At 50.5% G+C, this 258735-nt stretch overlaps 17 protein-coding genes, 2 non-coding genes and 2 pseudogenes across 45 annotated transcripts; 9 read left to right on the plus strand and 12 right to left on the minus strand.

The window, feature by feature from the left end:
- The first annotated feature begins 18783 nt into the window (after positions 1-18783).
- Positions 18784-30275, plus strand: TSPAN16 (tetraspanin 16). The gene is given in 8 exon segments (XM_074350011.1): positions 18784-18852; positions 20759-20811; positions 20813-20933; positions 23953-24032; positions 25507-25705; positions 25707-25739; positions 27499-27651; positions 29529-30275. Coding segments are annotated over 8 exon segments (822 nt in total). The 3' UTR covers positions 29643-30275.
- Positions 30276-33069: 2794 nt separating this feature from the next.
- Positions 33070-42593, minus strand: RAB3D (RAB3D, member RAS oncogene family). Of its 3 annotated transcripts, none has more exons than XM_074350819.1 (5): positions 42446-42593; positions 40774-41049; positions 40003-40121; positions 39796-39920; positions 33070-35980 (listed from the first exon to the last, which is right to left on the minus strand). In XM_074350819.1, exons 2-5 carry the CDS (start codon positions 40999-41001, stop codon positions 35793-35795), a joined length of 660 nt encoding a protein of 219 aa, XP_074206920.1. In that variant the 5' UTR covers positions 41002-41049; positions 42446-42593; the 3' UTR covers positions 33070-35792. The 3 variants fall into 3 exon arrangements, with proteins under 3 accessions (XP_074206920.1, XP_010965171.1, XP_074206919.1); XM_010966869.3 differs by having other exon boundaries at positions 42394-42581; XM_074350818.1 differs by lacking the exon at positions 42446-42593 and adding an exon at positions 42068-42255.
- Positions 42594-43746: 1153 nt separating this feature from the next.
- TMEM205 (transmembrane protein 205) lies at positions 43747-46147 on the minus strand. Of its 2 annotated transcripts, none has more exons than XM_010966867.3 (4): positions 46014-46147; positions 45354-45462; positions 45087-45250; positions 43747-44115 (listed from the first exon to the last, which is right to left on the minus strand). In XM_010966867.3, the coding sequence occupies exons 2-4, from the start codon at positions 45451-45453 to the stop codon at positions 43810-43812; spliced, it is 570 nt and encodes a 189-aa protein (XP_010965169.1). In that variant the 5' UTR covers positions 45454-45462; positions 46014-46147; the 3' UTR covers positions 43747-43809. The 2 variants fall into 2 exon arrangements, with proteins under 2 accessions (XP_010965169.1, XP_010965170.1); XM_010966868.3 differs by having other exon boundaries at positions 45915-46047.
- On the plus strand, positions 46143-51373 carry CCDC159 (coiled-coil domain containing 159). Its single transcript, XM_010966866.3, has 10 exons — positions 46143-46435; positions 47945-48063; positions 48162-48388; positions 49108-49141; positions 49443-49531; positions 49640-49721; positions 49908-50103; positions 50696-50763; positions 50842-50918; positions 51248-51373. Exons 1-10 carry the CDS (start codon positions 46425-46427, stop codon positions 51371-51373), a joined length of 1029 nt encoding a protein of 342 aa, XP_010965168.2. The 5' UTR covers positions 46143-46424.
- Positions 51315-61034, plus strand: PLPPR2 (phospholipid phosphatase related 2). 5 transcript variants are annotated; one of them, XM_045504121.2, is made up of 14 exons: positions 51315-51369; positions 51594-51676; positions 52030-52204; positions 52308-52407; positions 52731-53066; positions 54355-54474; positions 55335-55414; positions 55929-56117; positions 56255-56390; positions 57222-57493; positions 58424-58600; positions 59133-59255; positions 59545-59596; positions 59720-61034. In XM_045504121.2, the coding sequence occupies exons 3-14, from the start codon at positions 52046-52048 to the stop codon at positions 60061-60063; spliced, it is 2088 nt and encodes a 695-aa protein (XP_045360077.2). In that variant the 5' UTR covers positions 51315-51369; positions 51594-51676; positions 52030-52045; the 3' UTR covers positions 60064-61034. The 5 variants fall into 5 exon arrangements, with proteins under 5 accessions (XP_045360077.2, XP_045360079.2, XP_045360078.2 ...); XM_045504123.2 differs by lacking the exon at positions 51315-51369 and having other exon boundaries at positions 51539-51676; positions 59133-59239; positions 59720-59890; XM_045504122.2 differs by lacking the exons at positions 51315-51369; positions 55929-56117 and having other exon boundaries at positions 51539-51676.
- Positions 61035-65304: 4270 nt separating this feature from the next.
- Positions 65305-67941, plus strand: SWSAP1 (SWIM-type zinc finger 7 associated protein 1). The gene is made up of 2 exons (XM_010966859.3): positions 65305-65569; positions 66173-67941. Exons 1-2 carry the CDS (start codon positions 65321-65323, stop codon positions 66668-66670), a joined length of 747 nt encoding a protein of 248 aa, XP_010965161.2. The 5' UTR covers positions 65305-65320; the 3' UTR covers positions 66671-67941.
- Positions 67942-68651: 710 nt separating this feature from the next.
- On the minus strand, positions 68652-73651 carry EPOR (erythropoietin receptor). The gene is made up of 8 exons (XM_010966858.3): positions 73517-73651; positions 72563-72698; positions 72005-72183; positions 71771-71928; positions 71162-71315; positions 70991-71078; positions 69582-69669; positions 68652-69488 (listed from the first exon to the last, which is right to left on the minus strand). Exons 1-8 carry the CDS (start codon positions 73629-73631, stop codon positions 68877-68879), a joined length of 1530 nt encoding a protein of 509 aa, XP_010965160.2. The 5' UTR covers positions 73632-73651; the 3' UTR covers positions 68652-68876.
- A 1009-nt stretch (positions 73652-74660) lies between these two features.
- On the minus strand, positions 74661-88723 carry RGL3 (ral guanine nucleotide dissociation stimulator like 3). Of its 8 annotated transcripts, XM_045504198.2 has the most exons (20): positions 88317-88723; positions 87749-87862; positions 86908-87131; positions 86690-86743; positions 86354-86568; positions 82894-83036; positions 82591-82806; positions 81821-81924; positions 81624-81708; positions 80401-80460; positions 80206-80292; positions 79964-79996; positions 79756-79877; positions 78978-79073; positions 78805-78873; positions 78620-78716; positions 77841-77993; positions 77638-77752; positions 76851-76970; positions 75417-75562 (listed from the first exon to the last, which is right to left on the minus strand). In XM_045504198.2, exons 1-19 carry the CDS (start codon positions 88347-88349, stop codon positions 76852-76854), a joined length of 2139 nt encoding a protein of 712 aa, XP_045360154.2. In that variant the 5' UTR covers positions 88350-88723; the 3' UTR covers positions 75417-75562; position 76851. The 8 variants fall into 8 exon arrangements, 7 of the variants coding, with proteins under 7 accessions (XP_045360158.1, XP_045360154.2, XP_045360155.2 ...); XR_006718893.2 differs by lacking the exon at positions 77638-77752 and having other exon boundaries at positions 75415-75562; XM_045504199.2 differs by lacking the exon at positions 75417-75562 and having other exon boundaries at positions 76481-76970; positions 81624-81687.
- A 134-nt stretch (positions 88724-88857) lies between these two features.
- Positions 88858-97682, minus strand: ODAD3 (outer dynein arm docking complex subunit 3). 2 transcript variants are annotated; one of them, XM_045504204.2, is made up of 13 exons: positions 97225-97682; positions 96103-96224; positions 95912-95989; positions 93397-93564; positions 93208-93309; positions 92998-93123; positions 92665-92787; positions 91997-92149; positions 90887-91047; positions 90579-90804; positions 89874-90035; positions 89382-89466; positions 88858-89217 (listed from the first exon to the last, which is right to left on the minus strand). In XM_045504204.2, exons 1-13 carry the CDS (start codon positions 97463-97465, stop codon positions 89099-89101), a joined length of 1866 nt encoding a protein of 621 aa, XP_045360160.1. In that variant the 5' UTR covers positions 97466-97682; the 3' UTR covers positions 88858-89098. The 2 variants fall into 2 exon arrangements, with proteins under 2 accessions (XP_045360160.1, XP_010965157.1); XM_010966855.3 differs by having other exon boundaries at positions 93397-93567.
- A 253-nt stretch (positions 97683-97935) lies between these two features.
- PRKCSH (PRKCSH beta subunit of glucosidase II) lies at positions 97936-111575 on the plus strand. Of its 6 annotated transcripts, none has more exons than XM_074350822.1 (18): positions 97936-98140; positions 98508-98666; positions 98897-99013; positions 99568-99663; positions 99760-99817; positions 100886-101003; positions 102434-102563; positions 106993-107077; positions 107961-108039; positions 108765-108851; positions 109167-109352; positions 109426-109522; positions 109992-110061; positions 110306-110395; positions 110587-110661; positions 110750-110849; positions 110930-111098; positions 111234-111575. In XM_074350822.1, exons 1-17 carry the CDS (start codon positions 97951-97953, stop codon positions 111074-111076), a joined length of 1884 nt encoding a protein of 627 aa, XP_074206923.1. In that variant the 5' UTR covers positions 97936-97950; the 3' UTR covers positions 111077-111098; positions 111234-111575. The 6 variants fall into 6 exon arrangements, with proteins under 6 accessions (XP_074206923.1, XP_074206924.1, XP_074206925.1 ...); XM_074350823.1 differs by having other exon boundaries at positions 109167-109331; XM_074350824.1 differs by having other exon boundaries at positions 98035-98140; positions 98553-98666.
- A 3138-nt stretch (positions 111576-114713) lies between these two features.
- On the minus strand, positions 114714-128772 carry ELAVL3 (ELAV like RNA binding protein 3). 2 transcript variants are annotated; one of them, XM_074350830.1, is made up of 7 exons: positions 128387-128772; positions 121820-122039; positions 121433-121536; positions 117873-118026; positions 117497-117722; positions 116778-116816; positions 114714-115572 (listed from the first exon to the last, which is right to left on the minus strand). In XM_074350830.1, exons 1-7 carry the CDS (start codon positions 128393-128395, stop codon positions 115242-115244), a joined length of 1083 nt encoding a protein of 360 aa, XP_074206931.1. In that variant the 5' UTR covers positions 128396-128772; the 3' UTR covers positions 114714-115241. The 2 variants fall into 2 exon arrangements, with proteins under 2 accessions (XP_074206931.1, XP_074206930.1); XM_074350829.1 differs by having other exon boundaries at positions 114714-115593.
- A 2522-nt stretch (positions 128773-131294) lies between these two features.
- On the minus strand, positions 131295-147280 carry ZNF653 (zinc finger protein 653). Its single transcript, XM_074350831.1, has 9 exons — positions 146872-147280; positions 142501-142544; positions 140285-140500; positions 134741-135352; positions 134426-134606; positions 134213-134324; positions 132937-133051; positions 131965-132064; positions 131295-131718 (listed from the first exon to the last, which is right to left on the minus strand). The coding sequence occupies exons 1-9, from the start codon at positions 147168-147170 to the stop codon at positions 131541-131543; spliced, it is 1857 nt and encodes a 618-aa protein (XP_074206932.1). The 5' UTR covers positions 147171-147280; the 3' UTR covers positions 131295-131540.
- Positions 144259-144331, plus strand: TRNAG-ACC (transfer RNA glycine (anticodon ACC)). The gene has a single exon. It is a non-coding gene; the product is annotated as a tRNA-Gly (tRNA).
- Positions 147281-147630: 350 nt separating the features above from the next.
- On the minus strand, positions 147631-157867 carry ECSIT (ECSIT signaling integrator). The gene is made up of 8 exons (XM_074350833.1): positions 157731-157867; positions 155152-155270; positions 151491-151908; positions 151033-151256; positions 148961-149018; positions 148718-148866; positions 148453-148558; positions 147631-148004 (listed from the first exon to the last, which is right to left on the minus strand). The coding sequence occupies exons 2-8, from the start codon at positions 155245-155247 to the stop codon at positions 147748-147750; spliced, it is 1308 nt and encodes a 435-aa protein (XP_074206934.1). The 5' UTR covers positions 155248-155270; positions 157731-157867; the 3' UTR covers positions 147631-147747.
- Positions 157868-167290: 9423 nt separating this feature from the next.
- CNN1 (calponin 1) lies at positions 167291-173727 on the plus strand. Its single transcript, XM_010966851.3, has 7 exons — positions 167291-167451; positions 169490-169611; positions 171735-171801; positions 171898-172035; positions 172205-172315; positions 172741-172887; positions 172976-173727. The coding sequence occupies exons 1-7, from the start codon at positions 167389-167391 to the stop codon at positions 173219-173221; spliced, it is 894 nt and encodes a 297-aa protein (XP_010965153.2). The 5' UTR covers positions 167291-167388; the 3' UTR covers positions 173222-173727.
- Positions 173728-176562: 2835 nt separating this feature from the next.
- Positions 176563-179292, minus strand: ELOF1 (elongation factor 1). Its single transcript, XM_010966849.3, has 4 exons — positions 179142-179292; positions 177699-177832; positions 177463-177533; positions 176563-177195 (listed from the first exon to the last, which is right to left on the minus strand). The coding sequence occupies exons 2-4, from the start codon at positions 177812-177814 to the stop codon at positions 177131-177133; spliced, it is 252 nt and encodes an 83-aa protein (XP_010965151.1). The 5' UTR covers positions 177815-177832; positions 179142-179292; the 3' UTR covers positions 176563-177130.
- A 5685-nt stretch (positions 179293-184977) lies between these two features.
- Positions 184978-188689, minus strand: ACP5 (acid phosphatase 5, tartrate resistant). Of its 5 annotated transcripts, XM_074350834.1 has the most exons (7): positions 188405-188689; positions 188220-188313; positions 187257-187342; positions 186738-187034; positions 186401-186528; positions 185922-186267; positions 184978-185566 (listed from the first exon to the last, which is right to left on the minus strand). In XM_074350834.1, the coding sequence occupies exons 4-7, from the start codon at positions 187032-187034 to the stop codon at positions 185288-185290; spliced, it is 1050 nt and encodes a 349-aa protein (XP_074206935.1). In that variant the 5' UTR covers positions 187257-187342; positions 188220-188313; positions 188405-188689; the 3' UTR covers positions 184978-185287. The 5 variants fall into 5 exon arrangements, with proteins under 5 accessions (XP_074206935.1, XP_074206937.1, XP_074206936.1 ...); XM_074350836.1 differs by lacking the exon at positions 188220-188313; XM_074350835.1 differs by lacking the exon at positions 188405-188689 and having other exon boundaries at positions 188220-188359.
- Positions 188690-200345: 11656 nt separating this feature from the next.
- On the plus strand, positions 200346-200418 carry TRNAP-AGG (transfer RNA proline (anticodon AGG)). Its single transcript has one exon. It is a non-coding gene; the product is annotated as a tRNA-Pro (tRNA).
- Positions 200419-200507: 89 nt separating this feature from the next.
- LOC105078416 (heterogeneous nuclear ribonucleoproteins A2/B1 pseudogene) lies at positions 200508-202922 on the minus strand (annotated as a pseudogene).
- Positions 202923-226404: 23482 nt separating this feature from the next.
- Positions 226405-230165, minus strand: LOC105078415 (heterogeneous nuclear ribonucleoproteins A2/B1 pseudogene; annotated as a pseudogene).
- An 8020-nt stretch (positions 230166-238185) lies between these two features.
- Positions 238186-258008, plus strand: LOC105078310 (uncharacterized). 2 transcript variants are annotated; one of them, XM_074350838.1, is made up of 4 exons: positions 238186-238362; positions 239013-244110; positions 255266-255326; positions 255734-258008. In XM_074350838.1, the coding sequence occupies exons 2-4, from the start codon at positions 243618-243620 to the stop codon at positions 257214-257216; spliced, it is 2037 nt and encodes a 678-aa protein (XP_074206939.1). In that variant the 5' UTR covers positions 238186-238362; positions 239013-243617; the 3' UTR covers positions 257217-258008. The 2 variants fall into 2 exon arrangements, with proteins under 2 accessions (XP_074206939.1, XP_074206940.1); XM_074350839.1 differs by lacking the exons at positions 238186-238362; positions 239013-244110 and adding exons at positions 246735-248843; positions 254206-254332.
- The last annotated feature ends 727 nt before the right edge of the window (positions 258009-258735 follow it).

The raw sequence follows: 258735 nt of genomic DNA on the forward strand, positions 1-258735 counted from the left end.
ACTATAAAAAGTATAATCTTCAGAGTTTATTAAGCAGGGCCCTGCAGGTCTCACGTGTGGAAGGAACTGTCGTTGCCCCCCCCCCCCATTTTACAGATGAGTAAACTGAGGCACAGGGGAGTTTGGGCACTTGCCTACGGGTCTCAGAGGTCTCCGTGAGATGTGCTCCCGTCTGGGGTGAGAGAGGAAGAGGTGTCCAGCTGGGCTCCGAGGTACGGAGAGAGATAACACAGGACCTGGTGGTGGGACCTGAGTGAGCCAGTCCAGGAGGCTGGACTGGCCCTGCTGCCTCCACTGGAAGGAGGATGTGGGGACATCCTCGCTTATATGTGGTCTCAAGTCTCTTCCTAATGGTTCTTCTCCCAGTCCCATTGCAGCAGTCTTAGAGGAGTCTCCAGTCCCCACTCATTCTCTGTGTGTGCCAACTCCTTGCTCACCTCCTGACCTTTGCACAGGCAGGCGCCTCCTCCTGATGACCCTTCAAATCCTGGTCAGAAAATGTGCTAGGTAGAATTCGGGGCTGAATAGTATTAGGGCTCTGCTGTACCTCAGGGCCTTTGCATGTGCTGTTCCATTCCAGTGTGTGGATGTGGTCATTATCCACCCCCTTTTACAGATAAGAAAACTGAGGCCCAGAGAAGCAGAGTGACTTGCCCCAGTGGATCAGTGTCAGATCCTGTGAGGGAACCCTCTTACTCTGCCACTTAGCCCTAGGCTCCTGAGGGCACAGCAGGGTGACTCCCAGTCTGGCATGTGACATGTGCACACATGTGTCAGCAGCCCATGCGCCTGCCGGAGTGGTCCAGCCACTTTGGCCTGGGAGACGCCGCATCACTCCCTGCTGTGCCCCACCCCAACCCGCAGCCTTCCAGGCTAAAGTCCTTGCCTTGCCTTTCAGGCTGCTGGGAGGTGCTGGGCAGGAAACATGCAGATGAGCAAAGATTGGCAGATTTCTCCACTCCTCTCTGCCTCTTTCCAGTCCAGCCCACATCATACCTGGTCTTCCCAGCTCCTACGCTCACCCCTTACAGTTTGTTTTCTCCTTGGTAGCCAGAAGTCACCTCCACTTAGACTCCTTTGTGGCTCCCACCTCATTCAGAGTAAAAGCCAAAGTTCTCACCAAGGCCCACAAGACCTCACATGATCTGCTCTTGTCACCGCCCTCCCCTCCCCTTCTTCCATTGTCTCCCTTAATCGCTCCACCCCAGCCGCCCTGCCTCTTCCTTGTTGCTCTAAACACTAAGGCACACAGCTGTACCTCAGGGCCTTTGTATGTGCTGTCCCCCCTTCCCACACCCCCCTTTTACAGATGAGGAAACTGAGGCCCAGAGAGGAAGAGTGACTTGCCCCATTTCACCCAAGGAATCAGTGTCAGGTCTGTGATTTCAGATCTGTGACCCAGGGAACCTGACCCCAAAGTGGTTGCCTCTAAATCCCAGTCAGGTTGCTCAATCCAGGCCAGGCTGTGTGACCCAGGGCAAATCCCTTAACCTCTCTGAGTCTCTGTTTCATCGACTCCATGAGGGCGTGTGGTCAGTCACAGCAGGAGGCACAGACATCAGCAAGTCCGTCAGGCCCTGAAGCAGCAGCTCCAGGCCTCTGTGGGAACTGATTTCACCTACCGGCCAGTGGTGGCTATGTGCCAGGTGACCCCAAGCCCTGCTTAGTGGAATGACTTCTTCAAGGATCCCTCTAGATAAAAGCCCTGCCCCAGCTACCTGGAGCCCGGTGCCTGCCAGACCCGACTACCGAAGTAGTACTTCTCTGGGGTGTGGCCAGACCTGACTCAGCCGGGTGAGGCTGGGGTGATCCCCAGCAGCTGCTCAATCAAAGTTTGGTGGGGACTTTGGCCTCCTCTGTGGGAGAACAGACTGTGGGGTCTGATGGCGGCAGCCTGCAGACCTGGGAGGAGGGACTGCACTGGTCCCTGGGTCGGGGTGGGCTGTAGAGATGGCCCGAAGTTATGAGGATGCCCAATGCTGTTCCCTTCTCCTGGAACGCGATTCCGCTCATGCCTTGTCTGACCCCTTGTAGGCATCCCTGCCTCCAACCGCCGCCAGTGCATCCCCCATTATAGCCCTGATCATGCTGTATCTGAGTGGCCGAGTTATCCATCTCCAGGAGCTCTCTAGAACCACATAGTTAGAGCTTCATAAATATTTATTTCTCTCTCTTCTGCTTTCCTGATTTGCTGCTCAGCACCTGTTCCAGGACCCCACTATGTGTGTGTGGTGTGTGTGTGTGTTTGGAGAGGGGAGGTAATTAGGTTTGTTTATTTAATATAGGTACTGGGATTAAACCCAGGACCTCCTGCATGCGCTCTACCACTGAGCTATACCCTCCCGCCCACTATTTGAATCATTGTAGCATTGTAATGTGTGTGCTTTCTATTCTTGGCAGGGGCAGGTCGCAGGGCGCAGCTACCTCCAGACATTTGCACTGATTGTACCCTCTGCCTGGAACACCGTTTCCTCTACTCTTTACTGGAAAGAACTTCTATTCTTTCTTCAGGTCTCACACTTCTTGAAGGGCTTTCTTGACCACCTCTCTCTTCTGCCCAAGCTGGGTCAGGGGCTCCTCTGCACCCCGTCTCTCCCTTTTAGCCCCTGGGGTTCCCCATCACAGCCCTGATCACCCTTGGTTGTAACTGCCTGGTTCCATGGTGTCTCTCCCTCCCACTTAAATGCCAGCTCTATAAGGGCAAGGGTGTTTCTCTGCTTTATCCACTGCCGTGTCCCCAGGGCTTAGCACATGGCTGTGCATTCAGTAGGTGATCTGTAAGAGAATGAATGAGACAGAGTGGTACAGGGTCCAGTGGCCAGAGGACCCTGCTGCCTCCCTGTCCCTTGGTGCCTACTGTTTCCACCATCAGAGGGGCGCTGGGGCACATAGCGGGAGGCTGAATGTGGGTGCCCACTGCCCCCTGGTGCCCACAGCAGGAATTGTGGGACCAGGACACTTGCCCTGGGCCCCTACCCTCCGCCGCTGCTCTCCTGCCCACCAGCTGGGAACCCTCTTGTCACAAGGGGAGGGGCGTAGGGGTAGTCAGCTGAGAAGGCTGGGTAGGGAAAGGGGGTTGCAAGGGACACTCGTTCAGCAGGCATCTCCTGAGCACCTGCTGTGTGCAGGCACCAACTCACCCCAGGAGGGGGTGTTATCACCCCTGGTCATCTACCTACAGGTGCGGGAAACTGAGGCTGAGAGAAGTACGGCCCCTGGCCTCAAATCATACACATTTGGGTGGGTCTGTTAGTCATGTTCAGGGAAACCGCTCCTGTGGTTCTTCAGATACATTCTGGCAACTTGGTGACCCCTAGAAGGAGGGAAGGAAGGAAGGAAGGAAGGAAAAATGGAAGAGGTGTCTTGCGGTCAGTGGTGAGTTTAGAGTAGGAATGAGCCCAGGCAGGACTCGGAGTCTAAAGAGACCTGGATTCCAGCCCCGGCTTGGCCACAGCCAGGATGGCTGACCTGGGGTGCCTCTCTGGGTCTGTTTCCTCACCTGTGAAATGGGGGTGTCACTCTCAGAGTGCCCACGTTTGGTGCCGTGAGATGCAGTCAGGAGAGCGCAGAACCTGGGAGACGCTGAGCGCAGAACCTGGGGAGATGCTGTTTGTTGGATTGTTTTTCCTGCCGCTTCCGGAGCCGGGGAAGGAATCTGGGAGCTGACTCAGGGTGTCCAGGCCTGCCTTTGGGAGTTTAAGTCACAAAGACAAAGGCTGGGCCCAGAGAGGACAGTGGGGCAGGCCACAGGCTTCCTGTTTTTTTTTTGAACAGATGGCCCAGCCGCCGGACACTTGTCTAACTGGATGTGTGTCCATCGTCCCTGTGACCACTCCTTACCCCTCTTGGTGACACCTCTGTCAAGTTAGCTCATTTCCGGTGCTCTGCCACATTCCAACAGCTGGGAGTTTTTCTCCAGGGTTCCTAGACACCCAAGGGGTCTGCAAATAGAATTCAGCCACGGGTGGGGGGCGTTCATGAATTTGGCAGGGAAAACCTTACATCACTCACGCTCCCCACTGCTTCTAGTGATAACAGTCACTAGATCTGCCACCAGGCCTGGCTATTTAACATGGGAGGAAAGATGCACAAATTTCATCATCATTAAAACATATTTTGATCACTGTATCCCATGCAATGGGCTTGTAACGGATTTCCTTTACCACCTGGGTTTTACTTTATGCACTTACAAACTTCCACTGCCAAAGGCCCATGGCACAAAAAAGGGCCTCTGCAGGTAAGAGGAATTTCCCAACATGCCTTTCTCTGCTTAAAGCCTGCTGTGGCTCCCCATTGCCCCAGGAAAGAGCCATGCTCCTCCCGGTGGCCTACAGACTCCCTCACCTGTCTCATAAGCCTGTTACCCTTCCTTTCTCTCCCCCTTCCTTCATTCATTCCAGCAGCATGTATGAGCACCTGCTGTATGCCAGACATGGGAAAGAGGTAATGTCAGTCCTAAGACCGGAAATTCAGGCTGAATCTGGGAGGGAGGGAGTTCCAGGCAGAGGGACCAGCAAGGCAAAGATGAGGAGAAGTGGAAGTCATCTATGTGGAGGGAAGGGAGGAGAGGATGAAACTTGAGGGTGGTGGGTCAGTGGGATCAGGTCCTGCAGGACCTCCCAGTGGGGGCCTGGGTGTAGCCCTGTGGGCAGTGGGGAACCCTGGAGGGGCACAGAGCAGGGCAAGGATGCCCTCTGGTTTGTTTCAGGAAAATCTGATTCTCAGGTCCATCACTGGCAGAGGTATACATAGGTAAGTGTCAAAAGAGGACAAATCAGCTAGATGTTTCAAAATCACAGACCATGAACCCTTGAATTCAGAATGTTCTTGAAATCTAGTCTTTCCATAGAAAATGATGAAGATATTCATGGCAATGTCAACTAAACAGCCAAGATCAGAAATGACTATTTATAGGCAGCCAGCTCTACTATCTCTGCACAGTGGAATAACACACAGCTGTGAAAAAGAGCGAGACCCGGATTTCAACCAAAGAAACAATGAGAATGACATCCCTGCGGCACACAGAATGGATTGGAATGAGAAAAGCACGATGCAGAAAAAGGTGGACGGAAAGCCACCTTTTGTGGAAAACAGTAGAGGAAAATGTCTATACCCATATTTACTTGATTTTCTGGCTAGCCTCTTCAAAGAATTCCAAGAAACTGGTGGGGCTAGGGTACAAGACAGGAGAGACAGTATTTTTAAAGATTAATTAATAGACTATTTTTAGAGCAGTTCCAGTTTACAGAAAATGGAGCTAATAATATGCAGAGTTCCCATATTATCAGCTCAATTATCTACAATCCTCCCACAGCTTCCTCTATTATTAACATCTTGCTTCAGTGAGATACATTTGTTACAAATGAGGAATCAATACTGATTCACTATTATTAACTTAAGTCCCTAGGTCACATTAGGGTTCATTCTCTGTGTTGCACCTTCTATAGGTTTGGACAGATTTATAATGACATCTATCCATCATTAGTGTATCACACAGAATGGTTCCACGGCCCTCAAAATTTGTGCTCTGGCCCCTCCAGCCCCTGCCAACCACTGATCTTTTTACTGTTCCCATAGTTTTGCCTTTTCCAGGATGTCACATGGTTGGAAATACACATCATGTAGCCTTTTCACATTGGCTTCTTTCACTTAATTGTATGCATTTAAGCTTCCTCCATGTCTTTTCCTTTTTTTTTTTTTAACTCACCCCCACCCTGACCTTAATGGAGGCACTGGGGATGGAATCCAGGACCTCGTGCATGCCAAGCATGCACTTAACCACGGAGCTATACCCCCGACCCCTGCCTCCTGTCTTTTCATGGCTTAAGAGCTCATTTCTTTTTAGTATGGAGTAATATGCCAGGGAGAGACACTTTGCATCATATCTAGTCATACTCCAGCTGCAGTATGGGCTCATATTCTTGGTCTCTTTGGGGAAACTGAGGCCAACAAGCTGCCCGGAGTCCCCAGAGCCCTCAGCCTGGCTGGCTCCCCTAGACTGGCCCTTACAATGACTTTCTCTCTTCCTGAGTTCCCTGTGCCACCTCTTCCACCCTCGAAGCAGAAGCGTGAGTCAACTCTGGGGAGCTGGAGCAAATGATGCAGGAACAGTCTCACCTACCGGCCAGGGCTCTGGGGAATACTTGGCTTCTGTGAGATGTGACATGTGAGGGACATTCACCAGATGAGCCAACTAAGCTCAGAAAGACTCCAGCGACCCAGCTGACAAGTAGTAGAGTTAGGGCTGTAACCCAGAGCCCCCTCTTGCCCCAGAACGCTGCCTTCCTGCCGGCAGCATTTCCTCCTTAGTGCAACTTTTTGGAGCAAGCAGCAATGACCTCGACAAAACCCCATCTTCTAGGTGGGCAAAGTTTTCTAAGCTCCACTACTTCTCTTAGCTTTAGAAAACAGCTCTGCCAAGGAAAGGAGGCAACACCACACAGTGGTTACAGGCGCCGATGCTCAGGTTCAAATCCTGCACCTCCCGTAGAGCAGCCTTAAAATACATGTTCTGGGGAGGGGAGGAGGGTATGGCTCGGTGGCAGAGCATGTGCTTAGCATGCACAAGGTCCTGGGTTCGATCCCCAGTATCTCCATTAAAGATAAGTAGATAAATAAATAAATAAATAAATAAACCTAATTAACTCCCCCTCAACAAAACAATTAAATTAAAAAAAGAAAAGACTTGTTCCGTGCTTATTAGAATGACTAAACTAAAAATACCGACAGTACCAAGTACAGATGAGTCTGGGGAGACACTGGACCTCTCAGTCACCACAGGTGGGAATGTAAAACGGTGCAGCCACTCTGGGAAACAGCTTAGTGGTTCTTAAAACACGAAACATACAACCACCGTATGACCCAGTAAACCCACTGCTGCGTATTCAGAAATGAAAATTTATGTTCCCATGAAAACCCGTATGTGATTATTTACAGCAGCTTTGTTCATAATCACCAATAGCTGGAAACACCCCATTGTCCTTCAGTGGGTGAATATGAAACACACTTGGGTCCATTCATTCAATGGAATGTTCTTCAGCAACAGAAAGGAGCAGACTATTGATACGGGCAACAGAGCTTTGTGCTCAAACGCTTTATGCTGCAATGAAAGAGGCCAGACTCAAAAGGCTACGTATCATATGATTCCATTTATATAAGACTCTCAGAAAACAGTTGTCTGGTGTGGAAGAGCAGATCAGTGTGTGCCTGGGGCTGGGGGCTGGGCTGACTACAAAGGGGGAATATTTGGGGGGTGTTTTGGAGTTTTGGAGCTCACTGGCAGGACAGCAGATGGTGATAACCCAGTAATCAGAGCTGTTGTGGGGGGATCCCAGACACTGGGGTCTGACCCAGCTGGAAGGCGTCTCAGAGGAGAGGATGTCTAAACTGAGACCTACAGTCTGCGCTGGAGTCAGGCGGGTAAAGGACCTTCCAGGCAGTGGGAACAGCATGAACAGAGGCCCAGAGGACAGACATCCATAAAACTGGGTGGCATTTATTTGACTGGTATACAGAGATTTTTTTGAGATTCATCTATTTTTTTTAAATGAAGGTACTTTTTTTTTGATGGAAGTACTGTGGACTGAACTTGGGACCTCATGCATGGTAAGCATGGGCTCTACCCCTGAGCTATTCCCCCTCCCACCACCATCATCCATTTTTGATATGAAAACTGGAGAGAAAGAAGACTGGAGGAGTTGGCGGGATCTAACCAGCCTTTTTTTCAAGGGCACTGGGGAGCCATGGGAAGATTTAGAACAGAAGAGGGAGGCAGCCAACCTTTCTTAATCTCATTTTAGAAAGAGTGCCCTGGTTCTACAGTGGTGGGACAAATGGGATGGGGAAGACAGGAGGTAGCAAGAAGGAGATGGTGGTGGCCTGAAGGAACAAAGCCAAGGGCGGAGATGGAGAAAAGTGGGCAGACTTGAGAGAGACTCGGATGCAGAAGGGACAGAATTTGTGTTTAATCAAAAGGATCTTCCAGTTGCCTGTTTTATGGGAGATAACATTTGTGAAGTCTGAAGCCAGTAAAGGCTTGAGGAACTTCTGCAAATCAACCAGAACAGGACAGCCTCTGCCCAACCCATATAGGAAATGGGCCAAGAAAAGAAACAGGTAACTCAGAAAACCGGAGCCCACCCAAACTCATCAAGTTGTGTGCTCGAAATGTTCACCGCTTTTGTATGTCAATCATACCTCAAGAAAGTGGGTTTTCAAAACAGGAAACCCAAGTTGGGGAGGGTATAGCTCAGTGGTAGAGGTCCTGGGTTCAATTTCCCAGTACCTCCACTTAAATAAGTAAATAAATAAACCTAATTATACACCACCACCCCCGCCCGGCAAAGGAAGCCCAGAAGGTGCATGAGCTTGTAAAGAGTTGCTCACACTCACTGGTGTGCGGATTTGAGCAAGAGGTCACTATATGGCTACTAGGTTCGCCAAAATTAGATGGCAGGTTTGTCCTGCTCGTGTGCTGGGACACTGCAGACGAGTCTGTGGTCAGGCGCGGATGACAGCACCCGTAATTAATCACGCATCCCAGCATCGGTTACAGGCGGTACCCCTGCCCCCAACAGACAGCCCAGTGCTGAGCTCCTTGGCTCTGCCTTTAGGATCTGGCCAGAATCTGAACACTTCTCTCCTATCCTTCAGCCCCCACCTTGGAGCAGCCTCCTTCACTGATCGCCTGAACCAGTGTAGTCACCTCAGCCAGTATTCCTCACCCCCCACACTCTGTCCCTCCTGTAGCAGCCAGGGGACACCAGTGAACACTTTAGTCAGATGGCGTATTTCCTCTGCTCTTTTGCTCAGAACCCTGCATGACTCCCCCCTACTCAGGGTAAAAACTCAAATCCTCCCTGTGGGCCACAAGGCCCTGCATAACCTGTTTTTCACCTCCCTGCCCTCATATCCTCCCACTCCCACCCTCACTCCCACTGCCACTCACTCAGCTCCAGCCACGCCAGCCTCCTTGTCCCACACATGGTTCAGCCCCAGGACCTTTGCACATGCTGTTCCCACTGCCTGGAATGCTCTTCACCTAGGTAGCCACAGCACCCCTCCCCCACCTCCTCTCTTGGGTCTCTGTTTAAAGGCCACCTTTCCTGACCACCCAGTAAAAAACAGTGCTCCTCTGCCCTTGCTTTATTTTTCTTCACAGCATGTCTCTCCCCTTGACATTTTACATTATATCACACATCTGATTATCGTCTCCCCCAGACCCCATCTCCCACACCACCGCCTCCACCACGAGGCTGTCAGTTCCAGGAGGGAAGGGATGCTTGTCTGCCTTGCTTACCTCTGTGTCCCCAGTCCTAGAACTGAGGCTGCCACACAGTAGCTGCTCAGCAAATCAGCCTCAGGCTCAGAGAGATGAAGTCATCGTTTCAAGGCCACACACAGCAGGCCAAGCTGGGACTTGAACTTAGTCCTATGTGACTCTAGATCTGTGCTCATAACCATCCTGCTTGTGGCTTCTGGAGGTAGAGGAGAGATTCTGCAATGGGTGGCAAAATGGACCTGGGACCCCACCCCAGCAGCTGCAGGCCAGGCTCAGCCCTGTGCTGTGAACCTAGCCTGGCTTCCTTCTCTCACTGGTACATCCTTCCCATTTTACAGTTGAGGACACCAAGACTCAGCAAAGTGGTCATTTATCCCCTGATGTGACCTTGGGGACAACTATGGCACAGGATTAAGTGCTCAGATTCTGGGGTCAGATTGGCCTGGGTTTGAATGAGCACACATGAAAAAGGTAGGGAAATCAAGGAAGGCCACCTGTGGAGGTGACACTAAAAGCTGAGGGATGAATAGAAGTATGGTCGATGAGGACCTGGCCGCTGAGATCCTCCAACATCCAGATGACTTTGTCAAATGGTTTTCTCTGGAGGTTACACAGAGCAGGGGAGAAATATCTGAGAACTCATGTCCCCTTAGGAGCAAACTTCAGCCAGTGGTGACGGGAGGTTGGGGTGGTGGATAAATACCCCCGCTCCCTCGCCTCCTGGTGGGATGCCTGAGGTTCGTGTCCCCTGCTGTTTCCCTATCCTAAAACCCCCTTTACTTCCTTTGCCTGTCTCACTTCCTTTTATGGACTGAATTGTGTTCCTCCCTACTCCCCACCAAGTCATATGTTGAAGCCCTACTTTTCAGGACCTCAGAGTGGGACTGTATTTGGAGACAGGGTCTTTAAAGAGATAAGTTAAAATGAGGTTCAATGAAGACAAAGCCACCCCTGGGTAAAGATGAAGGTCTGGGGGGACTGGGAATACGAGGCCAGCTCAAGTGATGCAGAGGGCAGGCGGTCTTCAAGGTGGGCAGGGCCAGACCTGAGAGCCACAAAAGCCACACTGCTTGCTTCAAAAACCCACAAGGAAAAACTTCTGATGTGGGAGGGGAGATCCCACAACAGGAACCTCCTTTGTGGGTTCAGGCCACTAAGTAAGGTTGTAGCCTGTTTCTCCAAGGCCACAAAGGAAACTGTTACTGATTCAGGGATGGGCTGACCTGACCTCAGCCTTGGGGGCTGAGCTGCAGGCGTCTCCTCCCTCCTCGGTCTCTCAGATTTGCTCCCATGAATGGACAGCAGACCTTGGGCTGCCCTCGGCGTGCAGCTTCTCCTCGTCCCCAGCTCAGAAGCAAAAATTGTTCTTAAAAAAAAAAGCTTTCTTGAGATATAATTCACATACCATACAGTGCCCCGTGTACAGTGTACAATTCAATGGCTTTTAAAAATCTAATCACAGACACATGCAAACCTCATCATGGTCAATTGTAAACTATTTTCATCACCTCAAAAACTCTTGTTCCCTTAGCTCTCACTCCCCTGTCCCCTGTCCCCATTCCCTGAGCAACCACTAACCTACTCTCCTGGGCATTCATAAGACAGGGATAAGATAACATGTGATCATATTCTTTTTTTTTTTTTAAATGGAGGTACTAGGAATTGAACCTAGTACCTCTTGTTAAGCACTGCTCTACCACTGAGCAATACGACCCTCCCCCTTAACTATTTTTAAAGTGTATAGTTCAGTGGCATCAATTTCATTCACCATGTCATGCAACCACCACCACCGTCTAGCCCCCCAATTTTTCATCGCTCCAAGCAGACATTTTGCACTCATTAGGAAGAACTTCCCTGCCCTCAGGAGCCTGGTAACTTTTACTCTCTTTTCTGTCTCTGTAAGCTTGCCCATTCTAGGTGTTTCATGTAAGTGAAATCCTATCACAGGCGTCTTGCATGATGAAAAATGGCCAGACTTCATTTTGTTTTTAAATACTTGGTGCCAGCAGTTACATCTGCCCACATCAAACACACAAAAGATGTCAGGAGATGCCTCTTAGGTCTTTGGATGTTAGACGTGCTCAGATGAAGAGCTCTGGGAGCCAGGCCCAGGAAGAGGAGTTTCCATCTGAGGATGCAGATGGAAGGCTGGACTTCCAAAGGGGACACCTGTCGGTTCAAAGTCCCCTCTGCCTCATGGAAGCCTCCAGGCTTCCCAGCCCAAGGAATAAGGGGTTCAGACTGGAGTCCGCCAGTAACCGACCAAGTTGCTTTGTCAGGTACTGAGATCCCCACCATCCAGTGTTCTCGGAGAGAAGCCAAGTCCAATGTTGCAATTGCTTCCCCCACTGTGCCTCTAGTGTCTTATCTGTAGAATGGTTGTAACAACCGCACCCACCTCCAAGGATGGGAGGGCAATGTTCAGACCAACTGCTGAGCATCTGGCCTGAAGTGAGGGCTCCAAGAAACATCTACACCAACTATCTCAGATCTTTTAAGAGAGAACCACAGAAAATGGGCTGCATGCAGCCTGCAAAGCAAATTCCTGTGCTGGGTGGGACTGTTTTCCATGACCCCTGAGATCCTGGCTAAGTTTCGGGTCAGAGCTGTTTTTTGTTTCCGCAGATCATCTCTCACTTGCATGGTCCAAGATGAGGTCGTAGTTTCCAGCATTCCCGCCAGGCTCGGCAAGGAGCATCGCTGAGAGGGCGGGAAGCCTTCCCAGGAATGCAGAGGTCCCTGCGGAAGAGGCTGCCCATCCTCTGGTCCTCTGGGTCACCTTGCACAAACAATCATAACATCCCTCCATTTTCTTGACAACAATTTATTCCGAGCGCCGAAGGATTACATGCTCACTGTAGACAATTTGTGAACATTTTCCAGAAAAGACTATGTGACGAAAAAAAATAGGTTGCCCCAAAGTCCACCAATGCCGGTATTTTTGTGGATTTCCTTCTGGTCTTTTTTTTTTTTTTCCCCCCTACAGAACAGGTATCTGTTCTAACTTTTCAAAAGTTGGGATTGTTCTGAACAAATGACTTTGGAACCTGCTGCCTACCTCCTCTTAGCAGCACGTCTGGATTTTCCTATCTGGGTTTTCTGACACCAGTGACTCTCCAAGGCCATCATGGAGTCTGTATTTTAAGATAAGAAAGATTTTGTATATTCAGGGATGGGGGGAAGGATGGATGGACAACAAAACTTCTATGTGGTGGTTAATACTGAGGCCCTGGGGGTCAGATTCTAGCTCCCACCACTTTCTGACTCTGTGAGGCTTTTCTTTTTAATAGTATTTTTTTGGGTTTTTTTTGGGGGGGTACTTAGGTTTATTTATTTATTTATTTATTTAATGGAGGTACTGGGGATTGAAACTGGGACCTCATGCACGCCCAGCATGCACTCTACCACTGAGCTATACTCACCCTCTATGAGAGTGCTTTAATCTTTGTGCCTCAGTTTCTTCATCTGTAAAATGGGTATATATTATTCCACTTACTCTCACAACAATGCTGGGGCCCCCAGTGAGTCAACTGCAGAAAAGGGATTTTCATGTTCTTAAGAAACACACTGCACTGCCTCCCCAGCAAGTCATAAAAAATCACACCTCTGGTACTATATTATTTATGTTAAATCACAAAACACGCACCCCACGGCAAAGTTGTCTGCTTTGCCGTGATTCATTACTTCCGGTATACATGTTTTATGACCCTTTCTGTATTTGTGTTCTATGTCCTTGTGAAAAAAAAGATTTAAAAATAAATTAAATGTCAAACAGTACAAACGAGTTTGGAGCAAAAAAATAGATGCCACTCTCAGGTTTTTGCTTTTGTTTTGTTTTTTGAACTGTTTTTTTAATTGAAGTACTGTTGATTTACAATGTTGTGTTAGTTTCTGGTGTACAACATAGTGATTCAGTTATACATTTATATGCATAACCTTTTTCATTATAGGTTATTATAAGATATTGACCATAGTTCCCTGTGCTGTACAGTAGGACCTTGTTTATCTACTTTATAGATCGTAGTTTGTATCTGCAAATTCCAAACTTCTAATTTACCCCTCCCTCCCCTGCTTTTGTATTTTTAATTGATAGAGTTAATTTTTTCAAAGTTTTAGGCTTACAGGGGGAGGGAAATAGCTCAGTGGTAGAGTACATACCTAGCATACATGAGGTCCTGGGTTCAATCCCTAGTTCCTCCATTAAAAAAAAAAAATTGCCCAGAGTGATTAAAAAAAAAAAAGACAAAAGTTTAGAACATTGAATAGAAAGTTGGGTTCCCGCGTATCTCCTCCCTCCCAGCTCCTAGTTGGCTTTATTATTAATGTCTTGCATTGGTGTGGTACACTTGCAACAAGTGATGAACCAGTACTGATACATTACTATTAACTAAAGTCCATAGTTCACATTAGGGGCTCACTCTTGGTGGTGTACATTCTACAGGTCTCGGCAAATGCACAGTGTCCTAGATGGGCCAGTACAGTATCACAGGGGACAGTTTCACTGCCCTAAACATCCCCCATGCTTACCTCTATTCCTCCCTGCCCCCACCCCCAATCCCTGGTAACCACTGATGTTTTTACTCTCTGTATAGTTTTGCCTTTTCCAGGATGCATGGTACAGTACAGGCACACAGTACAGAGCCCTTTCAGACTGGCTTCATTCACTTAGCAATATGCATTTAACCTTTCTCTGTTAATACGCATTAAGTTTCCTCCTCAACCAATTCTCCTCCCCAGAAGTAACATCTGAATTAACATACAGCCTCTTTCTTTAACCAGCAGTCATCATCAGTCTCCTGTTGATGGGCATCTAGGTCGCTCCCCCTTCTCATGTTTATAAATGTTGACGGGACGAACATCTCCAGAGTCACAGTTTTGGGCTTCCTTAGGAGAAGTGGAATTCGGAAGGCGTCAATTTCAATACCTCCCGCCAACCTGCCCTCCGTTAAATGTAACAATTTACACCCTGCTTGACCTTCTATTTTAACTCCTCTTGGATGGATTTCCAGGGACTGATTTGGCCTGGAGTGCTTCCCAAACCTCCGGTAAAATGAGCGAGATGCGTTCTTGAGGGGACTTCTATAAGCTTTGTGGCTTGTTTCCTCTTCAATTAAGAAGAAAAGTTTTCCCACCCACCGCCGTCCGAGGGAAGTGTCTGGGGAAGGTCTGACACAGGCAGAAGGAATGGTATGTACATCTAAGATGGGAACTGCAGCTCTAGAAATCTCCAGGAGGGGATATAATATATACATATATATATTTCCCCGCCCCTCCACGAGAGCAGCGCCCCCTAGAGCTGTGCAAGGAGGCAGCTCCGGAATCGACACCATCAACTGCTGAATCACTCCAGGGCAACTTGTTAGTTCAAGGTCACAAATAAATCTTCCTCCATTTCAGACGAAATGCTGTGGATACGACAGCTAGGCTGATGCGCATGACTTAGCGTTCTTCGCAGAAGATACAAATACATCCCTTGGCCTGTAGAGGCTGGAGCAGGGTCCTGCAGGATCTCAGATTCTGATGATAGAAAGAAGTGGAGTGAGGAGGGAGGGATAAATTAGGAGTTTGGGATTAGCAGACACAAACTACTATGTATCAAATAGATAAACAACAAGCTCCTACAACTACCTTCAGTATCTTGTAATAGCCTAAAATGAAAAAGAATATATATATAAATGTATAACTGAAACACTGTGCTGTACACAAGAAATCAACACATTGTAAATCAACTATACTTCAATTAAAAAAAATTTAAAAATGAAGTGAAGCGAATATGGCACGTCCCTGCCTAACTTTGCTGCCTGGCTGGTGAATGACCTTGAATCTCAGCATGCTGGCCTGACTGTGGGTCTGTCTCTTGGTGACTAGTTTGTTAGAGCCCAGAACACAGACAGGAGGATAAAACCCCTGGGGAGATGCATGCCGACAATGAGCAATAGTCTGGAAGGCTTGTCAGCAAATCTACTTGAGGAATTCGACCTATAACAGAAGTGAAATGTTGAGGAAAAGACACATTTGGTTCAAACCCTGGCTCTGTCATTTGTTCCCTGGATGAGCTTGGACAGGTAAGGCACCCCTTTTGGCCTCAGTTTTTACATCTCTAAAATGGACACAAAAATAGTTACACCCTCACAGTTGAATGTGCAGTAGCTTGACTGGGCAATGATATCTCATGTCGCAGGTTTACAATAATCATCAGAAGATGTGGAAGTCTGCTCATTGCATTAATTTGCTCACTCAACAAGCACTTATTGAGCACCTAGGCACTGTTCTGGGCCCTGAGGACACAGCAGAGCCTTGTAGGCTTTGCTCCAAGTAAGGTGGGAGCCACGGGGGGAGGGGGCGGCGGAGGAGGGGGTGTGTGTTCTAAACAGAGGATGGCCTGAAATGACTCAGGTGCCCAAACCCGCCCTCTGGCGGCGGTCGAGGGGAACACACTGTGGGAAGGACGGCGGAAACTCAGACTTGGGAGGAGGCAGCGAGGACAGGGGCTGGACCTGGAAAGTGGTGGCAAGTGATCAGGTTCTGAATGATCTCAATGGTGGATGGTCCCTGCCTGCCATCTTCTCTCGAGGAAGGACAGTTCCAGCCGAGTGGCTGAGTATTTTGAATATAATCCAGAATCTTTCAGTGCTTCTTGATTTATTCCACTCTTTTCCAGAATCTAAGATTCTGATAGGCTGAGGGCGTAGAAATTCCAGATTTTTATGTAATGAAAAAGAGAATCTTGGAGAGCAGTGAGTATCCCCTACAGGACAGGGGCCTGCTTCCCTGTCACCCCCTAGCCCACAGGCTCTCAGCACTCAGAGCAAGCATAAAGACTCAAAAATAAGTCAGAATGTAAAAAAAAGATGAAGCAAATGGATTTTAAAAACTATTAAGACAAACAAAAAAATCCCTAATGGTGGAAATGCTTTTCATTTCCATTTCAGTTGGCAGCAATGATTGTCACTATGATCCTTTACTATCTTGTCAAAAATTTCAGCCCGTGATGCTATAACCTGGTGACACCCATGCCTCCATCCCTGTGAAAGGCTGAGGTCCATGGCCTGGGAGCCCCAGAGCAAATGAATAATGTCAAGGAAGTGGACCAGCTACATCCTGAACAGGCACCTTTCTCTCCTGTGCTCCAGACTTTTCTGTTGGATGGTAGATTCTGATTTGGCACCTCCTCCTTCAATGATTGCTACTAAAATACCTTAAACCATAAAATGTCCCCTTGTCAGGGTGGATCCAGGTTTTGTGGGGACTTAACACACAAATATATCAATGCTACTAATTTTACATGAACAATCGGCCAAGCGAACCTATCTCCTGAGCCACCTGTTGTTGCTGTTGATGACAAGTACTCCAATTTAAGGACAGCTCATAGATAAACATGGGTTATTGAAATAAATACTGTGTGTATTTAAGACATATCGTTTTCTTGGAAATCGTATTTTTTAAAAAAAATCTCCTAAAATACAAGGAGACCAAGGCATGTGGAGAAATACACTAGAACTCTCAGTACACCCTAAGCCCTATAATTAAGGAAATACTGGAGTGGCTCTTCTGTTTTCTACAGTGGTATTTCAGTGTCCTCCTAATCGCTCTGTAGCGCCACTTCAAGAGGAGCTTTTCACTGTTTTCTAGAACCTTTGATCTGCTACAGATAAATTGCACTGGTTTTCTGCATGCTTTTTTTTTTTGCCACATGTCTTGCATTTGCAATTGGCCGGATGCCTGCACTATTCTGTCTTTTCGCATCAATTCAATAGATGTGTGTTGGGAGGCTTTGGGGGTGGGTCTTGCCTCTCGTTTCCTCACACTGTCAGGCTGAGCGGCGGCTCTCGGGGACGGAGGCACATTTGGATATGTCTCTGGCTAGGGGACGCCGGTGTCGGGGCGAACGTAGGGCCGTGCTTCCTCTGATGGCCGCCAGGGGGTGCGCGAGGCCGGGACCTGGGCCTCTGCCTTGCGGTGACGCCGGGGCGGGGCTGCCTCAGGGGCGGGGCTGGTTCGGGGCGGGGCTGCCTCGGGGGCGGGTCTTCGGAGGGGCAATGCAGGCACAGGGTCCTGCTTTCTCTAGTTCCCGCTGGGGCTGCTCGCCTTCGAAGGTAGGCGCTCTACCCTGCCTCTAGGTCTGCACCGCTCTCTGCCTCCCACCCTCCCTGCCCTTATCTGTCCTGCATTTTCCCACCCTCCTTTACGCCACCCCTCTCATGAACTGCTTTGCCCCCATTTTCTCACCCTCCTTTGCCTCCCCATTTTCGGGCCTGAAGGACCTCTAGCTCTGAGTTTCCTTATTTCAAATGACCTTTCAGAGAAAGATGTGAATGGACACACTCCTAGCTGTGAATGTGGCCTGTGGTCCAGGGAGAAGATAGTCACTCCTCCGTGAAAATCTTGCTTAGTTCCCCATGTCCTAAGAAGCAGGCAATTTGACAAACATTCGTTAAATTAATTCAAGTGGAAATTAAATCTCACTCCTCCTCTCCTTACCTAGGGGCCCTCAGTGTCTACATGCACATTTTTGCCCTGAAATGCCCTCTGTTATCATATCAAGAGAGGCCCAGTGATCAATGATTTGTGGGCTCAAGGACAATATCTTCACCAGCTGTGGCTGAGCAGGCCTCAGACGGAGAAAGAGCAGAGCTGGGGAGGGATCAGAAGTTCCCAACTTCGGGGGGGAGGGCATAGCTCAAGTGGTAGAGCACAAGCTTAGCATACACAAGGTCCTGGGTTCAGTTCCCAGTACCTCCTCTAAAAATAAGTAAACCTAGTTACTTGCCCCCTCAAAAAAATAAAATAAATTAAAAAAAAAAAAAAAAGAAGTTCCCAACTTCATGTCAGTATTGGAGCTCCGAAGTCCAGCCTTGGCCCTGCTTCCTGTGTGGCCTTGGACCGTTACCTTGGCCTCTCTGAGCCCCATGAGAAGGATGAGCCAGTGAGCTAACATGTAGGCAGGGCCTTGGGGAACCTGATGGCTCAAACCTCGATTCCTGCTTCATGGAACCTCTTCATTCATTCATTCTATAGCAGTTTTTTGAGCTTTGGGAACACAGCCATAAAGGGGAGATCCCAGGCCCCTGTCCACTTGGAGTCCCAAGTATAGCAGGGGCATTGACCACACGAGTGGTCAGTGTTGAGCGCTGTGCCCACAGGACCTGAGTGGCATCTGGAGGACACCAGAGCAGCACACTGTGCCTCTTCTCCACTGCTGGCGTGGCCTATTTGGAGGATGAGGAGCCAGCAGGGTGCAGTTTGGGGCACCTGCTTCCCTGGCACAGGGAGCCTTGCTGCAGCATCCGACTGTGGTGTGATAAAGGCTTATGAGTGAAGAGGGGCAGCCGCTGGGCTCCCCACCTCTCCCTGGCAGACGATCAGGCAGACAGGAGCAAGAGGGGCAGAGCAAGACAGCTTTGGTGCCCCCCACCCCAGACCTCTACCATCTTGGGAAACAGTAGCTCAGAGGTTTAGGACGATGCTGACTTAAGTAGTCAGGGCAACCCAGTCTGGCCAACATGGCTGAAATGCACACTCCGTATTATTCCTTGAAGAAACTGTTATCTTTCTTCAATGGCTTCGTGGCTGTAAGTATGTCACAACCCAGGCCCTGGGGCTTTGCAGCCCTTCCTCCATGGCTGGCTTCTTCAAAGACAGAAATAAGTTGATCCAAATTCACTGGCACCTGGACCTGTGGTCCTCAGGGAAGCTGAAGGGATGTAGGGCAGACTGACGAGGAGCAGAACACACTGGGAACAGGCGTGGCCTCCATCGACCCAGAGCTGGTGACATCAAGCCCAGGGGAGTGTGACCTGGGGGACCTGGGGTCTGCGGTGGAAGAATTTGGTTCTAAGGCAAATCCTGCAGAAAACGACATTGTTTGGGAAGGCAGGAGGGAATGATTCCTTTCTTGGTCTTTTCCATTTTTCAAATCTTTTTTTTTTTTCCTTTCTCTAAAAGTAACCTGAAATGTGCACTGTTAAAGAAATCATTGTTTTAATAGTAAAACAGTACGAGGAAAGGCTGCCAGGAAAGAGAAGGAAATTAAATCTCACTCCTCCTCTCCTTACCTGGGCTGTACCATTTTGATAGGAATTAAGCAGGATAATGCATTTAAAGGGCTTGTGCCTGTTCTGGGAACATTGCTCAATGAATATCATCATTACAGCCTCCCAGACTTTTCTCTGTACCTTTTAAAAACAGCAAAACAAACATGGGGTGCTATTGCTTAACAAATCTCATTTTTTTTCTTTTTTAAAAAATAGTTTTCTTCCTTTTAAAGAGACTGTATTTTTGAAGAGTAGTTTTAGGTTCACAACGAAACTGAACAGAAGGTACAGAGAGTTCCTGTGTAAGCCCTGCCCCTCCCACGCACAGCACCCCCATTATTCACATTCCCCATCAGTGCAGTGCCTTTGTTATCATGAACCTACACTGATATCATTGTTACTCAAAGTCCATTAGGTCTCACTCGGTGTTCTATATTCTAGGGCTTTTGACAAATGCAGCCACCATCTCAGCATCACATAAATAATTTCACTGCCCTAAAAATCCTCCACCCATCTTCTCTCCGTCCCCGCTAGCCCCTGGCAACCACTAATCTTTCTGCCTCCGTAGATTTGCCTTTTCCAGAATGTCATATACTTAGAATCATAAACCATGTAGTTGTTTCAGATTGGCTTCTCCCACTCAATATGTCTACATTTCCTCTGTCTCTTTCCGTGGCTTGATAGTTCATTTCTTTTTAGTGCTAATATTCCACTGTCTGGATGTACCACAGTTTATTTAATCCATTCCTGTGCTGAAGGCCATCTTGGTGCCTTCCAACTTTTGGCCATAATGGATAAAGCTGCGAGAAGCATCTATGTGAAGGTTTTGAGTGAACGTAAGTTTTCAACTCTGTTAATAAACACCAACGAGCATGATTGTGGACAGTCTACTTTCTTTTTTGGGGGGGGTGTAATTAGGTTTATTTATTTATTTACTTATTTTTGGAGGGGAGGATGTAATTAGGTTCATTTATTAATATGATTATCTTTAATGGAAGCACTGGAGATTGAACCCAGGACCTCATGCATGCTAAGCACGTGCTTCACCACTTGAGCTATACACTTCCCCACCGACAGTCTACTTTTTAAAAGACTTCAGGCCTAAAAAACATCTTTCTGTATCACTAAACATTCTCCTACAACAGGAGTGAACGAAGTACAGTCTTGTAAGTCGCGTCTTTCCATGGCTTGACATCCCATCCAGTCCTCCTCTGTCTCCACTAGTTTCTGTTATGCTCGGGTCTGTTTTGGGCACACTGTTGCCTGGTGGCAATGTAGGAGAATGTTTCTCCACGTCCTCCTTGCCAACTCAGGGTATTATCATTTTTGAAACGTTTTTGCTGATCTTATTGGCCTTTGTTCCTCCTTTCCTCTCCCCTGGGGAGAGGCCTTCTTCGTACGCAGCTACTGGATCACTTTTCCCTGTCTGTTTCCTGTTCTGCAGCTCTCTGGCGTGATCCTCATCTGCCTGGACACCTCTGTCAGTTTCCGAGCGGTGGTCCTCTGCATGCCTGCTTCACGCTGACTAACTGTGCCTGGTAAAGGGCTGCGTCACGGCGCTGCTTGGCTTCGCCGGGTATTATGGAGCAACCAAAGAAAGCAGAGGCACCCTCTTGTTTGTAAGTTGCCCACAGCTCCCCCTCAAACTCCCATGTCTTCGTCATGTCTGAATCCTTCCTTGCACACATTGCATACTCCTTCGATTGTCATTTCCTATTTTACAGTGTTAACCGTGTCGTTTGATGCGTGGCATCCAGCAAATCCACCTTTTCCTTTACAATGTGTCTCATTTAGAACTCCCGTACCCAAGTGCATAAATTACACTCTCTTAGGTTTTCTTCCCTTAATTTTTAAGTCTTGCTTTCTTACTCTTAACTCTTTATTGAGAGTTTGATCATTTGTGTGTGTGGTGTGAGGTAAGGGTTGGATTTGGGTGTTTTTTCTTCCCCAGTTGTATGACATATTGTTGCGCTGACTGACTGGCTCATCCAGTCCTCCTCTGTCTCCACTAGTTTCCGTTATGCTTGGGTCTGTTCTGGGCACACTGCTCAGTTCCATCAGTACATATGTATGTCCCCCACGACCACAACACTATGGTAATTGCCAGGCATGCACAGTACACGTTTAAACACATGGGGTGTGTATTTCAAGCATGATCACGCAGTTGTTAGCATGTCACAGGTTTTATGTGTCTCACTCATTCTCATACACAGCTGTGACCAGGCATCTCCCCAAAGTCCAGCTCCCAGCATCCCCATTCCTATTTCCCTTGGAATTGTGTCTGAGCTGATCATCCCATCCTAAATTTAATCTGTCTCCAGCATCGTTTGTTTCCCTTCCTCCATGGTATTGTTGTAAAACTCCAGCAATTTCAATTTGGGGTTTTCAGGGAGATCCTTGCTCCAGCATCTAGCCACCCCTCAGAGTATAAACAGCTTCAATGGTTATTAAAGTGCCCGTCCTCGCCCTCCTCCTCCCCCCCTGAATCTCCATCATCTCTTGTTTCCTTTCTTTTTTTTTAAATATATTTTTATTGATGTATAGTCAGTTTACAATATTGTGTCAGTTTCTGGTGTACACCACAATGCTTTGGTCATGTAGGAACATACATATATTTGTTTTCATATTCTTTTTAACCATAAGTTACTACAAGATATTGAATATAGTTCCCCATGCTATACAGTAGAAACTTGTTTATCTGATTTTATGACACTCCTCTTGTATTTCAAACTGAGAGACACTCTGCTAGATCCGACTCTGTAGGTGCTTCTGTGCAATTCAGTGGGTTTGTAGATGTAATTCTTGGTGCATTTGTGGGAGAGGGCTAGCTGTGAGTCTCCACCATCTTGGCTCAACCCCCTCTCGTTTTCTTTCTTAATAACCTCATTCAGCAAATAGTTATTGAACAGGTCCTCTGCCTACAATAGTTTATCTTCAATAGGATGTCGACATTATCTTTTTTTTTTTTGTCACTCATTTTTGAATTAAAAAAATTAAAAAAATTTTGGGGGAGGTAATTAGTTTTGTTCATTTATTTATAATGGAGGCACTGGGGACTGAACCCAGTGCTAAGCGGGCACTCTACCACTGAGCTACACCCTCCCCTCCATGGATGATCTGTAGTTCAATTTGGAAGAATCAAAGAGTCCTTCCTCTCACACCCTACGTCCAACCTATTGGCAAATCCAATCAACTTTACCCTCAGCCTCTGTCCCATCCAAAGCCTCAGAGACCACACTCAGAAAAGTAAAGTCCTGATGGCCTTGGGAGCCACGAAGGGTTCTGAGCAAAATTGTGCATGGACTCAGGTGCTCAGGGCGCCCTCTGGCGGCTATGGGGGACCAGAGGGCCGGGGACAAGTATGGAAGACTGTGCTGGTCCAGGTGGGAGATGGTGGGGGCTGGACGCGGTAGGGCTGTGGAGGGGGTAAGAAGTGGGCAGAGTCGGGATAGATTCTGCAGATGGAGCCAGTAGGACTTGCTGACGCCTGGATATCTGTCCTCGGAACGCCTCAGTCATGCAGGTGTTGGGAGATATTAATATTAATTTGAATCCTTACAATCTGATACAGGAACCACTCGTCTGGGGTCTCACAACTGCCTCCATGTTTGTCCTTGTTGGCTGCGGGTACCTGCGGTGTGTATCCACTGTGCTTTCCTGATTCTCTATGTCAAGGGCAGATGAGCCCAGCCATCGGCCAGTCTGGTGACTCAAAGCCTGAGTTATCAGAGATTTTAATAATAATAAAAGACATAATTGGAAAGAGATCAAAGGGGAACCAGGAACTGACCTGTCTTTGCCCCCTTCCCCAAATCTGGCTTCTAGAAGCTCCACAGAACCCACTGAGACCCCTTGAGCTGGCCCCACCCCTACGTTGTAAAGATTGGGAAACTGAGGCTCAGGGAGAGAAGCAGCTTGAAGACCTCCCCTCTGCTTACCGTATTTCCCACTGTTTCCCACCAGGCATGTGAATTTTTATTTTTTATATTTTTGCTTTCTTGGATTTGTTTTTGTTTTTTGGGGGGTAATTAGGTTTAGCTATTTATTTTTAAATTATTATTTTTAATGGAGGTACTGGGGATGGAACCCAGGACCTCGTGCATGCTAAGCACGCACGCTACCGCTGAGCTCTGCCCTCCCCCCAGGCATGTGGATTTTATCAGAAACATGAGGCGGCATATGTTGGTATTTTCCCGCGGCCCCCACCGACCTGTCATCTGTCATCTCCTCTTCAGTCTCATCACCTCTCCCCGCAGTTTGCATGTCTGGGGTTTCTTGGCCTTGCCTCTCCTCCCCTCTTCCTGCCTTGTTCAGTCCCCCTCCTGTCCTCCTCTCCATCTGCCCCTGCTGTCTGCACACACAGCCTTCGCCTCACCCGCAGGTCCCCTCTTAAGCCTCCCGGACTCCCAGAAAGGGCTGAGCCTGAAGTGGGGCTCCAACTAGCAGCTCCTAAGAATACTCCACTGCCAGCATCTTGGACCACATTCAGGAAAGCAACACATGGAAGAAATAAAACACTCCCCCTTGCCCCGAGGCCTGAGTTCTTGCAAACTGGAGGGGCCATGGTGGCCTTGGGGTGGGGTGGGAGGACTCCCAGCGAGTTCCCAGCCTCCCTCTGCCCCGCTCTGTGTCTTCCAGTGTTTCTTGTTCATGGTCATCATTCTCATCGTGGAAATCACAGTCGCCACAGTGGTCCTTGCCTTCTTCCTGATAGTTAAGTACAGCACAGCTTTTCCCACTCCGCATTAGAAATCCACAGAATTAATAGAAGCCCTGGGGCCCCCTCCCAGGCACCCACGCTCGCTGAGATCCGGTGATGGCGGTAGACTGGGCCTCCAGAGATGGGCCCAAAAACCTCAGCCTTCTTCTTAAAGGCTCCCCTCAAGAAACCTGTTGAGTTAATTTGACCAGCTCTCCTGCATTTGGGGTGAGGCTGAGGGAGTAATGGGAACAGCTGTAAAAGTTGTTGGGGTTTTGAAATGTATTCAAAATAGAGGGCTATTTAGCAAAATCCATCAAAATGACAAAGCACGGATCCTTTGACCCAACTGTCTGGTCTCTAGGAATTAACCAAGGATTTGCTTGTTCGCACGAAGAATGACATACATACCAGAGTGTGCAAAAGATTGCTTCCAGCCTAGGGAGCATCAGTGGTGGGGAGGGTTTAATGTATAATAATCCACATAAGCAAAGCCGACACAGATGGAAAGAAGGAGGCTCTATATACAGGAGACGGTCCATTTTCCAGGACATAGTGTTGTCCTCGTTTGTGTCCCCACAGAGGCCCACCCTGAGACAAAGATTTGAAGGCTTGTGGTTTATTTGACAGATGATTCCCGAGAAGCACCTTTCAGGACTGGGGCAGTGAGGCAGGGAAGGGCATGTAGCCCTTAAAAGCTGACACTATGGGCAACTGGACTCAGTGCTCAGTCCTGCCCGGGGACGTCTGGGATGCAGCGAGGAGCATGCAACTATTTTCTCCATCCCAGGGACGAGGGAGCCGCAGTATTGATCCGCCGCCTCCCATCAGTCATTGCTTGCGGTCTGCTCCCAGGCGCATGCGTGCTGAGAAGCCGCAGCGAGAACTTCGGTAGCTGGCGGGGAGCGTGCACAGAAATGAAAGAAGCCACCAGGATTTGAGCAAGTGCACTGCTACTCTTGTTGAGAACAGCCCCGTGCAGAACCATGAGAGTAGTATAAAGCAAGGCGAACCATACTGAGAATATGCTTTGACACACATAGCAGGTCTCTTTTGGGACACAGGAAACAGTAACAGTCGTGGCGGTGGAGTGGGAGAAACTTGTTGGCTGGGAGAAAAAGGTGGGAGGGAGACTTTTCATGGTCTACCCTTCTGTGCTTTGTGAATTTTGAACCATGTGACTATTTCACCTCATTGGAAAAAAAATTTGTTTTAATTTAGGTCTCTATTTAAAAAATAGAAAATTAAAGTTGTCCTTTTTGTGCAGAGAGATTCAGTTGCTAAAGATGATATTCAAGTCTTTAATCGAGTTACAGCCAAATCCGGGGTGGGGCGTAGCAGGCGTGTGGGCGACTCGAAAGAGCAGATGATTCAAACTCGTTTGTGTGGGTGGGTACACCCAGATGCGCTGGGCTTGAGACCCACGCTCATCCCCGTGTCTTTTTCTCCGGGCAATGGAAGCCTGAGTTCGTCGTCGTCCTCCTCCGGCGCAGACCCAGGGCTGGGGGGAGGGGCCGTGAAGGAAGCAGAAGGGAAGTCCCCCCTCCCCAACCCCAGGTCCCCAGAAACTTCACCCAGTGGAGCACCTAGGTGTCTTCTGTGTTCACCATTTTCCGTTTCATCTTTGAGGGTCACAAAGTGGCCTTCGTGACACTGAGGAAGAACTACAGAAGTTACAACGAGCCAGATGAACTATTCCATGGAATGGACTTTGGTCGTGGAGAAGGTGAGAGTCACATCTTTGTTTTTACTGTGGTAAGAGAGACATAACTCAAGTTGATCATCTTAGCCATTTTGAAGTGTCCAGTTTTGTGGCATTAAGTGTGTTCCGTGGTTGTGCAACCATCCCCGGAACTGAAACTCTGTCCTCATTAAACAGTAACACTCCTTCCCTCTCCCCCCAGCCCCTGGCACCCACTGTCCTGTGTTCTACCAGTTTCTAGGAATTTGACTCCTCTGGGGACCTCCTATAAGTGGAATCAGATAGTATTTGCCTTTTTGTGTCTGGCTTATTTCACTGAGCATCATGTCCTCAAGGTTCATCCAAGTTGTAGCATGTGTCCAAATTTCCTTCCTGTTTAGGGCTGAATTAATATTCCATTGTATGGAGACACCACATTTTATTTATCCAGTCCTCTGTCGATGGGCACTTGGGTGGCTTCCACCTTTTGGCTACTGTGAATCATGCTGCTATGAACATGGGTGTACAAACACAGTCATCTGATAGAAATGTTGTGTAATTCTTTGAATGGCCGTGCCCTGCCCCCTTCCTTCCTGTCTCATTCTTCTCTCTTTTTTTTTAGTAGAAATACTGGGGATTAAACCCAGGACCTCATGCATGCTAAGCATGTGCTCTACCACTGAGCTATAAGCTCTCCCCTCCTCTCTGTTTCTTAAACACACTTAGTAAGCTTCAGCCTCAGGGCCTTTTGACAGCTTGTTCCCTCTTTTTGGAATGCTGTTCCCTCAAATATCTGCATAGCTCCCTCCCTCACTTCATTCAGGTCTCTGTTCAAATGTCCCTTCCCAGGAAAGCCTGCCCTGCCCTCTCTTTCCAAGTTATCCTCAACCCCTGTATCAGTCAGGCTGGGCTAAGTGATGCATTTAACACCAAGATGGTGGAAGATTCAACTCCCAGTAGACCTTGAGGCCCAAGATGGTGGGAAATTTAACTTCCAGTAGACCTTGAGCTTCATTACATGCTCCTTGTAATATATTAACATGGTAAATGGCACTCCCACAGGCACCATAACAGTTCTGAGGCTGACCATAAATGGCTAAAAAGTGAGCGGTGGCCCAATTCCTGGGAATCCCAGCCCCTTCCCCAAAGTAGTTGAAATAATCTTCCCACTTACTAGCATATAAAGCTACCGAGCTCATAAAAACCAACAACCCCTACACCTTGTAGCCACTCTCCCTTCTAAGTGAGATGGACCACAATCTGTTTACGGACTGTGTATCTACTTTTACTTTAAACTGAGCACCCAGCGCTACACCTCATGGCTTTTGTCTTGCCTTCTGAGACAGCCTGCTCTCTGTCTATGGAGTATGTATCTCTCTGAATTAATATGCTTTTACTCAACTGTGGCTCACTCTTGAATTCTTTCCTGTGCAAAGCCAAGGACCCACACTTGTTGGGTTGTGTCCCAGGGACTCAACCGAGACCTGGGACATGGCCATCCTCTTACCCAACATTTTTCCTGTATCAAGACCAGCGTGGCTGGAGCTGAGTGAGTTAAAGGGAAGAGAGGGGAGATGAGGGCCCAGAGGTGACAGGGCAGATCGTGCAGTGCCTTGTGGGCAATGGTGAGGAGTTCAGCTTTTACCCCAAATAAGATGGAGCCATGACGGGGTGGTGAAAGGAGGTATTTAGCACAGGCTCTGGAACGTGGTGACTGCTCTAATAGTAGACCATTATTTCTATTGTTTTCAATTATTTTGATCATTGAAAGGGAGTCTTCAAGTGTCTATTCTCCTCGCTGCAGCTAAAGTGCTGTGGAGTGAGGAACTACACAGATTTTGCTGGCTCCTCCTTTGAAAGGACCACTGGCCACACCTACCCCAGGAGCTGCTGTAAATCCATTGAGACCGTGGCCTGTGATGGGCGCAATGTGTCCACAGATGTCATCCACCAGAAAGTAACTTGAGATTTTGTTGCGCGTCACCTGGGTAGACCCTGAGGGCTGGTGACTTCTACAAAAATTGCATTTTGGCAGGAACGCCAGTGATTTCAACCACAATTTCAGCTCATTTCGACCACACAACCTAAGGTTACTATCCCCATTTCACAGATGGTGAAACTGAGGCCTGGGGAGGGGATTGGTTCAAGGTCACGTGGCTTTGGTTGAGCTTGAATTTGGATCCGTGTTGGCCTGCGTCCATTGCCGGGGCCACACTGCCTCCCTCACCAAGATATTAAGCTCTAGCAATTATAATGGAAAACAATCGTTCTAACCATAGTGATGGCCGCCATGTGACTGGGCACTCCTGCTGTGAATTCAGTCTCCATTGCACCCCTTGAAGTGGGGACTGCCCTTCTCCCATTTTACAGATGAGGAGACTGAGGCACCGAGAGGTTCTCATGGCCAGAGAGAGGTGGAGCTGGGCTTCAAACCCCATCCCTAGCTTCCAAACCCCTAACTTCTGCTGCAGATGAATGAACCCAAGGCTCTCCCCCTGAGGGAAGAAATAAGAGTCATTTCTTAATTCATCCCTTCATATTGAATGGCTCCTGCTGGGTGCCAGGCCAGAGCCTCGGAGATGGACATGGTGCTACACGCTGGCTCACTGTGCCTGCACAGCCTGCCTGTCAGCTCCCGACCTCCTCTCCCACTCACTCCATCACTCATTCCCCTCCAGCCACACTGGCCTCCTCGCTGCTGCACAGATAGACCAGGCACATGCTTGCCTCAGGGCCTTTGCACAGGCTATTCTTTCTTCCAGGAATGCTCTTCCTCTAAATGTTTTCCTACCTCACCCCTTTCAAGCCTGTGTACAATTGTCAGGCTGTTCCTGACCCCCTATCTATAAAAGGACACTGCCACAGTCACCATCACACTCTGTCTCCTTACCCTGCCTCAGGGTCTGCCCAGCACTGAATCACCACCTGACAATGTGATTACTGTACTTGTGTATTACCTGTTTTTTCCCCTCAACCCCATCAAGGCGGAAATGTCTATTTTGTATGTTGCTGGGTCTCCAGCACCCAGTCCAGTGCCCAGCACAGAGCGAGCACTTAATAAATGCCCATTAAATAAAAGGGGGACACTGACCCTTTGAGCTCAAGGCCAGTCAAGCTTCCAGAAGAAAGAGGAGCATCTCAGCGACCACAGGAAGGGAAGCGGGGGCCCATCCCCTGCAAGTGGCTGGCTGTTCTGCCCAATCACTGTCTGGTCTGTTGATCTCTCTAAACCTTAGTCTCTTCATCTGTAAAACAGAGAATAGACTAGTGCCCACCTTATGGGGCGTATAGTGAGAAAATACATGTAAATGGCTGAGAAGGTGGTGGATGCAGGTTAGCCCTTCTGTTCATATGCAAAGAGCTCTCGGAAATGACAGTTCCTGAATGCCGACTATGGGTCAGGCCACTGCTGTAGATTCTGTCTTAAACCTCACAAAAATCTTGTGAGGCAGATCCTACTGGTCTATTTACACTTGGGGAAACCGAGGCACAGAGAGGTGTGGTGATTTCTCCAAGGTCACACAGCTAGCTTGGGACACAGCTTGGGACATCTGGTCCTGCTCTTAATCACCATACTAGGATGTTAGCACAAATGGACACTGGGGAGGAAGTGGTATGTTCTGGAGTGGGGTAAAGGAATGAGGAGGCCAGGGAAGATGTTGGGGTGGGGGAAGCAGTCCAGCAAGAAGGAGCCAAGGTCCTTGTCACTGTGTCCCTTTCTCTTCCCTGAATCTGAGAGGAATGTTGGTAGTCTGCCTGGCGGGGGGTTGATGGGGACTTGGAATCCACAAGTCCCTGACCAGGTCCTGCTTACTCTGATGTTTGTATCCACAGGGCTGTTCCCCTAAGCTCCTGAAAATAACCAAGACTCAGAGCATCAACCTGAGTGGGGTCTCCCTGGGGGCAGCAGCAGTGCAGGTATGGCCCAGCTCCTCTGCGACACACTGAGCTCTTTCATCGAGCCCCTACTTACTGTGTGCCCAGCGCTGTTCGGGACACTGGGGACACAGCAGTGACAAAAGACAAAATGCCTGCCATGGCGGAGCTGACATGGTGGGGATGGATGACTGTTTGGTTTAAGATACCTGCTGAGAAGGAAGTAAAAGAGGGTGATGAGATAGGGAAAGGAATCAGGGATGGCCTCCCTGAGGAGGTGAGGAAAAGCCATGTGTGTGTATATGGGAGAAGACAGAGGGAAGAGCTGGTGCAAAGGCCCTCAGGTTGGCTTTTTCAAGGACCAGCAAGGAGGCCTTTATGACTGGAGAAGGGTGGATGAGGAGGGTGGTAGGGGGAGATGAGGGCAAGGCCTTGTGGGCTACAGAGAGGGGTTTGGTTTTTATTCTGAGTATGATGGAAAGCCGTTAGAAGGGTTTAATTTTTTAAAATTATTTTTATTTTCAAAAATTTTTGCGGGGGAGGTGATTAGGTTTATTTATTTACTCTTAGAGGAGGCACTGGGGATTGAACCCAGGACCTAATGCATGCTAAGCATGCGCTCTACCACTTGAACTATACCCTACTCCCGCCAGAAATTTTAAAATATAACAAAACAGAAACAGAGTCATAGATACAGAGAACAAAGAGGCGGTTGCCAGTGGGGAGGGGTGTGGGGGGAAGAGAGGAAGAGATGAGGGAGATTAAGAGGTACAAACTTCCAGTTGCAAAATAAATGGGTCAGGGGTATGAAATGTACAGTGTGGGGAATACAGTCAGTAACTGTGTAATATCTTTGTATGGTGACAGACAGTCATTAGACTTATCGTGGTGATGATTTTGAAATGGATAGAAATGGCGAATCACTATGCTGTGTAATAGGAACTAACATGGTGTTGTTGGACAGTTATACTTCAAATACAAACAAACAAACAAAATCACAGGAAAAGAGATCAGATTCATGGCTGCCAATGGCAGGGCATGGGGGGAAGAGGGAACTGGATAAAGACAGTCAAAAAGTACAAACTCCCAGTTATAAGATAAAAAGTACTAGGAATACAATGTGCATGATAAATAGAATTAACACTGCTGTATGTTATGTAGGAAAGTTGCTAAGAGAGTAAATCCTAAGAGTTCACATCAGGAAAAAAATTTTTTTTTCTTTAATTTTGTGTCTATGAGATGACGGATGTTCACTAAACTTATTTGGTAATCATTTCCCTATGTGTGTAAGTCAAATCATTATGTTATACACCTTACATTTATAGAGAGCTGCATGTCAATTACATCTCAATAAAACTGGAAGAAAAAAAAAAAGAACCGTTTTTACTCACAGCACTTCTGACACCAAATGTGTGGGGGTTTTCCACACCACTTCTCTGTGGGCACCACCTGGGTGCCCTACAGTTCAATTCCAACCCTACCTAAACTCTACAGGCTAAGGGCTCAGTCCCACAAGACCGCCCTCCACCTCAGATGCCGGTCACCAGTATTGGGTCCCCAGAGTACTCGTTATGAAGTCCAAGTTCGTACTGCTCGCTGCACAACAGGCCAATAAATCGAGAGACAAGTTGTTGAGGCGAGGGAGCAACCCTATTCGGAAAGCCAGCAGACCGGGAAGATGATGGACTAGTGCCTCCAAAGAGCCATCTTGCCTGCATTAGAATTCAGGCTTCTTTTATACTGAAAGGGGCGGGAGTAAAGCCAAGCATTTCCGGTTCCTGTTGGGCTCGGGGTTGTTAATTTCTTCCTGCCTTCACAGGTGGGCCTGGTCACAATGTTTCCTGTGAGCTAAAAAGGCATTTTCACTTAATGGTCATTACCTGGGAAGCAGGATTCCCAGAGATGGGCTTATAGGCAATGTCCCTTTAGTGATTAACTAGCAAGAGAATACAAAGGTTAAAGTAAAAGAAACATGGGACACAGAGTCAGGTTTGTTCTCCCCTCTGACATGCCATACTCCTCTCTGACTTGGCTACAAAATCAGGGGGCCCTTGCAATCCCCCCTCCCTTTCAGGTTTGATAACTAGAATAATTCACAGAACTTAGGAAAGTGAGTTACTTACTATTACCAAGGATGTAACTCAGATGGGAGAGATGTACAGGGCAAGGTATGGGGAAGGGGCCCTGAGTTTCCATGCCCTCTGTGGGTGCGCCACCCTCCCTCAGTGTGTTCACCAAACGGGAATCTCTCCGAACCTTGTTGTTCAGGGTTTTTATGGAGATTTCATCATGTGAGCACGGTTGATTAAATCACCAACAGTTGGTGATTGGCTCGATCCAGCCCCTTTCCTCCCTGGACCCTCACTCCCAGGAGCTGGGGTTGATAGTTTCAACCCTCTAATCATGATTTGGTCTTTCTGGTGACCAGCTTCCATTCTGAAGTTTCCCAGGGGCCCCCAGCCTAGGCTGTCTTCTCATTTGTATACAAAAGACACTCTTATCACTCCGGAGATTCCAAGGGTTTTAGGAGCTGTGTGCCAAGAAAAACCAGGACCAAAATCCAACTATTTCTTTTCTGTTGTATCAGACAGGAAAGAGCTGGATGTGGCCACAAAAATTTTTTAAATCCATGCATTTGAAGTGCTGATATTATAGTGAAGAAACACTTGTTTAAGTTAAACAAGAGGGGAGGGTATAGCTCACTGGTAGAGCACATCCCTAGCACGTATGAGGTCCTGGGTTCAATCCCCAGAACCTCCATTAAAAAAAAAAAAAAGTAAACCGAATTACCTCCCCCCAGAAAATAAATAAACATAAAATTAAGTTAAGCAAGTAAATTATATAGTATTTTAGACACTAGGGGCTATGGGGAGGAGGACACATAGAAAGGGGCATCAGAAATGCTGGGGAGGGGTTGCAGCACTAACTAGGGGGGTGGGGAGGGAGATGAGTCAACAAGAAGGTGAGATTTGCACAAAAGGCATGAGGGGAGCCATGTCACTCCAGGCTGAGGGAACAGCCAGTGCAAAGGCCCTGAGGCAGGAGCCTGGTGTGTTCAAAGCAGCAAGGAGGAGCAGAGCAAGTGTAGGGGGCAAGTGGGAAGAGTGACAGGGAGAGCAGTGAGGTGACAGGTCAGATCATGCAGGGCCTTTTGGGTCACAGAGTCAGGTAGGAGCCATGGAGGGTTCCGAACTGACAAGGGACCTGACCTGGCTCAGGTATTCACTGGTGCCCTCTGGCTGCTATGGGGACCAAACTTCTTGCCAGAATTGGTTGAGGAAACATCAACTTCCTTGCCCTCCATGCACTGAAACTTTCCAGGGTCAAGGTGGTGGCCACGAGGCCCAGCTAGAGGCAGCCCCACATCTGAGGCTCCCTGGCCTGATCTGGGTTCTACTATATGACACACAGCCCTTGACCAACCATCTACTTGGCTGTGTTTCAACCATCCTCTTCCTGGAAACTGCATTTCACTAATGGAAATAAAAGAACCACCACATACGGACATAATGACTTTAATTTTCTTTTTCTTTTGTGGAGAAAAATGCACACCTTTCTGAGTGGACATCAAAGAATGGCTTATATGGGAGAACCACATCCAGGATATAAATGACCAGGTCCAAAGCTTGAGCCATAGAGTATTTTGGGATCATTGGGAAGAAGCCAGTTAGCAGAATCAGTGCTTCAACAGAGAGACCAAAATGTTCACCCCTTACTTATTTTTTTTTTTGGTTGAGTAGGAGAGAAAGCTACAAGAACATGGTCCCTGGAGAAGCCAAAGAAAGAAAAAGAAAGAAAGAAAGAAAAAAAACTAGAAACCCAAACCCAAAATAGCAGTCATAGCAATTTCCCACTGAAACTGCCTATGGAAAGACAAGTTCCTGAAAGCAGGTGATAAGAAGGCACAGTGTGGATGCAGGAAACAGCCTCAAGTCACCTCCCCAGATCCCAGCCTCCCTGGAGTTGGGAAGTCGTTTTCCCACAGCCTTTGGCTTAATTTCTGTTTGTAAACTCAACACACTTCCATCCCCTGCAGTGATCTTCATGTATGTTTCAGTTTCCCAGAGACCATCAGGAGTGAAACCTCCCCTTCAAACATCGTAAAATAAAAACTTGCATTATTTTTAGAGGAAACAACAAAAAAAATTCTTCTACATCATTCCCAGTCTCGAGAGAACCCAGAGGCAGCTGTCTCAGTCACTACTTGAAGCTGAACTACTGAAAAATCTTATGTAAACAGAAACCTTAGGCCAGGTCAGGGACTAGATGCAGCCAAAGCTGTGTTTCATCACATGGGAAAAGTCAGCTTGTCCCTCAGATAATGGCACTCTGACCTGCTGTATTTTTTCTGGCTGCAGTCTGTTGGCCAGTCCAACAGAATCTTGACAGGCGGTGGTGCATCTTAAGAAGCCTTTTTATAGTTGCTTTAAATTCTCCCTTATGTTAAAGCAACTAACATGTTTGACTCCCACCCCAAAGCTTCAGGTACCCTCACCTGATGCATTTCCAGGAACTTGTCCCTCCCACCACAGTCGTCTAACTTGGTGGACAAATATCCCCACTTTGAAGCTCTAAGAACAGCCCCCAGTATGGGGTGAACGGAGCCCTGTAGACATAAACTCAATCTTCAGCTTCTATAAAGAGCTATGTTGAACTTGAACCAGATCTTCCCCACTCCTGGGAGGAGGTTGAGTTCTTCAAGGCTACGGGAATTTGTTTTGGAGGCGGAGGCTGGGAGGCTGCCAACGGGAACACAAATCATTCGCTTTGGCCATCCGCAGTGTCAGGTTCTGGAGTGTTAGTGTTGCAGGGCAGATAGAGGTGGCATGCTACCAGAATTTGGACTCTGGTGGGTAGAAAGAGCTGCTGAGTTGGGTGGGGGGCGGGGAGGCATCAAGATATAGATCTCCAAACTGCGCATCACTTCCTAGCAGGGGCCCCTGGCAGCTGAGGACCCCAGTTGGGCCAGTTCCCTGCTGGTGCCTCCACCTGGGAGACCGGTTCCCCGCCCATACCCCATCAGCGCGCCACTCCCAAGGTGTATCGCCTAGTGCAAGCAGCAACAGCCGTCAACCAACCCTGCCTCCTCGCCTCTCTAGCCCAACCCCAAAGCATTCCTTAGATGACTCCTCCATGAGCAGAAAACATCACTGGACCCTTGCGGTGACATGGCTCGGGAAGCCAGCCATGAGTGGTCTAGGGTTTTCAAGTCGGAGGAGCCAAAGTCCTCACATCGGAAAAGCTGTCCCGGCAGCTCAAGCTACAGGAATGTTACTCAATTTCCTTTTCTAGCAGGATGTCAGATGTGGAAAGACCTTGCTTAAAACATTACCAGGCAAAGAAGGCCGGGGCGGGGGCAGTGGGGTGGCAGGTCTGGGTAGGAGAGCCCCATGCTCCTGGCTCCTGAGTTAACTCCTGGTAAAAAGCCCCCAGCAGGAATGCCAGGGGTTGAGTAATTCTCTGCCTGGCCCGATGAAGCCCATAGTTCCAAAATCCCATTCTGGATCAGGGATCCAGTGGATAAGCTGAAACAGTGGCAGGGACATGAGTGATGTGGAATTCTGGGGAAGCTCAGAAGGCACTTCTGGGGTCCCTGAAGCCGAGTGGAGTGGGGCGGGGGAGGTCTGACCCCCTCTTCCTTTATAATGGGAAAAGCCGCTTTAATACTGCTTTCACAGGCAGAGAAGCTGCAGGTCAGAAGGGAGGGGTCTGCCAGGGCCAAAATCCACTGCCCCGCCTCGGAGCCCTGAGGTCTGAGAAGGTTCACAGGCAGAGCCACCTTCCTCATCTCCAGGGATGAGAACCCACACTGCACGAGACAGATGAACCATCTTCAGCCAGCACGTGAACTCCAAGCCATGACCAACACAGAACGGAGTGGACAGTGGTTCTGACCCAGAAGGCACTGTGGATGTCCCTCCACCAGGTGGGGAGGGACACGCTGCCCACACTACCCCCATTAAAACGCCTGAAAGCAGCAAGCTCGTGCACGCCCATATCCCCAGATTCTGCCCACAGTGCAGGATCCTCAGGGTCTGGAGCCTGTGACAGCGGCTGCTTGGGCAGGCTGGTGGCCATGGCCAGCGAATGAGCCATGCAGGGCTTGGGGATGGCTGAGGGGAGGCGAGGGGGCGCCCTGAGCTTGGAAACAGCCCTTGTGGCTCATGCCTCAGTCACAGTCCCTGCCGAGGCAGGAGGGGGTGGGGGGATGGGGGACCATTTCTAGCAGCTGCAGCCACTGGGCTGCGGGGGTGGGGTGTCCCCCAAGGCCGGGCCTTTCCCATTGCTGCCCGGGCTGGAGCTAGGTTCCAGGGACTCATTCATCTTCTCGCAGATGACGTCCACCAGGCGCTCAAACACCTGCTTCACGTTGATGCTCTCCTTGGCGCTGGCCTCGAAGAACTCAAAACCTGGAGGGACATAAGGGGGAACACCTATGAGACCTCAAGGGGCATAGCCTGGGCTGTGGCATCACCCGAACTTGGGTTCCAAGCCCAGTTCTGCCCTTTGTGCGGCTGTGGGACCTTGGCTGAGTCTCTTAGTCTCTCTGAGCCTCAGTCTGCTAGTCTGTAAAGTGGGAACAATGATGCTTTGGATGCTGATAAAAATCTGTGGCAACAGCTCTTGCCTGCACTACTTTGCACATCTCTTTGTCACAAGGCAGTGGTGGCCAGAGTCCTGGTTGTAACATTCTGGTGTCCAGCAGGTATGGGGGTGCCTGGGTGAGTGGGGTTCATTTTCCACCCAATGTCTGCTGCCCAGGAAGGCACAGCCAGGCTGCCCACAAAGCCAGATATTTATGTGGACTTTTTTAATGCAGCCAAGTATTTCACATGTTCTGGAAAATAATGCTCCAGGTCAAGTGAAACAGAGGACTGAGCAGTGGCTGAGGGCTGGCTTCAGCCCAGGGGCTGGTGGGTTTCAGACTTTGTAGAGAGTATACAATGTGCACAGTCCCTGGCCTACAGAATACACTAAAAATGGTGATACTAATGTTAATAGGCAGTGCTGACGTCACGCTTATGACGTGGCAGGCATTTTTCTAAGCACTTTATGTAAACTAACTCATTTAAGGATGCTCTGAGGTTCAGACTTTTACAGCCCATTTTACAGTTGGGGAAACTGAGGCGCGGAAGAACAGTCATTCATGTAAACTCACCCAGGTAGCACAGCCAGGCTGCCTGGCTGGGAATAATAAAGATTAAACATTCCTATTGTGTCACCTGGGGCCTCAGGAGGGAGGGCAGGCTGGCTGGCTGACTTCTGGGGAGGGAGATGATGGTGAGGTCGTTTTGAATATATTCTTAGCATCACAGTGACTGTCATAACCTGTTTCTCCTTTTCAAAAAATGTTTATACCCCTAGAGGTGAGAAGTGGTACAAATGCTTTGGGGACTTGCCCAAGGTCCCTGGGCTATAGAAGTGACCACTCAACCTACAAATAAGGGTGTACATAACAGTCCTTCTTGCACCCCTAAAAGGCTGGCTCAGGATCTGCCTGCTGGGAGCTGACCCTGAATGGTCCCTGATGTGTCCCCATCTGCCATCCCTGCCAAGGTAGGCCAGGAATTCAGACAAACACCCACCCTACTGCATACAGAACAGGGTAAACGGTCTTTACCCCAGCATTGTATCATGCTGCACTATAAAAATGTACTCATAATTATTTATGTGTGTAATTATCCATTTACTGTCTCTGCTACTAGAAAACCAGCTCCAAGAGGCCAGGATTTCTGTCTGCCTTGTCCACGTCTGCAGCTTGGTGCTGGGCACAGAGCAGGTACTCAAAAGTACTTGATAAATGATGGATTGATGGATGGATGGATGGATGGATGGATGGATGGATGACAGAGGCAGGGAACCAACACAGATCTCTCCTCTAAGCCTGGTGATCATCAGTGTCGCCCCCCTGTCTTCCTAGGCAAAGCTGGCATTTCCTTAATTGTGTCTGGCTTTGCCTCAAATAAGCTGAGGACTTTTTTCTTTTTGAACACTTTTTTCTTTCTGATTATAAATATTCAGTGAAGAAATTCACTGGAGAAACTAGAAACTACTGAAAAATATCAAGACAGACAGAAAAGTGTAACCTCATCACCCAGAAACAATTACTATTGGCGCTTTGATGATCAACTTTCCACTCTTTTTGAAAATATAAATACACAATTGTTGGGGTTCAGTTTGTAGAGGGTATGTGCATGTGTGTGCACGTATGTGGCCTTTTTCTTACAACATGGGGGTCAAATTCTATCTCCCGCTTTGTATTGTAATATTTTAAATTTAATGGAGAGTGGGAGTCTCCCCTCACCCCCAGGAACTAGCTGTTTTCTGCAAGGAGGTGTGGGGAGCATCCTCAAGTATTCCAGCCCAGGGCCAGGCCCCCAAAGCTGAATCCCCAGCACATCTGGAAATCAGACCCAGGCTGAGGTTCCCAGAAAACACAGGGGACAGAGGAGCAGGTTAAATGGCACCATGATGGAGCAGACTGAAACCCCAAATGGGAGACATTCCACAGACATTCCAGTTTCTCCAATAAATGATGGCAAGAAAAAAAAAAAAAGAGGGGGCGGGTAGAGCTTGTGTTTGGCATGCATGCGGTGCTGGGTTCAATCCCCAGCACCTCCATTAAAGTAAATAAATAAATAAACCTAATTACCTCCTCCACCAAAAAGAATTTAAAAATTTAAAAGATTAAAACAAAAAAGAAAAAAAGAAAGGGAAAAAAAGAAGAAAGGAAGAAGGAGGACCATTATGGTCCAGGGGTCTGCAAACCATCTCCATAAAAGACCGGAGTAAATGTTTTAGGTTTTCTGCACAAGCATCAGCAATAGTTCACAATCATGCTAGCTAACACCTGAATGCAACCTAAGAGTTTGCCAGGCTCTGTTAGAACCGCTTCATACATCATACCTCGTGTAACCCTCCTGACGACCTGATGAGGTGGGGCTGTTATTATCTGCATTTCACACATGGGGAAGTGCAGGCCCAGAGAGCTGAAGTCACCAGTACAAGATCACAAAGCAATCAAGAAATAACACGAGTTAATGTTCAATCAGAGCATTTGCTTATTGAATCTTTCTAACAGCCCTAAAAAGGAGACGTAGTTTTCACCTGTTTCCTAGATGAACACATAGAAGCCCAGAGAGGGTAGGCGAGGTGCCCAAGGTCACACAGCTAGTGGGTTGCAGAAGGGGATTCTAGCTCCAGAGTCTGGATCCTTAACCCACCCTCCCCTGTAGTGGTTACACTGCCTCCCGCAAGGGAAGTCCAGGGGAGGGCCTAGAATACTAGGATACTCCAGGACAAGATTTTCTTCTAGCTTAAACTGAATCACTAATCCATTCACCTGATTCAGAGAGGTGGACTGAAAAGTTCCCCTCCCACCGAGGTGCCCTGGCCTCCTAGTTCTCAGACACAAAGCTCACCACTGTTTCTGTATCCTCTTGGAGTTCCTTTCAGCAAACCTAAGTATACATCCTTCTTCTCACCCATTTTATAGGCTAATGTAGGAGTTGGCAGACTTTGAGCCACAGGCCAAGTCTGGCCTGTTGCCCATTTTTGTAAATAAAGTTTTACTGGCAGATAGTCACCCTCAGTCACTGACGTATTATCTATGGCTGCTTTCAGGCAGAGCTGAGTGGTTATGACAAAGACCCTAGGGCTGAAAATATTTCCTTCCTGGCCCATTAAGAAAATGTTTGCTAAAAAAAAAAAAGTTTGCTGATCCCTGGACTTAAAGGAAGTGGCCATAACCACTATTCTGCAGTTTGCTTATTCCATTTAACCATATACCACAGGGACCCCTGAACATAAAGAATGTCCTCATCCTTTTTAACAGCTGTGTAATATTCCACCACAGCACTATACTTCATGTGTAGCTGTCTTCTCCACTGTGAGATATTTGGAAAGTTGTCAAGGTTTTCTACTACTAACGGTACTATAATTTGATATACTTGCCACTTCCCACATAGGTGCAGATGTTTGTAGGATAAATTTCCAGAAATGGTTTTGCTGAGTCTGGGTTCCCAGGGCAGTGGGGAAGTAAGGAGTACCTGTGGGTGAATCCTCTGAAATTAAATGGAGAAGGTGATATACATGTGGGTATTCTTCTGGGCAGATCTTCAAAGGGCAAAGGGTTGATGACTGTGGTAGGATCTGGGACTCGAGCACGGGGATGGGGGTTTTGTTCTGGGAGGTCCAGGGCCTGTGGCCCAGGCTGGGCACTAACCAAGGTCATCGGCGAGCCTCCGGCCCTCCTCAGTGGGCACCACACGTTCGTCCTCCAGGTCACACTTGTTCCCCACGAGGATGACCTGAGCATTGTCCCAGGAGTAGGTCTTGATCTGTGTGGCCCTGTGGAGTTTGAGGGCTGTTAAGCCAGAGATTAGGGTCAGGGGGAGAGGGCAATGGTCGGGAGGGGTCAGCAAGCACTCACCAGTCCTGCACGGCAGCAAAGGACTCCTGGTTGGCAACATCATACATGAGCAGGAAGCCCATGGCTCCGCGGTAGTACGCTGTGGTGATTGTACGGTAGCGCTCCTGGCCAGCCGTGTCCTGGGCACACAGCAGGGTCAGGCATCTAGAAGTCACTCTGTTTCCTACCTCACCCCTGCAGGACCCTGTCACAGCCCCAGTCTGATGGGAGAAACACAGACCCCTACCTTGAGGGGTTCCCAGTCTAAGGGGTCAGTAGCCTCTCAGGGATTTATCAACCTCTTTGACCTCATCTCCAAGAACCAACTTCACGACAACAAACAAGAACCACCTGGGCCAGAGCGCGCCACCTTGACGCAGGCAGCCTGGTGCTCGTTACCATGACAACCACTAGTAGCCGGAGTGATTTTTTTGGGGGGGGAGCAGGAGCATGGCTCTGAAGAGCAGGCAGGCTCAGTGGGGGCACCCCTGGCTTACCCAGAAAGGGTACCCAAACCTCTTCCCCATTGGTCACCAGGACTTGCAGCCCACATTGGGTGAGTACTGTCTCCCCCTCAGACCCCACAGGGCAGGGCACGTCCCCCCCACCCTGATGAATTCATCTTGTAGATCACACCACTCTTCACACCTACCCCGAGCCCCCTCCCTGACTTTGGGCCACTCTCCCTCAGCTGGGACCCATCCCCACAGCCCGACACTGTCGCCTGGACTTCCCATGAGGAACCCTAGGTCCTGCCTGGCCAACAGACCCACAGACAGCTGCCTGGCCCACCCAGATCTGCAGCTTGATCCTCTTGTCATGGCGGTAGACCGTCTTGACCTTGAAGTCGATGCCCACGGTGCTGACAAAGGCGGGCGTGAAGGAGTCGTCGGCGTAGCGGAACAGGAAGGACGTCTTGCCCACGCTGCTGTTGCCGATGAGCAGCAACTTGAACATGTAATCAAAGTTCTGGTCTGCTGCATCCCGCTGGCCCGTCTGGGGGTCTCCCGCTGATGCCATCTTGACAGGGAGCCTCCTGAGGGGGCGGAGGTGGGGAGGGCTGGAGCCCTGCAGGGAAATATAATGCCAGGAATGGCTCCAGTGTCTACATCGGACCTGGGCTCAAATCTTGACTCTGTCACTTGGAAGCCAGGTGACCCTCGATGCAGCACTTGCTCTCTATCAGCCTCAGTGTCCTTTTCTGGACAATGGGGATGTTTGTCAAATTCAAGGACCTGGATTTGGGGCAGGAGGCATGGGGTGCCCAGTAGGGCGGCTGAGGAAACAGACCCTGTGGAAGGTACAGGTGTGGACTTTGCCCCGGGGTGAGCAGCCGGCGTGGCCCAGGTGTGAGCTGGAGGGAGGAGGGGCTGCCAGCTGGATAGAGCCCCCGCCACCTCAGGGCCTGGGTGTTGACTTTGGCAGGTGTTGGCCACCTGCCTGCTCCTACCGAAGCCATGTTTAACCCCTTCCATGACCCCCATGGGGAGGGGGGTTTCAGTGGATACAGCCCAGGTTTAAAGCCCAGCTCTACCCCCCAGTAGGTACTGCCATCTTCTGTTTGTCAAAAGGGCCGGGCCCATCTCCCTCCTGGTAGGGCTGACTCACCCCAGCTCCAGCCCATGGAGGCCAGAGCGACAGTCCCCAAATCCAAGGAAACCACCCCAGCCGCCACCACGACCACCTGGTCCTGCCTTTCCCGGCCACCTGTCCCCACAGCTGGGCTGCTTCATCTTGGTCCAGCATATCCCCTCAGCCCTCATTGCGTCCCTTGGCCTCAGCTTCCCCCAACAGTTTACGGCTACTCCCTGAGCCTCTCAGAGAGGCTCCAGAAGGCCTGGGTGAATGGGCAACCGGCAGAGGAACCCCTGGTAAAGTCATTTCTCAATTGCCCGTGTGGCTTTTTTTCCATTTTAAAGGAGGACCCAACCGGCCTCCCCTTTCCTGCCCAGCCCTCTGCCCCACCCCATGTTCCGGGAGAACGAGTTTCAGGAGGGGAAGAGAAGAGGCAGGAAGACTTTCCCCATGCCGAGCAGGGCTGCCAGATTGGGTCCCCCGCCCCACCCCACCCCCAGCCCCAGCCCACCTGTTTGGCCTCTGGTCCCACTTCTTTTTGATCATCTGCGGACCCTTCCTCACGCCTGGCACTAGGTGAGAAACCCGGAGGGCTCAGCCTTGTCCCCCATCACTAGATGTGGGGCGCCCCAGCCAGTGCAGGAGAGTGCAGGAGCTTCCTCCCATCACCATATGGTCCCATCTCAAGTCCCCAGCTGGGCTGTCTGCCCCGCCCGCGCCCCATTAAGGCTCCCCGATGAGCCCAGCTGGCTGGGGGCGAGGGAAGAGGCGTCCCCCGCCGCCTGCCTTTGTTCCCAGGCCCCGGGCCCTCCCCCTAAGCCCCTGTTGCCCCAAGACCTGCTGGGACGCGGAGGTGTGGGTCTGGTTGCGCTCCCTCCGAAGGGGTCACCTCGCGTGGGGGGTGCTGCCCGCGGGGGTTCTGCCTCCAAACTCGCTGCGGCCTGGCCCCGGTTGCGACCCCGACCCCGCAGCCGCCACCGCCGCCGCTGCCCGCAGCCACCCGGATCCCGCGCCGGCTCCGCCCAGGTGGGGGTAGGAGGGGCCGCTCCCGGCTGAGGGCGGGGCGGGGCTTGTGGAGAGCGGGGGAGGGGCTGGAAGCAGCACCGCGTGCGCAGCTGTCGAAAATCCGTCCCTTAACAATAAACATTTCATTTTAACTAAACCATACTTAGAACTTCTGCTTGTGTCCACAGCTGCTAAGAGCGCGGACTCTGGAGCCTGTTTCCAATCCCAGCTCTACCCCTTTCCAGCCCTGTCGCTTTGGACATGTTAACCTCTCTGGGTCTCATTTTCCCCATCCATCACGTGGTCCATAACAAGAGCACCCACCTTATAGGGTTGTGTGAACGTTTCGATCTGAGTTAGTATTTGTCAAGTGCAGCGCCTGGCCCTAAAGTGGGCTAGACCCCCCTTTCTAAATACTCTTAAGGGCCCTTATAATTAACATCCCTTAACAGATAAACTGGGGATCAGAGAGGGGCAGCCTCTTGCTTGAGGCCACATGATAAGGAAATTTGGCATCCAGGCTCAGCTGAGGTCTCAGACTTTTCTTCAAGCCAGCAGGAGAGGATCTGCAGTTATAATAATTCAGGCTTTGGTAGGGTTCAAATCCCAATGACTCCACCTGAAGCCACTTGCTGAACTTCTCTAAGCCCCCATTCCTTCATGGGAACATTAGCTGCCTCCAAGGGCTGCTGTGGATGAACTGAGATGACTTGCACCAGTCAGGAAGGGCTGGCATATGCTCAGTAACAAGCAGCCCTACAGCCTCCACAGCAGCCAACCCCCAAGGTTTGCTTCTCACTCACACTGCTCATTGCAGTGAAGGGATGATGTGGCAAGTCATGCACTGGCTTGCATACTTCTCTTTGGAAGTGACTCTGCTTATATTTCATTGGCCAAAGCAAGTCACATGGCCACCCCCAATGTCAATGGGGTGGGAAATACGCTTGTCCTCCAGGGATCAGAACCAGCTGTTGTCACAGTAATGGGTGGTACATGCAATGGGTAGCGCCACGCCTGGCACACAGTGGGTGTTCAACAAATGGGCACCGTTATAGGAAGAGTTGAGGGGCGGCAACAGCTAACATTGCAAATCACTGTGCCACATGAATCCAGAAGCAGAAGCCCTCAGCTCTACCCTTGCCTGCCCCTCCCCGCTGCTTCCCAGTTGGAACAAAATGACAGCAGTCATTTCCAAAGAAGGATTTATTGACATTTGGGGCCCCAGCAGAGACAAAGAGTCAGTGGGTACTAGAGGCTCCTGAGGCTCAGGGCGAGGCCTGCGAGGTGGAGCCCATTGCAAAGGAGGCAGCCCAGATTGCAGATGGAGGACAGGCCATGGTAGCGGAAAAAGATCTGGCGGAGGACACTGTACATGGGGTCCTGCTCCCGCAGCTGGCGGTAGGGATCAGAGCCCTGGTGGCTGCCAGCCACCTCCCCGCCCAGGCCCCGCTCCTTCTCCACTTTCTGCAGGGACCACATGGCGGCCGTGGTGTGGGGTTCCAGCCAGCGGGCGTTGATGGTGGCCAGTGTGAGACTCAGGAGTAGCAGGCAGAGCTGGTGGGGCGGAGGGAGGACAAGATGAGCCATGCCTGGGAGGCAGGAGGGAACCTAAGGAGGGTCATTCTGCATCCTCAAAGCCCAGAGGGGACAGCATTGGGTCAAAGCCAGGCCTCCTACCTCCCCACCCAAACCCAGACTAGCAGCCCCAAACAGAGCTCCAACACTCATACCCTGAAACCAGCAGGTCCTGAGGAAAGGCTCCATTGCTGTCTCCTCTCCCCCAAATCTTCTGAACCTCCTCTCCTCTGATACCCAGACTGGAAGTTTCTAGAACACAGCCTATTTCCTGACTTCTGTTCCCCCAAACTGAGGGTATCTCAGGGCAGAACCTCTCTTTTCCAAGTAGGGACAGAGCACCGTAACTGTCCCCTCATTCCCCATCTCCTCTGTGGCCCCAGTCTAGACCCCAGAAGCTGACTTTGGGCCCATAAGGGAGTGAATTAAATGTCCTCGAAGTTCCAGTTACCCATAATCCCTCCTGTGTCTGTAGGATTAACGAACCCCCTGTCAGGCCTCACCTGCCCACATCTGAGCAATATAATAGGGGCAGGGGGAAGGCAGGATAGAGAAATATGAGATGCAGAGATGGTTCCTTGCCTTGTGGCTGGGAAAGTGTGTGGATGGGGGTGGGGGACTCTAAATTCCCAGTCAGGCTGGTTTTTAAACAATGAGCTAGGGTCAGTGCCCTGGCCCAGCTGAGTCACTGCAGCTTGGCTGCAGGCCCAGCTAGGGGGAGGAGAGGGAGCAACAGCCAGGAGAGACACTGGGGAATAGATGGGGCTGCTGGGGATCATTGTGCAGGATGTGCACTGCTCAAGGGTATCCAGAGCCCAGCTTTGTATCCACCGGGAAGGAGGGGCAGTTTTTTGGGTTTTGTTTCAATTCTCCTAAAGGTGTAGCCATAGGTGCTCAGTTGGGTCCTGGGAATGACTCTCCAGAGGGTAGTGAAGCCCAAGCCCGCATACCTGGCTGGTCTCCCAGAATGTGAGCTGAGCCCAGGTGTGCTGTGATGCCAAGATGCAAAGGTTGACGAAGGCACAGCTCATGGAGATGTGGAAGTAGAAAGGGAAGAGTTTGCTCTGCACGAGGCCAAAGGTATGTCGGGGAAGGCCTCGGAAAAGCAGGAAGCCTGTGGGGCACAGGGGACCACATGCCTGTTAGGACATTTCCAGGTTCCCCCTCTCATCCCTGTCCCCACCCTGGATACCCATGTCCAGGCCGAGGGTCCCTACCTGAGACGAAAGTCACCCACACTTGCATGCCCCAGGCCCCTGACAAGACCAGTAGATGGACCACCTTAGTCAGGCTTCCTGGGTCCCCGCCTTCCTCCATCTTGCTGGCCTGGGAAGGAGGCACCGTGTGGGTCAGAGTTTTACCTTTGTCCTGTGGCCTTTAGCCCCTGTGAGAGGGTCACAGCCAATCTAACACAGTTTCAGAGGTAGAAGCCCAGGAATAGGGGTGGGGGAGAGGCCCAAGGCAGTCCTACGACATCCCCAGACCCCATCTCTCCAAATGTCAGCCCTCAAGATCTTAAGGCTCTCTGGTCCCCAACAACCAAGCCACCTCCGAGACCCCCAAATTTCAGCCCCAGCAGCTCAAGATCGGAGCCCTAGGTCTTCAGAGATCACCCCCGCCAATGACTCCCAAGTATCACCCCGGGGACCCAGTTCTAACAGCAGATAGCCCTCCTCTCGTAACAGGATCCCAGACATCACTTTGAAGATCCCCAAAGCACCCTCCGGAGGCGCCATCTAATCCTAGGAAACCCCAAATCTCATCGCGAGGACACCGACCCCACCACTGGACCCGGACTTCGACCGTGAGCATTCAAGAGTCCGAGACCAGAGGCTCCGGGGCCGGATCTCGGGGACCTGGCAGACTGGGCTCAGTACCTCACTCCCGCGCTCCCGGTTGGAACGCGGACCTCCTCGGCCACCTCCCCTCTTGGAAACAAGAATTCGTCCCGCCTCCCCGCTAAGCTTGAAGCCAATCAGATCGGAGATCTGCAGCCTCCTGTACAGTCCTCTTAGATATCGACTAATCGATTAACAAAAACCAGCCTGGAATCCCGCCCCCTCGTTAGGCTTTTATCCAATTACACCGCCGCTCCTAGAGCTGCGGAAGCCAGAAGGCGCCAATGAGGCCTTAGGCTGCATCTGCGGGGGCGGAGCTAAAACGCCAGCCACACCCCTCTCTGTGACTCTACCTTTGGGCTCCGCGCGTTTTAATGCGATGGTGTCCCCACAGGACCAAATTTCACCGTCACAGCTGGGGACTGGCTTCACAGTCCCCGATGGGAGAGCATGAGCAGGTGGTATGTGGTAGGTGGGGGTGGAAGGGGTCGGGAGCCTGGCGGGACCAGGATTCAAGGCCCGGGGGGGCGGGGCCCAGACAAATGACCCCCGCCCCCTCCCCCCGAATTCTAACCTGAAGGACTGAGGGAGAAACAGCTGTTGTGGGAGGGAGGGGGGCTCGACTGGGGACCTGCCTGCAATTGTTACTCAGAAATGCATTTTCCCTTTTCCCCTCCAAGTCCCCCAGGTCCCAGGTTCTCAGTGTGACATTCAAGGACACACACTGAGCTTCCCACTACCATATCAGGCGCTGGCATGGATTAATTTACTTAATCACAACAACGCAGTAAGATGGATAGTATGACATCCCATTTTATAGTTGGGGACATTGAGGCACGGAGAGGTTTAGTAACTCATCTAACATCACACAGCTGAGAAAGGGGCAGAGCTAGGATTTGAAACCAGGCCATCAAGCTGGAGGGTCTCCTTGCTTAATTATCATGCTGTACTGCCTCTGGAAGTGAGGACATCCCTGAGGAAGTAACTCTTAAAGGGGTAGCTTAGAACATATCAGGCAGAATGGTAACTCCTACATCACAGGGTGAGTGTGAAGACCCAGCGAGGGCTTAGGGTAGTGCCCAGCACTCAGTAAGATGCTCAGAAAATACGAACATAAAAAAGAGTTAAGAAAGATTTTACAGAGGAGATGCTGAATAGGGTTTTGAAAGGTGTATAGGAGTCTTTCGGGAGGACTTGGCCAGGGGAAAGACACCAGAGGGCCCAGCAAGGACAGAAAAAGAGAAAGGCCTGTAGTGTGGCCTTCTGGCTGAACGTGACTTGTGGCAAGATGCCCTTCACCTGGAAGTTTTTCCAGACAGACCTGCCCCAGGTTTCTTCAGCTGTGCCAGCCATGACTACACTGGAAGGGCAGGGGGTGTGGTTGTGAGACCTAGAGCTGAGTTCTTCCCTGTTCCCAGCCTCACCTAGTGCAGGCCTGGGCCCCAGTTCAGCTAACATTTATTGAATAGATACCCTTTGCCTCTCCTGCTCATGTTCAATGGCTTCCATTTACCTGGGGAGCCAGTTTGAAACTCGCCTTCTTGGCTTCCCATACATTACTTGAGCTGCCTTTCTAACTTCCTGTTCCTTCCTCCTGGACCCTGCCTCCAGCCACCCTGAATTTGTCAGCACAGAGAGCATGGTTCCAGGTCTCCAAGCTTTTGCACATGCTGTTTCCTGCCAGGGATGTCCTTCCTTTAGGGCCCAATGTTGAGAATTTTTTTCTTTTAGGCTCTTCTCAGGCCTCACTTCCTCCTGTGGGGTCTTCTGGGTCCCCCTCTCTGGATCCCTTCTCACTGCCCAGCCCAACCCCCGGGGCTGGAATCATCTTTCACCCAGATTTGGCTCCTACCATAACTAAGAGGCCCTGTGTTCAAGGCTGAGGCATCTCTGGGATGTCAGGGAGGGTCTGGGAGTCAGGACCTGGGAGCTGGTCTCAGTGCAGCCCCCTCTATCCCCTCTACTCAAAGCAACCCTCTTCTGGCCGGCCTACCCCTGGACCCTGACTGCTCCGTGCCTTGCTACTGCTCACATCCCTCACCCTCCAACGAGTGTTTGCCTGCTAACAAGAAGTGTGACAAGTGCTGGGGTTCGTTGAGGGGCTGCCCCTGGGGCTGGGGAGCAGGATAGGCTGGAGCACTCTGGGCTGGCTCTCAGGAAATCCTCACTCTTACACCCTCCTCTCAGGCTCTTCCTCAGACAAGACCTTGGAATATACTTTTCACTGGTCCAGGACCCTAGAACCAGAGACCTTGGAGCCCCCTGCATCTGAGAACACAGCCACAATTGGTGACTGGAGGCCAGGGAGGGATCCGGGGCCTCAGTCAAATGGATCTCCCCCACTCCCCTACTCAGAATCACAGGAGCACTGTAATGACCAGGACCTTCCAAAGAGGCATCACAGCAACGCTAAGGTCATTCTCACCGGGGAAACCCCTTCCTGCCACACTGCAATTTACCCCTGCAGGGCTTAGGGAGGGGGTTGTGGGGGCAGAGAGTCCACTTCAAGAGCCCTCATACCCTATGTCTTCAGCACCCAGAACAGCGCCCAGTGCTCAGCAGGGCTGCAGCACTGAAAATGTCTTGAATGAATGAAACGGATGCATGATTGTGTATCTTAATGGGGTCCTGTCTGTGATTGTCTCTGGGTGTGACTGCCTGTGTGTCTGTGTGTCTGAGATGGACATGAGTGGGTGCCTTGGGTCTTAGGATTTCGCATGCATGGTTGAGTCTGAGGCTATGTGTCTGGTTGTGTTTCCATGACTGTGTGTCGTTGTACATCATGTACTACTGGTGCTCCCTGCAGACATTGTTGATGTTGTTTGCCCTTAAAGAGGAGGGCCGTTACCTGAGCCCAAGCCAGAGACAGGGCTCAGAAGACCCATGCTACCAGAGGCAGCCCATTGACCTGTCACACAAATGCACTTCTGAGCATGTGCAGGCTGGGGGTGGGGGTGAGTGAGTGGATGGGTACTTGCATGTGCCTGGAGGCAGCTTTGCCTGCACTCGGAGGTCTGGAACACCCAGAACTCAGCCAACCCAAATCGTGTCTAACTCCCACACGCTGAGTTGGGGTGAGCAGGGAGACAGCCCAGGGATGAATTTCTACTGCCCTCATGTCCCCCTTCTCTAGAAGTCCTTGGAGACCGGCTCTTCCAAAGCCAAAGGTGAGAACCTTCCCTCCCAACCAGACTGTGGGTGGAAGCCCTGATATTTTCTACTTCCACCCTCTGCCGCAACCTCAGTGGAAGTCCGCCATTGCTGCCTGTTCATCCCTGCCCCATTGTCAGCTGACTCTTGCCTCTGACCTTGACCCCTACTCCTGCCTCTACCTCTGCTTCAGCCTCCCCCAGCTCCTTACCTTGTCCTCTGCCTCACCCCTACCCTTAGCTTCTGCTGACTTCCACCCTGACCTTACCCCTGACTCTGCCCCTCCCAGCCCTGGCTGACCCTCACCTCTGCTCACAGTTAAGCCCACCGTGATGATCCCCGACTCCCAGAAGCTTCTGAGATGTGAACTGGAGTCACTCAAGAGCCAGCTACAGGCCCAGACCAAGGTGAGCCACCTTGAACCACCCCCTCTGGCGATCTTTGCCTCTGTTTTCCCACCCCCCCAACTCCACTGCACTCCCTGCCCCCCAGACCTGCCTGACCTCTTCCCCTAGGCTTTTGAGTTCCTAAACCACTCAGTGACCTTGTTGGAGAAGGAGAGCTGCCTGCAGCAAATCAAGATCCAACAGCTTGAAGGTGAGGACGGGCCAAGGGTCAGGGTCAGTCTGGAGGTTGCTGGTCCTGTCAGGGTCAGGCCAGCGGGAGAGAAGTTGGGTGAGTCTGGGTTCAGGGCTGGGGTCTGGTCAGGGTTAGGGCAATCTGGGTTTAAAACTGGGCTCGGGGTGGGGGTGGGGCTCAGTTAAGTACCCACCGTCTCTGCAGAGGTGCTGGCCCCCACGAGCCGCCAGACAGACAAGGAGGGGCACAAGTGGGACTTGGAGGAGGGACGGCAGGAGCTATATGGGGCCCTGGCTCAAGGTCTGCAAGGGCTACAGAAGAGCCTGCGTGATAGCGAGGAGGTGCAGCGGGCCCGCACCACCCGCTGCCTGCAGCTGCTGGCCCAGGAGATCCGGGACAGGTGGGTGTTGACAGGAGGGCAGCCTGGAAGCTGCAGGAGGGAAGAGAGGCCAGGGAGAGGGAACCACAAGCAGGATGGGAAAGTAGGAGGGGCCAGAGTAAGGGAGACTTGGGGGCCAGGGAAAGCCTGGGGGGACAAGAGGAGGGGATGGAGAGATGGAAGGAAGTGGGAGTGTGTGGGAGACTTGGAGGCCAGAGGAAGGGAAGACAAGAAGTGGTTGGGAAGGGAGGCCAGGGGATCAGATGCTGGGGTGTAGCATGGAAATTGGGAGGGGAGGGGATGTTGTGGGGGAAGAAGCTGGGGATGTTGAAGATTGAGGGGCAGAAGCCAGGCAATGGGAGACTGAGGGAGTGGGAGGCTGGAGGTCAGGAGGAGAAGACAGGAGGCTGGGGATGGCTAGGAGGTGGGGGATAGTAGCCAGGAAGGGAAAGGTGGGTAGGCAGGTTGGGGGAGAGAGCAGAGCCTGGGAGATGGTGACTGAACACCTGGAGACATGGGAGATGGAGGAGGCCTTGGGAAGGCAGGTAGGCCAGGAAATGGGAGGCCAGGGGTGGGACAGAGAGTGTGGATCTAGGCTGCACTGTCCCCTCAGCAAGAAGTTCCTGTGGGAGGAGCTGGAGCTGGTGCGAGAGGAGGTGACCTTCATTTATCAGAAGCTTCGTGAGTGCCCAAAGCCCATGGCCAAGGGAGGGGGGTCCTTCTGCAATTCCAGCCCTCCTGAGTCCCCTCTCCCCACAGAGGCACAGGAAGAGGAAATCACACAGAACCTGGTGAACATCCAAAAGATGCAGAAGACACAGGTGAAGTGTCGCAAGGTGAGCAGAGAGGACAGGGACCTTGCATGAGTTGGGGGCATGGGGATCTCTGTCAGCCTCTACCATCAGACTGGAGCCAGAAGGCCTGGGTTCAAATCTCAGCCTTGCCACTTACTGCTCTGTGACTGTCGGCAATCACTTCCCCTCTCTGGGCCTCAGTTTCCTCATCTGTACAATAGATATAACAACACAGCCCTACTTGACCCAGTAGTTGCATTAACTGAGTGATAAACACTTTTAAGGCACCCTGGCACGTAATAAATGCTGTATTACACCTTTCACCATCATCATTGTTATTACTACTGTTTTCCCATTCCCCCCGGCCTCAGGTCCTGACCAAGATGAAACAGCAGGGGTATGAGACATCCAACTGGCCAGAGACTGAGGAGTTGAAACCAGGAGGCAGTGGCTCCTGGAGGGATGACCTCCAGAAGGAACTGGGTGACATATGGTGATGCCCAGCTCCCACTCTAACCTCTGACCCATGACCCTCATTTGTCCTGCCCTTCTCCCAATAGATCAAGAGGCAACAACCAGAATCTGGAACCCACCTAAGTCTAGATCTCCCTCTTCTCCCAAGACTCATCTCTGCCCCTGCCCCCACCACAGCCCCCCTACCCCAGCCCTGAGCAGTCTAGAGTCTCCCAGGGCCCCCAGATCCCCATCTCCCCACAGGTCTGCTGTGCACGTGCTACAGAACTCCTTTGATGGCCTCGCCATATCCTCAGGGGGCCGCCCCAAGGCCGCAAGCCTCAGGGGTGAGGGGGGTTGCACACTGCTCCAGGGTGGGAGGGTCATTCTCCACCTTCACACAGGAAAGTCATGTTCAGAGGCCAAATTTGGGGGTCACATCTGTTGGGTCTTATTCTGGGGTTGCATTAGTTCCTGGAGGTTTCATCCAGGGGTTTCTCAGGGTCACCATGATCTTTTTTAAGGGTCAGTGGGGTAAAATGCAAGGGTCATCAAGGCCATACTTTGGTGTTATATCATATTCAAGGGTTATGATCAAAGATCATTAAGTATAATACCAAGGGCACTGGGCCCCTATTCAGAGGTCGCTCAAGGATCCCGTTCAGGATTCATGCCAGAATTGCACCTGTCCCTCCTGCAGGTTATAAGGGGCACCGATGCCTGAGCCCTCCACTCCCCTCCTGGGACTCAGACTCAGACTCAGACCAGGACCCTTCCCAGCCACCGCTCAGCAAGAGCCGCTCCTTCCCACCTGGTGTGGATCCTCCCCTGCCTCACCCCAGCCTTCCCCTCCTGGCCTGCCCTGGAATCCCACAGTATGGACCCTCCCAGCTCCCAACCTGGGCGTCTGCTCCCTGACCTCCATCCTTGGGGTCCCCTGGACTAGGCCAGGCTCTGACACACCCTCTCTCTCCACAGTCTGAGCAGCTGGGACTGCTCTCCCGAAGACCCCTCCAGAGAGAAAATAAACTAGCTGAGACCCTCCTCCACCTGTGGACTGTTGCTCCTGCTGTTTCCTGTGCCTGAGAGTGACCCCACCTCAAATTTACTACCCAGTCTTGGGGAGGGTGTGGAGACTTCAGGGGCTGTGTGGGATGTGTAGGCCTAGGGTCAGGGGACAGTGTGAGGCTGCATTTACAATATGGCAAAGTCAGGGATCAGTCTGTTTAGATATGAGTGGCCAGATAGGTGTTCCACACAAGCCACCAGCCTTCCTTTCTGGGGTGTCCTGACTATCTGGCCTACTGTCCCTACTGCCCAAATGGGGGAAATTGAGGCCCAGGGAGGGAGGGTCGTGGCCCCAGGTCATGCTCTGACACCCTACCCTCCTTTTCCTCTCAGCACTCGCCTGGGTCCTCCCTCTCAACCTCCAATCTCCCTTCCCTCCTGAATCTATTCTGACACGCCCCGCCCCCAAGAACAACCGAGGCTCCACCCCGGATCACGCTAATGAGACACCTCGAGACCCCGCCCCACGGGTTATGCAAATGATGTTCCCGGAGGCCCCGCCCCTCGCCCCGCCGCTGAGTCTGCGCGGCGCAGCCGGGCCGGCAGGCAGCATCTCCATCTCTGCGTTGGCCCGCTGGCCAGCCCTCTGTCTGTCAGTCCGTCCCGCCGCGCCGGGGCCGTCTAGGCGGAGCCGGGGCTCAGGCGGAGGCAGTCTCGACCCGGTGAGGGGTAAGGGCTCGGGGTGCCCCCTATACCCCTTCTTGCGGGCTTCCGACCCTCGCGGTCTGTCTGTCTGGCCAGGGTTCGGTTCCTGTGGGTCGGGTCTCCTGTGGGTCCAGCGCTGGGAGGGGGAGGGGAGGCTGCGAGCTGAGGCTTGGGGACCGGGCTGGGGGAGGGGACCACGGGGAGGGGACCCAGATGAGGCTGGCGGTGATTGTGTGGTTGTCGTTATGTGTCAGAGTGTGGCTGTATGACTGATTGTGCGGCTTCAGGGGTGCCTGTGTGGTTGTGTCTCCTGTGGCTGTCATTGTGCAGCTGTGTCCGTGGGTATCACTCTGATTGTGTGTGTGTGTGTGTGCTGGCTGTGTGGTTGTGGCCACCTTTGAGTGGCTGTGTGACTGCTATTCCAGTGATTGTGTGGCTGTCTTGGTTTCTGTATGGTTGTGTGCCTATGACTGTCATTGTGTGACCGCTGTTGTGTGTTCCTTCGGATGGTGTGTGGGGGGCCGTTATTGTGTTCCAGTATGTGGCTGTGATCTTGTGCCTTTCTCGTGTGGCTCTGTGTGCAAGTCTGTGCCATGGTCCATGTATGTGCCCTTGTATGGCCATGTGGCTGTGGTTGTGGATGGAGCGGTGCTTTCCTATGACTACCAGTGTGGATGAGAGACCATTAATGTGTGTCATTGAGTGCGTTGTAATTGGGGGTGTGACACTGTGACCAGTTCTGTGACGCCCCCATTGTGTGTGGTGACTTTTTTGATCTGGCTCTTAAGTGTGTTGGCAGCCTCGAGTCTATGTTCCTGACGGTGGTGGAGTGAGGGCTCCAGTGGGGCTGTATGTGGGGCTGTGAGGTGTGTGAAGGACCTCCTGTTGTGACCCAGTGACTCCCAGTGTGTTGGGGGAGATTGTTTGATCTGTGTGGGTGTTTGTGACAGGCCGTGTGCACACTGTGCTGTGTGTGAGTGTGCAGTTATATGTGTAGTGGGTGTTGGGCACCTGTCTGAATGAGCGAGCCTGTCTTGTTCACCACAAGGCTGGTAACCAGGGCAGTGCCTGGAACCGAGCAGGCCCTTGATCCTTGTTGGTGGGATGGACAACTGCTCTGCCACGGTATGTGTGTGTGTGTGTTTGTGTGTGTGTGTGTGGTGTTTGGGATGGAGGCTCTTGGTGAGTTGTGTACTCTGGGGGAGCCAGTGTGTGTGATTGTGTCTCTGGGAGGCGGAGGGAGCCATGATCAGGTGGGCATCTCAGGCATCTGGGATCTCTTATGACCCTCACCCCACATGTCACACTGCAGAGCAAGCCACTGGATGGGGCACTGGACTCAGAGTGCCTACCCTCACCTGCCTGGGCCTCCATTTCCACATCTGTGCAATGGGGGTGACCATCCCTGCCCTGCTGGCCACCAGGAGCGGCTGTGAGTCTGTGGGTGTGGCAGCAGTGGCCTGTGGGAAGCCATAGGGCCCTTTCACAGGTGAGGTCAGGCTGGGAGAAGGGATCAAGCAGGTGTGGCTGTGTTGGCCCCTCAGTGCTGGGGACTGAGGTTTGACTAGGGGGAGGGAGAGCACTGAGGGGGAGATAGCCCCCCCCTTGCGATACAGGGAGGCAGACAGACTGGGAGGAGGGGGAAGAACGGAGGGAGGGAGAGGCATCTGTGAGACAAGGAGGGCCTGGCCATCAGCCCAAACCAGTCAGGCACAGCCCATGGGGACAGGAGAGAGAGGACTCTGTGGGCCATGGGGGAAGGAGCTCAGGGGAGGGGCCTGGTGGAGGTGGGGAACAGGGAGTATGGGTCTCATGTAAAGCATGTAGGGAAAGAGGATGGGGTCTCCTGAAAACTAGTGAGGCTGAGGACCCTTCTAAATGGTCCCTTCTTTGCTGGGGGGGTTCCCACTAAGCTGGAGAAGTCTCTGCTAAAGACTGAAGGGAGGGGTCCCACAAGCTAAGGAGGACGTGCCCTCCTAAAAGGTATGGGGGTGTGACCCTCCTATGTAGGCTGTGGGGGGAGAAGACCACGATACAACCTGTGGGGTCCCCAGCAGAGGCTGAGCTGAGCAGGTCATGTCAGGGGAGACCCATGCCTCCAATGAGCAAGGGTGAGGGCAAGACCTGGATTGCAGGGGCGTGGCCAGAAGCCTCAGGGGGCGGAGCCAGGCTCCTCAGCTGTAGCTCCAGGGATGGGGGCTAGGGTGTGGCCAGAGGACTCCCTGAGCAAGGGACAGTGAGCCTCCCCCGAGGCCCTGCCCTGGCGGCCCCACTCCCTTCCCATCTCCACAGGCCCAGCCTTCACCATGGCGGGAGGGAGACCTCAGCTGAAGAGGAGCTTCTCCATTATTCCCTGCTTTGTCTTCGTGGAGGTGAGGATCACACGCTGGTACCTCCCCGCCAGACCCTCAAGGGCACCTTCAGAAGTGGAGCTCCCGGTCTTCCAATCCAGCTCTGCCCATCTTTACAGTGGGACTCTGGGCACCTCATATACCCTCCTGAGCCTCAGTTTCCTCATCTGTCAAATGGGCATAATTTGAGTCCCTTTCTCCTGGGGCTACTATGAAAGTAAAATGTATTAATTCATGGAAGAGGTTTGGTGTGATGCCCTGCCCACAAGAAGCGTTAAGGCTGCTAGTACTTATATCAGTAGTATTCATTCTTTCTCTATTAGTCAGTCCCTCCAACACCCACTGTCTCTCTGAGCACTGGCCCTGTTCTCTCTCCCTCTCCCTAGTTCCATCTCCTATCTCCTCTTCATCTCTCCTTGTCTCTCTCCTTCTTGTCTCTTGTCTCCATCTCTGTGTCTCCATCTCCGTGGCCCACCTCAGGCCTGACCCTCTCTCTCCTTTCTCCATCTCTCTCCCTGCCCTGGCTGGGCGACAGTCTGTGCTGCTGGGCATCGTGGTCCTGCTTGCTTACCGCCTGGAGTTCACGGACACCTTCCCTGTGCACACCCAGGGCTTCTTCTGCTATGACAGTACATACGCCAAGCCCTACCCGGGACCTGAGGCTGCCAGCAGAGTGCCTCCGGCACTGGTCTATGCGCTGGTCACTGCTGGGCCCACACTTACAGTGAGACTTGGGGTAGCCCGGCCTGGACTGTGGGGAGAGCCTCCCAGGAGGCAGGAGGGCCAGGTGGAGGTGGATGGGGGCTGGGCTTGAAGGCCAGGAAGACACCCCCCACCCCAACACCTTGGTCTTGCCCACAGATCCTGCTGGGGGAGCTGGCGCGTGCCTTTTTCCCCACACCGCCCTCAGCCATCCCTATCATTGGGGAGAGCACCATCGTGTCCGGGGCCTGCTGCCGCTTTAGCCCCCCGCTGCGGAGGCTGGTCCGCTTTCTGGGTGAGTGACTCTGCCAGGGGTCAGCTACATGAAGGCATATGGGCCGGGCTCAGCCATCATAAGAATCCCAGGGGGAAGAGGGCCTTGAACTGCCATGATAGTGACTTCATGCGGCAAAGGGGTTAGACATAGTGGAGGTTCTAGGGACATGGTGGGGGGGCGTCTAAGCAAGCCATGCTGGCACCTATAAGAGGAGGGCCCCAAATTGCCACAAGGAGAGTCTCAGGCAGAAAAGACACAGGACAAATGCCAGGGGGCCACAGGGGCAGGGAGATGAGGACCCTGGCTGTGCTATGAATTTGGTCCCAGCCACAATTGGTGGACTTGGGGTAGCAGAAGGGCAGAGCTTGTCCAAAGTAGTGGTCCTTGTGGCAAAGGGCTGGAGATTCAGCTCTGGCTGATTGATGATCCAGGAGAAAAATGATCAATTCAGCAATCAATAGCGAGTCCAGGGACAGGTATAGGAGGCCCAGAATTGCCATCAGTGTGGTCCTAGGAGGTCCCAGGCATGGGTCCAGTCCTGATGTAATGCTACTGAGGGGTCCCAGCCCAGCTATAATGTGTTCCAGAGGAGGGTCCCCTCCTGACATAGTGGTAATCCCAGAGGGACAGAGGCTAGAGGCCCAGAGTGCCATCATGGTGGTCCCAAGGGAAGAGGAACATGGCCCCACTATTATGGGGTATGGTGTTAGGGGAAGTCCCAGGTGTGCCTTAATGGCAGGCATAGGAACAAGGAGACAGGGGCCCAGATGAGCCATAGAGGACTCACAGGAGGACAGCCACTGGGGCATCAGGGCCCTGGCATGAACCCCTTCTCCCATCCGATTGCAGGGGTCTACTCTTTCGGCCTCTTCACCACAACCATCTTCGCCAATGCGGGGCAGGTGGTGACCGGCAACCCCACGCCGCACTTCCTGTCCGTGTGCCGCCCCAACTACACGGCCCTGGGCTGCCTGCCACCGTCACCGGACCGGCCAGGGCCCGACCGTTTCGTCACTGACCAAGGCGCCTGTGCCGGCAGCCCCAGCCTGGTGGCCGCAGCGCGCCGAGCTTTCCCTTGCAAGGACGCTGCCCTTTGCGCCTACGCCGTCACCTACACGGCGGTGAGCCCCGAAATGGGGGCAGGGTTGTACGGGGCGGCCTGCGGGCAGTGGACCCCCAGGGCTAGAGCCTACAGGGTTGAGGCCACGCCTCGTTGCTGTGACACCGCCCCTGGGGCGGAATCTACTCAGCTCAGGCTCTGACTCCTCCCCTCACCCGCTGGCCACGCCCCTAGCTTGAGTCTGGCTGTAGTCTTGACTGCATCACTTGGTATCTGCCCACGCCTCCTGACCTACTAGTGGCATGCCTGAAGGAGGTTATTGGTTCTTTGGACCGCAGGGCCTGGAGCGCAGGACTCCATCTCCTGACGCCAAGTTATGTCCCCTCGATGCTATAGGTCCTGGATATTTGCTGGGTGACTGGGTAGTGAGCTTTCAACTCCATTCCCTGGATCTCTTGTCATTCACTTTGTCCTTGCCCTTTATTGATCTGGCCATGCACCTGACTCGATTTTGCTGGAACTTCCTGACTTTGTCCCTTGCATTTCCCTGGTTGCACCCCCTGTTGCTTTGACTCCTTTTTCTAGCATTGGGGATTATGCTTCTAACCCTATGGTCCCCAGGGGTTTGGGGACCCTCCTGGAGCTCCTGGACCTGCCTCTTGGGCCCTGACTCCACTCTCTGGTTCTGTGGCCACACCCCAACCCAGTATGCATCTTTCCCCATCTGGGACTGGTCCTCCAGAGACTTGAGCCCCTACCCACTGCTCTTTAATGCTCTGGTCACAACCCCATCCCTGCAAGGGCCCACTGGGGGTCCATGACTCCACTCCCTGAGCCCCTGTCCCCCTGGCTCTGTTCCCTGGAGCCCCTAGCCAGAGCCTTCATCGGCTCCTCAGGATTCTGGCCATGCCCCCTAGCCTCGAACGCAGTGTTCGGTTGCGTTTGGCGACTGCCACTGCCGTGTGTCCTCTGACCCATCTGGCTTTTGCAGATGTACGTGACACTTGTGTTCCGTGTGAAGGGCTCCCGCCTGGTCAAACCCTCACTCTGCCTGGCCCTGCTGTGCCCCGCCTTCCTGGTGGGCGTGGTCCGCGTGGCCGAATATCGCAACCACTGGTCCGACGTGCTGGCCGGCTTCCTGACCGGGGCGGCGATCGCCACCTTTCTGGTGAGCCTCTTAACATCTGTCCTTGTCCCAAGAGGCAGGACCATATGATGGTGAAGGGTGTGGACTCTGTGTGATCTTGGGCTAGTCCCTTAACCTTACCTAGCTTGGACATTCTCATCTGTCAAATGGGATAACGGCACTGGGACCAGGATAAGGCAAGTGAGGCCCTCGCTTTGAGTACAGAACCTAAGAGTCCCAAAACACTCAATAATAAAGATAAATATTATTTTAATGAAGCATTTTTAAAAATTAATGCAAAAGCCCATAATGTCCAAAACATCAAAGATTCAAATGAGGGCAGGATCAGATCCTGCTGGCACACGACTTGGCCTTGCTTATCCCCACCCTTGTGGAATAAATAATGATAGTATCTATCCTTAGCAAAGTGGGAACAACAGGGTTCTGCACATAGTAAGCACCATTAAAGTGTTGTTTTTGAAAACCTGAGCCTCAGTTTCCCTGTCTGAAAAATGGGGATGGTAATTACCTTATTAGCCTCAGACCTCAGCCCACCCTTCTCCCTCTGTCACAGGTCACCTGTGTCGTGCACAACTTCCAGAGCCGGCCACCCTCTGGCCGAAGGCTCTCTCCTTGGGAGGACCTGAGCCAAGCCCCCACCATGGATAGCCCCCTCGAAAAGTTAAGTGTGGCCCAGGTAAGGGGGGCTGGGGGCTGCTCCCGGCTGGAGAGGGTGGTGGGTGGAGGGGAACCACGGAGGTAGACAGTCAGGCAGGAGATGGGGGGTCTCAGGGCCATGGATAGGTAGAGAGATCGCTTATCTCTGTGGATCCAGGTGTGCCCCCTTCTCCCTCCCAAGGGGACCTGGTTAATCCTGAAAACTGGTCGTCTTTTCCACTGGGTTCTCTGCCCGATGAGCCCCTCGTGGCTGTGGCCAGCGGGGCCCAGGGGGCCGCTAGCCCCTTCCCTCTGCCTCTTTGCTTCAGGAACCTGAGGCCTGCAGGCCGCATTCGACACCGGCACGGCTCACCCCATCCAGTGAGTGTCAAGGGAACGCGGGGAAGTGGGGGGACCTCCAGATGGCAGTCACTGCCACAGAGGTCTCACCTGTGCTCTTGTGGCCCCCCTCTAATCCCCTGACTTCTGATTCCTGATCCCCAGAGCCGCAGAACTGCGCCCGCCGTGGCCACCTGATTCCCAGCTGCGTGTCGTCCAGGGCTCCAGCCATGTGTTCGTCGCCCCGTGTGCCCCGCCCTCGATTGAGGTCTGAGCCGACGCCCCTGCCTCTGCCCCTGCCCCTGCCAGCGCCAACCCCCAGCCAGGGCCCCTCCCCCTCTTCCCCTGGGCCTGGGGGGCCAGGTGGGGGGGGTGGCCGTGGCCGGAAGCTGCTGCTGCCCACGCCCCTGCTGCGGGACCTGTATACCCTTAGCGGACTCTATCCCTCCCCCTTCCACCGGGACAACTTCAGCCCTTATCTATTTGCCAGCCGTGACCACCTGCTGTGAGGCCTGACACCCACCCAGAATCTACCCGGTCCCCATTTCTCCCTGCCACATGTGTGTGCGTGTGTTGTGTGAGTGCCAAAGCCCCTGTCCCCAAACCAGCCAGGCCCAGACATCAGAGGATGACTGGAAGGACATCTGAGGAACCCCCTGCCTCTCTTGCCCAATGGGACATCTTCCAAGTGGGCAAAATTGGGTGGGGGGTTCTTGCCTCCTAGGATTGACCTTTTAAGGGCCAAAGCCCCCCCCCCGGCCATTGCTCAGCCAGTGGGGGCCCCCCAGTTCTCAGAATTTTAACCAAAAGGAGTTTACTCCAGCCAATAGTAGCCTCCCCATTACTTCTTAGACTCCTCAGGCAAGTGGGCAACTCCAGCCAGTGTTCAGCGTTTGAACAACCAATAAGAGTCCTTGGTTCTCAGAATTTTTAGGGTGGGTGGGTATGATTCCAGTCAATGGGGGACCACCCATGTCTAAGCATATACAAAGGAGAGGAGGGAGATGGGGTCATCCTTTGTCATTGGGTACTCTCTCCTCAGAATCAGAGTCCAGTTGGAGGGTAGGGGGCAGGCTCCCCCATGGCAAGGTCCTTGGGGTGCCCCTTCTCCTCTCTGCCCCTCCCCCACATGCAATCTCTCACCCAGTCCTCTTGACTCCTTACTTATGCAGGGCTTGCCCCAGTTCAGAGGTTTTGGGTTTCAGGGTGCTGTCTCCCCTTCTCTGTGCCCAGGCCACCTCAAATCCTTCTGTTGTTTATTAGGGCTGTGGGAAAGGACTTTTTTTCCCCTTAGAACCCACCCCTGTTCTTCACACTGCCACCTATGCCTCAGCCTCATACAGTTGTGCCATCACAGAGGCATGGGTGGAGCAGAGAGGGTTCTCCACCCTAGGCAGCCAAAGGCTGTGGGCAGGGGAGACACTGCCCCCCCCTTTCCTGCCTGCTCCTCATCTTTAATAAAGACCTGTTTGTAACAGAAGTTTGGCCACCTGCCTTCCTCTCCCAGGTGGCAGGGTGTGGAAGACTTTAATTGTGGGTCTAGGTATCAGTGAGGCTGGATGTGGAGGTATTGTCACAGTATCTAAGGGCGATTGTGGAGAAGCACTGTAGGGCTGTGGGATCTGTTACTTGGCTTCAAATCCTGGCTCAGCATTTTCTGGTTGTGTGGCCTCAGGAAAGTTCATTAACTTCTCTGTGCCCTTATTTCTTCATCTGTCAAATGCGAGCAGCCCCACAAGCCACATGTAAGGCACACAAACACACTGTGAGGGACCTCACTTGACTGTTTTCCCCAGATGGCTGGTCTGTTTCTGACCATGACCAGGGTGCAGAGAACACAGGGAATAATAGGGTGAGGGGACCCTAAATGTTCTAACGGTGAAGGGGATGCTGAGGATGATAGGAACCTCCAAGCTGAACCCTTGAACTACATGGACTACAGCAGGGATTCTGATCATGAGCTTGTGCTGAGAACCAACCCCTGAGGACCCAACAGAGACCAGGGAAGGTAGTAGGAACAGGGAGCCACAGACCCCCCTCCCCCCACAAACATTTTAGCTCTAAGCAGCTTCAGACAGGCCATGCGGGGCAGAGTCAACCAGAAACTAGGAAAGGGGAGTCTGCTTTCCTTTGTTCCTCGTTTACTCACTCATCCACCCACTTATTCATTCAACGAACACTGTGGGGCACCTACTACATGCCAGGTGCTATTTAGTTAAGCACAGTGGCTGCAGCAAGTGAGCAGAACAGACACAAGATCCTGCCTTCATGGAACTCATGTTCTAACACCCGAGAGACAGACAATAAACAAGGTATATAAGTTATACATAATACCACAATTCCAAATTTCAAGGTCTGAAAACCAAAAATGTTTTCATAACTCATCTGTGGCAATATCTGGCCTGAACTGACATAAGGTTATTACAGTTTTTATTAATTTAACTTTATATGAATATTCTTATGTTTTGTTGCAGATAGTGTTTGGTTTCGAATGTCATCCCAGGTCCAACTAGGGGTGTTAGTACATAGCATTACGTCTTTTGAAAATCTGAAAAATTCTGAACTCCAAACTCTAGGATCAAGGATTTAGGTCAGGGATTGAAATCTCTGATATGTTAGGTATTGATAAGTGATAAGGAGAAAACTCAAGCTAGAGAACACAATGGGGCAGCTTTGGAATAGGGACACGGTTTGCAGTTTAAAGAGGGTGGTCAGGGAAGTTCTTTTGGAGGAGTTGGCACTGGAGATGAGGTGTGAAGGAGGGAGGGAGAGGAGCCAGGCAAATATGCGCGGTCAGGGGCGGAGGAGAGTTCCAGACAGAGGGTGCAGCAAGAACCAAGGCCCTGAAGTGGAAACGTGTCTGCTGTGTTCACGGAACAGTGAGGAGACCTGTGTGGCTGGAGCTGAGCCAGCGAGGGGCAGAGGGAGAGGAGGTGGGGGAGGTGGTGGGGTTGATTGTGGGCCCCAGGGGAATTAGATGGGAGCATGAGAGGGCTGAAGGCAGAAGAGGGACAGAATCATGGAGTCCCCTGCTTCACCGCCCAGAGCTCCTGTTTCCAGGGATTGCACCCTTGAGACCCGTGGTCCCTCCTGTTGCACAGCTGCTACCACTGCGGGCAGGGAAAGAAGCAAGACTTCAGCACGGTGGACAGCGCCCACCAGCCAACCCAGTTGGCGCTGTCCATGGTTCTGATGCTAAGCACGAGCTAGGAAAGGGAAAAGTCGGGGCCGCCAGAGGAGACAGCAGCCCTGGTCTTGCCCACACCCCACCCTAGGCTGGAAACTCTTAGGTAGAAACTCCAGACTAAAGTGTGCTTTCTTATTCAAAGGGCTTCTTTAATTGACCCAGTGGGTCTCATAGCCTGTCAAACTCAAAGGGACCAAAACCAAGCTCTGCTTTACAATGTAAGTCAGACCACAACCCTCCTCTGCTCAAACCCTCTCAGGGCTCCCCATGGCACTCTATGTAAAAGCCAAAGTTCTCCCAGTGCATCCAGGCCTTTACACTTGCAGGTGCTTCCACCTGGAATGGTCTTCTCCCACATATCTGCATGGTTCACCTCCTCAGCTCCTTCAAACCTTTTCTCAAATGTTACCTCCTTAGTGAGGCCTGCCCCTACCATCCTATTCACAATTGCAAGAACCAAACAACTAGCCTTTCTAACTTCCCTGTGCTAACTTTTTTTCTTCTTTCACACACTTATCATCTGCTCATAGACTATTTAAACTTCTCTTTATGCTTGGTGGCCATTATCTCCTCCCTCACTAGGATGTCAGTCCTCCAGGACAGAGAATTTTTGTCTTTTCACTGCTGAACCCCTGTGCCTAGAACAGAGCTGGCCAGGCACACAGTAGATGCTCAAGAAATGTTTGCTAAATGAATGAACTAATCACTGGAGGATGCTGATAAACCAAGGAGAAGCACACACTGAACCTGAGCTGTCCACTTCCCTGTACCCTCACCCTTCAGTCCTGCCTCCTTCAGGGAGTCCCTCTATGGTAAGGTTCCTTCTATCAGGATGTGAAAATGGGATCTGGAGAAGTGAAAGAAAGAAGTACTGTGTTCATGAGAGATACACCGAATGTCTGCATCTCTGCAATGTACTCACTCAGCTACATTTAGGAGCATCTACTGTATGCCAGGTGCTATTCTAGGAGCTGGGGACCCAGCAGTTAAAGAAAGATGGACTCTACTCTGGTGGAACTGACATTCTAGTGGGGAGAGAGGCAATCAAATTACTATATAAGGTTGGAAGTGATGAGTTGTTTGAAGAGAAAGATGATAAGCAGTTAGAATAAAGGAGGTGTGACTTTACACGGGTGGCCAAGGAAAGCCTCTCTAAGTAGGTGATATCTGAGCAGAGACCTGAATGGAATGAAAAAAAAATGAGGAAGCTCTGGGAGCTGAGTGTTCTAGGCAAGAGAACAGCAAGGCAAAGGACTTGAAATGGGGCTATGTTTGGCATGCTCCCATGTACAAAACTGCGGAACTGCAATACGGGTGTCACTACTAGGTGCCTGTGCATTTAGAGTGTTGCAAAGTGAGGTGAATCATGGGGCTGAGGTAGTGCATTTGACAATGCAATCTAACAGTGTGCTGTGTGTGTGCGTGCGTGTGCGTGCGTGTGTGTGTGTGTGTGTAGAGGGGTGTGGGGGTGCCTAGCTGTGTGAGTGGGTGTATCATAGGATGTTGTTCAGCTGTGTTCTGGCCCCAGAGGGAGAGCGAAATCCCTGGAAATCACAGTTCTGCCCTGCCCCTGGGTCTCCTGGCAACAGCACCACTTTGAAGTTACCAGGAGACAGAGTTGCCAGGGCAACAGGGGCATGAGTGGCTGCTCTGGGGAGAAGTCTAGGTGAAGAGACCCAACCAGTGATCACTTGATCACTCACTTTGTTCCTCCTTCTCTCCCAGTTTTATATCGATCCTCCCTTCTTTTCTTCACTCACTCCTTTAATGAAACTCTATTGAGAATCTACAAGGCGCAAGGCACTGTTCTGGGAGCTGGAGATACCAAAGTGAACGTGACAAACAAGGTCCTGTTGTGGCTCTCCCTCAGTCTCCCAGCCCCTGCCCCTTTGCCTCGTTTCTTCTGGCCCCTTTTTTGTTCCGTGGTCCTGCCTTCCCCCACCCTCGTACCCCAAGCAGGACTCCAGCAGGCCCCCAATCAGTGAGGAAGCTGAGACTCCCCTTCTCAGATCCTCGGAGGTGGCTGCTGCTGTTTTGCACACGAAAATCCACAAGCCTGCAGGCCCAGACAAACACTTGCGCAGGTACTCAAAAGCAGAGAGTGGAGCACACAGCTCATCCATCTCTCCACCTCTCCACTGTCATTGGGTGACATCAGCAGAAACACAGATACATGCTCATCACAATATTCTTGAGATATCATGAGCTCCATATTACAGGTGAGCAAACTGAGGCTAGGAGACTTTAAGTAATGTATCAGTGATTAGGGCCTGCTCCCTCCAAATCTTAGCCCTTATGTTGTCTGATTAGCTGATTAGCTCACAATAATAGTATTCGTGCTGCTTCCGCCGGCGGACTCACCCAGGGAAGAACCTTATCTCCCTCAAAAGCCTCCTTTTCTTCCTCAGACTAGGTTATTTGCCCCTTCACCAGGGAGGAGCTAGGAAACGTCGATTTGGCTTTGATGAACAGATCCTTGGACCAATGGAGAAGCTAAGTGCACTGTAACCAATGAGACCTCATCTTGGGCGGGATTAAAGACAGGAAGGGGCCGCCGATTGGACAGAGGTACGCTGCGAATGGCGGAGACGCTGAGGCGGGTGCTCAGCTCAGGCAGCGCGGCTGGGACCGGGGAGGGGAACACAACTGAGGTCGGACCGCCTTTGCTGCTGCTCGGTGGCCCAGGCTCTGGAAAGACAGCCCTGCTATTCGCATCGGCCCTGGAGGCGGCAGGGGAGGGTCGAGGCCCAGTCCTTTTCCTGACCCGGAGGCCTTTGCAAAGCCTGCCTCGCGGGACTAGAGCCCCTCTCGAACCGCTGCGGCTACAGGTAGGGAGAGGCAGGACCAGAGGCGGACCAACCAGTAGCGGGGCGGATGGGGGAGTAACAGGTAGGCCGACCTATGGCGGAGACGAAGGAGGGGCAAGCCAGAGCAGCCTTTACGGGATAGATTCTGGAATGAGTCGGGGGTGGGACCATGCGAAGCTTTGTTAAGATTGAGTGAGAAACTACCCAATGATGGGGCGGAATTAGCAAAAGCCTGTGCCAAAAGGGTGGAGTCAGGGGCGAGGAAGGGGTGGGGCTAAATCTGGGTCTTGTCTTGGTTGGAGTTGGTTTCTGGGCAGCCAGAGTTAATGATAGGGTCCGACGCTACGGGCGGGTTTTCTGTGGAAAGACTGCCCTAGAGATTTGGCAAAGACGTACCTTTTCTCAACTAATACCGGCCAGTGGTGAGCGCTGTATTAAAAAGAAGGGGGAAGGAGAGGCGCGATCAGAATAGTATTCAACTACTCTGAACAGCTTCACTCTGGAATCACCGTCCTGGGGAGTGAGAGCCTCGTCCAGGAAAGTATGCAAGGAAGCAAACCGTCTATAGCTGGGAGCCTGGCTTCCTGTGCTGAATCTGACCCTTTCCTTTTTTCCTCTCTGTAGAAGATCCGCTTCCAGTACCCACCCTCAACCCGTGAGCTCCTCCGGTTCCTGTGCTCTGCCCATGAGGCCCGGGGGCCAGTCCCCTCTCTCCTGCTGCTCGACGGCCTGGAGGAGTACCTAGCAGAAGACCCCGGGACCCAGGAAGCTGCCTACCTGGCTGCCCTGCTTCTGGACACAGCTGCCCACTTCAGCCAGGTTGGGCCTGGCGGGGGCTGTGGGCTCATTGTGGCCCTCCAGACCCAGGAGGGAGACAGTGGGGATGCCCTGCAGCTTGCGCTGCTCCAGAGGTATTTCCCTGCCCAGTGCTGGCTGCAGCCGGATGCACTGGGCCCAGGTGAGCACTGCCTCCGAGCCTGCCTGGAGCCAGGTGGGCGGGGTCCTAGGGCAGAGTGGTGGGTGGCTTTCCGACCAGATGGAGAGATGACAATCACCCCATGCCCCCACCAGCCTAGTGACCCCAGCTCAGACAAGGGTTCAAGCTCTGGAGGCCAGCCTTGAGCTTTGGTGTGTGACAAGCTCTCTGTGCCTCAGTTTCCCATGACTGGAATACCTACCTCAGGGACATGAGCAGATTCAAAGACCTAAAGATTATAAAGTGCTTTTTTCTCTTGTAAACATAGCATTTTCACATCCATATTGTGCCCAGTCAATGTGTTGTTTAATTTTGCTGTTTTGAACTTTATAAAAAGAGTTTCATGATAAATGTAATCTTCTTAGACTTCCTTCTTCTCCTACTCAGCATTGTCACTAAGATAGGGCCACATTTTTTTCACTCACTCCTTTTTCCCTACTGCATATAATTCCGTGGGTGACTATACCCCAATTTACTCATCAGTTTGGCTTACTTACTGCTATTAACATTCTTGCAGACATGTCCTGGTTCATGTATTCGAGGGGTTTTAGGGTAGATACCTAGAAGTGGAATTGCTGGGTATGTTCATATGTTCAGCTTTCCTAGGTTATGTGAAACTTTAAAAAAGTGGTTAAACCCAAACTCCCAATTCTAGCCACTTGATGACATTCGGTGTCATCAGAGTGCTTTCTTAGAACAGGGCTGATTCAGAATAAAGCCTTATGAATGCATGTTATTGTTGTTATTAGTGGCAGGGACTAGCTGGCGTTTCATTAAACAGCTTTTCTCTCCTGGGTGCACAGCTAAACTACATTTCCCAGCTGTCCATGGTTCTGTTAGAGGAGCCAGATAGTTAGATATGAGCAGAGAAAGGAGGACGCAGGCCAAATGGCAGGAATTGGGCAAAAATGGAGGAGCACAGGCCAAATGCAGAAAACCATACAGCATGTAAACAACAGGGGTCCCTGGGCAGAGAAGGAAAAGGAGGAACCTCTGGGCTGATAAGAAACCACACATTTTGGGGTGACAAGTGGCCTGGAGGCCAACAAAGAAAGGTGGGAAAAGGCAAGAATCTCTAGTGTCCGAATGTAACCTTTTGCAACTTATGCCCTCATTACAATAAAATTAGCTTTGCAGATAAGAAGTACCCATCATGCGCCGATGCCATGACACTTCCGATCCAAACTAAATAAGGATAAAAATCCATCTTCCCTTTGGGAAGGTGTAGTTGGGATGAAAATCAGGGAATACAAACCCAAACCCTTCCCTCCCCAGTGAATAGTCTGCTGATTCATTTTTACGCTCTATGTAACCAACTTGCCAAAGAAACTCAGGGCAGCCACTCACTTGAGCCTGCCTGCTCTCCCAAGTGTACTATCTATCCTTTAATAAATCCCCATTTTACTTTCTTAACCTCTATGTCTTGTCTCTGAATTCTTTCTGCGACGAGACAAGAACCTGATCATTGGCAACAGCTCTAGCCAGGGTCTTATGACCATTTCTGGCCAGGAGAATTTGTGAAGAGAGAGCACTCACCCCTAGGCTAGATCCCTAAAATGGCCCACAGAATATTCTGCTGTCTCCCTCTTTGCTTGTTGGTTGGCGAGATGCAGATTATCCATCTAAAGGCCCCAGAGTTGCCCTGGGCAAAGCCACAGTCTGGCCTTCTGACTCATCCCAGGGATAGCTGTCACCTTGTTTCAATTGAGATATGAGGGAAAACATTTACTATGTTAAGTCACTCAGATTCAGGAGTTGTTTGTTAGGGCAGCTAGCATAACTTATACTGACTAATTCATTTTATTTTATTTATTTATTTTTCATTCTTTTTTTAAAAGCTTTCTTTTGGGGGGAGGGAGAAATTAGGTTTATTAATTTTTTTTAATGGATGTACTGGGGATTGAATATAGGACCTTGTGCATGGTGAGCACATGCTCTACCACTGAGCTATACGCTTCCCCTAAATTCACTTTATTATAATTATTATTATCATTATTATTATTATTATTATTATGGCCAGATCAGAATTTCAGACTGAACTCAAGGCCTTTTTGGCTGCCCCTATGGTCTGGGCCTAGGGAAAAGATGGGGCTTACAGGGTATTGATAGAAGTCATGACAGAAAAACTTATACGTGTTTATATATATTATATATATATCTACATAGAAAACTGTACATGTAAAAATAACTGCAAGGTTGTGACTTTTTGAGTAGGATGAATTGAGCCGAAAGCCAAGGTCAGCAACGCCTCTAGTCCTGAGGGAGGCCACACTGACGCTGCCTGATAAATCTTGGGTCTGCAGTAGCACTTGAGGTCACACTGGGTCCCCCAAGCACCTGAGGACTGGAGTCCTAGGAGCAGGCCACATAGTTCGGGGGTGAAGGCTCGGAGGCTGGGACGAGGCTGTTCTCATAAGGGTTGGAGTACAGGCCATTGGATGAGCCCCCCTGAGCTCCCTGGGAGCCCCCCGAGCTGTAGTCAGTTGAGATGCCAGAGTCAGACACCATGAGGTACAGGTACTTGAGGTGGGGTGGGGTGGGGGGCAGCTCAGTGGGCAGTGCCCTTGGGCGCAAGAGCTGGGAGCTGGGATCCAGGATGGTGTACTCAAAGCTGGCAGCCGAGGCCCCCTCTGGCCCAGGCTTCAGGGCCGAAGCGGAGGAGCAAGAGGATGCTTCTGAGGCTTCATCCACAGCTGCTGTGTCCAAACCGCCACCAGGCCGTTGGAGGTCCTCACTGGGCAGGCTCCGGGGCAGCAACCATCTGTCCAGCACCAGGTAGGTGTCTCGGGCATGCTGACTGCCCACAGGTTCCAGGAGGGCCCCCTCTTCATCTGGTCCTGGCTCCCCCACCTGGGTGACCCCCCAGCAGTGCTCAGAGAGGACTTCCAGAGGGGCAGGTGGGTCCTCTGCGAAGGGGGTGCAGGGGCTCCACCACAGACAGCCGTCAGTCTGGTACAGCCACAACTGGGGAGACAGCAGCAGCCTGCTCAGAGACCGGGCCTTCAGCCACAGGAGCAGGGAACCCCCAGGCCCTGAGGGGACAACCGGGCCACCTACCTGGAAGTTACCCTTGTGGGTGGTGAAGAGGCCCTCAAACTCGCTCTCAGGGCTTGGGATGCCAGGCCAGATCTTCTGTTTCAGAGCCCTGGTGAAGCCAAATGAAATGAGTACCTGGGCATGTGTCCTTGCACATTCATCAGTACCCGTCTCAGCACCAGTCACTGGGTGTGGATACTGAGTCCCTCGTGACTGTGGTGGAGGCAGAGGAGTGAATGGGCTGAGGAACAGGGGCTCTGCCAAAGCATCTGCAAAGCCCTACAGAAGGGCAACTGGAACAGAGTTTTGAAGGATGCATAGGAGTTCAAATACACTGCTTTATGTCCCCTCTAAAACTGAATCAGGCTTGCCTAAAAGTCTATTACTTCTCTCTTCACTCCTTTCTATGGTTCCTCAATGTATTCAGAATAAAATCTAAACCCCTCCCCACAGCCTTGCAGAAGACCCTGCATGATCTGACCTGTCACCTCCCTCATTTCATCATTCACCACTTCCCCTCACACACTCTGCTCTAGCCATATAGCTTTTCTTGCAGCTGCTTCAGTGTTCCAAGCTCATTCCGTTCTCAGGGCCTTTGCACTTGCTGTTTCTCCTCCTTGCTTGTCATGTGGCTGCCTCCTTCCAGGCTTCAAGTTTCTGCTATGATGTCACCTCCCAGAGGCTTTCCCTGACTATCCTCTCATGTCCCCATGCCCCATTTGTTTCTGTGATATCACTCATCACAATTTACAATCAAATATCTGCAAGTTCCCTTATGTATATCTGTCTGACTCAACTATGAGATCCACAAGGTCAGGGACATGTCTGGTTTACTCTACACTTTCTCCCCAGTGCCTAGCACATAGTTGGCACTTAATATGTATTTTCCAACCAAGTAGATGAACAGGGCCTTGAAAGACAAGGAGACTGATTGGCAGACATGGTAGGAAGGAAAATCCAGGCAGAAAGAACAGCATATGCCAAGGGTGGGGGTGTGAAACCACATGCTATGTACTTGGAGTTTCAAAAGCCTCAGAATTGCTGGTCATATCATAAAGCGCCTGAGGAGCTTGACAACGGGGCAGGAGGCACTTGGGGTTAAATTGTTCCATTAAGCCCATCTGGTTGATTTTACAGAAGTTGATGAAATTGGGAAAAGGAATCCAAGAATCCAAGAAGAGATTCTTGGATTCCCAAGGAATCCAGGAAGGGGCAGTCACTGAGGTAGGAGGAAAACCAGGTGAAATTATGCCCAAGAGTGGAGGATTTTAACTAAGAGTCTGGGTCTGACCTGGCTTGCATCCTAGCCCTGCCACTGACTCCTCATCGTGTGACCTTGAGCAAGTGCCTGCCCCTTTCTGCCTAGTTTCCACACGGAAAGGGGAACGTTGGTGAGGAGTCCAAGACAGGTGCCTGAATGGGGCGCTCACCGGCGGTGGGAGAGCAGGGCGAGCACGGCCAGCAGCAGCAGGATGAGCACGAGGATGAGGGAGAGCGTCAGGATGAGGGGGTCCAAGTCTGGGGAGCAGGGAAGAGGTCAGGGTGATGAGCTTGCCTCGTGCTCGGTCCAGCCCCTCCTACACCCCTGCCTGGGGTCTCACCACTAGCGGTCAGCAGCGACGCAGGTTCAGACCAGGCGCTCCAGAAGCCACCGAAGCTCGGCTCGGCCATACGCGCGCGTACCATGAACGTGTAGCGCGTTCCGCCGCGCAGGTTGCTCAGCACGCATTCAGTGCGGCCATCGAGGATCTCCACCTGGGAGCGAGGCCGGAGTAAGAGGCGTGGTAGGCAAAGAAGGGTACGTGGTGGGTGGGCCCTGAGGGACGGAACCAGTCAGAAAGAAAGAATCTAGCCGAAGCATGGGGAGGCGGGTAATAAAAGCAGGAAGTAGAGCCCGGGAAGGCTCAGTGCCAATCAGGACGGGGCCCCAGGTAGCTGGGGGCGGACTCGGGCTATTTGCCGGGCCAGAGTACACAGGGGGCGGGGCTCTGGAGAGGTCTAGGGTTTGGGACAAGGGGATGAGACTGAGTCCAGGTGGACTGGGGAAGGGGTACATTGGGAAAGGGGACAAGTCGGTGGACGTGGAGCTGCCTCGGCGGCACGTGGAAGGGCGAGGCCATGGGAGTGGGGCTGTGGTGACCGTCTGGTTGGGACTTAGAGGGGCTGTCGACCCGAGCCTTTGGCGATAGGCAGTAGAATTAGGGCCTCACCCTCTGCGAGCCCCCTGCGGCGTTCTCTGCCGAGATGTTCACCTCGTAGCGGATAAGACTCGCCATGGGTGCCCCAGGCGGCGGAAGCCAGCGCAGTACTACGTGGCCGCCCTCATCGGCTCGCCGCGCCAGCAGTTCAGCGGGAGGGTCTAGGAGCACTGCGGAGAGGGGTTACTCAGGTAGGCGGAGACTGGGACCCCCTTTCGATCACTCCTCCATTCTCAACGCACTTACCCACTTCGTTGATGTGGATAATACGGTGATAGCGTGGAGCTCCCGAGGAGGCAGCAATGACGCGCAGCTCTAGGGGCACGAAGCTCGACGTATCGGCTGTAGGCAGCGAGCACCAGAAACGCACCAAACCGCGGGCCGTGGACGCCTGATGCAAGCGGCACGGCTTCCACGGCTCACCCCTGTTAGCCGAGGAACCAGCGAGGGATGGGATCAAGATGGGTGGTATTGCCCAGGACCGAGGATGCGTTCTGGACACTACAACCAGGGGGCATCGCAGCCCCTACATAGGCGATCCCTTAGTCCTGATTTGTAGCAGTAATGTCCCAGCCCTGAAGTTTGAAGTCGGGCTCCACCAGTAATCACGGGAGTGTTCCAGCCCGGGCCACTAGTGGGCGTGTCTGCCCTGACCCCGCAGGATTCCCACTAGGAACCAGCAGCGGAGGTGCGATCCTGCCCCTAGCACCAGGAGATGTCCCAAAGTGCAGGCTCTGGGGAGCTCTGCCCGGCCCGCTCGCCCTCTCCACCCTTGGGGCGCTCCACCTGCCCCGTCGGACTCACTCCAGTTGGTAGGAGAAATTGTAGTCAGCCGGACCGACCCCGGCTCTTGCCGACTCCTCCCAGAAACACACCAAGTCCTCTAACCGCTCCGTGAAGCACAGAAGCTCTTCGGGCCCGCGGGCTGCCAGTAGGGCCGCTAGGGGTGAGGGCCAGGGGAAGGGGGCGGTCAGGGGACCCGGGCCCGGTTCTCGGGCAACATCATCCTCCCGTCTCCTGCCGCCTGTGCGAACCGATAAGAAAAAAAGCCCCGCCCCGCTCTCTACCCAGGCGGTACTCTTCGAAGGGTAGGGTGAAGTGTTGCCCCCCGAACTCCCAAGTTCAGGCTGCGTGTCTCACTGTCCCGCCCCGCACCCCGCTCCTGCCCACCCCGAGACGGGCTGAGCTGAGAGCAACATTCAAGGCCTCCGCGTCCCACTGCCGGCCCCGCCCCAGCCCTGGACAGGCGTACGAGTGAGTGTGTGCAGGAGGAGGGGCCCCCTATCGGCCCCGGCAGGCTCCCGGCCTCCCGATAGCGCCAACCGTGCCCCCCGCCACCCTCCCTCAACCCGGCGGACCCATGGATCTGGCGCCCGCACACAACCATGTTTACAGTCTCCTGAGTCCTGGCCCCTCTACACGGACCCGGGTTTATTTTCCTTCCCCCACTGTAGGGTCGGCCAGGTATCCTCCCCTCAAGGACTCTAGACTGCAGGGCCTGGACTCAGCACCACCCCTGCCCCATTTAGGGTTTAGCATGTCCCAGGCTCCCTGAAAAGATAAAAGAGGACTCATGTCCGTCTCTAGCTTCTCCCCCAGAACCCAGTCTGAGAATATAGACCCCAGTCTCCCATGTCAGGTGCCAGTCTAGGGGTTCAGACACCAGCTTCGCTCCCAGGACAGACTGGAGGTTCAGAACCTGTCATGCCCCCCAGGACCCAGTGCGGGGGGGGTGTCCACATTCAGCTCCATCCTTACCTTTGCTTTCAAATTTGGGATCCTGTGGGTTGGGTGGGGGAGCCCAGGCGGCCCCAGCGAGCAGGAGGCAGAGTGAGCCAACTCCAGGACAGAGGGACGCCCTGAGGTGATCCATGATGCAGCCCCTGCCACGGGGGTGGGGTGGGGGTGGGGGCACAGGACTCCTGCCCCACCTTCTTCCACCCCTGGCACAGTCCACAGCTGGGTCAGCAGCTGCCTCCGCCGGACACAGCTGACCAGGCCCTTCCCGGCCAGGCGCCTCCAAGTGGAAGCTCCTCCGAGGGGGTGGGACCAGCAGGCAGCCTGGGCTGAGATAAGAGGGAGGCAGCCGCCCAGCCTGGCTAGAGGGCTGGGGCCCTCCAGGGTTCTGAAGCCCCTTGGGGGGAAGGGGGCAGGAACAGCTCTGTTTTCTGCTGCAGACACAGTTTCTTGCTGTGTGACCCTAGACAGGTGACTTATCTTATCTGAACTTCAGCTTTCTCATCTGTAAAACCTGGCTTGGCACATAGCAAACATTCCAAAAATGTAAGGTACTGATATTATCATACTGATCAACATCTCTTCCCAGTCTGTGTAGGAAAATAATACTTCTAATAGTGAGTGGCAGTTGAGTGTGAAATGCCAGGCAGTGTTGCCAGATGGTGTGTGTGAATGAGCCTGTATTTGTTTGGTTTCTTTCAGTTTTTTTTTTTTTAATGGAGGTACTGGAGATTGAACCCAGGACCTCGTGCATGCGCTCTACCACTGAGCTATACCCACCCCAAATATTTTATTTAGTTTGTGGGTTTTTTGGGGTGGAGGTAATTAGGTTTATTTATTTAGTTGTTTTAACAGAGGTTCTGAGGATTGAACCCAGGACCTCGTGCATGCTAAACATGTACTCTAACCACTGAGCATATCCTCCCCCCGAGCCTGTATTTGTAAAATTACACATATTCTGGAGTGTGAGATTTCATTTGTGATTTTTTGGAAAAAGTTGTTGTTGTTATTGTTGTTTACTGCTTACATTTGTATACTCAGGATTTTATTTTACAAAGAGTGTGCAGTTCTTTTGATAATCTGGAAAGTATAAAGCAAGCCATAAAAGCTTTTTGCTTGGGCTGAGCTTAAACTGGGGGGATAGAGGTACATGCCTCGGGGACCGATGAATACCTACCTCACTGCTTCAGACTGCCAATCAGAGAGCACCATTCCCTGGAGCACAGTGATTGGTTCAGGGTGGGCATGTGACCCAAATTGATTCCGTGAGTTTCCATCCTGGGACTTTCCCTGGAGTTACTAGGAAAAGGGATGCCATTTTCTGTTGGGTAATGAGGCAGGTAGATGGCATAGCCAGAGACATCTTGGCCATTAGGAGGGAAGAAATTGCCTGATAATGAAGCTCACATGGGCTTCTGCACTGTCTGTTCCCTCTACCTGGAAGGCTCTTCCTCTAAATATCTGCAGGGCTCACTCCTTGACTTTATTCAGGCCTCTGACTAAATGTCACCTTCTCAGTGACGTTGTCCTTGATAACCTTACTTAAAATAGAAAACCTCTCACCCCACACTCCCCACTGGCCTTTAAACGGCTTATTTATTTATGTATTTTTGCATTCCCTGTACTTATTATATCTAAATTACTTAATTCTCCCTAGTCTCTGTTTTTCATTTATTAAATAGGTATGATAATGACGCCTCCTCCATAGGTCTATTATGAGGATTATGAGATAGATTATGTCAAGTTCTGAGAACACGCCTGGCACATAGTAAGCACTAAGTAAGGATAGCAATTATTTGCTTAGCGTGCTTGAGATCCTGGGTTCAATCCCCAGTACCTCCGTTAAAAACAAACAAACAAACAAACAAACAAACAAACCTGCGTTACCTCCCCCACCCCCTACCCCCCAAAATAGGCATTTATTTCTTGCTTTTGTAACAATCCAAGTAGCAGCAATAAAATATGGCTGCTCCCTGGTCTCAGAGAGCCATGATTCTTCCAGTTTGTGGCTATTATTCAGAGGGTATGAACCACCCAGTCCAAGATGATCCATTCCATGTCTTCATTCTAACCAACAAGAGGCAGAAAAGGGGGAAGGAGAGGACACATCACTTCTCTTTAAGAGGCAGGACCTTGTATTTACCCACATCCTTCCCCTTTACATCTCATTGGCCCAGACTTAGTCATATGACCACATTTTGCTGCAAGGGAGACTGGAAATGTGGTTTTTACTGGGGGTGGTCAGCTAAAAATCAGTGGTTCTATTACTACAGAAGAAGGTGATAGTGTTTGGGGGAAACAATGGACAGTCTCATCATCAGAACAAATCGGAGCCGAGAGATTTTGTTACAAAGTCCTAGTGACATCTTTTGAGTCCCTGGATCCAACTGTGCCTGAAGCTGGACCCATGGAAATTTTCGATTACACAAGCATTAATTTCATTTTTTTTCCCACATACCTCTTTGAATTGGGTTTTTGACAACTTGAAACAGAAAGAACTCTGCTTAATACAGTTAGATATAAAGGCCTTAGCTGATGTCAAGCAGAGTGGGAGTTCATAAGTGGGTATTATTATTGTTGTTACTGTTGTTGTTATGGCTGTTGCAGGGTCCTGCAGCTCACTTCGACTGTGCCTTCTCCACCTGTTTTTCAATCTACTGCAGTACTGCTAGCTCACCCCTCTCCTTTCATCCTCACAGCCCTTATTGACTCATGGGTGATGATCTTATTTGTTTCTGATTCCTGTGGAATTTTGTTTTTTTACTCTTCCATATACATGACAGAAAGGAAGCATTTCACCCCAACAATGTTGGGGGGGTCCTGAATCCTCTATGTGTGACAGAGAACGCCCCCCCCCCCCGGTGTCTAGTCATGTCTCACCCAACCTTTTTCTTAGGGCTTTTAGTTTTTCTTTTCTTTTCTTAAATTTTTTTATCCTGATGAACAGTGAACATGGTGTACAGGCGCAGAACAAACAAGACTGACTTCTGTTTCATAACTTTGGTCACTGTTTTCATCCACTTCTGTCACTTCTGATGTGTCTCCAACAGTTACAAGATTTCTCTGGGGAAGGGTCTGACCCCTGACCGCCTACCCCTGTCTATGTCTATGGGCTGAAGCTCTGCAGTTACCCCATGGGCTGATGTCTTTGGAACAGAGATCCAGTGCCAAGAGGGTCAGAGGGATGGGGTCCGATAAAGTCGGGGGGTGGTTTACAGGGTGCAGAGAGAGCACAATGGCCTATACTGGAGAATAGGAGCTTTCCAGAGAGGAGCCCCCTCCCCTGCCCCCTGATGATGGAAGCCAGGTCCCTTGCTGCCCATGGGCCCATTTCCTGGAGGGAGGGGAGGGCCACCTCAGGTCGGGGAGTTTGAGGTTGTATGCTGGGTCCTCCCCTTTCGCCGCAGCACGAAGTCTCCCGGAGCGGCTGGGCTCATGGCGTAGAAGACATTGGCATTGTCAGGAATTGGGAGCTCTGGCCAGGCATGGAGAGGATGGTGAAAGGCCCACACAGCCCCACACTTCCCCGCAAAGGACTTACATAAACTTCCACCATTCACTCTGGAGACTGAACCACCTTGGGTCCCTCCAGCCAGTGCTCAGCCAACCTCATCCTCCTCTCACTGGGAAACTGGACAGCTTCCCATTCGAAGCCTGTACAACTTCTTTGACTTGGAACCTGGGCAACCTCCTGCTATTTCCCTCAGGGTCTAGACAACCTGCACTGCGAGCTTAAGCAAACTCAGGCCACCCATCCCAGTCAACTTCCTTCTCACCCCACCCTTTCTCCCTGCAGCCAGTTCCCAGCAAAGTTCATGCCACCCTCAGTCTTTCACTCCAGAGGGCTGAGCCTGAACAACCTCATAATTCTACAGATTTAAGCCCAGACAACCTTCTACCCTCCCTCTTCCATTTGACCCTGGACAATCTCATTTTCCCATAAATCCTAGGAAGACATTTTTAGTGCCCGCTTCCCTCACACTGAACCAGGACAACCCTCTGACCCCGCATACCAATATTTTTCTTCCTCTAATCCTGGAGCCTGCTTCATCTGATCCCTACTCTGTGCCCAGAACCACCCTGGTCAGTCTGCCGCCCTCCCAGATGCCCCCTAGCCCGGGCTCTAAGCTGTCCCTGCTCACCCCTGTCCCCAGGAAGGACTTGGAATAGCTGGTAGTCACGGGCCCAAGACTGGGCCACATTGTGCTTTTCCAAGGCTCGCTGTACCACGATGGGGGCCTTGTCCTGACTAGTGAGCTGGGAAGAGAGGGTGGGAGGTGAGTTATTATGGCCTAAGCCCCCAGGGCAGGGCTGCCCCCAGTGGGTCCCAGGCCCAGCCTCTCACCAAGATGCTCCGATACAGATTCCCGTGGTCGTTGTCCATGCTGACGCGGATGATGCGGGCTTCTGAGCCCTGCTGCCCCGAGAAGGGGATGTGAAGGCCACTCAAAGGCAAGGCCAGAGACCGGGGGCCTGACAGGTCCGGACTCAGGGGTAGCTGTAGGCAGTGGGGGTGGGGGCTGAGCGGTGAGAGCATGAGGCCCCTCCCTCACTGTATTAAACACACCTTCCCCCACATCCCAAGCCTGGGGACATGAAATCAGGGAACATACAAACACAAGCCCACATCTTTGCCATCCCATTGCATACAGACTTTTATGCCCAAATTCACACATGACCCATGTTCACACACAAACAACTCTGTGTGCCCAGAGAGCAGTGAGTACACACATATGTTCACAATTGTTGTATGTGCACAAGTCCATGTCCACGAACTACCCTGCACATGGTGCCATGGATGTTGTGGGAATTTATGCCCACATCTCCCATCTAGGTATGCTGGAGACACACATATCCTTGCAAAAGTGTGTGATTGCACCCCAGAGGGCCACTGTGGGCAAGTGGAAGCTCTGGTGCAAATTTAAGCATAATGGATGGACAATCCCCCAAGCAGGGCCACGGAGAGGCACAGGGCCTCCCAGATAGACATCCAGGGTGCTTAGACAACTGTGTGTACAGTCTCCTGGGTATATACCTGGCCCCAAAATCCTGTGTATGGACACACACACACACACACACAGCCCTGGGTCCCTGCAGTCCCATATGAACACACAGTCCTGGTACCTTGGTGCTGGGGCCCTGAGGCCCTGGAGAGGCTGGAGGACTGCCAGGAGGAGGGTCCTTGATTCTAGGACTGGATGGGGGGGACGCTGGGGACAGACTGGGGAAGACACAGAATTGAAGGTGGGATGGTTGCCCTGATCTCTGACCCTGCCATTTGCAATCCCTTCACCAAACGGGATGCTCACCTGGAGGTGGAGAATGAGGGGTCCCCGGAACTTCCCCCAGGGGATGAGCCTCTCTCTCGGGACAGCTTCCTGAGAATAGGGACAGGGGTTGAGGCTGAGGCTAGACCCAGTGCCAGGAGCGGCCCCCATTTCTGCCCACATCACCACCCCACCACACACTCCCTGAGACTCACGCACTGAGGCGCTTGGTGAGGCTGATTCGCCGCCGGATGCGTGGGGAGCTAGGACAGGAGGCAGCCGGCGGCTCAATGACACGGGAGATGCGGTAACTGAGGGGTCAAGATCCAGGTGGGGTGGGTGGGTTGGGAAATGAGAATTAGAATCAGTCAGGAGCTGGGTTTTGGGTATATGTTGCAGGGAGCAGCCAGGGACTGGGCAACAAATGTCAAGGTCAGGGTAACAAATGAAATCATTACAGCATCAGGGTCGTTGTCTCAGGGATGCAATGAGATGGCTGGGTTGGCAGGTCACATGGGGATTCACAGAGCGGGACTGAGGAGTCAAATTGGGGCAAGGATAGAATTCAAGGTCAGATAATTACTGGGATTAATGGTTAGGGTCATAGATTCAATAGAATGAAAGGAAACCACTGGGACATTTGGGCTGGGTGGTCTGACCTGGAGCCACAGTCAAATATACGTCAAAGTTAGAGTCAGTTGTTCAGAACTGGGAGTCAATGATTAGACTCAGAGAGTCAGATGGAGGTCATGAGTGTGGTCAAGAGTCAAGTAGGATCAGAGATGTGGAACAGAATGGTTGAGTAGAATGGTCAGCCTCCCATTAAAAGGTTGAAGTTGGAATGTCAGATGGGGTCAGAGTTCGAGATCAGAAGTTGACTGAGGGGATTCAGGGTTCAGGAGGGGGTCTTAGGAGGAGCTGGAGAGGTGCGTGGGGTAGGTGTGATCCAAGGTTGGCCGGTGAGGGGGTCGGGCCAGGCTGTGGGCTGGTCACCTCTGCTCCTCACTGAGCTGGTGCTGAGTGCGCAGGGCAGCCAGGATGGGCAGGCAGGGGTTCAGGCAGTAATTCTGACAGCGCCTCTGCAGCTGCTGGATGCGAGCCAGGATCTCCCACTCCTGAGGGGACAGCCTCTGAGAACCCGCCCCCGCCCTGTTCCCTCTCAGATCCCTCCCCTCATGCCCACCCCAGTGTGCCCACTTACCTTCCTCCTCTTCTCAAAGTTGATGAGATCCCCCTAGGGGCAAACTTTGTCTGAACTGGAGCCTCCAAGGTCAAGGATCAAGGGTCAAGGTCAGGGGCTGGGATGTAGGAAACCTGACTACACTAAGGGGACTAGGGTCAGGAGCACAGGCAGGGTCAAGGGTGTGATGTCAGGAGGCCCACTGGGCTAAGGGTGAGTGGTGCTGGGGTCAGGAGTCAGGGCTCAGGGCTCAAGGCTCAGACCTCCAGCATGTCCGGCAGGGCTGTATCCAGCATAACCAGGTCCGTGAGAAAGGTGCCAAGGTATGGGATGGGGCCTGGGGGCAGCTTCTGTGGGGGCCCCAGAACTCCAGTCACTTCAGCCATCACTGACTCCATCACGCTCCAACCCCTCCCTGAGGATCCCGCTGGTCCCTCGTTCCAAACCACATCACTCACTGAGGGCAGGCTTCCTAGGGGGGCGGCGTCCTCCTCTTGGGACCCCTCGGTGGCCTCCTCCTGTGGGGAGGGGAAGGACTGGGCAGTCCTGGGGTCTCTTTGACCCCTCCCTTGGGGAAGATGCCTCAATCACAAGCAATTGTAAAGGCCATACTCAAGGGAAAGGGAAAAGGGGGAGAGAGCACATAAGCAGCAGGTAGCAGGCCACACCGAGGACGATGACAAGTGGGGCTCATGGATGCCGTGGAATCCTTGCACCTGGCCTGGATGGAACAGGCCCACTGGTGATCCCCAGGAGAAACCCTGAAACTTGCTTTCACAGCATCGCTCTGCCTGGTCATTAGTGACATAAATTGCTGGGCAGCTCTTTTACTGTGTGTCTCCCCATCTGGGGCCTGACTCCCTCCGAGGGTAGGAAGCTTGTCCGTCTGTTCACGGCAGAGACTTCTGGCCAGTGCCCGGCACACAGTAGGTGCTTAATGCAGATTTCCATTCATTCACTTTACAGATACTTACTGAGCACCTGGGCCAGGCACTGTTCTGGGTGCTGGGGAGGCAGCAGTGAACGAAACAGACAGAAACCCTGGCTGCATGGAACAGACATGAGCTAGGGAGAGACGGCAACCACCGAGCTAGCCAGACAATGTAAGGACAGGCAGAGATAAGGACAATGGAGGGGGGCTGGAGGTGCTGCGGGTTCAGGGAGGGCCGCTTGGAGGAGGGAACATGTGAGAAGACACCTGCAGGAGGTGAACATGAAGAATGTTCTGGGCAAAAGGACGGGCTTCATGTGCCATAGATTCTGAATTCTCCCTATGAACCAGCATCTAATTGCAGTTAGAACCTAAATCTTGCCTACAATATGTTAGACTTGTTGGCACACATTTTTTTGTTGCTGTTGTTTTTAGTTTTTGCTTATCAAAGTCAAATCCTTAGCACAAATTTTTCCCCCTTCACTCTGTTCAATCTCTGGCCTTCAGCGACCTTTTCCCTGTAACTTCTGGTATTTGTTGAATGAATAAATAAGGCAGCCACCAAGTGTCAGCTATAATGAGGGCAGCAGAGGCAGCTAAAAACATCAAGCTGCCCACAAACAAGAGGAAGGTCATTCCCGCAGCGTAGGAAAAGGACACTGAATGTTGTGACAATGACAAGAAATGCCCTGCCAGGCCTCAGGTCCCCTTCCTGAGCCCGGAGGCCGAGGGCTCCTCACCCATCCGTACCTGGGAGAGAATCTCTCTGCTGCTGAGGTGGTTGTTCTCATCGGAGAAAATCTGCGAAAGTTTCCTGAAAGTGGATAATGGTTCCCTGGCAGGGGGGACAGGAGATGGGTCAGGGTTGGCAGGGGGGAGAGTCAGAGATGGGAGGGAGTGGGCAAAAGGTCTGGCCCCAGTATCCCTACCCCCAAATCCTTGCTCACCGGCTCAGGGCGCCCCAGCTGCGCTTGAGCCGGTATATGGGGTTAGACTGCAGGGCAGACAGGATGGCTCGCAGGGAGGAAAAATTCCGCAGTTCTCGGCAGCGCTAGAGGGCAGGATGGGGGACGCTGGTCACACCCCAAGGCTAATCCCCACATTTGATCCATCTTTCATCCTGTGACTTGTGACCCTATGTCAGACCCTTACAACTCGCCTCACATCTGAAGAGCTACTCAGATTCAGACTCCTCCTCCAGGGCCCCTCCTCCCCCACCTGCAGCCCCAGAGCTCCTAGAAGCGCTCATAGCTCTCCGAGACCCAGACCTCTCCTCCCAGGAGAGTTCAGGTGTCAACTCTCTTCTTCCTTCCCCTCCCCCCTTGGCCCGCCCCCACTCTCTTTCCTGGGCCCCCGTTTCGACTCTTCCTATCTGCCCTGAGGCTCCTGCCCCACTTCCACCCAGTCTCTTTCAAGGCCCCCGCCTCCTCTTGGCTTTGGCTCCTCCAATCCTATCCCCTCCTCAGTGCCCTCTTCCCCTCCTTATTATTCCTAGACCTGCCCAACGTCCCTCTGCAGTCCCAGCCCCCACACCCCAGCCACCAGCCTTGCCCAACCGCCTCCTAGGCTTTCCTTTAGGCAATTTGGAGCTCCAGCCCTCCCCTTATCCCCAGATCCGGGTCCCCCACCTTTCCGCCCCCGGCCCCTCCCCGAGCCTCGGCCCCGCTCCTACGCCCCGCCCCCAAGCTTCCTCCCACCCTCACCCCTCAACAGGCACCTGGGCGATGCGGATCCACTTCTCCAGCCGCTGTGCCCTCTGCGAGGGGGCCAGACCCGGCGCCCCGAGCACCGAGCCCAGCACGCAGCCGGTCACCGTGTTGAACTGGGTCACAGTGGCGCGTACAGTGGGGGCGGTGCCTGTGGCCCCCGGCCGGTCCCGCTGCGACCACACGGAGCCCAGGCACTCGCAGGGCCGCACGCGCGAGAAGAGTTCCTGGGCCGGGGGATGGGGTGGGTCGGATCTGTGCTCAGCGGGGCTTGCCCCGACCCCTGGCCCTGCGGCGCCCGGACGGATCCTCACCACGTCCATCAGGGTCAGCTGCTCAGCCACCTCGTCTACACTGAAGTCCAGGAGCTCAGGGCCTTCCCGCAGGGGTCCTTCCTCCTCTTCCAAGCAGCCTACCGGGGAGTCTGGGCGGGGAATCTGGGCAGCCCTAGGAGGTCCTGAGGGAGCATTACAGAGGCTTAAAAATCCTGAAGTTTGAATCCAGGACTGGCTGTGTGACCTTGGGCGTCTCTGAGCCTCACTTTTCATATCTGTGGAAGAGCTATCCCTGAGTGTTTTTAAGAAGGTCAGGACAGCAGTAACGTTCATTGAGCACCTTGGGTGGGTTAACTAGGAAATTTAGCACACTAACTCAGAGAGGGAGGTCCTATTATGCACCTTCTACGGGTGGGGAAACTGAGGCAGGAATTTGCCCTAACTCACACCTTCAGTAAATGGCTGGGCAGGGATCTGAAACCAGGTGCTCGGAGGCTAGAAGAAAAAATAGAGATTTTTGACTTTGAACTTGTTTTGAGATAAGATCTGTCTGCCCTTTTCTGGTGGTGAGTGGTAGTGGTATAACTCTGTGGTATAACTTTGTGTTTAAGAGGAAGTTACTGCCATGAAGTCCCAAGTTCAAATCCAAACTTGTCCATCGGCCTGCTGTGAGAATTAAAGCAAGACTTTTAACCTCTCAGTGCCTTAGTTTCTTCACCTGGAGTCTCTCTCTCTCTTTTTTTCCAAATGAGATCACACATACCAGACTTATATAAATACTATAAGTACTCACTAAATATGGTTTTTTCGAGGTGGGTTTCAATAGTGGCTCCCTCTAGGGGACATTTGGGGAAATGGAATGTTGCCACAAAGGGAGCCTGACATGCACAGTGAAGCATTGTGCCATCCAGCCTCTAGATGTCCCTCCAAGATATTTGCGTCCTTGAAAAGTCTGTTTACAATAATGTGCATCTAGAACCCAACTAGCTTGTTCATAAACACTAATTATTTTGGCTCCAGGAATGCAAGGTCCGTGAAAGTCTGGACTTTGTTCTGTTTGGAAATTGCAAGTGCTGTTCACCATTTTGGAAATCGATGTTACCAACATCTATGTTCTTGTGTCTGTGTCGTCAGTGTCACCAGTGCACTCCCCTGCATTAGTCTGTGGCTGTCACATTCACCATGATGCTATGGCAGACAAACTGAACAACTTCAAGTCTCCTAGTGAGGCATGTCCAAGTATTGACACACCGACTAGTACAAGTTATTGTTGTATAAACTGTTTTTGTTTTACTTCTCCTTCCTACTACATTTCCACTGTCATATTATTATTTTAAAATGATCTGTGTGAGTCTGCTTAATTATCTTTCATTTCAAATTGGGACAGATGGCATTGCAAAATATTGGTTAGAAAAAGTGGGCATTGGGGGGAAAATTGCATCTAAATCTAATCAAACCTTTAGATCTTACAGCAAATGTGGGGGATAGAGGAACAGGCTTCATGTCACGATGAGAAAGCAAACAGGTAAATGGAGAAGAATGTAAGAGACTCCTCAGGACAAATGATCCTTTCCCCCCCCCAAATGGCATTAAACAAAAGGCAAAGGAGAACTGTCATAGAATAAAAGAGACCTAAGAAATGAATTCCTTGAATGGATCTTTGGATTTGGAAGAAACAACTATAAAAAAAAAGACAATTTAGGAACAGTGGGGGGAGGGTTTGAATATTTTAAGTAATTATTGCTGATTTCCTTGGAAAAGATTGTGGACATGATGGTTATATCTTTTTAAAAGTCCTTGTCAGTTACAGGTGTAAACCAAAGTGTTTATGTATAAGGTGACATAAGTCTGGAATTTGCCTTCAAATCATCCCCCCAAAAAAAATATTTTTCGTCAAACTGATAATTGTTAAATATAAGCAGTGGGTGTTTGAGTACTCTTCATACTATTCTTTCTACTTCTGTACGTGTCTGAAAATTTCCATGGTAAAAATAAAGATGTTAAGTTTCCCAGAGCCTAGCATACAATCAATATTCAATAAATGTTCATTTTTCTCCTCTGACCTCAAGAACTCATAGCTTAGGGCAGCACTTTCAATAGAATTTTCTGCAGCAGTGGAAATATTTTCTGCTTGTGTTTACTAGTGTCAGCACTAGAAATGTGGCTAGTGTGACCAAAGAACTGAATTTTATTTTTATTTAATATTAATTACTTTAAGTTCAATTTCAACAGCCACACAGGGCTAGTGGTTACCCCAGTGGGCAGTGCAGCTCTGATGACTTGGAATCAGTTGGTGAAATATTGAATGCAGAGGAAGAAAGATACTTAGTAACCAGGAGAAAAGGTGCAGGGATAAAATGTATATAAATAACTGAGATTTTTGTTACCAGGAGATAGATGTGGCTACTACTTTGTAAAGCAGGGAGGAATATAGCCACTTTAATCTGAGGATTAAAGAATGGGGATTAAGGATACAGATGCTTGTATGAAAGAGATCAGATCAAACACAGATGGGTGAAAGATGATACTTCATAAGCAGGCTGCAATTATTCAGTCAACAAATCCGTGTTTTTCCTGACCCTGGGGACAGAGCTGGGGACAAGACCGATGGCTGCAATGCAGAATAATAAGGCAGGTAAGAAGACCAAGAGTGGGAGGGGACCCGAGAAGGCATGTCTGAGGAGGTGACAGTTGAACAAAGATCTGAATCATGTATGTGGCTATTTTTCCTTTCCCCCAAAGCTCTCTACAACAGAGGCTGGCAGCCTTTTCTATAAAGGGCCAGATAGTTTGCTGACACCTACCTTACTAGAAAATATCAACATGACTTCTATAGATTTCATTATAAGTGGTAGATTCTGTAAGTAAGAATCCTTGACAACAACAATAATGAAAATAATACTATTTGCCAAGCCCTCATTGTTTATTTGTTTACTTGTTCACTGATTGACTGCCCCAGGGAGCTGGGAGCTCCTGTCCACTGTTTGTGAAATTTGCTATTTTTAATAACATAATTGTTTAAAAAACAAAAAACAGAGCCAGTGGCCAAATATTTGTTGAATGAAGGAAGAGGCCAATGAGGTAAGTACTGTGATCTCCCCCATTTTGCAGATAAGGAAATTGAGGCTCAGAGAGGTGAAGTGACTTATCCAAGGCCACACAGTTAGCAATTGGCAGAAATGGGATTTGAACCCAGGTCTTTGTAGTTCCTAAGGCAAGTAGCATTAGAATGATTTGTAGCCAGCAACACAGGGTATCCTGACCCAGTGATGGATCACCTTTGTACTTTGGATATGTTGGGTGGGGGAGGTGATAGACAAATGCCAATACTTCAGACAATGGGTTATTATGCCCATTTTACAGATGCGGAAACTGAGGCTCCGCCTGGGTTAAGTACCTTGCCCAAGATCTGTAGCTCAGCAAGGGGAGGGGCCCTCTGAGGGAGGGAGTATGCAAGAAAGGCCTGCTCAAGTCATTATCAGTTCCCCAAAATGCTCACCTTCCCAGCTCTGGGGCTGCTCCTCTTCTTTCTGCTCTTGCTCAGCCTCCTCCAGGAAACCTCCCAGCAGCTTTTCTGCCTCCTGGGCCTCAGCCCCCAGTGGGGCTGCCCAGCCCAGAAAGGTGCGGATACTGCCCAAGTCGGAGTGGGCTGGGGGGTCCCGAAAATCCTGAGGGTGGTCCCGCAGCCAGGAGCCCAGCACTGACACCACAGCCCTGGACAGAGGGGCGGGGCCTCAGAGCCTGGCTGGAACCTGCAGACCTCTGGATCCCCTGCACTTCAGGCCTGACCTTTAACCTCTGGGATTCCCCTTCCCCTACCCAGGGGGAGACAAACCTCAGGTTCTTGTTGAAGCTCAGATCTCTTCCCTGTGTCTTCCTGATCTGTACCCTGGAAAGAACCCCCTCATCAGGTGAAAAACAGGGGGCCTGGAGGGGACTTAGTAGGAAGGTTCTTGGGTGGGCGAGTTTCCTGGTTCCAAACCCGAAGGAGTAGAGAGAGTATCCAGGTAAGGGGCTGGGGTGGGAACATGAGGGTCTCCTGTCAGTACTGACCCTGGTGGCAGAGGTGGCGGCGGTGGTGGCAGGAGAAGGCTCAGCACACGGGCAGTGGGCACAAAGGCCCGGTGGGTGGCCAGGAAGGCAGGCACGAAGCCCGGGTCCTGCTCTCGGTCTCCAGACACCAACTCGCGCACCAGCCGCTCCAGCCGGGCGGCCCTCAGCGTGCGCACCTTACTGGTGCGGTAGTGGAGGAAGGTGTGGGCAGCCGGGCTGGGGCTCTGAGGGGCAGTGGGACAGCAATGAGACACAGAAGAGTGGCTCCCAGCACCTCTTTCCAATCGTCCATAGACACACTGCTCTTGCATCAGATCCTGTCCATTTTTCTGAATCCTGCGCCTGGAGTCTTATTCTGCCCCATGCACAATTGACCCCCGGAACCCGCCCTGGACATCCTCATCTGCCCAGGCCCTGCCCTGCCCTCTGCCTCACTTATAAGGCACCCCTCCCCCACCCCTCAGGCAGCTCTCAGGTCTCCAGCCGCGCTCCACTGGCCCGTTCCCGATCCCTATCCTCTGCAACCCCAACCGACTCCACCCCTACCCGCCACCTGGCCGCTTCTAAAGACCACTCCTCCTTCTCCAGCTCCGCCCCACTGAACCCGGCTCACCTAGGCCCTGCGGTTCAGTCCCCAAGTCGTGCTCCGGCAATGCGTAGTCACCTGACCCTGCCTCACACATCCACCCCACTCACCTGGCCGCCTCCAGGCCCTGTTCTATCCTTACCAGGTCGCCACTAACCCCTGCCCTTCAGTCGGGCCGAAGCCCCGCCCCTCCACTCAGCCCCGCCCTCACCTGGTCACCTTCTGCCCCGCCCCATCCTCCAACTCCTGCCTCACCTGGGTGCTCCCAGGCCCTGTCCCCGGACTCAGGCGCTGACTGCGCTGCCGCCGCAAGGAAACAGTGTACACCGCGCCGTCCTCGGTCTCCTCGCCCCAGTCCTGCAGCGGCGCCTGGACGAGGAGGCGGGGTCAGGACGCCGCGGGGACGGGGCCTGGGGTCTGGGCCCCCCTCTCCCGCACAGGCTCAAGCCTGGTCCTTTCCGTTTCACCTCCGCTTCCCAGCCAGAGTCAGCAAGACTCGGGGCAGGGGCTCAGGCTAGGGAAGTTCCCTTGGCGTGTCGGGTATCGTCCTCACTGGTCCTTGAGAAGATGGGGTGGCATTTGGGGATGTCCCAGTGCCCAATCTCACGGAGTCTGTCTCTGGCACCTCCTGCAGACATGCTCAATGGATTGGCACCCCCCCCCCCCAATCCCTAAGAGGAATCAGACACTTCACTGGGTCAGGGGCCCGGAGGCCCGAAGGGTCCGATTTGTGCTGAGAGAGGGTCCACGGGGCGGAAACCTGGAGTTTCTGGACTTAAGGGTGGCCAGGGGTTTGGGGTCCCAGGACCTCGGGTCCCCTTACCAGGGCGAGCTCCTTGCCCGCTGCTCGCTCCATGGTCGGCGCCTGTCCCGCTCCGCGGCGCCGCTGAGTGAGGCGGAAGGACCAGTGGGGCGGGGCGGCGGGGGAGGCGGGCTGCGCGGTGGGGGGGGGCAGAGTGGGGAGGACCCACGGCTCTCGGATGCCCCTGCCGGACCCCAGCGCCCAGCCCAGGCCCCTGGGGAAGAGGCTCTGCACCTGGGAGAAAGGACATCTCTCTCTCCCAGGGGAGGACTCTTTTCAGTGTCCCCAGGTATGGGGGAGCTAGTGTATATAGCTAAGTGTACAGCTACACATCTGGGTCCTCAGGAGGAGGGTCTCCTATCCTCAGAGGAGGAGGCCTGGTCCATGCCAGATGTGGGGCTATCTTTCATTTCTCTGGAGGGGCGGAGAGAGCTCAATCTGTGTCCCCAGCTGATGGGAGTCATCGCTCCCCAGGTCGGAGGGGGCTGAATCTGTAGCCCTGGGTTTGGGGGCAGCCGTCTTTGGGGCGGTGCAGGATCAAGGAGAAGAGAATACTCAGGGGGCTGGTCGGTGACCTTTATTGCGCGATTCCGAGGCCGGCGGAGACCAGCCTGGGGAGATTTTACTGTGGGAACGTCCGGCAGCCCAGCCCCCTTCTCTACTCCGGGCGTTGCCTGCTCGCTCTGCTCCCTTGCCCGGGCTGCCTTCCGTCCTTGAAGGTGCCCCGGGGGCCCGCGGTTGGGCCCAGAGGGGTCGGGGGCTCTGCAGGGGCCTGGAAGCCCCAGGTAAGCTCGAGAGCGAGTCTAGGACCTCTGCGAGCGAACGCGCCTCTTGTTGCGGGATTCGATTAATTTCTGGGAACGCATCTTGAGTGCCGCGCGGGTCACCACGTCGTTGTCTTCGTCCTCACTCTCCTCTTCATCTGCGAAGGGCAATGAGAAGATCAAGGTTCCCATTCCTGGTTCAGATTTCCCTTTCCAGCCTTTAGCATCCCACCCCTACCTTGGCTGTAAGTCCGGCCTCTGACCACCTCCCGGTGCTTTGCTTGGGCCCCCAGCCCCGCCCCCCTTTCCTGCCCACACTGACCGAAGAACTTGTCCTTGGGACTGGCAAGGGGCAGGGCGATGCGGGTGTTGTACGTCGGCAGCTTTCCCTCTAGGGTGGAGTAGAACTGGGGGAGGGAGGAGTGGGGAAGCAGAGTGTGGGCGGGCAGGGGCTGCAAGGAAGTCCGTTCCTCCTCCTCCCCACCCCACTCTGAGATATACCGCCATTCCATTCGGCACCTCTGCCCACTCCTGTAATTTGCTTCCAGCCCAGCCGCGGCATTTGTTCTCAGCACGCACCCTGATGCCCACCCCTAGTCTCAAGGTCCCATCCGTTGGCCTCTCGAGGCCCGACCCTCGATTCCCCCCAGTCCTGACCTCTGGCCTCCCCGGGCCCTCTGGATATTCTCCTGGCTCCTCAAACCTCACCTGTTGTCCCTAAGGCCTATTCCCAGCCCATGGGCCTTCCCTCTGGTCTCCAGGGAGTTGCCCCAGCGCCTGTACCCTCAAACCCACCCCCTGGCTGAATGGGCACCTCGCGTTCGGCCAAGTGGCGCAGCATCGCTGGCACATCGTGGTCCTGGAGTTGTCCCTGTAGCTTCAATAGCTTTTCCTCCACAAGGCTCAGCAGGTTGGGCAGATAGTCACCCGCCTTGGGATCCAGCTCTTTTTCCGCGTAGTGGTCGTCCTCCTGCGGCTGAGGGCGGAACGGGGTCAGCCAGGAAGGGCGGGGCCCTTAGGGCAGGCTCCACCCAGGGGTGGGGCTTTCCTTTCAGGGCCGAGGCCTTTGAAGTGAGGGGCTACTAAGAGGGGTGGTGCTAATCTCTGTGGGGCCGGGGCCCTGTGGTCATGGGCCATGCCTGTGAGGCAAAGCCTCTGAACTCAGAGACCCAAGCCAAGGAGTTAGGGGAGGAGGGGGTGTAACTGGAGAGAGGCCATTGCGGCGATGACCTGAAGAAATGGAACTCAGCTGCGGGCATGGTGGCTTCTCTTGTCTGTGGTCGCTCCAGGATTGGAGTGGGGTTTCTGAAGTTTTGGGTGTATGGGGGGTGATGGGTGGGACTTTCCCACGGGGGCGGGACTCGAAACGGGACAGGGTCTCTTGAGTCCTGGGCCTCTTGAGGAGTAAGGGGGTGCCCCCTGAGACGTAGGTCGGGTTTCCCCTATGTTTGGGCCTCTGACGATCTGGACAGGGCATGAGGTGGGTTCCCATGAGTAGGCGTCGTGGCAGGAACCCCACCTGGATGGTGACGCCGCCTTTCACATCCTGTGGGGCTCTGGGCGGGGCTTCCTTGGGGGCGGGGCCTGCCAGTGTGACGTGGCTCAGCTTGCTCGCCAGATGCTCGAAGCCCTCCTTGGTCATTTGTATAGCCCGCAAGGTGCGCTCCAGCCGATCCTGTGCGTCTGCGCGCCGCTCCTCCTCCGCCTTGAGGCGCCCCCGCAACTCGGCTTGCAGCTTCTGCTCGCTGCAGGGAGCAGGGAGGCCGCGATTAGAGCACCGGCGATCCCCGTAGCCCCTCCTCTCGTCCTCGGGCACCGAGGCCTCACCTCACCAGCTTGGCCTCCCCTGAGTACTTGAGATCTTCGAGCTCCCGCTGCAGCCCCTGCTTCTCCTCCTTCAGCCTCAGCAGCGTCTGCTCGTTCTCGCTCTTGAGTGTCTCCAACTGCGTGAAGGTGTCGCCCTGCGCCAGGAACCGCCGCACGATGGCCTGGGGGCCGCCCAGCTCAAGTCAGAGCCAGGGCCAGGGCAGACACAGGTGCATCCCTCCCGCTTTCCCCGGGACACGCAGGACAGGTGGCCTTGAGCTGGTGGCTTCTGCACAGCGCTGTTTGGGCACTCTGTGAATCAGAGTCTGGGCTGCGTGGTGGGTGTGCCATTCCGGACACATGATTTTTGCGGGCCCTTCCTTGTCTATATAAGGAAATTGAATCCACCAAAATCAGATTGCCGGGCAGCGATAGCAGTGAGCACAGCTGCTTTCCTAAATCAACGTGCCAGCTACATTCTGGCAGTGAATCTTGCCCACTCCCGTGAAGAAATACGGCCATCGTGAGAGCGGAGCTATCAGCCACTAGGCCAATTTCTGGAAATTGCTCCAGATGACCCCATTCGTCCAAGTGCCGGAACTCCTCGGGGTCACCCCATGGAAAGAGTAGTGGGTTGGAGAGTGCCCAAAGTGGAGAAAACGGACAGGGGTCCAGGGGAATCAGTATTTGCCAGCCGGGACATAAGGTCTTAGAAAGTTTCGAGGAAGATGCTGCCCAATGCGCGCCCCAGAGCAGGGGCCCAGCTTGTCAGGGACGGAGGCTGTCACTGGGCAGTCTACTGCGCCCCAGACCCTGTTACAGGCGCTGGAGACAAAGGAGAGGAAAAGCAACACGCCCAGTCCTCCTAAAGCTGACATGCCAGAGTAGTCGGCGCCCGCGTAAGCAGGAACAGGAGAGAGGGTGATGACCAGCGTAGATAACTTCCGTGGGTTTTGCTGTGAGAGGCAGCAGAGAAAAGGGGCCTGAGCTGGAGGAGGAAGGGGTGTCTTTCAAGAAAAGAGTAGGTCTGTATCCTGAGGAATTGATACGGCAGAGAGAGGAGGCTGAGTGTGCTGGCTTCCTGGGCTCATCTCTGTCTGGAACTTGGGAGGGGCCGCGGGCAGCACTCACGTGGGTTTCCGCCAGGCCAGTGACGTCCTTGACCTTGCCGAAGAGCACTTCCATCTGGTACAGGTTCCAGCACTTCCGCAGCTCCTCCTCCTTGGAGTGCAGGCTGTCCTGGATGGTTTCGTCGGACTGCAGCAGCACGTGCTCACGCTGGGTCTGCTCATGGGTTGAGGTCAGGGCCCGAGTCGGCTCACGGACAAGGGCTTAGGGCAGACGCTGGGGGTGGGGTGGGAATGGGTATCCGAACCCGGGTCACGGAGGGAGTGGCCCCCAAGCTTGGGGCTAAGGGCACCCAGACAGGGGTCAAGAGTGCTTGACAGAGCCTTGGTCAGAGCTGGGTAGCCTCAGAGGCAGTGCAGAGGGGCGGGGTCAAGACAGGGGGCGGGGCCTGTCGGTAAGGGGTGGGCTAGAGGCAGGATCAAATTCTGGACACCGGCAAAAGCTGGTGCGGAAGGATGAGGACCCACCAGAGAGTACAGGGAGCGTTGGAGGGCTGGAGGGCCGGAGGAGGAGTCAGGGATGTGGGAGGAGCCATGGCATCTAGTGGAGGTTTCAGAAATGGGGAAGGGTCCGAGGCGTGGGCCAGCATAGGGGCGCAGCGTAGACCTGGTAGGGCCGGATCAAAGCAGGAACAGGCTGAGGTCGCCGCCCCGCGCTCCTGGTGCGCCCACCTTGCGCTCCATGCGCTCGTTCTGCAGTTTCCTCTCCTCCGCGCGCTTCTTGCACTCGGTTAGGTAGCGTTCGCGCTCCTTGCGCTCTCGGAACACGGTCTCTTCCAGATACTGTAGCTGGTTCTGGAGAGCGGGCAGGGGAACGGCAGGACCAGCTGGCATCTAGGGTGGCTCTGGGCCTGAGCCGCAGATCCAACTCTAGACAGCTGGGTCAGGCTGTCGGGTCCTGGGAGAGAGATGGGACAGGTTCCGGGACAGCTGGGGTTCAGATGTTGGGGCCAAGAGACCGTGACAGCAGTGGGACAGGACCCTCAGGGGCCGACAGGCTGGCACCTTAGCGATGTCCCTGGCATTGAGCGCCTCCTGATTCACTACGTTCAGTTCCTCCAGCTCGTGTTTTGTCTTCACCACCTCAGCCTCCATGAAGTCCAGCCGGTTCTCCAAGTGAAGGCTCTCCTCCTGGAGCATGGGAGATGGGGCGGGCCTGTCACCACTGTCCCTCACCAGGCTGGCTCTCCCAACCCCAGTCGTCCTGGTCCCTACCCGTAGATAGGCCTTGAGCTGCAGGTACACATTGGTGATGTGTTCCGCTTCCTCGGCCTTCATCTGGGCCTTCTCCAGGCGGTTCTCCAGGTTGCGCATGGTCTAAAGGGGAGCAAGGCAGAGCTGGGTCCCCTCCCTGCTCAGTTCCTCGCCCAGGATTGAGCCCTCCACAGACCTCACTGACCCCACCTTGGCCACCTCTGTGTTGCTGTCTTGCATCTCTACCATCTCCAGCTCACGCAGACTGTGCTGCAGCTGGAGCTCCTCCAGCCACTTCTGCCGCAACCCCAGCTGGTGCCGAAGAGCGTTCAGCTGCTTCACCTTCTCACTCAGCTGGTGGTCCAGATGCTCCAGGGCCTGCTGGAGGAATAGGAGCAAGAGCAGGGACCTGAAACCCCGTCTGGTCCTTTTACCCTTTCTTCTATATCTTGATTCTCACCTCCCCTGTCTCTTAGTAGCGTCGGACCTCGGTGATTCCCCCTACTCCTGCAAAGTCTCCGTTTTGGTGGCTGCCAGGACCCCCACTCCCTAGTTTTCCACCTACCTCCCTAGCTGCTGCTTCTCCATCTCCTTTGCCATTGAAGAGCCGGCCCCTGGCCTCTCTCTTCTCTGTCCACACCCACCCCCTTGGTGATCCTATCCAGACTCAGGGTTTTAAAAGTCACCTATACACTGAAGACACCCCAACTTCACCTCCATCCTGAACTGCAGATAGTACATCCATATCTACACTGCCTTCCAGATGTCTGCACAGGCAGCTTGAAATTATCATGTCCAAAACTGAGTAAGTACTCAGTCTTTCCCCAGACTGGCCCTTCTTGACTCTTCTCCATTTCAGCTCATGGCAGCTCCATCATTATGGGTGCTCAGATCCAAAACCTTGATGCCATCCTCATCTTCTCTTTTTCTCTCCCACCTACATTCAGTTTGTTAGCAAATCCCTATTTCAAAGGTTCCCCCAGAGGGGAAAGGGTATAGCTTAGTGGTAGAATGCCTGCTTAGCATGCATGAGGTCCTGTGTTCAATCCCTAGTCCCTCCACTAAAAATAAATAAATCTAATTACTTCCCCCAAAAGGGGAGTCTTTTTTTTTCTCCCACTGCACGGTGACCAATACCTAATTACCTCCTCCCCAAAATAAAAATAAAGAATTTAAAAACATTTAAAAAACCCCCAAAAGTTCCCCCAAAGAGATCTCTTTCTTCCTATTTCTACCACCTTTGTCCTAGTGCAGCCAACCCCATCTTCACCCAGATGACTTCCTCCTGGCTTCTACTTTTGCTTTTTCACAGTCCATTTTCCACTTCTCTGATTCTTTGTATAAAATCTGTACTCTTCATCATGGACAGCAAGGCCTGCTGCAAGGTTCTGCCTCCGCTGAGTGCCCCCTCACACCGCATCCAGCCACACTGTCCTCCTCTGTGTCCCCAACACACTTTGTTCCTACTCCAGGGACTTTGCACTTGCTGTTCCAAAGGCCTGGAACACTTTTCCTTGATCATTTCTTGCCTGTCCCATTATCAGCTCAAATAGCTCCTTCTTAGAGAAAGCAAAGACCCCTACCTCTCCATCTAAGGGGTGACTCCTCCCCTCCTATTCTTCTCTAGTAAGTCACTCTGTTTTATTCATTTCTCTTGCCGCCACTGGAAGTTACTTTGTTTCTTTGGTGTTTCTTATTTTGTTTCTATATTTTGTTGTTCTTTGGTGTTCTTTTCGTTTCTGTTTTCCCCACTAAGATATGAGGTTTGGGGGAATGGGGACATGGTCTGTTTTTTTTTTTTTTCACTACACGGGGGCCAGTACCTAAAACCATGCTAAGTACATGATTGGTCCATGATAAAGACTGAGTAAATATCCTCCTACACTGTTTGTGGGAATGTAATTTGGTGCAGCCGCTACAGAAAACAGTATGGAGATTCCTTAAAAAACTAAAAATAGAGTTACCATATGATCCAGCAATCCCACTTCTGGGCATGCATCTGGACAAAACTCTAACTTGAAAAGGTCATGCACCCCAATGTTCATAGCAGCACTATTTACAATAGCCAAGACTTGGATGCAACCCAAGTGTCCATCGACAGATGACTAGATAAGGAAATTACGGGGTGTACATATATAATGTATACATAGATAATGGAATACTACCCTACCATAAAAAAGAATGAAATGCCATTTGTAGCAACATGGGTGGACCTAGATATGATCATACTAAGTGAAGTAAGACAAAAACAAACATCATATGATATAATTTATATGTGGAATCTAGAAAATTGATACAAAGAATTTATTTACAAAACAGAAAGAGATTCACAGACATAGAAAACAAACTTATGGTTACCAAAGGGGCAAGTAACCGGGAGGGATAAATTAGGAGTTTGGTATTAGCAGATACAAAGTACTATATACAAAACAGAAAAATAAGGTTCCAATGTACAGCACAGGGAACTACATTCAATGTCTTGTAATAACTGATAATGAAAAAGAATATATATGTATAACTGAATCACTGTGCTGTACACCAGAAACTAACACAACATTGTAAATCAACTGTATTTCAATAAACAAAAATAAAGACTGAGTAAATAAACAGAGGTTGGTGTGGAGAAAGGATTGGAGAGGGTAAGATGGGGGACAGGGAGGCCAGTGGGGTGGGGACCCAGGCTGGAAATGACAGGAGATGGTCAGTGGAAAGGGAGGGGGCAAACCTGGCTTGTCCTGTTCTTCAGGTACGGCTTCTCTGACTTCCATTCCCGAATCACTGCCTGGACAACTTTCTCATCTCCCTGCAGGGAGAAGAGCCTAGTTGCCCTACTGATTCAGGCCACCTCTACCTGAGGCCGTGCTCTGCCCCTATCCCCACCCTCTGGAACCTCTTTACCCACTTTTGCACCCTCACCTTGAGCAGGTCCGTCAGCTGCAGTTGCAGCACCCTGATCTCCTCGTGGAGGTGGCGGATGGTCTCCTGATTCTTCTTGATGTTCCACTGGGTGCTCTCATAAAAGGCCTTCCGGTCACCCTCTAGGGTCATAGGAGGTGGGCAGGCAGAAGCAGAGCATCATAGTCGGTGGGGGGGATGACTTCCCAGAGGGAAGACCTTTTGGTAATTGTCAACATTATAACAATTTTACTTTGAGCATTTGTTATATGTTGGGTGCTGAATTAATAATTTTCGAGCTATCAAATGCCAGATGCCAATAAGTACATACCCATAAAGATTATACCCATTTTATAGATGAGAAGACTCAGATTTATTAGATTGTTCAAAGTCACAACCAATCTGACACCCCAGCCCATACCTTCAACCACTATGCAAAATTACCTCCTAATAAAACAACAGCAGCAATGGTTACACCAGGATTTCCTAACTGTGGCACCCGTGACATTTGGGATGGATAATTATCTGCTGTGTTGAGCTGTCCTGCGTATTGTCAGATGTTGAGCAACATCCCTGGCTTCTACACCCCCCCAGTGCCAGTAACACCTCTCTCCAACAATGTGACAACCCAAAATGTCTCCAGACATTGCTCAATGTTCTCTGGGGAACAACATGGCCCTCTTTCATCGAGAACCACTGATTTACACTTTACAGCGTTACTAGGTGCTAGGCACTGTTCTAAGAACTTTACACATTTCAACTACCTGTGGGGTTGTACTGTTACTATCCCCATTTTACGGATGGACAAACTGAGAGTCATTAGGTTACTCTTAGTCTCCAACAGTCAAACTAGTATATGTAGAGCCAGGATTTGAACCCAGAAAATCTGGATCTAGAATTTATGAACTTCACCACCCCATACATGGTAGAAGAGTTGAAATTACATAAAAGTATGAAATACATTCCAGTCAGTTCTGAGCGAGGGAAAGGTTTTATAAGAGAGATGAGGAAAACCATGAACAGATATACGTTTTTGACACCAGAAACTGGCCATCTGGATGGATGCCAGTGAAACGCTGTCACACCATGCTAGCTCAGAGGACTTGACTCATGACCCTTCTGTACCCTCAGGACCCATCTTACCTAACAGTTGTATCTTCCTTTGTAACTCAGCCACTTGCATGCGCACAGTGGACTTCCCCTCGGTGGCATGGAGGGGTCCAGCCTTGGAATAGAGTGGATGCCAGGCCTGCGCCGAGCCCTTGCCTCCGGGGTGGTGGGGCTTGGCTTGAGCCTGACTGCCCCTTACTTTGGAGTGGGTTGAAACCTGGTCTTGAGAAGGCATGGCGTTGGCAGAGGCCGCCCAGCACAGAGGAGACGTCATGATTGGGTTGGGGCCTAGGGCCCCTGGGTGTCAGGGGTTCGACTAGGAATCGCCTCAGACCAGGATCCGTCAGCTCGGGTTCCTCGGGCTCTGGGAATACAATTGTCGACCGCTCGGCGGGACCTCGCGGCTTCTCCGGATTGCCAGGTAACCTTTCCCTCCTCCCTCCAGTGTTCCCATGGAAACCACCCGCGTTCCACACCACCGCTCTCATTGGCGGACGCTGTGCGGAGGGGCGGTCCCAAAAGGGGGCGGAGCAGGGCCGCGAAGCAGAAAGATGGGGGAGGGTACTTTGGAGTCACGTGCTCATTTCTTTTCCTCCGCACCCCTCCACCTCCACCCCACCAGGGGTTCGCGGGCATTTTTCAGGAACTTTCTGTTCCGGCTGTGGAACCCGCCACTCCCAAGATGGAGGCACCTTGCGCCGCCATTAAGCGGGAACCTTCAGAACTATTCCCTCTAAAGGCTTCACAGTCCTATCCAAGATGGCCGGCTCGGTTCCGGCCTCCGCTACTTGCCACTCCCAACATGACGGCCACGAGCCGCCGTTCAGGGAGCGCAGCGTGATGCCGGAAGTGACGTACCCCACCCATCTCCACTTTCTTTCTGCTGGAGGGTTCGTTGGCTGCTTCGTCAGGGGGGTGCGGTGGATTTTGACCTTTGCCCCAGCGTCGTGTAGGTGATGAACTAGTAGGCGGGAGGGCACCCCAGTTTCCTACTGGGGGCAGTCAGAGAGTGTGCGTCTGGAGAGGGGGAGACTGTTAACCCTTTCGGCCTATTGGCGGGAATTGGATCGCTAAACATCCCCTCCGTCCCCCATAGGGAGCTGAGGTTTTGAGACCCTCCACCTTTGATTTGGGCCAAGTGAGTCTCTCCTCCGCTGGGCAGGGTTGGGGCGGCCCCTGTCCCCCAGTATAGGAAGCAAAATGAGCCCTAGGTGCCCGGAAGCAATGGAGGAGTCCAGTTGGCTGGAGAGAGAGGTGCCTTCCTTTGGCTGGAAGTAGCTCTCTCCTGCTGACGGGCCGCCCCTTTCTTGCTGCAGCGTGCGGGCACAGCACATCTCCCAGCAGCCCCCTTCCTCCTACAGAGCCCGTTTCCGGCTTCCGATCCTCCAACAAGATGTTACTATTGCTGCTGCTGCTGCTGTCGCCCATGTGTTGGGCCGTGGAGGTCAAGCGGCCCCGGGGTGTCTCCCTAACCAGTGAGTCGGCCACTGGAGGTGGTTTACAGCCGGGGCCGGGGTCGTGGTGGTGGGGGATGGGTAGGGTGTGGAAGGATCCTGGGATAGGCACTTAGAGCCTTGTGCCTCGGTGTCCCGGTCTTTGGGCAGGGAAGGTGGCAGTGCTCAGCTGGTGGATGAAAGGGCGAGGAGCCACTGGGCTGAAAGGGCCTCTTCCTGCCCTGGGCTAAGCTCCTTGCCCACCTCCCCAGACCATCACTTCTACGACGAGTCCAAGCCTTTCACTTGCCTGGATGGCTCTGCCAGTATCCCTTTTGATCAGGTCAATGATGACTACTGTGACTGCAAAGATGGCTCAGATGAACCAGGTGAGCTTTATCTTCTTTCATTCGTTCATTCATTCATCATATTGAGCAGTCAGTGAGTGCCATGTCCTGTGATGTAACCAAGACAGACTGAGTCCTGTCCTCACGTGGCTCCCTGTTGAGTAGGGGAGGAATGCAGGCACAGATGTGTGTAGTCAGTGGTTTGGTGAAGAGATCTGTAGGTAGCTAAGGGAGCCCCAGAAAGGCCCCGACCCGGTCTAGGGGTCAGGAGGTAAGGTCTCGGCTGAATACTGAAAGGTGCTGCAAATGGAGGGGCCAGCATGTGCAAGCACCCAGGGGGTGGACAGAAGTTGGGGCTGAAGGATGGACAGAGCCCGAGTTGGAGACAAGGCAGGGGGTAGGGTTGGCAGGGCCCTGTTCTAGAGGCAGGAAGGAGCACTGGAGAGTTTTGTTTCAAGCCCTGAGCGTGCAGTTGTCTTGCCTCTCCTTACGTGGCATCAGTTACTCTCACATTTCTCGTGCTCCCTGGGTACACAGTGGGTGTGACATGTCAACATCTGAGCACACCCTGCAACCCCCCGTCTTCTTTCCCGCAGGCACAGCTGCCTGTCCCAACGGCAGCTTCCACTGCACCAACACTGGCTACAAGCCCCTGTACATCGCCTCCAGATGGGTCAACGACGGAGTTTGCGGTGAATGAGCTCACACCAGGGTTGAGGGCCGGGTGGTGGGTGGAGGGCACGAGGAGGCGCCGTCAGGTCTGATGGTGCCCTCACCTCTGCCCTCAGACTGCTGCGACGGGACGGACGAGTACAACAGTGGGATTGTCTGTGAAAACACCTGCAGGTACGTGGGGGACACTCCTTACCCACCCCCACCCTCGACCTTGCCTCGCCCTGCTCGGGGAATCAGGTTCCCTCTCTTCTGCTTTTGTGTATCGAGTGCTTACCCCGTGCCAGGTGCCTGGCCAGTGCTCCATCAGTAGTCTTCCCTCTGGCCTGGAAGCAGGTGCAATTTGTTTGCCTGTTCAACAGACCAGGAAGCTTAACCTTAGGGAGGTGAATGACTCCCTCAGGGTCACGGAGCTAAGGAATAGCAGAGCCAGGACTCGTACCCAGGGTGGTCTAACTTGAGACTCCATGCTTTTCATTGCTACGCTCTGCAGCAGGACCTGAAAACTGAAATGCCTGCGGGCAGGTAATTGAAACAGCAGAAGCAGGCTGAGTATAAGGCGGTAGGGAGTGGTGGGGATTGTGGCATCTAAAGGGACAGCAGCCCTCCATTCCAGTGAGTTGAGGGCAGATGGCAGGGCCAGGTTTGTCTTTTCAAGAAGCTGAAAGTCCCAATACTTTTTCTTAAAATTTATTATCGTATTATTTATTTATTTAATTTTGACAGAGACGGTGGGGAGGTGATTAGATTTATTTATTTTTTTAAGAGGAGGTACTGGGGATTGAACCCAGCACCTTCTGCATGCTAAGCATGCATTCTACCACTTGAGCTATACCCTCCCCCTGAAAGTCCCAATGCTTACGTAAACTCTCCTGATGGGAGATCTTTTAAGTAGAGAGTAAACTGAGCAGAATGTGCTCACTGGCCGGGTTGCCCTTTGGGTCTGGGAGTCTGTGATTTCTGTGCTTTTCTCTCCTTCCTCTCTTGGGAGCTGCCTTCCAGCCCGATGTCCCAGCACCCCCTAGTCCCTCCCCTGACCCTGAGGATGGGTGACCCCTGCCCACTGTCCCTCCTCCCGCAGACAAGAGAGCCTGGGGAGGTGGGGGAAGGAGGGTTTGCTCTGCCATCTTTGCCAGCAGAGGTGGAGGGTGACGGCAGCGGGGGGTTGAACCCTTCTGGAGGAGGCAGACCTAGTGGGTCCTAAGTGCCGCCGGGTGGTGCTTGTGTGTCCCCTCTCCCCAGAGAGAAGGGCCGTAAGGAGAGAGAGACTCTGCAGCAGATGGCGGAGGTGACCCGTGAAGGGTTCCGCCTCAAGAAGATTCTGATCGAGGACTGGAAGAAGGCCCGAGAGGAGAAGCAGGTGAGGGGCCTGCCGAGGTCGGCCCAGGGTGACAGGGAGGCAGGGACTGGCGAGGCTGGATGGAGTTTACATCTGCTCCCAACTCCTGCTGTCCTGGGGCCAGTTACTGTCTGTCTGTACCTTGGTTCACTTGTGGGTCCACTGGCGTTTAGTGGCCAGTTAGTCCAGTACCAGGTGGGTGGCAGGCAGCGCAGGTGTCGACCAGGGCCTTGGGTGCAAACTGAAGTGGGCTCGGAGGAGCTCTGGTGCTCCTAGAACAGGGGGTACGTGCCTGCATCCCAGTTCTGGGGTTCTGTCATCTGTAAGAGGGCCGATGACTGGCTTCTCACTTCTGGGGGAAGATTCAAGATGGGGTCAGTTAGCTGCAGTTAGGTTATTAGTTCAATAGAATGGGTGCTGGGGGAGTGGGGCAGAAGAGGGTGTGTCCCCAGGGATGTGTCTCTGCCCCCCTTGGCTGTTTGATGGGTCAGAGCCCTCAACATTGCTCCTGGGCTCCTGCCTGACCCACTGAGCAAGGGTTCCAGCTCTATTTCTCTTCCCCCGGAAGGTTCCAGGTCTTTCCGTTCTCCATGGCCTGGCTGGTGAGGTACCTCCTGAATTCATGGGGCAGTGAATTCAGGGGCAGATATTTCCTGACTTTAGGGGATAGTTAGGGGAGCCGTGTGGTGAAGTTGGCTTCATGTGACCTTTGCCCTCCTGGGAGGATCCTGGCAGCAGGCCAGGCTGAGGTGTTGGCCAAGGTCTTGGAAAGAAAGCGATCCCGTGGTGCTTAGACTTAAGTCCCTACAGCTTGGGACCCCAACCCTAAGCTGGAGCCTACCCAGCACACATGTTACTTTTTGAAATAGCCACAGAGGCCCAGGATGTGCTGTGTACTGGGCTCACGCTTCATGGCTTGAAGCAGACATGAAACTAGATGTGGGACTGCCTCAAGGATGCATCTGCTAGTGGGAGGGGCAGACAGACAAAGTGACAGCCAGGGCTGCTGGGAAAAGGGATATTCGGAGGTGCAAAGCAGAGAGGAGACTTTTGCTCGGTCCGTCTGCTCCCTGAACCTGTCTTGGGGGCAGGAAGCAAAGAGGACTTACTGGAGGAGGAAGCCTCCATCTAAACTAAAATCTGTACAGTAATTCAGAGTTAGCCAGGCAGAGTGGGTGTAGGTCTGCTTGGTATCAGAGTTTAAGACTGTGGTGGGAAGAATGGGGCTGGAGAGGTGGGGGCAGGGGCCTGGTCGTGCAGGGCCTCGGGCTATGTTGGGGTGTTTGGGTTTCTCTCCAGCGGGCTGCCAGGAACCCCAGAGGTCCAGAGAAGGGTGTGCATTTTGGACAGATCCTGTGGCCACAGTGTGGAGTAGAGGCAGAGAGGTGGTGGTCTGTGAGGGAGCAGGCAGAGCAGAAAGAGAGCTGGCCCCGTGTCTTCTGCCCACCCAGAAAAAGCTCATTGAGCTGCAGGCTGGCAAGAAGTCCCTGGAGGACCAGGTGGAGATGCTGCGGGCAGTGAAGGAGGAGGCCGAGAAGCCAGAGAAGGAGGCCAAAGACAAGCACCGGAAGCTGTGGGAAGGTGCGCCCGGCGGGACTGTGGCTTGCCCTTGGCTTCTGGCCTGGAGGAGCCTGGGGTCGGGAACCTCTTCCTCGTTACCTCTCGTTTGTTGTTTCACTGATTGTTGGTAATGATGCCTTCGTTCCCTTTGGGTTTGGTTATTTTTGACTGTATGTTGGTCATCGTGTTTAGAAGTCATTTATAGGAGTACCTTGCAGCCGGACAGGAGGTTCTTCTCTGGAGGGTAGGGAGAGCTTTTGTTTCTGCCATTTCTGTGGGAACACTATTCCTTTCAGGGATTCCCTGACTCCACATTCAGGGCAGGAGCTTCCTCCAGCCTCTCAGGCAGTGTGAGCCGAGGTCTGAGCACAGGCTGGGGGAGTTCTGGGCCAGCATATCTCTGCGGGGAGCTCCGTGGGGTTACAGTCATTGGGAGAGAGGGGTCACCTTAGACTTTAGATTTTCATTTCCCTTCCCTCACAAGTTACCAAAACGGACACCCATGTTTGCCAGGATTAGCCAAATCCCTGAGGGTGAAAGCGGCTTCCGCACACTCTTACCTTCTCGCCTTCCTCTTTGCCCTGGCAACTCCTACTGCCTTGGCTGGTTTTAAGGTGATTTTTTTCATGTTTTGTCCATGTTTTGTTTCTCGCTCTTGGCAGATTGTGCTGCCATTATGGGAAATCTGAAGCCTTGGCCTTTGTTCTTGGCCTGCTTGGTGTAAGGACACACATGGTGGAAGCAGGAGCGAAGGGAGAGATGAGGCAGAAACCCGTTCCAGACTAGTGAGAGGACAAAGCCTTGTGAGAAGGATTTGGAGTTGTGGCCCTAGCTGCTCACAGGGCTGGTGACCAGGAACTGGCAGCCTTCTCTCTGAGCCCGTGCTGTTCATTTCCTCCATCTTTCTCAGCATCTGCTGCGTTTTTCCTTCATTCCCTCTCTCTGTCCCGATTTCTCATCATCAGTAATTCAGTCATTCGTCCAACAAGCACTTGCTGAGTGCCTGCTCTGTACCAGGCATACCCCAGGTGTCGGCAGTACAGCACAGAACAAGATGGAGAAAGCCCTTGCCTTTAGGGTGAGGGAGGGAGTGCAGGCAGAGGGAACAGGTGCAAAAGCCCTGAGGCAGCATGATGTCTAGTTTTTAAGGTGCAGCAAGGAGGCCACGTGAGGGAGTGAGAGCATCATGGGGGAGACAAGGGCAGGTGCTGGTGGGGCAGGCTGGGCAGGGAGGCCTCAGGCTTTTACCCCAAGTGAGGGGAGAGCCCTTGAGGATTCTGAGCAGAGGAGCAGGAGCCAGGAAGCTGGGGAGGAGCTGACTGCACTGGTCCAGGCAAGAGAGGAGGGGGCTGGGACCAGGGTGTGGGCTGTAGAAGTGGAGAGAAGTGGGTGGAGTTTGGGTACAACCTGAAGGCAGACCCATCCTCCCCCAGCCTAGCGCAGGTGAGCAGAGAGGCTTCCAGTCCAGAGTTCCAGTGGCCTGTTGCCAGGGCCACCTGCACAGATTCCCTTCTTCCTTCCCTTCTGCCTCCAGCCTGGCTTCCACCATTTTCCACTCCTTGGAGACCTTGGGACCTTGTTATTTCTTCTCTTTCCCAGGGGGTGGTCTCCAGCTGGCACCTTCCTTCTACCTAGAAGCACGCTTAGGCTCTGCCCCCCAGAAGGCTGTGCCCAGCCTCCACCTTCTCCCCAGTGCTGTGAAGCTGGGCAGTCTTTTCTGTCTTTGTCCTGATGGAAACTAACTTCCTAAACTTCCTTGTTCTCCTGGTTTCTGAGGCCCAGATTTCCCCTGCCCCTTTCTCAAACTTGTGAGCTTTTCTCTACCTTCATGGAAACCACTCCTCCACGAGGGCGGTCTTCTTGCCTCTACTCCATCTGCTCAGTGGGCCTCTTTTGAGCTGGGACCCTGACCTGGAAATCCAGCTGTACCTGAATGTACTTGGACCCCAGATTCACCAGGTCACCCCCTTCTCCCCCAAGCCTCCTTCCCCCCCTGAGTGACAACTGCCATTGGCTCATCCTGGGTCATACGGCTGCCCATGAACGAATCCTTGGAGCCGGGAGGCACAGCGCAGGTTCTGATTGGCCAGGCCCCAGGGCTTGAGTGTAGGGTGAGCAGCCGTCCCCAGGGAAGTGGAGGGAGGGGTATTTGCTGGGAAAGTGAAGCCAAGGGTTGAGATTCCCCTCCTTCACTGGAGTCTTCTTGCTCCTGTTCTTTGCCCTCCTGGGTTTTGGAGTGAGTAGCTGGTGACCAAGTCATGCACAAGGGGTCACCCAACTCGGACTTTTAAGAGTGGTATGAGTTCCAAAGCCGATCATCTTGGGTAGAGGGTGTGGGTGTGTGTTAGAGACATGGGGTGTGACTGGGGCCTTGAAAGAAGGCTGGGAGTTCCCTGCTCTGTTTTTCCCTAGTTTCTGTTTGATTTAAAATATTCCATCTGATTTCCATATTCTCTGTGAAAAAGAATTTGGTAACAGTCTCCAAAGTGGTAAAGCAGCCAGGGAGAGTCTTCTCCTCCAGGGCAGCATCTCCTCAGGAGGTAAACCTTCCGGACCTCTCCTGCCCATCCCAGACAGAGATGCAGTTCTGCAGAGTGTAGTGACTCCGAGTGTTGACTCTAAAGCCACACCTCAAGTGCTCAGTGGTCCCTTGTAGCTGGTGGCTGTCATTTTGGACAGTGCAGGTGTAGACCATGTGCATCTCTGTGGAAGGTTCTGTCGGACAGCGCTGGTCGACCTGGTGAATGGGTGTTGTGCTGCGCCAGCGTGCACCTAACTTCCTTTTTTTTTTTTTTTTCTGAATCCTTCACTTTTTTTCTTGTTGTGGTAAAATTCACATAATGTACAATTTACCATCTTACTGTTTTCTTTTTTTTGGTGGGGGAAGTAATTGGGTTTATTTATTTCTTTATTCTTGGAGGAGGTACTGGGGATTGAACCCAGGGCCTCATGCATGCTAAGCATGCGCTCTACTACTTGAGCTGTACCCTACCCCTCAACTATTTTGAAGTGTACAATTTGGTGTCTTTAAGTACATCCACGATGTTGTGCAGCCATCACTGCTGTCCAGTTCCAGAACATTCCCAAGGGAGCCCTGTGCCCATCAAGCAGTCCCTCCCCATTCCCCCACCCCCAGCAGCCCCTGGCAACCATGCATCTGCTTTGGATTTCTACGGATCTGTCTGTCCTGGACGTTTCACATCAATGGAGCTAGGCAGCTTGTAACCCTCGTGACTGGCTTCTTTCCCCAAGCATCGTGTTGTCAAAGTTCATCCACATTGTAGCCTTGTGTTGGGCCCCTGCTTCCTTTTAACAGCTGTGTCTATCCCATTGTCTGACTTTGGCAGGATTTGTTTAATTCAGGCGCCGTCTTTTATCAGGTTATTGGTGCTCGTCTTGGCCGTTTTAAGCGCCTGCTGTGTGGTAGGGGTGGCCCTTGGCCCTTTGTGACTGAAGTTGCGATGTTTTCTCCTTTCTTATCGTTCACCTTTGGTGCCAGGTTCTTGGTGCTCCTTGCCGGGCTGTGTGTTAGAACAGGAATTCACTCTTGTCTCGTCTTTGTTTCTGTTTCCATCATCTTGCTTTGCAGCAAGCATCCTTTTCTACAGCGCTGGGTGTTCTTGTAGCTCAAGTTCTCAGGGTGGGGTTGCTGAATCAGGTTCAGGGGTAGGACACCAGGATCTGACCTAGATCCCCAGGGAGGAGCAGGGAGGCGTGTGGGCTCTGGAGGCGGGCAGCCTGGCTGGGGCCCTGGCTCTGCCCCTCACCAGCTGGGTGACCGAGGGCAGGTCCCTTCAAACAGCTGAGCCTCAGGCCCTCACCTGTGAGAAGGATGGTGTCGCCTGGCCTGCTGAGGTCTTGTGGGATCTCCTGGGACACAGACTACTCGTCCTGTTGTAGAGGGCCGAGCTTCGTGGTGGAGCTGCACCATGACTGCTTTCCTGAACCCCACCTGGGCCAGGTGGGGACCAGGAAGGCTGGGGAGGGACCACTGGAGCAGACACGCAGCTGCAGCCCTGCGTCCACTGGCCATGGCTCAGTTCCCTTCTGTGCGGTGGCCTTTCCCTTCTCCCGAGACACTCCCCCGGGCTCCAGGCTCTCCCCCTTCAGGCCACTCCCCCAGCCCGACCTCCTTCATGCTTGACCTCTTCGCCTGGGGGCCTCCTGGACATGGCAGACCTAATGCATGGCCCCCCGCCTCCCCTCGCACCGTCACCAGTCATTCAGACCCGAAGTCTGTGCACCCTGTCAGCTGTCCCTTCAGGATCTCTCCAAATCTGGCACTTCTTGCCAACCCCCTCGCCTGTCTCTTGGCCCCAGTTTGCCCCACACAGTGGCCTGACTGGGCCCCAGGGCCCAGTGTAGGGCTGTGCACGTAGTGAGTCCTGTGGAGTGGGGGCAGGGCAGATTTGGGGGTGGGCGGAGGGTGATGGAGCCGGCCCCTCCACAGAACAGCAAGCTGCCTCCAAGGCCCAGCGGGAGCAGGAGCTGGCTGCCAGTGCCTTCCAGGAGCTGGACGATGACATGGATGGGGCGTGAGTGCCTGCACGGCCTGCCCTGGGGTCCCTCTTCCCACTCCCTGCGTTTAGAAATCAGCCACAGCCCACCTCCTCACCCTGGGGCCTGAGCTGATCCCAAGCCCTCTCTGAACAAGGCGCTGCTTACTCTTGGATAAAATGGGTCTAGAGCAGCTCCGGGTGGAGGAGATGAGGGGGAACCACCCCTGCAAGGAGCTGGGCTTTTGGCAAGCCTACTCCAGGGCCTGGGTCGCTTTGGTGAAAGTCAGAACCCACCTGTGTCTTGAACTTGCCAACTGAGCCCAGGCTCAGTGGAGGGTGGGCTGTCGGGAACAAGGGGGCTGGGCAGGCCCCTCAGTGGGAGGTGTGGGGCATCGAGGTGCAAGGGGCTTCAGAGGGACCAAAGTGGACAGAATGCACAGGTTGGTCTGTTCCCTGTTTGGTGGTGGTGGCAGGCAGGGGGACAGGAGGTGGTGCCCGGGCTGTCGTGGGTATTTGGGCTTCGCTGGGTGGAGGGTGCCAGGCCGAGGGTAGTTTCGCTGTTCTGGGTTCTAAGGGTGGAAGGAAGTGGAAGCTGAGTGGCTCAGGAGAGCGGTCTTGAGGGACCCAGGGGGTCCAGATGTCTCCTAATCCCACCCCTGAGTCTGTCCCTTCCTTGAGCCCCTCAGGAGGGGGTAGGAGGCAGGGACTGGGTACCTGGGACCTGCTCCTCCCGGACACAGGGGCCAGAGGCGGGGCCCATCCCCAGACCTCATCTTTTCCCAGCTTCCTGCTGCCCACCCCTCCCTGCCCCAAGGTCCTGAAGCAAGTTCTCAGGAGGGGCCCTGGCAGGGGAGACAGGCAGCTGGCTGGGAGCCAGTGGGCCTCACCCCTCCTTTGGCTTCTGTTTGTGCTCCTAAAGGGTCTCGGTGGCCGAGCTGCAGACCCACCCGGAGCTGGACACGGATGGAGATGGGGCGCTTTCAGAAGGGGAAGCCCAGGTACCCACCCTACCCCTTTTCCTGGGACTCCTAGAGGGGATTGCCCCAGGGTGACCTCAGGTCCCGAGGGTCCTGGTCCCATGGAAAGTTCCCTGCTGGCCCCAGGCCAGGGCTGCTGGGGCACCTGGTGTGGCCGATGTGCCATGCCTTGCCTGGGTGAGCAGGAGGGCAGCCACCCAAGGCTGCTTCTTCCTGCCCTTTGGGACCTGGTGGGGTTACACAAGTACCCCTGGCACCTGGTCAAGATAAAGCCAAGTTCCCCACACACGTGCCTACACCTGCCCGCCCCCCCCCCCCCCCCCGCCAAGTGCACGTACCTGATTTGCCCTTTTCACAGGCAGGCCTTTTGCTCTTTTTCCTCACAGGTTTGGACTCCTGCTTCCCGGTCTCCCATCCATCTCTGTCCTGCTGGTCCCTCTTCCTGTCCCACCCTGCCCTCTGCGTCTCCCACCTAGGGGCTGGCAGCGTCTGGTTGTCTCTCACTTTCCCTCCCTGGTCTCTCTAGTCCCCACCCTCTCCTCTCCGGCCCCCTCCTCTTTCCCACAAGCCTGTGCTGCCCCCTTCTGGCTGCTGCGCCTCACCCCGCCTGGCCCCAGCCTGGCCTTGGGCGGTCAGGCCGTGCTGTGCCTGGCACCACAGCCTGAGGCCCCCCTCGAGAGTGCCTGGGGTGCGGGGTGGCGCATGTGGCGTCCTGATCCTCACACCACCCCAACATCCACACACAGACCCTCCTTGGGGGAGACGCACAGACGGATGCTGCTTCCTTCTATGATCGTATATGGGCTGCCATCCGGGACAAATACCGGTCCGAGGTCAGTGGGGCAGGGAGGGCAGGGAGGTCCTGCCCCCTCACCCCGTCCCTTGACGCCTCACAAAGAAACTGCTTCCAGTTCTGGCATCGGGCCACGCTGACCAGCTGGGCGACCCCCCCACTCTCCACAGAGGCCGCCCTGCCTGCCCCCAGCCGTCTGTCCCTCCTCCTCCTCTCCCTCCCTCCCTCTTGGCTCCTCGAAAGGGGTGGAGACTTGAGGCTGCCCCTGGGCAGTAGTGTGAGCCAGGACCCAAGCCCTGGGGGTGGCAGGTGGACCCCTGAGTCCACAACACCAACCACTTTGCACATCTGCCAGGTGCTGCCCACTGACCCGCCATCGCCTTCTGTACCCGACTTGATGGAGCCTAAGGAAGAGCAGCCCCCAGTGCCTTCACCACCCACAGAGGAGGAGGACGAGGATGAGGAGGAAGAAGAGACAGAGGAGGAGGAGGAGGAGGAAGAGGAGGAAGAGGATTCCCAGGTGCAGGGGGAGCAGCCCAAGGTGTGTGTTTAGGGGAGAAGGGGGTGATAGGGTGGGGGCGGGGTCACTCGCTGACTCTGTACACCCCCTGCAGGAGGCCCTGCCCCCACCTGTGCCCCCCCAAGCAGCCAGCCCCACAGAGGAGGACAAAATGCCACCCTATGACGAGCAGACACAGGCCTTCATCGATGGTGAGGGCTGAACCTGGGAGGGAGGGGATGCCCCCATTGCCTGCACCTTCAGGGGCCCAAGAAGCAGGCCTTACCTGCTCTCTTGAGACGGGCTTGGGCTGGCTCCAAGCAAGCCCAGGGGACTTGGTGGCCTGGACGGGGCATCTGGGGCCTGAGGAAGCCAGCACCACCCCCTCCAGCCCCAGGGGACCTCCTGCCTCCTCACAGGCTGCGGCTTGTTTGTGCTACTCCTGGCAGGTGAGGAGCCAGCTGAGCCCAGGAGCCCTGGCCCTGCTCCCTCTGGAGCTGAGAGCCTGGGCAGTGAGGTGGGGTCTGCCCTGGGGCTGGCGAGGCCCCCAGGGTCTTCCTGGGCCCAGCCCTTGCCCAGAGCAGGCCCGGGGGCTGGAGGAAACAGGCATGTTTGGGGCATCCCCTTCCTCTTCCTGGATTGGGGCAGGGGCACCTCTGACCTCCTTCCCCACCCCACCAGCCGCCCAGGAGGCCCGCAACAAGTTTGAGGAGGCCGAGCGTTCCTTGAAGGACATGGAGGAGTCCATCAGGTGCGGGGGTGTGTGTGTGGCTACAGCAAGGCCATGTCTCCACCGGGCCCAGCCGCCTGTTCCTGGGCTCCCCAGAGGAGGTGGTAATGGGGAGTCGCCCAGGCAACCTCTGGCAAGGTGGTGGCGGCTCCTGCAGAAAGGGTCCCCAGAGAGGCCTGCTGCTGCTGGAGCAGGCCTTCCTGTGTTGTGCTCAGTCTGGCTGGGGCATCCCGGCAGCCCCTTCACCTCCAGCCTCCCATTTTAGGAACCTGGAGCAGGAGATTTCCTTTGATTTTGGCCCCAACGGGGAGTTTGCCTACCTGTACAGCCAGTGCTACGAGCTCACCACCAATGAGTGCGTCCTCCGTGGGCAGGCGGGGCGGGCGGGCTCGGAGGGCCTGGGCCTGAGCAAGGGTGTGGGGGAGCAAGAGGGGGGCCTGAGGAGGAGTCACTGGAGTTGGAGGTACCTGTATGCCCCCTGTGTGTGGGGACATCATGGGGGTTGGGGCTCATGTCCCCCCACCCACCAGCCCCCTCCCATGACAGGTATGTGTACCGGCTCTGTCCCTTCAAGCTTGTCTCGCAGAAACCCAAGCTCGGCGGCTCCCCCACCAGCCTTGGGTGAGTGGGCTTGGGTTGGGTCCCCCTCCTCTGGCCCCTGGCACCTGGTCCCCCTAGCCGGCCCCCCTCAGCACCCCATCTCCCACAGCACCTGGGGCTCGTGGGCTGGCCCCGACCACGACAAGTTCAGCGCCATGAAGTACGAGCAGGGCACGGGCTGCTGGCAGGGCCCTAACCGCTCCACCACTGTGAGTGCCTGGCTGGCGGGGGTGGCGGGGGTACCCAGGCCCACTGAGCCCGCCTGAGCCCCGCCTGCCCTCCCCACCAGGTGCGCCTGCTGTGCGGGAAGGAGACAGTGGTGACCAGCACCACGGAGCCCAGCCGCTGCGAGTACCACATGGAGCTGATGACGCCAGCCGCCTGCCCGGAGCCGCCACCCGAACCGCCCGCTGAGGGTGACCATGACGAGCTCTAGCCCTGCCCTGCCTGGCGCAAAGGTCGGTGGGGAGGTGGGGCTCCCGCCTCGGCTTGAGGGTGTGAAGGGCATAAGGAAAACACCTTGGCCGCATCCCTGCTCCCCTCACCTGTAGCCCTCCATTTCTCTTTCTCACTTGGCTTCTCTCCGGCCCCAGAACCTCAAGACATGGAACCGGCCCCCAGCGGTGCTGCCCACCTGCCCCTCAGTCTGTGGATCAAAGCCTGCCCTTCAGGATCTCCTAGTGGTCCCTGCAGGGCAGGAACCGGGTGGGGCTCCGTGCCCTGCTCTCAGAGGCCAGGTGGGGCAGAGCCATGTTCCCAGGCCCTGGCCGCCTCCACAGATGTTAAAAAGGAGGCTGCTTTCCCTGGACCCCCACCCTGGTGGCCCCCACCCCACGGCCCCGCCCTGTCCCTCACCCAGGGCATCTGCCTCCCCTCCTGGTGGGGATAAATGACTTAATCCGTGACCTCCAAACAATAAACGTGATCCCCCACAACCTGCTATGTCTGTCTTGCTTTGCTCTGGTGTGGTATGGGCCGGGGTGGCAGGGCTGGACGCAGGGCAAGTGGCTGCATGTAGATCCCGTTCAGCCTCCTCCTTGATCAGGCTGCTGCCACAGCTGGGGTCTCACCTGAGATGATTCACACCTGGGATGTCCTGTGGACAGTGGAGCTTGGCACCACGGGACAGCCAGCCCTGGGGCCACTTCTGTCTGGGTTTCCGCCTGGGCCTGTCTCCCACCCCACAATCACATGTGTGCTGTGGGGAGGCTGAGGGACTCCAGATGAGAGCCAGGCCCAGAGAGGGATAGCGGCCACGGAGCAGGGCCAACAGCACAGGCGCCAACACTCGCATGCAGGTGCGCACACACACCCGAGGTCGTAAGATTCTGAACTTTTATTTTCTGGCATGAAAAGTACAAATAATTAAACAATTCCATGTAAAAGTCTGTTACCGCGGCCAGGCCTGGAATCCCGGTAATAAATAGTCTAAACTCAACGCAAAGTGTTCTTGTTGGGTTTTGGGTTTTTTTTTTTTTTTTTGTCTTTTTTTTTTTTTTAACAGTTCTTTATCACCTCCAACATGGACTCTGTCATGATTTGAAACCATCCAAATAAATAACAGGATGAAGGGAGGGCTGGAGGGGCTGAGCCCCTTCCCCACAGGCCCTGCCCCTGTCCCCCCCAGGGATGTGGAAGACCCCAGGCCCCCTCCCCCGGGGTGAGGGGCTGGCCTCCAGGAAGGGGGCCTGGCTGGCTGGGCTGAGTTCTGTGTTTTAGAAAAAGAAGTCCCCTCTCAGTCTGGGGGGTTGCGGGGGGCCCAGGCCTCAGTGAGAGGGTGTGGGGAGGTGCCCCCTCTCCAGAGCCCGGCTGCCCCCAGGGTGGGGGACAAACCCAGCCCTTATTGCTCACAGACGCCTCCGCCACGCTGCCCACGTGCGGACACGTGTCCCCGCGTGCGGAGGGCAGAGGGGAGAAAGCCCCAAGGAAACAGCAGAGGGAGAGGGATGGGCCCACTGGGGGGCCTGCCCTGCTGGAGGGGAGCGGGGAGGTCAGGGAGGACTTAAAAACCACAAGAATAAATAGGTTCGTGTATCAAGAACAAGCTAGGGTTTCACCAGCTAAATAGGACTGAAAAAATTCTCAAGACGAGCAAAAATAATCCCATTAAGATCCCGGACGTCGCTGGCCGCGGGGACCGCCCCACAGAGCACAATGCCCCCCCGGGCGCCGCTCGGCTTTCATTACTGTTATTAATAATTATTATTACTTTAATGATTCCACTTCCCCTTTTATAAATAAATTAGGCATAACCACGTATCGGCAAAACTTAAAGAAACAAAGAGAACATCGTGGTTCCTTTAAACTTGCAAACTGGATGAAGGAACAGAAATATACACAAATGTCCTTACAGGTAACAAGGAGGATAAATAGTTAACATAGCAATAAGTTAAAACTACAAGAAGCTCAATTCGGCAAAAAAGTACAAGAAAGTTAACTGGTGCCAGTTTATGTCTGTTTTTTTTCCTTTTTTTTTTTTTTAATCTCTTCTGTGTGTGTGGGTTTTTTTTTTCTCTCTTCCTTTTTTTTTTGTCGCTTTTTTTCTCTTCTGTTTGTGTTTTTTGTCGCTTTTTTGATTTTTTTTCTTTTTGTTCCTTGCAGCAGAAGCTCCACAGACGTTTAATAACAACACCGGGAGGGGTGGGGGAGAGAGAGCTGGGCAGTCAGATGGGGCCATGGCCGGACACCAAACGCAGGGACACCAGAGGGAGGGCAACTGAGGCTGAAACTGGGGTTTGCAATTCTTAGCTCTGACTGGGCCCACGGTGGGGGGCGGAGGGTGGGGTTGCTGCGAGGGCTCCCAGGGCTCCAGCCTTTGGCTTCTGTTGGATTTTTTTTTTTTTTAACAAAGAATGAAAACTAGGGGAATGGAAAGTCCAGACAGAAGCCAAGGCTGGGGCTCAGGATGGAGGCTGCGTCCACTGCCCTCACTGATCTGGAAAGACGGAAAAACCCAACAAACTGAAAGAGGATGACGAGTGGACGGGAAGGGAACTTGGGGCTGGGCCCCTGGGCCCGTCCACCCCGGGCCTGGCAGGGAGTGAAGGGTGCTTGCTGCTGGGGAGGCCCTGGCGCGTGGAGGCTCAGGGCCTGGCCTCCCTCTCGGCCTTGTGGGCCAGGGCCTTGGCCCAGGGAGGCTCAGCCCCAGGGACGGGGGTCCTTTGGCCTCAAGTGTTGGGGGGGCTGCCTCCGGCCCACCATGACGCCAAAAGGGGAACGAGGTATCGTGTGTCTGGATGCATGGACGCTGTGTGCGCACGCCTGTGTTCGAGGGCGGCAGGGACCACTGAGGAGCCAGGAGAGAGCTCTGCAGAGAACCTGGGGCAGGGAGCGAGTGGGGCTGAGTGCCAGGAGGAGGGGCTCACCAGCCTCACTGGAGGAAGTGGGCCGCAGACTGGGCTGGGGTCTGGGCGGGGACCTCTCCCCTGGGCCTGAGGGACGCTGTGGGTCCGTGTGGGTGTTACATCTCGGATTCTCCACGACTGGGTGTCTAGATTTGTGTCCAGATGAATCTGCCTCCACTTTCACGTGGCCACGTGCACGTGTGGAGCTATCCCCATGTCCCCGCATGCATGTGCCCACGTTTGTCCCTGGCCACAATCACCTGTGTCCACGCTGATTGTGGCCACATTTGCCCACGTCCATGTTCACCGTGGCCATATTTATGTAGCCCCACACTTCGGTCTTCTGTTTACCTACAAGTCTGTCTACATGTCTGAGTTGGGCCATCAAGTTCCTGAGGCGTGTCTCTGGGTCTGTCTGTGCTGTTATGTGTCCATGGGGTGTGTATGTGTTTGTGTGTGTGCCCCGGCATGTCTTTGCGTGGCTGTATCTCTGTGTAGCCCTGTGGACCCCCCCAGCCTCTCAGCCCTGCTCCCCGTGCCTGCCCCAGTTGGTAAACATAACCTGCCAAAATATTTTCTTTTTTTTTTTTTTGTCTTTTTTTTGTGTTTTTTTTTTCAAGTTCAAGAATCCCCAGTAAAAATTCTCCACGAGGTCTTTTTTCCCTTTTTACAAAAATAGAGTTTTTCTTCCCCTCCCACCCCCCCTTTTTTTTTCATTTTGTTTCTGCTTCCAGCCCCTCCCCCTGCTCCTCACACTCCGCCCAGGGGCTCTGGGCCAGGGATGCCCACACCCCTCTCACGTTTAGCTTTTTTGGGGATTTTTAAACCTGTTCCCACCCCCTCAGGCTCACCAAGGTGTTGGGGAGACCTGGGCAAGGGGGCCTGGGAGGGCACCCCCAGTGCCCCCCCAAGCCATCCATGGAGGGTGGTTGAAGGTGGCTGGGGGCACATCTCTGCTTTCGTTTTAGCCAAAAAAGGAAACAAAAAACCTTCGCCATGAACAAAACCAAGACGAGAGAGTGAACAGCCCAGCCTGAGGGGGGGGTGCGAGGGGAGGCAGAAGGATGGGGTGGGGGACCCCCAGGTACCCCCCACTCCCTGCAGACCCTCCCACCGAGTGCTCACCCTGTGGCTTCCGCAGGGACACGGGGCCCTCGTGCCGTCCGTGGTCTGCTGCGCTGTCTCTCTCGGGCCCCTCTCTCTCTCTCTCTCTCTCTGTCTCTGCTGCCCGGGGAGGGTGGGGAGGGCGGCGGCGGCTCAGGCCTTGTGCTGTTTGCTGGTCTTGAAGGACACCTGCAGCACGCGCTCGCCCAGGCGGTAGCCGTTGAGGCTGGCGATGGCCATGGCCGCCTCATCGTAGTTGGTCATGGTGACGAAGCCGAAGCCCTTGCACTTGTTGGTGGTGAAGTCACGGATGACCTTGACATTGGTGACCGCCCCGAAGGGCCCGAACAGCTGCCACAGCACACTCTCATCAGCCTCCGGAGACAGGTTGTACACGAAGATGCACCAGCCTGCGCCCGCCGCGCCCCCCGACAGGCCCACGCCCGCCAGGCCGCTCATGCCATCAATGGCGATGGGTGAGAACCTGGCGATGAGCGACAGGGGACTACTTTGGGGGTCACGCGGGCTCTGCCCTGACCCCCGGCATGCCCCCGACCTGGTCATGACCTCCAACTGTGCTGTGACCTTGGGACCTTGTGTGTGACCCCTGCATTGTCCTGACCCTGCCACGGCCCTGTGACTTCCCTCTGTGACCCTACTTTAAACTCTACATTCTGAGCCACTGAGACTCCAGCCTCCAATCTCCATCCTGTCCTGACCTCTGACCCTCCCTGAACGTTAGGTACTCACTCATGAGCCTGCCCTGACCCCCGATCCACCCCCTGACCCTATGACCTTGGACCCTGCCTGGTCCTCAGCACTGTTGTCCCTGACCCCTTCCCCACCCCTGACCACCACCCTCCCCTGGGCACCTCTTCCTACCTACCCAACTCCTGCCCTCGCCCTAACTAGGACCCCACCCTGACCCCGCCCTTGGCAATGCTGCCCCACCTGCCCCGCTGGCCACCCTGCCAGGTGGAAGCCCACCCTGTCCACTTCCTTCTAGCATTATTTGTTTGCACAAGCCGTCCCTGTTGCCAGGAACTCTAATTCCGCTCTGCTCCTGTCTACTGAGTGATGTCTCCGCTGGGTCCCCATCACCCCGTCTCCTGCCCCCTTCATAGCCCGATCACTATTCATAGCTATCTCATAAGAGCGGCTGCTTTTTACTAAGCACGTGCGTACTGTGTGCCAAGCACCATGCTCAGAATCATTCCATCTCCATCAGGGACCAACTCTGGCTGGGCCACGTTGTGTCCCCAGCCCCAAGCCAAGCGCCTGGCACTCAGCACATGCTCAACAGCTCTTGACGCTATTAACACGGGGACCGCCACAGAGTCAGGGGCATGGATAACATCGTGGGGGCCTCAAGGTTCATCCCTGACTACCAGGTGGAAGGGGGCATTCTGTGACCCTCAGTAAAGGTTAGCAACAGCGGGGCCAGTGGGGCACAGCTGTGACCTGGGCAACACTGCCTGCCTTTCCATGAGCTAGAGAGGGCCAGACAAGCCTCGCAGGTCCAGTTTTGTAGTAGCTCTTTCTAGGCTCAAGGGCCCCCAAATCTCTTAATGGCCGCACTACTCCAAGACAGAGGCAGTCTAGGGGTGAAGTGGGGGAGGGGTCCATCAGGGCAAGAGTCCAGCGAGGAAGGGAGAGGGGCTGGGGGCAGCGGGGCGGGGGCACTATTACCTCTTGACTCCATAGGCCATGTTGAGCAAATTGTCCAGCCTGTGGAGACAGAAGGGGTGGTCACTGGTGGCTTCTGGGCACGCCCCTCGGCTGTGACGACGGGCAGCCAGCCTGCCCTCCCCACCCCCACCCAGCAGTCCAGCAGCATCAGCCCTGCCCCCGCCTGCCTGCCTGCCCGCTCCCCGCCCGGCTGGACACTGCCTGGCACGGAACCGCAGTCACTCGGGCACTGCCTCTCGCCTGCCCGGCTGTTGCCCGGCCTGCACTGGAGTCCTCGTCTTCCCCCTCCTGGCCACCCAGCCTGGATCGCCTGCCCTTCTCCCCCCAGGCAGGGTTTGGGTCCCCAGAAGGAAAGTTTGGAGCCTCCCCTCCGCAGTGTCAGGGCCAGGCAACTGACAACGCCTCTGACCCGGTTGCTGTGCAGAATAAGGAAGGGTGCCTGGCCTGCAGGTGACTGAGGCGGAGGTGGGGCCAGTCAGAGCCGATCCGATCAGGTGATTCTAAAACTCTTGACGCCAGTAATGCCACTTGGTGTGGCCTGCACACATTGAGCACCTGCTGTATACAAGGGCCAGACCTCAGGCCCTGACAGGCCCCCACATTTCCTCTTTGCTGCCCTCAGCAGCCCCTGAGTGTCCTGGTGTTTTTCCACCCTGCAGAAATGGGGTTGGGAGAGGGCAGCTGTAAGCCTGAGGGGAAGGGAGCGGCAGGGGGCTCACCGGAAGCGCTGTGTCTGATGGTGCAGGGGGCCTGCATAGCGCCGGGCGGAGGACTGGTAGAGGTGAGTGAGCAGGGCCTGCCCGGTCTTCTGACTCGGGTTGTTGGCAAACTTGACTGTGATGGGCTCGGCCGCGCCCAGCGGTTTCTGCCCGTTCAGTCCTTTGATGGCCTCCTCGGCCTCGATCCTCTTGTCAAAGCGGATGAATCCCACACCCCGAGAGACACCTGCCGGGCGCGAGGGTGTCATGGAGATCCCGCCCCTTCCTGTGTGATCCCTCCCCCTCCCCGCCACTTTTCCCTGTTTCTCCACTCTGGTCCCATCTCTGTGCCTCTGCCCAGCTTCCCAGCCAGGTGCGCCCTCCTGGGCAGCCTGACCTGTGACCTGGTCCACCAGGATGCGAGAAGTGATGATGCGACCGTATTGGGAGAAGAGCTGCTCCATCTCTTTCTGGCTCATGGTCTTGGGGAGCCCGCTTACGTACAGGTTCGCATCCCGGATGGAGGCAGAGCTGGGTCTGGCATAGGATACCTGGGGGAGGGGGTCAGGCGAACAGGGGTGAGGGCAAGACCCATTTCCCAGATGGGGAGAGTGAGGCCACATCCAAACCACCACTGAGCAACCGAAATCCCTCATCCGTTTACTCAGCAAATACTGTGAGTAGTCACCTTGGGAGGTAGGTAGGGTCGACCAGGGCTTGGTGAGGGGGGCATGACTGAGATGAAGATAATGTGGCTGGGCCTGAAGAGTGGTCAGAGGGACCCACCGCCCGAGGAGGTCAAAGGAGCTGTGCCCCTGGGGCCACATGTCTCCCTGGGGGCCCCATGACCCCTCACACCCCTAACTCATGTTCTCCATCAACGTTAACAGGTCTCACCCCTTTGGAAAGTGAACCTGGGATGCTGGCCCCTTCTCTTCCCGACTACACCGGGCCCCTCAGGGTCACTCAGATCCTTAATCCCCCAGCTCAACCCTGAGACCCCCAACTATCTGTCCTCAGCATGGGCCTGGCCCCTGAGTTGCACATTTGTGTGACCCTTGCCTCCAAGTGTCCCACAAGAAGCCTTCATGGGGGGGGTCACACTCAGCACCCCAACTTGCTCTAACTCAGTAATGGCAATTGGGTCCTCCTGGGTGCTCAGGTTCCCAGCCTTGGGTTGTCCTTGATGTCTCAGTCTATCACTCCCACATCCAACCACCATCCATCTTATGGACTCCACGTTCCTCATCATCCAGGATCCATACACATCTTTCCCCATCCACTGCCCTACAATTGCTCACCCAGACCAGTGAGTGCAGCAGTCTCTGCCCTGGTCTACTTGGCCACCCTTGCCCCCGACAGGCTGTGGTCCCCTCCTACAACAGCAGTCAGAAGGCGCCTGTGCTCATCTGAGCCAGGTCACATCCCCACTCTGCTTAGAACCTCTGTGGCTCCCACCTTCCTCAGAGTTAAAGTGCTTCCCATGGCCCACAAGGCCCTGCACAACTTGCTCCATCACCTCGCTGCCCTCATTTCTGCCCAGTGGCCCTCTCAGTATCTCTTGTCCAGCCATGGGCCTCCTCCATGTTCCCTAAACATACTAGGTGTACTCCAGCCTCAGGGCCTTGGCACTTGCTGTTCCCTGTTCTTGAAATGCTCTTCCCTGCCTTTCTTCTCCAGGTCTTAGTTGAAATACCCTCCCTGTGCTCTCCTGTCTGAATTTGGTCCTCTGCCCTTACCCCCAGTTCCCCTCTCAAAGCACTTCTCTTAGTTGTGAATTAGACACGTATTATTACGATCTTTCGATTCATGTCATTAACTGTGGTCCAGCCCAACAATGAAACTCTCTGCAGCTGTTTAAAAAATGGTGGACGTGTATATTTATTCCCTCAAAACAGTGGCGAGTATTGTGAAGTGGGGGAAAGAAAAGTCCATTTACAGAGCAGCAAGTATAGTGTGACCCCATCTCATTGTGTGGTTAGTGATGTCCTGGAAACATGGTTTGGGGACCCAGATGCCAACAGAGTGACTGACAGCTGGCAGGTCAGTGCGGGGATAGGCTCTTTTCCCCCTTCTTTCTGGGGATGTCTATTTTCTCTTACTTCTAAGTTTACCTCTGGGTAGATAGGGGTCATGGTCAAGGGTCTGGCTTTTGTTTGGGACAGTCCGGTCGTGAGGGTCTGGAGTTGTAAGAGGATATTACTTCATTAGAAATAATGAATTAAAAAACTAACAAAATTAATAAATTGGGCCAAAGGCAGATGGGGGTGAGGGTGCTCACTGGGTGGGGGGAGGGGGGATTCTAATTGATGCAATCGTGCGCACCTGGGGTCCTCCGGAATAAAAAGACAAAACACCACAGCTGTTATTATTTCTAGAACAGTAAAACTCATGGTCATGGATTTGACGATTTCCACTCTCCCCTGCCCCATAGGGCTGTGAGTTTTTAGGGGTGAGGACTTGTCGATGGATTGGGGCTGGGGGAGAGGGGAAGGGAGGCTGAGCTCCAGGATGGGTGTTTGGGGTCAGGGGTCACCTGAGGCACAGAGTAGGTCTTCAGGGGTCTTTCCCATCCTTCCATGGTGTGGGCTGACCCAGGTCCCTCGTCTGGGTATCGGTCCTCCCACACCACCCTCACAGGATGGGTCCTAGCACACAACGGGTGGAAATATTTTGGGCAGAATCTGCTGAAACACCCAATCAGGGCCAACCACACAACACGGCCACCTGGGCAGACAGACACACACACACAGAGGGCCACACTGTGCTACCCGCTGCACAGCCACAGTGACTATGCCAGCAGTAGTGACACAAGGCCACTGCCACATTGATGGTGACCCTGGGAGTCTTGGGGAATTCCAGGAAGAGTTGCAGAATCACACAGCTGTCACACCACCGCACAAGCCCTCAGTGTCACACACGTTTCACCCCGAAGGGGCACAGCCAGACACACCCACACAACCACACCTGGTCACAGCTGGAGTTGCAGTGTGTCACAAAGCACCTGTCACATAAACACCGTATCACAGACACATAGTGACACATCCAGAGTCAATAACAGCCAGACCCACATGACTGAAAGCCACCCACATGACTGAAAGCCACCCACATAGCTATGGGGTCCCCCCTCCACGTACACTCGCACATCATACAGTGGCCCTCTGGGCCATACGGTTCATCACTAGGTCCACACTCACAGCCCAAGGGCTCCTGGGTCTAGTTGGCCATGAAGGGACCCATCAGGTCACAGCCTCATTGGCCCCCCCATCAGGGAGAGGAAGACGTTCCTGCACCTGTTATGGAGAACTGGGGGCCAGATGGGTGCCCCGCCCCAGCCCAGCCTCCCCTAGGGTTCAGGAGCAGATTTGCGGGGTGGAGCCCAGACACCCCCAGGAGAGCCTAGAGAGGGGTTTCCATGGTGATTCCCCCCCAGGGAACCTGGGCTTGCAGGGTCCCAGCTGCAGCTGCTGAGAGGGGAGGTCGTGGGGGGAGGGGCTCTGCACAAAGGTGGGGGAGGGGCCCACCCCTAATCCTGCCCTCCCAGACCCTAGTTAGGCTCCAGATGGCAGATGGGCCCCCACACCTCCCCCATTTCCATGACAAAGGCAGGGCAGGGGCTGCCCACCGGACCCTGGTCACTCTCTCCTACTGCCTGGCTGACTCCTTGAGTTGCCAGAGAATGTGGGGTTGATTGTCTCCCCACTGACAAGTGAAGAAACTGGGGTTCAGAGAGGCAGAGCCATTGGCCTCACAACTGGGGCCCCAGCCAGAAAGCCTTTGGAGAGTGATTTGAACCCCTTAGGGGATGAGCCATGGAGGATGGGTGGCTGTTGGGGGAATGGGTGTCTGGGTGGCAGTGAAGGGGGCAGTCCAGGTGGGTGGTAATAAAGGGGAAATGGGCTCAGCTGGGATGGGTGGTCAACGGGATGGGCATCAGCGGGGAATGAGGGCGCTGACCTTGATGGTCTTCGTCTGCAGTTTGAGGCCGTTGAGGGTGTTGATCGCTTTGTCTGCATCGTTGGGGTCAGAGTAGTTCACAAACCCGTAGCCAAGGCTCTGTCCTGTAGGCAGGACCAGGACGATGACCTCCCTGTACTTGCCAGTGTCCTCCCACACCCAGGCCTGAGAGGCTGACCACCCCCCTCATGGTTATGAGAACCAAGACTCCACCCTTATCTGTTCCCTCAGAGTACTACCCTGTCCCCAGGACACCTCAGATCTCCCAGGGTCCCACCTGCTCCCATCACCTCCCACCTGGGTCACACCTGTCTCCACACCACACCTGTACTCCTGAGGCTACCACCTCTGTCCCCTACCCCTACCCCCACCTGCGAGCAACCACACCTGTGATCTTGTCCCGAACCAACTTGCAGGACTCGATGTCGCCAATGCTGCCAAAGAGACTCTTGAACTCGTCCTGGGTCATGTTCTGGGGCAGATAGTTGACGATGAGGTTGGTCTTGCTGTCATCAGTGGCTCCATTTGTACCAAGGAGTGGCCCGTTGGGCAGGGCCGGGCCGGCCGGGCCCCCCGCCACCTGAGACTCCATGGCCCCGAGTATCTGCTGGAGACAACAGGCCGCACCCGCTCACGGCCCAGTCCCCACACCAGGGACCAGTGGGAGTGAGGAGGTGGTAGATCAGTCATGTCTGACAGGGGCTTGAACATGTGGAGGGGATAAGGTATTATTACAATAGTTCCTTCCACTCCTGGAACACTAGGCAAAGCACTTTACATGTGATTTTACTGTGAAAAAAGTCCATTTACGCCCATTTGCATGTATGCGTGTCTGTTTGTCTAAAATAAATCTGCATTTTTAGAATAACGAAATGAATACTTTTGTCTTCAGAATAAAAATTAAAGCATTTTTATTAGCTTCAAAGCCCTCACAATCACATCCCTGACCATGAACTTCCCTCCTTCCACCAAAGGTAATTTCTACCCCAAATGTGATAATATTTCTTTTGTTTCATGCATAATTTTCCCACTAGGCATTTACCCTCAGTTTTTCCACTGAGATATTCGGGGTTTTTTGTGTATAACATAATAACACCTGCAAATAATGACAATTTTATTTATCGCCAATCTACACGTGTTATTTTTCTTGTCTTATTGCAGGGGCTACCGCGTGATAGTGGCTTCTTTATTCTTGACATTAAAGGAAATGTTTTAAACATTTCCCAGCTAAATATGAACTTTACTATATTTTGTAGATGGGCTTTATCAAGTTAAGAATGTTTAATTTTTCCCTAGTATCCTAATAAGGATAGTAGGATATATTTTTTAAGAATAGGTATTGATTTTTCAAATGGAGGTACTGAAGATTGAACCCAGGACTTTGTGCATGCTAAGCAGGCCCTCTACCACTGAGCTATACCCACCCCCTCTGGATACTGAATCTTACTGAATACTTTTTCTACATCTATTGAAATGATTTTTTGCTTTAATATGTTAATGTTATGAATTACATTAATTAACTTTCCAATATTAAGTTAACTTTCCTCAGAAACTAAACTTGGTCATGTTGCAGTTTTGTTTATATACATTGTCGGATTTGATTTGCCAAATTTTTTGTTGGTTCTTTGTTAATGATTTTTATCCTCTATGTTCAGGAAGATATGCTATTTAAAAATTTAATTCACATGAGGGCTGTGGTACAAGTTAATTATTCTATGACAAATGAGGAATCTGAGGCTCAGAGATGTCAAGGAACTTGTTGAAGTCACACAGCATATCAGTGGTGGCACTGAAACACAAATGCAGACCTGTCTAGAACTGAAGACCACCCTACTATTCTTTGACTATGCCAGTCAATGAGGCAGGTACCAGTTCTGACAACTCCTTGATGTGTGCCCTTAGATACGCTCTTCGCCATCTTGGGGCCTCTGGTTCACTTTGGTGAAAACTCAAAACAGTTAGTAATGGCTATCTTAAAGGCCATGTAGAGAAGAATTTTAAAGCCTCATCTGGGCTCAGACAAAAACAATGCTGGGAGTGCTTTGTATTGTCTATCATGGGCACAGAAAGGAGCATTTTCTTAGGTATTCTCTTACGGCACAGCAGGTGAACAGGTTGCCCTCACCTGAAAACCCAAATTGGGTTTTATCTTCCTAGAGGGATGAATTAAGGATTTAAAGCCATGCTGTTTCAGCAGGAAAGACCACTGTGATTGATTAGCAATGTCTGTTGTGGCCACAGAATTTTTATAAAGAGTCAGCAGGTACACATCCTCTCAGCCACCCCTGGCCCACAAAACAATACCAGAATTGTTCCCAAATATTGGGCATACTGTGTGCCAGGCACAGTGCAAAGCCCTCTACAGGCAATTCTTATCTTATTCACAGGTCTGAAAGGGGAGAGTTTTATTCCCTCTGCTTAACAGATGCTATGGGCTAAATGCTTGTGTCTTTCCAAATTCATATGCTGAAGCCTTAAGCCCCAAAGTGATGGTATTTGGAGGTGGGGCCTTTGGGAGGTAGTTATGTCATGAGGGTGGTGCTTTATAAAAAGAGACAGGAGAGAGATCTCTCTCTCCACCATGTGAGAACTCAGTGATAACACAGCTGTCTGCAAACCAGGAAGCCGGCCCTCACCAGGAACCAAATCAGCCCACACCTTGATCTTGGACTTCCCAGCCTCCAGAACTATGAGAAATAAATGTCTGCTGTTTAAACTACCCCGTTTATGGTATTTCAGTCAGCCTGAGCTGACTAAGACAACAGATGAAGAAAGTGAGGTTCAGAGACTATGCAGCCTATAAATGGTGAAACAGGTATTTGTACACGAGCATTTCTGATTCAGAGTCTGTATTTCCAACTTCCACTGCCAACCAAGACTAGTGCTGACTGTAACATTTCCCAGCTGTGTGTTCTCAAATATGCTACTTAATGTTTCTGGACCTCTGCTCCACTTTGCTGCAAACGCCAATTTACTGGCAAAGCGACCAGGGAATAATTTAAAACCAATTGTGGGTGCAGCTGGAAAGCATTCTGGGATCGGCTAGCCATGTCTGCCAGAGGCACAGTCCTGGGAAGTGGAAGCAGGTTTGTCATGTCCACCAGCCCTGCCTCACAATACTGCTATTAGTAATCATCTCACTCCATCAACACCTGTCATGTTAGGTCAGGAACCATGTGAAGTGCTTCAAGGAATGATTTCACTTATTTTTCCCAACAATTTTGAAAGATGGCAACACAATCTCCATTTTATAACTGAGGAAACATCTCAGAGACATTGGGTGATATAGATGGGGAACTTGATTGCAAACCTGGATTTGCTGGACATCAGAGCTTTTAATGACTGTTTTTAATGACTGGCCAATGCATTGGGGGCATCTCTGCCACCTAATAGCTGTGACAATCTTAGCTCTTCTTTGGGCTTCTGCTTTCTCTCCATTTATTCTTATTTAAAGGATGACACAGAGGGTCAACTCCCTGGCATCTCCAGTTGGCTTGGAGTGGCTGTCTGGGGAAGCTGTCTGGAGGACTATTCTGAAGCCACGTCCAGGCTCACCAGGAACACAAACTGGGTCGATTAGCAATGTCTGCCACAGGCACCTGAAGTAAAGCAGTAATGTAAACGCCACACATCTGCATCCTGGTCTTGTAACATTGACACTTTTCTAATAATGTGGCCATGTATTGAGGGCCTGCTATGTGCCAGACAAAATTCTTTATGTGAAAATTTCCAAGCAATTCTCCCAACATTGAATGTTATGGAACTCTTTTCTCCACTTAACAGATGAGAACACTGAGTCTCACTGAAGGAGGAGGGATTTGCACAAGGTTGGGAAGCATGCAATTGGTGAACAAAGAATTCAGATCTAGGGTTTAGACTCCAGGGCTCACTTTCTTAATGAAAAGGCTAATAATAATAATAATAATAATAATAATAATAATAATAATAATAATAATAATAATAATAATAATAAAAATAACAAAGCAAAGCAAAGTTGCACACCTAATCTATGCCAAACCCTGGGCATCACTACATTTAAATCCACTCTGTTGGCAGAGTCTACTCATTCAATTCAACAAATATTTACTGGGTGCCACCATGTGCCAGCTGCTGGCTCCACCCTCCTCCCTGTGTGTCCTCGGACACTCACGTTGCCTCTCTGGGCCTCTGTCCCACCACTAAAGCTATGGCACAGAAGTCCTCATGTATGAGGAGATGGAGTCTGAATTCCTGTTCAGCAAGCTAGAGCTCTGTGATTGGTTGATAATGTCTGCTATGGGAGCTCAAAAAGCAATCAGCAGTACACAAGCCACTGTTTCAGGGCACCACCGGATTCCAGCTTTGGAAGCATTCCTATGGACCAGGCACTGAACAGGTACAGTCTTCATTGCCTTCCCATAACCACACTGAAAGGTGGATATCATCTCCATTTCTCAGATGGAGAAATTGAGGGTAAAAGGGATCTGTGACTTTGCCCAGGATGACAAGGTGAAGTGGTGGTGATGGTGTTAGGGTTTGACCTCTTTATCTGATGACCCCAGAATCTACAGGGTTACTAGTTCTCTACCCACCGCAAATGCTGTCTTCAAGTTGGATGGCATTAAGAGGTGACTTGGGGGGGGGGTTCCAACCCAGGATCTTGAGGCCCAGTCTGCTAATCTCACCACCACCCCATCTCCCTCCCATCTGTGCCAGAGCTTAGAGGGATCAGTGTCGCATTTCCTCCAAGGCTGAGCCGGCTGAGCTGCTAATGGGGATCGGATTGGTGGAGGCCACACCCGCCCTGCCTCAGCCCACAGCAAATACATGTCCTGGGATGACACAGGGATCACAGGGACCTTTGAGGACTGTCCCAAGGCACGGATGGAGAGATGAAGTCAGAGGTGAGGAAGGCAGATCAAAGATGGAGAGGCAGACCCTGACTTGCAGCAAAGGAATATTCCCTCCCACTCTCTCCAACTCTTCCTCTGGTTCTCTCCCTCTTTCTGTTTCTCTTTCCCTCTTTCCTCTCAGTTTCTCTCTTCTTCTCTGTCCCCATCTCTCCTCTCTGAACCCTTCTCTATCTCCACCTCCCTTTCTCTCTTTCTCCAACTCTTTTGCACCATCGTACATACATCTGACATGGATTGTGCAGTGAACACACCTGAGGTCACTTGCTGTGTCAGACCCCCTTGGTCCCCAGCTGCGCCCCCTGGCCCTAGTCACGGTGACAGATGCCAGGGTGCCGGTGACAATAGGGCACTGAGTGGCTATGCATGGTAAGGCTAGGCCACCACGTGGTGCTAACTGAGCATCCTACTTCTGGGCCCTTCTCCCTCCACGCAGGGCCCTCATTGTCTCAATACACCCTCTCACTTCCTTCTGGCCTGTCCCCATAGTGGGTCTCTGCCTGAGCACCCTCCATCAGAGTGACCAGGACTCCGAGGGCTTCAAGGCCCTTGTGTGACCTCTGACCACACCCCTCACCATTGTGCATCACCTTCCCTTTCCAAATGAGGGTACAGATCACAGCAACGGATGCTGTACTGTTGTGGGAGTGCCAACGGTCCTCAGGAGGCCTCACTCAAGTTTCTGGATCTAGGTGAGCAGCGTAAGGCACAGAGAGGGGAAGGGGCTGGCCAGAGATCACACAGCAGAAAAGGGTGATCTCTCTTGGGCCTCCTTTCTTAGAACCAGGTGGGCGGGTCCCAGGGTCCAGCAGGGGAGAGGCCCAGGCATGGAGGGAGTGCTGAGCATTCCCCCAGCCACTATGCTCGCTTCTACTCGAAAAAGAGGCCTAGAAAGAGACACAGCGTACAGAGACATACACACAGAGACTAGAGAGACAGAAAGAGCTTAAGAAGGAGGCCCGGGCGCCGGGACCAGACAAAGGACGCTCGGCGGCGCGGGGAGCGGAGTTGCGCGGCGGGGGCGGGGGCGGAGCCGAGGTGGGGCTAGAATTGGCTAGCCCCGCCCCCGGGACACGCCCGGGCTGCCGAGTGGAAATCCGAGGGCTCGGGCGAGGCCGGGCCCCTGGGGCCCCGGGGCGGGGCCTAGATGGGCGGGGCATGGGCGTGGTTAGGAAGGGCGTGGCCGGGCGTGGCCACGCGCTCGGGAGCTGACCAGCTCGGTGGCTGCTGAAAGCACCGGGAGCTGGGCGAGTGTCTCCGGCTGGCTGGCAGGCGGGCGCGCTCAAGGTCACCCCGCGGCCCAGGGCTCAGGCGGGGTGGGGCGCCTGGACCTGGGCTAGGGGACCTGCCTGAGCTCCTTACCCCATCCCCTGGGGGGCGGGGGCTCAGGGACGGAGCAGCAACCCCCCCTCGGCGGGCCCTCCTCTCCCCTCCCCCTCCCCGCAGCCTGAGGCGCCCGCGCGAGGCTACGGCCCGCGAAGAAGCGCCGAGAAACAAAGGGACGCGGCGGCGGTGGCGGCGGGCCCGCGGGGCCTCCGGGCGCGCCCCCTCCTCTCCCCTCCCCGCTTGCCGCAAGGTCGACGGACTCGAGGACGAGACGCCCGGCTCCCGGGCGCGGTCGAGGCCCAGGGCGCGCGATCCGACGCCACCCCTTCCCTGGGGCTCTCAGGGACTCCTTGCCGCCTTGTCCTGGCCCAGCACCAGTGATTGGGCCCTGTGTTTGCCTGGGAGGCCTGCTGGGTCCGGGCCTGGATGGAGGAGGCATCCTCCGCCGCTGCGGCCCCTCCCCCATCAGGCCTGCTGAAGGGGGGCAATCCCGCCCCCAGGCCGCCGTAGGATGTCTCCCGAATCGCAGCTCGGTTCCCTAAGGCCTCTCAAGCCAGACTCCAAGCGACCCTCAGGACTCTGGGCGCGGCCCTGCCCACTCTCTGGCCCCGAGGCTCGGTCCTACCCCCCCACCCCGGGCCTAGCTAGGCCTGGTCCTACCCCCCCTCCCCATCTTCTCGGAGCCTGTGCCTAACCCTTCTCCGACCAGGTTCCCTCTCAGCGACAGGGGAATACCTACAGTGACCATTCTTGTGTGCCCGGCGGGCGCGGTCCGTGTTGAGGGCGGCTCCGGGGGTCGTGCACTCCTTGGGGGGCGCTCGATGCTCACGCTGGGGTCCCGCCCAGGCGGCTTCTGGTGTGGCCGCTGCAAAGGTCTCGTTGAGGGCAGCGGCTCCCTCGAGGGCCGGGGACGGGCCCGAGCCCGGGTGCGCGCGCGCGGATAACCGGGCCCCGGGGTGGCCTGCGGGTGGCAGGGGATGGAAAGAGGGAGCGGGCGCGGGACTGAGAACGCCCCCTGCGCGGCCCCGCGGGGCCCGGGGAGGTTGCGCTTTCCGACAGAGATCGCGGCGCTCTGCCTTTCGCCGCCGCCCCTCGGCCCGGCCTGTCCGGTCCCCGGTGTCTAGTCCTCTCCCCTCGCCCGCCCTCCCTCCCTCCCTCCGGCCCGCGCTGCGCGCTCCGCGCTCTGGGCCGCGCCGCCGCCGCCCCCAGCCCTTTATAGCAGCAGCTGCCAGCGCCAGCGTCGCTTATTGGCTGCGGCAACTGAGCCCCGCCTCCTCGCGGCGCCCGACGGCGCGGCAGGTGGAAGCGAGCGCGCGCTGGCCAGCACTCCGCACCCCAAGAAAGCACATCCTGGGGACTCGGGTTGCCAGATTCGCGCCCCTTTGCCCTCACGGATTCTGCTTCCTGCGTTGGCGCTCCTTCTTGGGCGGGCTTCCTGCTCGGAAGACAGGAAGGGTTCCCCTCTCTCCAGTACCCAGAGTTGGAGGAGCAAAGACCGCTAGGAGGTATTGGTGGCCCGATTGTAGTACCTTCAGGAGGTGCTGTCTACCGACAGGACTGGAGAGGGAGGACGAATCAAGACTTCAAGGGAAGAGGCCTGGGTCCTCAGATTTGAGGGGATCAGGTGTAGTCCTAAAACCAAGGGAGGAATGTGGAGGTGGCTGGGAATCTAGTCCGCCTGCAGAAGGAATCAGGATCCTGTGGATTCTGAGCTGGCTAGGTGTCTCTAGGGTTCAAACCCCGCTTAGGGAGGATGGGCACCTAACAGTGCAGGGAGACTCAGCAGTGCTCCAAAGAGGGTGAAGAAGTTTGGGGCTTAGTGTTCCAGGCAAACCCCGCTGGTGACTTGAAAGCCCCGGGAAACCATCGGGCCCTCTTCTACCCCATAAACTTATGGTGGACGATTCTGCCATGTAAATACTGGCTTCCCCGGCTCGTGATTGGTCGGCCTCTGGAGTCGCGCTCTCTCTGCAAGCGGGGACCTGGCCTTTCACTCAGGCGATAGGGGATGGCGTCTCCTTTGGTGCGCGGGCGTTAAGTACATGTTTTTGTAGGGGCGGCCACCAGGCGCTAGGAGGTATTCCCGCTAGAGCACTAGGGGCACCTTCGAGTGAGGCTTCAGCACCACAGACAGCGGTCCGACGGCCAGGTCCAGGGCGCTGCGGGCAGGGTCGCCCGGGTCCCCCAACCTGAGAGTCACAGACCAAAATCTATTCTCGTCTCTGCACGCCCTTTTAGGCTGCAGACTGTCCGAGAGTGCCATCAAACCCAGTGAAGAGTGCCTAATTTGACCAATCAGGGATGGCCTTCGAGAGGACCAATTGCGGGAAGATGCCTTCGAGATTGAGCCAATGGGAGCGCGCGCAGTAGAGAGCGCTGCCACGCCGACGGAAAGGCAAGGCCAATCATAATGGCCCGCGCAATCTGGGCGGCGGTGATGCGGGTCCCCGGTTGGCTCCTGTTGGGTTTGCCCGGGCGACCTGGCTGCCGACCCCGGGGACCCCAAGCAATGGCTTGTTCTCCACCCCGCGTTCCTCCTGGCTCCTGTGGGATCGGAAACTGTGCCTGTGACGGGAAAGGGGCCCCTTCTGGGCGGGCAGACCCGGCTGCAGTTCCCATGGAAACTGCTGGCTTCTGGTTGTGCGGGGAGAGCGAAGGGGACTTAGCCTTGAGGGAAGGCTCGCGGGGGCGGCCCCAGCAGAGGGACTCGCTCATCCTCGCCGACTCATCCGTCCCCAGCTGGAGTAGCCCCCGGTCCGAAGAATGAAATGAGGCCTAGCTGCGGCTCCGCCCCCACGAGCTGGTGAGGAGCCGGCGGGGCCAATCTGCGCGTGGCGCCACAGGGCTCCCCCGGGCACGTGCCCCGGCTCGCGGCTGCAGTTCCCCAGAGTCACGTGGCTACGGCCACCAGGGCCCATGAGGCTTGCGCGCCACCTGGCGTCCGCGTGGCCTGGACTCGCTCCCCGACCCCTCTACCTGACAGCCCGCAGGAGGAGGAGGAAGCAGCAGCCTCAGCATCCTCCTCCGGGAAATGGGGCCAGGGCAGCCGCCCCGCCGCTGCCAGCTCCCCTCCCCTCCGCGGCTTCCTGTTCCAGGAACACGCTGAGCCCATTCTACCTCGGGGCTTTGGCACTGGCTGTTCCTTCGGCCTGGGATTTGCCTCCCCCGGCTTTCTTCAGGGAAGGAACCTCTTTGTCATTCTAGTTTATGCTCAAATGCCACCTCAGAGAGGCCCTCTCTGACCACCGACCCAAACAGCATTCCCAGAAACTATTTTCCGCTTGGTGCTTGTCACAGCTGTAGATGCCATACTTAGGGGTTTACTGATCATCTCCCCAACTGGTCCCTGAGCTCACTGAGGGTGGGAATGAGTATTCTATGAATGATTAGGAGAGGACGTTAGGATCCTGAGTCCTGGGAGATGTTCAGTAGCCTCCAAGGCCCCCACACCTGACCCTGTAAGAGGGGGGAGTGTTTAGGGTTGCCAGGCCCAGGGGGCCCGAGGCAGTGCGGAGGTTAACAGGAAAGGCCGCTGTTCGCGTGTTGGGGCATCAGCCCCTGATCCCTTCTTGCTCAGGGAGGGACCAGCTTCAAGGCAGAGAGGGGCCCACCCTCCCCCAATCATCCAGGCCTAGGGGAAGGGCATCTCCTTTCTCACTCTTTAATCTCACTCTGCTCTCTTGACACAGTTCCAGCAGTGCAGCCCTCTGCGCCAGCTCCAGAAATCCGTGGGGTGGAGGGGCCCAGCCCCGGGGGCCCAGCCCTAGGGCTGGGCAGGGGCGCCTCCTTCCGGCCCGCGGTCCAGGCGGCCCCCGCGGCTGTCCCGGCCCTGGCAGGCTCGGGCTTGGTGTCCAATTGGACGAATAAATAGGGGCGGTCAGTGGTCGGGTGGATCAGGCCGGCTTGTGGTCCGGGTGGCTTTTGAGCGTGTGGAACTTGACGCTGTCTAGCTTCTCGAAGCGCTTCCCGCAGCGCTCGCACGTGAAGTTGTACTGCACCTCGGCCGTGTGCTTCTTCATGTGCCAGTTGAGCGACGCGCGCTGTCGGCACTGGTAGCCACAGATCTCGCACCTGCCGGGACGCCGGCGGGGAGGCACCGGGGGCGGGGTCAGAGCGGAAGGGGCCGCCTCGGTGGCGGGGCCCAACCACTAGGGCGGGACCGCATCCCGAAGAGGGAGGTGCCAGCCAGGGTGGGAGCGCTCAGGGAACCCTCGCAGAGGCAATGCTGGGTCGGAGCCCTCCCAAGGGAGTTGCCCCGTGCAGGTCCAGGCCGGGATGCCCTCCCTTCCAGCCCCTCACCGGAAGCCCGTCACTCACTGCAGAGGCGTCTCTCCTGTGTGCGTGCGCCGGTGTACCTCCAGGTGATTCTTCCTCTTGAAGGACTTGCCGCAGGTTTCGCAGGTGAATTCACGGACACCTGGAGGAGACGCAGAGCTGAGCACGCCGCCGTCGAGGGAGGGGGCTGTGGGGTCACTGGGGCACTGCAGGGATCCGGTGGTACGCAAAGCCTCTGAGCTCAGGCAGACTAAACCCCACACCCTCTGGGCGGACTATAATAATTAATCAGCTAAAACAAGGGCAACTACGGCCCGCATGAGGCTTGGAAGCTGCCCAGGAACGCGACTGGGCAGAGCTGGAACGCAAACTCGGATTCCTGAGGGGCAAAGGGTGCAAACAGCCAAGCCAAAGTGGGCCTGAATTTCACCCTAATATTTCAAATATTTGTGCGATTTCACATAAATATCCAAAGTTCTGGCCTCTCAAAAACTCTGAAGCCGTTGCTTCCCATTGGGCACAGACACTACTGCCTCTACGACCTCCCCACCTCTGCCCCACCCAGCCCTGGTTCAAGGGAGTGCCTGGAGAAGATGAAACAGAGGTCCAGCCTCAAGTCTGCTCCCCTACCCCTGCCCACCTGGGGTGGTTCACTGTCCCCTACTCAGTCCTGGAACAGCTCCCACATGAGCATTGTTCGTGGGAGTGGGGAGGCCAGGGGCCAAGTTGGGTAAGAGACAGCCAGCCCCTGCCCAGCTCCACGTGCTTTATAATAGTAGGTGTCACTGGGACCCGTGTAGCTCCCACTTACTAACTACTGGGGAGGTGCCCACTGGGCACCAAATCAACTGCTTTACTTCTGCCTCTCACACCTGTCCTTGTGGTGGACATGGAAGAGGTTCGGAGAGGGCCAGTCCTGTGCTCGGGTTTCACCTTGCCTGCCCCAGCCCTGGCTCCCAGGCCCAGGCCCCTGTGCCTGCGGCTCAAGCTGCCAGCCCCGCCCCCCGGCCTGACCTGAGTGGATGATCATGTGCCGCCGCAGGTGGTTGGATAAATAGAACTTCTTGCCGCAGCCAGGGTGAGGACACACTTTGGTCTTCCCTTTCCGATGCACGAGGTTGACATGGTTCTGGGGGCAAGAGGGGAAGGAATGGGGCTGTGGGTGCCACCAGCCCACCTCTGCAGCTATCCCATTGGGAGGAACAGATGAAGGTTGGCTAGGGCTGGCCTCCCTGGAAGAGGGAAGAGGGGTGCCTTTGCCCTTGGGAGAGACTCCCAGCTCTGAGCTGGTGCCCAAGGGCACAACTGGGGTCAAACAGCAGTTTAACTGAGCACCTACTACAGCCAGACTCTGGCCTGGGGCATCAGTCAAACTTGTCATAACCCTGAGAAGGGGCCCAGCCATTAGCCCAGTTTGTGGATGGGGAAACCGAGGCTCTGGAGGCTTGGTCAATTACCTCCCCAGTATTTGACCCATCTCACAGGCGGGCAGTGGCAGGGCTAGGTCTGGAGTCCAGGGCTGTCAGCCCCACGGTGGCTCTTTGCACTGTGATGCTAAGCTGCCCCCAGGGGCTGGAGCAGGGAGCCCCCAAGTCATCCATTCCTTCATTCTTTCATTCTTTAACTCACTAGCCTGACTGGAGCTCCAGTGCCCAGCACCAGGCCTGGCACCTGCTAGGTGCTCAGCATGTGCTTAATGCAAAAGTGACTCGGCAAATTCAAAGTTCTTCTGATGCAGTGTCTTGTGCCAGGAGTGGGGACATGATAGAACTCTGTCTTTGCTCTCAGGACACCCTGTCCAGACTCCAGAGGGCCAACTGCAGGGATGTCCTGGTAGTGCACTGATCTGGGGCACGCAGGCCCCGCAAGTCCTGGGGGATGAGGGTGGGCTTCCCAGTGGAGGGGCGTCCTGAGTTGAGCTTAGAAAGGAAGCCTCCCAAACTGACAGGGTTGCTTGGGCAAAGACAGGAATTCCTGAGTTGAGGTGGCATGAAGAGGGGGAGTGTGTGGGGAACCACTCAGCCAGGACTGGGTAGCCAGCCGGGGTGTGCAGAGAGAGGCCATGGCTGGTTGAGGAGGCAGGATGGGTGGGCTAGAGAGCAGGGGGGTAAGGAACAGAGGTGATGCCTTCCTCTGTGGCTGATATCAGTGGGGGCTGGGTGGGTACTTGGGAGGCAGGCCATTGGCACCTGGAGGGTCTGGGTGGGGTCCTCCATGAGCCACAATGCCCAGACCCCCATGCCCAAGCAGCCAGGCACAGAAGCTGGCCCCGCTTAGGTGGTGGCCTCACCTGGAAGCTGCTTAGGGCCACATAGACCTGGCTGCAGCCCTCATAGGGGCAGTGGAACATCTCAAGCAGGCCATCAGCATCCATCACTCGTGACCGCTTGCTCCTCCGCCTCCTGGAGGGGAAGGGGCCCATGGCGTTGGGGCTCTGACACCAGGTGGGCTGCAGGCCCGAGGGCTGCTCCTCGTCCCTGCCCCCGCCCACCCCAGCACCCACTTCTCGGGCTCCTTGGGGATTTCATAGATGATGGCTGACATGTCGCTGCCGTCCAGCTCCTCCCCGTCCGCCTCTGCCTCCGGCTCTGCGCTCTCAGGCACCGTCGCGGCCAGCTCTCCCAGCTCTGGGGCCACCGGCTCCTCCTTCTCCTCCTTCTTGAGCACGTATAGGTCCTCCTTCTCTACGGGGGTGGACACAGGGTGGGCGTCCGTGGGGACGAAGGCTGTCGAGAAGCCTGCTCTGGGGCCACGCCTCGCCCTCCCCTTCCCAGGTCCCACCGCGGTGCCCACCCCGGTCTAGCGCAGCCCCCCAGACCTTTCTTGGTCTCAATGCCTGTCACAGCGGTGGTGTCCATGGTGCTGGGCTGACTGCCCTCGGGCTGTGTCTGAGTGTAGGCCGCCACACCCTCCATCATGGCGCAGGGTACCTCGTCGCCCAGGCCCCCTCCCGGGGCACCGTTGCCCGCTGCCACGTTGAGGTGGATGCCCTCGGCCGTGAGGGCATCGTAGCTGGGGCCGGCAATGATGATCACCTGTGAACCGGGCACCATGCCTGGCATGGGACAGCTGGCCACCACCTCACCCAGTGCCTCCTGGGGCACATTCTCAAAGAGGGTGCCAGGGCCCGGGCCCACTTGCACGGGCACTGGCACGCACACGACTGTCTCCAGGGCTTCGGGCCCGCTGCTGACTGGGTTGGGGCACAGAGGGGTGCCCTGCTCAGCCAGGCTCTCCACGTGCTGGACATCGAAGGGGATGTGCATGCCCTCCTGTGTGATAAGACCACTGCTGCCCGCCGGGCTGGTGGGGGTGACTGCCGCTGTTGCCACTGTCGCCTTGGCTGGCTGGCCCTCAGGGGGCTCCTCGGAGTCGGAGTCGGAGCCGGAACTGGATGAGCCAGAGCTGCCAGCCACCAGGCCGTTGCCCACTGTGGTGACAGAGGAGAGGGGATGGTTACAGCTGAGGCGGCAGCAGGTGGTATTTGCTGGGAGGATCCCTGGGGCTGGGCATGGTGATTCTCCCTCTGCCATAAGCGCGGTCAGCTCTCAGGTCAGATTCTCCAAGTGCCCCTCTCCTCGGGACACTCTTCTGCCTCAGTCTCCAGACCCATGCTCTGGTTCCCTGGCTCCTCCCCAGTGGCTCCTTCTCAGCCTCCTTTGTTCTTACGGGCCTGAAACGCTCTCGTGGGGGCCTCTCTTCAGTGCTCCACTCAGCCCAGGGTATCGGCCTGGCTGGCTGCGTTAAATTGCACCCTCATTCTTCACCCCAGCCGGGTGTCCAACAATTCAATTTGGTCCTGACACGATCTATCTGGAGACAGCATCACACTCCACAGGGAAGAGAGCTCAGCCCCACAAGACTGCCCCCACTTCAGATGCCAGCCACAAGTCCTGGGTCACCCACACTCCCGGCTACAGCTTGGAGGTTCCCACAACCCCCTCCTCAGTGTTCATAATTTGCTAGAACTCAGAGCTCAAGCAAGTGCTCTACTTCTGGTTACAGCTGTATTATAAAGGATGCAATGCAGCCACAGCCGACGGAAGAGATGGCAGGGCAAGGTAACTGGGCGGTGGGGGCGGGGCGTGGAGCCGCTGTGCTGTCCACCGGCATGCCACCCTCCCAGCACCAGGTGTTCACCAACCTGGAAGCTCTTGGAACCTTGTTGTCTAAGAGTTTTCATAACCCCGTCTCTGGCCTCCATCCACACCTGGGGGCTGGGGGTCGGGCTGACAGCTTCCACTCTCTAACCAAGTATTTGGCCTTTCTGGTGACCAGCCCCCACCCTAGAACTATCTAGGGTCCCTGCCCTGAATCACCTCGTTAGACTCAGCTGTGTTTTGACCAGGCTTCTTACCAAAGGGGCTCATGAAAAATGAAAAGCATTCCTCTTACTCAGGAAGTTCCAAGGGTTTTAGGAGCTCTGTGCCAGGAACCAGGGACAAAGACCAAATACAGGCATATCCCATTTTACTGTGCTTTGCAGACGCTGCACTGCTTACAAACTGAAGGTTTGTGGCAAACCTGCCTCGAGTGAGTCTTTTGGCATCATTTTTCCAACAGGATTTGCTCACTTCATGTCTCTATATCACATTGTGATGATTTGTAAGATATTTCAAACTTCTCCATTATTACTGTATTTGTTATGGTGACCTGTGATCGGTGATCTTTGATGTTACTATTGCAAAAAGATTAGACTCACTGTGGATCCAGATGATGGTTGGCATTTATAGCAATAAAGTATTTTTAATTAAAAAAAACTGGGGCGGGGGGTAACTAGGTTTGTTTATTTTAATGGAGGTGGTGGGAATTGAACCCAGGACTTCATACATGCTAGGCATGCGCTCTACCACCGAGCTATACTCCTCCCCCTATAAAGTATTTTTAAACTAAGGTATGTACATTGACTTTTTAAATGCATGACGCTATTGCACACTTAACAGACCACAGTATAGTGTAAACATCACTTTTATATGCACTAGGAAACCAAAAAGTTTGTGGGACTCACTTTATTTCGATCTTTGCCTTATTGCAGTGGTCTGGAACCAAACCCGCAACATCTCCTAGGTCTGCCTGCATCTATTTTTATTGTACTGCCGCCACCCATACCCTGGTGCCTCCAAGTGGACAGTTCTTGCCTGGACCTCCCACGGAGCTGCAGACTCCTGCCCCCTGCTGCCTCTTCTGCTGCCCCCGGTGGGGGTCTTACAGACATCTCAGACTCTGCTTGGCAACTCTGGGCTCTGAATCTTCCTTCAGAGAAAGACAGCACCGCTCACAGACATCCCCGTCTCAGCGGATAGCAGGCAGCTCTGCCTTTCCAACTGCTCAAGCCAACGTCCTGGGGCTCTCCTTGACCTCTCCCTTTCTCTCACACCCACTTCCAATCTGTCAGCACAACCTGTTGGCGGTGCTTTCAAAATATATCCCCAGGCTGATGGCTTCTCCTACCGCCCCCACACGCCCTGCTCACGGCCCCACCAGTCCCGTCGGGACCATGACGTCCTTCTTTCCGGGTTCCCTCCAACCATCTCTGTTCCTATCCTTGCTCCCCCTACCCCAGTCTGTCCTCCCCTCTGTGGCCAGAGGGAGCCTGTGACCACCTGCTCAGGTCACATCCCTCTCTGACTGAGAATCTGCTCATGGCTTCCTGTGGAAGAAGACAGGCCAACTGCTCACCAAACCCCTGTCTCTTCCTCCTGACACCTGGGTGGATTACACATCCCAGCATCCTTTGCCATTAGGTGTGGTGATATAGCTGAGTCCCAGTGGAATGTGAATGGAAGTGAGCTATGTTAGGTCAGGAGAGCTGGGATGCATCTGTTTCAGCAGCTGCAGAACTTACCTCAGTTAATGCCCTTCCCAATGCACTTGGCTTGGCAGCGAAAGCCCTCACCACAGCCACACAGCCCACACATCAGCCCTCGTCACTTCCTCTCCAGCCCCACTGACCCCCCTCCCACGCCCAGGGACACTGGGCAGGTTTCTGCCTCAGGGCCTTTGCACTTGCCTCTCACTCTGCTTGAGACACCTGCATGGGTTCCCTCCCGCACCTCCATCAGACCTGTCCTCAAATGGTATTTTTCAGGGAGGCCTCTGACCACCTTGTCTCAAATAGCACCATTTTCTCTCCTTTATTCCCCCCCCCCCAATACTTACCACCTTCTGCCACACTCTAGGTTTTATTTGTTTTTATCATTTATTTTCTGCTTCCCCTCTAGACCATAAACTCCACAAGGATGGGGCTCCCTGTGCACTGGCCCCAGTGCTCAGGGTACCAGCTGCTTAGTACACATTGTGTGCATGTTTGCAAACATGAATGAATCCACACCCAAGGCTATGATGAAGGCCAAGGGGACTGACATCCTACCTAGACATTTGGTGCTCACGTCCACATACAGGGAGAAGCTGGGAGCAGGAAAGGTGAATGACTGTCCCTTAAGTTACACACTTGTGACACAGCTGGGGCACAATCTGGGTATGATGTGTCCTACACTCCCAGGGGCTCATGGAGCACAGGCTCTGAAGCCAGGTTGCCAGGTGGGATCCCGGTGCCCCCTCCTCCAGCTGCGTGAATAGGGGTGCCTGACAACAAATCTGGGCCTGGGGATAACCTGGCACCTACGCAGGGCTGTTTGGGGTATTTAATGAGTAAACAGGACGGCAGGACTTTCAGGAAGCAGCCTCTCAATGTCTTCCGTTATCCTTACTATCATACTGCGCCACCCTGGACTCACAGCCCTGGGGCGGCAGCCGGGGTAGGTTAGGGGGACTGCCCCTCTTTCTAACACCCTGTGATCTGCAGGGTGGATTGAACCCCCTGACTCCACCCTGAAGGAGGGGGCAGTTACCTAGTGAGTTGGGGGCATAGACAAGGCATGTGCCTGGATCCCAATTACAGCATCCAGCTGTTAAGCCAGCACTGGACTTCTTTCCAGTTGATAATAATATTAAGGACAGAACTGGCTGTGCACCCAGTGGCCTCCCACCGTCCTGGTGGGAGGTCCTCTTCCTGAGTGAGAAACGGCAGGGCCGCCTTAGGCAGAGAGCTGGTAAGGGTGCTGCCAAGGGACCAGGGCTGGGACAGGCCCACAGCCACTTCCTCACAGCCCCCCAGAGCCCACAGCAGACCTGGCTAATTGATCCCAGCACTCATTCTGGAGAGCCCAGATCCAGAAGCCACTAGCATCAGGGTTGAGTTGGGCTGTAAGGGGATTCCTCTCGGTGCCACCTCCACCCCGGGCAGACCCAGCAGCCAATGGGCCAATCACATTACTTCCAGGGCTGCCTTGGTTTCCTCGACTGCCAAGTGGGGCTAATGACAGGGCTGTGGGGAGGACTCAGGGTGGTTGGGGGCAGGGCCTGGAGTTGGGAAGACAAGATGGCCAAGGGGCCGGCTGCCTGCTGGGAGCCTGGCTGACACATGACAGGGCAGCCGTTGGCCAGGGTGCCCACCCGGAACACCTCTTGCCCACGGCTTCCCCTCGGCCAGCTGGGATGCCACCTGCTCAGAGATGCCTGCCAGCGAGGGCTCAGCCCCAGTGACTGACCCCACCCTCAGCTCCTGCAGGGCGCCTGGCAGTGGACCCCAGGCTCCTTCTGATGCCAAGCCCCCGAGGCAGGCGGGCAGCCCCCTCATCATCCATGGTGTCTCCTCTGTTCCCCCGCCAGCGCCCACTGGGCCTTCGTAAATGAGTCCTTCCCAGTCCTGAGCAGGCTGCCAGCTCCCACCAGACCAGTGTGGGTGGGATGACAGGAGAGGGGCTGGGGAGGGTGGGGCAATGGTGGGGAGAAAGAAAAGCGATGGAAACAGGGGTGAGATGGAGGACAGATGGGAGAGACAGTGGAGGGAAGAGAAAAAAGGAAGGAGATGGGAGAGAGGATGAAACAAAGAAAGCTGAGTGCAGGGGATGGGAACAAAAGAAAGCCCAAGAGTGGAGAATGGGGTGTAGAGAAACGAGAACAGGCTAGAGAGGAGAGAGGAGGATGCTGCCAGACACGGTCCGGAAACTGAGAAAGAGCCAGAGGAAGTGAAGGAGGATGAAGAGGCGAGGAGAGGACCGTGCCCACCCCTCCCTCCAGATCCCAGGCCTGCCTGCGACTGACCTGGGCCCAGACGGGCAAATTGCCCCACGCCTCGGCTGTCCCTCCACAAAGTGGGGACAGCTCTCGGGCTCTGTAGGGACTCCGACACTGCAAGCCCATTAAGCACCAGTGCCGAGTGAGTTGCTGTGGGGTCTGAGACGCTGGCTTGGGCTGGTAGGGCCCAGGAGGGCAGGGAGCCCAGGTCAACACCCGACCCCGGAGGCTACAGAGCCCTAGACACCAGAGGCCACCGTGCGCCCTCACCCCGAAGACCCACCTTTGTCACTCTCGGGGTCCGAGTCGCTGAGCGGCTTCAGGGGTGAGTGCAGGTCTTGGAAGTAGCGGTGTCCGGCTTCGCACTGCCACACGGCCGTGGTGTACAGGCCGAAGGTGGGGTCCAGCTCGGCCAGGTGTGGCTCATAGGGGCAGCGGTGTTTGTGGTCCTCGTACCAGATCACCACGTTCTTCAGGCAGTTCACGTTGCGCCGCCGCCCTGCGCACACGGGGCCGGGGGCGTGAGGGGTGGGGCTCCGCCTGCCAGGGCAGCACGGCCCCCAGAACCACCCGGGGCTCTATGGCTCCCAGTGGCTGAGACACCCTCCTGAGTCCTGTCCACGCCTGTCCCCAGTTTACACATCAAGAAATTGAGGCTGGGAGATGCGAGACCCACCCTGGAGACAACAGAGACTGGCCAGAGACCGTCCTCGGGACCGTCCTCGCCAGATGAGTCAAGTCAGATAAACAACAAAGCCTGGGGCACAGCAGGTGCGCAACACGTGTTAGCTGCTCGTTAGGCTTGCAACCATCCTCATCAACTCCCCGTCTCCCGCCTGGACCAGCTCAGGCCCTCGGCCCGGCTCCCAGCTCTCACCCTTGCCCCCTGGCAGCCGACAGAGGGCGCCTCTGAACCCTCGAGTCAGGTCACACCCTTTGTCTGCTCAGAATCCACCACTGGGGATAAAAGCCAAAGTCCTCCCTGGGGCTTACTGGGCCCTCACTTCCCACCCTCCCCCCAATCACCCTGCTCTAGCAACAGGGCCTCCTGCCTGTTCCTCAGCCTTTCCCTCCTTGGCCACCCCTCCCCTTCCCTCCAGCCAACCCAACTCAGGGTCCTTTTTCTCCAGGTGGCACCTAGATATCATCTGTGGTTATTTGGTTCCTATATTACTGTCTCCCCCACCAGAACGTCAGCTCCCCAAGGGCAGGGACATTTATTTCCCTGTGTTGCTCCTCCTGCGTCCCCAGCGCTCACCCAGGGTCTGGCCCACACAGGTGCTGGATAAGGGGGTGCTGCCAGGGGGCAGGCTCAGTGGAACCGCACTGCCTGGATTAAAATCCCAGCTCTGCCACTTCCTAGCTGAGTGGTTCCAGGGAAGTGACTTGGCTTCTCTGAACCTCCGTTGTCCCTTCTGGGCAGAGGGAGAATAATGGTCCCCATTCCCTGAGGGCTGCTGGGGAGGAAAAACTGAAGGCATCCACAGAGCCCAGAACAGGACTGGGCACATTGATAACAAGGAATGGTGTCTGTGATACGTGTGATGATCCTGGTCCCGCGGCCGAGGGGGAGGAAGGTGGGCCCCTGATCTTCCAGCTGGGAGATGAAGAGGGGGCCCAGGAAAGGTCCTTGGACTGAGGGATGGTGCTGGGGGTCCCAACCAGTGATGACCACGGAGGACCATCAGCCCACCACTGTCTCCTTATCTTCCTCCCCACCTCTGGGATTGGGGGTCTCAGTCCTGGCTCGGTTTCCACCTCTGAGAACTGTGAGAAGGGAAGGGGCTCACTGTCACCAGACAGCTGTCCCTGGACCATGGGCCCTCACCCTGCTGGACGTGGCCTGAGACCTACAGCCCCAAAGTTCAGGGATCATGATGGGGGACACGTGCTCCAGCCCCAACCCTGACTGCCCACGCCCGGCTTCCCCCCGAGCCTGGCACACCACACACCCTTTAGGCCCAGGCACAAGCTGTTCCCTCTGCTCTGCCTGGCCCTCCCAGGCTGACTCCCACGCACTGGGCAGGAGAGCAGAGGCTCTAAGGGGACCACTCGGGAAACACACAGATCTGCATCTGCGGTCTAGTCTGGCTACTTTCTGGCTGTGCAGCCTGGGGCAGTGACTTGGCCTTTCCCCAAGAGGTGATGATGATAAGAGCCCTCCCCTACACCCCCTGCGCTGGGCACAGTACAGGCTCTGGTCCCCTCTGACATTCCTGCTCCAACCCTCCCCCTGTCCTAGGCCAGGGCAGGCCTCGTCTCTGGGCCCACGTCCCCCTCCTTCCTCACCAAGGCCCTGCTCGGTCTGTCCAATAACTTTCCCAAGAGACTCTGGGCTCTGTGAGGGCAGGGGGACTGTCCCATCCCACACAGTGCCTGGCACCGGGGGGCCCTCCATGAATGGTCCCTGAGAGCGCGAGCAAGGGATGGAAGGAGGGAACCAGCAACAAAGCCACTTACTCCCAACACCACCCCCACCCTGGCTGCAGCCCCACTTACTTTTCTTTCGCTTTGGCTTTTTGGGGACTTGCTCCCAAGGCTTCCTGTAACAGAGAGAGGCAGTGGGGAGTGAACGCGGGGCACGACTGGTGTTGCTGAGAGGCTACAACTGCCAGAGCCGAATGTTAGCTTCTGCTTCCCTGGGCGGCCTGCTCTCCTTCCCACGCCCCTTTCCTTGGGCTCGCTGCTGCACTGACGGCAGCCCCAGCAGGAGGGTCTACATCACCACCCACCTCACAGAGCGGGAAGCTGAGGCTCAGAGGGTGAGGCTGCCTGGTCAGGGTCCCATGGCCAGGGAGTGGATTAATCAAGAGGAAGCTTATGGGGTAGGGGTGCTGATCTAATCAAGGGAGCCCTTAAAAGGGCCCTGCTGAAGTCAAAGACTGGGGGCTGAAAATGTGGGGGGCCTGTGAGGGGCCAGGACCTGAGAACGGCCTCCTGGAGCTCAGAGCGGTGCCAGCTGATGGCCAGCAAGACAGCAGGGACCTCGACCGTACAACCCCCAGGACATGGATTCTGCCAAATCTCTCAGCAAATCTAGAAGAAGGTCTCTCCCTAGGGGAGCCTCTAGATGAAGATGCAGCGAGCTGATTCCTTGATTTCAGCCTTGTGAGACCCTGAGCTGAGGATCCAGCTAAAATGTGCTGGACTCCTGACCTGCAGAAATGTAAGATAATAAATTTGTGTGGGTTGAAACCACTAAGTCTATGATCATTGGTTACAGAACATGGAACATTCATGGAGTCGGCCTCGGACGACCCCATCCAAGGTCCTATGGATCTTGCCCTAGAGGCTGGCCCAGAGCCCTGGGGAGATGGTCAGCCTCAGTCTGGGGGGGCTGATGCTGCTAAGGACCTTGCCCCTGACCTTAACTGTCTGCTCTACAAGGGTCTTGTCCCTGCAGCCAGCTTAGGCCCAGAGGCCAGGCCATCATGTCCCCCTGCCTCCAGGGCCTTCCTCTCCTCCATCTCCCCTGGGCCCTTTCTGTAAGGGTGTTTTCACACCATGCTACAAACTGCCCTCATGGCCACCAGGGACAGCCACCTTGCTCAGCCTGGCAGTAGTCGATCTGGTCCAAGACGGTCCAAGACCTGGGTTCGGACCTGTGTGCTCCGTCTACACGCAACCCCCACCCCACCCACCGACAATCTCCATCACCGCACCGACACCACTCTGGTTTCTCCACACTCGGCTCTCCTGCTTGGTCCTCTCCCCACACACCACCACTGCCCCAAGCCCCTCTGCAGCACCCCATGAAGGGGGTCTCACCAGCATCTCACATGCAAGCTGGCATCTGGCCCTTCCACCTCTCCCTTCTCAGTGAATGGCAACTGCAACTTTCCAGGTGCTCAGGCCCAAACCTGGGGGCATCTCTCATATCCACAGCCTTCGGGGAATGCTGCTGGCCCAAAGTTCAACGACTTCTCTCCATTTTCCCATGGCCCCGCCCAGGGCCACCCCCATCACTGTTCACATTGGACCAGCCTGCCTCCTTCCTGTCTCCCGGCTCCTGCCCTCCCCTCCCATGGTCTCAATGTAGGAATCTGTATGATTCTTTTGCTTTTCTTGTTAAGAGTTTAAGATGTAAACAGAAAAATTCAAACACACACAAAGTGAGAGAGAAAGGGAGAGTGAGCCTCCTTGAACCCATCACCTGATTTAACGACTGTCAGCTCTTAGCCAATGCAGACCTCACCCATTCCTCCCACCACACACATCATGGAGAGCACCTCTCTTAAAATCTAAGCCAGTTGTTGGGGAGGGTATAGCTCAGTGGTAGAGCATGTGCTTACCATGCACGAGGTCCTGGGTTCAATCCCCAGTGCCTCCATTAAAATAAACAAATAAAACTTAATTACCTACCCTCTCCAAAAAAAAGGACAAAACAAATAAAACCTAAGCCAGATATGTGATCTCTCTGTTCAAAATTCTGCTTTTAAGAAATGCAGAAAATCCTTTTCTGGGAGGAAAAGCCAGAACCACAGTCCTCCCTGCAGCCCACAAGCCCTTGTCACCTCCCTGTCCTAGTCTTCTCTCAGTCCTTTCCCTCACTCATTGTGCTCCAGATACACAGGCTTCCTCCCTGTTTCATGTACATACCAGCTAGGGTCCTGCCTCAGGACCTTTGGACCTGCTATTCCTTTGTCCTTGAACACTCTGCCCCTGGATATCTGCATGGCTCCCCCTGACCTCCTTCAGGTCTTTACTCAGATGATAACTTCTCAGTGTGGCCCACCATGACATTCTAACTAAACCTCTAACACACTCATGAATCCTCTTTCCCTATTTCCCTTTTGGTTTTCTTCCACAGCCCCCATGACTCTCTCACACACTACATATTATTATGTTTCCTGTCTGCAGTAGACAAGCCTTTGCACATGCTAGCCCCTCTGCCCTCTAAACGTCAGCTCCGTCAGGCGGTGATCTTTGTTTTGTTCATTGCTGTGCCCTTGGCATCTATACAAGTGCCTGGCACACAGTAGGTGCTGAATAAATGTTCATTAAACAAATAAATGGGGCGGAGAGTATAGCTCAGTGGTAGAACTCATGGTTGGCATGCACAAGGACCTGGGTTCAATCCCCAGTACTTTCATTAAAAAAAAAAAAAACCCTAAACAAACAAACAAATAAATAAATAAGTAAGAGGGCAACAGAAATTCCACTACTGACCATTGTTTCCCTTTGCCCACTGGCTGTTAGGAAGCTCCAAGGCAAATTCATAGCCCATTCACACTTCTTCACATCTCTTGAACCCCTCTGGTCAGGTTTTCACCTCACTGTGCCACACAACTGCCCTTGTCATGTCCCCTGTGACTTCTGCTTCAATTCAGCAGCACTGACCCAGGCCCCATTATGTTCCCTGTTTTTCTTTCTGTTTTCACCCTGATTTTCATTTCTGCCTTCCTGTCCATGTTTTACAGTCCTTGAACTGAAACCATTCCAGGTACCACACGTTATATAACTGAACAACTAGAATAACTGGCCCCCTATCTCTGGTCATGTCTACTGCCCACAGGAGACCCCTCGCTCAGATTAGTGTATTTTCCTGACTGCTCATGTGCCCCGGGGGTGAGTTTTGCCACCTACTGCCTGGGTTGTCTCAGTGTCCCAGCTCCAGTTCTGCAGGCCCACACAGCTCCAGCTCAGCCGAACGAGCTTCTGCAAATACCACTTTCAGCTTAAGAACCTCCAAGGGCTCCCAATGGCCAGTGGTTCTCAACTCCAGCTGTACATTAGGTCTCCCCGGAAGCTCTTCAGAAAAAAATAAACGGTCTGCAACTCCACCCAGAACAACTGAATCGGAAACTCCAATAGTAGGACACTGGCTTCAGGTTTTATAAGTGCTCAGCATTTTCTGCCCTGCTCTTGGGCATAAAAACCAGCCTGCCACCCTGGGGAGGGGGTGGGTACAATTCAGCAGGTTCTGGTTGATTCTTCGTCCTCAGAATCTCCCCCCAGAGAAACATGTGAACAGGTACAAGTGAAAACCAGGGCAGAACAAGGATTTTGTTGCAGCATTGCTTGCAGCAGGGAACAAACATCATCATAACAGCTAATACCTGGACTATTCATTAAGTGCCAGAAACTGTTCTAAGCCCTTTGCTGTATTTTAACTCATTTAATCATCACATCAACCTATAAGATAAGAGAAAAATTCCATCCATGATGCTAGTTCTCAAGACCGAACTGAGATTCTGCAAAGGCCTCTGCCCTCCACCTGAGCAGCTACCTCGAGGTATCCTCTTCACCTGAGTCTCCCTGGGCATAGGTGCTCCCCAGGCGCCAAGAGGCTTAGGCGAATGCGATCTGGATTGTGAGGGGTCCTCTGGGAGGGTGGGGCCTAGGGTTGTGGGAATGGGGCCACACATAGTCACAGGTGGGGCACTGAAACCTCTTGAGGGGTAGGGTTGGATGGCCCGCGGTGTACAGTCACAGCCCCCGGCTATATTGTGGGAGTTTTAGGCGATAAGGCCTGTGAGAGGCCAGGAGCCAGCAGAGACCTCTGGCCATTGAAGCCTCAGGAGGCAGGGCCGCCCCTCCAGGGACCGGGCCGTTAGAAACCTTGGAGGTGAGGCCCGTACCAGGATTGGGCAGCCAGAGCTCTAGCGGGCGGGGCCAAGCGCCCAGGAGGCGGGTCGGGAGGCTGGGCACATCCTACGATTGGGCAGCCGGAGAGACGGGAGGCGGGGCCGCGAGCCAGGCGCATCCCAGGACCGGCAGTCAGAGACCCGGGCCGGCAGCCTGGGCGCTGGGCGGGGTTCACAGGTGCCAGGGGCGGGGCCTGGGGTAGAGGGGGCGGGACCAGGCTCAGCGGGGGATGGGGGCGTCTCCTCCCTCATTCCCTCCCTCCCTCGGGCCGGGCCCCCTCACCCGTGGCGGCCGCTACGCTGGCCGCGCTCCAGTGAGATGAGGTAGGCGGCGAGCTTGGCGTCGCTCCAGCCGCTGCGGCGCCGCAAGTCCACCCAGGGCCCGTGCGCCTCGCCCAGGTACACGCGCCGCACGTCGTACTTCTTCCGGGACTCAAGCCGCCGCCGGGCCCGGTCCGACTCCGTGAGTCGTGGCCGGCCCCGCGCCTTGCGGCCCGCCGCGCCCTCCTCGGCGGCCGCCTCCCCGCCTGCACCCGCCTCAGCCTCCGCCTCCGCCTCGGGCTCCGGCGCCCGCTCCGCCATCCCCCCCTCCCTGGTTACCAGCCTCCCCCGTTGTTAGGAGCCCGGCCGGAAGTGGCGCGCATCTTCCGCGCCGACGGGAAATTTCTCATGGACTCTCACTGCCCCGCGGCGCCAAGAGGAGACCGAGAGCGGAAATTGCGCATGCGCAAAGCGTGTGCAACCCACTGTCCTTTTATTCCTTCTCTGTTAAACTTTATAACTTCGCAGAGACGGAAGTGGGGATGCTGAAGGTTTAAGGCTGACTCGGGAAGAAAGAGACGGGAGAGTCCGTAGACTCTAGGGGAATGGGGGCTTCCTCCTCCGCACTCTTATCCTGAATGCATTGGGGGATGACAAGGGAAGGGTGGTAGCTGTCAAGTAAAGGCAGAGGGAAAGTCTGGGCCCCGACCAGTCAATGCTGGTTGCTGGAGCCCTTGAAAAGCCGCGACACCAGGTATTAATGGGGCAGGGGAGGCCACACTGCCAGAGAGGGGGCAAGGCAGCCCCAAGCTGGAAAACTTTTATTTGCTGTACACTCAAAAGGTCATCTCATGCTTTCACACCAGTCCACAGTCTGTGCTTCTGTGACCACTCAGGCTCAGCTCTGGCCCTGCTGCTGTCGCTGCTGACTGTTTTCCTCTTCTTCTTGGCCCTCAGGTGGGGGTGGGGGTGGCAGTGGCTCCTCCAGCCCTGAGGAGGATGCTAGGAGCTCCCCGGAGGACCCAGCCAGGCGGAAGACCACTGGAATCTGGGCCAGGGCTGGGTTGGTCTCTTGCAGGCCCTGGATCCACTTGGCCAGTGTGGCCTGGTCATGGGCACCCGTCATGCATATGGCGAAGACAGGGCCTTCCTCCACTGTTGGGAGAGACAGGATCTGAGTTCGTGCAGTGGGGACTGGAGCTGCCCCCTCATGCCCACAAGGGTGGGGACTTTAAGTTCCTTTCGCATTTTGTGTGTGTCCAAGCCTTTGTACAGGTTATCCCCTCTGCCTAGCCTGCCCCACTCCTGCTTCACCTGGGGATGCAGGAATGCCTCCTGGTTCAATGTTCCACCAGGAAATCCTTCCGACTCCCACCTGAGGCTGGGTTGTATGCTTCTCCCCTGGGACCCCAAGAATATAACTTGCCTATTCCACCACAGGCCCGAACTGTGTGTGTGTGTGTGTGTGTGTACGTACTTGGGCCTCTGCTGGGTCTGTGTATGTGAAACTGGGCTGAGTCTCAGCCTGGGCCCCACCCCTCGACTCCTGAGGTCACACTTCTTCCTGCGCAGTGTTTGGAATCCTACCCATCCTGGTTTTTACCTTCACTGATGTCAAACTGGTAGTCATCCCAGCCACTCCTCTCGTAGGCCAGGTCTAGCTGCATCGGGTAGTAAAGGTTCCACTCCTCTGGAATCTCCTCCACTTCCTACCCCGGGGAGGGGGGCACAGGCAGGGTCACAGGCCTGGGATGTTGCGGCCACCCGCTGCCTCTCCCCCCAGCCTACCCCCTCCACTTCCCTATCCTCTGCCCCACCTCTAAGCCAGCTCACTCCCCCCACGCTCAACTCCCGTCTGGGGCCTTTACCCTCTCCTCTGGGGGCAGCAAGTCAGCTCTGAGGATGTGGTAATAGACACATTTGTCTCGAAGCCACAGGGAGAAAGGGCCCTCGACGAAGATAGGCCGGGCTGGGTTGTGGTGGGCCAGGGCAGCCTGCTGATCAGGACTCTGGATTCCTGGGGTGGAGACGCACGTACTTGGGGCACCTGGGCTGAGGAGCTGTGCCCAAAGGCCCGGTGAGAACCGGGCGCCCCCTCTGCAGGACCTTACCTACAATGTGTGGCTCTGTGGGATCCGCTGCATCTGTAGCGTCTTTGGGCAAAGGCATCTGCAAAGAAAAGCAGGGGTGGAAGCTTGCAGCCTACAGCCCCTACAGAGGAGCCAGGGAGAGAGAAATAGGGAAGGGGGTTCCAGTGATTTCAGGGCCCCTCTTGGGCCTGTCTACTGGGCCTCCCCCATGTCACTCAAGCCCCCCACCTTCTTGGTTCCATCCAACTTGCCAAGAATCATTTTACTAAATCATAAATGTACAACTGCTTCTTAATGCTACACACACACTTAGATTTTTTAAAGTAATAACATTATGTCTTATTGCACCATAATCCTGCTAATAGCTTTTCAAAACTTTGAGAAAAACATTTTGATTGTATATGTGTATCTTTTTCTCTCACACTAAAAGTTCTGGTTCCTACCATGAGTAACACATTTGCATATTTGACTTATCCATCAATCTACGTAAATGGTCTTGATATTACAACTGAACAGAATGCTAAGGGATTAAGTTCAGGATCCTCAGAATACAGGCCACTGAGGACAGGCAGTCAGATGACAGTGAGTCAGAAGAAATTTTTTCTCTCTTTGGTTATGCTGTCAATTAGCCACATCCATTTGTTTTCAGCTTTGGTGAATTTCCCCCCCCCTCCTTTTTGATTATATTTTTAATAGTCTAAACATTTCCATAGTTTAGAAGCCAACTCATATTAAATAGCTGTCTCTCTCCCACTCCTCTCTCTGCCCCATCTCCTCTGCCCGCCCAGAGATAAATCATTTCTACCCATTGCTGATTTATCGTTGAATTGCTTACGCTTGTGAAAATAAACAAATAGCTATACACACTTTTATTTGCTCTCCCTTCTCACACTTACAGTGGCTCATGACACCACTGTGCCTACCTTGCCCTTTCACTTCTTTCAGTCTTTAACTGAGGTGCCACAGTGGACACGGACAACTCCCTCTGGATGGATACTTGGATTGTTCCCATTCTAAATCTAGGTGCTCATTGGTGATCATTCTGCCATGATCTTTCTGTATGTACTTAATAATGAGGAGGGGGGAAAGAATATTTAAATATAAAGGATATATATGAAAAAAAAAGGTATATATCTGCTTGCAAATGCATAGATCTTTCTGGAGGGAGACATAGAAGTGGTCACCTCTGGGGAAGAAGCCTGGGGGCTAAAGGGCCAGGCTAGAGAGGAGAGCTCTTCACTGTATGTTCTTGCAAACTGTTTGGTTTCTTAATGCATTTAAAAAACAAAGAAATGAGTTAAAAACTACACTTGCTCTGCAATATACTCAAGGCCAAGTCTGCCCTCTCTCACCTGGACACCACATCACCACTTGTAGTTTCCGTGTCCTCTGTGCCACCCCCTGCAATCCAACACCATCCAGATGGCCACCAGGGGGCGCTTCCTCAAATCCTTTACTCACACCACATCCCTCCTCTTCTTAAAACCTCCCGGTGGCTCTCTCCTCACTAACCCTGTGTCCTACGTGCCTCTTCTCCCTCATCCCAACACCCTCCTCCAGGTAAAGGAGGCCCTTTCAGCATCTCATCAACTCCCAGCTGCCCTCAAGCCCTGGCCTGTGCTGCTCCCTCTGCCTGGAATGCTCTCCTTGCCTCTGTTCTGCCTGAGCCCACTTCGCCCTCACCTCCTCCAGGAAGCCCTTCCTGCTCCATGCCCCTTTTGGGTTCCCCCAGCCCCCAGGGCTTCTCTATCTCAGAACCAGTGACTCTGAAGGAACCTGTTCTCTGGGGTTGGCCTCCAGCACCAGAAGGTAAGTGCTGTGAGGGATTCTCTTTCGAGCCCTCATGTGGACTGGCAAGAGTGGGGCCCCCAGAATATGGGCAATATTTAAATCAGTTATTGAACAAACAGCTGTGGAGCCAGGAATACAGTGAGTGTGGGGAGAGGGGAAGGAGCAAAGGTCAGAGGTCAACCTGTGCTGAGGGCCATGGAATCTAGCAGAGGCTCAGCCAGGGAATCATGGCCTGTCTCAGCACAGCCACTTGGGGTTAGCGAAGGGGACCCGCCCCGGGGAGGCGGCCGAGGTGTGGATACCTGGTAGATGGTGACCCTGGCGCTGAGGTTGGGCTCCATGTGCCGCAGGGCCAACCTGGCCAGGTCGATGGGGTCCTGGGGCAGGTCCCGGGGAACAGGGAACGGGTTGATGTTCTTGAAGCGGGTGAACCACAGCTTCATGCGCACAAGCTTGAGCATGGGGTAGCTTTTGCGTCCAAATATCTGAATCAGCAGGAACTCCGTCTCCTTGTTGGGCATCACCCCTGTACCAGGCAGATGCGGGCAGAGCCTCAGGGAGGGGCCGGAAGAGGGAAGGGAAGGGAAGACAGACAGAGTGAGCAAGAGATGGAGTGGGGTGTAGGGGCGAGGAGGAAGCCAGACAGACAAAAAGGAGACCAGCCAGAGCCCGGAAGCGATGGAGGGCCCGAGACCCTGAAGAGGGAGGCAGCCCACTACCTCTATAGCCCTTCCCGGTGCGTGCTGCCTGCTGGCCTCACCGTGGTTCTCCATCTGCTCCAGGACGGCGATCCCACACTCCTGCTGCCGTGGGTAGTGGATGAAAATCTTCTGGATGATGCTGCGAGGCCGGAAGACCTCCTTGGGGAAGATGTCGAGCAGCAGGTTGTAGACAGCCAGGTCCCGCTCGACGCCGTACTCCCGCATCTTGCGCAGAGCCAGGTAAATGAAATCGATGTGGCCCCGCTTGTGCACGTTGTGCTGTGTGAAGTTCTGCACGGCCCGCACAAAGCTCGCCTTGTCCTGCGCCGCATCTGGCGCCTGCCTGAACAGCTCCTCATGGCGTGCCAGGGCCTTGACCGGCCTCCTTGGGGGCTTGGGTGGGCATGGGACCAGCGATGAGTCAGGGCGGTGGGCGGCTGTGCTGCAGTGGAGGCTCCGCAGAGCCTGGGGTGGCACCTGTGGACAGAGATCCGCTGCTGGAATCTGGCGTTCCCCAGTGTCCCTGGGGGACTGCTGGGCTGGCTCTTTGCTGGGAATGGTGCCAGTGGCATCCCTAAGGGCCTCCAAGGAAGTGTGGTGCTGTGGGTACAAACCCAGGTTCAGGCACCATCGCAAAGTGTGACGCAGCAGGGGTAAAACCCCGATGGAGGGATCTGGCAATTTTCACCACGATGAGACAAGCATGCACCCTCTGACGCAGTAAGCCCACATCTGGTATTTAAATCGGACAGCTCTAGACACACCTGCACCGAAAAACTTTTGTGCAGAGGCTTGCATCATTGGTAACAGCGCAAATGTGCATCAGCAAGGAAGTAACTAAGCAAATGGCTGTGAACCTGGACAAGGAGCACCTACCACTAAGGAGGTCTCATGTGGCCTGGAGTGAGCTCTGAGGTATATCATTAAATGAGAAAAAGCAAGGTGTGAAACTGTGTAGAGTAGGTTTCCATTGGTGCAAAAAAAAAAAAAAAAAAGGAAAAGGAAAAGAAAACGACAGCTTATAAATAGTAGGTCCTATTATTTATAGATTCCATATTTGCAAATCTGCCTATTTGCTAAAATTCATGTTATCCCAAACCCAACACTCTTGGCGCTTTCCAGCCATTCACAGACACATGCAGTGGGACGGAACATCTGAGTCACCGAATACCTATGTTCCCAGCTGAGATGGAACAGGGTGACTGCTCTGCCTTCTTGTTTTGGCTCCCATGCTGTCACCAAGTGTCCTTTTAGAGGTTTATTTAGTGCATATTTTCTGCATCTTTTTGTTTTGGTGATACTGCTGTTGAAAATGGCCCCGAAGCCTATCTAGTGTTCCCACGTGCAAGAAGGCCGCCCTGTTCCTTACAGAGAAAATAAATACACATGGTAAGTTAAGCTTAGACATGAGTTACAGTGTTGCTGGCCATGAGTTCTAGGTTAGTGAGTCAACAGTACATATTAAATAAGATGTCCTTAACCAGAAACACATATACCACAAGGCTATGATTGATTGGTTGATGAAAATGTGACTGGAGGCTCACATGAACTGTTTCCCCTGGGAGCAATGGTTCAGTATTTGCTAATTCAGTGAATGTGGTGACTTTCTAGAATGTTACTGTGAATACTGAGAATCGACTGTATAGCTAAATGTTTTCTGCTTCTGTGAAGTATCTCTGGAAGGAAATACAATAGGCAGGCAACATCTTGCCTCTCGAGAGGGCAGATAAGTGGTGGCCAGATAAGAGAGGGACAGACCCTTGTCATGGGATAGCTTCAGAACTTTTTGCATCTTGAACTATATTGTCTGCTGTAATTACCTATGTAAAAGATAGATTTCAGAAACTGAATTTAAAAAGGAAAATGCAGGTTTCGGAGTCAGCAGGAGTCTCGGCTTGGCTGTCCTCCGCCTGGGGATGCTCACTTCCCACTCTACTGCGCAGGCCTGTTTCCCCATCTGTTATGGTGGTACTGCCCTCGGGTCAAGGAGACCTTGTTCCCTAGGTTGGGAATTGCATGCTGCCTTGAGTGGGCCAGATCCCTCTAGAATAGAAGTTGGCAAAACTATAGTCTGTGGGGCAAATCCAGTCTGCTGCCTGCTTTTGTATTAAAGTTTTATTGGAACACAGCCATGCATTCATTATGTCTGGTCTGGGGCTGCTTTGTGGCAGAGTTGAGTAGCTGTGACAGAGACCACATGGCCCACAAGGCCAGAAATATAATCTGGTCTGGGGAGGGATAAACTAGGAGTGTGAGGTTAAGAGATACACACCACTAGATATAAAATGGATAAACAACAAGGATTTACTGTACAGCACAGGGAACTATACTCAATATGTTGTAATAGCCTATAATGGAAAATAATCTGAAATAAATAAATAAACGTATATATAAATAACTGAATCACTTTGCTATATGCCTGAAACTAACACAGTATTGTAAATCGACTATACTTCAAAAAAATATCTTAAAAAAATTTTTACTATCTGACCCTTTACAAAAAAGTTTGCCAGCCTGGTACACTAGTAGATTTCTTATTTTAATATGAATTGAATGTTTAAATTAGAATGGTTATACATAAGGCATCTTTTCAAATATATGGCTAATAAGAGCTCATATTTACTGAATATTCTTACGTTCCAGGGACTGTTGAGCACTTTCCGAGAGTGAGGCTCATTTAATCTTTCCACTGTCCATTGCAGGTGTGCACTTGGGGGTGCCTATTTTACAGATGAGGAAACCGAGGCCCAGAGAGATGAAACACGATGCCTGGTGTCTGTCACACAGCTACAGGCAGCAGAGCTAAGATGGGAGCCCCTGCTCTCATCTCTCTGCTCTGCTGCATCCAGTAGCCATCCTGATGTCCTGCTGAGGTAAGGTGATACATATGCATTTTTTAAGGCATTCATTTAAAGTGAAAGTGGGTGGTATATGCGTAGTGCAAAGAGCAGAAAAGAACCTCTAGAATGCCCCCCAAAGAAGGGGAGACACCACAAATGAAATAAGGTAAATGAAATGCAGAGCATGGGGCCTGGCACAGAGGAAGGGCTCCGTGCTCAATAGGGGAGCTATTAATGTTACCACCACCACCACCATCATTGTTGCAGTCTACAGCTGTTGATCAGCCTGGGCCTTCTGGTCACTTTGCGTAAGGAAGGGAAATTCAGTTTTCTGCTCACATCTTTACAAGTGAATGCAGGAGGTACCCACAGTTGCCACCCAAATCCACTCAGCTCAGACCTTATTTTCTTGCTTTTTTTGGGGGGGGGGTATTTAGGTTTATTATTTACTTATCTATTTATTAATTTATTATTATTTTTTTAATGGAGGTACTGGGGATAGAACTCAGGACTTTGTGCATGCTAAGCATGCACTCTACCACTGAACTATTACACCCACCCAGTTATTTATGTTTTAGTGGAGGTACTGGGGATTGAACCCAGGACCTTGTGCACGCTAAGCACATGCTCTACCACTGAGCTATACTCTTCCCCCACCACCTCAGACCATCTTAATTTCAAATTCAAGCCCCTCACTCACATGGGCCCCAACACTTCTTAAAATGAGTAAGAGACATTCAACTGGCCGTCAGAGCAGACAGGCCAGCCCAGACCTCCCCCACCCCCTCAACCAAGAGCTGGCTTCACTGGGTGGATTCTGAGGGCTTAGGACCAAATCCTGGGCCTGCCTGTCTTTCTCCACCCCAAGACTGGTGGTTACCTGAGAAAAGGGGGCTCCTGTGAGGGCAGTGCCACAGATGCCTCCCCAGCCCCGAGAGAGGCCCCGGGCCAGCAGGATGGCTTGGGCCCAGCTCATGCCTTTGCCTGTTGGGCAGACACCTGGGAAGAGAGAAGAGAGCGCATCAGCCAGGCACCCCACCCGCTAAAAGCAATGAGACCCCTCTCTTGGGCAGGGCCCCATGCCAGGCTGCACGGCTAACTCCCCAGCTCCACTGGTCCCCTCACCCACAAGGTGGAGCTTGTGACTGTTCCAATCAAGGATCGCTGTTCTGCTGGGCCAGACCCTTCACTATCTCGAGGAATTTGCTCCTGCATTGGTCTCCATCCCTAGAGGATCAGTCTGTTTTGTTCAGTAGCTTCCTTTGCATACCAAACATTTCAGCCTTAGGATAAAATTCAGTGTTTGTTTCAGTCACTGACCCTTGAATAACATGGCTTTGAACTGTGTGGGTCCACTTATATATATGCTGAGTTTTTTCAAAAAATATGTACCACAGTATCACACGATCTGCGGGTGGTTGAATCTGAGGATGTGGAACCGTGGAGACAAGGGCTGACTGTAAAAGTATATGTGGATTTTCAACTGTGTGGAGGGTCGGCACTGCTAACCACTACGCTGTTCGAGGGTCAACTGTATATTCACAGAATTGTGCAACCATCGCTAAATCTTATGTTTTATTTTTTAATACTTTCATCATCCCTTCCCCCCAAAAACCTACACCCATTAGCAGTCACTCTCATCTCCCCTCACCCTCAACCCTGGGCAATCCCTAATCTTCTATCAATTTGCCTACTCTGGGAATTTCATGTAAATGAAATCATATAACATGTGCTCTTTTGTGACTGGGCTTCTTTCACTTAGCATGTTTTCAAGGTTTACCCACGCTGTAGCATGTATCAGACTTCATTCCTTTTAATTGCCAAAAACCACATTTTTATTTATCCATTCATCAACTGATGAACAATCGCATTTCTTCCCACTTTTTGACTATTATGACTAATAGTCACAATAGTGCTGCTATGAACATTTGTGTAGTTCTTGTGTGAACACGTGTTTACACTTCCCTTGGGTATATACTTAGATATCAGATTACAGGCACATATGGTAACTATGTTTAATCATTTGAGGAACTGCTGAAATGTTTCTCAAAGTGGCTGCACCATTTTACATTCCCACCAGCAACGTACAAGGGTTCCAATTTCTCTACATTCTTGCCAATACTTGTTGTCTGTCTTTTTGATCACCAACATCCTAGTGGGTGTCAAGTGGCATCTCACCGTGGTTTAGATTTGCATTTCTCTAAAAATTAATGATGTTGAGCATCTTTTCATGGGCTTATAGGCCATTGTGTATCTTCTTCGGAGAAATATCCATTTAGATCCTTTGTCCATTTAAAAATTAGATTATTTATCTTCTCATTATTGAGTTGTATTATTGAGTTGTTTATATATTTTGGATACTAGGAGAAAGTATTTGTAAATCCATCTGCAGGCCACCACTTCAGTCCAAGACCTCTTTTCATCTACCCAGCCTCACACTTCTTTCCTTACCTGCCTCCAGTCAGTTCTCCCCAAAGTGGTCAGAGGTAGCTTTTTAAAATGTAAACTAGTGGGGAGGGTATAGCTCAGTGGTAGAGGTTCAATCCCCAGTACTCCATTAAGATAAATAAATAAACCTAATTACCTCCCCCTCAACAACAACAAAATGTAAACTAAATTCTTTGCCTAAAATTACTAATATCATACAATATAAACTTAGACATGTTCCACCCCTTATTCCTGGCAGCTCTAGTTACACTGTTTCTTAAACAAGCTAACTTTATTCTAGTCTTGGAGTCTTTGAACTTACTTTTCTCTGTTTGGAAATTTCCTCCCCAAATCAGGCCATAGCTGTCTCTGGTCATTCAGGTCTAAATTCAAATGAGCCATCCCTGACCACCACTCCACTCCCAATCTAAAGCCCCATCGTTCTGATGAATGCACATTTTTTAAAGCAATCATTAGCATCTGAAATCAGCGGTTTCAGTTATTTTTGACTTGTTCAATGTCTGGCTCTCCTGGGAGATCCGGGATTTTTGTCTTCCTTATTGCTGTGTCTCCAGCACCTGGGACAGTGCCTGGTTTATGGTAGGTACCCCAAAAGTATCCGCTGAATGGGAAGAGCTAAATTTCTACAAAACTTCTATAGATCTGAACACCTAGGCAGGGTGTACCTACGGCAGCTCTGAGGCTGGCTGCCAGGATTTTGAGTCCTTTGGGAGAAACAGACAGACGCGGGTCGAATCCCAGCCTAGCTGCCGACCTGTGGCGTGACCTCGAGTAGATGGCTTTAACCTGAGCCTCAGCTGTCTCATCTGCAAAATCAGAGACTAGGAACGTGGGAGGCGGGTACACAGAGGGCGACTTTTCCCGGCATGTCCCCGCTCCGTACTCCTTAAAGGTCACCGTGCCCTGGCTCTGCAGCCGGGATCCTCCGGGGCCGCCCTCCTGCGCTGCCAGCCCAGAACGAGCCGCCCCGGAGCCCGTAAATTCGCGCTTGCCTCCCCACGCGCGACCTACCTACTCACGCGACCAGCCGCGGAATCTCGGCCGGTTCTGTCTTACCGCTGGGCGCCGCCATGTTGCACGGAGGTCTTCCGGGTCATGGGCTAGCAGGGAGACAGCAAATCAAGGACGCCGGTTTAGAGAGGTCCCGCCCCAAAGGGAGAAGCAACCAATAGGGAGGCGGAAAAACCTTGGCCTCGCTTCATAACGAGCCAGGCCCCGCCCCTGGTAAGGCAAACAGCACCCTCCACCGAGGAATTGAGTATGGTCCGGGTAAGAGTGACTGGACCAGCGCCCGGCTGGGCGGCTGGACTTGGGGCAGGGCGGCGGAGGGCTGTGAATCCAACTGGCAGCCCCAGTTTCCCCACCTGAAATGTAGGAATGAAATACTAAAGGTAGTAGTAATGTGGATTCCTTCACTTGTTCAACAAACTCGAGCCTTACTGCGTGCCAGGTGCTAGGGATTTGGCACTGAGACCGGCCTAACTTGGTTTCCAACGCAGATGTGTAGCCATCATCCTCTCCATGGCCATCAGCACTCTCAGCGGGTACAACCTGCCCTCCGTGGAGACAATCAACATCAGCCTCACTCTGTAAGGGTCAGCGAGGGCCCTAGTCGACATTCTCCACTTCACCCCTACTCTACACTCCCGTGGGGTGGGGAGTTGACAGCACTGGGAAGAGGGGTGGATACTGCTGAAGGTGTTCCAGGGAGGAAGAGACCCTTCCAGGAAAGTTCTCGGAGTGAGGCTGCCTCACCTAAGGAGCCTCCTGGGCAAGTCTCTCTCTACCCCAGCCCAGGCAGAGCCCAGACCAGGGCCTTGACCCCTGCAGGCCGGGCCCCTAGCTGCCCTGTCCAGAGCGGTCCAGAGTTGCTCCCCTCATCCCACAGACTGCAGCTGATGACTCTGGTGACCTGCTCTATGGTCGATGGGGTCCAGCTGGGTGGGACATGACATTCACTCAATCCTCTGCCTACTTCTGAACCCTGTTCCCTTCAGACCTGGTGGTGATTTTCCACAATGGAATCAGATGTTCCTGTGTTACCATTCGGCTTCTCTCTTCAGCTTCTGCTGCTTCTGGAAAGGTCCCTGGAGACACTACCTCTCCCACCACCCTACCTGCATGTGTGGAACATCTCTTGTGGGCTTGGTTACCATGTGCTCCAAGAGGACAGGGATATTTTGTTCGTTTGTTTGATATGGTGTCCCCAGCATTAGAGACAGAGCCTGGAACATGGTAGGTGCTCAATAGATGTTAGTTATTAAAGGTAGTGAATATTCCTGAAGCTCACCCCAACTTTTAAAGCCTGCCAACAGTCCCTTGTGACAGCCCCATGCATGCCTGCCTTATGGGGACTGCCTTATGCATGCCTGACTAATTACTCTGCCACTGCCCTCCCCCTGCGGACAGACCGCAGTGCCTTTCAGACTTCTATGTCCATTTGTGCCTGCTCACAGTCCTTGGTCAATTTTGAGCCCCTCACTAGTGGCCTCACTGAATGGCATGGCCATGGCTGTAGTCTGTGTAGCCAGCATCAGTGTGATGCTGTTCTAATATTTGAGGGGTGATGACCTTGATTATGCTGGTCCTGAACATCCTTAACAGGCTCTAGATGTGCCGCATCACACGGTCCAGAGACTGAGGTAGGGGAGCCCTCTCAGAGTGCCCCAGCGCAGAGTGTGGAAAGAGACTGTAGAGATCTGGAGGAGCTTCCTTCCACCCACCAGCATTCTTAGACCCAGGGCCAAAGTGGGGGAAGTTGTGCATAGGAGGCTGAGGGTGTGCCCCCCCCACCACAAGAAGGCTCAGAGTCACTCAACATGCATTTGTTATTATTATTTTTAATAGAGGTACTGGGGATTGAACCCAGGACCTCATGCACGCTAAGCACGTGCTCTACCGCTGAGCTATACCACCCCTGCCACATGCATTTACTGAGAGCCGCCTTTGCACTAGGCACTGTTCTAAGTGTTGAGGAACAGCAATGAGCAACAAAAAGATTCCTGACCTTGGGGAGCTGGCATCCTAGTGGGGGAAGACAGATGAAAGACTCAGGTTCTATAGAAATATTTTTACAACTATTTTCAGCTTGAAAAAATTAAGTGCAACTTCAAAACTGTTTAGGATATGATTTTGTGTATCATTTTGTCAATCTCCATTGACTTGGAACTTAGAACATATTACCTTTTGTATTTAACACTGATTTTTAGTCCCTTTTTGCTTGTGTGTACAATTTGATTCTCTGTGTTCTCATGTAATTTAGAGATTTAGATTTATGCCTTCTGTCATTCTGCCATCTCAAACAAAGCATCAAAATACATTCATTAATTCAACAACTATTTATATGTATTTTAAAACAAATATATGTTGTGTGCTAGATCCAGAAGGAAATATAAAATTAATTTGAAAAACAGAAATTTAAGTCCTCCAAGTGCTGAGAATTTGTTTCCAAGAAAGAGCATATTTTCATGAAGTAAAAATAAAATGCTATGTGTGGTTAACAAAACGGCTGATATTAATAAACAGATTAGGAATTTTTTAAGTAAATATTTTACAGCTTGAGCTGTGTGGTGATTACGTGGGTGTGTATGTAAGTAAAAATTCATTGAGCTCTCCATTAAGATTTGTGCATTTACTTTAAGTAATATTGAAGTTTAAAAGTGATAATTGATTCATTGAGCTACAATTTGTATCCTTTTCTATATGTATGACATACTTTTAAAGTCTGTTTAAACACTTCACATCCATTAGGGTGGCCATTATCAAAAAAATAGAACCTAACAAGTGAAGGAAGTGGAACTCTTGTACACATCTAGCAAATGTAAACTGTTTTCAGCCACCATGAAAAACAGTATGGCAGTGCCTTAAAAAATTAAAAATGGAGTTACCATATGATTCAGTAATTCCACTTCTGGGTATATACCCAAAAGAATTGAAAGCAGGGACTTGAATAGATTGTTACACAACCATGTTCATAGCAGCACGATTTACAATAGCCAAAACAACTCAAGTGTCCATCAGTGGATGCATGGGCAAAAAAAAATGTGGTGTATGTGTGTGTGTATATGTATGTGTGTGTGTATATATATATGCAATAGAATGTTATTCAGCCTTTAAAAGGAAGAAAATTCTGACACATACAACAACATGGATGAGCCTTGAGGATATAATGCTAACTGAAAGAAATTAGTCACAAAAGGACAAATACTGTATGATCCTTTTATATGAGATACCTAGCGTAGTCAAATTATCATAGAGACAGTAAGTAGAATGGTGGGTGCCAGGGGTTAGGAGGGGGGAATAGGGAATTAGTGTTTGATAGGGGCAGAGTTTCCGTCTTGGAAGATAAAAAAACTTCTGGAGATGGATGGCGGTGATGGTTTCACAACATGAATGTACTTAATACCACAGAACTGTACACTTAAAAATGGTAAGTTTTGTGTTATACATTTTATCACAATTTAGAAAAAAGTCTATAAAAAAAGATAAGGGATACGATAAAAGTGAAGTAGAAAAGGGGAGGAGGTGCAAGAGGGGTTTGCAGTTTGAAACTGGCTGGTTTGGAGAAGGCTTCACTGAGCAGGTGAACTTTGAGTAAAACCCCGAAGGAGGTGAGTGACAATCTAGAGATTCGGGGAACACTTTGGGCACAAGGAGAAGCTGCAGAGGCCCTGTGTGGCTGGAGTGGAGTTAACTGAGGGAATGTGAAGAGGTCAGAGTGGAGTGGGGGGCTCCTGGGTTTCCCCAGAAAGCCCCGTTTTTAGGCTGTTAATAACTCAAGTAGATTAGAACATAAAACAAGGGTTTGGCAGTAGCAGAGGCTCCAGGCGAGGGCGGTTATCCGCCCCTCTAAAGCCATTTCTGTAGTCCTTTGGCCTCCACAACACAGGGCGCTCACTTGGGGTTAGAAATATACACGTAGTCAGCCCTACGATGCCTCGACGACTCTGCGCAGCCGCAGGACATCGGCCTTATCAAGATTCCTGTGATTGGTCAATCTGAGAGGTGCTGTAGCCAATCACCTGCCGGTCTAGGAGGGCTTGCGCTTTCCCACCCCCCCCCCACCCCCAGCACGTTGACAGCCACGTGGGCCTCCGCAGGGAGTGCTACTGCCCTCTGCTGGGCGTGCCCTGCTACGAGCAGGCTCAGTTCGCGCTGCTCAGCAGGACCTTGGGTGAAGGCATGCGTGGTTGGTCGTAGGGTGGCTGATTCCGCAGCCGCCTTTTCGAGCTCCCGGTTTTCCTCCTCCTTGTGAGGCAGTTGCAGCTCTCATTTTATTTATCCTTCCAGAAGTAGTCGATTCAGACACACACACATCTACATATTTTTTAAACACAGAACACAATATTGCGTGTGAAGCCCTGTGGTAGACCCTTTAACTCCCAACAACTCTAGCAGCTTCACAGTAGAGGATCCTGGCAGACATCACCTTAACCAAGGGACCAAGGTTAACATCACCAGCAATGAGTCATAGTGACATCATAAGCCCCTAATATGAGAAGGGAACATCACCTCTCTGGTATCCTTCCCAGTAATGCAAAATCCCCAGTCTAATCAAGACAAACCAAATTGAGAGGCTACAAAATTACTGACCAGTACTCTTCAAAAGTGTCAAAGTCATGCAAAACTGAGGAATTATGACTAAGGAGTCTAAAAAGTCATGACAACTAAATGCAATGAAGGATCTTGGCTTGGGTCCTGGAACAGGAAAAAGGGCACGAATAAAAAATTGGAAAAATCCAAACTAAGTCTGCAGTTTATTAATAATATTGTGCCAAGGTTAATTTCGTAGTTTTGATAAAGCTACTATGGTTATGTAAGATGTCAGTAGTAGGGGCAGCAGTGTGAAGGGTATTTGGGAACTCTCTATGCTATTTTTTGCAACTTTTCTGTAAGTCTAAAATTATCTTAAAATAAAAATGAAAATCAAACCAACCTACCGAAGCAGGCACTATTAATATACTCATTTTCCAGAGGAGGAAACTGTGGCACAGAGAGGTTAAGACACCTGTCCAAGGCCACACAGCCAGGAAGCACCAGGTCATGTCCCAAACCAATGGAATATATATCCAGGGTCCCCTCTCTTAACCACAGCACACAGTGCCTTTATTTAATTGAGACAAAATGCTGCATATTCTGCTGTCATCTTTGTCTAGCTCACGTATTCCCTGTTGATGGCTCTACAGGGTGACTTGTTATGAAAAGGCCCCTTCAATAAATGGTATTCTTCACACCTACATTTGTATGTCTAAGGACTATTCTAAAAACGAGATATGCTGGTTCAGAAGGTGTATTAGATTGGCAGGGTTTTCCAGAAAACAAAAAATGGAAACAATAGGAAAAAATATATGAGAGAGAGAGAATTTATTGTAAGGAATTGACTTCAGTGATTACGGAGGCTGAGAAGTCCAAGTCCAAGATCTGCTGTTGGCAAGTTGGGGACCCAGGAGAGTTAGATGATGTGGTTCTAGTTCAAGAACAAATGTCTGAGAACCAGGAGAGCCAACGGTATAAGTTCCAGTCCAAGAGCTGGCAGGCTTGAGACTCAAGAACAGCTGATGTTTCAGTTTCAGGCTGAAGGCAGGAAAAAAACCCATATCCCAGCTCAAGGCAGTCAGGCAGGAGGAGTTCCTTCTTGCCAGGTTGGAGGGGAGGGGTGTCAAATAGTCAAGCCTCCAACTAACCAGATGAGGTCCATCCATATTGGGAAGGGGACTGTTTTACTCAGGCTGCAAATTCAAATATTAACCTCATCTAAAAACACCCTCACAGATACACCCAGAATGTCTGACCAAGTATCTGGGCACTTCTGTCCCAATCAACTTGACACATAAAATTAACCACCAGAAATGATAAGGACATTTATCATTTTGAAAGCTATTAACAAACTGCCCACGCCCATCAATGACGCTTTCTAAGCCTCGCCAACATTGTGTGTTGTTACGTGTTCTGATTTTTGCCAGTCCAGTCCACTTAAAAAAAAAAAAACAACTCTCTTGTTCAACCAGATTTTTCCTACAAAACATCTTCTTGCAACGTGCAAGGCTGAACAAGAGACTGGGCAGCTGTAGAATGGCCTGGAATAACCCCAGCCACAGCCTGTGACCTGACGCCCTCTCCACCCTCCAACTGGTGTTCTGGGGAGGGTTGGAATGAAAATGGGGACCCTCCCACCTCATCTGTCCTCAGTCTAAGAGTTGCTGGGCAATTATGCCCTTCCTTTGTGTGTGGTTAAGCACCAACATTTCAAATGGATGTGGGTTCCAGTCCTGACTTACCGATTTTAATTCCATTTGCTCAGCAGTGTTTGAGCACCTGCTGTGTGCAGGCACTCTTTGGGTACTGGAGATAGACCAGTGAACATGAGGTCCTGGGTTCAATCTCCAGTACCTCCATTTAAAAAAGTAAGTAAATAAATAAGTAACCTAATTTCCCCCCAAAAAAACCCCCAAAACACTTGTTAAAATGAAAGTTTGATGTAGGGGGACATACCCACTTCCAGGTGCAAACACTTAAGTGAACAGCTCCCTTCTGCTCACCCTCTCACAGTCTGGGGGTGAGGGATGCTATTATATTAGAGCAGGTGGTCAGGGAGGGCTTCTCTGAAAAAGGGGACATCTGAGCAGAAAATATGAGGCAGAAGTTACGCAGGCATCTCGTGGAAATGCGTCCAGGCAGAAGGGACTGCTAGTGCCAAGGTGGGAGTGTGCTCGGCACTTAAGAAATACATGTGGAAGATCTGCGAGTAGTAGGAGCAGTGTGACCCTGGGAGAGTGGCTTGGTCTCTCTGAACCTGGAATTTTCTTTATCTATAAAAAGGGTCTAAGAATTTCCACCCTGAAAGGGTGATGGTGAGGATTAAATGAGATTGTGCCTGACACAGTGCCTGGCGTGGAGCCAGCCTTCCAGAAACAGAAGCCATTTTGGGAGGGGAAAGCTAGTTGGGGGGTGGGAGCTGGCAGACCCAGGATGGTAAGATAGACAAGAGTAGGGAGAAGGGGGGAATTCTCCCGGTTGACATACAGGCACAGAGGTGTGTGAGAGAGAGAGTGTGTGTGTGTGTGTGTGACAGTTCTGAGAGTCAGGAAGTTCATACGGGGTCTCCTAAGATTGAAGAAAGGCAGGGCTTTTCTTCATGACTGTCCTGGACTTTTCTGGAAACTCTATTCCTTACAAGAGTGCATCCTTTTCATTTTGATAGGAAACTGAGACACAGAGGGGCTGCGGCCTGGGAAACGCCAGATAGGAGCTGAGTCGGGGACAGCACACCGGCAGCCAGTGATGGGGGAGTCCCTTGGGGTTGGGGTCTCGGGAAGGGATCGGTCCCCTTTCTGCGCCTCTGCCTTCATCCATCACACAAGACAGACAATACAGAGACATAGAGAAAAACGGTGACCCAGAGACGCGGAGCAGAAACAGAGACACAGAGATGGAGAGATAATACAGAGGAGACATGGGGCGAGAGAGAAAGACAGAGACAGACAGACAGACTCAGAGACGCAGAGAGAGACAAAGGCTGAGACAGAAAAAGACTCAGCTACGTAGAGAGACGGACGCAGAACGACCAAAAGACACAGCAAGAGATACAGAGACACCGATCCAGAATTGGAGGGACAAACGGAACCAGAAAGGGCTGTCCCCTAGGGAGACCCCGGGCTGCCCCGTCTGGGGGCGCGCCAAGTGCTCCCCCACCCCGCCCCCGTCGTGCCTGGGCTGTGACTTCAGAGCCCGCGCGGATGCTATAAATGGCCAAGCGGCCGCGGGCAGGGGGGCGGGGCCGAGTGAGTCAGAGCGTCCCGTCATCGCCTCCCGGACGCCGCCAGGCCCCGCCCCCGCCCTTCCTGGACCTCCAGGGGGCGCCAGCCGAGAGCTCGGACAAGGCGCGGGTCCTCGCATGCGCAGTGCCAACCTGTGGCCGGCAGAGGGCGGCCCAGCATGGGATGGATCCGAGAATCTGCGTGTGCTAATCCTGGCTCCGCCACCCAGGAGCTGTGTGACTCCGGGCAGTGGGCTTCACTTCTCCGTACATAATATAGACCCCACATCATAGGGCTGCTACGAGGAATGAGTTAACAAAGCCAAGCACTCAGTACACAGCGGGAGCTAATTGTAAGCTTATTTTACGTATTTTGGCGTATCTTCAACGTATCATTCATTACACTCCATCACCTTGTCCTTAGTTGCCTTAGCCCAGTTTTTCTCAAATGGGAGCAATCTGCCGCCAACTACCCCTAAACCCTTCTCAGAGACATTTGGCAATGTCTGGAGACATTTCTGTTTGTCAAGGCTAAGGGTTGGGGAAGGGGGTGCTCCTGGCACTGAGTAGGCAGAGGCGAGGGCTGCTGCTTGAAGTCCTGCAATGCTTACGACAGCCCCCCTACCATGAGGAATTATCCAGCCCGGATGTCAACAGTACCAAGATTGAGAAACTCTGCCTTAGCCTCTTAGCGTTAGGGTCATAGCCTCATAGGCCCATGTCCAAATTCTGCTCTGGCACTGGTGAGCGATGTGACACTGAGAAAGGGATTTCACACCCCGTGCCTCAGTTTCCCCATCTGTAAAGTGCATATGATAGCAGCATCCTCTTCTGAGGGTGTTGTGAACTATGAGCTGATACATGTACAGCACTTGGGGTAGGGCCTGACATAAGGGCTGTTATATTATCATGTCACTGCTGTGCCCTTAGCATGTGGCCAGCAAATTACCATGTCCTTAACATATCATGAGTGTATGGCAGGTTGCTGATATGTTACCCAAGTGTCACTAACATGACCTTGACATTTGTGGCATGATGTGTGCATGTCATCCATGTCATCCTTGTGGTCCAGGGGTGAGATCTGGCCAGGCAGGGCTGCCTGCGAGTATTCTCTCCAGGCCAGCCTGGCTAGGACAGGGATATATGGGGGTGTCCATGGCCTGCGACCCAGAGATCCAGGATCTCTGCTCCCCCAGGTCCTTATGAGGGGCTGGAGGGGACGGCAGTAGGGTGCCAGATTCTCAGCAGAAATACTGCTATTTCCTGAGCCTTTCCCTGTGCCAGGCACTACACTGTGCATGTCAGGGGCATTATTTTTTCTGACCCTCCACCACCCTTGTGAGGCAGGCACCATCATTAGTCCATTTTACAGACGTGGCAACAGAGGCTCAGAGAGGAGAAAGGACTTGCTTACAGTTATAGACTGTTGGTTTCTGGATTTAAACCCCAGCTGGTGCTCGATAAACTACCACAGGCGTCAGTCCTGTCTCAAGACTGGAAAGAGATGAAGAGAGATGACCTCAGAGACGTGGGGACATGGCCTCAGAGTCAGACACAAAGAGACTAGGAGACCCAGCCTGAGGCCCACTGAACAGTGGGGAGAGGGGAAAGGTGGGTCTCTGTCTGGCCAAGCCCCCCAACCCAAGAATAACCCAGGCCGCCCCCCTAGGTGGAAACAATGACACAATCAGCTCCCAATACCAAGGCCCTGACATCACGAAGTGGGGGTGGCTGAGATGGGGGTGCCCCGCCCCTTGGCAGTCCCCTATGGCCAATGGGACGGCCTTGGAAGAGGCCCGGGCCGCCTCCAGATCTTCAAAAACGTGTGAGGAGGGAAGAGGGGACAGACGGAGCCTCAGCTGCTGCCCCGGTCTTCAGCGCACGGCCACCGCTGCCCACCCACCATCAGCCAGCATGTCCTCTGCTCACTTCAACCGAGGCCCCGCCTACGGGTTGTCAGCCGAGGTGAAGAACAAGGTAGGGCTGGAGGGCCTCCCCCTGCCTGGCCCACATGCCCTGCAAGGCCAGAGGCCCCACTCTCTTGAGGTTCCCTGGACCCTCTTCTTGCCCCATGTGACTTGGAACCTGAGAGAGAAACAAGATGGGGAAGGGGCGGACTTCCTCCCTGGCCTGAGCATCTCAGAGCCCTGAGCTACTGCTGAGGTGTGAAATGGGGAAACGTAAGCCATCATGGGTAAACTGAGGCGGTCGGTCCATTGCAGAAACCTCACTTGATCAGGGTCCCCTGTTAATCCTTTTTGTTCCTGGGCGGCTTGGGAAAGACTTGATTTTGCCCACATCCTCAGCCTGGCAAAGAATTTGAGGAGTGTTCCAGAGCTGGGGTTCCTGGGAGGTGAGACCCCAAAGTGTGGGAGATGGTAAAGGAGAGGGAGACAGCTAGGGAGGGCAGAGAGTGGGCATTAGGGACATAGCAAGGGTCTACTCATTTTGGAGCTGGGGAAACAATGAGACACCTTCTTAGGTCTATGGATGGGGAAAATGAGGTTTCAGAGAGGAGAGACAAGTAGCTGGGTCCTATATAAGGGAAGTGCAGAACTAGGACCCTGAACTTGCCCCTCCCTACCGACACACACCAGAATGGGGTCAGCTTGTCCAGGGCAACGAGGTGGAAGTCCCCAGCCCACTGGAATGCTCTCGTAAGTGCTGCCAGGGAAGGAGTCCCAACCCCATTGGACAGAGGGGAAGACTGAGGCTCAGGGTGGCTTTTCCCAGGGTTCCACAGGCAGGAAGTGGGGAGCTGGGGTTGGGAATCTGGGTCAGGGGGATCTTAAGGGCTGGAGTAAGGGGCAGGTTGTGGGGGTAGGTGCTCAGGCCAGAGACAGATCCCAGCGCCGCCCCCGCCTCCCCCCAGCGCCGGCCCCAGAGTCGAGCGGAGCCGCCGCGCCATATAAGGCGGCCTCGGGAGCCCGGCCCGCGGGGCCGCGCTATATAAGGGCCGGTTTGCTTTATAAAGCCGGGCTGGTGGGGAGGGGGGCGGCAGGGCCCGGGCCAGGTGAGGGGGAGGTCCCCCCATCTCCCCCTCTCCCAGGAGAAGGGGCAGCCAGGTCCCCCAGGGGCTGGGAGCTTGTCTGGGCTGGGGTGGAGGGTTCTGGGGAAACGGAGGGGGGCCAAGTGGGAGAAGAGAAGGCGGGGGTAGGGGAGTTGTGGGGAGAGACGTAGACAGAGATTCTGGGAGCCTGAGACAAGAGAGAGACGGATGGGGGAGGGCAGGGCGAGCCAGGAGCGAGATAAGACTGAGACAGGGATGGAGAGGCGGAGAGACGGCGGAGCCCTACCCTCACCAGAGGCAGGGAACCTGGAGTTGGAGACCGAGAGACCTATGGAGGCAGAGATGGAGGAGCCCTGGGCCCCACCCCCAGACAGACGTGGAGAGATGGGGACGCAAAGACAGGACCAAGGAAAGACAGACAGAGCTGGGAAAGAGACATCCAGCGATGGAGAGAGACAGAGAAATACAGACATGGCTGGGGCCAGCATGCTCTCACCCTCAGCCAGAGAGGGAGCCGCCGGGATGAGGACCTGGAGAGACACTGAGACAGAGATGCAAGACAGAGCAGTCCCCTGCCAGGCGGCACTCAGCACTCAAGAGCACTTCCTTAGGGCTCCTCCTTCCCTGCCTGAGGCTTCCAGGAGCGGGGCAGGGCCAGGAGAAGCTAAGCCCCAAGTTTGGTCTGGAGGGGGAACCAGAGGGCTAGGCGCCGCCCCCCCCCCCCCCAGCTCAGTATCTCACTCTCCACCCGCCTGGTCCACATTCTCTGGTGCCAAACCTCAGAATGCCCGGAATGGCACCCTGGGCAGGTGCCACCTCAACCCGGGCCCTCAGCCCCCCAGCACACACACACCCCGTCCCCCCTCCCCATTGGACACTGGGGCAGAACTGCTTTAGTTGGGAAGGGATGGAAGAGATCAGGCTTTGGGAGCCTCGGATGGGGCCTGGGAGCCAACCTTGCTCTCCACTGTGTCCTCACCACCCTCTCTGTGCCCCCACCCCCAGCTGGCCCAGAAGTATGACCATCAGCGGGAGCAGGAGCTTCGAGAGTGGATTGAGGGGGTGACAGGACGCCGCATCGGCAACAACTTCATGGACGGCCTCAAAGACGGCATCATCCTTTGCGAGTGAGTGGGGCACTCCCTTCCCTCCGCCTTGGGCTGCCCCTGCCCCAACCCCTCACCTCTACTGCCCAAATCCCTCACACAACCATAAGCCCAGAGCTGGATTGGGCACTTTATATCTGAGACCTCAAAACAGAACTCTGAGAAGGAAAATGATCATTGTGCCCATTGAATAGAAAAGAAAACTGAGGCTCCGTTACGTGAAACACATGGCCCAGAGTCTCATGCCATTCCAACAGAAATGACTTCAGAATCTAGAGTCTTCAGTGCATACAGGGCAGCCACATTTGTGGCCTTCAGAGTTCCAACAAAGGGAGATCATAGCTAAAAGGCAGCGGGTCACAACAGTTGTCCATCACTGGCTTGGTGACCTGAGGGATGTGTCACAGTAATTCTAGTGGGCTTTGATTTTCTACTCTTCTCAGAACCTAATCACCAAGGGAGATGCAATCCCTCACAACTCTCAAGCCCTGATTCCAGATTCCACCTTCCAGATTCCACCACAACCCTATTTCTGGGCGGGCCCCTGAGCCCAGCCACAGTCCTGTCTTCATCTCTGAGTCTGACCCAGGGCAGAGTGACCATGAGGGCTAGAGCGCGTGCTTGGGAAGTTTCCCGAAGGTGCAGCCTTACCCAGCCTTAGCTGCTGGAAAGGGAGGGGCCAGGGTATGCTGTTCTACCATATCTGCTAGGAACAAGGAATGGGGGTAGGGTGGAGAACGTCCTGGTGTCACAGGTCTTAAAGAGTGCAGAGCCACCCACCTACCCATTTATGGAGTAGGTGCATTTATGGAGCACCTTCTGTATGCCAGCCAGGTCTAGGTACTGGGGATAGTGAACAAAAGACTCGACTTAGAGCTCATATAGAGCTTTAGTCCTAGTGGGGGGCGATTGACCAAATAATTAATGAAATAATCACACACATGGCTGTGGTGGGAAGTGCCATGAAGAATCAAGCGAGGAAGGATGGGGTTGGTGTGCCCAGTGGGGTGAAGGGTTGCTGCTATGTACAGAATGGTCAGGGGGGGAATATTTGAACAGAATCTTGGATGAAGTGAGGGGAGCTGCTGGGAGGGCTTTTAAGGGCAGGGACAGCCAGTGCAAAGGCCCTGGGGTAGGAGCACGCCTCCTGTGTTCAAGGAACACTGAAGAAGCCCGCATGATCAGGGAAAGTGGAGGGAGTTACCTGGGGGCCAGAAGATACCGGACCTCTTAGTCATGCTAAGGAGTTAGGCTTTTATTCTTAAGGCAATGGAGGACCATGGGAGTGCTTTGAACTGGGGAGTAACTGGAACTGTATCAAGGCCATTTTAGCTGTGGGATGAAAATCATCTGGAGGCAATGAGGTGGAAGCGGGGAGCCCAAAGGGAGATCAGAGATCAAGGCAAGAGCCCAGGAGAGAGACCCTGGTGGTTCAGACCAGGGCAGAGGCCAGCTTCTGGAAGTCTTCAGGAGCAGAGCCAAAGGAATTGCTGAGGGATCAGATGTGGGGTTGAGAAAGGGAGAGGAGAGTCGAGGGCAGCAGAGGGCTTTGTCTGAGACCTGGAAGGGAGTGGTTACTGAGCTGGCGAGGATGGAGGGAATTCTAGGGTGAGGGGCAGGTGGGTGCCAGGAGTCTGGGTAGGGTGGGTGTGATTGGAAATTTCCATGTGGGGAGTTGGAATAGAGGCTGAGAGGCCAGCTGCAGGGAGATATTGGGGAGTTATTGGCATAGGAATGGCATTTAAAGTCAAGAGTTTGGACGAGATCAGAGAGGGTGAGGGTGGCCAGCACAGAGGCCCCAGTTCTGAGCTGCGGGCTCTCCGTGGTGTAGAGGTCTGAAAGAGAAAAGGAGACTGGAACATGGTCACCAGTGAGGCAGGGGCACACCCGGAGACTCCTGTACACCCTTGATAGGGAGACTTTATGACCGGGACCAAGTCGAGCTCCCCGAGTTTGGTTGCCCATCTCGGTCCAGCCTGTGCCTGCCGGTGGTGTGGTGGGGCTGCTGCTGAGAGCTGACTCAGGGGAAACAGCAAAAAGGATAGTGCCCGCCGACTGTCATCCTGACCCCTAGTCCTGCTGGGTTGGGTGTGCCCGGGAGCTGCCAGGTCACCTTCCTCACTGCCCTCCCCTCCTCCTCGTAGGTTCATTAATAAGCTCCAGCCAGGCTCCGTGAAGAAGGTCAATGAATCCACCCAAAATTGGCACCAGGTGAGCCTCGACTCTCTTAACTCTTTCAAGCCCTGGCCCATAGCCCCTCAGACCTCCACCCCCTCCCACCCCTAACAACCACCGGCTCCCCTCCAGCTGGAGAACATCGGAAACTTCATCAAGGCCATCACCAAGTACGGGGTGAAGCCCCATGACATCTTTGAGGCCAACGACCTGTTCGAGAACACCAACCACACACAAGTGCAGTCCACCCTCCTGGCCCTGGCCAGCATGGTGAGTGTGGGTGGAGGGTGGGCACGGGGCAGGGGGGCTGGGCGAGTCTGGGCTGGGATGCTGGTGCCCACCCCCCCACCCCTAGCCCAGCAGGTGCAGCTAAGGGCCTTCAAGGGGACGATGCAGCCTGGGGGCTCCCTCATCAGTCCCAGCCCCCCTCCTTCCCCAGGCCAAGACGAAAGGGAACAAGGTGAACGTGGGAGTGAAATATGCAGAGAAGCAGGAACGGAAATTTGAGCCCGAGAAGCTAAGAGAAGGGAGGAACATCATCGGGCTGCAGGTACCGCCCCTTCCTCACCGGGGTCTCGCTGATGAGAGGAGGCGGGAGGACGAGGAGGCTGAGAGGGCACCCTGATCCCTGAAGGCTCGGGGGGGACAGGATGGTCCCTACTACTAAACTATCTGCTCCGCATTTTCTGTACCCTAACTCACTCCTCCAGCGGTTCTAGGGGGTGGGTACTGTTGGCATCATACCTTTTATATAGATGAGGAAACTGAGGCCAGGAGAAGCTAGCTCCCTTGCCAGGATTGCCCACTGGAAGTCAGGTCCCCGTGCTCTGAGCCACTTACCAGTCTGTGACACACCTTCTCTGGGCCTCAGTTTCCAGTCTGTAGCCTGAGGGTGGAAACTGACATCAGTTACACCTCAGGGCCCATGGGGAGATTCTGTAACCCTCGGGGTGATTCTCCTCCTGGCTTCCCTAGATGGGCACCAACAAGTTTGCCAGTCAGCAGGGCATGACAGCCTACGGCACCCGGCGCCACCTCTACGACCCTAAGCTGGGTACGGACCAGCCCCTGGACCAGGCCACCATCAGCCTGCAGATGGGCACCAACAAGGGAGCCAGCCAGGTATGCGGGGGCAGGGGGGCGCACAGGCCGGGCTGGTGGGGTCGTGCCCCTCGCCACCCCCATGGCCTGACCGCACTGCCCTCTGCAGGCCGGCATGACCGCGCCCGGGACCAAGCGTCAGATCTTCGAGCCAGGGCTGGGCATGGAACACTGTGACACACTCAATGTCAGCCTGCAGATGGGCAGCAACAAGGGGGCCTCGCAGCGGGGCATGACGGTGTACGGGCTGCCGCGCCAGGTCTACGACCCCAAGTACTGCCTGACGCCCGAGTACCCGGAGCTGGGCGAGCCTGCCCACAACCACCACCCGCACAACTACTACAACTCCGCCTAGGGCCCTGGGCCTCCCGCCTTCCCCCAGGGAGGCTGGCTGCTGCTCCTGGCAGGGCCTGGCCTGGCCCGCCAACCCCCTCCCCCTGCATGGCTCCTCCAGCCTCCTGGCACCTGCCTACAGGGTTAGCGTTTGGGGGGAGCAGATTGGGGGGCCCGTGGGGTGGGAACGGGGGTCTCCTCCCTGGAGCGCTGCAGGGGTCCAACATGGAGCCAGGTGTTCCCAACACACCCAAAGGATGCACTGAGCAAAGCTACCCTGCTGTTCCCCACTCCCCACAGGTGGCTTCCCCCAGAACAAGAAGCCCCCCAAGCGAAGCCCCCAGAGCCCAGGCTCGCTCCCCAGCCCCCAACCCCATTCCCACAGTGGGAGCAAACTGCATGCCCAGAGACCCAGCGGACACACGCGGTTTGGTTTGCAGCTGGCGTACGGGATGTGACAGCGGCGTTTGTAACGCGAGCACTTTCTTTTTCTACTTCACTGGAGCACAATAAATGCCTGTAAAATCAGCCGAGGACTTGGGGCTGCTCCGTCCCCCCAGAGCCTGCGTGGCTCTTGCGCACATGCCAACAACCCTGTTCAGATACACTCTGTCTCCCGCACACACATCTGCCCAGGCACACACACTCACTGCACCCTCAGATGCACACACACAGCTCACAGCTGCTCGCTGGACCCAGGACAGGCACCCTACTCACTCACACACAAAATTCCCACACCCACTCTCACACTCACACATGCAGTACATACTCCTACCCAAGACACATAACATACACCCTCGCAAGGGTGTTCCCCCAGGACAAGAAGCCCCCCAAGTAATATCCACACACACACATGTGCTTGGTACCCACGTGCCTTCCCTGGGGGTCTGTGGGTTGTGTTAAGAGGCCAAGCCCCGGGCCAGGCTGGATGGGATGTGAATCACAATTCTGCAGCTCACTAGCTGCGTGACCTTGGGTAAGTCGCTTCCCTTCCCTAGGCCTGTTTTTCCATCAGAGAAATGAGGACCTGGAACCGTGTGGGGTCTCAGGAAACTTAAATGAAATGATGCCTCCAGACGGGATGACATTTGGCTGTGACAGTGAGAATGGACAAGCCGGGGCCTGGAGGCCCCTGTGGGCGGGGGGACTCTAGCCCTGGAGGAGACTGCGGGGGGGGGGGAGTGGACAGAGCGCTGGGGGAGGATGGGCACTTTGGGTGCCCAGGGCAATGGCCCGTTACCAGCTGGCACAGAACTGTTAAGGAGCTGACCGCAGGGTGCAGCTGGCCCGTGCAACTGGCTCCCTCTCTGCCCTCTTCTTAGGGCTGTTGTCCAAGCCTGGCCTGCCAGCCCTGGACCCTAGAAGTCTGGACAAGGCCCCAACCTCTCCACATTTCAGAGGGGCCCCGAAGCCACCAACTGCCAGGGTTCCAACGAGAGGGTGCAGCCGTGCTGTGGGCACAGTCTTCTTCCCTCTCCTCCCCAGGGCAGGGGGTGAGGCTGGAACCTGGGGACCCACAGAGACAGACATCAGTGGACCCGCGTGCATAGCTGCACACAGCCCCCAGGGGCCTTGTTAACTGGATTCTAGGCACTCTTGGCCTGGCTTCCCGGAGTCCTGCTCCCTGAGGGCCAGCAAGGGGAAGCTATGCTGAGGAGGATCCATGCCTGGCCCAGGGCCCTGCCTCCTCGGGAAAACAGCACCATATTAGCACTTGGCCTGTGAGGCTGAGGGGGCGGGCCCTGGATGGCAGAACAAGCCCCCTTTCCCTGGATCCCAGAGAGCACACCCCTCATCCCAGAAGTAGGCACCTGTCCACCTTCTATCCATGTCTGCTGGGTCCTGCCTTGGCCAGGTGACCCTACCTGGGGCCTTGGAGGGAGGAGGTGGGAGTTCCAGGGAGGGTCATGTCAGGGCAGAGTGGGACTTTGGGGACACATGGCAGACCCAGTGGCTGGACCTGGTGGACAGGGCTTTAGGCTAGCTCAGCACCTTCTTTGGCTGTTCGAATCCCTCACTGCCCTAGTGGGTCCGAGTCTGCTCGAATCATGCCAGGAATCATGAATAGGCTCCCTGGGAAGGTTCCATCATCCTTCCCACTGTACCAACGAGGAATCCAAAGCCCAGGTGACTTGCTGCCAGGGCTCATGAGGCCAGACAGAGGAGGAGTTGGACCTGGCCCAGGCTGCCAGAGCGTCAGGACACCCACACCACAAGGCCATCTGAGGGGGTCATGGGGGTACCCAGGTGCTCACCACCAGCCATGTTCAGATGGGTTTTTTCCAACACCGCCACAGTTAACTCAGTTCTAACACTATCTGCCTGGACAGAACACCATATCCCACAGGATAAAGGTTACGTCCAAGACTGCCCCTCCCCACTCCAGCCGCCAATCACAAGTCCAGGTTGTTACCTGTGCTTCGGACCAACCAGCTGTAGATGGGTGGTTCCCATGACCCCCTCCTCAGATTTGGTTAATTTACTAGAGTAGCTCACAGAAGCTGGAGAAACATTTTACTTATTAGATTACTGGCTTATTACAAAAGGACCTAACTCAGCCAGGTGGAATGTGTGTGGGGCGAGGTGAGGTGGAGGGCTGTGGCCCACCCCTGCCCTCTCCAAGTGTCCCAGGGTCTCTGTGTGTTTAACGTCGAAGCTCATCAGATTTTGTTTTCAGCTTAATTCACCCTCCCCCTTCCCAGGGTTGGTGGGTGCCTCTGAGATTTTAGTAATCCCTTTCCAGTGACCAGCCCCACCCTAAATCATTAGCATAATCTCAGGAGTGATCAGAGGGGCTCTTTATGAATGACAAAAGATACTCCAGGTTGCTCAGGAAATTCCAAGGTTTTAGGAGCTTTGTGCCAGGAACTCAGGGAGAGGGAATGTGCACAAAGGCCAATATTACACCACGAGCGTGCCTCAGGCCCCACCTCCAGCCTTCCAAGACTCCTCACCACCCTAGGAAAAAGGCCCCTTTCACTACCCCAGACTCCTCCAGTCCTCCCCACAGCCCTCAGGAAGCCAAGAGCTGTTCCCTCAGCCTGGACCCTGGGCTCATGAGGAATTGAGACCCCCAGGCTGTGAAGCCAGGCCTCCTGGGTTCAAGAACAGTCTTGGGTACAGGGTGGCCCTTGAGCCTTACCCTCTTCAGGCTGACCACCCCACCCCCACACCATTAGACCCGTTTCCCTGGTTTCACCCCCAATGCCTGCAGAGCGGACCAAACATTGGACAGTTGGAAGGACTGACCAAACTCCACTTCTACCGGCACGCTAGGCCACCTCTGAATGCCTGAGCCCCCCACCCCCCTTACCTCATTGAGCCCCTGGGGCTGACCCAGAGCCTAGGAAATCAGAGAGCCAAGAGTTTTGCATCGGCTGCTTTATTTAAGGGCTTGTGACTGACAGCTGTCTCCAACCCAGCCCCTCCCTCCTCTACAACAGCAACCAAACATGAAATCAGGCCACCCTGCCAGGGGGCCCCTGGGACTGTGGCTGGAACCGCAGGCCCAAGGCCTTGGAGGGCAGGGAAGGAGGGTGGGCAGTCCAGTTCACACGGACAAGTGCTGGTGACATGGGTGAGGAGGCTGGAGAGTCCTGAGGCAGCCTCAGCTGGGCCTGCCCTTGCCTGGGATGTCCTGACCAGGGCCCCAGAGGAGCCAGGGGCCAGAAGAGGGAGCAAGTCAAAGGCTTTGAGAGCTGAGAGAGGCAGTTCAGGCCCTTGGGGCCCAGCAACCCTTCAACTCCACCCCGTGCCCGCGAGGACACCCCCACAGCCACACCTGCAGCCATACACAATTACACTCACACCCACACCCATTCCACACACACAAAGGGCTGCAAAGGCCCTGGACCCACACCCCAACCCTGGAATGTCTCTGGATTGGTACCCAGCAGGCGGGGCTGCCAAGGGGGGTGGGTCTTCTGCGTTGCTACTGATTGGCTGCCTCACAGGCATCTATCCAATCGCTGTATACATCCACTGGTTCTGATAGATCTGAGCCGCTTAGGTCAAGGGCAACTGGTAGCACTGGACCCCTTTCTTATACATACTCTGTTGCTCACACAAGTGTTTGTCAGCCCCTTGCCCTGCACCCTGTCACCCCACATAAGTCAGCAGGTGGTCCTGATTCCTCTCTGTGGCCACAGGCCTGCATCAGGGCACCTAGGAGGGCTGGGTGTCCTTGAGCAGCCCACTCTGGGCAGGGCAGCCCTGACCGCCCCACCCTCACCCCCTGGAAAAAGCCTGGTTTCCCAAGGATACAAGTGATGGGCGTCTGGAATTCCTCTAGGCACACGGTACAGGAGATGACACCAGTGTTGCGGGCCCGATCCCTGGAGTGGGAGGAGACAGAAGGACTAGTGAATGAGAAGGCCTGTGTCTGTGGGTGATGACCCCCACCCCCCAATCAGGAAGGCTGGAGGAGATGGAGGATGGTGGGAGTGGGGAAGCCGCCTCCCGACTGAGGAAGGAGAGGGGAGGCCCCTGTCCCCACTCACATTTTCACATCACAAGACTTCTCGTGGTTGCAGAAGGGGCAGGTGAACTGGGTCTCTAGGGTGCCTGTCATCTTCTTCTTGGGGGGTGGCTTCCGTTTTGACTTTCTACGCCCCATGTCTGCAGGAGGGCAAACCTGTGGAAGGAAGGCGGCCGAATTCAGTGACTCATGGGACCCATGCAGCCCTCTAGATTGACTCTCTAGGAATCAGGCTGGCAAGCAAGCCTGGCTGGCCTGTGGTGAAGGGAGGACTGGCACAGGGCCCCAAGGATCCCAGGGGCGTTCCCTCCCATTCTCTCCACACAGATGCCCCCGCCATGCTGTCCACCCCAAGGGGCAGTCCCCACTCCTAGGGGCACTGGACACCCTAGTTCCTCCTCCCACCCTTCTCACAAGGCTCTCTGGGCCCTGCACTCTCCCACCCCCTCCTCAATGGCAGCTCCTCAGTCTTTGCTGCTGCTGTGATCCCACCCCCATCCCCACATCACAAGAGGCCACAAACCCAATCTTTGGGTCCCTCACTGCTCCATCTCCATTCATCTCCACAGAGAGCTCACCCAGTGTCAGGGCTTCACAAGCCTTCTCTACACTTTTGTCACCTCTGAACCGCAGACTCCCCTGACTACCTGCCTCAGCCACACTTCTTCCGATGCTAACAAGCGTTTAAACGTAACCTGTCCAGAACCAAGCTCCAAACACCCCAACCTGCTCTCCTGCAGTCTTCCTCAGCCCAGCAGAGATCAAGTTCCAAAAACCTTGGACTCACACTCGATTCCTCTGGCCCTCTCCCACGCCCCTTACCTCACCCCAATCCTACTGTTCGACCTCTAAAATACATCCAGCATCTGACCACTTCTCCACTAGAATGTCAGTGCTGCGGGCTGGGGTGCGAGCATGATTTGCCCACTGCTGAATCTCCAGCACGCACAGTGCCTGGTATGCACTAAGTGCTCAGTAACTATCTGTTGAATACACAAACAAGTCTCCGGGATCAGAAGGTACAGATGAGCCCCAGAACCTCTCATTTTTTCCAGTGACTACAGCACCCACAACTACATTCCAGAAAAGGGGTCTGGCCTGCACATAAAGCTCCGGGGACTTCGGGATGCACTTTTGTGGAGATCTAAGTCCAAGTGCGCCAAGGGGGGCTGGAAGAGGGCTCAGCCACCGACCCTGCCGTGACTCAAGAGGAGGCGGGTGAGCCGGTCGCTCCAGACTTACCGAGGCTTCGGCGTCGCCTCTCGCTGGCCGCCCGTAGGAGCCAGGCCTCCTCCGAGCAGCCGCGCTTAGCGGGCTGGGACCTCCCGGAGGCAAGCTCCCCGACGGGCCGCCCCCCAAGCCCTGGTCCCTCGGCGCCTCCCCCAGGACCCCGTGAGCACCCGTCCTGGAGTCGTAGAGCGATCGACCCCTCTCAGCCCCAACGCTTGCCCTCGCGAACCCTTACCTGCACTCGCCGATCCTCGTAGCGACTGCCTCGCTCACCCGGGAGACAGTGACTTCCGATTCTTGGCGGAGGCGGAAATCCCTCCCCTCTCCTTCCGTCTCGCCAACCGGCAGCCGGGACCGCCCAGCGAGTAGGCCCCGCCCCCTCCAGCATCTTCTCTGCGCGCATGCGTACTCGCTTCCCATGCGCTTCCGGCGAGCTCCGGTGGTGGCTTTCCTGCCTTTTGGGAGCGGTGGACCGGGACTTAGCAGCACTGGAAAGGCAGCCTCGCCCTTGGCCGCAGCATATTCGCTTCTCTTCTGTCTCTGTTCAAATCCCAGCCCCTGGCAGCTCACCTGGGTCACCCCGACGGGGAACACACATATCTCAGTGCTGAGGAATTGCAAATACAAGTGTGGCGGAATCCGAGTGAGGGGGAAGCTTCTAAGACGCTCTTCTCAAATTTTAACAAGAACCTGCAGATATTATTACAATTCAGGTTCTGGTTTATTAGGACAGGAGTGGGGCCTGGAAGTCTGCCTTTCTGACTGGCTCCCCAGTGACGTCCATGCTTTGGTCCCTGGACCACACTTTGAGGGCCCGAAGTTATCATACACGGAGATTGAAAAAAAAAAAAAAAAAAAGCACAACCTCAAAGTTGAGAATTATATTTTATTAGGCAGACTTTCTGAGGACTAAAGGCTGGGAGGCAGCCTCTCAGAATAGCTCTGAGTGCTCCGAAGAGGTAAGAGAGAAGCCAGGATATACAGATTTTGCAACAGAGACCAGATAGTCAGAATATCAAAAGATTACTGTTAGTTAAAGAACCCCTCCCCCAAAAGAAAACCAGACATCTCAAGTTAAGGAATTTCGCATATTTCTATGGAGGGGAGGTGCAAGGGTCTGGGGTCACTGAAATCATTCCTTTGATAAGCACCTTAGCTCTCTAGGGCCAGTATCCTGTTCTTTGTCCCATCCTAAGTCCCCTCTGGGTGCACCATTGGGGGTGGCTGCCGTGGCTGAGGGCAGCCCGTTTGTCTCCATCCTGAGTTGTCTCAGTGCTCACTGCCAGGCGCCGGCTGTAGTGGCTTGATGGCTGCAACATCCTTTGTTTAGATGGCGGGCAACATTTTTCATTCACACGAGGTTGGATAGGCAGGTAGGGGCTGGGTGAGGGCTCCAACAAGGCTCTGCAATTCCCACGAAGTAGTGAAGAGGCCTTAAACATAAAAGATCAGTTGCTACATTGTTCAGTGCAACAGAGGAATGCATTTGGATCTCAGAGCAGATTATGGTGGAGGGGGTTGCCAAACCAGTCTGAGAAGTTAGGGAAGGCTCCTCTGGGAGCCTGATGCTCAGGATGAAGTCCAAAGCCTGAGTAGGAATTACACAGACAGAAGTAGCACCTATAGAATTTATGAGGGAGTGAAGGAGAGAGGAGAGGCAGGGGTGACTCTTAAAGTCTGGAGACCCTGGGTGCTGCCTCTTACTCAGATGAGGAAATCTTAAGGGAGGTGATTTGGAGGAGTGGTCAAGGGTTGTGTTTGGCTGTGATAGGTTTGAGACAAGCATATGGAACAATTGGAATTGGAGTCAGGATATCAGAAGGATCTGGAGTGATTTTGAGCATCATTTTATATGGAGGGTAACCAGAGGAGTTCACATGGTTTTGGGGGTGAGGGGCAAAACAGCAAAAGAAGGGGGCTAAGAAGGGGACCAAGGGCTCCCCAACCTTAGAGGTGAGGAGGAAGAGGAGCTAGCAGGAGAGTGGGCCCACCCAGTGAGGTAGGAAGAGAAAGAAGTGAGTTGTCCTCTCCTAGAAGCCTCCAGAAGAAGATGTTTCAAGATGGCCAGAGTGATCAGCTGTGTCACCTGTTGCTGAGTTTGAGTCAGATGAGAAAAGAGAATTGACTTGTTGACTTTGGCAAGTGTTTGGTCCCTGGTGATCTTGATAAGAGCTGTTTCATTAGAGTGTTTAGGAAAACGACTTATAATGAGATTATTTGCAATAAATCTGTCTCCAACAAGTCCTGTAGAGGGCAGTGTTAGTCTTGAAACTGCCAAGTGTAACCTTTGGAAGTGCCTCTGGAGGACCCTCTCTCCCGTGCTTGTACAAACCTGGATACACTCAGGATGGGAGCATACTATACATGTTACTTTGTAACTTGCTGTTTCCACTTAGCAGTTAACACACATACAGGGAACTGTTGTGTGACTCTGCCACAGTGTATATGGACAATTTTATATTCACTCATGATTGCCAGTTTTGCTGTTTTTTTCTTTCTTTTCTTTCCCTTTTCCTCTTCTCTCTCTCTCCCTCCTTCCCTTTCTTCCTCCTTTCCTTGACATCTTTATTGTGATATCATTGTTAGACAGTAAACTGCGTGTTTTGCTATTTACATACACCCGTGAAATCATCACCACAATCAAGATAGTGAATGTTTCCATCCCCTCCCCAAGAAGTTTCTTATATCTCTTTGTAGTCAGTTCCTACCCAACCCCCAGCCCTTGACAGCAGCTGATCTGTTTTCAGTTTCTAATGATTTGCAGTTTTTGAGGAAGTCACATAAACAATCACGATATGGAGGCTTTTGAGTTCGGCTTCTTCTACTCAGTTTAGTACGTCTGAGGCACATCCATGTCGTATTTATCAGCAGTTGTTCCTTTTCATCACTGAGTTGTACTCGGTTGTATAGTTGGATCACAATTAATCTTTTCGCCCATTGATGGACATTTGGGTTGTTTCCAGTTTGGGCCAATTATGAATAAAACTCCTATGAACTATCTCATTCAGATCTTTGTGTTCGTTTTCATCTTTTGTATTTTATTTTTATGCTGAAATATGTGATTCCCCTGGAATTCATTTTTTTGGAAGGGGTAATTAGGTTTATTTATTTAATTCTTTTTATAACAGAGGTACTGGGGATTGAACCCAGGACCTCATGCACACTAAGCACGCGCTTTACCACTTGAGCTATGCCCTCCCCCTCGGAATTCTTTTTTGTATACCGTCTGAAGTAAGGTTCAGACTGCCTTGTTCTAGGTAAATCCGTGAGGCAGATAACATCTGTCCGTGACGCTGCAGTGCCACCTTAACCTACATCACGTGCGCATGTGTTCTTGAGTTTGTTTCTGGACTCCTTCTGGATGTTTTCCCTGAGCCAGTGTCATGCTGTTTTGATGACAGTGCGTTTTGCTCTTTGGTAAAGCAGGTTTCTGACCTCGCTATTCATGATTCTTGGCCTCCCAGGCTGTTGAGGGGGTGGGCGTGGCCTGACACTCCAGCGACAACCTGCTGGCGGGATGAGGGTGCCCTGGCCGGCCCAGCACCTGGGCTGAGTGGAGGGGGGAGATGATATTATCCATGATGATTGAGTCAGATGCAGTTGCCCGGGAAAAGTAAGAACAGACGAGACTCTGTGACTAGTCTTAAGGAATTCTGCCATCTTACTCCCTGTACTTTACAAGGCATTTCTAACAACGGCCGTGTGCTGGTGGACGTCCCTGAGCTGGATGGAAGCCCTCTCTGGGGGCCTGTGTGTCCACCCTGCCTTATTCCTTTTGGTGCTCCTGGGTTGGCACAGGACTTGGTCCTTTGTGCTTGGTAAAAGTGCTTGGTCATTGCAGAGGAGGGGCCCAGTCCCCTCCCTGCCACTTGCTCCTGTGTTAGCTTGGATGTGTCACTTCTCCTTTCCACTCTCTGGGCCCTGTGAACAGGAATGTTGGGCTAATTCCACGCTTGGCAAACAGGGACACTGGGCTGACCTCTGATTCAGCCCCCTGCCTACCTGGAGCCTCTGAGTCAGTGGGAAGTGGCAGGGCGACTGCGAGCTGCCTTGACTATCGTGGTTACAAGTGATTGAGGGTCTGCCACCTCCTGGGCATGCCTTTGGGCACCTGGCTTGATCTGTGGAGCTTCTGTGATGTCCTCTGAGAAGCCAGGATGATGCTGGCCTTTTCTTGATAGGTCAGGTTTAGAAGTGACAGTTTTTTTCTCTGTTTTTATTTTGTTTTTTTGGCATAGAGCTTGGCTGGTAGTGATGTCAGCTGGAAGGAACTCAAGGTAACTTTTGGTAAGTTAACTTTGTTTAATTTTAACAGTAACACATGTACCTTGTAAAGAGTTTAGCTGTATTGATGGCTACAAAGTAGCAAAGGAAAGGGGCCACTTCCACCAAGTTCCTCTCCCTAGAGAGGTGAGGCAAGGGACGCTATGATACACCTTCAGCCTTTGCAACTCTTCTCTTATGAACTATTTGGCAATGACGGGTGCTTGATTCAGGAGAGAGCTCTCCAGCCCCGCCTCCCTGCTCCCCTCCCCTCCCCTCCCCTCCCACCCCACCATTGCCCAGAGCTCAGTAACCTCACGTATTTTGTCCAGGTTGCTGTTTCCTGTCGTTCAGCTGGGCTGGCAGGGGGAGCCAAACAGCTGGGGCCCTGGCCAGTAGCAGTCAAAGTGGCTGTTGAGGGTGGGGCCAAGGGGGCGGTCCCTGCCGCCTGGCTGGCTCAGGCTGTTTGTGGTGGTGTTAGTCAACCCAGAAGCCCAGGGGGGAACTGGGTTTCTCTGCAGCTTTCAGCTCAGGGTGAGCAGTCTGTAGCATTCCTCAGCAGAAGCAGGCCCTGAAATAATCCTACTTCTGGAAGTTTTCCCACGTACAAACTTGCACAGATGTACAAAAGCATGGGTCCAGGGGTGTCCGCTGCAGCTCTGTTGGTAAGAGGAAAAGAGGGGAAAAGATTTTGGCAGGTCCCAGAGGGGAGCTGGTGACATAAGACAGAAACTCCGGGGCTGTCAAACAGCAGTCCAGGTCTGGGGACCGTATCTTGTTTATCTTCCAAACATATCTGCTCAGGCAGGAAGCAAGTGTGTGGGGTCGCATCTAGCAGCATTGTCTGAGGATAGCAAAGGTATTGGAAGCAATCCAGGTGACCCTCGGGAGGTGGCTGGTTAGGTAGACAGGGGGGACAGGCACACAGTGGGGCCTCTGTAGCTGCAGGAAGAAGCGCCCCCGAGGGCAGATGGGCAGATGTCCAGGTACCACAGGCAGAAACAGCAAATTGCAAAAGAGAACATTTGGGCGGGTGAGGAACGTGCTTGTATCTTGATTGTGGTGGTGGGTCACAACTTACTGAGCTGCACACTTAAAATATATCAACTGTACCTTGATAAAGATGGTATGGAAAAAAGAAAAGCAAAAGGCAGATCAGTAGGAAAGCGGAGGGAAAAAGTTCACGTTTGCTTTCATCTGCAAGAGAAATCCTGGAGGGAAACATGAAGCGTTTATAAAAAGCTGTCTCCTCTCTGGAGAGGAGAGGTGGACCGGGTCGGGCTGAGAGATCATACTTTTCTACAAAGTTTAGATTTTTGAACCATGTAAATATCCCCGATTCCATATCGAAATGAACAAAAATGAATGTTCTGATATGAACCATCAAGGGGTGGTTAAGTAGAACGCGTGCGGAACTGTTTATATTTCAGGATGCTTTGTTGAAAAAAGGCAGGTGTTTTTATTATGAAAGGAAAGAACTTGATGATTGTTGCCCCCAGGGAAGCAGGCAGGCGTGGCGGAGGAAGGCTGGCTTCCTGTTGCACCCTTTCTTTCTTTCTTTTTTTTAATGGAGATACTGGGGATTGAACCCGGGACTTTGGGCATGCTGAGCATGCGTTCTACCACTGAGCTATTCCCCACCCCTCTGTTTGGTCTTTACTTAAAATCACATCCATGTATGAGGCCAGTCGGTTATGGATGGGGCTGAGAGACGGCGGTGCAGACCAGCAAGCTGGGGACCCGTGACCCGTAAACCCAGGTGTTGCATCTCACCAGTGAGGTGGGCAAAGGGACACTCATGACACACATTCAGCCTTTGCAACTATTTTTTTTTATTGACTATTCGGCAGTGACAGAAGGATGCCTGATCTGGGAGACAGCTTTCCCTCCCTGCCCCCCATTGCCTGGAACTCAGGCTGGGCGAACCGGGCCATGGGGCCTGGCACTCTGGCGGGTACAAGCGTCCACACTTCTTTCACATATGCAGGCATCCTTGTCACAAGGGCCACGTGGCACCACCGTGCCTCACCTGTCCTTCTCCTTGCTCTGCCGTAGCACCACATGCCCCTGAGAAAGCCTGCCCACTGGTGGGGATCCCAGCAGGGAGGCACTTCGAACTCAGGCCACAGCGTGGCGCCCCCGTTGGTTCTGGTGCTGAGATCTGGCTCGCCTTGGCAACTTGGTCTTGAAGAGAGACTTGCCCGAGGCTTCGATGTACGTGATGCTCATCTCCTTGGGGCTGATCTCCACGTAGGCGAAGCCACCCAGCGAGTTCTCAGCCCCGTAGTGGAAGCGCAGGTAGCCATTGGGGACCTTGCGCAGGTGTTTTTTTGAGGGGTCCATGAAGTTCCCAGCCCCGCTCAGCACGAAGCCTATGCCATTCTCATCCTGAAGGTACTGTGGGCAGAGAACTCAAGGTCAGTGGAGCCCCCAGCCCCTCAGTGAGGTTGCCCGTGGGTTTGGTGCACAGCTGTCTGGAGCCCAGGGTCAGTTCTGTCCCTGCCCGCAGAGTCACCGTAAACAAGAAACATAAATAATCCCCCTGGGGCCAGTTTCCCCTCCTGTGGGAGTGTAGCCTGCTGCACAGGTAGAGAACTGAGGAGGCAACTGGCAACCAGGAGCAAGAGAATTTGGGGCTGTTTTCTGGGTAGAGCATAGAGTTTGAGGGAGGAGGACCCCTTTGTCCCATGTGGCACATTGGCCAGGCTGGGGGCCCCTTACCAGGCCCCCACCCCACCCTCTGGCCTCTCACCTGCAGGTTGTGGTCATGGCCACACAGGTAGGCGGTGACCTTGTGCGTGGTCAGAAGTGGCAGCAATTGCTTGACCAGGCAGTGGGTGGGCCCATGCTCAGCGATGGACCACACTGGGTAGTGGCCAGCCACCAGCACGTAGTCCTCCTTGGCCGCTGCCAGCTGCTTCTTGAGCCAGGCCAGCTGTGTGCGGGCCATGGCCAAGTTGCGGGGCCTCTCAGGCTGCTGGCTGGCAAAGTCATCCGAGTTGCCACACAGTGTCACCGTGTCCAGCATGAAGATGGCCACGGACACATTGGACCGTGGGATCTTGAAGCGCAGGCGGTAGTAAGGGCTGGGGAAGTTCCTGTGGATGGGACAGAGGCAGTGGGTGCCCATCTTGGGCAGAGAAGCCCCAGGCTCAGCTCTGGCTGATGGGCCTCGTGGTCCACTTGGGCGAGGCTGCAGGGGAGGGGGTGGCATGGGAGGGGCAGGCTCACCAGCGCTTGGAGATCCTGGAGTAGGCTATCTGTGCTGAGACATTCCCCAGGTGGTCGTGGTTGCCAGCCAGCACGTGCCAGGGCACGTTACGGAGGGAGGAGGCAGAGAACACGTCCTCAAAGGTCTCCTGCAGCAGACAGGGGAGGGCAGCCCCCACCCCAAGTTCAAGCAGCCCCTGGGTGCTCCCACCAAGTCAGGGGCCGGGGACCAGAGAGACACTGAGTGCCTACAAATGTCAGCATCCCTCTGCCTTCTCCGATGTGCAAAGGTGGATCACATCTTCCCCCTTCCCGCCCCACGCCCCGCCCCGCCACCCACTACTCCAGTGTCGCACACCTGGAATCTCTTGTCATTGGCATTCTGCACGCCGGAGAAGTAGAAGTTGTCCCCCAGGGACAGGATGAAGTCTGCACCCAGGATCTGAACGGTCCTGGCAATCTCCTTGGCATTGGCCATTTCCCGGGCTGTGTAGAACGGGGCATTGGGGACCCCTCCCCAGTCACCCACGGCCACGAAGCGCAGGATGGGGGCAGGGGTGGTGCCAGTGTTGGCTGTGGCGCCGGAAGCCCCTGGGAGCACCAGGGGGAGCACCAGCGAGGCTTGCAGGATAAACAGCACCGTCTGCACGTCCATCTGGGAGGGGAGAGACAGGCATCTGGGGGACTGTGGCTGAGGCATGGGCAGCAGGCCCCCAAGAGCCCACTCACCCTGCTCTGAGAAGGGGAGACAGCTCCCCGCAGGGCTGGCCTGATGCCCTGAGGATTTCAGGGCAAGAGCTGGCCGGGAGGGTCAGCGGACAGGCAGGGTCCAGCCTGCGGGGCAGGGGAAGGGTGGCCACAGGGGCCCAGCACTCACCCTGGGGGAGGCACGAGCCAGTCAGCTGGGGGCTCAGAGAGGCAGGTGAGCTCCGGAGAACTGGCAGGTCACCCAGCCTTTATTCCCTGGGGGCGGAAATGGGTCATTAGAGAGGATGATGCAGTTTCTCCGCCAACCGTTCCAGAAGCCCTCCCCTCGGGTCATGTGAGCCTCGGAGTTCCCCAGCGCTGGACACGGGACTCGAGGTGGGGGGCCTGGCCCAGGGGCGCAGCCGCGCCTGCCCCGCGGCCTCTGGGTCTGCCGACGTGAGCGCGTCTGTGTCGTGGGCCCCGGGGAGGCTGTGTGTGCAGATATATATGAGTGCCCCAGCCAGGCACCTCCTGTGTGGCTGTGTTCTCAGAGGACGTGTCTGCCCGTGTCTGAGTGTGTCTGAGCTGTTTTCTGCGTGTAGCCAAGCGTGTCTGCCTCAGTCACATGTCTGCTGTGTGCCTGGGAGCCCTGTGTCCCTGTGGCTGTGTACATGAAACCAGCAAGGCCCGTGTGGCATATCTGTGATGTTCCCCTGAGTCCTTGGGTGGAACTGTTTAGAGGGGGAACGATGACTTGTGGGCCCCTGTTTTGTGCCTGAGTCGAGTTGCGGGTCTGTGCTGTGTCTCTCAGCCGAGTGGTATGTCTGGTGTGCGGTGGGTGAGGTGTGTTTGACAACATCTGACTGTGTGTACCAGGGTCACCACCCCCCAGACAGCAGGGTCTCCCTTTTCCAGGAAGTCCTGCCCACATCCTCCCCTCCGCCCCACCCCCATTCCTTCAGGAGGAACCCGGGCTGGAGGCAGCTGGTGACAGGCCCTGTGACCACAGACTTTTGACCCTCACACCCTCATCCCCAGAGGGTAGAGTGGTGAGAGCTCAGGCAGTGGGGCCCCTGCACTTGGGGCCTGTGTGATCTGCCCCTCCCCTCCCTGCCTCCCTCCTCCTGGCCCTGGTTGTCCCTTGCACACTCACGATGGCTCCCTACTGTCCCTTTCGAGAGCAGATGGCAGCCCCTCATCCACGGCTGAGGACACAGGCTGGCTGTTTGTACCTCCTGCCCCGGAGCCTTGACAAACAGGAAGTGGGTCACGAGGGCAGGCGGAGACCCCTCCTCCGGGTGGCAGCCTCCCGCGTCCATAGCCACCCAGTGGCCTCACCTGCCCTCGGCGGGGCCCAGGGTCAAGGCCAGGCGCGGTCGCCGGAGCCCGAGCTGCAGAGTGCGGGGTGCTCGCCGTCTGGGCTGCCGGGTTTTAAGGAGGCAGCAGCCCGCCCGCCCTGCCCCGCGGGCCCGGGGGCGGCCCAGGTGTTCCCTTGGCCTTCTGGCCCGCCGGCGGGCTGTGCCGCGCCCCAGAATCCTGCTGGGCCACCACGAGCTGCCACCACGCCTTTGGGACTCAGGCAGCACTCTAACGCGGGTAATGCACCCAGAGCGGCCCAGGCCCGCCGATTGGGCTGCAGCTCCGCCGGGGAGGGTGGCTGGGGGCCGGATTTCCTCCCCGTTCCCCTACGCAGGCCGAGTCCCCACCTGCCTGCGCACGTGGGGGCACTCACAGCCCCCATCCTCCCACCAGATCGCAGCGCTGGGTGGGGCCTCAGGCCGTCCCTCTAGTGAGGAAGTCCATCATCTTCAGCCTCGGTTTTCCGGTCTTTAAAATGGGTGTGAGGGCAGAAGAGTCCGATCTTCCTTAGAATCACAAATAATTTAAGTTGATTTTTTTTTCTTTTTCAAATGAAGTTGCAACGTCCCTCCAGGAGCTGGGGCGTAACCCTTCCTGCCTCCTTCTGAAGGCGGGTGGGACTCAAAAGAATAAGGAAGAGTAAGTGACTCTCATCCAAAGAATAAAGTGTGGGAAAGCAAAAGACAAATCTGCCCCGTGGAGATGCCTGGGGGACCCCACCTTAACCAAATGGTCCAGGTCAACATCATAGTGATGCCTCACTGGTAACATGGGGCCCTGAGGTAATGTCGTGGGGAGGGACCCTCACCTGCTGGGTTTTTTCCCAGCCACTGGTAACCACAGGCTAATGATGAGGAAAACACCAGATCCACCCCAATCGAGGGATAGTCTACAGAACACCTGACCAGAACTCTGCAAAAAAGGAGCCATGAAAAAGCCAGTTAGGGGCACGGTCTCAGACTGGAGGAGACCCAGGAAAGGTGAGGACAAAATGAACATGGGCTCCTGGGCACTTGCAGAAAAACTGGTGACATCCACATAAAGCCTGCTGTTTTGTGAGTAGTTACAATTTCAGGGGTGGGGTGGGTACAGCTCAGTGGTAGAGCACACGCTTAGCATGCACAGGGTCATAGGTTCAATCCCCAGTACCTCCATTATAATAATAAAAAAAAAAGACATAATTTCACAGTGCTTACCAGTGTGTCATTGTTCTAAAGGATGCTGGCCATAAGAGAAACCAGTATATTGGAACTCTCAGCACTATTTTTTGTGATTTTTCTGCAAATCCAAACTTATTCCAAAATGAAACAAGTTTACTTTGAAAATGGGCATGATCTGAGAAACTTGAAATTTTATTCAGCATGTACTGAGCACCTACTGTATGCCCAGTTCTGGCTGACACAGCAGGGAACAGGGCCAACAGGAAACCCTGGCTCTGCTGAGGCCATGGTGCTGGTGAGATTTATATTCGAGCTATTAATTACTTTCCCTTCTTTAGGGATGGGCTGGGGCATTCTCCCTCCGTTTTTATACCTTAATATACTATTTGGATTTTTGCTTGAGAAGCGCTGTTTGTTATTTTGCCAGAAGAATAACTGCAAACTTCCTCCTAACGTATCTGTGATCTGAATATAAACATAGGAAACAAAGACCTCACTCCAGACCCAGGGCAGTGATTGTTTCCTGCGGAGACAGGGAGGGGAATGGGATTGGGGATCAGGGACAAGGAGGGGGGTCAAGATGGAGGCTTCAACTTTATTCCCTACTGTTTCTTTTCACAAAAAAAGGGGGAGAAATCTATCTGAAGCAATTAGGACCAAATGGGAACATATGCTGGGTCCAGGGGCGTTTTAGAGATTATCTTCTGCACTTCCTGTATTTTAAAACAAAATTTAATGTTTTATTTACTTATTTATTGGGAGGCAGTAATTAGGTTTATTTATTTATTGTTATTTTTTTAATGGAGGTTCTGGAGATTGAACCCAGAACTTGCTAAGCACGCACTACCTCTGAGCTATACCCTCCCTTCCTCTGCATTTTTTTTTTTGAGACCACATCAAATTATACTATTTATTACCCTATTGCATTACAAGTTCTTTATAGAAAAGTTGGAAAATACTGAAAAGTGCAAGGAAAACGATTACCCTCTGCTGCCAGAAGAGTCTCTGTTCAGTAATACATATTTTTTCCCCACATTTTGTCCTCTGAAAAAGAGGCTACCGATTCCATTTTCTAACTTTTTCAAGTGTTCACACTTCCCATATCTTTTACAGTAAAAAGTACTAAAGCGCACCCCTAGGATTAAAATAGATCAGCCTCTGTGCAGAGTGGGGCCTGACATTGGAGAATCCTTGGCTGGCTTTCTCGGGGGGTTCTGAGGAAACTCTTCTACCCACCCAGGGGAGCCCTGTTCTGCTGATTTTCTGTGGAGGTGGATCAGGATTTGGCTTGGAGCCTCCCTCCCCCTCCACTCCTGCTTTGCTTCCCAACACCAACGTCAATCCCACGGCTGAGTTCCTCCCTGCCCTCCCCTCCTCCCTCTGCCCCAGCTCTCACCACTCCCCTGGCCTTCTCACCCTTCCTGGAATAGGGGCTGCTCTGACCTCAGGGCCTTGGCATATGCTCCTCCACCTTCCTAGAAGGCTCTTCCTTCTCCAGATATCCCCGTGGCTCCCTCCCTGCTATATTCAAGTTCCTTCAACTTACCCCAAAAGCACCCTTCCTACCCTCACCCTGACTCCCTCTCATCCTGATGTAACCCTTGTCACTGCCTGATGAACCAAACGTTGTTTACCTTGTTCTCAGTCTATCTCCCCACCTGGACATGGTCTGAAGAGACAAGAACTGTTGCAGTTAGTCGTGTCAGGGAAGGACGGAATGGGGGATGCCCTTTGACATGCTCTTCCCTCCAGTGTGAAAGTGCAGCCTCCCCGCACCCTCCCAGCTTCATCCATTGAGTTGATTCCCCCAGCATTTTTACTGCTTGCTTCAGTTCCAAAGATGATGATAGTTTTTGATCACCTGCCCAGGATGCAACTTTGGAGCTATGTCAATGTCTGTACCTCTCTCACGTCAGGGCCACAGTGTGCAAGTCACATGAAGGACAATTCATTCCCACCCCAGGGCCTTTGCACTTGCAGTTCCTCCACGGGCCCACTCTCCTGTCCCCCACCACCTTCTTGTCATTGAGTACTTGGCTTCAGTGCCACTTGCTCAGACCATCCTGACACCCTGACTCAATTAGCACATACTCCCCATCACCCAGTCCCCAGTCTCTACTGTTGTTAAGTATCTCCCCCCGCCCCCACCCCCACCCTGCATCAGGAGTTCCCATGAGAGCAGGTCTGGGTGGACAAGCAATGTACACTCGATGGGGCAAAAGGGGGTATGGGCTGAGCTTTACTTCTGACAAGCACGGGTCAGTGAAGGGAGGTGTGCACCAGATTGGGCCCTGGGGTGAGGGGAGCCTGAGGTGGGAGGCTGGCAGACGGTATCAGGAGGTGGGAAATCAGGGGCTAAAGGGGCCACAGGGACAGGTGCTTGGAGCTACGGAGTGTGGACTTGATCGGGTGGGTGACAGGTTTGGAGGATGGGGTCCAAGCTGTGTTTTCACAAGGTCAGTCTGGAAAGAGCAAGTCACAAACAGATCTCTTCAGCATCTGTCTCTATTTATATCTGTTTTTCTGTATATCTATCCATTTACCTACATCTGCCGTCTGTTTATCTGTATCCATATCTATCCAGCACATTATATCTTTTTTTTATTGAGGTTTAGTTGATTTACAATGCTGTGTTAATTTCTGGTGTACAGCATAATGACTCAGTCATACATATATATACATATTCCTTTTCATTATAAGTTATTACAGGATATTGACTATAGTTCCCTGTGCGAAACAGTAGCATCTTATTGTTTATCTATTTTTATTTTTAATTAATTAATTATTTTTTGCTAACAGAGATACTGGGGATTGAACCCAGGACCTTGTGCTTGCTAAGCATGTGCTCTACCACTTGAGCTATACCCTCCCCTCCTCATCCTACTTTCTTGATTTCTTTATCAAATTCTGATGGAAGCACAGATGATTGTTGATGGAGGGTGAGCCTACAGTGAGGGGGACCCCTCGGCGGCTGGTATGGTCGAGTCAGCCCTGCAGGAGGGCTCTTCAAGGATGTTTGAGCGATGGGGCTCCGCGACCATCTGCCCGAGTTCTGATTCAGCTCCTCCATTGTTATTTAGCTGTGTGACTATGGGCTAGGGCCTTTACTTCTCTGTGCCTTATTGCTTCGTCTTTAACACAGGTGATGTGACAGTTGTTCAGCACAGAGGGTCGTGTGCATCCGAAGCCCTGCCACAGCTGGAACACGCAGGAGAGGACCTTGCACTTGGCCAGCACGTGCTGTAAGTCAGCCGCCGCTGTTTGTAATCATATCACCATTGTGTGTATTATTATTATAGACTACAGCTGTGGCAGTTTGGATACACTGAACAAGTTTAAGAGGCAGACGTGAGAGGTTGGGGGACCAACTCACCCCAGTTTGCCCGAGACTTCCCTGATTTCAGCATACAAAGCCCCAAGTCCCAGGAAACCTCTCAGTCTGGGGTAAACTGGGAGGACATTTGGTCATCCTGAGGTAAATCTTGAGACTCAGTGGTGAGGGGGAGGCATCTCTGGCAACTCCTAGCTTTCAGGCCCGGTGAATGAGAACCCAGCCCCGAGGAAGAGATTCAGGGAGCGGAACCATTTATGGGGAAGTGGACAAACTCAAGGGTGGGTGCACTGTGTTTGAGGGGCCTCTTGCCTGTCTGAATGGGAGAAGATAGGTTTTCCTGTGGGGTGTTCAGGACAGAGGTCCCAGCATTTTATTCTGAAATACTTCAAACCCACAGCAAAGTTGAAAGAATTGTACAGTGAACACCCACATACTTGCTCCTAGAGTGCTGCCATTAACATTGACTATATTTGCTTTAATATCTATCCATCCATCCACTCACCTGTCTTACTTTTTGCCCACTGCAGTATGTCACAGACCTCTGCACACTTCCCTGCCAGGGCTTCAGTGCTCATACCATTAACTAGAGTTCATCATTTGTTTACAGTTCTTTTCTTTTATGTGAAATTTACATACAATGATGTGTACAAATCTTAGGCACACACTGGGTGAGTTCTGATAAACCCCAGCCACAGCCACGAAAGAAATAACTTACTCATCCCCTGTAAGATTCAAAACAAAAAATAAAAATAATCAGAGGCAGCTCAGGTTCTGCTGCTTGCAAAGCTCTGTGACCTAGAGCATGTATCTTAACCTTTCTGGGCCTCAGCTGCTCATCTCTAAAGTGGAAACAGTAAGGGTACATGTGAGATCTGATTGTGGTGGTTGTGGGTACGGAACAAGTTAATCCGTGTAGAAGTACCAAGGAGTGCCTAGCACCTAAGAAGTGCCATAAAAACACTCACTTTTAACATTACCCAGTTGGAACAGTGAAAGGCGGAAGAAGAAATAAAGGGGGTGTGTCTATTGCTGAGAAATGTCGAAGACGGCCAACAGAGGAGCATCAGCACGGGTCTACACCAGGTGGGAGGCAGGTGGAAGGAGGGGCAGGCTGTGAGCTCTAGCCTGATCCATCAGCAGACGAGTGCTTCCATTCACCTGTAGGTGATTAGAGGGCGAGGCGTGTGCATATTCAGAACCCAGCAGGTGCCCGGAGGAAGAAAGCTAAGCCTCCATGCCCTGCAAAGGCACTTATTTTAGTCACATACACATGCTTTAGTATTTTAACTGAACATAATTTGAAAAACACTGACAAGATTCTGACACCTGCTACAACATGGCTGAACCTTGAGGACATTATGCTCAGTGAAATAAGCCAGTCACCAAAGGCCCGTATGATTCTGCGTAGATTGGTCCCTAGTGTGCTCAAATTCATAGCGACAGAACGTAGGATGGCGGGTGCCCGGGCTGGGGGAGGGGGAAAGGGGTGTTAGTGTTTAATGGGGATGGAGTTTCAGTTTGGGGAGATGAGACAGTTCTGGAGATGGAGGATGGGATGGTTGCACAACAATGTAAATGTACTTAACGCCACTCAATTGTGCACTTAAACATGATAGATGATAAATTTTATTCTGTACATATTTTACCAAAATTAAAAATTAAAAACAGAAAAGCACAGAAGATAACCCTAACACACCCCGATGCCACATCATGAAGAAGCAAATGTTAATATTTAGGTGTAATTGCTTCAGATATATGTTTTCCTTTTTCACAAAAGAAAGAAAACAGCAGGGATTAAGTTGAAGCCCTCCCCACCTTGTCATTTCAATTAAAAAAAAAAACAACCCAAATCATTTACACTGAGGAGCATCCCTCCCACTCTGGTCCTCAGGCTACCTCCCTTTCTTTGGAGGGAACAGAAATCACTAGATATTTGTGTTTCCTTCCAGAGATAATTGATTTCAGGCTGTTAAGTTGAAAAGTATACGATAATTTGGCCGAGTTTAGAAGCAGTATCAGAATGTTTAAAAGAACGTATTTCAAACCCATTTTTATATGTTTAATATAAAATTTATAATCTAAGATTTGTAATAACTGCAAATGATTTGCTTGGTGGAGGCATTTAAGAGTAAAGAATCAGAAATAAAACTAACCCAAGCAAAGCAAAATATGGCAAAAAAAAAAAAAGTAAAGAATCAAATATACCAATTCTATAAATGCTGGCTGCAATACTTAAGAGATCCCATCCACTGCATTTCCAAATATGTATTCAGTGGCTTCTTTGAAAATGATGGTCCACTTTGCAAGGTGTGTAAGTAATATAATAGCTGCAATTGGAACCAAAGGCTTACGGGATGATGTTTCTAAAGGTGTAAATTTAAATTGACTCCGTATTTACAAAATAACCACCAAGACGGATTTCCTCAAATCCAGTGTTGTGAGTTTGATTTGGGGAACCGAACGGCCGGCGTGGCTGAGCAGAGGGCGCGGGGGAAAAGCGGGGGGAGATGGAGGCAGGGAGGTGAGGAGAGGGAGTGTGAGCTGCGGGGCTGCGGGGCTGCGGGGAAGAGGGCTTTTATCCTCGGTGAGGCGGGCGCCATGATTCTGAGCAGAGGCGGGACCGATCTAACAGGTTTTGCATAATTTCCACCAGCTGCTGGGCTGCGGGGCGGTTACTTGATGGGTAGGGCAGGTGGGAAAAACCGGATCGTGGTGGTTTCTCCCAAACCCAGTTCAAAAAAATCTGAAGCCTTGACCTCAGAAGCTCCAGGACCCCCAGTAGGGAGGAGACCGCCGGGGCTCCTTTCTTAGACCCTTGACCTATCCACGGCTGCCCCCGCGTGGCCACAGCCTGAACTGCAGCAACGTCCTGCAGAACGCGTTTCCTTTTAGGTACTCGAAGACCCCCTTACGTGGGGCGTGGGGAGGTCGTGTAATGGATCCAGGCAAGAGAAACTCCCCAGGGGCGGGGATTCAGATGCTTGCCGGATAATCTGATGAGCAGCGGCTTCTCACAAAATTACAAACGGGAGAGATTCTCAGAGGAAGGATCTTTGGGCAGCAGCGTCTCCAAGGACCAGTAAGAGTTTTCCCCACCCCCTCTAAATGCTCCTCCCTGGGTCATGGAAACCATTTGAGCCCCACCCCTAGTACTTCTCCTAAATGCCTCTCTTCCTCTCCCTTCTGCTATCCTCAGGCCACTACCCAGGGCCAGACACCCATCACCTGGGCGATAGGTGCCTGTCCCAGCCTTCAATTCCTAGTCACCCACCCTAGTCCCAAAAGAATCTTTCCCCGCCTCTTCTCTGCTCACACACCTCCCGTAGCTCCCCAGTGCTCTGGAGAGCAAGTCCGAGCCCTTCTGCCTGGCACCCGAAGTTGCCCTACCTGCCCCACCATATCATCAGCATGAACGATACAAGAAATAACAACAACAGCAATGATAACAGCAACCACATTTATATGCTGCCAGGCTGTGGGTCGTGTGGTTTAAAGGTGGCTTCCCAAAAGCCTTCTCAACTTCATTTTATAGAAGGGCATTCTGAGGGTTCGGAGAACTCAGGGGACTTCTCCAAGGTCACCGGCATGCATGTGAAGCCAATTCTCTCCAGCTCCAAAGCTGACGCTTAACTCCAGCTTTCTGTCCCTTCCATGACACATCCCTGGTGTGATGGGTTTAACTTCTTTGCGATTCCTCTGTCTCAGCTCAGGCTGCTATAATGGAATACCATAGACAGGGCGGCTTGAACAATAGACATTTATTTCTTACAGTTCTGGAGGCTGGGAAGTCCAAGACCAAGGTACCAGCCAATCCACTTCGCGGTGAGGGCTTTCTTCTTGACTTGCACACGGCCACCTCACATGACACAGAGGTACCTGGTGGAGGGCAGGGGAGGGTCTCCAGTGTCTCTTCTGATAAGGGCACTATCCTATCTTGAGGGCCCCACCCCTATAACCTCATCTAACCCCAATTACCTCACAAAGTCCTCATCTCTAAATATCATCATATTGAGGGTTAGGGCTTCTGTATGTGAATTTCTGGGGGATGCAAATATCCATCCATAACATCTTCCCTAGATATAGTGGAGCCTAATTCCCCTCCCCTTGAGTGTGGGTCAGACTTTAGTGACTCACTTAAAAAAAAACTTTTAATTTCAATACTCTTGTAGATTCACATGCAATCGTAGGAAGTAATATAGAGGGATCCAGTATACCTGTCACCCATTTCCTCCCGATGGTAACATCTCACGTAACTCCAGTGCAGTATCCCAACCAGGAAGCTCCTACCATCACTGACCTTATTCAGATTTCACCAGGTTTACATGCACTTGTGTGTGTGCACCTGTGTGTTTAGTCCTTTGCAGTTTTGCAACTTGATTGGATTTATCTGGCTACTGCCACAGCCAGGAAACATAACAGTTCCATCACAAAGATCCCTTGTGTTACCCTTTTATAGCCACAGTCACCTCCCTCCCCCGACACCTGGAAACCACTCATCTATTCTTCATGTCTACAATTTTGACATTTCAAGGATGTTATAAACTACACCATTTGATGAAATATTATTCAGCAATAAAAAGAAATGAAGCAGAGATACATGCTACAACACAGATGAGACTTGAAACTATGATGCTAAATGAAAGAAGGCAGTCACAATCCACATATTGTAGGATTCCATTTATAAGGAATGTCCGGATTAGGCAAAATTTTTCAGACAGAAAGTATATTAGTGGTGCTCAGGGCTGTTGGGTTGAGGGCAGGAGCTGGGGGTAAATGGAGCTGACAGGTAAGGGTGCAGGATTTTTTTTTGTAGCAGTAATGAAAATGTCCTAAAGTTGACTGTGGTGATGGGCACACAATTCTGTGAATATACTAAGAGCTGTTGAATTGTACACTCTAAACAGGTAAATTGTATGGTATATGAATTATATCTCAATAAGGCAGTTAAAAAAGAGAATGTAATATCCATCGACAGATGACTGGATAGAGAAGTTGTGGCATATATAGACAATGGAATACTACTCAGCCATTAAAAAGAATAAAATAATGTCATTTGCAGCAGCATGGAAGGACCTGAGATTGTCATTCTAAGTGAAGACCAAAAGAGAAAGATAAATACCATATGATATCTTCATATATGGAATCTAAAAAAAAAAAAAAAAAGACACAAATGAACTTATTTCCAAACCAGAAACAGACTCACAAACTCATGGTTACCAGCGTGTGATTGATGGAGGAAGGGTCCCTGTGCCTAGGCTAGGGATACGAGCTTCCAACTTCTCACCAGAAGGTACAGGATTCTTTAAAGCCTCAAATACGCGGGGGCGGGGAAGGGATGAGTGTGGGAGACTCAGTGCAGTCAATAGTCAAAGATCAAAATGGAGCCTGACTTGTACAATCGGTGGTGAGGGGACTTTTAAGTGTTTGTGTCTGTAAACAGGGTCACAGTTCCATGAATGGTATCACAGCCTTAGGTCAAGCTCCTGACCTCTGGAGGCAAACAGACTCTCCTGTTCCAGTCTGGTCTGGCCCGGGCAACTCACTTGCTCTGCACTTGCTGCTCAAGGGGTGGGTCCATCTAGAAACCCAGCCTTGAATTCCCTGCGCACGTCTGTATCCCATTCAGGTCCCAAGCAGGACTTGGTTAAATGTAAAGATTTTCCGGGGGCCAGGGCGGAAGCGGGCTCTGCTTGGCCACGTGCTACCTGCCGTCGCTCGGGCGGTGGTGGGGAGAGCGCGTCCTTAGGCACATTCCTTTAGCGGGCGCGTCACGGGCGGGTGGATGGGGCGACGCTCTGCAGGGCCTGCACTTCGCTGCTCCTCGCTGCACCTTGCGGTGGCGCTGGGATCGCATCTCCCGGGCGCTTAGCGGCCCCAAGCGTTTCTGCTGCGGCGTCTACCGCGCCGTGACCTGCACCGGCCGGGGTGGGGTGGAGGGGGAACCCGGGGTGGGGGGGGACCCCAGAAGCCGGGAAATGGTGAGTGTGCGGGGCCGAGTGTCCCAGGACTGGAAGGAGGGGTTGGTAGGAACCGGTGGTGGCGGGACGCTGGACCCCCTGCGGTCAACACCGGAGTCTGCGGACCCCAGGCCTCCCGGGGCACCTCAGTGCCCGGCGGCTCGCAGCGTGCGGGCGGGGCCGGCAGCCGGGACCCGGGCTCCTGTCCTGTCGCTGAGCGGGGCGACTTCGGCTTCGGAACCTCTCTGGGCAGCTCTGTGCCCGCAGCCCCACGTCTCCCCGACATTTTGCGGTGACCACGGGGAGGTCAGTCGTGACCCGGTTTCCGGGGGTTCGTGAGTGGGGGAATCTGTGGCCATCTCCCCAGGCGGCGCCCGTTGTCTCTTGAGGTTTTCAAATATTTGGGAAGTAGGATCTTGAGTCAATGACCCTGTCCCCGCAGCCTAGCTCTTCCGAGGACTGGCAAAAAACTCCCAACATTCCAGGTCTCTCCGCCTTCCCAAAGCCAACTTCCCCTCCCCAATTCGCAGCATCATTATTGACTACTCCGTCCTCCGCGGTGCATTCAAACACACCCAGTGTTTTAATTGTTTAGTCTTTTTTCCAGTCAATGGATGGCTTTTTTTTTTTTTTTAGGATTTATTTTTTGTTTATGGATATTTTACCTGAAAGGAAATCAGAGATAACCACCTGGAACTACTTTGTGTGAAATCCTTGTGCCTCTCTCCCTGGGTCCTCCCTGGACACATACATCCGATGGGAAGTCTTTTGGGCGGAGGTACCTCTTTGGAAACTTTCCTGGGTGTTCTCAGCTGTCAGCGCTGACTGTACATTATCAGTTTGGCAACATTCCCTCCTGGACTCCTTAAACAGCCCCTGCTCAAGCCTGAGCTTTCAAACTCCCACCAGAAATGTTTCAGACCCCCCACCCACCCCAACACACCCATTAAGCACAGCCGAAGACAGAGGAAAGGAACACAGCCATCCCAGGGGCTACGCCTCCATGAACCTCAGAACCCCAACAGGAAGTCACCATGGGCATCAAAGGAGAGTGCAGGGTCATTTACGATTTGTTATCCTAGCAAATCAGAGCTGATACATGCATACATATATATACACGTATACACACATACAATGGTAGACTATTCAGCCGTAGAAAAATAAGGAAATTCTGCATTTGCAACAACAGGGATGGCCCTTGAAGCCATTACGCTAAGTGAAAGAAGGCAGAGAAAGATAAATATTGTATGTTTATATGTGGAATAACCCCCCCCCAAATAAAAAAAAATCATTTGTAGTTACCAGAGGCAGAGAATTAGTGGGAAGAGAAGGAGGATGAAGGATGTCAGAAGGCACAAACATCCAGTTGTAAGATAAATACAAGCAAAAGATGTAATGTACAAGAAAACCGTAATTCACACTGCTGTATGGTCTATGTGAAAGCTGTTAGAGGAATAAATTCTAAGGGAGGAGGGTATAGCTCTGGGGTAGAGCGCATGCTTAGGGTGCACGAGGTCCTGGGTTCAATCCCCAGTACCTCCATTAAAAAATAATTAAAGCTAAGCACCCCCCCACCCTTCCCTCAAAAAGGAGTAAATCCTTGGAATTCTATTCATAAAAAATAAATATTTTGTAACTATGAGATTAATGTTAAAATTATTATGGTAATTATTTCATAATATTATGTAAGTCATATCATTATGCTGCAAATTTCAACTTATATAGTGCTGTATGTTAACAATATTTAATAAAACTAGAAAAATATTTCAAAAAATAGTGCAAAAGTTATCAGTGAAAGAGGACAATCTACAAATGTTTTTCCTTTGAAAAGACTTTTATTAGATCATTTAAATGTACAACAGCTTCTTCAGTCTGCATAGGCACTTCAGTTTTTTACAGGAATAATGTTACAGCTCATTCCCCTATGATCCTGGCTAATAGCTTTTCAAAACTTTGAGAGAAAAATCTTGCAAAAGGTTTCAGATGTCACCCGATACTTGCAAATTTAACATTATCAGGAGTGCTTCTACACTCTTAGAGACCACTACAAAGAAACAACAATTAAAAAGTTAAAAAAACTTTCTCAAAAGCAATTTTTTTCCCCACAGTCTTTCCTCCGCGGGAAGGTATTGTTCCTGTAATCCAGTCCATTCACGAAATGGCTCTCTGCACCTGCTCTGGTGTACGCTGCCATTTCGCTGCCTATTTATGCATGACTAAGAGTTTCCTTAAGATTGTGATTTCCATAACCTGAAGCTGTTCTGAGACCTCTGGGCTCTCATCCTCTCCAATAAAACAGTGAATCCCATGATGGATAGAAAGGAGCTTGAGTTGTCTTGTCTCTCCATGAACCCTACTTCCTCCACTGCCTCCTGGACAACGGTTTTCTCCACTGGATGACCCTCCCACGAGTATCGAGGCCCTCCACCACCACATCCTCCTCCTCCTCCACCGGGGCTACCTCCAAAACTGCCACTCCTGGTCCTCCACGTGTATCACAGCCATGCCCAAGTCCACCGACCACTTCTTAATCCATCAGCTCGTCCCTCAAAGGTACTTCCTCGTCCTTGTCTTGCTCTAACAGTTCCACCACCAGCAGAAGGTCCAAAACCAGCGTGGCCCCCTCTTCCACTGCTAGGACTTGGTACCTCCCGCAGTTTACGTCGAGACAAGGACTTTCCGACTTGTGCATGATGACCATTGATGATGTGTTTCTGCAACACAATCTTATCCACGGGGTCATGATCATCAAAAGTGACAAATCCAAAGCCTCTTTTCTTGCCAGACTGCCTATCAGTAACTATCTCAACGGTTTTAATTTTCCCATATTTCTCAAAGTAATCTCTAAGATGGTGTTCCTCGGTGTCTTCTTGAATTCCACCAACAAACAGCTTCTCCACAGTTGCTAGAGCCCTCCGGTCTTCAGTACCCTCTCTTGGCACAGCACGTTTGGGCGCAACCATTTTCCCATCAATTGAATGGGGTCTGGCAGCCATGGCGGCATCGACCTCGGCCGTGGAGGAGAAGGTTACGAAACCAAATCCTCTAGATTGTTGAGTTGCATGGTCCCTTATGATCACGCAGTCTGCAAGGTTCCCCCACTGCTGGTAGTAGTTCCTCAGACTTTCTTCTGTGGTTTCAGAGCTCAAGTTGCCAATAAACAGTTTACAGAATTCTTCCTGTTCTTTCTTTCTCCTCCAGAAAGTAACAGTTTTGAAACAAGTTTCCTCCTCCTCGTGCTCAGTCACTTCAGCCATTTTCCGGGCTGAGGGAGATCTCAGGGGACTGACACGAACATGACCGGTCCCCGCCCTGCAGGGAGACCCTCGGCTGGTCCAGGAGCAGCGCGTGCGGGAAGCACCTGCGGGGGACCCGGCGCTGCTGCTCCTGCCTCTGTCGCCACCGCTGCCCTTGAATCAATCTCGAGCTCCTTTCAGTTTTCCTGCAAAACACCGTTCCACAGAGTGACCTTTCCTGATCCAGTAATCAAAATTCATATTATGTTTTCTGTTAATTTTTTCCAGCTTTATTTTTAAATTTCATTTATTTATTATTCAAAAAAATTTAAGTATAGTCAGTTACAATGTAATTTTTTCCTATTTTAAAATTGGATGTGTATTACAATCTATTTTCTATTTTTTTTTTTTCTCTCTCACTAAATTGGAGAATCAGTCAACAGAAAGCTGGTGTGGACTTTGAAGTTTTACATTGAAATACTATTCACTTATTGCGTTTCTCTTAGGCAATGCTCAGGAATTGTTCAAACTCAAACTTTTTTCTTTTCATTATTTTTTAGAGTGAAGGTAGGTATATTCAGAGGATACATTCTCCATAGAAAGAGCGTAGGCAGTCTCAGAAGGCCAGAGAGGCCACGAGGTGTAGGGGTGGGGTTTAAAGTAAAAGTAGATACACGGTCCAATGACAAGGGTGTTGGGCATCTCAAAAAGCAAGAGAAAGGCAAGAGAAAAAGCCACGAGGTGTGCGGTTGTTGGTATTTATGGGCTTGGTAACTTCCAAGAAACCTCTTTTTTCCCTGAATTTTTCAAATAAATTCACTCAACTATAATTATAATGGCATAATCTCTTCTGTGGTAGAATGCAATCAATTGCCCTTAAGATTTCAAATCCTTTTTCTCTGTAATCCTGTCTAAGACTCTAGTTGCAATAATCTGTTTAAAGCGTAAAGCTCATCAGCGCATCTTTCTTTTGAAATCTCTCATTTCTGTCCTTAGATATATTTTTAAAGGGGGAAAGCATGAATCTCATTTCATTCCTGTTGTCCTGCCATAATTATCAACACTACCCTTTTCAAGGCTCAAGGTGTCCCGTCCGCAGGGAAAATTGCTTGATCCTCACATTTATACAGCACTTAATATATGCCACTTGTGTACTCAAACCCATGATTCCGGTTTTCACTTAACAAAGTCATTGCCCCAGGTTTTTAAAAATCTTGATGAGAAGGGTTAATAGACATGAGACAGAGGAGATAAGGAGGAAGAGAAGTAAGAAGGGAGAGAGGAGGAAAGAATTAACTACAATTTCAGTTGAAGACATTAGGGAGAGCCTGACTGATGACATATTTGAGCAGAGCACTTAATTACAGAAAGAAAAATAAAACCAAGCACATGTGGGTAAAGAATTTTCCAGAGAAGAACAATTTGAACAGCACAGGGTTAAATACGACTTCCAGTGCCTAGTGATGCTGGTTTAAAAACAAAAACCTGGACCATTTTTCCCAAGAAAGCTTCAGATCCAAAAATATACAAACTCTTGAATATGCCTTAATACTGACACCAAGGAGATAACTTTCAATAAGACAACTTCTTGTTTTAAGAGCTGAATTCTGCAAACTTAAGGAGATTCTACAAAAGTAAGAGGGGTACAAAAGGACACTCTTGCCATCCACATGGATTCCACACTCACCAGAATCAGCTGACGGGGAAAATGGCCGCACGCAGGTCCCCCCATCTTCCCCGGGCTGTGCTGTGACCCGCTCCTGAGATGCAGACCGTCGGAGGCTGGCTGGAAACTGCAGAGACTTCTGCCTCGGACTGCACGTTTATGGAAGGAGTGGACAATCCAATCAGCAGGTAATCCTGAGACACGCCCTATCTCAGATCAAGGGGATTACAGAGATTCTTAAATCATTATACACGAAGACAATAGTATGGGGCTGTTGACTCTGTTGTATACGGTCTTAGATGAAAACAATACAACACATTTGTGTTACGTGTATGGGGCGGTATTTGTAGTTTCTCTCAACTTTGTAATATTTCTTTTCTCCCACTATGGATAACTTCTACAAAAATAGGGATGGAAGTTTCTATATACAAAAATTTATCAAAAATTTATGGAAATAATAATGGAAAAAAAATAGATTCGGTTTAAATGTTTATCAAGCAAAGAATGTCCAGGCTCACACAGGCACCCCTCGTCTATGACAGTGTACCCTAATAAACTCCTTTCTATTCCCATACCTTGTCTCTGGTAAATTCTTTTACCAACCTGCCCATCACCATGTCGCCGTGCGGGCCACCCCGTTGTGCACGTGACATTTGGTGGCCCGTACGTGGCTAGGACTCTGTGGGAGCCCTTTGGACATCTCTCTCTTCCTCCCTCTCCCTGCAGGAGTGTCCCCCTGGCTTGATCAGACACTCTGCTCTGGAGGCCAGGTCATAGGGCAGGCTTCCCTCTATTTTCCTTTCCTCTTTTATACCTTCCTGCTGCCCCCTAGCGTTCATAAATCCCCTGAAGTCCTGCCGCAGACTGAGGAACCCAGGCCGGGCTACTCCCAGCGGGCTCTGAAACTCGGTCTGTGACAGAAATGACCCCCGGCCCGTAGTGGTGAATGCACAAGGGAAAGTCATCTTTTCTTTTCTAAATATCCTTCCTCCATCTCCCTCTTCCTCTATCTCTCCCTTCCTCTGAATCTGGCCCTCAAGACTCTCCTTGGTTCTCGGGCCCAACCACGAGATGCCCCTCTGCGCCTTCTGTCTGTTTTTTGTAGATCCCGCCTCCAGATTCGCCCAGTCTCCTGCCTCTGATCACCGCGCCAGGTAGAAGTTGCCGGTGGGAGATTCCCCCATTTTTTCTTTGGTTTTTGGCCCCTTGTGTTGGCTTTTCAGCCCTTGTGCTGGTTTTGGCCCTTGCGCAAGTTGGGAGCCTCTCAAAGTAAGAGGATGCTGGAAGGTTAGACTTTTTCTTTCTGGCAGACACTCCAGAATGGAGGTTGCACTGTTAGCCTTTCTCTTCCTGGGGTAGAACACCCTGAGATAGAGTTTGTGCTGTTAGCCTTTCTCTTTTTTGGGAGAACGCCCCAGAATAGAGTCTGCACTGGTTTCTTTCTGTCTTTGCTTCTGTTACCTGGGATGCACCCTTGGGTTGCATTTGAAAGCACTGGAATAAGTTCGGTCTCCAGACCTTAAAGAGACAGTGCCTTGTCTTTTTCTGTAACACCACCTGGCCCCAATGCCAACTTCCAGATCAGGAGACTTGGCCCTTTGATGGGACTCCGAGCTATAATACTGAGACAGGAAGGGGGCAGGGCACAACCTTTCAAGGAATGACAGCAATTAACACCAAGATGGTGGAAGATTCAGCTCCCAGTTGGCCTTGAGGATTAAGAGGTTTGACTTCTGGTAGACCTTGAGCTTCATTATATGCTCATTGTAACAGCGTGATGAATAACATGTCCGCAGGAGCCATGACAGTCCCAAGGCTAAAGAATGGGCGGTGGCCCAGTTCCTGGGAATCCCAGCCCCTTCCCCAGGGTAGCTGGAATGGTCACACCTGTAGGCGTGTGAAGCTACCGAGCCCATAAAAACTGGCAACACCACGCCTAACGGCCCTTTTTCACTCCCTCCTCTTTGGAGACAGCCCACACTCTGTCTATGGAGTGTGTACCTACTTTTACTCTAACCTGAGCACCCAATTCCCACACCTCTTTGCTTGCCTTTCTCTTGCCTTACACTCTATGCAGTGTGTATCTCTCTGAATAAATCTACCTTTACTCAATTGTGGCTTGCACGTGAATTCTTTCCTGCAGAAGCCTAGAACCCACACCTGGCCAGGCACATCCTAGGGGCTCAACCGAGACCTGGGACATGGCCCTCCTCACGCCCCACATCCGTTTTCCTGCATCACAAGTGTTCATGTAAAAATCTTTGAGGTTTTCTTTCTGTTTGAAAATTCTCAACATAAAACTGAATCTTGAGAAAACTGAGATAACTGAGTGGAAAAAATAGGGGAATCCAAAACTATAGCTGAGGACTTCAGTACCCTCCTCAGCAACTGACAACAGTAACTGACAAAAAGGCAGCAAGAATATAGAAGATCTGGTCAACCATCAACCATCAGTCTCAAGCAGACATTTGTGGAACACTCAGTTGAAACTGAGTGGATGCTTCATTCAACAATAGCAGAATACACATTATTATCAAGACCCCATGAAATATCCCCCAAAATAGAGCATATTCAGGGTCTTTAAAAAAAAAAAAGCACAAAATAAAAAGAACTGAAATCATACAGAGTATGTTCTCCGACCACGAGGGAACCAATTTTAAAGCAATAATATATAGATGATGAGAAAATCTCCAAATAATTGCAAATTATTCAACACACTTGTAAGTAACCTATTGTAAAAATAGAAACTCTCAAAGGAAATTTTAAAAATAGGTAAAAGCAATGAACATGAAAATACAGCATGTCACAATTTGTGGGATGCAAATAAAATAGAGCTGAGAGGGAAAATGGTTGCACTATATGCTTACAGTAAAAGAGAAGAAATGTCTGACTTGAATCATGTGAGCCCCTTCCTTAAGAAATTGAAAAAGGAAGAGGAAAGTAAACACAGAGCAATTGGTAGGAAGGTAATTATAAAAATATTGACACACCAATGACTTCTAAAGCCAGTACAACAAGGAGGGGTATAGCTCAAGTAGTAGAGCACATGCTTAGCATGCATGAGGTCCTGGGTTCAATCCTCAGTACCTCCTCTAAAAATAAATAAACCTAATTACTCATTACTGCCCCCACCCTCCTCCAAAATAAAAAAAAATTATTAAATAATACAATAAATAAAATATTAAAAAAATAAAATCAATACAACAAAATGAAACAAAATATGATGAAGTATTATGATAGGAAATAAAATTGCTGATTAAATAGAGATACATTTTTTTCAATAGTTACAATTTTGCTAGGAGCTCATTTTCACCCGAAGTATTTGATTTAAAGTAATAAGGTTAGAACCATAATATCACTTAAGCAGAGATGTTGATTCTCAAATTCACAAGACAGGAAATTTTTTCAAGGAGAAATAATAAATTTCTGGGGTGGAGGGGAAACATGAGAGAGGTTATGGACAAAGGCAATATTATGAAAACATTCTTTAAAGTCCATTGTTGGAGGAAAAACTCTAACAAATTGAATTAAAATGCAGAGGCTCATGGAAGCTTAGTAATTGATAAAGTTGCCAACTCAAGTAAGTTAAAAAATCATGATTTAAAAGGATGAGGGAAACATTATACTAGTAAAAATAGGCTAAATTCTGCATTCAGAAATAAAATGTTAATTTTAAATTTAATTTAAAATTGTATTTTAAATTAAAAATTTCAAACTCTGAGTTTCAATAACACATGGGAAAAGCAAGTGTAAATTAAATACTTTATGCAGATGTGAAACTTTACACGGTCAGTTGACGAAACAAAACAGGCAAGTTACAATAAAGGTATTCTGAAAAGATCTTAGTTATAAAATGAGCTTTCTGGGATACAGGAGTGGCTATAGTCATAAGGATGTGCTTACTGTACACTCAGTGATGGAAGACATGGCTAGATTCAGTAGCAGAAGCTTTGAGGCTAGTCATTGATCTACGGGAGAACAGCTATCTGTGAGTCTTGGTGACTGAGAGTAGTTGTTCACCGAGACGTTTAAAAAAAGAGGGGAAAATCCCCTGATGAATAGAGCTAAATCTGTTTTGATTGTTTTCTAATATCTGAATGAAAAAAAAAACAATAATGGATAGTTATACATAATATGGATAATATTATCTGAGTGGTTTATTTATCAAAAGTCTGTTATGCAGAGAAAGGTAAACCTTTTCAGTATAAAAAGCTTAAGCCTCTGCTGCCCTTCAGAGCTGTCTAACCCAGAGACTCCCCACCAGGCTGCTGAGTGACATCGTCTGGACATGTAGGCTTCCTCTCTGACCACCTCCCCTCTCTCCAGTAGGGTTTCCCTTGCCCTTCTTCCCTTCTGAGTAGTGATTCCCATGTTACAACCTCTTGAAGGTGTCACGATCCCAGGTACCTCTCCTGCATGCAAACGAGACATTTGCCCAATAAAGCTTGTGTGTCTACTGCCATCTAGTGGTCGTATCTTTTTCCTTGCTCAACCTTGAAACCTTTCAAAACCCTTATAGGACTGGCATGGGAACACGTGAGAAACAGATGGGAGCCAGCAGCTTGTCTTGGCTTGGCTTCCCCCTCCTACCAGGGCACCTTGAAGACCCTTCTTGATAGCTTTATCCTTTATGTCTTGTTTGAGAATTTGTCTCGGGAGCAATTTGACAATGATTTGACAATGAATAATTTTTTCCAATTTACTCATTTAAGAAGACTTACTTTATGAATAATTCCACTCAAGTATAGCCCTATTCAAGAGTACATCTAAAGCAAGCAGACGAAGGCAGATTCTGTTCTGGTGTCTGTAAAAGTCAATATCATGGTAAAAACTGGTTGAAGGGGAGAGTTCCAAATACGACTATTCCAAATAGAGGGACACGAAAAAGACAATCTAATTCATATAGGGAGCTTGATTGAATTCTAGTTTCAAAAAGGCCACCTAAAAGTTGAGATTTTGGGGAAAATTTGGAAAATGCACTGCATATTAGATGACACCAAAGGTTTCTTAATTTCTGAAGCGTGGTGTTTGTATCATGGTTACACAGGACAATCATCCGAGTTTGGTGATTCTTATTGAAATACTGAATGGTGAAGTGTCATGATATTTTCAACTTTCAAGTGGTTTAGAAAAAAATTATGTCTACATACAGTCAGTTCTGGGATAATGCTTGTTTTGAAAACATGATTTTATTTTCTGTGTCATCCAATATATTAGGGGAAAACTTGAACATAATGTAAATTTTGTATTGCTTCTGTGCAATTTCATCTGCAAGGCACACAAACGAAACGCGAGTTTAGTGTAGGAAACCGCACCCAGCTGAACCTAGTCGCAACGGCAGACGCAAAACGCATGTGCACAGCTCGGAAATCTACCAGCTCAGTCAGTAGGTGTTAGGAGGGATCCCCATATCCATCTTGGGTTCTGACTCACTGTGGTTTCAGGTAAGCCTCCTTCCACCTCTTGAGAATAACTCACAAGGTCCAAGCCTTCTGATGACCCCTTCTACAGGCAAAGGACAGAACTCTTTCAGGGTAAAGTGTTCTATATCCTGTAGTGGTTTTGTAATTCTTAACTATTCAACAAATGTAAAACTGCTGTTTTATTAGATTACTATTTTTTTTATGTCCGGGCAGTTTTTGAGTATTGAACCCCAATTCCAGTTTCCCCATAAATCCTGTGATTTTCATCCTATGATTTTGCAAAGCATTGGTTAAGAATACCTATGAACAAGTGTTGTGTAAAAGCAAACATCCTAGGAAAGGACAAGTTCCCGTCCACTGGTGGAAGCACTTTCATTGGATCACGTGTCCCTGCCCTGTTGCCACTCAGGGAAAGGGGGCGGGCTTATGTGAACTGTCCAATTAGGGGTGCAGCAAGGGGAGGTGGGTGGGGCGACGCTCAGCCAACCACGTGGAGGCTTCTTTCACCTGCGCCTGACGCCCCAGGTGTTTCCGCCGCCGCGTCTGCAGCGCTGTGACCTGCACTGGCAGCGGGAGTGGAAGGGAGGGCGCCGGGGGACCCCAGAAGCCCGGAAATGGTGAGTGTGTGGGGCCTGTGTCCCAGGACACGGGAGGGTTTAAATCTGAACTGGGGGCGGTGGGATCCTGACTCCCCCATGGTCAACTCCGGAGTCTGCGCACCCGACTCTGCCCAGGACGCCGCTCTGACCTCAGTGTCCCGTGACTCGCAGCACAAGGGCTGGACCCGCAGCCTGGACCCCGATTTCCTGTCGTGTCACTGCGCGCGCTGACTTTGGCCTTGACCCTGGAGCCTCTCTGCGTAACTCTTCGCCGCAGCCTCGCGTCTCCCCTAGATTGTGCGGTGACCACGGGGAGGGTCCTCAGTCTGGCTGTCTGGGGTTTTATGCGTGGAAGAAGCTGTGGTCTGTGGGGTCCCCACTACCTCCTTTCTCCCAAGGGGACTCGCTGTCTCCTGAGTTTTCCAAATGTTTGGGACGCACAGTCTCAAATTCACAACACACTCCCTCCATCATAGCTCTCCCAGTGTCTGACAATAAATCTCTAAATTTCTAGATCCCTCCCCGCCTTCCCAAAGCCAACTTGTCTCTAATTCATGGCATCATTATCAACTAATTGTCCTCCGTGGTGCGTTTGAAGAGGTGCCGTATTTTGTTATCATTTTCCCACAGCCAATGAATTGCTCATTTTTAAAGGGTTATTTATTTTTGGTTCGTTTGTTTGTGGATATTTTACTATGAGAAGAAAGCAGAGAATAACCACCTGTAACTGTGTTGCATGAAATCTTATGCCTCTCCTCCCAAAATCTTTTCTGGGCACAGACATCCTATGGGAAGTCCTCTGGGTGTGGATATCTCTTGGGAAACTTCCTGGGTCATTTGTCCTGTCAGCATTGCTCCTCCCTGCGTTTGTCACACAAAAAAGATTTATTCACTTTTTTTTTTGAAGTCTCCATTTTACAAAAGTGTAAACTGAAGAAAGAGGTGAATTTCAGAAAAGCAAAATATAACAATTTTACATTGCTGGTGTTAACATTTGTTTCCTTTTTTCATGCTCTTAGCAGGTGTTTCTGAATGTGGTTTGCCTCTGTTCCATGGGAGGCAGGCTGCTTGTCTGTCCTGCTTCCCATATTTCTTTCTTCCCTTTAGATTTCTTTACCCATGAATATTGCAGCCCTTTGGCCCTAGATTGTCTTAGCACTTGAACTCTGCAACTGTAAGTTAATTGAGAAATTCAACGTGAGGAAAGGCAGAAAATTATGGAACCAAAGAGAGAACCTCAAGGTGTAAGATGAGTGGCTTTAAGTTTTCAGGTATGTTTCTGATTTTTACATCAGTGTTTTTATGTGCATGTCCAGAGAGAACATTGAAATTTAAAAGCCTAGAGCAACTGAATTCCTGTTTAATTATATATAAAATGGATAAACAGAAGGATTTACTGTATAGCACAGGGACTTATATTCAGTCTCTTGTAATAACCTATAATGGAAGAGAATCTGAACAAGAAATATAAATATAAAACTGAATCATTTTGCTGTATACCTGAAACTAACATAATATTGTAATCAACTATAGGTCAATAAAAAGAAAGTTGTTTGTATTTGTATTAATTGCATTTCTGAACAACTGAAAAAGAAGCTTTTAAAAACCCCAGCATCAACAGCATCAATATAATATAAAGCGTAGGAATAAATATAACCAAGGGGGTGAAAGATATCTACACTGGGAACTATAAGACATTAAGAAAAGAAATTGAAGGCATAAAGAGACAGGCAGCCCATGTCCATGAATCAAAAGAATTAATATTGTTAAACTGTCCATAACACCCAAAGCTATCTATAGAGTCAATGAAATCCTTATCAAGATTCTGATGGTGTTTTCTGCAGAAATGGAAAAGCGAATCCTAATATTTGTAGAAAACCACAAAAGTCCCTAAACAGACAAAGCAATTCTGAGAAGAAAATCAAAGCAGGAAGCATCACATTTCCGGTTTCAAATTATATCCCAAAGCTACAGTAATCAATACATATTGGTAGTGACATAAAAAGAGACATATAGACCAACAGAACAGGCTAGAGTGCCCATGAATACACACATAGAGTCAACTAGTATATGAGAAGAGAGCCAAGAATATACAATGGAGAAAAGACAGTCTGATCAATAAATATGCTGGGGGGAAAAAAGACCTACCGAAATCTAAAAAACAATCGGAATATGTAACTGAAAGAAAAAATAGAGGAATGCAAAATTATACTTGGAAAATTCCATACGCCCCTCAGCAATGGACAGGACTCCCCAACAAAACGTCAGCAAGAATACAGAACTGAACGACCGTCAAGCACCGGTATCAAGCTGACGTTTATAGAACAGTCAGATGGATTTTTTAAGACAGTCCGTGCAACAACAGCACAATGCACATTGCTATCAAGTCCCCATGGGGCATCCAGCAAAATGGAACATATTCTGGGTCATTTAAAAAAACTCAAGAAATGGAAAGAATTGAAATCATACACAATGTGTTCTCTGACTGTAGTGGAAACGGTTTTCAGTCAATGGCGTAAAGAAAACAAGAAAATCTCCAAACGACTGGAAAGCATTCAACACACTTATAAATACCACATGGTAAAAACTGAAACTCTCAAAGGAAAGTTTTTTAAAATAAATAAGAATAAGGAATATGAAAATACAGCATGTCAAAATTTGTGGAATGCAAAGAAAATAACGCCGGGAAGGAAGTTCATTGCACCATACGGTTATGTTAGAAGTGAAGGATGTCTGAAATCAATCGTTTGAGCTCCCGCCTCAAAAAATTTAAAACCAAAGAAGAGAATAAACTCAGAGCAACTGGAAGGAAGATAATAATAAAAATAATGACAACTCAATGAATTCTAGAGCAAAGACAAGAGAGCAAATGAAACAACATATGATAAGGTTTTGAGAGGAAATAAAAATTCCTGCTTAAATAGGGGTACACCATCCTTATCAGTGGTTACAGTACTGTTGCACTCATTTTCATCCAAAGCATTCGATTCAGCATCATAAAGTTAGAACTGTAATATGATCTTTGGAGAGTAAAGATGTTGATTCTCAAATACACAAGGAAAGGAAGTCTTTCAAAAAGAAATAAGAACTTGTCTCAGGGCAAAAAAAGTAAGAGAGGATATAGAAAAAAGTCATATGCCAAACATTCTCTAAAGTTCTTTACTGGAAGAAAAAAAATGAACAAGTTGAATAAGAATACAGAGGCCCCAGAAAGAATCCCATATTTATATGGAAGCTTAGATTTGATAAAATTGCCAAAAAAGTAAGTTAGAAAGTTATGATGAAAAAGATGAGGAAAGTACATTACCGCTGTTAAAAATTAGCCAAATTCCATTTCAGAAATAAAATTATGTTTTAAAATTTATTGTTAAATTAAAATGTTATTTTAAATTAAAGTCTCTAAAAGAGTTGCACTAACAATGGGACAAGCGTGTACAACTGAAAATTTTACCCTAATGTGAGTCTTTACACCAAGTGTCAATTCATGAAACAAAACAGAGACCATACAGTAAAGGGAGGTCTGAAAAGTTTTTAGTTATAAAATGAGCTTTCTGGGGTAGAGGAGTATCTGAAACAATAAGGATGTGCTTACTGGTTACTCAGTGTTAGAAGAAATGGCTAGATTCAAAAGCAAAATCTTTGAGAATAGCCATTAAAATGAGATACAACACCTGTCTTTGAGCCTTGATGACTGAGGGTAAACTCTTTGAGAGACTCTTAAAAACAAAGGGGAGAATCCCTTGATAAATAAAGGTAAAGCACTTTTGGTTGTTTTCTAATATCTGAACGAAAGAACAAAATTCTATCTGCCTGAGTGATTTACTGTTCAAAAGCCAAATACGTGATAGAGACTTACGATATAAAACCTCAATGCCTATTTCTCTTAGAAACCATTTGCTTCCTTAAACCTTTTGTAGAGTTCTTATCAGGCCTTATCAGAATTACGTAGCACTTTGGGGCAAAGATGCAGCCTAGTAAGCCCGCACTGGAAGCCACAATGGAGAAGGTCCCCACGGCCACCATGACCGTGCCCTGGGTGCTGTGGGAAGGCGACCCAGACACTGCAGAACACCAGCATGCTGAAGGTCAGGAGCTTGGCTTCACTGAAGGTGTCAGGCAGGTTCCGGGCCAGGAAAGCCAAGGAGAAGCTCCCCAGGGCTGAGGAGCCAAGGTATCCCAGGACACAGTAGAAGGCGGTGACCGAGCCCTTGTTGCACACGGTGACGAGGTTCTCGGGCTCAGAATGTGTGTCCATCTCAATGGAAGGGGGAGAGGTTTCCAACAGACCCCACAGATCATCACTTGGATCAGGGAGCAGATGGGAATGACATAGTTAGACGGCACCTGTCACCAGCAGTCGCCTCCTGGTTCTGCCTGGTTTCATGGACTTGAATGCCAGAATCACATTGAGGGTTTTGGCCAACACAGTGGCAACAGCCACAGTGAACACAGCTCCAAATGTGACTTGTTGGAGGATGCAGGTGGCTGTGTTGGGACGGCCAATGAAGAGTAAGGAGCAGAGGAAGCACAGGAGGAGGGAGATGAGCAGGACGTAGCTGAGAGCCCGACTATTGGCCTTGACTATGGGGTGTCTGGGTGCTTCACAAAGACCCACAAAACCACAGCTGTGACAACACAGAAGCACAAATCTATGCCGGCAAGTGACTTCCCCAAGGCATCCTCGAAGGCCAGGAAGGTCACAATTTTGGGGAGACAGTGATTTCTGTCACTGTTTGGATACCCATGGTCTGGGTACTGGACACACTGCTCTGCATCTGGGGAGAAAGCAGACTCCACATTAATTTTCAGAACTTCTTCATTTTTACCACATTTAAAAATTGTCACCTTTCCTATCACTGCACATGTTGCTCTGCCCTGATATAACAGTGAGACACACCAACTGTGGACTCCATTCCTGATTGAGGAACAATGCTTTCAGGTGCAGATAAACCCAAATGCATTGACGCTGAATCTCCAGCATGTGGTGAAGCTGGGCTGGACCATCTGTAGCTCAGTGTCACCAAGGACACAGTTTCTTCCTAACTCTTTTTCTATAGTCTTCAGTGCACAAGCAACAAAATTTAAAAGCAGACATATTTGGCTTCACCCAAATGAGAGCCGTTGAGCTTCAGAAGCTTCAGAGCTTCAGGGCCATTGAGCTATCAATGGAATGAAGGGGCAACAAAGCAAAAGGGGCAAAATATTTGTAAATCTTAACTTGTTAATGGATTAATATCCAGGGTAAATGAAGAACTCCTACAACCTCACAACAGCAACAAAAACCACAACCCAATTAAAAAATGAACACAGAACTTGAGTAGACATTTCACCAAAGAAGGTATACAAATGGTCAACAAATCCATGAAAAGTTGCTCAGCAGCAGTTCTTGTTTCCAAATGCAAATCAAACCCACAGGGTACCACTTGGCATCCATTAGGATGGCTATTATCTTAAAAAATAATTATCAAAATAACAAGGGTTGGTGAGGATGCTGAGAATTAGAACATTTGTACCTTGCTGGTGGTGATGTAACTGGTGCAGCTGCTCTGGAAAACAGCCTGGTAGTAACTCAAAAACTTAAGCACAGGTCAAAGAGATCAAGTTGGGGGAGCAGGAGAAGTGAAGCTCACCTCCCCCCTTGGGCACATCAAGAATCCATCTACACGTGGGGCAGTTCTCATTGAAAACTAATGGCACAGCCAGAAAAACTCTTATACAACCGAGGCTGTAAGAACGATCCACACAGAGTCAGGTAGGAAAGAAAAGAAGGAATCAGGTCAGGACCAACACCCCTAGAAGGAGACCCAGAAGGATTCCACAGGCTCAGAGATCCTCCCTGGGGAGGGAGTGGATCCAGCCACATCCTGGGCGACCTAGCCCAGGAGTCTGACATTGGGAGGATGAGTCTCCTTAGCTGGATTGAAAACCAGTGGGACTGACATGAGACTGCTCGTGAAAAGTGTGCACATGCTTCAGTACTCCTGAAAAAAGGTGGAGGAACCAGGTTGAAATTGCCTGGGACTCTGGACATTTCCTGTGACTGCCCTGCATACCACAATGCACGTCATGTGCCAGCCGCGGCCCCTCTTACTCCACAGTGCAGCTCCCCACGAGGACAAAGGGTGCTATGGTTGAGGAAAGTGCGGAGTTCAGGGGGATGGACCCAGTTTGGACCCAGCACAGCATCTGAACAGGGGAAAGGCAAGCAATTGCCACCATTCACTAGGGGCAGCAGATCGGGAGCGTGAGGAACTCTCACTGGTCTGCCTGGACCACCTAGGCACACACCCTGGTTCACAGTGGGTGCCTGCTCTGCTCGTCTTGCTCCAGCACTGCCCCTCTCTGGGGCAAAGGGGCCAATGCTGAGAGAGAGGAGAGCAAACTTAGAGGGCACAGAACCAGCTCAGAACTGAACCTTAGAGCTTCTGCTCCAGCAACATTGACCTGACCCAATCTTCAATTGGGTGGTGTTGGTCACTGAGCAGAAGAGAAGCCTCAGCTCAAACCCAGCTCTGGCTTTAGCTTCTCCATCTCCTGACTGCCTCCTATCAAGGTGATAGATGCCAGCACACCCCGGGGGGAAAGATGTGACTTGTGCTCACTTCAGATCCAGCTCCCCAACCAATGCCACTGAGCACATACGGTCTGTATACAGATGCTCTGACACAAGGACACCACTTCAAGACCAGGATCGACAACTGTTTCACCTAATTTCATATAGACAGAGAAAGTTAAGCAAAATAAGGCAGAGGAAATTGTTTCAAATAAAATAACAAAGAAAAAAACCGTAAAAGAACAACAAATGAAGCAGAGACAACTTACCACATAAAGTTTTCAGAGCATTAGTGGTAAGAATTGCCAAGTGAACTTGGAAAAGAGGAGATTAACACACCGAGAATTTTAGCAAAGAACTAGAAAATATAAAAAAGAACCAGTCAGAAGTGAAGAATTAAATAACTGAAATGAAAAACACAAGAAGGAATTAACAGCAAACTAGGTGATACTAAAGAGCATGTAAGATGTCTGGAAGGTAGACTAATGGAAGTCACCCAATCAGAACAGCAAAAGGAAATCAAATGAAAAATGAGAAAAGTATAAGGGACCTATGAGATAACAGGAACTGTATCAATGTTCCAATTATAGGGGTCCTGGAGGAGAAGAATAAAGGGTTGAAAATGTATTTGATGAAATTATGACTAAAACCTTCTGAACCTGAAGAAGGAAAAGATATCCAGGTGTTGAAGCAAGAGCGTTCCAAACAAGATGAACCTGAAGAGACCTACACCAAGACACATTATAAGTAAAATGACAAAAGTTTAAGAGGGAGGGAGAATTGTAAAGATAGCAAGAGAAAAACAGAGTCACGTACAAGAGATATCCCCTTAAGGCTATCAGATGATTTTTGTTCAAGAACTTTGTAGGCCAGAAGGGAGTGGCATGATATATTCAAAGTAGTGAAATGGAAACACCTAACGCCTAGGGTCTTCTACCCAGCAAGGTTATTGTTCAGAATTGAAAGAGAAGTAAAGGACTTCTCAGACGAGCAAAAACTAAAAGAGTTCATCAACACCAAACCCAGCCTAAAAGAAATGTTAAAGTGTCTTCTACACATGGAAAGGAAAAGTCTATAATAAGAAGTTTGATAATCAAATGATATGAAAATAACCAAGGGAACACATAAATGGAATCTACAAAGGGATCGTTGATGTCCATAATCTACTTGAGCTTGTCTAAACATCACCATCTCTCAGACTCTAGTGACATGAACTTTTCTTCTCATCCTGAAAACAAAGAGAGTAGGAATTGAATACAATAATGACACTGTTGAAAGCATGGCTTAATTATGAGTTTTGGTTCCACCCTGACCCATAAAGTTTGCTTGGGGCTTCTGGAAGGAAACACCTGGAGTGTAAAGTAATACAATTTCTCTTACATTTTGGGCCAAGAATATGATTGGTGACAATGGAGGGAACACTCTCCCTATGAGAGAAAACTGAAACCTACAACTTGTGGAGTATTAATTAGACTGTTGATACAGCATTTAATCCTTGAGCCTCAGGAGAACTTGAGACTCTGTTGTGGGAGATAATCAATCAATCAGTCAATCAATCAGTCTGTCTGTCTGTCTATCTATCTATCTATCTATCTATCTATCTATCTATCTATCTATCTATCATCTATCTAACTAACTATTTAGATTAAGGTAAAATCTACATAACATCCAATTCATTTGAAATAGTACAGTTCAGTGGGTTTTAGTACATTCAGAGTGTTGTGCAATTACCACCACTATCTGATGCCAGAACCTTTTTATCATCCCAAGGAAACCCCATACCAATTAAGGACTCACTCCCCAGGCTCCCAGAAATGACTAATTTACTTTCTGTCTATAAACAGATCTCTTCCGGACACTTCATATAAATGGAATCATGCAATATATCTCCTTGTGTGTCTGGCTTTTTTCACTAACATTTTGTTTTCAAAGTTTATACAAGTATCCATAATTAATTTCTGTTAAAGGCTGAATCTTATTCCATTGCATGCATACACCACAGTTTATTTATCCATTCATCAGTTGATGGATATTGGGTTTGCTCACACTTTTTAGGTATACTGCTGCTGTGAATATTCATATACAAATTTTGGGTTGAACACCTGTGTCCAGTTTTGGGGGGTATATATCTAGGAGTCAAATGCTGGGTCATAAGATAATTCTATGCTTATTAAAAAAAACTCATGCTTTATTAAGGTTGAAATAATCCACACAAATTTTATTTTCTTCCCCAAATATACCAACAAATGTTCTCTGTTACTCCTAGATAGACCAAAAAGCACTTATTTTATATAGGTTTTCAGGGTTTTGTTTGTAAATTAAGATGAGGCAGTAGACGTGGGCATGGAAAAAGAGAATAAAATAGATGATTAAGTTGTCAGTAACCATGGCTTCCGATTCTGCCTTAACAATGAAATAGAAGTATTCAACACACGACTACTAAAAAGCTTATGAAGACGTACACTCAACAAAGGAAGGAAAACAGCAACCACCAGATAGAGTGTTTGTTTAGTAACCCCCGAGGGCTTCTGCAGGAACAATTTCTATTAATTAATTTTCCTAAATGTGAGCCATTTTTCTTGTGTCTTTGTAAAAACATATTTTTTGATAAAAACTTGACATGTGAAATATTAGTTCACATTCTCATGTTACAACTGTGAAAATCAGGTTCTCCCCTCTAACCAGCAATTGTAGTTGCTCCTTATTTTAACAGTTGTTACTTTGTTTAGGGTATTTTCTGATCCAATCTTGTGAATTCTATAGTCTGTATCACATATTGTCACTGAAGTCTTTGTTCCATTAACCTAAAGATCAGCCAGTGACTAAACAATTTTCTTAAATGCTATAAAACAAAACAAAATAAAAACTGAAAAGTGTATTTTCCTGTCTCTGCAGGTCAGCTCTCTTGTGTGTTGGAGCAAGCCTTTAACATCCAGCCGGGCAATTTGCAGCTCTGCCATAGCCTTCACTTCTTGCTTAGGTTTGCAGGTCAATCAGAAGTGAGAGCTTAGGACCTTCTCAGGGCTTTTTTCCTGATTATGAGCCAAGAGCTTTGCATGACTTGCTAAATTCCGGAATATGTGGGAGCTTTTTAAAAAGGCTTTATTATGCAAAGCATCTCTTTCCCCAGCCTTTCCTCCAATGCTTTAGACTTTTTCTAGAGTCTTTCCCAATGTTATCTCTCACTCCCGGTAGCAGCTAATACATTTACCTTTCAACAAACATGCCTCGCTTTGCCACCTCAGCCCTAGGAAAGTTCCATGACAGTTGAACTAAAGGTAAGTCTTACATCAGTCCTCAGAAAGCCACAGGGTAGGTCAAAACAAAGAGACATGATCTTTCAGAATAGTGTTCATATAACTCCTTGTGGTACTAGTAACCTGTACTAAGAATGGGGGGTGCTGTTTAAAAGATCTCTTTTGAGCTGGGGAGTCAAGAATGGTACCAAAGTAAATTAAAACATAAAGTGCTATAACGAAATTCAAGCATTTTTTCTTCCTGAGGCTTTCCCCTTGTTGGAAGCTTTAGTTTGGACGCCAGAATTCTGAAAAACTTAATTCTGATTTTTTTTTTTTTTGGTCAGTTTATTGAACAGTCTTGGAAGTGCAGGCTTTTGGATTTCTCTACTTCACCATTTTTGCTGACATCCTATCCTATCCTTATTGTTGAAGCACCTGGTGTTTAAGTCTTCAGGCACTTGTGATAGAAGCATCCTAAATAATCCAGAATCCCTTCTTTGGAAATCATCTTGGAAAGGCCACCTGTTTTTCTAAGAGCCAACACTAAATGAGCTCTAAGTTGGGTATCAAATATTGTGGTTAATAAGCAAGTCACATAGGAAATTAACTTTATGACCTTAATTTTTACACATATATATTTCCTCTAAATTTATATTAAAAGCTATTTAAAAGATCTTAATTTTATTTGATATAATTAGCTTATTTTCTTGACTCAACTACTTGATTAAATGGATTTGTTCCTTGTGTACGAGGACAGAAGTTCCTAAATATTCTCTGAAGTGGAGTTGTAGATTCACAAAAGCCTGGGTTAAAATCCAGATAAGTTCATTTATAACCCAGGAAGGTATGTTGAGTTTGTTACCATCATCAGTATTCTCTCTTTTTTTAGTATTTAATTAATTTACTTATTTTTGTATTATCTAATTATTTTATTTTGTTGGGGGTGGAGAGGAAATTAGGTTTGTTTTTATTTTTATAGGAGGTACTGGGGACTGAACACAGGACCTCCTGCATGCTAAGCATGTGCTCTCCCACTGAGCTATACCCTCCCCCTGTGACTTTCTAGATAATATGCAATTCCACTTTGGGTAAACCATTTATCCAAATATTGTGAGCTATTGGATGAACCCCTTGCTAAGCACTGTTACTCTAATTTGACCAGAGACACGCATGTCACACAATTAGATAAAGTCCAGATTTTAAGGCAGTGTCCTCACTTTTCCTGGAGGATTAATGAAATGGATAAAAATGAAGGACTCTGACATCCTCTGAAATACAACCTGCTGATCTTTTGGCTTCTGGGATGTTGGGCTGAATACCTCATTCCTGATGGGATTAAAATAATGATCTTTAGTGGGACTTATTTTTTTTAGATGGTGAATCTAAGGCACTTAGGGTCCCTGCGGAGGCACACATTTCAGCGCTGTCTTGGTCAGCAGTGGGCATCCAGACTGAGCCACGTTCTCCTAAGAGTGGCCTCAGGTCAGGGGGATCAGTGTCTCAAAGAGACTGCATGCCTCAGTCTAAGGTCCTGGCAGCAGGGGCTGGGGTTCAGCGGTCTCACTGGTTCTCAGGCCTCCACGAACTGATCTGGGATGTTCCGCTGATGGAGTGGACATGATTCTCTCCTCTGTCTTGAAATGTGCGAGGAGAAAACATTTTAGGTCATAGAGGGACGAAGAAGGGATAGAGCATTCAGGATCCCACTGGTCTACCTTCCTGCCGTTTCTGTGCACACCTTAGGTCATTTTCAGGAAGGTGAAACACACACACAGATGCACAGGGACGTGCACACAAGAACCTACAAACCCGGTGTCGGTTTCCTCGGCCTATGCACAGAAGACAGCCGGAATATATCTGCTTCCTGATTAATGGAATAAAGGGGAATAAACCCAGTCACCTGCAGGTCCCCATCTCTGTAGACACTCGGCTTCTGGTCTAGCAAACAGTCGCCGTAATCCGTCTTGCACGCGGCGTGCAAAGGCTGCAGGAGCAGGAAGAGACAAGCGGGAGAGAACGGCTCGGAGGGGTCTGCCTGACGGAGAGACGGAAGCCTGGGTCTAAGCCGAGCCAAGGAGAAGACGCATCGGGAGCCAGTCCACAGGCTCTGGCTCAGGAAAGAAAGCGTCCCCTCACGTGCAGCACAGCGTCCGCCCCCAGCCCTGCCTCCCAGCCTGCGAAGACACTGCAGGGCGTGTGCCAGGCTGCGGTGCTGGACAAGGGCTCAGTCAGAATCATAAAGGAGGGACTTCCAAGGGAGCCACAGTGCTGAGACCTCACCCTCAGTGTCACTGTCATGAGAGCAGCCTGACTTCCCCTTCTTTTTGCTGCTTCAAGTCAGTCCCAGTGAGGACCTCTGCACCTGTCTCCCTCCAACCTGGTGAAAAACAAGGAGGAAAAACTTGTTTTTCCCCTTGCCTGTATGATTTCATCATGGTCTGTGAATAGCAAACTTTGGAGGCGGGGGCGGGGAGGTGTAGAGGGGGATGTGGAGGGGACAGACTCATCCTGACATGGAGAGCTCTGTCATCTGTGTCCATGATCGATGTCCCTGCAAGGACCTCATGGTTGTTGTCAGACTGTGGCTCTGGGGGACTTGGCAGGGCTAGGACAGGCTGGTGTGGGACCTGCATAGGACTCTAGCATGATTTCAGATGGTGCTTCGGCAAGAAGATAAAAGGGGAACACCAATTATCAGTAAGGCGTATGTAATCAAGAGGACACTTTATCTCAGATAAAAATTGATTTATTTGAAATCTATCTCATCAATGACCTAACTTTACACCTGAAATAACTAGGGAAAGTGGGGAAAACTAAATTCAAATCTATCAAATAGAATGAACTCGTACAGACAGAATGGAGATAAACAAAATAGTGCAGAGAAAAACAATAGAGAAAAATCAACAAAAGTTCGTTCTTGGAAAAGGATAGAATTTATACAACTTTAAATGCATTGACTAAGAAAACAGAGAGAAGATTCAAAGGATTCTAATGAGAAATAATGTGTGGGTGTTACTACTGAATTTACAGAAATGAAAAGGATGCTAAGAGAATACTATGCGCAATTGCACATCAACAGATTAGACAACCCAGACGAAATGGACAAAGTGCTGGAGGTGCTCCCACTAATCAGAATCTTGAAAAAACAGAAAATCTGAATAGACCAAAAACTAGTAAGAAGATTGAATCAGAGTCCAAAAAGTCCAACATGAGCAGCCCTGGATCAAACGGGCTCACTGTTGAATTCCACCAAATATAAAAAATTAGTTAACAATAATTGCTCTCAAATGCGTCCAAAAAGTTGAAGAGGAGGGAACACTCTAACTCATTCCATGAGGTCAGTATTACCCTAATAGAAAGCCTGACAAAGAGAATACAAAAAAAGAAAGCTGCAGATGAATATCCTCATGAATACTACTAGAAATATCTTCAATAAAATACTAGGGAACTGAATTTAGCAACATGGATGGATTATGAACAATAACCAAATGGGATGTATTGCTGGAATCCAAGGATGGTCCAATATATGAAAACGAATCTATGTAATACATATAAATAAAGTGTCAACCTTCATGCACACCAAAAACACTCAACAGAGGAGCACGAAAAGGACACTTCAGCCTAATAAAGGCCATATATGAAGAAACCACAGCTGTCATCATAATTAATAAAACATTTAGTTACATTTATTTCTAAATTATTACTCCCTTTCTACTTCATTCTTTCCTACATTCCTGGATTTCAATCTGGGATTGTTTCTTCTGGACTTAATATTCTAGTATTTCGTCTAATTCAAGGCTGCTAACCATGAAATGTGTGACTTTAAAGTTTTTAAAACATCTTTACTTGGGAAATATTGATGCTGGGTATAGAATTCTGGCTGCATATGCATTTTTTAGCACTTTAAAAATGGTGTTCTGTGTCCATCTTATTTTGTTTCTAGTTAGACTTCACCAATTAGCCTTTTTCTTGCTGGTTTGGCCTCTGTATTCTCTAAAACTCTACTACATTAACTGTGGTTTTTAGACCAGAGAGTAGCTCATGATCATTTCCTGGTGTGTGTGGTTCCCGCAGGGAAAGCTGAGAGATTGCAACTGTGGGTGGTTGTCTTTCACCAATTTGAAACATGCTTGTGTATTTTCACTTGTGATAGCATTTCCTCGCCACCTTCTCCCTGCTCCTCTTTTAACAACATCCCACTTCTACATTAACTCCCTTTTGAGTAGTTTAATATTGTTCACTGTGAACGTCTGTTGGGATATTTGCTCTTTTTAGAAAAAAATTATTTTGGGATATTTGCTCTTGAACTGTCTTGCAGTTTAGTCATTTGGTCTGTTGCTGGTATCAATACCTTCTTAATTGCTTAAATTCTTAATTTCAGTTCTAACATAAAAACAATACACAATTTAATCAAAGAGCCATTCACAGTGAGGAGAAAATTGATTCCTTTTAATACAATAAAACCCAAACAGATAAAGGAAAATTAGAACTTGGATCATAGTAAGTTATCTTAGAATTCAGTATTCATCAAAATTCACCAGAAGGACAAAGCAGGTGAAAAACCTGAGTGGGAGAAGAGAATTTCATTATATACCTAAGTCAAGAATATCACGCTAAATTATATAAACACAATACTGGCCAATGAAACAGAATATTGAAAAACCACTAGAAAAATGGGTCAAACTCTGCAATAGTCACGCCATTAGAAAGGATAAAGTAATACTTTGTGTGATTGTTCTTGTGAAATAAAATGCATATTTTATGGCAAGACAAGAGACATTTAAACAATTTAATGATTGCTAATGCCATTGTTGCCCCTACTACCAGTTTAAATTGCAGTTTATGCAGCTTATAAGGTGACGGTTTCTTGCCTTTCGTGCTGTGTGTCATCTGCTTGTACTGGATTGATGATTGTCCAAACGACTTGAAACTATAGATCACCTACAGAGTCTATAAAACAATGGGCACACACGATGCACACTCAAGGAAGATTGGCTTAAGTCCCTTTTTGTACAAACTAGAATTAGCTGTCAGTCCTTGCTGAACGTTGTACTAGCACAACCACCAAAATAGAGAACCGGGCTAACAGAACCCAGCGTCAAGGGACAAGATGGACACTGGGCGGGCATACAGCCATCCCAGCTTCGAGGGACCGAATATTTGATCACCTAATACTTTCTGTTGAAAGCAGGGAGAAATTATGGTATAAAATTCACATTTTAAGGCAAGACAAAAAAATTTAAACATAAAAAATTCTTCTCCACCCTGTGACCTCCTCTCCCCACCACATGGGTTGTGTACCTGCATTATGCATCAACCACCCCTGCCCCATCGGCAGAAATTCCCGCTTGACCTTACAGAGCAACTTTTCCTAAGGCAACTCCTTAAAGATGACATTCCACCTTGAGCTCCTAAGGGTCATATGGCCCTTAGATCTGGATTATGTAAACTGCCAAAATACCTTATTTGATGTACAGCCCTGGGTCTCAAAAAAAAAAAAAAGTATATAACTGTGTCTTGACTTCTAAGAGGTGGAAATGTTCTCACAGTTTTCTGAGATGCTCTTTTGAGGTTACAGTCTTCAAATTTAACTTTTGAATGGACATGTGCTGTAATCTTAAGACACTGTATTTCGAGGTTCAGAAAGGACAAAAGGCTATAACCTATCTTGTTCTTTGTTCTGATGTGGGCTACACCTTGAAATGACAATATTTCAATTATTTGGTTACATATGTATATTATAGAAACAAGTGTCCTCTGCTTGAGTTTACTTTCTTTACTGTGTGTTCTACAAAATTTAAAATTACGTAGATCACATTATTCTATTTCTATTAATGTTGGCTGGATAAAGGCTTGCAGGGTGGCTAATTTTATTGTTAACTTGATTGGGCTAAGGGATACCCAGATAAATGGATAAGCTCTGGTTTGTGTCTTTTCTTGAGGGTGTTTCAGAAAGAGATTAGCATTTGCTGCTGTAGATTGTAAGTAAAGAGATCTAATGTGAGTGGGTGTTATGCAATCTACCGAGGACCCAAATGGAACCAAAAAGAGAAGGTAGGATGAATCTCCTCTTTCTTCCTGAGCTGGGAAATCTATCTTTTCCTGCCCTCAGACATCAGATCTCTTGGTTTTCAGGCCATCTTACTTGCACTCAATTATTCCATGAGATTTTCTGGTTTTCCAGCTTGGAGACTGCAGTTACTGGGACTTCTCCATCTATAACACATTTTCAGATATATATAAAATGTTACAATGAACTTATGAGGTTCATGTTTTAAATGGATCTTTGTGACTTAGAATCTTGTAATTTAATCATATGAAGAAAGGATTTGGTATCTTAAGCTGTAACTGCTAATTCATTACAGATCACTCAAAAGAAGACATCATTGCGTAAGTGTAGTTAACAGATGGATTTTATTATTTTTTAATCTTGGTTTTTGCCTCAACCCAGCTTTTCTTTTCTAAATTGAAGTGTAGTCAGTTTACAATTTGTTAATATCTGGTGTACAGCATCTTGTTTCAGTCATGCACGTACATACATGTATTCCTTTTCATACTCTTTTTCATTGTAGGTTACTACAAGGTGTTGAATCTAGTTCTCTGTGCTATACAGTATAAATTAGTTGTTTATATATGGTGGTTACTATCTCCAAATCTTGAACTCCCAGTTTATCCCTTCCCACCCGCTTCCCTTGCTGGTAACCATTCATTTGTTTTCCACATCTGTGACTCAGATGGATTTTTTACACTTTCAGGAAGTTTTAGTGTTTGAATAGTTTATTAAACTGGGTATTACATAAACAGGATGACCAGAATTAACACTGCTGTATAATATCTATGAAAGATCTTAAAGGAGTAAACCTAAGAATTCTCAGAAGAAAAAAATCTTTTTTGGTAACTGTCTGAGATGGATGTAAAACAAAGTTATTGTGGTCAACGTATAAGTCATATCATTATGCTCCACACTTCAAACTTTGATATCTCATAACACTAAAAAAATCTTCATTTAAAAATAAAAAATAAAAGTGCCCAAAATGATCAGTGGAAGAGGACAAACAACTGTTTTTCCTTTAGAATTGTCTTATTAACTCTTAAATGTACAGCAGCTTCATTCCACGCGTGCACTGAACAGTTTTCAAGGAATAGTGTTAATTTGTTTAATTACACCATGGAATTTAACATTATCAAAGATGGGATGCTTCTACAATCTCAAAGACACAACTAGAGAGAAACAACCATTCAGAAGCTAAGGAATGACCTCAAAAGCATCTTTGATTGAGTTATTCCTCCACGGTCAGGTAATGCATTCACAAACTGGCTCTCTGCACCGGCGCTGGTGTCCTCTGCCATTTCACTGCATATTTATACATGCCTGAGCTAAGAGTTTCGTTAACATTCTTATTTCCATACCTGAAGCTGTTCTGAGACTTCTGGGCTTTCATCCTTTCCTAATAAAACAGTGAAGCCCATGATGGATAGGCAGGAGCTTGATGTTGTCTTGTCTCACCCTGAACCCCACCTCCTTCACTGCCTCCTGGACAATGGTCTTCTCCACCGGAAGATCCTCCCACATTTCTGCTATCATCAAGTTTTCCACTCTCCTGTAAATTGCTCTTAGGTTTCTGCTGATCGTTTCCTAAATCATTGCCATTTCCACTTCCACTAGTTCCTCCCCCAGATTTGTCACAGTCACCTCCGGAGCCCTCACCCTGGTTGCCATGCACGGATCCTTCACCTTCATATCTTTCCCTTCCTCCTGCATAACCAGGGCTACCTCCAAAACTGCCACCTCCACGCCCTCCTTTGTACCCATGAGCACTCCCCCCAACTTTATTAACTCTTCCATGTCCATCAGATCCCCCTCGAAATTTCCTTTCTGGTTCTCCACTAACATTTCTCCCACCATGAGCGTAACCATTGTCAGGGCGGCCTCCCCTTCCACTTCTAGGACTTGGGACCTCCTGCATTTCTTGTCTAGACACGTCCTTTCTGACTTCTGCACGATGGCCATTGATGCTGTGGTGTTTCTGCAGCACAATCTTATCCACAGAATCATGGTCATCAAAGGTAACAAATCCAAAGGCTCTTCTGTTGCCAGCCTGCCTGTCAATGGTTATCTCAATAGCATCGATTTTTCCGTATTTCTTAAAGTAATCTCTAAGATGATGTTCCTCGGTGTCTTCTTGAATTCCAGCCACAAACAGCGTCTTCACAGTGAGGACAGCCTCCGGCTTTTCGCGGCCCTCCCTTGGCACAGCACGTCTGGGCGCGACCGTTTTCCCATCAATTGAATGGGGTCTGGCAGCCATGGCGGCATCGACCTCGGCCGTGGAGGAGAAGGTCACAAAACCAAATCTTCTTGATCTCCGGGTTTCAGGGTCCCTTATGAGCACGCAGCCTCTAAGTTTTCCCCACTGCCGGTAGTAGTTCCTCAGACTCTCTTCTGTGGTTTCAGAGCTCAAGCCGCCAACAAAGAGTTGAGGGAATTGTTCCTCGCTTGTCTTTCTCTTCTCCAAAGGGGGCGCTTTTGAGTTTTCCTTCGTTCCAGCATTATTCCTTTCAGCCATTTCCCAAAGCTGAGGGAGATGCGGGAGATCTCAGGGGCCTGACACGAACCGGGCTGGCCCTGCGGAGAGACCCTCGGCTGGTCCGGGAGCAGCGCGTGCGGGACGCACCTGCGGGGGGACCGCGCTGCTGCTCCTGCCTCTGCGGCCGCCGCCGCCCTTGAATCAATCTCGAGCTCCTTTCAATTTCCCTGAAAAACACCATTTTCACAGAGTGACCTTCCTGATCCAGTAATCAAAATTTACATTACTTTTTCTCTGTATTGATTTTTCTAATTTGTAACTGTATCTGTAGTAGCTATTTTATATCCTTTTACTCACTAAGTTAGATACTCAGTCAAGAGATGACTAATGTGGACTTTAATGTTTTCCGCTGACATATTAACCTTTTGCTTTGCCCTTGGCAATTTGCTCAGATATTTTTTGAAAGAGTTTCAATCTCAAAAAAGTACATTGCTAAACTTTTCAAATAAATTCACTCAAGCACACTTCATAATGATATAATCTCATTTGTGGTAGATAGCAACCCATTGCCATTAAGATTTCAAATCCTTTCTCTGTGTAATCCATTCTAAGGCTCTAATCACAATAATCTGTTTAACTTTTAGATTTCATCGGTGCCCCCTTCCTCTTCAATCTCTCATTTCTGTCCTCAAAGATGTTTGTTTTAAAAAGGGGAAACCATTTTCTCCCTGGTGCCTTGCCATAATTATTACCACCACCCCTTTCATTACTAAGATGTCCCAGTCTGCGGGGAAAATCGCTCAGTCCTCCTCTTGATAGCACCTAGTATGTGCTAAGTTGTGTACCAAAACCAAGGATTCCAGAGTTCACTGAACAAAGTCATTGCCCCAGTTTCTTTGACTCTTAGTGAGAGAAAAGTGTTAATAGACTGAAGAATGTCTCCTATAGAGTCAGGTGTAAATAAATGCTGTGAGAAGCAGTAAAGCCAACAGAGAAAGATGCAAGGACACAAGGAGGAAGAGAAGTAAGAAGGGAGAGAGGGCGAAGAATGAACTACAATGAGGATGAAGAGCTGAGGGAGAGCCTGATGGATGACATTTTTTGAGCAGAGAACTTAATTAAAAAAAAAAAAAAAAAGACTGAAGCACATTGTGGGTAAAGAATTTTCCAGAGAGGAGAGCAATTTGAACAGCACAGGGCTAAATACTACTTCCAGTTCTCAGTGATGTTGGTCTAAAAGCAAAAATCTGGGCCATTATCCCACAAAAGCTTCATAAATATACACAACCTTGTATATTCACAAAAATATATAAAACCTTGAATATATCTTAATACTAACACCAAAATAACTTTCAATAAGACAACTTCTTGTTTTTAAGAGCTGAATTCTGCAAACTTAAGGAGATTCTACAAAAGTAAGAGGGGTACAAAAGGACACTCTTGCCATCCACATGGATTCCACACTCACCAGAATCAGCTGACGGGGAAAATGGCCGCACGCAGGTCCCCCCATCTTCCCCGGGCTGTGCTGTGACCCGCTCCTGAGATGCAGACCGTCGGAGGCTGGCTGGAAACTGCAGAGACTTCTGCCTCGGACTGCACGTTTATGGAAGGAGTGGACAATCCAATCAGCAGGTAATCCTGAGACACGCCCTATCTCAGATCAAGGGGATTACAGAGATTCTTAAATCATTATACACGAAGACAATAGTATGGGGCTGTTGACTCTGTTGTATACGGTCTTAGATGAAAAAAATATAACACATTTGTGTTACGTGTATGGGGTGGTATTTGTGGTTTCTCTCAACTTTGTAATATTTCTTTTCTCCCACTATGGATAACTTCTACAAAAATAGGGATGGAAGTTTCTATATACAAAAATTTCCAAACAACTTATGGAAATAATAATAGGAAAGAAATTGAGACTTTAAATGTTCATCAATAAAGAACATCCAAAATGTTTATTGGCAAGTCTGTCTGTAATGTCTATATCACAGAGCCATTCCAACAAAATTAGTGTTTTATGCATTTACATTTCACCTAATTCCTGATAAACTTGAGATAATGTCAGCCATTTAACTCTTTCCCTCCTCTTTGGCTTAAATAGTCTTTTTTTTTTTTTTTTTTTTGAGGTAGAGTCAGTTTACAGTGTTGTGTCTTAAATAGTCTTTTTACTCTTTTTTACTTCACTGAATAGGGTTTAACTCTTTTATGATTCCATTGTTCCCTCTACCAACTTGTCAATCACCATTGTATGCAAATCTGGGAGTAGTTCTATTAGCTATTAAATTGTGAATCCTTCACTTATGTAGCCAAATACGGACAATTACTTTAAGCACCTTTTGCAGATGTTATAATGCCTTAGAAAACTCTCAGATCCCCTTTAACTGTCCTGACTTTTCTGGGACTGCAGTCACGCATTTTAATTCTACGTGTATTTTAATCTCCATGAGCTGTATCTGAAATTGCTTTGTAAAACACAGTTTATTTACATGTATTTCTAAAAAGTCCTTTGCTTTCCTCTTCATTCCTTCCTGCAGTCCTGGTTTTCCATCTGGGGTTATTTCCCTCTGGAAAACTTAATAAATCACTCTAGTATTTTGTCTAATTCAAGGCTGCGAACAATGAAATGTTCCACTTTGAGTTTTTTCAGATGTCTTTACTTAGGGCACTGTTGATGCTGAATATAGAATTCTTGTTTGAGAAGAGAGTTTTTTTCAGTGCTTAAAAAATGGTGCTCTGTTGAGACCTATCTTATTTGTTTAAACATCCCCAGTTAGCTTTTTCTTCCTTATTTGGCCAATGTATTCTCCCAAATCTTTTACCTTAATGTTGATTTTTAGACCATAGCATAGCACATTATCAGTTCCTGTGTGTTTACTTTCATTCAGGAATGTTGACTTAATTGTATCTCTGGGTTGATGTCTTTTATTAATTTGAAATCTGCTTCTGTATTTTCACTTCTGCTATGAATTCCTCCCCCATGTTCTCTTTACTCTCTTTAATCACATCCCATTTCTTTTTTAACTCTGTTCTGCATTTTTCACAATTGTTCACTCTGTGTTTTTGTTGGCATATTTGCCCTTGAACTGTCTTGAAATTTAGTAATCCAGTCTATTGCTGGAATCAGAGTCTTTTTAATTACCTGAATTCTTTATATGTTTCTTTAAAACAAACACCACACCCAGCTTTAATTTTGTTTAAAAGAGCAGTTTCACAATGAGGAAAACATATCTTCCTTTTGATACAATAAAATTCAAACTGATAGGGGAAAATTGTAACTTGGGTCATGTTAAGATGTATCAGGAGTCAGTATTCAACAAAATTCACCAAAAGGACAAGACAGAAAACCTGATTAGAGACAGTGATTAGCATTACATACATCTGGTAACATATAAGCTGAAAAATGTAAGTTGTTTTGAGTTGAAACGTGCTGTAATTGAAAAACATTGTATTTCAAGGCTCAGAAGGAAGAAAAGGATATAATGTAACTTGTTCTTCCCTCTGATACGGACTGCATTTTGAAATGACAATGTTTTGATTTCTTTGGTTAAACACAGACGTTCTAAAAACCAGTTTCTCTATTTGTGTTTATGTTCTTTAATATGTGTTCTACAAAATTCAAATTACACAGGCCACCTTGCTATATTTCTATTGGTGTTGACTGGATAAATCCATGTGTGATGGCCAATATTTTGTGTCCACTTGTCTGGGCTAAGGGATACCCAGATAGTGGTTAAGTGCCGTTTCTGGGTGTGTTCTTGACGGTTAGAAGAGATTAGCACTTAATTCCAGTAAACTGAGTAGAGACCCACCCTCACAACGTGGGACGGTGTTACTTAATCTCCTAAGGGCTCAAATGGAACAAAAAGGTGAAGGAAGGGTGAATCCATTCTCCTTTCCTGAGCCGGGGCATCAATCTCTTCCTGTAATAATTATATCCATCAAAATATATTATCCTCATTATTTATATAGAATCACTATGTTCTCTATGCCTTCAATCTCCTATATTAGAAGCACGTTAATTGTGTAACACAAAAGTATACAAATGGCCACAATGACTGTTACTGACAGTACCACGGCCCTGGGAAAGGCATGGTGGTACTGTCAGTAAATTCATCTGTTGCTGATGGGAATACAAAATAGTCCAATCACTTAAGAAATAGGTGTGGCAATTTGTTTTATAATAAGTCACACAACGTTTAATGCAGCTTTCCCATTCAAGATAGTTGCTTTTCTGGAATAAAAACTTATGCCCATGAAAAACACCAGATACTAATTCTTATTAGAAACTCAGTTCATAAGTGAGTCTTGGTGACTGAATGTGGTTGTTCACAGGGACTTTAAAAAGAGAGGGGAAAATCCCTGATAAATAGAGGTAAAGCTGTTTGGTTGTTTTCTAATATCTGAATGAAAAAATAATAGATCTATCCACACACACAGTTATAGGTAATATAGATAATATTATTTATCTGAGTGGTTTATTTTTCAAAAGCCAAAAATGTGATAGAGGCTTCTGAGATAAAAACCTCACTGCCTATTTCTCTTAGAATCTATTTTATTCCTTCAACCTTCCAAAAAATTCTTATCAGGTCTTATCAGAATAACACAGAACTTTGGGGCAAAGATGCAGCCTAGTGGCCCCACGCTGGAAGCCACGATGGAGCAGGTCTCCACGGCCGTGACGAGGGGTGCTTCTTGGCGCTTCTCAATGACCCACAAGACCGCAGCCGTGATGACACACAAGCACAGAGCCATGCAGACCAGTGACATCCCCAAGGAGTCCTCGAGGGCCAGGAGTTTCACAGCTTTGGGGAGGCAGCGGTTCCTCTCACTGTTTGGATACTCTTGAGCTGGGCCCTGGACACACTGCTCTGCATCTGGGGGGAAAGCAGACTCAGCATTTCATTTTCACTCTTCATTTTTCCCACATGTAAATATTGTCACCTTTCTAGTCATTGGGAACGTTGGTCCCCTCTGATGTGACACTGAAACACACCAAATTAAGACTGTATTCCTGACCAAGGGACAATGCTTTCAGGTGCAGATAAGACCCAAACCATTCAATAATGAATCCTAAGCCTGTGGTGGCACTGGGAAGGCTCTGTAGCTCCGGGTCACCAAGGACACAGATTCTTCCCAACTGCTTTCTCTACTATCCCCAGTACACAGGCAAAAAAAAAAAATTTAAAAATAGGGAAATCTGGCTTCATCAGTTAAAGTCTTTTGTGTATCAGTGTACACTATGAAGAAAGTGAAGACACAATAAAGCAAAAGGCAGAAAATATTTGGAAATCTTAGTTTGATGAGGGATTAACAGCCAGGATAAACAGAGAACTCCTACAAACCCAGAACAACACAACATAACCCATTTAAAAAAAGAACAAAGGATTTGAGTAGATGTTTCTCCAAAGAGGTACAAATGGCAGATAAGTACGTGAAAAGATGCTCAACAGCAATACTCACTACGAAGTGCAAACCAAACCATGAGATCAGTCATTCCAACCACTAAAATGATATTATTTAAAAAATAATAATTAAAATAAGAAGTGTTGTTGAAAATGTAATAAGTAAAATAAGTGTTGGTGAAAAATTGGAACTTCTGTACATGGCTGATGAGAATATAAAATGGTGCAGCTGCGTGGAAAAACAGTGTGGTAGTTCCTCAAAAAATTAAATACAGAATTGCTGTAAGAATGAGCAATACCTCTTCTAAGCATGTACCCAAAGAAAGGAAGGTAGAGACTTGAATAGACATTTCTGTGATATTCTTATCAGTCTTACTTACAAATACAAAAAGATGGAAACACTTCAAATGTCTATTGAGGGATGAATGGATAAACAAATGTCAGCGTGACAGAAGTTGATCCCTGGCAGGTCACTTGGGGTAGAGGGTAAAAATCACCGACAGTTCCTTATCTCCCTGCACCTGCAGCCTTGCAATCTGGTGTTGCAGACCCTTCGAACAAGCGATGGAAGTCTATTTCTCCATGGCTCGACTCTGGCTTGGCCATGACTTGCTTTGGCCAATGGAATAAGAGAAATGTGATGTAACAGGAGGCTTAAAAAGCCCCCGAGCATGAGGCATGCCTTCTCTTGCTGCTGGGAGCTCTATGACCAACACATGGACAAGCCAGAGCTAGTGTGTTGGCTGGTGAGAGGCCACATGAAGGAGAACTGAGGACCCCTGGCCATGAGTCAGCATCCTCCAGAGGACACCTGGCTAACCTGCAGGTGACTGCAGACTCGTAGGGAAGCCTAGTGCACACCAGAGGAACTGCCCGGCTGACCTGTACACTAGTGAGCAGTAGTGAATGATTGTTTTAATCCAGTAAATTGGGGGTTGTTTGTTATGAAGAAAGAGATAACTGATGCAAAATCTTAACAGAAAGCAAAAGGTGGATTGACAGGAGTCACTGTTTCAATCAGGGACTGAAAACCGAGTGACAGAGCTCTCCAGTCCCTGTGAATTCTCTCTTGCCCTTCTCATTGCTAAGTATTGAGAGGCATGTAACTGGGAAGGAAGGAGACTTTGGAGGTTCTTACTGAAACAGCTGGAAAAGGAGATTGGAGCCACTGAGGTTCCCAAGGAGGTTGTGGAAGTCACAGAGATTGAGAAGAAAGCATCAAAATGCGAATAAAGCCTCATCTCCTTGGAGATGCCAGAGACAAGGGGCTGTGATGCCCAGCCTGACTCACAGAAGGTAGAATTAGGAGGAGGTCGGTAACCAGGGCGCTAAGGCTTCCTTCTTCCATGAGGCACTCGTCTTGGTTGGGAAGGACCGATCAGTTGCCCCTGCAAGGGTCATGGGGCCACATAGGATTTGCACACTTATCCCTGGGGATGGAGGTCAATGCTGGTCTGTTGTAACATGTGGAGAGCAGATAAGATCGAGGTGGGCTGTCTGAAAGGATTTAAGGAACTGAGGGAGGAGTTGGACCACTGGTGGAAGAACAGATACCATCAGAAGGTCAGGTGCCTTCTAGACCACGGGGATGCCTCCTACATCCTTCCTCTGACCATCTGCCTCTCTGTGTGTGATGCAGCCCTCAGTGGGTAGGGGGACCTCACATGGAAAGGAAGAGTGAGCCGAGAGAAATCTAGAGGCAGACATGGTTGTAACCTGTGGCCAGAGCTCAGTATCAATTGAAGACTCCACGTGAGGTGCAGGACAAGAAGCTCACAATTGACAAAGAGGTGGTTCCTGTCCAGGTTGTAGGAACCAAGCTGAGTGACACTGTGGGTCTGATGGCTTAGTTCCTAGTAGAGCTGCTCCCTGTCCAGCGTGAGACCCACAGCGTCAGAATGGTTGGTGCAGATGGCATCAACTCCACTGGCCGTTCCACCCTTTTCAGGCCCAGGGAGAGAAACACATGGGTCTGGGACAGGACAGAGGGTATCTCTGGGAAGACGTCTTATCATCAGCTCACTTGTATGTGGATGCCTGCTTATCTGCTCCTTTGATCCAGACGTGAAGTGCTCACAAAAGAAGGGGCATCTCTGAGCCACAAAGGACGGGAGTGGATGTTTTAGAGTCAGTTAACCATCAGTTCAAACCTTAGCTCTGTTACTTGTTGAATCATTCTGACTCAGTACTCCTGTCTTTGGTGTGTGAATAATCACTTTTTTGGAACTTGACGGGATTCAGAAATGATTGATAAAAGTCACCCAGCAGCGGTGTCAGGTACATTATGAGTGCTCATTAATTAATTAATTTCCTAATTAAACAAGTGATTACAGAGCACCCACAGTCCCTCGCGAGACTGGACAGCAGCTGTGAACTCATCATCTCCGGGTATGATGATCCAACCCAAGTTTTGGAACTGAGCCACTGAGTATGAGCCACTGCACAGCAGAGACCCCACCACACCACTGCCCACCTGCCTCATGCTTTACCAGCTCTCTGGGGCAGCAGGAAAAACTAAGGCTGAAGGCATTTCCTGGTGATTCTTCAGGTTGCACTGCTAGAGAATATTATGGGGAGAAAAGAAGTGTCCCTTGGACCTCAGCAGGGTGGAAGTGACCTTGAGGTAAGCTAATTCTATCTCTGATCTCCTAGGTACTTGATAAAGGTGCAGTGTCAGGTGTGTTGCCTGGTGATGTTGCTTACAGTTAAAATGACCCGCTGTTGACAACCTGCATCTCTTCTGGTGGGGACAGTAAACGGACATTAGTACCTGGCAGGAAGCTATAGCAGTGGGCTTCCTTGGGTGTGGTGCCCGTGTTGTCTGGGCAGGACTGTTACAAGGGACATCATTGGTTAAACTTTGGGACATGGGGCATCTAAGCCAGGGTGGCTCCAGACCTATCCATTGAGGTTACATTTCCTTGCATGTGGACTGTCCTTTGGGAGGCTGGGTACCCACTCTACTACTGAGCTATGCCCCCCACCTCCCTCTTCCCACCCTTAACCTCCCGAAGGTGTCATGTTCTGAGGTACTTCACCTGCCTGCAAACCTGTTACCCAAAAGGCTGTGTGTCTACTGACATCTTGTGGTCATATCTTCCCCCCAACCCCCGATCAAACCTGAAATCTTTCAAAATGCTTCTGCTGGATTGGACTGGCATGGCAACATGTGAGAAAGAGATACTTGGGTACTCCCATCTTGTCTCTGCTAGAGTCAGTTTCTTCCTCCTGCCAGGGCACCCTTGAGGACCCTCCCGGACATGCCTTCAATGTCTCGTTTGACAATTTGTCTGAGAAGCAATTTGCCAACATTTTTTTCTTCCAATTTACTTATTTAATAAGACTTACTTTGTGAACAATTCCTCTCAAGTATAGTCTTATTCAGCAGTATATTTAAAGCAAGCAGACAAAGGCAGATTGCGTTCTGATGTCTTTAAAAGTCAATGGCATGATAAGAGATGATATGAAGGGGGAAGATTCTAAATCAAAAGACATTAAGACAACAACCTAATAGATATAGGAAGGGTTATTGAATCCTAGTTTGAAAAAGGCCATTTATAAAGGGAGGCATTTGGAGAAGGCTGGAATATGGACTGAGTATTAGATGATGCCAAAGTTTTCTTAACTTTTTTTTTGAAGGGTAGAGGTAATTAGGTTTATTTATTTATTTATGGAGGTACCGGGGGATTGAACCCAGGATCTCATGGATACTAAGCATGCACATTACCACTAAGCTATGCACTCTACCACTGAGCTATACCCTCTTCCCTTATTTCTTAACTTTTGAAGTGTGGTATTGGTATTATGGTTACATGGAACAGAGTCATGATTTTTGTTTATTTTCACTGAAATATTTAAGGGTTTATTTTTGTTGAAATAATATTTAATGGAACCATATTTTCAAGTTTCAGATGGTTCAGGAAAAAATTATGTCAACAGTCATTTCTGCTGTAATGCTTTTTTGAAAACATGATTTCTTTCAGGGTCATGCATACATTAGGGAAAAATTTTGAAAATAATTTAAATTTCCTGTTTGCTTATGTGACGCTTCATCAGCAGGGCACAGAAGAGAAACACAAGTTAAGCACAGAGAATTGCACCCAGCTGCACAGGCAGACACAAAATGCATGTACAAGCTTAAAAGTCTACAAGTGCAATCATTGCCCCTCACGAATTGTGAGGATACCCAACCCATCCTGGGTTCTGACATTCTGATTTCCGGTAATTCTCCTTCCACCTCTTCATTATAACCCACAAGGTTCAGTTCTCCTGATGACCACATCTACAAGCCAACGGCAGGTCTCTTTCACGGTAAAGAGTTCTATTTCTTGTAGTGTTTCTGTATTTCTTAACCAGTCAACATATGAAAAAAAATGCTGTTTTATTAGATTCTTGTTTTTTTATGTCACTGACACGTTTTGAGTGTTGAGCCCCAATCCCATTTTTCCCATAAGCCCTGTGGTTCTCATTGTGTGATTTTGCCTAGCATTGGTTAGGAACACCTGTGAACTTGCTTGAACGCGAACACCCCTGGAGCAGACAGGTTCCCGCCCACTGATGGAAACGGGCTGTTTGGTCACGTGACCTCATGCGCCTGTTGTCACTCAGGGAAATTGGGGGCGGGTATTAGCGAACTGCCCAATCAGGGGGGCAGGAGGGGAAAGTGGGTGGAGCGACGCTCAGCTGGTGCTCGGATCACAGCTCACTCCCGCTTGATCGCCCCGGGTGCCTCTCCTGCTGAGTCCTTTGAACTTTGACCTGTACTGGCCCGAGGAGCTTAAGGGACGACGCCGGGGGACACCAGAAGCCGGGGGACACCAGAAGCGAGGAAACAGTGAGTGTGGGGTGCTTGGTGTCCCAGGAAGGGAGCAGGGGTTGAGCTGAACTGGCCAAGGCTATACCTGTGCCCTCTGCGGTCCACTCCAGAGTCTGTGGACCCAAGTCTGCTGGGGGCGCCACTCTGACCTCAGCCCTCTCGGGCTCGCAGTGTGGGGGCTGGGCTGGCAGCCGAAACCCCGCGCATCCTGTCCCTTCACTGCGGGCTGTGACTTCGGCCCAGACCCCGAGCCTCTCTGGACACCTCTGCGCCGGCAGCCCCGCGTCTCCCTAGATTGTGCGATCACTACCGGGAGGGTCATCAGACTCGGTGTCTGGGTTTTGTGCGTGATCTTTGGGGTCCCAGTCCCATTTTTCTTCGCAAGGAGACCTTTTGCCTCCCGAGTTTTCCAAATGGTTGCGAAGCAGAGTCTCAAATTCACGACCCGATCCCCCTCACAGCCTAGCTCTTCCTAAGGGACTGGGAAGAAATCCCTAAATATCCAGATCCCAGCCCGCCTTCCCAAAGCCAAATTCCTCTCTGATTCACAGCATCATTATCAAGTATTTGTCCTCAGTGGCGTATTTCAATCAGAAGCAGTATTTTGTTATCATTTTCCCACACCCAGTGAATGGCTCAGTTTTAAAGGTTTATTTTTTCGTTTGTAGATATTTTACCCGCGAGGAAAGCAGAGAATAACCACGTGGAACTGCGTTGTATGAAATCCTTGTGCCTCTCCTCCCAGAATCTTTCCTGGGCACAGGCATCCCATATCCTATGGGAAGTCCTTTGGGTGTAGGCTCCTCTTGGGAAACTTTGGGTGATCTGTCCCGTCAGAATCGCCCCTCCCTGGAGTTGTCACCCTAAAAAGCTTTATTCGCCTTTTAAATGTCTCCGTTTTACAATAAATGTAAACTGAAGAAAGAGGTGAATTTCAGAAAAGTAATATATCACGGTATTGCATTGCTTGTGTTAAAACTTGTTTCCCTTTTCCCCCCTTGCCCTTAGAGGGTGTTTCTGAATCTGTTACTCATTTTGAGTGCTTTCAAATGTAATTCTAGGGCTTAGACTTGCAGAGCAGAAGGGCTCAAATATGATTAATTGTTTGCAGAACAGTTTCTTGCCATGGAAATAATAACTAACATCATTGTTTTCTGAAAGTTGTAGACAGCTGTGAGTTTCCTTGTGCAATCTTCCCTCCGTCCTTTACACGAAATCCTGGATTTGAGTGATTTTGCTGGATTGTTCAAACACTGGGTTTGTGTCATTTCAAATATCAGTGCTGGTCTGGAGCTCCTCCAGGGGGAGTAGAAGCCTGAGGTCAGTGTCTCCATGCTAAGGCCCCCTTGAGTCTGCAAAAGGATAGACTTGAAGGCCCAGTTGGTTCTTTCTTAGAAATTTATTTCCTAGTTCTGTAGAAATAATTATATTAGATGTTCTCTGTCATTTAATAATATACTTGTGGACTAAAAGATATAAGTGCTGTATAAAATCAGCCAATTATGTTAAACTAGCATATCTGCCTTTATTGTTTGTCATTAGCCTGAATAGAAAGGCCTTTAAAATTGATTTTTTAAAGACAGCATTTGAATGCATTTTGTTTGGTATTGTATTTATTCAATAAAGTAATTAGTTTAAAAAAAAAAAAAGAAAAACTTTCCTCCTGCTTGCAGTTTCTGAAAAAAAGTCCAATTTGCTCCTTATCCTTGTTTCTCTATAACTAAGATTTTTTTCCCTTAGCTTCTTTCAAGATTTTCTCTGTCTTTGATTTTTATTGAGTGTGAATATATATTTCTAGGTGTGCATTTTTAAGGTTTTACCCTGTTTGGTGATCTCTGAGCTGCCTAGATCTGTGTTTTGGTGTCTTTTGCTAATTTTGTGGAAAACCTCACTCATTATTGATTCGCCTGTTTGCTCTGTTCCTATCTGCGCCTTCATGTATTCCCACTATGTGTATGTTACACCTTTTGCAATTGTTCCAAAGCTCTTGGATTTCTGTTCTTTTTATTCGTTTCTTATCTTTGCATTTAGTTTGGAAGGTTCTAGTGACATCTTCTCAAGCTTGTTGATTCTTTTTCCTCACATATTTCCACTGCAGTGATAAGTGGCCCCCCACCCCCACTGCCAAGGGGTTCTTTATTTCTGTTCAGTTCTTTTGTTTTTTATTTCTTTAATTTCCCTTTTGGCTCTTTCTCAGAGTTTCCATCTCTGCATACATGACCTATCTCTTCTTGCATGTCATTTTTTATTTCCACCAGAGCACTTAGCATATTAATCATGGTTGCTTTAAATTTCTGGTCTGATCATTCCAACATATCTGCTACCTCTGAGTCAGGTTCTTTTGCTCATCCTATCTCCTGGAGATGTGTTTTTTAAGTCTTTCATGGTACCTTTCAATTTTTTGTTGAACACCAGACGTAATGTACTGTGAAAAGGAACTGAGTTATACAGGCCTGTAGTGTGAGGTTTTGGGTTTATCTGACTTAGGGTTTGATATGTGTTGATTATTTGCTGTGGCTGCCATATCTTCAAGTGTCCTTGCTTTTGTCTCCCATGTCATCTTTGGGGGGTAGTCCAGAGACTTGTAAATAAGTTCAGAAGCATACCGTTCTTGCAGTGTTTCACTCCATTATTAGACAGGAGGCTTCGTGATGTTGTGGTACGTTGAGGTTCCATAGTCCCATGATTGGGTCTCTGTCTGTGATGGTGGGCTGTGGCCTTCTGTGATAGAATGAGAAAGATATTTGATCTTCGTCCATGGTTCCTAGCAAAGACCTCCTAAAGCCCCTGGAATTTCATGTGTGGTAAGAGTGATCAGAGCATCTTATGTTCTAATGAGGCTGATGGTTTGCTTGCCCCTAGATGGCTTCAGGATGGGGTTGGTCACCAGGAAGTCTAAGCTATGATTAAAGCCTTAGAACGTTCAGCCCAGCCCCCAACCTAAAACCCCCAAGGTAGGAAATTCCATCAAAACCTCTAAACCTTGGGATTTGGAGGGATCTGAATTGGTGTGCTGGTAGGCTGTCATGCCTGGAGGGGGCTTGGAAGCTCCCTAACCCCTGTCCCCCACTTCACCCTGTTCAATCTTTCCATTTGGCTGTTCCTGACTGTATCTTTTATAAAATAAACTGATGGTAACAAGTAAAGCATTTTGCTCAGTTCTGATAGTTGTTCCATCACATAACAAACATGAGGGATTATAGGCAACCTCTGAATTTGTTGTCGACCATGCAGAAATGTGTGTGACCTGGGTCCCACATTTGCAGCTGACATCTGATATCAGGGGCAGTCTTGCAGAACTGAGTCCTGAAACTGTGAAGTCTGGTGTTAACGCTGGCTAGTGGTAGAATTGAACTGAATTGTAAGACACTCAGTTGGAACTGGAGAGTTGGAGAAGTGGTTTAGGAAAACATGGTATGTGTTTAATGTTAGGAGTTTTTTTAATTTATTTTTTCAAAAAGGCTATCAGTCTCACAAGTCTTTGTAAGTTCCCCCTCATCCTCGTCTTAGGTCAGGCAGAAAGGCTCCGGGGGTCTCAAGTTGGCAATTTTCCTCCCACCATGTCAGTTAGGTGCTGGTAAAACAGATTCTTTGAGGACAGGCATTGTTAAGAACAGAATGTGCTGGGCACATTTCAAAATTGCTGTTTTTCTGGCTCGCTTTCCAGTTTTGGAAACAGCCCTGTGATTAATGCTTTGCTAGATCTGAGTTGTTAATTTTAAATTTGTTCGCTTTTTCTGGTGAGGCTAGGACTGTCACCTTCTAAGCTCTTTACGTCTGATTCCATTTTTTTTAGTGTTTGACTGCTGACAGCTTTAAAAGCCTCACCCTGCCTTCTTCTCCTGGTGTCCCACATCTGTACATGGTGACAAGAAGGCCTAGGTGCTCACTCCTTTGGTGCTAGCAAGAGATTAAATCCCTGGAAGCCCCTGCCTCTGTGGGCAAAATCTCACCCTAGCCCACCCCCTAATCACAATGAAAAACTCAGGCCAGGCTCCTTCCCTTGTTCTGTCAAGGCATCTCCCAGCTGCCTGAGAGGCCTGCCCTGCCCTCCCCAGACACTTTAACTATGAAAGTAATAACCTCTTTCACACATTCTTGGCAGTAATGTGCTGTCAACCGGATCTAGGGTGGGGCCCATCTAACACAGGCGGTTACCGTACAGTTATAGAAAGGATTAGGTACACTTTGCTTAATTGTTCTATTGATAAATACTCCAGATTTTTATGTATCAGTCCATGCCACCCTTTGTTTTAAAAGGTATATATGATGATGAATTTATGTAATCCATTTTTTTCTAACTAGACACATGGTTTGTTACTAATTTTTGCTGCCAAAACTGTGAATGGAAACTCAGATTGCCACCTTACAGGGCAAACAAACCTGTACAAGTTATTTTCCAAACTGAATTTCTTCTTAAAATTTTTACCATAAAATATATTCAGGAAAAAGTGTACAAAATGTTTTGTGGTAAGATTTAGTAGTAATAGAAACATCCTTGGAACCATCATGAATATTCATAAACGGCCAGTGGGCAGTAGTTAGAGCGACCTGATGTTCTAGTCCATGACTCAACTCAGTCCTGCCCCAAACATGACCATGGTTGTGATTCTTTGTTTAGCCTTCATACCTTCACCATGTATTATTTTTCACTCAGCAATGAGCTTTCAATTTTAACCTCCTTTAATCTTTCAATAAAATCAGTATTTTTTCTCTCTTTTTTAATTAACTTTTTTTTTTAAACGGAGGTTCTGGGAATTGAACCCAGGATCTTGTGCATGCTAAGCATGCACTCCACCACTGAGCTATACCCACCCGCCCCCAGTATTTTTTTTAATTTCTCATTTTTTATTGAAGTATAGTCTGTTTACAGTATTAGTTTCATGTGCACAGTAAAGCGATTCAGATATACATATATATACATACATACATGTATTTTTGATTCTTTTCCATGACAGGTCTTTACAAGAAATTGAATATAGTTCCCTGTGCTATACAGTAGGTCCTTGTTGTTTATCTATTTTATATATAGTCGTGTGTATCTATTAATCCCAAATTCCTAATCTTCCCCCTTCCCTTTTCCTCCCTGGTACCACAGTGTCAACAAATCAGTATTAATGGAATTACATTAAAAATGTTTCCTGGTGGTTTCTTTGCCTCCGTGTTTCACACATGCTAGTATCTGAAGCTTCAGCCCTGGTCTAGGACTGTGAGGTTCGTCCTCCCACCAGAGCCAAGTGCCCCGGAGGCCTGGGGACTTTTCAAAGTACCAAATGAGTGGGGATGGGGAGGGCTGGACAGATGTCTCCCCTAGGAAAAGGCCAAAGGTCAAAGTGGAGCCAGACTCATTACGTATGACGAGGTCAGTTTTAAGTGTCTGTGAAGAAGGGCCACAGTTCTGTGAGGCCCTCACACCCTTATGGTTCCAGGTGATGCTGGTGGAGAGGACAGTTCCGGTCCACTTCCGGGACAAGGTCGGCTCAAAGACTCGACCTCTGACCTGCTGTCACTCAGGCACGGGGGGGCGGGGCCCTGTGAACTGTCCAATCAGGGCAGTCGCAGGTTATTTTACGTGGCGGCGCCGCTCGGGTGACGGTGGACGGCGTGGACTACGTGCTCGGTGCCGCTCGCTCTGGCCGCGACTACATCACCTTCTGCTGGCTTTAAAGGCCCCAGGTGGCTGCGCCACGTTTCATGTTGCGGTGACCTGCACTTGCCGCAGCAGTCGTAGGGTGGACGATCGGAAACCCCTGAAGCCGAAAAATGGTGAGTGTGCATATCGGGTGCTGGGAGACAGTGGGGCTGGGGGCGCCCGGGGGGCTGATGGAACCGGGCCTCCTCGCGGCCAACTCCGGAGCCTTCCGACCGGAGTCGGCCGGTGACGCGGCACGCAGCAGGGGCGGGGCTGGGCCGACAGCGGGGATCCCTCGGCGTCCGGTCCCGTCCTGCGCATCCGAGTCTCCCCCAAATTGTCCGGTGGCCATGGGGAGGGTCACGGGGCAATCGTGACTTGGTCTCCAGGGTTCGTGTGTGGGAAGAGGGGCTGTGATCTGTGGGATTACCCCCTTTCTTTCCAGGGAAATCATTTTACCCTCACTTTTTAAAGTGTTTGAGGAGGTTCTCAAATCCACGACCCTGTCTCCCCAAGCCTAGCGCTTCCTAGGTCAGACAATCCTTAAATTTCCAGATTGCCCCCCCCCCCAATTCCCAAATGCCATCTTTCGCCTACCCCGTTCATAGGTTCAATATTAACTGTTTTCCTCTGTGGTACATTTCAAACCGGTGCAGGCTTTTGTTTATCACTTATTCACAGAGCCATGGATGGCTCTTCTTAAAGATTTATATTTATAGATATGAGAGGAAACCAGAGAATAACCACCCGGAATACGTTGTATGGAATCCAGGTGACTCTCCTCTCAGAATCTTTCTTGGTCACATTCTATGGGAAGACCTTTGGGTTGGAGGGTCCTCTAGGGAAATCTTCCTGAATGATCTGTTTTTTCATCACTGCCACTTTGCGTTTCGTACTTTGAAAAAATTTATTCACTTATTTGAGGCTTAGTTTTTCAATGAAGTTAAATTTTATTTATTCAGTAGACCTCGAGAGACACTATAAAGTTTTTCCAAAGAGGCAATAAAGGTGAAATTTCAGAAAAAATTGCATTATTATATGCTGTTTGTTAAAAATACTGTTCCCCTTTTTCTTACCCTGAGTGGATGTAGTTATGTTCTGAGGTCTGTTCTTTTGGGTGATTTCAAGTAGCATATCACGGCTTAGATTTGCAACATCTAGAAGTGTTCCAGTATGATTAATTGTTTACAAATCAGTTTCTTTTTTTGGAAATAATAAGAAACTGACATCTTTATTTTCTGATAGGAATAGACATTTGTGAGTTTTCTTGTTGAACAAATAAAATTGCCTTATAATTTTCGTTCCTCCTTTACGCATAAACACTGGGAAGAGTGATTTGGCTGGATTGGAAACACTGGGTTTGTCATTTAAATTATCAGTGGTGATCCAAAGTATTGTGACTGGGGAGCAGAGGCCTGAGGCCAGTGACTCCAAAAAAAAAAAAAAAGCGCCCCTTGAGTCCATGATGGGGGTTTTCTTTGGCCTGGATGTTTTTACATGTTTATATTTGAGTTTTGCATCCATGATATAGGTGTACTCAGAGTGTAATCTATGTATTGAAAAAGTCTGTGTTCAGGAGTTCTGTGTCATGGAGAAAGGGTTTATGAATTTGGGAGTTTGAGTCAGAATCTTAAACTGCATCTGCTTGAGAGCTTCCTCACTGTGAGTATGTGAGTTTGTTCCATGACTGTTTAGGGTCTACCCCCTTCACCAGAGACGGGCCCGCCTTAGGGGTTATATCTCAGCCTGGGGTATCCAGACCCCAGGCCTGGAATTGTTTTTAACTTTCTAAATGTGGGTTTTCCTTGTTAACTGTGGGCAAGCGGGCTGAGCTGATTTGAATATTTGTGTTTCTCTTCTTTAGGTACCTTTATCTATTGAATATTTCAGTCCTTTAAGTCTAGTTTCCCTTAGCAGTTTGCAATTTTATTTGCTTGATAAGTGTATAAGATTTTTGATTTCTTAGGCTTTGAAAAGTAAGTTGATTGAAAAATGTGTGTAAGGCAAGGAAATCCTGGAACCACACAGAATTTTTGTTCCTTTTAGGCATCAGAATCTCAAGCTGTGAGATGGGTGTGCTTAAGTTCTCAGGCACATTTTTCATTTTTAGATCAGTTTTTGTGTGTGCCCATAGAGAACTTTGATATTTAAAAGGCTGTACAATTCTTAAGGCAAATGAATTTCTACTTGGATTGATGAGTAGAAAAAACTATTGAATTTCTGTTTTAATTGATATGCAAAAAACTACTCAGACTTGGGGAAATCTTTGAAAATCCTAGCAGGTTTCTTCGTGGATTAAATCCAACCCCCTAAGGCATTATAATATGCTATTCATTCCTGACAATATCCCCAGTGTGAAATATAGTAGAGGGACACACTCTGATGTCACTTGTCCTTTTAGCTAGACATTTGAAATTTTTCCCTTATTATAGTTTGCAGTTTTATACCCATTAGTGTTTAAAGAATTAAATCTTAGAATGATTTCCTCTGTAGAAAAGTTTAAATTAAATTTAAAGTAGCAAAAGTTAATTAAAACAGACTTTTAAAAAATTGTATCATTTAATTATTTTATTTTGGCAGAGGGGGAGGTAATTAGGTTTATTTACTTTTGGAGGAGGTACTGGGGATTGAACCCAGGACCTTGTGCATGCTAAGCATGCACTCTTATCACTTGAGCTATACTCTCCCCCCAAAACATACTATTAAACAGTAAAGTATGTATATAAATTTCTCTGTTAGTTTTAAATAATGCTTGTAAAGGATTTAAAAAGTCATAAGAAACTACTAGACTTCCAAAAAGTTGTAAGATATGAAATGATGAGATTTCAGGTTTTTTAGAATATTTTAGGTTTACAGAAAAAGAAAGTACAGAGAGTTCCCACTTGACCACTCTGCATCCACATAGTTTGTGTTATTTTTTTACATCTCATATTATGGTGGCATATTTGTTACAATTGATGGATCAATACTGATGCATAAAAGTCCATTGTTTTATATTAGCATTGACTCCTTGTGTTACACAATCTATGGTTTTTGCCAGGTGTATAATGACATGTGTCAATCATATCTATATCATGTAGAATAGTTTCACTTCCCTAAAAATACCTTGTGCTCCACGTATCCATTCATCCCATCCTCAAACCCCCAAATCCTTCACAAGCAAAGATCTTTTTACTGGCTCATAGTTTTGTCTCTTCCAGAATGTCATATACTTGGAATCATGAAGTGTAGCCTTGTCAGAGTGTCTTCTTTCGCTTAACAATATGCTGTTAAGTTTACTGTTTTGTTTGCTCAAATCATGCTCAGAGACTGAGGTTGCCTTTGCCAGTAATTTATTTAACACAGATTCACTACAGGAATTATGATTTCTAATATTTCATAAGCCAATAGCAAACAGGGAAATGTCTCTTTATAAGCCAGTAAAGAAATAACATACCTCAAACCAATGATAGATTAATTACATTATTCTTCCAGTTAAAGGGAAGATGAAAGAAATAAAGTCCAAATGTAGTTGAATTGTACCTTTATATGAATTCTTGGTAGAGTCAGTCCTTCCAACTAAAAGCTGGGTATCAGATGCCAGTTTAGGTCCGTCCCTGGTGGGAGATGTAGCTACTGGGTGAAGGCACTAGTGTTGGCAGGCAAGGCAGGCTGCTCCTAACGAGGTTATTCCAGGGACTGTTACATGGCTTGCCCCACTGCCTATGAGGAGTAGGCCCACCAAGGCAGGAACAAATGCCCCTTCTCTTCCTGAGAGTGCCTCACTGGAAGGTTTAACACCAGTGCTGTCCAAGAGTAGCCTGGCCACAGCCAGAGCAAGTGTCGCATGATCGTCCTAGAGCTGTTTAGATCAACAGAGAGTGGCCTTGCCCAGACCAAATGCTCTCAGTAAGTTCTCACAGATTCTTGGTATTTAAAGTTTAAATGTCCATCACATGAGTGTTGCTCCTCCATATGTTCGTATTAATGATAAGCACAATTTCATCATCATCAAGATGTCATCATCTTGACATGGCCTCCCCAGTGTAAACAAATTCACATTAAAAAAAAATTGAAGTATAGTTAGTTACAATGTGTCAATTTCTGGTGTACAGCACAGTGTCCCAGTAATGTATATATATACATATATTTGTTTTCATATTCTTTTTTATTAACGGTTATTACAAGATATTGAATGTAGTTCCCTGTGCTATACAGAAGAAAAATTTTAAATCTATTTTTTTGTATAGTGGCTAACATCTGCAAATCTCAAACTCCCAAATTTATCCCTTCCCATCCCCTTTACCCTGGTGACCATAAGTTTGTCTGCTGTGCCTGTGAGTCTGTTTCTGTTTTGTAGATGAGTTCATTAGTGTCCTCTTTTTTTCTTTTTTTAGATTCTGTATATGTGTGATATCATATGGCATTTTTCTTTCTCTTTTGGCTTACTTAGAATGATGATCTCTAGGTCCATCCATGTTGCTGCAAATGGCATTACTCTATTCTTTTTATTTTTACGGCTGAGTAATATTCCATTGTATAAATATACCACAACTTCTTTATCCAGTCATCTGTTGATGGACATTTAGGTTGCTTCCATGTCTTGGCATTGTAATTAATGCTGCTATGTACATTGGGGTGCATGTGCAAATTCACTCTTAGACCAAAACATTTTTACTTGAAACATAAACAAGTAGATCAAAACAACTTCACTTAAGCCATAAATAGTGAATTTGCAATAGTAAGAACCAATACACAACAGTTACCTCCTTGTCTGTTCATGGCCTGCCTGATAGCTCATCTCGTTTTATCACTGAACAGTATTTCATCACATGGATAAACCACAAGTTGTTCATTCTACCACTGAAGGATATCTTGCTTAATGCTGGTAAGTCTTGGCAATTATACATAAAATACCTATAGACATTCATTTGCATGTTTCTGTCTGAAGACAAGTTTTCAGCTCATTTGAGTAAATAGCAAGGAGTATAATCTAGGAGGTAGATTTTATGGTAGGGGTATGTTTAGTTTTATAAGAAACTGCCTGTCTTCCAAAGCAGGTGTACCATCTTTCATTCCCAGCAATAAATAAGGATTCCTGTAGATTCACATCTTTATCAATATTTGGTGTTGAGTGTTTTGAATTTTACCCATTCTGATAAGTGTCTAGTGATAATCTATTTGTTTTCTTGGCAATTTCCTCATGACATTTAATGTTGAGCTTCTTTTCATATGCTTCTTTAACATCCATATATGTTCTTTGGCTTAGGAAAATGTGGTACGTATGTACAACAGAATATTACTCAGCCATGCAAAGAAATGAAATAGTGCCATTTGCAGCAACATGATGGACCTAGAGAATATTATACTTAGTGAAGTAAATCAGACAAAGAAAAACAAATACTATATGATATCACTTATATGTGGAACCTAAAAAATACAGATGAATCTATATATATAATGGAAACAGACTCACAGACATAGAAAACTAACTTAGGGTTACCAAAGGGGAGAGGGAAGAGGGAGGGACAAATTAGGAGTGGGATTAACAGGTATAGACTACTGGATATAAAATAGATAAGCAACAGGCATTTACTGTATAGCACAGGGAATTATATTCAATATCTTATAGTAACCTATAACAGACTATAATCTGAATCACTATGCTGTATACCTGAAACTAACACACTGTTGTAAATCAACCATAATTTCAATTTAAAAAATTGAAATATGCAAGAATTACCAAAGTGTGACACAGACATGAAGTGAGCAAATGCTGTAGGGAAGGTGGCACTGACAGACTTGCTCGGTGCTGTGTTACTACAAAAACCTTCAATTTATTTAAAAAAAAACAGTATCTGCAAAGCACAATAAAGTGGAGCACAATAAAATGAGATTGCGCACGTAGGTCTTTGCTTTGTGATACCAAAGGCTTACATAGAATATCTTATAACAGTCTGTTTTAAGTTGATAACAATTTAAGTTTGAAAACATTCTAAAACTCTATACTATTGCTGCCCCCTCCCATGTTTCTGATGTCACAATTTATATCTTTTTATCTTATATACCCATTTACAAATTACTGTAGCTATAATTATTTTTCCTATTTTTTGTCTTTCAACCTTCATACTTGATTTGTAAGTGATTTACCCACCAAATTTACATTAGATTGTTCCAAATGTTTCCTACAGATTTACCATTAATAGATTTATCCTTTAATATGTTTTTCTGTTACCTTTTGTTTTGCTGAAAGTCCCTTCAGTGTTTTTTGCAAGGCAGGTCTAGTAGTGATGAACTTCTTTAGCTTTTGCATGTCTGGAAAACTTTTTCTCCAATTTTGATGGATAGCTTTGCTGTATAGACTATTCTTGGTTGGCGGGGTTTTTTGTTTGTTTGTTTTTATTCAGCGCTTTGGATAAATCATGCTACTCCCTCTAGCCTGCAGAGTTTCTGCTGAGAGTCTTATCAGGGTTCCCTTGTATGGAACAGGTTGTTTTCTCTTCCTTTCTTTAAGATTCTCTCCTTGTCTTTAACTTTTAACACTTTATAATGTGCCTTGGTGTGGGGACTTGTTGGGTTTATCTCTTTTGGTACTCTCTGGGCTTCCTAAATCTAGATTTTGGTGGTGTTCCCCCACGTTAGGGAAGTTTGTAGCCATTATTCCTTCAGATAAGTTTTCTGCCATTTTCTCTCCCTCTTCTTCTTTTGGGACTCCTATAATATAAATGTTGTTGGTCTCGTTGATGTCATCCTGTAAGTTTCTTAAGCTGTCTTCATGCTTTTTTTTCTTTCTTTTTGTTTCTCTGATTGGATGAGTTCTACTGCGCTGTCCTTATGTTCACTAATCTTTTTTTCTCTTCATCTAGTCTGCTTTTGAGCCCCTCTTTTGTATTGTCCAGTGCAGTTACTGCACTGTTCAGCTCTGTGACTTCTGTTTGTTATTTCATTATGTTTCCTCTCTCTTTGTTGAAATTCTCACTTTGTTCATCCATTTTTCTCCAGAGCTAGGTAAGCATCTTTATGATCAGTGTTCCCTGTCATCTCCTTTTTGATTGATTTCTTCTTTTTCTGAGGTTTTTATCTTGTTCGTTTGGAACATATTGCTCTGTTTCTTTGTTTTGTGTGACTCTCCTGTGTTGGGTCCTATGCATTAGATGGAACAGCCACCTCTCCCAGTTTTGAAGGATTGACTCATGTAACCTTATCATTCAACCCCGCCCTAGTTCTTGGTTGTCTCAGACTCTTGCAATTATCCAAGATTATTTTATTTTTAGTGATTTCCAGTATTTGAGGGTGTGCCAGGACCTGTTAGTGCCCCAAAGGGGAGGATCTCAGCCAGCACCTAGATTCAGGCTGATTGGAGGCCAGACCCTCAGGCAGCAGCTTTTGAAGTATTCAGTACACCTTTTTAAGAAAGACCGGGAAATAGGTGTTTCTGTCTGCTCCTTTGTGCTGAGCCCTGGGGTGATAGCCAGTTAAGAACTGTTTCATTCTTTGCTATTGTCCCTTTGAACCTGTGAACACAACCCTGCTGGCCACCATAGCCAGGCTGTCAAGGAACGTGTCCTTTCGGCAGCAGAGACAAAGCTGGGGCACCAGACATAAATACACTCCTTTCTCAGAAACGCCAGTGTCCTGAAGTGGGGCAAAGGGGGGGGGGTGTGAAGATAGCGCCCATCATCCTCCCCAGTTTCCGGAGAGGATGCAGTTGGGCCCTAGATGTGAGCTTGATCAGAAGCCTACCTCTCAGGCACAACTGTGAGGATAAGCTAGTAGGCCTCTTTCACAGATACTGGTGACCTGGAGCAAAGCCAAGGGAGGGCACAGAGATGGTGCTCTCCAGCTTTCATTCCTGGAGAGTGTCTCAGTAGGCCTCTAGGTGTGTGTCAAACAGACGCCTGCCCCTCGGGCTGAAGCTTCCGGACAAGCAAATAGGCCTCTTTCACAGAAAGATTAGGGGTGCGTTTCAGTCTCATGACTGTTCTGTGCCTTGGGGGTGGTAGCCAGCCAAGACCTGTCTCTCAATTTGTTACAGCCCCTTGGGACCCATGAACAAAGGCCCCGCTGGTCACCAGAACCAGGTGATTTGGGTGGTGTCCCCTGGGCAGCAGCCACCAAAATTGGGGTCTGGACTGGTGTAGATTAATGCCACTGTGGTCTAAGAGCATATTTTGTATGATTTCTGTTCTTTCAAACTTGTCAAGATGTGTTTTATGTCCCGGAAGGTAGTTTGTCTTGTTGAGAGTCCCATGTGAACTTCAGAATGTTTACTCTGCTATTGGTGGATGCAGTGGTCTGTGGCTTTCAGTAGGGCCAATTGTTTGATGGTTCTATTCAGTTCAGTTCTGTCCTTCCTGATATTTTGCCTCCTAGAACTCTTGTACTACTGACATTCACCGGACGGGAGATGCTGATGAGCAGAAATGGATTGATCTATTTCTCATTGTGTTTTTATCAGTTTTTGCCTCATGTATTTTGTCACTCTGTTATTAATGCACATATGAAGAATTGCTGTATTTTGGAGATTAGACTCCTATGTATAATTTCCTCTTTATCTCTGATCTTTCTTTGGTCTGAAGTCAGCTTTGTCTGAAATAAACATGCTCTTCCAGCTTTCTTTTGATTACTGTTGGAATGGTATGTCTTTCTCCATCCTTTTACTTTAAATTTGTGTCTTTATATTTACATCTTGTATTTTATGTCTTGTAGACAGCATATAATTAGGTTTTTAAAAAAATCTGTTGTTCTTCATCTATTTTATATATAGTAGTTAGTATCTGCAAATCTTGAACTCCCAATTTATCCCTTCCCACCCCCTTTATCCCCTGGTAACCATAAGTTTGTTTTCTATGTCTGAGTCTGTTTCTGTTTTGTAGATAAGTTTGTTTGTGTCTTTTTTTTTTTTTCTTCAAGATTCCACGTTAGTGATATATGGTATTTTTCTTTCTCTTTCGGGCTTACTTCCTTAGAATGACAATCTCTGGGTCCATCCCTGTTGCTGCAAATAGCATTATTTCATTCTTTTTTTTATGGCTGAGTACTGTTCTACTGTATGAATATACCACATCTTTTTTATCCAGTCATCCATTGATGGACATTTAGGGTGTTTCTATGTCTTGGCTATTGTACATAGTGCTGCTGTGAATATTGGGGTGCCTGTATCTTTTCAAATTAGAGTTCCCTCCGGATATACGCCCAGGAGTGGGATTGCTGGATTTTATGGTAAAATAGTCCTGTAAAGCTTGTGCAGCATTTATTGCAGACTCGGTTTCTCCATTCTCTGTGACCCATTTCATGGGGCTTGGAAGTTATTCAGAAGTTAGAGGTCAGACAACTTGGCCTTATGTGACAGGCTAAAGACACAACAACTTCAACCTCCACAAAAACCCTATACACAGTGAGCCTCAGGGCTGCTTCTCACCGGTTTTTAGCACATATAGGCAGACATGCTGAAATGATAAATGATGAAAGATCTCTTCAGTCAAACCCTGAGCGTGTACCCTGGCCCTTGCTAACCTTGAGGAACAGGTTGAGAGCTGCATATCTACTATATATAAAATAGATAAACAGATTTCTTCTGTACAGCACAGGGAACTATATTCAATTATCTTGTAGTAACCTATAATGGAAAAATAGGAAAATGAAAAAAAATACATAAAGGTAAAAAAACTTACCAGAAAAAAAAGAGTATTTTAATGTAGCCAGGTGCATCTGGCTACTCCTGATCACCTGGAGTACCTCAGGCCAGTATGGTGAGGTGACCCTTGTTACAAGGTGGATTTCCACAGGCCTCCTGGACTTTCATGTTTGGTGATGGGCATAGAAGAAAAAGCTTCCAGTTCTTCACTGTGCTTTATTTATTAAAAACTCAGGCAGACTTGACCCCATACATCATGGTGTGCTGCGTTAAATGGTAGGTAATAGGGAAGGAGATGAGTTTTTCTCACGAGAAATTGATGTGCTTAAAATGACATTTGTTTCATTTGTGTAGCATTTCTCTCATTTCTCCAAGGCGCTCTAGACCCTGCCATTAGAGAGCAATGACATTTCAAGTGACAGTAAAGATGCATAAATAATTTGCATGTGTTCATTTTGCTGTTAAATTTATGAGTAAGTTTCTGATGACCAAGACATTAATATAAATGTTTGAAGATGACAGAATCATACATGACCTTCCTGTAAATTGAGTATAAATCCCCCGTGCTGTCAGAATCACACATCTTACTTAAATCGCAATTGGGATGTTTTAGGACTCAGTGACCTTTGAGGATGTGGCTGTGAACTTCTCCCTGGAGGAGTGGGCTTTACTGGATCTTTCGCAGAAGAAGCTTTACAGAGATGTGATGCAGGAAACCTTTAGGAACCTGGCCTCAGTAGGTAAGGATGACAGCATTCCTTCACTTCTTCAATTAGGGAACAAGTATTTCTTGCCCATCAACATTGTTCCATGATGTGGAATGTAGGAAAAGAGTCCCACAGTCCTCCCTTATCCATGGGGGATACGTTCCCAGACCACCAGTGGATGCTTGAAACTGCAGATAGTACTGATTTTTCCTATATCCACATAGCTACGATAAAATTTAATTTAGAAATTAGGTGCACAGTCAGAGATTAATAACAACTGAGAATAGAACAATTATAATACACATGCACTTAACTTGTATGATGTAACTTTTGCAGTTTGAGATGAGACAGCAAACTAAGATCAGTTTCTTTTTTTTCACCATTTCACAGAAGATTCATTGTTTACTGTAGATCTTAGCAACGTCAGCTTATGAATTTTTTTTCTTCCCTTAAGCTGAGAACTTTGATCTTTTCACTTAAAGGAAGCATTTTTACAGATTCTCTTTAGTGTGTCTTAGTTGCCAGCATCGCTGTTCTTGCACTTTGGGCCATTATTAAGTAAAACGAGGATTACCTGAACACAAGCACTGCGATACCACCACAGTGATCTGATTATCAAGATGGCTGCTAAGTGACTAACAGGCAGGTGGCATATACAGCACGGATACATTGGATGAAGGGATGATTCATATGCTGGGCAGGACATCGCAGGATTTCATCATGCTACTGAGAAGGGCACACAGTTTAAAACTATGAATTGTTCATTTCTGGAATTTTCCATTTAGTATTTCAGACTCCAGCTGAGCACAAGTAACTGAAACCATAGAAAATGAAACTGGATAAAGGGGGGCTGTTGTACGTTGTTAAATAAACTATGCGTGGTCACACCTCATCATGGACCTAGAATCGAATCATTTTTTTATAATTTCTAATAATTTGCATTATTTTTCTGGGCTTGTATTTTAGGAGAAAAATGGGACAATCATAACATAGAAGATTGGAACAAAACCCAGGGGAGAAAACTAAGGTGAGTCACACTCACAGTAGACAGCAGTGTCCCACACTAGAATCCTAGATGTCATAAATTTTTAAAAACCAGCAAATAAAACAAATCTAACGCCAGCTTCAAATTTATTTATCCTTAAATTCCTTTCACCAAAAACATTTACTTAAATGTGACATAGACGTTCAGTGTTTACAACTTTATTCACTTTTGGAAACAATATTGAGAAACCCCATATGTTAATAACACTGTTTTCATTAAAGCTACGGGTCAAATTTTCTTAAGAGCTTTCAGTTTATTCACCCTCAAATAATTCAAAAAGGGCAGAAAACCTTCACTTTTGCTGTAAAATATAAAAATGTATTATACTATAATATTCTAGTAATGTGAAATTGTTAGAGAAATCATTAACAATTTCTCATTTTTTACAGAAGTCATATGGTAGAAAAACTCTCTGAAAGCAAAGAAGGTGGTCAACACGGAGAAACCGTCAGCCAGATCCCAAATCTTAATCTGAACAAGAAAACTCCTTCTGAAGTAAAACCATGTGAATGTAATGTGTGTGGGAAAGTCTTCACGCGTCCTTCATTCCTTAATAGGCACATCAGATCTCACACTGGACACAAACCATATGAGTATCACGAATATGAGGAGAAGCCATATAAATGTAAGGAGTGTGGGAAAGCGTTCAGTCACCACAAATCTGTTCACAGACATGAAAGGACTCACACTGGAGAGAAACCGTATGAGTGTAAGGAATGTGGGAAAGCCTTCACATGGCTCACAACCTTTCGAAGACACATGATAATGCACACCGGAGATGGACCCTATAAGTGTAAGGAATGTGGGAAAGCCTTTAGTTGTTCCACTTCGTTTCGAGCACATGAAAGAACTCACACTGGGGAGAAACCGTATGTGTGTAAACAGTGTGGCAAATCCCTCAGGTCTCCTCTAGGTTTGCGAATACACGAAAGAAATCACACTGGAGAAAAGCCCTATGAATGTAAGCAGTGCGGTAAAGCCCTCAGTTGCCCCAGTTCCTTTCGAAGACACGAAAGGACTCATAGTGCAGAGAAACAATATGAATGTAAACAGTGTGAGAAAACCTTCAGTTCTCCTCTAGGTTTGCGAATACATGAAAGAATTCACACTGGAGAGAAACCCTATGAATGTAAGGAATGTGGGAAAGCCTTCGTTTCTCATTCAAGCATTCGAACACACATGATAACTCACACTGGAGATGGACCTTATAAATGCAAGGAATGTGGGAAAGCATTCATCTGTCCCAGTTCATTTCGATCACATGAAAGGACTCACACTGGAGAGAAGCCATACGAATGTAAACAATGTGGCAAAACTTTCAGTTGGCCCAGTTCCTTTCGAATACATGAAAGAACTCATACTGGAGAGAAGCCCTATGAATGTACAGAATGTGGGAAGACATTCATTTATCGCACAACCTTTCAAGGACACATGCGAAAGCACACTGGAGAGAAACCCTATAAATGCAAAGAATGTGGGAAAGCTTTCATTTCTCCCTCAAGTGTTCGAACACACATGATAACGCACACTGGAGATGGACCCTATAAGTGTAAAGAGTGTGGGAAAGCCTTCAGCTTCCCCAGTTCGTTTCGGATACACGAAAGGACCCACACTGGAGAGAAGCCCTATGCGTGTAAACAGTGTGGTAGGGCCTTTAGTTGTTACACATCCTTTCGAACACATGAAAAAACTCACACTGGAGAGAAACCCTATGAGTGTAAGGAATGCGGGAAAGCCTTCATTTATCGCACTACCTTTCGAGGACACGTGAGAATGCACACTGGCGAGAAACCATACAAATGTAAAGAATGTGGGAAAGCCTTCAGTCGTCCCAATTCCTTTCGAAGGCATGTACGGTCTCATACTGAATAGAAACCTCTTGAACGTAAGCAGTGTGGGGAAACCAGTTGGCCTTCATTTTTGCATATGGAAACTCCCACTGGAAAGAAATCTTATATAAGATATACGAGAACACTGTATAATGTTCTAGAAAACAATGGCGCGGAAGAATAATTGTAAAAGTTGTAAACCTATTGTCATAAACTCAAAGAATTATTTTGAGTTATATTGTCTCATTATGAGTGCCTCATTCTTAAAGCATATCTGTCAACTGTGGATATTTACTGCTTACTTTCAAAAATGAACCCTGAGGTGAGATAATTCTGTAAGCACTCTAGGCAACACTGTGTAAGATTACAGGTATTGTTTTGTTCTTAAATCAGTTAACTTTTTTTTTTTTCCTGTTTAGGAGCTTGTTTGATCCAGGGTTGAATTGACATGTATTTCTAATATGCAAGTTGTTTAATTTTTACATTTTGATTGTCCTGTAAGTGTGGGGCTGTTGATACATGACGTTTTGGTATCTGTTGGGGTTTTCCTGTTGGCCTCCTGTAGTGCTGGGTACTGGCTATCCCTCACCCGTTGTATCTTCCATCTTTCTTATGAAAAAACCTACCATTGGCCAGAAGAGCCTCATTCTGTTTTCCTTGCTAGTAAAAGATGGCATAAAGTTGTAAATATGCAAAGTTTGTCATAGAGTATAGTCTCATGTGAATTATTTCCATATTTTGCCCTTTGCTCTTTGTCATTTCTTCTGGCTGGGATTTGAATGAGACTTTGCATTAAGACAGACCTGTCACTGGACAATAAAATGTAGAAGATGAAGATGGCTCTCCTAAATTGTTTTGTCACTTGGGTAGTGTGACATTTTCTAGAGTCTGTTTCTTTTATGGTTGCATGTGAGAATTCACCTGTAGCCTCACTCACATGAGATCTGGAATGCAGAGGTACAAGTGGCATTAGGCAGGTTTCGGAGCCACCGTGCAGGGTGATGGGCAGGCGTAGGAGTTTAGAGGATACTTGCTTCCAGCCTGTTTTCCTGATACCTTGCCCTGCCAATCAAGAGCATCCTTGAAACCACAATCAACTGGTTGACATCCCATTTTCTCAGAGGCTTAGGTTTCCACACATATCTTCACAAGCTCCACATCAAAGATACATCATGTTTTAGATTTTCCTGCAGGCTTACATGTGAACACCAGGCAACTAATTCAAACTTTCATAGTTTGGAGTATCTCTGATGCTTGGACTGCAGTCTTCTCTAGATTGTATTCATGTAAGGTCTAATTTGTGCGGTAAACACCTCATTCTGGTAATGCTAGTAGCGACCACGTGTCCCAATTCCACTATGACAGCTACAGTTGAACAGTCCAAACAGTTGGAGTTCGTGCCTCTACTGCACCGTGCAGTGACTGCCCTGACCCAGTCCTTCCACGTGGGAATTGGCACCTTCCTCACATCAGGCCAGTTGTTGGATGTTTCCCATTGCTCACAGCTGCACAGAATTCCTCAGTACATTTTCAGTTATGTTTATGATGAAAAATTATATTTT

This window comes from Camelus bactrianus, chromosome 22, assembly GCF_048773025.1.
Source record: "Camelus bactrianus isolate YW-2024 breed Bactrian camel chromosome 22, ASM4877302v1, whole genome shotgun sequence".
Lineage (NCBI taxonomy): Eukaryota > Metazoa > Chordata > Mammalia > Artiodactyla > Camelidae > Camelus > Camelus bactrianus.

What these genes read in the sequence shown, in the direction of transcription:
- RAB3D (XM_074350819.1), bottom strand. Translation starts at nt 41,001, where the DNA reads ATGGCATCAGCGGGAGACCCCCAGACGGGCCAGCGGGATGCAGCAGAC. An exon ending in TTTGCTGCCGTGCAGGACTG is followed by an intron (nt 39,921 to 40,002) that starts GTGAGTGCTTGC and finishes CAAACTCCACAG; the next exon opens with GGCCACACAGATCAAGACCT. An exon ending in GAGGCTCGCCGATGACCTTG is followed by an intron (nt 35,981 to 39,795) that starts GTTAGTGCCCAG and finishes ATGTCCCTCCAG; the next exon opens with GTTTTGAGTTCTTCGAGGCC.
- TMEM205 (XM_010966867.3), bottom strand. Translation starts at nt 45,453, where the DNA reads ATGGAGGAAGGCGGGGACCCAGGAAGCCTGACTAAGGTGGTCCATCTA. An exon ending in GTGGGTGACTTTCGTCTCAG is followed by an intron (nt 45,251 to 45,353) that starts GTAGGGACCCTC and finishes TGTGCCCCACAG; the next exon opens with GCTTCCTGCTTTTCCGAGGC. An exon ending in CATTCTGGGAGACCAGCCAG is followed by an intron (nt 44,116 to 45,086) that starts GTATGCGGGCTT and finishes CCGCCCCACCAG; the next exon opens with CTCTGCCTGCTACTCCTGAG.
- CCDC159 (XM_010966866.3), top strand. An exon ending in GAAGTGTGACAAGTGCTGGG is followed by an intron (nt 48,064 to 48,161) that starts GTTCGTTGAGGG and finishes CCCTCCTCTCAG; the next exon opens with GCTCTTCCTCAGACAAGACC. An exon ending in AGCTACAGGCCCAGACCAAG is followed by an intron (nt 49,532 to 49,639) that starts GTGAGCCACCTT and finishes CTCTTCCCCTAG; the next exon opens with GCTTTTGAGTTCCTAAACCA.
- PLPPR2 (XM_045504121.2), top strand. Translation starts at nt 52,046, where the DNA reads ATGCCTGAGCCCTCCACTCCCCTCCTGGGACTCAGACTCAGACTCAGA. An exon ending in GCCTGCCCTGGAATCCCACA is followed by an intron (nt 52,205 to 52,307) that starts GTATGGACCCTC and finishes CTCTCTCCACAG; the next exon opens with TCTGAGCAGCTGGGACTGCT. An exon ending in ACGCCGTCACCTACACGGCG is followed by an intron (nt 57,494 to 58,423) that starts GTGAGCCCCGAA and finishes TGGCTTTTGCAG; the next exon opens with ATGTACGTGACACTTGTGTT.
- SWSAP1 (XM_010966859.3), top strand. Translation starts at nt 65,321, where the DNA reads ATGGCGGAGACGCTGAGGCGGGTGCTCAGCTCAGGCAGCGCGGCTGGG. An exon ending in TCGAACCGCTGCGGCTACAG is followed by an intron (nt 65,570 to 66,172) that starts GTAGGGAGAGGC and finishes TCCTCTCTGTAG; the next exon opens with AAGATCCGCTTCCAGTACCC.
- EPOR (XM_010966858.3), bottom strand. Translation starts at nt 73,631, where the DNA reads ATGGATCACCTCAGGGCGTCCCTCTGTCCTGGAGTTGGCTCACTCTGC. An exon ending in CCGCAGGGGGCTCGCAGAGG is followed by an intron (nt 71,316 to 71,770) that starts GTGAGGCCCTAA and finishes CCTCGCTCCCAG; the next exon opens with GTGGAGATCCTCGATGGCCG. An exon ending in CCCACAAGGGTAACTTCCAG is followed by an intron (nt 69,489 to 69,581) that starts GTAGGTGGCCCG and finishes CTGTCTCCCCAG; the next exon opens with TTGTGGCTGTACCAGACTGA.
- RGL3 (XM_045504198.2), bottom strand. Translation starts at nt 88,349, where the DNA reads ATGGAGCGAGCAGCGGGCAAGGAGCTCGCCCTG. An exon ending in GCAGAGAGATTCTCTCCCAG is followed by an intron (nt 80,461 to 81,623) that starts GTACGGATGGGT and finishes CCCTCCCCACAG; the next exon opens with GAGGAGGCCACCGAGGGGTC. An exon ending in CAGCTCAGTGAGGAGCAGAG is followed by an intron (nt 79,074 to 79,755) that starts GTGACCAGCCCA and finishes TTGACCCCTCAG; the next exon opens with TTACCGCATCTCCCGTGTCA.
- ODAD3 (XM_010966855.3), bottom strand. Translation starts at nt 97,465, where the DNA reads ATGACGTCTCCTCTGTGCTGGGCGGCCTCTGCCAACGCCATGCCTTCT. An exon ending in ATGCCAGGGACATCGCTAAG is followed by an intron (nt 92,788 to 92,997) that starts GTGCCAGCCTGT and finishes CCCGCTCTCCAG; the next exon opens with AACCAGCTACAGTATCTGGA. An exon ending in TCCCAAGGACAAGTTCTTCG is followed by an intron (nt 89,218 to 89,381) that starts GTCAGTGTGGGC and finishes TGCCCTTCGCAG; the next exon opens with ATGAAGAGGAGAGTGAGGAC.
- PRKCSH (XM_074350822.1), top strand. Translation starts at nt 97,951, where the DNA reads ATGGCCGGCTCGGTTCCGGCCTCCGCTACTTGCCACTCCCAACATGAC. An exon ending in CCGGGGTGTCTCCCTAACCA is followed by an intron (nt 98,667 to 98,896) that starts GTGAGTCGGCCA and finishes CCACCTCCCCAG; the next exon opens with ACCATCACTTCTACGACGAG. An exon ending in GCCCTAACCGCTCCACCACT is followed by an intron (nt 110,850 to 110,929) that starts GTGAGTGCCTGG and finishes CCTCCCCACCAG; the next exon opens with GTGCGCCTGCTGTGCGGGAA.
- ELAVL3 (XM_074350829.1), bottom strand. An exon ending in TGCAGACGAAGACCATCAAG is followed by an intron (nt 118,027 to 121,432) that starts GTCAGCGCCCTC and finishes CCCCTCCCCCAG; the next exon opens with GTATCCTATGCCAGACCCAG. An exon ending in ATGGCCTATGGAGTCAAGAG is followed by an intron (nt 115,594 to 116,777) that starts GTAATAGTGCCC and finishes CCCCCAAAGTAG; the next exon opens with TCCCCTGTCGCTCATCGCCA.
- ZNF653 (XM_074350831.1), bottom strand. Translation starts at nt 147,170, where the DNA reads ATGGCGGAGCGGGCGCCGGAGCCCGAGGCGGAGGCGGAGGCTGAGGCG. An exon ending in CAGCGTAGCGGCCGCCACGG is followed by an intron (nt 142,545 to 146,871) that starts GTGAGGGGGCCC and finishes TCTCTGTTACAG; the next exon opens with GAAGCCTTGGGAGCAAGTCC. An exon ending in AGGCATTGAGACCAAGAAAG is followed by an intron (nt 134,607 to 134,740) that starts GTCTGGGGGGCT and finishes CCACCCCCGTAG; the next exon opens with AGAAGGAGGACCTATACGTG.
- ECSIT (XM_074350833.1), bottom strand. Translation starts at nt 155,247, where the DNA reads ATGAGCTGGGCCCAAGCCATCCTGCTGGCCCGGGGCCTCTCTCGGGGC. An exon ending in CAGGAGCCCCCTTTTCTCAG is followed by an intron (nt 151,909 to 155,151) that starts GTAACCACCAGT and finishes CTCTGTCCACAG; the next exon opens with GTGCCACCCCAGGCTCTGCG. An exon ending in GGAGCAGATGGAGAACCACG is followed by an intron (nt 151,257 to 151,490) that starts GTGAGGCCAGCA and finishes TGCCTGGTACAG; the next exon opens with GGGTGATGCCCAACAAGGAG.
- CNN1 (XM_010966851.3), top strand. Translation starts at nt 167,389, where the DNA reads ATGTCCTCTGCTCACTTCAACCGAGGCCCCGCCTACGGGTTGTCAGCC. An exon ending in GGAACATCATCGGGCTGCAG is followed by an intron (nt 172,316 to 172,740) that starts GTACCGCCCCTT and finishes TGGCTTCCCTAG; the next exon opens with ATGGGCACCAACAAGTTTGC. An exon ending in CCAACAAGGGAGCCAGCCAG is followed by an intron (nt 172,888 to 172,975) that starts GTATGCGGGGGC and finishes TGCCCTCTGCAG; the next exon opens with GCCGGCATGACCGCGCCCGG.
- ELOF1 (XM_010966849.3), bottom strand. Translation starts at nt 177,814, where the DNA reads ATGGGGCGTAGAAAGTCAAAACGGAAGCCACCCCCCAAGAAGAAGATG. An exon ending in AAGTCTTGTGATGTGAAAAT is followed by an intron (nt 177,534 to 177,698) that starts GTGAGTGGGGAC and finishes CTCCCACTCCAG; the next exon opens with GGATCGGGCCCGCAACACTG. An exon ending in ATTCCAGACGCCCATCACTT is followed by an intron (nt 177,196 to 177,462) that starts GTATCCTTGGGA and finishes TAAGCGGCTCAG; the next exon opens with ATCTATCAGAACCAGTGGAT.
- ACP5 (XM_074350836.1), bottom strand. Translation starts at nt 187,034, where the DNA reads ATGGACGTGCAGACGGTGCTGTTTATCCTGCAAGCCTCGCTGGTGCTC. An exon ending in CCAATGACAAGAGATTCCAG is followed by an intron (nt 186,529 to 186,737) that starts GTGTGCGACACT and finishes TGTCTGCTGCAG; the next exon opens with GAGACCTTTGAGGACGTGTT. An exon ending in GCCATGACCACAACCTGCAG is followed by an intron (nt 185,567 to 185,921) that starts GTGAGAGGCCAG and finishes CTCTGCCCACAG; the next exon opens with TACCTTCAGGATGAGAATGG.
- LOC105078310 (XM_074350838.1), top strand. Translation starts at nt 243,618, where the DNA reads ATGAGTGGGGATGGGGAGGGCTGGACAGATGTCTCCCCTAGGAAAAGG. An exon ending in ACCCCTGAAGCCGAAAAATG is followed by an intron (nt 244,111 to 255,265) that starts GTGAGTGTGCAT and finishes CTTGTATTTTAG; the next exon opens with GAGAAAAATGGGACAATCAT. An exon ending in ACCCAGGGGAGAAAACTAAG is followed by an intron (nt 255,327 to 255,733) that starts GTGAGTCACACT and finishes CATTTTTTACAG; the next exon opens with AAGTCATATGGTAGAAAAAC.